The 288,358-nt window shown below is 39.6% G+C and overlaps 1 protein-coding gene across 4 annotated transcripts; it reads right to left on the minus strand.

Annotated features, from left to right (window-relative positions):
• Positions 1-728: 728 nt before the first annotated feature.
• Positions 729-238,827, minus strand: LOC149182893 (protein PHOSPHATE STARVATION RESPONSE 1-like). Of its 4 annotated transcripts, none has more exons than XM_089416986.1 (10): positions 238,191-238,827; positions 237,459-237,703; positions 70,676-71,095; positions 70,185-70,597; positions 69,786-69,996; positions 69,599-69,675; positions 69,456-69,495; positions 57,737-57,794; positions 2,411-2,480; positions 729-2,276 (listed from the first exon to the last, which is right to left on the minus strand). In XM_089416986.1, the coding sequence occupies exons 3-10, from the start codon at positions 70,902-70,904 to the stop codon at positions 1,917-1,919; spliced, it is 1,458 nt and encodes a 485-aa protein (XP_089273112.1). In that variant the 5' UTR covers positions 70,905-71,095; positions 237,459-237,703; positions 238,191-238,827; the 3' UTR covers positions 729-1,916. The 4 variants fall into 4 exon arrangements, with proteins under 4 accessions (XP_089273112.1, XP_089273111.1, XP_089273109.1 ...); XM_089416985.1 differs by having other exon boundaries at positions 732-2,276; positions 57,737-57,797; positions 70,676-71,076; positions 238,191-238,826; XM_089416983.1 differs by having other exon boundaries at positions 732-2,276; positions 57,737-57,797; positions 238,191-238,826.
• Positions 238,828-288,358: the final 49,531 nt, after the last annotated feature.

Below are 288,358 nucleotides of genomic sequence, written 5' to 3' on the forward strand. Positions count from 1 at the left end.
TTCAAAGTTCCTTTTATTTTCATAATAGGAAAGCAACATTTTCAATCTTTTTTCCTAAATAAATTAATGAAACTTGTTCTTTTAATATAATTCTTAACATAACCTACAACAGGATTCTGAAAGTACTACTTCAGATTGCAAAACCTACAAACAGCTGTGGCTTTAGCAAGTGGGAAATCTTATTACTATTGCTACGAGAGGATGAGTTAATTGGTTATGTATAATATCATTATGAGGGTACTTCCGTAATTCTCGCATCCATTTTTGCATCAACCATTTACACAAACGCTACCGGTTTAGTTTGGGCAAAATGTTTATATTTTCTGTTTTTTTCAGAAGTTGAGTGTCGTGAAATGCTGCCTCACAAACAAGGGTATTAGTACAACCTTGCTAGATTGCCCAGATTAAGCCAAAAATTTATTTCCAAATGCAAAATAATCTTAGTGTAAAAAATTTTCAAATGAATATTATGTAACTTGTTTCATATAACCCAAAATGTATACTCAAAACAAAAGGGGTCCAGCCATTTACACAAATGCTACTGTTCTTGTTAGGATAAAATTTCAGATTTTCTGTTTATTTCAAAGGTCGAGTATTGCCAAAAAAAACTTACCTCGGGACAGAAAAAGGAGTTTAATCGTACAACATTGCTTGATTGGTCGGACTGCGTCAAAATTTTACTTCCAAATGCAAAAATATTCATGTAATAAGTTTTAAATAAATAACATTGAAATGATTCTCTTCATCATTTTAGAGCATATCCCAACAGTAAATTTGTTCTTCAAGGGGCAGCTAATGACAAAAACCAAACACATGACTGAAGGACGAGAATAAGTGGAGTCATAGTTGTTCACTCACCAAGTTCAGAGGGAAAAACAGTTCCAGTGCCACAAATAATATATCACGGAGCAGGTTTCAAATTCTGTGTGCTTTCCAATAATATCACGCAATACAACTGCACTATTTCAGCCAGAAAAAAATGAGCGGAACTTTCAACCTGCAACTTGCTTTCCAACACTATTTGAGACCTTTAACAGCATAAACCATAACAGGAGCAGGTGGTTGCCAACATGAAAATCATAAATTAGCCTTTAAAAACTAGAATTTCTAATTCTCTTAAGCTTACAGTGGCTCAAGCCCACTGTTTGCATTATTTATTTACCATGGAACACATTATCCTCTTTTCTACGGGTTCAATTACTACCTCTTTTAGCACAAGAGACACTTATATGTGGATGCTTTTAGATAAATCCCCCTTCTATTGATGTCCTTGACAAACATTGTCATGGAAATCAACGAGGATAAGAAACAGGGTAGAAGCCTCTCCCTTGCATGAGTGGAAAGCATTGTAGCAGAATGTACCATCATAATGCAACTTTTCTATCATATTGATGATCATCAACAACTTCAGGATCAAGGATGATATGGATGACTGTACACCTTCAACAATCTCCATGACTTACAAAAGTAAATGAGGCATCTGCGATGTTTTCTAGATGGCCTCACACAATGACTTTTTAAAAGATTTGGAAGGCAGATAAACTGTGGGTGAGGACTCTTCAATGTCTTGTAAATTGTGGATGAGGGCACTGATATTCTTTTCACAAGAAATGCCCTTCCTGTGCGCTTTTAAGCAGCATTAATTAAACAGTCTAGACCTTTTACTTCCAAAAAAATTGAAAGAAAGAAATTTGCATATGCAATTAACCTCCTAGAACTTCCTCATTGTCATATACGTTAGCAGTATGAAGATCAAGCCTTCCAAAGCGTCACTGAAGTTGGGATTTCAAATATTATTCCATTCACAACTTCAGAAAACAGCTCGTGTGCAATAACTAGATGAGAACCATAGATATGGATCCATCCTATATACAGATTCAATACATGACTAAATATCATTCAAACAGGCCTATGGACTAATGATCTAAACTATTCATTTGTCTAACTCGTTTCATTCGTGGCAATTCTGTCCCCTCTGAAGCTGGCGTTGACGTTTGACTAGTTTTTTCACCTTCTCCTCCAGAGTTTGAGTCATTATGGTTTCTAAGCATCTGTGAATCATTTCCACCAACAAGGTCAGAAACGGGAGATGTGTCAGTCTCACTTTTCCTTTTTGTTGTATCCACACTTGGAATAGTCTCAGATGATTGGCAAGAGGGATCTCCAGAAGATGCCAGAGGGTCCCTAATCAAACAATCTGCCTTCTGTCGCTCTTCAAACATCTTCTGTAGGCGTCTTCCCTGTTCTTCTATTCGCAATTGTAAATTTCTTTGGACCTGCAATATAAAACACAGGCATAACTACTAATGTTTAAAGAGCCCAAGCATATAATATCCTTTCAATCATAACACAATAAGCATAATTATATTTGCATGACCACAAGATAATCACTCTATGGAAGTACAAACACCTCAAGCTGTTCATGTAATTGCTTCTGAACCTCAACTTGTAACCGTAACGCCTCTGTAAATTGAATTCCCCTGTTACATTAACCAAAAGTTAGTAAAAGCATATAAGAGTTGTGAATTGAAGATTTACTGATTTGAAAAACCTACATCCAGATCAACCTGAGAGGTTATATGTGGAATCAGCTTCTTGCACGCCACAATCACAAGGAACACAGTATGTGAACAAGTAGAATACCAATTCACAGAAAATGTCAATATAAAATCATGTTAGCAAGTGCTAGAGTACGGTACTGAGTGGGTGCAACTAAGTCTGGAATTTTTAGAATTCATGGATTTGTCATATGAAGAGTTTTCAAAAAGTTATGGGCATGTAAAACATAATAAAATTTAAATAATTTATGCATTAATGAAAAAATTAAGTTTTTCAAACACAGTTGAATACACTGAACTCAAATTGTGCATATACATAATGTAATTTTATCATTTCTTCAAATGAATGATATTACGGTTTTTTTCCTTTGGAAAAAAGTTCAATACACTGAATTCAATAGTCAATGTAATAGCCTTTCTTAAGCATCCTAAAATGTCTTTCGTGTTTACAATTTTAAATGTTCACATTTTTCCATTTCTTAATTGAAGTTTGTTCAAATAATTAGTTGGATCATAGATCAGAGACACCTGATAGAATCCATCAAGAGATTCAAAATGGTTCCATCTCTTTAATAGAACCCATTTTGGAAATAACATATGTTGTCACCTAAGATGTACACCTAAGTGTGGGAAAAGTTTCCAACCCCACAAAGTATAATTTTTAAGGCGTGACGCTGAGAGCAAGGGCTGTCACCTATTCCCTACTCTCTCTGTTTAAGCTCTCTCCTAGGCAAGCTAAGGGGGGTAGTCCCTAAAGATGATTATGGAAGTAAAACTTGTTGAAAACAAGCTCTAGAAGATCTAAGGCAAGACAATTACCACTCAATGTAACTTGAATTAAGGATTAATGAGCAGTGTAGATACTAAAGATATATTCAATTAGATCAATATGGCATTCAACAAGATAAGGAATGAGAGACCAGTGCCTTATAACAATGCTCAAATGAAATCACAATACTCGATTGGAGATGGAGATTATCCTTCCTCAACTCGGCTAGAGGATTTACTTGATTCCTTCCCAAATCCGCATTCTTAAGATGACCGTATTACTTCGGCCCTCTCTGCAGTAGACAGTACTGTAATCTCACACGTCTGGAAGAGTTTAGCCCTAAAATAGATCAGAAAATGGCTCGGTTGACTTCCCTTCTCCTTCGCTTAGTGGTGAGGCTTCTCCCTTAAGTTTTTTGCACTGCTTCCGCTTCAGATTGCCTTGACCGAATTTTTATCTTCAATTCGAGGCCGAGCTGCCCTATTTATAGTGATCTGCCCATCAAATAAGCCGACTTCTCCTAGTGACAAGGCCGACATGCTTTTCTAGAGACATCTTTAAGCCAACTTGAAGGAGGTGCTTGAGCTTGGTCTTGGAGGGTCTTTTAATGACTCATATTATTATATACATAAGTACATAAGGATCTTTCACACATGACATTGACTCAATTGACTTTTATGACATGATGACTAATCCTAAAGGCTCATAATGGGAGACTTAACTATAAAAATAAAATTCCTTGATCATGAAACCCATGATTCAAGCATTACAAAAATTATAATATTTTTCTTCTTTACATCAATAACATAAATCATAATTACATATTATGAACACTGCACCTAGTTACACTTTTCAACACTCCCTCTTAACTAGGGAGGTATTCATAATCTGTACATGGTACTTGGACATTCTCAATCTAAAGAATTCATAAGAAGAGTTAGATTGGTAACCCATCTGTATAACATCATATCATCCAACATTGTCACATAGCAAGGCCTTGACTAACCATTGTATCTCTCCATAAGAATAGAGCACAATGTTGGCAAGACCAGTGATGCATAGACACCCTCATCATTGTCTCTCTCAAAACATACCCCACCCGGGTTCTCTCAAAGTATGTTCCACCAAGACTATTCTTATCTTGGATTCCGAGTCCTCTACAACTACTCTTATCTTGGATGCCCTAACTCATCCTCAAAGAGTATCGGATGTCAGATGTTTACCCAATCCTCCATATTGTCTTCCCAAGTGAAGACAAGAATGATGTGTCTGTCTCTCCCTCTCAACTTAGGAAGGACATACCCATTCCACTAAAGGAATGTACCTATTCCTATAAAAGGAATGTACCCAGGCTCCCTCTTAATTAGGGACTTGACCAAGCTCACTCTTGACTAGGGACTTGCTTTCAGCAGCTCTTTAGGTGGAGATCATGCGACAACCAATTGCTTGTAGATCTCCTTCCTTTGATGTCATGAATTTCTTCTTTGTCATAGACCCTACATCTTTCGGGAATTCTTTGTAGGGCACAGACCATCCATCACTTTCATCCATGAGTCAGTCATGTCATCATTCCTTTTCATTGGAAAGTGATCCATTAGTCCATATTTGGTCCTCCTTCATGCTTTATTGTCTTCTTCATGCCGTGTTTCCTCAAGTATCTTTCATCCAGCTACATGGTCATCAGTTGTGGAAGAGATCCAGAGCTCTTCCTTTGGCAAACCTGCATAAGCCCATCCAAATATCATTCAAAAATATTGTGATGGTCTTTCATCATGACATCTTCTCGTTTGCATCAGTGTCTTGCATACACATTGACACATCTCCAAAAGATATATGTTTTCAAGGGTCTCTTTTCTTTTCAAACTTCATCAGAGTCTTCATATCTTTCATGGAGATATCCTAGTCAAATCTTCCAATTCTAGGATGTTGATTGCCTTCTTCATGATTGCATATTCCACGATCACTTTCCTTCTTTCTTCACACATTTTTCTTCCCAAGAAATTTTAATCAAAGTTTCACCAATCACTGTCAACCACCTCATATTTTATATGAGAACATATTATGTTGATTTCATCTAGTTAATGTGTGATCCATGCCTTGCTGCATCTTTTAAGAAGGAGATCCTTTCTTTTGGTCATGCTCTCGAGATAGAGCATTTATTCATGTTATTACCTACAACCTTAATGACATCACTCTACAATATCGAATACGAGCATACATAGCTCATTTTTCTTTTAGTTCATCCAGACTTCCCTCGGCAACTTCCTTGATTAAAAGAACTTCAATCCCTTGATCTGCTTCACCTCTTTTGTCAGCATACCATCATCCAATGAATTCCCACAAGATGGAATTCTTGATGAAACCCTTGCTTCCTTTTCATTTGTGAACCTTTTGATGAAGATTCCAATAGAGTACCTTGAGTATCCTCATCGAGCAAATATTCCCTTTTCATTGATATATGATGAGCTTTGTGCTAGATGACCTTTTTCTTCTTTTTCCCATAAGTGCCACTTATGCTTCTAATAAGGTTACCAAGAGCTATATCCTTACATACACTTCTATTTCAGCTATTTTCCTTTATGATCACCAGCTCTTTCTTTTAATGCTTCTATGATTCCATGATGCATCCCATCATTTTCCTTAGTGATTCATGATAGCCATATCTTACAACAGAAAACTTGAAAATGGGAACTTGAAAAGAATTAGGTGAGGAAGACTATCTCAATCATAGTAGAGATCTTTTACTTCCTCTTTCTTGGACTTCTTCTTTTCACCTTCGTCCACTTCTTCAGTGATATGGGCTTTTTCTCTACCTCTTTAGTTATTGTCCTTCTTGAGCTTAGGACAATCTCTTTTGTAATGCCCATATTCTTGACATCCATAGCATTGAACCTTAGCCATGTTCTTCTTCTTTTTCTGAGGACCAAATTTCCCAGACTTTCCTCTTCTCTTTGCCATAGCAGCATATGCTTGATTTTTCTCACTTGATCCTGCATCAATTTCTTCAATCTTGCATAGTGACCATAGATCCTGGAATGGAGTAGCTTCTTTCTTTCCATAAATGCTTGAAGTAAAGTTACCCCATTCCTTTGGTAGTCCATTTAATACTACAGTGATCATCTCCTTGTTAGAGATTATTTCACCCAGATCTTAAAGTTGATTCCTTATTTCAGATATCCTCATGAAGTATGAGGTTATCCCTTGTTATTTTGATATCTTTAGCTTGTAGAGTTCTTGCCTTAGAGAGAAGACTTCTCCTGCATTGATTACAGAAAACAATCCTACCAATTTGTCATATATTTCTTTTTAACTGTCGAGTTTAGATACATATGGAATGAAGGGATCCTTCATGGATTCTATGAGAATCCTTTGAGCCCATACTTCCCTTTTCATAAACTTTGCAAGTGCATCTTCCTTCGATGGTTTGGTGATTGAACCTTTGACATATTTCATGACCTCATTTTTAATGAGGTTCAGATCTATCCTCTTCTTCCATGCAAGATAATTTGAAGCCCCAACCAATTTGTTGCTTTCCTTTCAAAAAGACATGTTGATAGATTTAGATGTAGACATAAATATACTTACCTGTGAAGATGCTTCTTCCACTTGCTGCCTGCTTGAATTTGATGATGATATAGATAATAGAGAGCTTCTTCTTGATGAAGATAGTTCTCTTCAAGAATGATCCTTGACGCCACAAAGAGGGAGATCACTCTAGATCCTTTGATGGTGATGTCCTTGTTGATGATGATCAATGACTTCTTGATGATGCCTTGAAATTTAATGGATGATCTTCTTCAATGGTAAGGACCTTGCTTCAACAACAAAGAGATTTCCTTAGAACCTTTTGAAGATGATGACAATGTCCTTGATCTTGCTTCTCTTGGATGAATAGCCTTCAAGATGCTTTGATTTGTAGCTCTCTTCAATTTAAGTAGGGTCTTTTGTGGTCTTTTGAGGATCCCAATACTTCTTCTGGGGTAGACTTTTTATTCGATCTAGGGTTTTGACACTTCTTTGTAGATCTTGACTTTTGCGTTGATATCCTTCGAGATTTGATCCTTGAGCGCTTGTGTGTCCCTCGATGAAATGCCCTTTCCTTAATTTGTCACCTTAGCTCTGATACCATGTTGAAAAATCTAGGGCATAGCAATTAGTTGATTTCTCTTGTAATGATAATTGCTTGTGAATGCTTTTTACTTCTTTAGATTAGGATCTTCTCTTAAGTTAGATTATTATAGTATTCTTCTTCATCAAATAGCTACCAAAGCATAAACAATAAAGAGACAAGAGACACAGAATATAGGCGATCAACCAGGGCCAAAACCTCTCCAACTTGAGAGGAAAACCCAAACGAATTCTTCTTATAGGGACTTCAATTGACGAATACCAAGACCATGACTAAGACCCTTGACCTATTGACCTCTCCAAGACCAAGTCGCAAGGCTTCCTTATTTAGCATTTTCTTCCTTGATACAATGATAGTCAAACTTCTTCCTCCTCCCACTTCCCTTGGCTAACCTTCATATTTCACTCCTTCGCTCAAATCTGCACTTTTCGGTCCTTCTTTAAAAGCCCTAGAATTGGTCCTTGAGAGACTTTGACCTTTAACCTTCTTCGCTTGAGATGGAGACTATCCTTCGTCAACTTGACTAGAGGATTTCTTCATTCCTTCCCAAATATGCCTTCTTAAGATGACTGTAGCACCTCAGCCCTTTCTACAGTAGACAGTACAATAATCTCGCATGTGTGGAAGATTTTAGCCCTAAAATAGATCAAAAAATGGCTCGGTTGACTTCCCTTTTCCTTTGCTTATTGATGAGGCTTCTCTCTTGAGGTTTTCGCACTTCTTCTGCTTTAGATTGCCTTGATCGAATTTATGTCTTCAATTGGAAGCCGACCTACACTATTTATAGTGATCTGCCCATCAAATAAGTCGACTTCTCCTAATGACAAGGCCAACATACCTTTCTAGAGATATCTTTAGGCCGACTTGAAGGAGGTGCTTGAGCTTGGTCTTGGAGGGCCTTTTAATGACCGATATACATAAGTAACATGCCCAATAAGGGTCTTTCCTACATGACATTGACTCAATTGACTTTTATGACATGATGACTAATACAAAAGGCTCACGATGGGAGCCTTAACTAAAGAAACAAAATTCCTTGATCATGGAACCCATGATTCAAGCATTACAAAATTAATTTTATTTTTCTTCTTTACATCATTTACGTAAACTCATAATTACACATGCCATTATGAAGACCGAACCTAGTTACACTTTTCAACACTTATTTCCACTGATCTTCCCATCTTGACATAGGCTTGGGGTGATTACCACTTGTTAACACATGACAAGGATCGCACACAACCAAGTCTCACCTCTGCTTGGGGGGACTACCACATGTAAACCCATGACGAGGATCGCGCTCAACCAAGCTTTACCATAAGAGCTAAGTCACATGGTTCGGGTTCAAGTTTGGGTTCGACAATGATTAGGTTCAGTTCGAGTTTGAATTTTTTTATGAGGTTCGAATGAGGTTCGCCATTAGGTTCGTCTATATAAATTTTCTATATATATACATATATTACGTTTAAAATGAAATATAAGATAAAATAGTAAGATATCAACATCAATAAACATAAAAAATGCTATCACAAACATGGAAATTGCAAGGATAGATTACAAGCTTGAGTTGTGACATGAGGTTATGAGTTTTGATCTATGGACTTGGTAAATGGCTATGAGGTTCGCCAAACCTCAAAAAAAATTTAAGGTACTCCAAAATTCAAAGCTCAAGGTTGAATTTCGACGAACCTTGTGACATAGAATGAATCAAGTAGTAGAACAGACTTTGGGGGGATTACTACCACTTGTCAACACATGATAAGGATTGCGCACAACCAAGTGTCACCTCTACTTGGAGGGATTACCACTAGTCAAGGATCGTACACAACCAAGCTTTACCACACCCATCGGCTAGATGGTTGGTACTCTCGACAAGCCCAACTTGTAGGTAGGAATGCATACTAGGGTATACTCTTGGAAAGTCCCAAACTTGATGGTAGGGGGAATCACCACTTGTCAATACAAGACAAGGATCACGCACAGCCTAGAGTCAAGAGTTCCCTCAACCCTAGGAGCACTCCTTGCTCCATTCCCAACTTGGGAGCTCAAACAAGAGGGAAGAGCATAGTCCATTATTCTCGATCATCCATGACTGCCCCCACTAGGAAGGGTCACATCCATCAATCCAAGCTACTCTTTGAATACCAAGAACTTCCCTTTCATCCAAGGCTTGGTAAGTATGTCAGCTATTTGATCATTACTTGCAATATGATGGAGTCTTACTGCTCCTCTCTGCACCATATCCCGAATATAGTGATATTTGATCTCAATGTGCTTGGACTTGTCATGGAACATAGGATTTTCTGCAAGTTGAATCCAACTCTTATTGTCGCACAATATTATCTTCGTATCTAACACATGCTCAAACAACTCCCCAAAGAGCTTCCTCAACCATACAACCTCATAGCTAGCCATGCTAGTAGCAATGTACTTAGCTTCAGCCGTGCTAAGGGCTATAGAGTTCTATGTTTTGCTCATCCAAGTCATCATGGCAAATCCCAAGCTAAATAAGCATCCAAATGTGCTCTTTCTGACAGCAGAGTTACCAACCCAATCAGCATAAGAGTACCCATGTAGTCTCACATCTTCAGTAGTATATCTCAATCCAAGATTGATGGTCCCATGCAGATATCTCAGCACATGCTTTGCAGCAATCCAATGTGCATGTGATGGCTTAATCATATATTGGCTCAGAGTATTGACCGAAAAACATATGTCCATTCTGGTGTTCATTAAGAACATCAGTGCCCCAATCAGTTGTAGATACTCGAAAGGATTAGCCAAATAAGGTCTTCCAACTTCACCACATAACTTTTTGAAATTCATTTCCATTAGTGTGTTCATCGACTTACATTTTGTCATACCAAATCTTTCCAAAAGCTTGACAACATATTTTCCATGACAAAGGAAAATCTCACCAGGTCTCTACCATACCTCTAGGCCTAGAAAGTAGGGCATCAAATGAAGATCTTTCATTTCAAATTCAGAAGCTAACTCCCTCTTACACTAGAGGATAAGAGGTTCTCCACCAATCAAGAATAAGTCATCAACATATAACACTAAAATCAAAGGCATAACTTGGACTGTCTTGAAGTACAGATTTAGACCAGCATTGCTTTCGGTAAAACCAAGCTTCATTAAGAAGCTATCGATGTGGGCACAACAAGCTCTTGGGGCTTGTTTCAATCCATAGAGAGTTTTCTTCAGTCTACACATGAGTTTTCTTATCATGCACATCAAAGCCTTGCAGTTGCTCCACAAATACTTCTTCCTTGAGGAAGCCATGCAAAAAATTAGTTTTCGCATGCATTTGGTGAACAATCCATCCATAGCTAACAGCTAGAGCCACAGTGGATTGGATGGTAGTACATCGAGCAACTGGTGCAAAAATATCATCATAGTCTTCTCCCTCTTTCTGAGGGAAGCCTCTAGCCACAAATCTAGCTTTATAGTTTTCAATACTATCATTTACACCATGTTTGATTTTATACAACCATTTGGAAGTCACAACAGACTTACCTTTGGGTCTTGGAACTACTTCCCATACATCATTATGTATGATGGACTCGTCTTCTTCAGCCATTGCATCTTTCCATATTTGGTCTTTCACTGCTTCTTCAAAAGTGCATGATTTAGCCTGAATAATGTTGCTCATGGCTTGAAGGTTCCTCTGCGGGCAACATGTCTATCAGTGTCTTGTAGAGTGTCAAGAAGCCATAATGGCCTCTTTCTAGTAGGAGGATCACTTGGAGGAGGATGCAAGCGAACCATGGGCTCCATGGGTTCATCAACATGATCAGACTTAGGCTCATGATCTTCTTGAGCATCTAAGGCATCATCTCGACTTTTAGCATTAGAAGCAGGAGGAGTGTTTCTTGCCTTTCCAAGAGCTACATCTTCATCAAATGTTACATCCCTACTAAACTCTATAGTTCTTTAACCATGAACATATATTTTGTAAGCTTTAGAATTTTCACAATGACCAACAAATGTATCTTTCTTACCTGAAGCTTCTAGTTTAGTCCTCTTTTCCTTAGGCACATGAAAGTAGATAGGGCAGCCAAAGATCCTCAAGTGCCCAACTTCAGGGTTTTCACCAGTGAAGACTTTTTTAGGAGTCTTGTTGTTTAAGGTTCGTGGAGGAAACTTCTCCCCATAGAAACTTTGGTAGCTTCTGATTATGCAACATAGCTTAGACTATTTCCAAGATGGTTTTGTTCTTTCTTTTGTCTACACCATTTTGTTTTGGGTTATATGGTACAATGGTCTCTTTCTTGATTCCAACTTCTATGCAGATGTCAATGAAATCATTTGAAGTGAACTCTCCTTCGTTGTTAGATTTGAAGATTTTGATCTACTTTCTAGTTCGTTTTTCTACCAGATCTTTAAAGTTTTTGAACATGTTAAATGCTTGACGATTGTTTTTCAAAAGGAAAATCCGAGTTTTGTGAGAAAAATCATCCACAAAGATTATATAATACAAGTAACCACCAAGAGAAGTTACACATATAGGTCCACATAAATTAGAGTGTACAAGATGAAGTCCCTGATTGGTTTTGCTTTTGCTTGAAGGGAATGGTCCCTTTACATGCTTTCCACTTGCACACCTTGGCAAACTCCATTATGATCCAATCTAATCTGCGGCATTCTAGAAACCATTTTTCTCACATGGGCCAATGCTTTATAGTGCAAATAAGTGAACCTTTGGTACCAAAGTTCATATTGATGATTATTGTCATGAATTTAGCGCATGCATTGGTCTTCCATTGACTTTATAGAGACCTCCAAAGCTCGATCCCTGAGTGAAGGCATCTCTCATGCTAGATCTCATTGGCCAAGTGAGAACTTTTCCATTTATGAAAACAACTTTCATTCCTTTATCTTCTAAAGCATATGTAGATACAAGAATCTTTTTCAAACCAAATACATACAAAACTTCTTAAAGAGAAATAGTTTTACCTTCATCCAAATGAAAATAAATAAAACCAGATCCCTTTAAAGGATTTGTAGAGTTATCTCCAAGTAGGATTTTCAGATATGACTCCCTCTCAACCAAATTTGAGAGAAATTATTTATAACTAGTAAAGTGCCTTGAAGCGCCACTATCAACCCACTAGCTATCACAAGAATCTACAGGAGATGAACTAGAAAGAGCAGAAACAAGAAAGTACTATGATTATGTCTCAACTGCATTATTATCATAACTTGGGTTCCTTTAAGTCTTGGAAGAACGGTAGCTTACTTTACGAACAACAAGAGCTTCTCTTCTTCTTCTATAATCAGATCTAAATTTGTTGCTCCAATTTTTGAAGTTGAATCTTGGTGCTCTTTCGTTTTCAGGACAGTCACAGGCATAGTGGCCATGTTTATGGCAATTGTAGCATTGAACTTCTAATAAGTCTCTGTTCCATTTATAGGAATTGTTGGATCCAGGAGCAGGCTTTCTTGAAAAACGATGACCTCTTCTTCCTTTTTGCTTCTTGCCTTTGACAGCAAAGGCAGTGGGTTCTCCGTCTTCATGCTTGGGAACTCTTCCTTTGGAAATCATTATGGCATCTTCTTGACTACACTTTCTCAAGAGCTCATCAAATGTGGGAAACTCATCATTGTTGTTGATGGTAGTAATAAAAGTCTCCCAAGCAGGAAAAAAACCTCCAAGCATAATCAGCACCAGCGCTTTATCAGAGACAATCTCCCAACAGTTGATAGTTGATCATTGATTTTTGATATCCTCATAAAGTATGTTTGAATGGTCTCTTCTTTGTTCATCTTAATGTCCTTGAGTTGATTCTTCAAAGCAAGGATTTGACTAATGTTGTTTACTTGATACATTCCAATCAACTTGTCATACATTTCCTTAGATTTCTTGAAGTTAGAGACATAGGTGATGAGATGGTCTCCAAGAGGGTCAAGGATAACCTTTTTAGCCTTGACTTCTCCTTTCTTGTATCTAGCCTTACAGCAACATTCGAATTTTCTAGTGGCTTTGCTACCTCACCTTCAACATATTTCAGTACATCATGTTCCTCAAGAGTAATATCCAATCTAACCTTCCATGGACCAAAATTCGAAGCATCATTCAACTTCACTTTATTCTTGAAGTAAGAAGAAGACATCTTGATCTAGTCAACTGTCAAACAGATTTCAACAGCAAGTGATATTTCATCAATAAATAGAAATAGCAGCAAGTGATATTTCAGCAGTAAATAGAAGGATGACAGCTCTTATATTCTTGGGTTTGTCTTCACCAAACCTATGATACCATCTTGAAATTTTGATGTTCTATGTTGTAACAATCACTTATTACAAAACTTCTTTATGTTGCAATATTAGTTAAGCAATTGTGGATAGAATATAAACAAAATGCACAAAGGAAGACAACCAAGAACAAAATGAGACACAGAGAATTTAGGTCCAATGCCGACTGCAAAACACTCAAGGGGAAAACCCAACCAGATTCTTCTTCTATTATATATTAATTGTTTAGCAAAGATACAAAATACAATGAGAGATCAAGGGAATGAGTAAGTTCAGCCACATCTGAACAAGTTGTAGCATGAAGATAACAGATAGCAGCAGCTGATGCAAACACCAAATCAACCTTCAAGTTCTGTTTTTACTCTCCACATCTCTCTTCCTCACAATCTTCTTCAAATCTCTCCCTCTCTAAATTTCGAATCCTTCTTTCACAATGCACAAGTAGTGAGAATGAGATGATATATATATATATAGCAGGAACAAATTCTGGTCATAAAGAATGAGTAATATGCATGCCTTGAGAAGGAGTTACATATGCCATTTAGGGAGGTACACATGCCTTTGTAACTAATGACATTAAGGAGGTACACATGCCTTTGTAATTCATGCCATTAAGGAGGTGTAAGAGGAATCTTTTATGACATGTTTTTATTGAGTAAAAGGAATATGCCATGTCTTAATGAGTGCGTATGAGAAAGAGTAACATATACATTTAATGAAAGCGTAAGAGAATCTTTTATGATAAGACTTTAATGAGAGTGTAATGTAACCATTAAGAGGGGGAGAGAGAGAGTTACAATGTGTTATGTGAGACATAGAGGTACGAAGTGATTAAGTGATGAAGGTAAGGTGACTTGAAGTTCCTTTTAATAATAATAATGTCATAGTATCATAAGGGTAATAATAAAGATAATGATAATATTGATGATTAAGTAAAAATTGAACTATTAAGATTGGTTAATGATAAGTTAACTGATTTTCCAACATCTATACTTGATTACCAATTGATGCAAGGTGATTTACGATTTTTGGAAAGTCATGATTGAGATGCTAGACATGACTTTCTAATTTTAGAAAGTCACTCCAAAATTGTCAGAAATGAAAATTTATTTAAGGAAATTCATTCCTGAGCTGCCAATTTTCAACACAAGAACCACCCGTGCTCCACAACATAACTACATAAATAAAAATGTCGGGAAAAACCACCTATTCTCCTCGCTGATGATTATTTGTTGACCAAAAAGGTCCATTCCTACAATAATCTGTCTAGCATCTTATTGAAATCCTGCAGAATATTTCTTGGAGAAAGACAACATCGGGCTTAACATTCTTCAAAACAGTTCTCACCTGCATATTTTGACCAAGGATGACTACCTTGTTCATGTTCGAATAGGAAATAGACAACTTCATTTGCTAGTTCTTTCACCGTCTTATTAGTTTCAAAGTCTTACAACATTGCAAGTTTGTGCCTAGAAGATTCTTTGATCATGTCTTTGTAAGTTTTAGCCCTTAGGATGCAAATAAAGGTTCTCCCCCTTGCTGGCTTTTTCATGTCTAATAGGACTAGACTAGCCATCCTTCTGTTGTATTTTGTCTACCATCCTTTATCCATATCCATATTCTGAGAAGGCTTACAATGACAATGGGGTAGATCAACCCCACTTTCAGAAGCATGACCGTCTTGACAATGCACTTAAGCAGAGCTACAAGCTAAGACATGGGAATTTGGGGCTGCCGAATAGGATCTGAAGAATTGTGCATCAACTTCTGTGACATTATTTATGAGGGCTTAGATTGATGAGGGACTAAATTACGACTAGACTAGCCATCCTTTTGTTGTATTTTGTCTACCATCCTTTATCTATATCCATATCCTGAGAAGGCTTAGGATGAGAATGGGGTAGATCAACCCCACTTTCAAAAGTATGACCATCTTGACCCTGCACTTAAGCAGAGCTACAAACTAAGACATGGGAATCTAGGGCTGCTGAATAGGATCTAAAGAACTGTTCATTGACTTTTGTGACATTGTTTATGAGGGCTTAGATTGTTGAGGGACTACATTAGGCTTAAGAAGAGGGCAGCCTTGTAGCAGGTGATCTTGACACGATCATGCAAAGCAAGCATTGGGCAGATTCAAATATTTGAAATTCTAAAAACAAAACTCTTTGTGGTCAAAATTGGATATCCCGTGGGAGCTTCTTTTTAAGATCAAGCTACAAACACAAGGATTGGCCCTGAATGAATTCTATCATCCATCAGGAATCAAAACTCATCTAAACCTTTGAGCAAACATATCCTCAAAAGGTCTCATATCCACAGATAAACCTGAAAATTCATTCCATGAGCAGTATTTAGCCTGGTTTATGTCATCCATGTTAAAACCATGCCACCAAGTGTAATATTCCTAGCAGAAAATTAACAGTGATAAACAAACCACACAAGGTACATGCAACACAAAACTAAATACCCAGGAATGCTCCAAAAACTAAGTCAATATGGACCATTTTCGTTATAATTCAAATGGGGTACAATATGAGAATGGAGTGAGTGCACCTAGGCTTGCTCTAGGCAAGCTAACAAGTCCCAGGTGATGAAAAACTATTGCCCAAGTGCTGAAGAGAAGCCCCCACAATGATCTGCACTGGCCCCAGAAAAACTACATTGTTGGCTGGAAGAATCTGTTGTTTCGACCATTTCTGCTACTCAGAAAATTCTGGGAAATTAACCACAGTCTCCTCTCAAATAACACACCAAAACTCAGAAAGGATTTGCTGTAGTTCTGAACCCCAAAATTACCCCCAATTTCCACGTGCTCCTCCAATGACTCGGAATTTTGTCCCACCTAAAGTAATCATTGTTCTGCCCTCCAAAAATTATGCCAAATGCTAGCAAAACTTTCACCGGATGTCTCCTCCAAACCCAGCTCCAAATGTCCATCCTCTACACAGGCCCATGCAGTCACTGGAAATGGTTCATAAAGCTAAAGCAAAGACCTTCCAGAAACATGCCCAATCAGCCCCCAAAACTCCAGCAATTTGAAGTCCAATCCTCTCTCTAAAAGCCCAACAAAAATGTTGCCCCACAACTGCCTTTCCCTAGGAGAGCATACTCCCTTACTGCATCTAGTCTGCTGAGAAAGACCACGAATTTGCCTGAATAATCATTGGAACAACTCTGCAATGTGAAATGGAACTCCTCCTAAGGATGGCACCCAAACTCCATTGAATGTAGGGAACCAACTTGCTCAGGAGACACAGTTGAGTGGCCTAGCTACTTGGTGAAAATTTAGCTAGATTAAGGATTCGATTAGATTGAGACCAGTGTTTTATGGAGTCAAAAGTTCTTGCTTATTGAAAATTATGACCAATTAACCGGATGGGCAACCGCTGCTTATATGATTAACTAACCTATATGAAATGTAACTCCTAAGATCTAAGTGTGATGCAAGGATCTTGGTTAATTTTAGATTATATGCCTAGTCTAAATGGAACCTTTTCCTTAACTGTTTTGAGAACAGTCTCCAGAGTAGGTTGTGGGATGGAAGCCAATGGGAAGAAAACAAAGGCTTGATTAACGATAACTCACCTGTGTTCCAAGTTTCCAACCACCCAATGCCTCCGGCTACAGAGACTGTGGCTTTGACGACTGCAAGGTTGTTGTGTTAACCACTAAGAAAGGTTGAATCCCTGAAGCTAAATAAAAAGGGCTTGTCTTAAGAGTCTATCAACCAAGCTTATGCTTGGAGGTGAATTATTAATGCAACTACACTTAGGATGAAATGCAAGATTATGAGTGAGTCTTATTTTAAGATTTGTTTATGTGATTCAAGTATTTGAAGTTGATTATCTTATAGCAAGAGTACTTTAACAATTTATTAGAAAACAATCTTAAACAAGACCAAGTGCTCAATGTAGGAATTTACAGGGTAAGTTCCTCAGCCAGAACACCAAAGGGCACTGCTCACAAACAGATCACAGATCAAAACACCAGTATTGTTGATGTGGTTAAAACCATTGTTTTAAAACTCCGACTCCGACTCCAACTCGGCCGAGGGTCAACTCTGACTCGATATCAACTCGGCCGGCTCGATCTCAATGACTCGGTCATTGAAAAAAATACATTAAATATTTATTTTTTATAAAAACAAATAATTTTAAAGATTTTCATTCATGTTTCCAAACACACACCATTAGAATATAGATAGAGGACAACATATGATCAAAGTAGGCTCATGAATATATCCATTATATCAAAATGGCACCCAGTGCATTGTCCAATATATACACGATGATGATATAGAGATCAAAACAAAAACACATAACCAAGGAGGCTAGAAATGGCCTCTACAACAAAAGTCTGTGACCAGTACCACTGGCTACTGCTAGAGTTGCCAACATCATCTGGCTCAGTGTTACTTGGGAGTGGGAGCGAAAGCAGGGAGCAAGAGCAAAAAAGAGAGCGAGAGCGACATTTTCAGAAGCTCCCGGTTTGGGAGCGAATCCCAGAGGAGTTAGACAACCAATGTCACTAACATCAAGGTACATAAAGGGATTGGTGCTCTTGACTAAATACGAGTCCCATACCCTAATCCATAACAAAATTCAATGGAAACATTGCAATCCCCCAATCCTGACAAACTGATAAGTCTGCTAGATTTTGAATGAAATCTAAAATTCTACTTTCTCCATATGAAATCCAATGAGGCCAAAACCACTCTTAAACATCCTGAGCCATTTTATGGTAATGTTAAAAATTTAAGTAAAAGGATGAAAATGAAGATTAAGGAGAATGTCACCTTTCCTTTAAGAATTTAACATTGCCATGAATAGCATATCAATATTAGGGATCAGATTCAGACAGGGAAACCCATGAATCAAACAAGGAAGCCCAGGGAGTCCCCAAAAATAAAAATAAAAACAAAAAAAAGCTTTTTTTTGGGTTCACTGGCCGTTGTACGTAACCCGGCCAGCCAAACTGGTTCAATGGCCAGGTCAAAAATCCAAGGATGGCTTGGACCAACTCGGCCGAGTCGGTTCCGAGCCGGCCGTTTTTTAAAACACTGGTTAAAACCCTCAAAGTGGGAAACAGTCCACGGCCTGAGCCAACGTAGACACTTCAGGCAATTTATTAATAAAAGAATGAAAATTTACATAAGCTTCTCTCATGAACAGTTTTGCCTACAAATGACCCTCCATGCTCTTTAAATAGAGATCATGGATCAATCGGGTGTTAAGCCATGGATCAAGTGTCGGTAATACCGAGGAGAGAATGAACCGCCGGATCACTTCATGTTGAGAACATATCGTGACTGTCGGATTGTAAGTTACAAAAGTACATAGTAAGGAAACACACTTTACCTAACTCTACACTAGACCAAGTTATACTTAATTATTTCCTATGTGTCGAAATATCCTAACACCCCCCCTAAGAACAACTTGGGATAGGATTGGAGGATGTACAAATATGACACAAAAGGAGAAGCAAGGAGGCACTAGAGCTTAACCCACCTTAGTGACAACTTCCTGAACTCCAACCATAAACCGAAGTTTAGTAAACTTCGCCTCTGTGAGAGCCTTTGTAAAGATGTCTACAACTTGATCATCTATTGAACAATATTGCACTTCAAGAACATCGTCATGAATGAGCATTCGGATGAAGTGCATGTGCAGTTCAATGTGTTTGTTGCACTGATGTTGGACTGGCTCTTTGCATAGTTGAATGTCACTTTGATTATCACACCAAAGTGTAGTCGGATGTTGCTACTGAAAGCCAAACTCTGACAGGATCTAACAAAGCCACAGGGCCTCCTTACTAGCTTCTACGACACCACAATATTTTGCTTCTGTTGAAGAAAGAGAAATGGCACTTTGTTTCTTGCAAGCCCATGTAATAGGTCCTGCAACAAGAGTGAACACATAACTTGCAGTAGACTTCCGATCATCAAGGTCACCAGCCCAATCAGAATCAGTGAAACCAACCAATAAGGAGATGCTTCTGCACTGTAATGAATCCCAAACTGAATTGTACCTCGAACATAACGAAGTATTCTTTTAGTTGCTTTCCAATGACTTTCATGTGGGTTTTGCATACACCAAGCAATAAGGCCAACAACAAAGGAAAGGTCAGGACGAGTGTGGGTCAGATACAAAATTTTTCCTACAAGTTGACGATATAAGGTAGCATCAACTTCAGGGGAAGTACAAGTCACTGAAAGTTTGGCTCCAGACTAAAAGGGAGAAGGGGTTGGCTTACAATCTTCCATGTGAAAATGGCGTAGAAGATCACAGGCATTCTTGGACTGGGAAAGGGAAATACCTTCCTTGGATTGCAAGACTTGAAGACCAAGAAAATAATGCAAGTGCCCTAAGTCTATCATTTCAAACTTCTTTTTAAGGTTGGACTTCACATGGTTTATAAGGTTGGGATCACTACTAGTAAGGATAAGATCATCAACATAAAGAACAAGAATGATAAGAGACTTGCCCACTTTTTTGGTGTAGACAGTATTGTCAAAATGACACCTAGAAAAGCCAGTTTCTAAAAGAAAGCTATCCATTTTGGCATACGAAGCTCGAGGGGCTTGCTTGAGACCATAAGGGATTTCTTTAGCTGACATACAAGGCTGGAGTCTGTTTGTATAAAGCCGGTAGGTTGTTCCATATAGATTTCTTCATGCAAGAAGGCAGATTTAACATCCATCTGATGGACTTCCCATTTGAAAGAGGCAGCAAGGGAAAGAACAAGGAGGATAGAGTTCATTTTGGCAACAGGGGAGAAGGTTTCAGTATAGTCAATGCCTTTGACTTGTGAAAAACCATTAGCAACATGACAAGCTTTATGTTTATCAACTTTTCCATCTGGACCATACTTGGTTCTGTAAACCCATTTGCATCTAACAAGTTTTCGTCCCTTTGGAAGAGGAGCAAGACCCCATGTATCATTTGTCAATAATGAACAATATTCTTCATTCATAGTTACGTCCCAATCTGGGTGGCTTGAAGCTTCTGCAAAGGCGTCAGAATCATAATTCGCTGAAGCTTGAGCCAGTAAAGAAGAGACTCTATCAAACTGAGAACGTGTGCGACGTTGATCTGTAGGATCACTGGCAAGAGCACCTGCTGCATCTCGAGTAGCACGGACCCATTTTGGAAGCTAAGGAGCTAAAGGAGGATCCTGAGAAGGTAGGGGAGGATAGTCATCCTCACTGTCATCGTCTGAAGAAGAAATATTTTCAGAAGTAGAAGGGATAGAGAGAGGTGGCACATCTGCCGCACTAGGCTCGTAGGCCGATATATTTTCAGCAAACTTTACATCTCTTCTAATGATAACATTTTTGGACTTAAGTGGAATAAGTCTATATCCTTTGACATCTTTAAAATATCCACAAAAATACATTTTTCACTCTTAGGTTCTAAAGCTTTATGTTTCTCATATGGAATATGGGCCCATGCTTCACTTCCAAAAACACAAAAGTGACTTACATCTGGTTTAATTGAGCTCCATGCTTCTTCTGGAGTGATATTCTTTAAAACCTTAATAGGAGTGTGAATTATTATGTAATTTGCATAGTTAATTGCTTCTACCCAAAAATTAAGACCAAGTCCTTTAGATTGAAGCATACAATTAGCCATTTCGTTTAAGGTGAGATTCTTCCTTTCAGCGACACCATTTTGTTGTGGAGTATATGGAATAGTATGTTGCATTTGAATTCCATTCTCAGTGCAAAAGTTGATGAATTTGTTGTTAACATATTCTCCGCCATTATCAGATCTTAGCTTAAGAATTTGATGTCCAGATTGTTTTTCAACAAAGGCCTTAAAGGCCAAGAACATGTTAAATACTTCACTCTTGAGTTTTAAGAAGTATACCCAAGTGCATCTAGAGAAATCATCAATGAAACTTTAAGAAATACTTGTAGCCGGAGAATGAATCAACTGAAAGTGGACCACATATATCACTATGCACAAGCTGTAAAGGGGTTGAAGTGTGCCAAGAGGCACGTTTTTCAAAACTATCCCATTGGTGTTTTCCGAGTACACATCCGGAACAAACACCATCTCAGCAAGACACCATTGGAAGACCTGTCACCATATTTTCTTTACATAGATTCTGAAGGGAGCGATAGTTTACGTGACCAAATCACTCATGCCAAAGTTTGCTCACTTCATCATTATGAGCAAAAAATATCGAGGGAAGATTTGATGACCCAAAGTTGTTAAACTTATACAACCATGTAGAATCATCAGCAATGCCAGTAGCTAAAATCTGTCTAGGATCTCTTAGGTCCTTAATTACAATATCATGAGGTGAAAATTCAACGATTTTACCTTCACCTAAACGAGTTATCTGATATACAGATAGAAGGTTGCAGGATAAGGTTGGAACACATAATACATCATTAAATTGACCATTTTCTATATGAATAGTTCCAGTCCATACAACACTAAGAGATCTATCATCACCAACATATATATTTTTGGTGTTACAATCATTTAAAGAAGAAAACATGGCTTTGTTTTTGGCCATGTGATAAGAAGCTCCAGAATCAATGAGCCACTCATGAGAATGAGAAGAAGAAGATACATTTAGTGCATAGCCAGACCGAAATGCTTGACAACCACATGCAGAAAGTGTTATTCCTGAAGATGAAGTTGAAGTTGAAGACTGCTCCAAAAGGATGTTATACTTCTTCATTGTTGCTTCCAAGGCTTCCATCTTCTTAAAGCATTTGGATTCTAAGTGGCCATCTCGATTACAAAAGTGGCAATGTCTATCAGCGTTCTTCCCCTTGTTTTTATTTGCCTTATCATTTTGTTGAAATGATTTTTCATTTTGGGACTGAAATTGCTTAGGACCCTTGTTTGGTTTAGGACCATTCTTTTTAGGATACGGCTTCTTAGGATTCTTTGAATTTGGTTGCTGCTGAGCGGCTAAGGCTTTCTAAGAAGAGTTTCCAAGATTAAGAAGACCAAGATGTAAGAGTTTTTGTTGTTCTTTATTAAAGAATCACAAAAGGCATCAAAGGAAGGGGACTTGTAGTCTTGTCCTTGAGAAATGAAAGCTTCTCTTGTAGAATGAAAGATGGAAACAAACACAGAGTAGGCTGGTCCCAACTTAGTAAGAATGGAATAGATAAGGTTACCATCTTCTTTCTTAACCTTAACACCTTCCAAGAGAAGTCTAAGGGTCTTGAAGTTGGACAAAAAATCTTCAAAGTAAGAAAAATTATTGGGGTCCAATGTAAGCAACTCATTTTCGAGTTGATGGGCTCTAAGTTCATTTTTAATTCCAAAAACTTTTGTGATCTGTTTCATTGCTTCATTAGGAGTATCAAGTTCTGCGATATGGAATCTAAGATCTGGAGAAAAAGAAATCCCTATCAACCCACGTGCTTGATCTTGCCTATTTTCCCATTTGGTTGTCTTATCTTCATCTTTCGGTTTGGTTTATTGGCCTAAGGTTATCCTGTAAAGACCTTTACTTATAAGTAAATCCACAATGTAGGACCACCATTGGAAGCAGTTGGTGTTGTCAAGAATAACATGGCATGGACTTTCATTTTAACAGAAACTGAACTACAGATGCTGAAACTAAGTGTTCCAATGGAAAGATCTCGAAAAATTAGGCTCATTCCAAAAAAACGGCTCTGAAAATGGCTTCCGGATGAAGAAGTTATGGCTTTTTGAAGAAAAGTTGTTGAAGATGCCGACGAAGTGCGGGAATGTGCGGAAACAAATGAAGTGTTATATTTAAAAAAAAAATTGCCCCCTTTCCAAACTTAATCTAATTAACTCAACAAAAAGAAAGACTTGAACTCAAGACCTCTACTCTCATAAAGTAGCTTTGGACCAAGTGAGCTAGATTAAAATATTAGTAATTTTTGGAAAAGAGGAAGGGGATTTTTTTCTTTTTTTTCTAGTCACTGAAGCTTTGGGGTGCGTGCTTACTTGAGAAAGCTCTTTTTTTGCCTACGCAACAAAAAACACAAAACCCAACACAGACATACAAAAAAAAAAACAAACCTTACAACTTGAAGTTAGCTTTGGCCATAAACTAAATATTTTCCTCAATGTTTCAAATTTTCTGACATCAGACTAAGGCGCAACGGAAAAGAGCATACGCATTGGAAAAATCTTTCCTTTCTGTTTCTTATTTGCCCAGATCGCACAGAGTCGTGAGGCAAAGAGCATACGCAGAAATAAAAGGTATAGATCCAGTAATAAAAAAAACAAAGAGCTAAATAAACCGAAGAAAAAGATTACAAAAAAAGAGAGAGAGAAAAATAACTAAAAACTGCAAATAAACATTGTATACCTCTAGATCTTAAAAATGTCGTAGCTAGGGCTACCGAAACCTTTTTGTAATATCCCTTTCCAGGAATATTCCTTAAACCCCAGCAAAACCCCAACCAGAAAAACACACAAGTGGTATAGTAGCTGAGAAACTCACAGAGATAAAATAACAGTAGTGCAACAAACAATAATGTATACGTGAAATATAAACAGATACTCAAGAAATGCAGCGAGAAATGCTAAGCCATTTTATTACACTGAGTAATGGACAGAGTGCAAGAGGTGATCAGAAATATAGCACCTTGACTTGCACAAGGCAAGTGAAGAAATACACTCAGAATAGCAAGGAAATGGCCTCTCTCTGAACTGCGTCCAAGCTGTTGGGGAACTGTTGTACTGTTGCTACTGTTGGAATCAGGTGAGGATTTGGGGTTGGTCCCCTCCACAGAAAATGCTGAAACTCTGGAATCAACCTCTACTCAATAAACCCAGAAAGCTTTTTTGAAATAGTTGACCCCCAAAAATCACCCCCTTGGGGATCTGCGCAGTCCCTCAATGCTCTGCGCTGCCACTGAAGAAAATCCTCCAGAACTCTGCCTGAAACTCTGCCAAGATCCTCTAATATGCAAGGGCTGATCCCCTGCTCAATCTCCCAGCACAAATCCTCCTGAAAAACCCCAATCCGAAACTCCTGCCAGAAAGAACTGCGTCATCCCTCTCAAGACTGCGCAGTCATCCACAGTGCTCAATCCTCCTGCCAACTACCAATGAAACTGCTGCAAAATATTGATGGAACTACCTTGCCCGAGCAGGCACTCGAAGTCCCCCGGGGCTAAGGGTGAGATCTCTAAACAAAGACACTCAATGCACTAAACAGTGTTGCAGACAGGCTAAACAGCCAGCGTGCCCTAAGTCGAAGTGACTAGCTCAAATGCACATAATCGAATGCCAAAATGAGGAGGTTCCTTTCTCCTTTATAGCGTTGGCCCTTCTCAAACCCTAAGTCTCACCTCCTCCAACGTAGCCATCTCTTGCCATGTGTTCCTATCCATCTACGCAGTCCCTCCAAGTGTCTACGTGGGCCCCTCCTCTACGTGGTCCTTTGGCCCCCTTGGCTCTCTTTTAAGTTACAACGTTGTGCTACTAGGGAGTGACTTTATTCCAAAAGTGAGTTATGTCACCCTTTACTCACCTTTTTATTCATAACTAACTATAGAAGGCAAAATTGAGCAAAAATCGAATATTCCAATCAGCCATGGCTAATTAGGAATATTACAGTCTCCCCCAACAAAATGTCGCTTGTCATCAAGCAACTGAAGTGATGGATGCTGCAAAATTTTGTCGCTCCCCCAAGTGGCATCCTCACCTAGTAAATTCTTCCACCTCACCAAGAATTCCCAGATCGTCCTGCTCCGCAGTTGCCTCTCCCTGGTATCAATAATGGCCTCTGGCTACAACACCAAATGCCCCTCATCATCCATGGGTGGTAGCTCGTCTGTCACTGTCACCTGCTGCCCCAATGCCTTCTTCAGGGATGATACATGAAAAAACGTTATGAATCTTGCTACCTTGGGGCAACTCCAACTCATATGCAACCTGTCCAATCCTGCGTATCACCCTGTATGGCCCATAAAAGCGGGGCTTGAGCTTCTCAGTCTCCTTCTACTTCAGTGATGACTGTCGGTATGGCTGTAATCATAGGTAGACCATGTCCCCTGCCTCAAATTGTCTCTCCACCCGACCCCTATCAACATACAGCTTCTGTTGGTTCTGTGTCGTAAACATGTTATCCTTGAGAGCTCGGAGAATATCCTGACTCTCTTGGATCCAAATCTTGGCTCTCAGAGCCTTGCTATCACCAAACATCACATCAGCAAAAGATAAAGGATGATACCCATACAAAGCATAGAATGATGACATACCAATGGACATGTTATGTGCAGTGTTGTAGCAGTACTCCCCCAGATCCAGCCACTTCAGCCATGCTCTCTGCTGCCCACTGACATAGTTACGCAAGTAGCCTTCCAGCCACTTGTTAACTATCTCTGTCTGCCCGTCCGTCTGTGGGTGATAACTGGCACTCAGTGTCAACTCTGTCCCCACCAACCGGAAAAGCTCCTACCAAAACCCGCCCATGAAACGGCTATCCCTGTCACTGACGATGGTCTTAGAAAGACCATGTAGCCTGAAGACCTCTTTGAAGAACAGCTCGGCCACCTGTGTTGTTGTGTAGTGTGCGGATATGGCAAAGAAGTGTGTGTACTTTGTCAGTCGATCAACGACGACAAAGATACAATCCTTGCCCTATATCATGGGCAACGTTGTGATGAAGTCCATCGAAATACATTCCCATTTACCCTCCGGAATGGGAAGAGGCTGCAATAAACCCGCGGGATGGCTCATCTCCCCTCTATTCCTCTGGAAAATGTCGCACTCCCGGATATGTTAGAGTACGTCCTCCTTGAGGCCCTTCCATGAGAACCTCTCTCTGATGGCCCTGTAGGTTTTGGTAAACACCTGATGGTCCGTCAATGGTGAATCATGCGATGCCTAGAGTATCTTCTTCTTGAGCTGAGATCCCTCAGTCAAGAAGATCCAGTCCCTATAATAGATGATCTCATCGACCACCCTGTACCTGTCATCCGCCACCTGCCCATCCAAAACCTCACATGCAAATCTGTCCTTGGAGTACTCTACTAAGACTCAAGCCCTCCAGTCTGTGTCCAAGCTCATAAGAGACAACGTGGCTGGTCTACGTGAAAGGGCATCTGCTACCACGTTGTTCTTACCCTTGACATACTCAATGTCAAAGTCATATGCTTGGATCTTACTGATCCACTTCTGCTGCCTCTCCTGTAGCTGCTTCTGCTCCAAAAAGAATCTGAGATTGTTGTGATCAGTCCTCACCCTGAACCTGTTACCCACTAAATATTGTTGGAACTTGGCCAATGCATGCATGATGGCCAGCATCTCCTTGTCGTACATAGAATACAACCTCTCATGCAGAAGGAGTTTCTGGCTCTCATAGGCTATAGGGTGACCTCCCTGAATCAATACTGCACCAATCCCCTCTCCCAACGCATCACACTCCAAAACAAATGGGTGCGTAAAATGTGGCAATGCAAGCACTGGGTAGCTGCTCATAACCTCCTTGAGCCTGTCAAAGGCTCGTTGCGCTGTATCCGACCAACTGAATGCCCCCTTCCTCGTCAAATCTATCAGGGGTGCAACAAGCTGTGAGAAACTCTTGACGAACTTCCGGTAGTAAGTACAAATGCCAATGAATCCTCGGAGTTCTGTCACATTCCTCGGCTCCGGCCAATCTCTGATGGCCCTGATCTTCTCCTTGTGGACTCTCACTTCGTCAACCCCTATGATGTGTCCCAAGTACAACATCTCCGTCAACCCAAACTCACACTTGGAGAGGTTGGCATAGAACTGTTGCTCCTGCAAGATACGCAGCACTGTCTCAATGTGCTAGAGATGCTCCTCCCAAGTCCTGCTGTAAATGAGGATATCATCAAAGAATACCAACACAAACTTCCTCAAGTAACTGCGGAAGATGTGATTCATGCAAGACTGAAATGCAGCAGGGGCGTTGGTTAGCCCAAAGGGCATCACCAAGCACTCAAAGTGCCCATAGTGACACCTGAAGGCGGTCTTGGGAATGTCCTGCTCCCTCACACGAATCTGATGGTACCCAGATCTCAAACCAATCTTTGAGAAGCACTATGCTGCTCTCAACTCATCCATCAACTCATCGATCCTGGGTATGGGGTACCTGTTCTTCAGTGTCTTCTTGTTCAGGGCCCTGTAGTCAATGCACATCCTCAATGTGTCATCCTTCTTCTTCACCAACACCACGGAAGAAGCAAAAGGACTCGTGCTCAGCCGAATGTGCCCAAGAGCCAGCAACTCCTGAATGGCCCGCTCAATCTCATCCCGATAGGCCTTGGGATGCCTATAGGGGGTAGTAATCACTGCCTGTATGCCCTGCTCAAGCTCAATGGTGTGCTCAAACCCCCGGTCCGATGGTTGTCCCAGCAGAATCTCCCCAAACACTATGGCATACCGGTCAAGGATGGACTGTATCTCTAGATGTATCGTCTGCCCTGTAGTCCCTGCCTGTGATGCATGCAACTCCACTGCCCACTCTACGTCTCCCTTCCGGAAGACTGCCTCAATCCGATGAGCCAAAACAATCTGAGGCGGATATGTGTGCTGTCCACGTATCTTCTCATGCCTCCCTGTCTTCTCATCATCCCACTCCATCTCTAGGGTCTTCCAATTTGTCGTGACCTTCCCTAGAGTGATAAGCCACTTAAAACCCAGTATCATGTTTGTGTCCGGAATATCGACCACGAAAAAGTGGTCAGTCAATGTGTAGGTGCCCATCGTCACTGATAGCTCTGGAACATAACGAGCACACATCATGGTCTGATCTCCTGGGGCCAAAACTAAAAACCCATCGAAGCTCTCTGTCTGTATACCTCTCCGCTCAACCATATGTGCATCGATGAAGTTGTGGGTTGCCCCACTGTCAACCAAAACTGATACTCGCTGGCCACGTATTGTTCCCCGTATGCGCAGCGTCAAATACTTGGGAACTCCTCGCAATGCTGCAAGGGCCCCTCCGGTAGGTGCAAAAGCTACACCACCTGCTGCTGGTGGTGGAGGTGGCAAAGGACCCTGCACGGCATGACTATCTCCTGCCTCCACATCATCCTCCTCATCCTCTTCCCCATTGCTCTCGGAGAAGACCTCAATAAAATGTGCTTTGCCAGCAGCACGTCTATGTCCCGGTGCCCACGGCTCATGACAGGTAAAGCACAACTGCTTCTTCTTCAGCTCCCTTTTGGCATCATCGTCAATCTACGCTCATCCTGGATTCCCCTTTGGAGGCGGAATCCTCACATCCTTCCCCTTAGACTGGAAGGTTTGTCTCTAGGGGTAAGGTGTCCGGATCCTGGGTAAGGCATCCTGTAAATCCCGGGTCCTGCTAATAGCATCCTGGAGTGTGGCTGGTCTAGGGGATCAGACTAAACCCCGAAGTGGCTCTGCTAACCCCTCAACGTACATGTAGATCCTCCGTGCCATGGATAGATCTTGCATCATCACTTAAACCCTCAAGAAATCTACAATGTAGGTCTCTGGACTCCCGGTCTGTTTGAGTCTCGTCAAATCTCTCTATCAACCTCCTGGTGAACTCGGCATATGTAGTCACTGTGGAGTGTCCAAGTGTGACCATCCCATGAAACCACCAATCCTGGGCCTCACCATCCAAATGCAATTTCGCCACCTTAACGGCCTCTGTCTCCGACATCTGGTTAAGCTGGAAATAAATGTCCAGCTTCTCCACCCAAGACTTGGCTGAACTGTTTGATGAACCATCAAACGTAGGCAAGTGGAATCTACTAGCTGCACGGTGGGTGTCACCATCATGATAATGTCGGTATCCTCTGTGATGGTCGCGGGGTCTACTATCCCACTGGAGCTGAACAAAGTCCTTGAATGAGAGCATATCCCTGAACTCCTGCCCATAGGCCTGGTACTCTGCAAAATAATCGCCCATATGACCGGGCTCTGCCTCCTGCTAGGCTCCAGCCCCCACGTCTGCTCCTAAAAAAGTGGGCATCATAGAGCGTGTAGGGGCATGCGAGGCCACCTGCTGCGTAGTATCACGATGCTCAGGAAAATGATGGGATGCACCCGATCCCTCACCAACCTGGAAAACCCGTGGGCTCTCACGTTGTCTAGCCTCTACTGCCGTGAATCTCTGCCCCATCACCTCAATCTGCCTCGACAGATCCTGCACTGATTTGAGGAGCATATCCGCAAATCTCTTCCCGTCCTCATCTGCCATCAGATCCTCCTGCACTGCATCCACCACAAGCTCCTTCTGTTCTGCGTCCACCACAGGCTCCTCCTGTTCTGCGTCCACCATCGGAACACAGTCTCCCTCTCTGTGGGTGTTTTCCAACCTACGCCCAGTGTCTCTGTATCTCCTACCTCTGTAGCAGATGTAGGGCTTTTCCCCCGGTGTCATAGATTGCTAGCTCCACAGGCTGAGCCAGATCTATGCTCTGATACCACTGTAATATCCCTTTCCAGGAATATTCCTCAAACCCCAGCAAAACCCCAACCAGAAAAACGCACAAGTGGTATACTAGCCGAGAAACTCACAAAGATAAAATAACAGTAGTGCAACAAACAATAATGTATACGTGAAATATAAACAGATACTCAAGAAATGTAGCGAGAAATGCTAAGCCATTTTATTATATTGAGTAATGGACAGAGTACAAGAGGTGATCAGAAAGATAGCACCTCGACTTGCACAAGGCAAGTGAAGAAATACACTCAGAATAACAAGGAAATGGCCTCTCTCTGAACTGCGTCCAAGCTGCTGGAGAACTATTGTGTTGTTGCTACTGTTGGAATCAAGTGAGGATTTGGGGCTACTCCCCTCCTCAGAAAATGCTGAAACTCTGGAATCAGTCTCTACTCAACAAACCCAGAAAAACCCAGAAAGTCTTTCTGAAATAGCTGACCCCCGAAAATCATCCCCTTGGGGATCTCCGTAGTCCCTCAATGCTCTACGCTGCCATTGAAGAAAATCCTCCAGAATTTTGCCTGAAACTCTGCCAAGATCCTCCAATATGCAAAGGTTGATCCCCTGCTCAATATCCCAGCACAAATCCTCCTAAAAAACCCCAATCCGAAACTCCTGCCAGAAAGAACTACGTCATCCCTCTCAAGACTACGCAGTCATCCACAGTGCTCAATCCCCCTGCCCACTACCAATGAAACTGCTGCAAAATACTGATGGAACTACCTTGCCCGAGCAGGCACTCGAAGTCCCCCGAGGCTAAGGGTGAGATCTCCGAACAGAGACACTCAATGCACTAAACAGTGCTGCAGACAGGCTAAACAGCCAGCGTGCCCTAGGTCGAAGTGACTAGCTCAAATGCACATAATCGAATGCCAAAATTAGGAGGTTCCTTTCTCCTTTATAGCGTTGGCCCTTCTCAAACCTTAAGGCTCACCTCCTCCAACATAGCCATCTCTTGCCATGTGTTCCTATCCATCTGCGCAGTCCCTCCAAGTGTCTACATGGGCCCCTCCTCTACGTGGTCCTTTGGCCCCCTTGGCTCCCTTTTAAGTTACAACGTTGTGCTACTAGGGAGTGACTTTATTCCAAAAGTGAGTTATGTCCCCCTTTACTCACATTTTTATTCATAACTAACTATAGAAGGCAAAATTGAGCAAAAATCGAATATTCCAATTAGCCATGGCTAATTAGGAATATTACACTTTTCACGTGAAACGAAAGGGGTTCCTCACTGGTACAGTCCTCTCGGCCCAAAAGCAGTCAGAAACAGTGGATCTAGGAAACGAAAGTCGGATGCAGTTCTACCGGCTTCAGATTTGGAACACCAACGGATGTGGCCCTCAATTAGCTCTAATACCATGTAGGAATTTACAGGGTAAGTTCCTCAAACAGAACACTAAAGGACACCACTCACAAATAGATCACAAATCAATACACCAATATTGTTGGCGTGGTTAAAACCCTCAAAGAGGGAAACAATCCACGTCCTGAGCCAACGTGGCCACTTCAAGGAATTTATTAATAAAAGAATGGAAATTTACATATGCTTCTCTCATGAACGGTTTTGCCTACAAATGACCCTCCATGCTCTTTAAATAGAGATCATGGACCAATCAAGTGTTAAGCCACGGATCAAATGTCGGTAATACCGAGGAGAGAATGAACTGTCAGATCACTTCATGCCTAGAACATATCGTGATCTTTGGATTGTAAGTTACAAAAGTACATAGTAAAGAAACACACTTTACCTAACTCTACACTAGACCAAGTTATACTTAACTATTTTCTATGTGTCGGAATATCCTAACACTCAATGATACCAGTGTCAACAATAGACAAGAGATCCTCTATTCAATAATTAGCCAATGAGATACCAATAGCCATTACTTGAGATAAGATAGATGCTAATGATGGTGCTCTTAGACAATAACAATAATTAAGGAACTTGAAACACTTATCCACTTATTAACACAAAATGCCAACCACAATTCCTTGAGATGCCCCAATTATGATCGTATATTAATATCACAATGTCAATTAGGTTTCAAATGTTCAATATCAACGAGATTGGAAGATTAGAGCTTGTATGTGAGTGATATAAGTGCAAAACTTGGAAATTCTTATAACTTAAGACAAGACAAGCGAATATTAGATTTTCGATAACCAAAATTAGCAGTAATACTTCAGAATTTTCAGTGCTTATTAGCCTTATGACAACAGTAAGAAAATTACTTTAGATTCAAGAGACAACAAGCATATAGTAACTAGATATGATCACTAAGATGCCCAACAACCTGCCAAAGTAAAACTATGATTTTTAGTCCACTTAGTATGCAATATTCAGAATTATATCAGATCATCTATTCAATAATTAGCCAATGAGATGCCAATAACACTTACTTGAGATAAGATAAATGCTAATGATGGTGCTGTTAGACAATAACAATAATTAAGGAACTTGAAATACTTATCCACTAATTAACACAAAATGCCAACCACAATTCCTCGACATGCTCCAATTATGATCATATATTAATATCACAATGTCAATTAGGTTTCAAATGTTCAATATCAATGAGATTGGAAGATTAGAGCTTGTATGTGAGTGATATAAGTGCAAAATTTGGAAATTCTTATAACTTAAGACAATACAAGCAAATATTAGATTTCCAATAACCAAAATCAGTAGTAATACTTCATAATTTTCAGTGCTTATTAGCCTTATGACAACAGTAAGAAGATTACTTTAGATTCAAAAGAAAACAAGCATATAGTAACTAGATATGATCACTGAAATGCCCACCAACTTGCCAAAGTAAAACTATAATTTTTAGTCCACTTAAGATGTAATATTCAGAATTATATCAGATCTGAAATAACTTGTTACAGCGGTAAGTAAAGATGTAAACAGTGAGTTGTCAATGCTACAACAATTGCCAAAACATGCCCAAAGCTTAGAATAAGATTGCCAAACTATAAAAAAAAAATGATTTTTAAGCCCTTTAAAGTGTGTTATTCATAACATATCAAATCTGATTCAGTGATTATGCAGAAAAATTCCAACAAGCAAAAATGTAAATCTAAGCTATATTTGTAAAGCCCAAGTGGCCAAAAATTTAAGAAAAAATTATTTTGCAATTTTACAATATTTTCACCAATTAGATGTGTTAGGGCACTTATATCACTGTTATGAAGAATATGTTAAAACTGTAGTAAAACTGAGATGAAATGAGTATTAAGAGAGAAAACCCTAGGCCCAAGGCCTTGTAGATAAAATTTCCCAAATTGCCCAAAATTTCTCCAATGATTTTGCACATAAAAACACCAATTTTGAACAACTTTCTCCTGCAAAACCCACCAAGTATTCAGTCCTGAAAATTTCAGAAATTGACAAAGGTCAAATTAAGGCTAAGAAGGGCTAGGAAGAGTGTCAAGGAAGAGAGGAAAAGGCCTTAGAGGCCTAGCGGCTCAAGGGAAAAACCTAAGAAGGCCTACGGCAAGCCTTAGAGGGTTGTCACTTGGCTTAAGGGAGGGTCGAGAGGATCTTAGGGGTTGCTGCCTAGGGTTTTTAGGCCCTTTAGGCCTACAGCCCAGGTAAAGCGAGGGGCAGGAGGAGGGTCGAAAGCCCAAAGCCTTACGACTAGGCCTAAAAGGCCCTAAAACCAAGACACAGGAAGGAGAAGGGGAAGTCGAGGCCTAAAACTCAAATGCATAGGGCTAATAGGTTGACGCAAGGGGCTAAGAGGAGGACGTTGGCCTTGGATGGGCTAGATCCAGACCGCGAAAGGTTGAAAAATAAAACCCAAACTTCAAAAAAATTAATCTCCTTCAGAGATGAAATTTTGCTCAATTTCTTCAATGGATAGCCCCGCAAAAAATTGTAGAGGTTAGATCTTGTTAAAATTGGCAACCAGGGCAAAATTTCATTTGGGTCATCTTATTCATGGCTGATAATATTTTTATTAGATTCCTCTCGTCGAGAGGTGTAGGATTAATATAAAGATCATCCGATTCCGATAAGTATTCATGGAGATATGAATTTATTTTGATTATGGAATTATTATCAACCCGACCTACAACTCATGTAGGCTCAGAAGCCCAACAGTCACATCTATTCACCCAACAACGTTGTGTATAAGTATAAGAGGACTTTTTCTCATTTGGACTCACTCATCTCATCACATCTCTCTCTCTCTACTATGCAGAAATGAGTCTCTTCTCTACTGCGCTGAAATGGGTCTCTCTCTCACACATGTGAAGCCGGAAGCTGTTGAATTTGAAGCTGTAACTGCAGAAGTAAAGATTGACTTGCGTGGCCTAGAAGATCTCCTCATCTGAACTGCGTTGTAGGTTCATCTGAACCTCCTCTAAAAGCCGCAACTTTTGGTGGTGGAATGAAGTCAATCCGACGAACGGTTTGCAAGATATCGACTGCCCTAGTTTGAAGCTGGAAACTGCTGAAACTGAAGTTGCAACTGCAGAAGTAAAGATTGACTTGCGTGGCCTAGAAGATCTCCTCATCTGAACTGTGATGTAGGTTCATCTGAACCTCCTCTGGAAGCCGAAACTTTTGGTGGTGGAATGAAGTCAATCCGACGGTCGGTTTGTGAGATATGGTCTGCCCTAGTTTGATAATGAAGCCGCTAATGCTGATGCTGTTGATCTAGGGTTTGCTACTGCTAATATGAATCAGATTTATTGTACTATTTCTCTCTGCTGAATTATTGAAGATAAAAGAAGATTTGATCAAAGGGTTTCCCCACACATTGTGGGGTTTGTCCCTAGCTAGCCGCCACATCTTGTGTCTCTTGTCTTGGCTTGTTTTCTGTCCATCGTTTAATGTTCTATCTGCACTTTACTTTATGTACATGTGATTGCTAATCGGTGGAATATAATAAGAAAAAGAAGTAAATTGTTATAAGCATAGAACATACCATAACCTAACATGGTATCAGAGCTGAGGTGAAGACAAAGCCCGAGCAAGAGCAAGAGCAATCATTGAAGAGAAGATTGGCAAGGCTATTCTGAAAGAACTATGGGGTCCTCAACACCCTCCCCTGCCGAAGACAAGCTCCGTGAGAAAGCTGACTATCACGGATGGAAGATGCCTATCGATCTAACCCTAGAGGATCAAGGAGTGTTGGGTCACGTAAGAGGCGATATTGTTGAGCCTCCATCAAATGCACCTCCTGCTGCCAGGAACAAATGGAAGATCGGAGAAATTAAAGTGAAAAGGATCATATGGGACTCTATCGACAAGCGCTTGGTGGCCTACATCTCTGATCTAGACACCTCCAAGGAAATCTACGATAGACTGGTGAGTTTATTTAAAGTTAATGATGCAAATCAAGTTTTGTTTCTTAGAAATAAGCTGAGGGAAATCAAGAAGGGTAAAGATGAAAGTATGCAATCATACTTCTTAAGAATCACCGAGCTCAAGAACGATCTCCTATCTATTGGGGAAACTATTACTGACAGAGAAATGGCACTCACAACTCTCGGAGGATTACCATCTGAATGGTATGTGTTCAGGACTACTCTTCTGAACAATAATGTAATTCCTAGTTTCGAGGAATTAATGGCTAGATGCATTCAAGAAGAAACAAGGGTAGAAGAGCAGGAAATGCCCTTACCTAAAGGTCCTCCTGCTGCTTTTTCTTCTCATGCTAAGAAAAAAAATAATTATGGGTCTAAATCGAAAAGAAAGACTGGACCTAAGGCTGGAAGAAAATGACGATGTTACATCTGCGATAAAGCAGGTCACTATGCAAGGGAGTGCCCTGATAGAATGGACTCACACCGGGATGATGATCAAAATCCCTCTGATGGCAATCAAATGAATGACAAATTCAATAACAAAGGTAAGAGGAGACTAGGAATCAAGGAAGAGGACAACAATTCAAGAAGGCTAGAAATTCCAGGATATATTAAAAGCACTTGACCTCAAAAAGAACCTAGTGTCCATCTCGGCAATGGAAGACAAAGGCTACAAGGTAACCTTCAGCAATGGCAAGGTATGTATATGGAAAAATAATGTTAAAGATGCCTTTACTCTTGGGTTTAGTGTTGATTCATTATATCAGGTCGATGGAAGTCCGCTAGGTGTCATGTCTTGTGACACAACTCTTTAGTCCGAACTTTGGCATCAGAGGTTTGCCCACCTTCATTACAAAGCTCTACCCGATGTAAGACAGATGGTAACAGGGATGCCCGAATTCCAAGTAGAGAAAGAAGGTGTATGTCCGGGATGTGCCAAAGGAAAGCTCAAAAGGGGACCATTCCCCTCAAGCCAAAGCAAGACCTCCGATATATTACAATTGGTTTACTCAGGCATACCTGAGGTTGGCATTAAGAGGGAGACTACTACACCACATACTCTTGAGCAGAATGGTGTGGTGGGAAGGAAGAACCACACGATGATGGAAGCTGTCCGAGGCATGCTACATGATCAAAGACTTCCAAAGTTTCTATGGGCTGAAACTACAATCACCGCCGTATATGTACAAAATCGATGCCCTCATCAAGCATTGGGTTCCTAAACTCCTGAAGAAATGTTCACCACCAGTCAAAGGGAAGTCATGATTAGTCATGATGTCACCTTTAACAAAGATATGGCTCTCAGCAAGGTGGACAATCTGCTGACTTTGAGTAGCTCTCAAGAAACCGACACCAGGGAACCGAAAGAAAAGGATGATGAATCAATGCCTGATGTAGAAGAACCCATGGATCTGATTGATCCTCATCCACATGAGCCTTCCTCTTCTAGGAAGAGGCCTTCATGGCTTAGGGGGATACTTGATGATGCTGAAGGACATGCTGCACCCTGAGGAACCTTCCATCAAAGTAAGAAACTTAACAGGTATCAGTGATACCTGACCATCATGAGCACGATCATACAAAATGCACCTTCATAATTCTCAGATGTCATCAAGCATTAACTATGGAAGGATGCTATGACCATAGAATATGTGTCTATTATGGAGAATGATGTCTGGGAAGTAGTTCCCAGACCCTGGACAAGACAATTGTTACTTCAAAATGGCTTTACAAGATAAAGCATGCAGCAAATGGAAGTATGGAAAAGTATAAGGTTCATTTTGTTGCTCGTGGTTTATCCCAGAAGGGAGGTATAGACTATGATATTTGCACCTGTTGCCAGATATACGACCATCCGCTTGATCATAGCCCTTGTGGCTTCACAAGGATGGAACCTACATCAGATGGATGTTAAGACCGCGTTCTTGCATGGTTCTATCAAAGAAGAAGTCTATGTGGAGCAACCTGAAGGATTTGAGATTTATGATTGAAAATCTCATGTATGCAGGTTGAAGAAAGCTCTCTATGGGCTGAAGCAAGCACCTCGAGCATGGTATGAGAGGATCGATAGCTACTTGATGAAGTTGGGATTCACTAGGAGTGAAGTTGATCCTAACCTTTACTTTAAGGTTGAAGATGACAAGCCTCTCATACTGGTGTTGTATGTGGATGACCTCTTTCTAACAGGTGCAAACCCTCTCATTCACAAATGTAAGAGGGAGATGGCTTCTGAATTTGAAATGAAGGACCAAGGACTTGAAGTGTGGCAGAAGCCAAGGGAAATATTCCTATCTCAAGGAAAATATGTGGTAAATATATTGGAAAGATTCAGTATGATGGACTGCAAGCCTGTGACTACCTCGAGGATCTTAACTTTTAAAAGTTATATGGTAGTGATGTCGGACCAGACTTGGGAAATGCCTCTGAGTTTCAAAAACTCATTCGCATTGATGTTCTTGGTGAACCTCCGTCCGAACATATGTTTTGCAGTTAGCATTGTGAGCTCATATTTGGTTGAGCCTCACTGGATTGATGCCAGGAATCTTCTGAGATGTCTTCAGGACACAATCTCTCATGGATTAAGATACACTGCCGGAGATGTGAGACTACTTGGATATACTGATGTTGATTGGGCAGGCAGTGTGGTGGACCGTAAGAGCACTTCCGCGTACTGTTTCACCTTGGGATCTACTTTGATATCCTGGATGAGCAGGAAGCAGAAGTCGGTGGCTTTGAGCACTGCCGAAGCAGGATATATTGTTGCTAGCATAACCTCGTGTGAGGCAATCTGGTTGCGAAAGCTCTTCAGTGAGCTGGTTGGATTTACATTGGATACCACTGTGATTCTCGGTCACAACCAGAGGTGGGATTCGATTATTGAGGAATCCCGTATTCGTCAATTGCTCCAGCAAATAGACATCGTCTGGGATATGGTAAGTCGATGAGCAAGGAAGCTCCATCACATTAAGATGATGTACAGGTTGATACACCTTGCCAAAGCCCCGAGGAAAGATCTAATCTGTGATTTTCCCAAACGACTTGGAGTCGGCAAGAAACCCTTGTACAAGGGTCCTGCATGTTGCATACATTGAGCTCTGGGAGCTCTGAGGGCTTGCTGTTCCTACTGGAGCAACATATCACCACAGGGTGACTCACCCTCCCCTGGTGGTGCACACTGGAACAAGATGATTCACTCTCTTGTGGGACAAGATGATTCGCTCTCTTGTGGAACAGGATGATTCGCTCTCCTATGTAGCAGGATGATTAGTTCTCCTGTGAGGCCTAGATTGATGTGTTCTCCATGGCAGCCTGGATTGATGTGTTCTCCACGGCAATTGTAGCAGGATTGATGTGTTCTCCTGTGAGGACAGGATTGATTAGTTCTCCTGTCGAGGCATCCTACCCATGCAGTCTGGGACTCATGGGAAGTACCTCTCATCTGATCAATGAGCAAGGAAATGAAGTTAGGGACCATAGTAGTACCGATGGACGCATCGTTGTATCTACCGCACTCCCTACACTAGGATGACCTCCATTGATCTGGGATCAATGATACTGGTCTGGGACCAGTGGTAGGAGTTGTACTTGTACCATACTATGACGCTGACTTCGGGTCGGTTGAGACTGGTCTGGGACCAGTGGTACATACTCCGAGACTGACTTCGTGTCAGTGCAGTACTGGTATGGGACTAGTGAGAGTGGTACATACTGACGCTGACTTTGGGTCGGTTGAGACTGGTCTGGGACCAGTGGTACACTCTCTGAGACTGCGATACTGGTCTGGGACCAGTGGTAGGAGTTGTACCATACTATGACGCTGACTTCGGGTCGGTTGAGACTGGTCTGGGACCAGTGGTACATACTCCGAGACTAACTTCGTGTCAGTGCAGTACTAGTCTGGGACCAGTGAGAGTGGTACATACTATGACGCTGACTTCGGGTCGGTTGAGACTGGTCTGGGACCAGTGGTACATACTCCGAGACTGACTTCGTGTCAGTGCAGTACTGGTCTGGGACCAGTGAGAGTGGTACATACTATGACGCTCACTTCAAGTCGATTGAGACTGGTCTGGGACCAGTGGTACACTCTCTGAAACTGCGATACTGGTCTGGGACCAGTGGTAGGAGTGGTACTTACTATGAAGCTGACTTCGGGTCGGCTGAGACTAGTCTGGGACCAGTGGTACGCACTGTGAGACTGACTTTGAGTCAGTGGAGGATGATATTGGTCTAGGACCAGTGGAGTTGTACTCACTATGACGCTGATTTGGGGTTGGTTGAGACTGGTCTGGGACCAGTGGTACATACTCTGAGACTAACTTTGAATCAGTATGATACATCCTCGATCATTTCTTCTTCTTCATAATTCGGACAAAAGCAGAGCAAAACAGAACAATGCAAGAGTAGAACAGAACAGAGCAAAACAGTACAGATCAGTGCAGGGTAGAACAAGACAAAGCAGAACAGGCAGAATAGAGCAGAGCAGGGTAAGGGTCCGGTTGTACAGGGCAGTGCATTTGATGGATGAATAGTAACGACCGATAGACAGATTCCAGATGAAGTTCTCCATGGTTGAGAGGGAGTGTTAAAATTGGCAACCAGGGCAAAACTTCATTTGGGTCATCTTATTCATGGCTGATAATATTTTTATTAGATTCCTCTCGTCGAGATGTGTAGGATTGATATAAAGATCATCCGATTCCGATAAGTATTCATGGAGATATGAATTTATTTTGATTATGGAATTATTATCAACCCGACCTACAACTCATGTAGGCTCAGAAGCCCAACAGTCGCATCTATTCACCCACTAACGTTGTGTATAAATATAAGAGGACTTTTTCTCATTTGGACTCACTCATCTCATCACATCTCTCTCTCTCTCTCTCTCTCTCTCTCTACTGCGCAGAAATGAGTCTTTTCTCTACTGCGTTGAAATGGGTCTCTCTCTCACACATGTGAAGCCGGAAGCTGTTGAATTTGAAGTTGTAACTGCAGAAGTAAAGATTGACTTGCGTGGCCTAGAAGATCTCCTCATCTGAACTGCGTTGTAGGTTCATCTGAACCTCCTCTAAAAGCCGCAACTTTTGGTGGTGGAATGAAGTCAATCCAACGAACGGTTTGCAAGATATCGACTGCCCTAGTTTGAAGCCGGAAACCGCTGAAACTGAAGCTGCAACTGCAGAAGTAAAGATTGACTTGCGTGGCCTAGAAGATCTCCTCATCTGAACTGCGTTGTAGGTTCATCTGAACCTCCTCTGGAAGCTGAAACTTTTGGTGGTGGAATGAAGTCAATCCGACGGTCAGTTTGTGAGATATGGTCTGCCCTAGTTTGATAATGAAGCCGCTAATGCTGATGCTGCTGATCTAGGGTTTTCTACTGCTGATATGAATCAGATTTATTGTACTATTTCTCTCTGCTGAATTATTGAAGATAAAAGAAGATTTGATCAAAGGGTTTCCCCACACATTGTGGGGTTTGTCCCTGGCTAGCTGCCACATCTTGTGTCTCTTGTCTCGGCTTGTTTTCTGTCGATCGTTTAATGTTCTATCTGCACTTTACTTTATGTACATGTGATTGCTAATCGGTGGAAAATAATAATAAAAAAAAGTAAACTATTATAAGCATAGAACATACCATAACTTAACAGATCTTAACCCTCAAGGGCCTAGATCTAGCTCTATTCCATCTTTCTTTAGTTGATCCCACCTACACAAATAGATTCACAAATACCCAAACCCCAATTTATACAAAAATCTTAAAACCCCAAAACCCCAATTAGAAAAATTAATTTGCAAAATTTACAAATACATAAGGGTTTTTAAATCAATTTTGAGAAATAATTTTTTATGAATTTTTTTTATAAATAGCTAAAATTACTTTGGAAAATCCATGCACACTATAGCCTTAGAGAAGTTAGATCAACTATATAAATATTTGGAGTCCAAACAAGATCAGTTCATGCCCATAGTTTGTGAACTTGGGGAACAAAGACTGGGGAACAAAGTCCTTGTTATGATTCAAATAAATGTTCCCAACAGGACTGTAGTGTTACATGAATTCTTCTACAACAATTTCTTAGCCAAACATCATATGGTTTCTGACACAAATGACACTAATTTATAGAGAAATCCTCCAAGTGAAAAAATAAAGACTAGTTGGCTTGATCCTTGTCAAAATAATCTTGGTCGTTGATAAACCTTGATGATCTTTTAATCTTAGCCATTGAAAACATTTATTTTGATAAATTTTCGAATTTCTCATTAAATCTCATTTTTATTAGCTCAAAATTAATTATTTTGAGCTAATTTCCTCAAAAATTTGACTTTGACTTAACCAACAAGGTCCAAAGGTCCAATTTTTCTTGAAATTTCCAATATTCCCTTGGTGGGAGACCTCCAAAAATTAATATCTTTGAGACCCACGAACTTTTCCACTTGGAGAATTTAATTTCTCTGAACATTTTAATTTTGACTCTAATAAATTAAATTTTTGTCTTAGGATTTTAATTTAATTTTGACAGAAACTTTAATTAATTGACACTTGAGGGGTTAAATATTTTTTCCACCCTCTAATATTTTCTCCATGGTGTCTAAGTATGAGGGACCATGCATTAAAATACTTTTTACATCGGATTTTTACAAATTCAACCCTCAAAAGGGGAATACCTATTCGGCTTAGACCCTCAAATTACATACCCAATTTTGTAACAGAATATGATCTAGTAGACCAAGTGATTTGTAATAAAATAATTTAGTCAACTAGCTTAAATAATTCCCAAATCACTTTTACATAATACTCGACTAGAACACTAGGACTCACCTAATACCTTGACGACAAATTTCACCCTCGCTTTGGGGTGTGGTTGGAGGGAAAAATTTTGTTGACCATCTATGTTTAGAAACACAGATGAGTCAGTGAGACGAAAAACCTCCTAGGATGAAATTATCGCCAAAATAATAGGCTTACTTAGGTTGTTACATATATTCATGGTCTTACTAGCATCATTTACATTAAAAATTTGCAGAATGGGTTTACAATAACATAGTGTTGATGGTTGATGATCTCGATCCTTTGAAGAAAAATATGGTACATTTGCTTCCTCAGAACTTTGACAAAATGAGTGCAACATCTAGTTCCATATGGGGATACGTTGCTTCCATGAATAAACATGAGAACCCCAGAATCCTACATATAAGAAAACAGGAGTCCATCAAATAGATATCCATTCAAAATCAAAACCATTATGCATACATAGTCAATCCTGTTGGAATAGAAAAAACTACTCTAACAAACTGAAATATGAAAGACAGTCATAAATGCGTGAAATAAAACTACCTAACGACACGAAATAAAAAGGAGTAGGGTTAGAGAGATAGTATACAAACGATGCCCCATGGCATCAGATGTCATCGATGTGGATCAATCTTGGGCATCTACTAACTCACTGGTAGATCGATAGGTTGCTTATCAAATGTTCCTTGCTAAAATTTAACCAATGCAACTGCTCATCATTGTGTTGTATATCTTTGTCAAATTGAAACCTGCTTCTCTTTTTGCTTGGAGGAGGGAATGGGCGGTGGAATGAAGAAAAGTGACACACTGGTTGGACAAATTTTGACTCAAAATACACTGGATGACCCTATGGAATAACCTTTTCACCATTCTCCAACTTCTTTGGAACTTCTACGTGGTACCTTCTTTCTACTTCTTTGTATAATCTAACCATACCACCTACTGCTGGAATAATGGCGTAAGATAGATCCATTTGAATATATCCACCTAAATCGGCTACAAATTTTCTGGACAAAAGCATTCCCCACACATCTAGCGCATCAATCATTATATCCATGGTGATGATCCTATAGGGGTAATCAGCCAAGGAAACTTGTAGATCTTTAACCACACCGAGGACTTCAACTTTTCTAGATTCCATTGAGCAAATGTTATGCTAAGGTCTAGAGATACTAAAGTTCAATTATTCCATGACCTTCTTGGTCAGAACATTTGTAGATGCATCAGAATCAAGCATGCAATTGTGAAGGAGATGATCATTAATATCCAAGACAGAAAGAATGGTTGATGGTCTTCATTGGTCATATAGCAGTTTATATCTTTTAACTTAATTTCTTCATCTTTAGGCTGAGCATCAAATTTTCCTTGTTGAGCAATGCCTAAAGCTCTCAAGAATGAAGCTCTTTGTGACGGGATCTTCAAAAAATATTAGACTGGAACTGACATCTTGATGTTATTAATCCATGCTACCCAATCCACTTTTAATCCGGACTTATACCTTTCAGAAGGAACTTTCTTATTTTGATTTGGATCTTTACCTCTCCTCTGATAGGTATAACCTTTACTTTTGGCAAGTTCTAGAATTTGTTCCTGAGATGGCTTCTCACCATATGCTTGAGTAATGGGGTCTTTATCTTCATTGAAGGTATTGATTGTGAAGGATGAAGAAATCTTGTCGCCACATAGACTTTCCTTGGAGTTATCTTGACTTGCATTATTATTCTTTTGGTTTCTACTTTCCTCCAAGATTCTTTTGGTAAAGGCACATGTACTTTCTTCATGGAAACTCTCAAAAGGTCTACAAAAAGGAACAAGTTCATCAATCATATTAGCAGACTTGAGTGGAGCAGGAGGCCTTTGATCATTTGGAGGATTTCTTCTTGGCCATGGATTATTGTTGTTACCCCTGTTATTATTATTATTACTGGGCAGCATATTCTGCATTCAGATTCTTTCCATCTTTATTAATTGATTCTGCATCTTGCTTATTTGTTTGACATGTTCAATCTTCATTTATCTTACTAATCGGGTCAATTCTTTAACTGATTTTGACTCTTCTTCTTTAACTTCTTTCCCCTTAGACTTGATTTGACCTCTTTCAAACACTGGGATTTCTAATTTTCCTGAGGCTTTCTTGTCCTTCTCTAATTCTTCAGTTGTGCCTTGAGCAATTGCCAAAGTATTGGCATGAGCACGTCTTATCTCATATTGAGTTTCAATGTGGTAAGCCTCAAGATACTGTTCCAAAACTGTCTTATTGGGAGGCTTGTAGTCCTGAGTCATATCTTTTAAAAGTTTATTGAATCTTTGGTTAAACTCTTCCACTGTTTCATTCTCTCTTTTCTTAATAGTGTTGAATTCTTTGACCAAATATTTTCCTTCTCTCCTATCCCCATATTTATCTTTGAATGAATCAAGGAGGGTTCTTAAAGAATCAAAGGCATTATCAGCGTTTTCATGAAACAAATCAAGAGCATCATCTTCTAGGGATAGGACAAACAGCGTCATTCTGACATCTTCATGGTTGTATGTAGTAGTATGAGAAAATCTTTGGATGAAACTGTTAAATTTCTTTATATGTGTGCTTCAGCATTAATGGCATTATTCCCTTAGACGATTGGCAACTTGCTCATAGTAGATTCATTTGGCAGGTCATGAGGGTACCCTTGGATATTGGTGAAGTTGCAAGGCCTATAAAAGTCACCCATGATGTCTTGATTCGGAGGATTGATGAAAAGCAAATGGAGATCAGGGAGGGCTTTCTGTCCGAGAAAATTTAGCGCCTCTCTAGAATGTAAATTGTTTAACCGAGCTCTTAGAACCTTTTCAGGATCAAGGGCAGAGTTAACCAAGCTACTAGAATTCCTTCTAGAGTAGTCTCTTGTGAATGGTTGAATAAGTGGAGTCGCCACCCAAACAGGAAACCAACCTAAATGTCTAGGTGCTAAAAGTGTGAATGAACAAGATGAAAGGATTAGTGAGAGTACAAAGGATAAGGTGATGAAAAAGTGAATAATGATGAAAGGAAAGGCGCCAAAAAATGTTGTGGCATTGACAAGACAAGGAATGAAGAAAGATGGAAAGATTGAAAGATTGAGAAATTGTCGTAACCCATAGGAACAGAAAAAGCCTATCCCCGGCAACAGCGCAAGAAAATGTTGTTGCTCAGATGGTACAGGAACCACAACAACCGCTCAGGGCAGGGGCTGTCTCTCTGATCCCGCGCCCACTCCATTCTAGTTGTCTCCCAACAGCAGGCTATGGGGGTAAGTCCCTCTGGAAATGAGATGATGGAAAGCAAGTTGGGAACCAACTTACCCGAGAGACACAACTCAGTGGCCTAGCTATTTGGTGAAAATTTAGCAAGATTAAGGATTCGATTAAATTGAGATCAATGCCTTATGGATTCAAAATTTCTTGCTTATTATAAATTATGACCAAGTAACTGGATGGACAACCATTGCTTATATGATTAACTAACCTATATGAAATGCAACTCCTTATATCTAAGTGTGATGCAAGGATCTTGGTCAATTTTAGATTTATATGCATAGTCTAAATGGAACCTTTCCCTTAATTGTTTTGAGAATAGTCTTCAAACTAGGTTGTGGGATGTAAGCCAACGGGAAGCAAGCAAAGGATACATTAACGATACATCCCCCTGTGTTCCAACCACCCAGTGCCTTCGGCGCTGCAGAGACTGTGGCTCTAACGACTGCAAGGTCACTATGTTAACCACTAAGAAGGGTTGAATACCTCAAGCTAAATAAGAAAGGGTTGTCCTAAGAGTCTATCAACCAAACTTATGCTAGGAGCTAAAATATTAATGCAACTACACTTGGGATGAAATGCAAGATTATGAGTCTGTCTTAATTTAAGATTTGTTTATGTGATTCAAGTACTTGAAGTTGATTATCTTATAATGAGAGCACTTTAACAATTTATTGGAAAATAACCATAAACAAGACCACGTGCTCAATGATACAAGTGCCAAAAATAGACAAGAGATCCTATATTCAATAATTAGCCAATGAGATGCCAATAACCATTGCTTGAGATAAGATAGATGTTAATCAAGGTGCTCTTAGACAATAACAATAATTAAGGAAGTTGAAACACTTATCCACTTATTAACACAAAATGTCAATCACTATTCCTCAAGATGCTCTACCAATTAGGTTTCAAATGTTCAATATCAACGAGATTGGAAGATTAGAGCTTGTATGTGAGTGATATAAGTGCAAAATTTGGAAATTCTTATAACTTAAGATAAGACAAGCGAATGTTAGATTTCCAATAACCAAAATCAACAGTAATACTTCAAAATTTTCAGTGCTTATTAGCCATATGACAGCAGAAAATCACTTTAGATTCAAGAGACAACAAGCATATAGTAACTAGATATGATCACTGAGATGCCCAACAACTTGTTAAAGTAAAACTGTGATTTTTTGTCCACTTAAGATGCAATATTCAGAATTATATCAGATCTGAAATAACTTGTTACTGCAGTAAGTAAAGATGTAAACAGTGAGCTATCAATGACACAACAAGTGTCAATCACTATTCTAAGAATAAGATTGCCAAACTAAAAAAAATGATTTTTAAGCCCTTTAAAGTGTGTTATTCAGAACATATCAGATCTTATTCGGTGGTTATGCAGAAAATTTCCAGCAAGCAAAAATGTAGATCTAGGCTAGATTTGTAAAGCCCAAGTGGCCAAAAATTTAGGAAAAATTTATTTTGCAAATTTTTAAGTGTTTTGACCAATTAGAAGTGTTTATAAGGCACTTATATCACTGTTATAAAAAATATGTTACAGCTGTAGTAAAACAAAGATGAAATGAGGGTTTAGAAAGCAAACCCTAGGCCCAAGGCAGGCCTTGTATATAAAATTTCCCACATTGACCAAAATTTCTCCAATGGTTTTGCACCTGAAAACACTAACGTTGAACAACTTTCTTCCGCAAAACCCACCAAGTATTCAGTCCTGAAATTTCTAGAAATGGACAAGAGTCAAATTAAGGCTAAGAAGGGCTAGGAAGAGGTTCAAGGAGGAGAGGAAAATACCTTAGAGGCCTAGCAGCTCGAGGGAAAGGCCAAGAAGGCCTATCACAAGCCTTAGAGGGTTGTCGCTTGGCTTAAGGGAGGGTCGAGAGGACCTTATGGGCTACGGCCTAGGGTTTTTAGGCCATTAGGCCAGCGGCACCATAAAGGAAGCCTCAAAGAGGCAGCGGCAAGCCCTTTAGGGTTATGGCCTAGGGAAAGCGAGGGGTAGGAGGAGGGTCGAAGGCCCTAAGCCTTAGGGCTAGGCCTAAAAGGCCATAAAAACAAGATGCGGGAAAGAGAAGGGGAGGTCGAGGCCTCTAGGCCAGCCTCAGAGAGGCCTAAAACTCAGACGTAGAGGGATAATAGGTTGACACAGGGGGCTAAGAGGATGACACTGGCCTTGGAGGGGCCAGATCCGGGCCTGGGAAGGCTAAAAATTGAAACCCCGACTTCAAAAAAATTAATCTCCTTCAGATCTGAAAATTTTCTCAATTTCTTCAATGGTTGGCCCTGCAAAAAATTGTAGAGGTTAGATCTTACCCTCAAGGGCCTAAATCTAGCTCTACTTCAGCTTTCTCCACTTGATCTCACCTGCACAAATAGATTCACAAATACCCAAAACCACAATATATACAAAAATCTTAAAACCCCAATTAGAAAAAATAATTTACAAAATTTACAAATATATCAAGGTTTTAAGATAAATTTTGAGAAATAATTTTTATGAAATTTTGTTTGATAAATGGCTAAAAATACTTTGGAAAATTAATGCACATTATAGCCTTAGAGAAGTTAGATGAACCATTTAAATATCTGGAGTCCAAACAAGGTCAGTTCATGCTCACAGTTCGTGAACTTGGGGATCAAGGATTGGGGAACCTGCAAATACTATATATTTTTCTCAAGAAAATTTGTTAGACATACGGCAAATCAAATCACCTAAGATAAACCCAGAATATATCAATAGAATGATTTTATCCCCAATCTAATAAAAAACAAATTTTAAAATTAAAAAGCACAATATAGGAAAGTTTCAAAGTTTGTATCCAGCACATATCACAAATCAATGAACATTGATCACCATGAATTGCACCCCAAAGTCTTTACTATGATTCAAATAAACGTTCCCAGTGGGACTGTAGTGTTACATCAATTCTTTTGCAGCAATTTCTTACCAAACATCATATGGTTTTTGACACAAATGACTCTAATTTATAGATAAATCCTCCAAGTGGAAAAATAATGGCTAGTTGGCTTGATCCTTATCAAAATAATCTTGCCCGTTGATAAATCCTTGATGATCTTTTAATCTTAGCCATTGAAAATATTTATTTTGAGGAATTTTCCAATTTCACATTAAATCCCTTTTTTATTAGCTCAAAATTAATTATTTTGAGCTAATTTCCCCATGAATACCCTCCAAGATCTCACAAGCTCGTTGATCCTCGGTACTCCACCAAAAGTTGTGCTTTCCAATCATGGCAGATGTTAATGAGTGAAAGTGTAGCGGGCCTCTTAGATAGGGCATCAACCACCACATTATGCTTGCCCTGGACATACTCTATGTCGAAACCGTAGGTCGAGATCTTGCTAAACCACTTCTGTTGTCTATTATTGAGGCCCTTCTACCCCAAAAAGTGGCAATGACTGTTAAGGTCAGTCTTCACTATGAATCTATTACCTACCAAGTAATGTCGAAATTTGGCCAACGCATGCATGATGACCAACATCTCCTTGTCATAGATGGAGTATAATCCCTCATGAGGAAGGGGCTTCCAACTCTCAAGCCATTGGGTGGCCCCCCTGTGACAATACAAAACCAATGCCTTCACCTGATGCATCACACTCCAAGGTGAACGGCTGTGTAAAATCGGGTATTGCTAGCACCAGACAACTACTATCACCTCGTTGAGGTGTTTGAGTGCTTCATGCGATCTGTCTGTCTATGCGAATGGCCCCTTCTTGGTCAGATCAGTGAGGGGTGCAGCCAACTGTGAGAAGCCTTTTACAAACTTCCTATAGTAAGTGCATATGCCAACAAAGCCCTTTAACTCAGTCACGTTCCGGGGCACTGGCCAATCCTGGATGGCTCTAATCTTCTCCTCATGCACTCTCACGCCATCCTCCCCAATAATGTGCCCCAAGTAGAGCATCTTTGTCAAACCAAACTCGCACTTTGACAGCTTCGCATAAAATTGTTGTTCCTCCAAAATATGAAGCACCTTCTCTAATTGTTGCAGGTGCTCCTCCCAGGGCCTGTTGTAGATCAATATATTGTCAAAGAACCTCCGGAACTGCTGACAAAACATGTGGTTCATGGAGGATTGGAAAGTGGCAGGAGCGTTGGTCAGCCCAAAGAGAATAACCAAAAACTCAAAATGGTCGTAGTGACACCTGAAAGTTGTCTTGGGGATATCCTGATCCCTCACCCTAATCTAAAGGTACCCAAAGCATAAGCCTATCTTGGAGAAGTACTTGGCTCCAATAAGCTCATCCATAAGCTCATCAATGCAGGGAATGGGATAGCTATTATTTAGGGTCCTTTTGTTGAGAGCTTTTGTAATCAATGCACATGTGTAGTGTATCATCCTTCTTTCATCCTTCTTCTTCACCGAAACAACTAATGAAGCGAAGGGGCTAGAGTTGGGCTTAATGTGCCCCAGTGCCAACCATAGTTTTCAAAACCAGCTTTGCTAACCGGTTACCGGTCTAACCGACCAGTTAGCAGGTCCACCGGTCGAAACCGGCCAAAAAACCCAGTCAAGGGGGGCACTTCTCCATTTTTTGCCCTAAACCGCTCCTAACCAGCCAGTTCCATCCTAAACAGGCCGTTAGGAGGCACACCCACCATGCGACCAAAAAGCGACTTTTTGACTATGTTTTAGGGGTTTTGGAGGGAAACTATGGGTGCTTACCCTCCAAAAACACCCTCTCCAAGCCTTTAAGAGGCCCCTCTCTCTCTAATTTGTCTCACACATCTCATTTGGAGTGTTTGTGAGTTTGCTTGGGAGCTTGGAGAGTGTTGAGTTTTGCGGGAGTAGTGGAACAGCAGAGTTTAAGCTAAATAGCAGTCATCATGCCTCCAAAAGCCAAAGATACTGCATGGGCTCATTGTGATATGATTAATGGCAAAGTGATGTGCAAATATTGCCAAAAATCCATTCAATGAGGGGGTATTAACAGGTTCAAGCAACACTTGGCTGGGATAGGAGGCCATGTAAAGCCATGTGGAGCACCAAATGAAATAATAGGGCATATTAGGGCAGAATACCTTCAAAAGTTTGAGACTCAAGTCACTGAACCAATAGAGAAGTTTGTGACTGCAAAGTTTGGGAGTCGAGACTCAACCAACTGAGTTTGATCATGATGACTCATGAGAAGTTTCAAGTGATAATGTTGATCACTATTATAGTATTATCATATATGTAGACTTGAGTCTTGTAGTAGGCCACTGGCCCCATAGTTTGTAGGCTTTGTTTTTGCACTCTAGAGGCCATTTAGAGCCTCATTGCTTATGTATTTTGTCGATGATATGTATTGCACTCGGTGCCATTTTGATATATTCACCTTTACATGGTATATAAATGAGCAATCTTTGCATATTTTGTCTCTATTGGCTTGGAATCATGGTTTTAAATCTTAAAAATAGTTTTTTTCATTAAAAATTAATTATTTAATGTATTTTTCTAAAACCGGTTCGTTTAGACCAAACCAGTCCCAGTTAGACCGATTCCGATTGGTAAATCGGTTCATTAGGTGGACTGGTCCGGTCACCGGTTCCGGTTTTAAAAACACTGGTGCCAACAACTCTTGAATAGCATGCTCGATCTCATCCCGATAGACCTTGGGATGTCTGCATGGGGTCGTGATGATTGCCTTCACCCCTGGATCTAGCTCAGTAGTGTGCTCAAACCCCCTATCAGGTGGCTTCCCTAGTGGGATGTCTCCAAACACTATTGGTTATCTGTCCAATATGGCCTGAACATCTAGATGTGGTGGTTGGGGTTGACCCCCAGCCTCTGAAATCCCCAGCTCCACTGCCAACTCAATGTCCCCATGCCTCAGCTTGGCCTCCATCATGTGTGTCGAGACTAGCTGTGGTGGGTATGAGTGCATGCCTCACAAAACAACTAGCTTCCCATCTGGCCCTGTGAACTCCATCTCTAACTTCTGCCAATCTGTGGTCACTTGCCCAAGAGAGTAAAGCCACTGAACACCCATCAACACATTGGCGTCTAGTACATCAACCACAAAGAAGTGGTCAATCACTAAATAGTTCCCCATGGTCACTATCAAAGCGGGGACATCCGATACGCTGCATGGTCCTATCCCCTGGTACAAGGACAGAAAACCCCTCAAACTCCTCCATAGCGATAACCCTCCTCTCTACCATCTGTGTGTCAATGAAGTTGTGGGTGGCCCCACTATCTACCAAAACTAAGACATGCTACCCCCGCATTGTGCCTCGGATCCTCAGGGTTAAGCACCTAGGGACCCCACGCAATGAAGCAAGTACTCCCCTGGCAAATGCAAAAGGTGTTCCCCTGGGTGGTGGTGGTGGAGGTGTTCCCCATGCTGTGTGTGGCTCCTTGTCACCCCCATTTATTTCATGCTCTACACCATCCTCCTGGTCACTGTCAAAGAAGACCTCAATATAGTGGGCCTTGCCCATGGTGAACCTATGGCCTGGTGCCCAAGGCTCCTGGCAGGTGAAGCACAGCTTCCTCCTCTGAAGATCCCTCCTAGTCTCATATAATTGTCGAAGCCCCTAGTTAGCTCTCAATGGCAGGGCTTTGATGTCACGGCCCCAAGGAGGAAAAGGAGCTTGTGTTGCAATCAGTGCCCTAGTCTTGGGGATTGTGTCCTGCAAATCACAGGCAAAAGTCACGGCCTCTTGCAACATGGTTGGTCTGCAAGATCTCACTAACCCACGTAAGGGCTCAAACAAACCATCTACAAAAGTGTAGACACTCCTGGCATCAGACAAATCTGGCACCATCACAGACACCCTCAGAAACTCCAATATGTAATACTCAAGGTTGTCAGTCTGTTTGAGCTACGTAAGCTCTCTAAAGTGTGCCTCTGGGTCCCTCCTGTCAAAACACTCCACAACCCTCCGTGTGAAGTCCTCATAAGAAGTCACGCTTGCATGCCCAAGCGTAGTCAGCCCATGGAACCACCAATCATGGGCCTCTCCCTCCAAGTGTAAGGTAGCCATCTTGATGGCCTCCACCTTTGTCATCCAGCTGAGCTGGAAATATGTGTCCAGCTTCTCCACCCAATCCCTAGCTATGCTCTAGGAAGATCCATCAAATGTGAGGAGGAACATCCTCCCTATGGTGCATTGTAGCTCCGAGTTCTATGTGTTGGAACCCCTGTGCCCCTGCCCTTCTCGTGCTGCTTGAGTTGGCAGAAATCTTTGAAGGATAGGGCAACCCTAAAATCATCCCCCATACACTGCCACTCCTAGAAATAGTCTCCCATGGGCATCTCGTCCTGCCCACCCTGCTCACCTAGTCCTGAGGGCAAAAACGTGGGCAAAATGGTCCTGGTTGGCCCACTAAAAGCACGTGGGTGAGTCACTAGTGAATAGTTGTTGTACTGGTGGGAATCCCCCAAAATTTCCCCAAACAGGAAATCTCGATGAATGCCCTTGTCCCCATTCTGTTGCTTGATAATATCTCCTTTTGGCCCTTGGCAAAGATTGTTAGGGCCTTCAAGAGGCTATCAAACAATGCCTCCTCTTTGTTGTTCGGCTCCCCCAGATCTACCTCCTCCACTACCTGCTCTGGGGTCTCAGTGTCAAAGGTGATTTCTAACTCTCTTTCCCTACTCTGGTACCTCTGCCTTTGGTAGGTAATGTTCTTCTTGGCTCCCATAGCTGAGCCAAGATTAGAGCTCTGATACCATTGTAATATTCCTAGCAGAAAATTAACAGTGATAAACAAAGTATACAAGGTACATGCAACACAAAATTAAATACCCAGGAATGCTCCAAAAACTGAACCAATATGGACCATTTTCATTATAATTCAAAGGGGGTACAATATCAGAATGGAGTGAGTGCACCTGGGCTTGCTCTAGGCAAGATACAAGTCCCAGGGGATGAAAAACCACTGCCCGAGTGCTGAAGAGAAGCCCCTACAATGACCTGTGTTGCCCCAGAAAAACGGTAAAACTACACTACTGGCTGGAAGAATCTGCTGCTTGGACCACTTCTACTACTCAGAAAATTCTAGGGAATTAACCCCGGTCTTCTCTCAAATAACCCAGAAAGGGTTTTGCCTTGTTATGACCCTTGAAATTACCCCCAATTTCTGCGTGCTCCCCCAATGACCAAGAATTTTGGCCCACCTGAAGTAATCACTGTTCTGCCCTCCAAAACTGAGGCCAAATGCTAGCAAAATTCCCCCCTGAATGTCTGCTCCAACTCAGCTCCAAATTCCCATCCTCTCAACTCCCACGTGTGGCTCAAGGAAAGCCTCTACACAAGCCCATGCAGTCACTGGGAAGGGGTGATGAAGCTACAACAAAGACCTTCCGGAAACATGCCCAATCAGCCCCCAAAACTCCAGCAATTTGGAGTCCAATCCTCTCCCTAAAAGCCCAACAAAAACACTGCCCAACAATTGCCTTTCCCTAGGAGAGTGTACTCCCTTACTGCGTCCAGTCTGCTGAGAAAGACCCACAAATTTCCCTGAATAATCACTGGAACAGCTCTGCAATGTGAAATGGAACTCCTCCTAGGGATGGTACTCAAAGTCGTCCGAAGGTAGGGTGAGATTTCCGCTTGAGCAAACAATGGTTTGGTTGTCAAATGAGCAAAATGTCCCAAAATGAGTGCTGCTCCTTCTATTTGTAATTTTCTACCCCCTTCTTCCCTTGTGGGCTCCACCACATCGAACTCCCTTCTTCCCTCTTCTCTCTCCAAATCAAATTCTCCAAGGGGTGTGTATTCCCTCTTAGAGTGGCCCCCACATCCCACTAATGCCACGATTTTCTCCTTTTTCCTATAGTGGGTCCCTTCTTAATCAAAAATTATGCCTCCTTTGCATTTACCCACTTTTCCTAAGTTGTGAGTCCAAATTTTAATAATCTTAGGCAAAATTGGTGTGGCTGACTGGTAATTTTAATTAGAGGGGATATCACACCAAGACAGCACATAGGTCGAAGACCCAGCGATATTCCACATTCCATACTGCAGGATGAATCTGGCAGCAGGGTCTGAGTAGTAGGCACAAATATTTGGACCCTAGTCAACTGGCCAGTAAGCATTCAGAGAGATGCCTTTAGCCTCCCAATTAAGGATACACCATTTATTGAAAGCATCATAATCCCAAATCTTGCGTAAAATGTAAAGGATCGCTCCCTTTGTTGCAATGTTTTTCTTTGTTCAGCATATTCAGCATTTCTGTTCATAAAGAACTGGAACTTTTCCTCAACTGATTTGGGTTGTTCTTCACTAACATTGCTTGATATAGAGATTTCAGAGCAGGGCTTTTTTACATTTAGTATCCTCTGATGGCACAGGTTGGACCTCTGCACTACCACAAGAAGAATTTTGTAAAACATTATGGATAATATCACCGTTCAGAAATCAGAATAAATGTATTACCTTCATGCAGTTACTTTGGAGCTGAATCAATCTCATCAAAAATGGCATTCGATCACTAGGCAAGAAGAGGTGTTTAATGCCATTTCGACCTCCTCATTCAATTTGCTAATCTCTTCCTCTCATCGCTATTTCCTCGCTAGCAGGTTCCACAGATGTTGGGTATTCAAGGATAGATACAGAACAAACATTCTTGACATCTGCAGAAAGGTCAGCATGGCCAGCAAAGCACTGGTCAAATGATCTCATTGTTGGGGAGCTCTGATCATCACCATCATAGTCAAATCACTGGTCTGTACAGGAATAAACACCAGAAGAAGACCGAGATCTCTAGAATTTCTGTACAGGAATGAACACCAGAACAGGACTGAGATCTCTAGAATTGCTTCGCCTGGAGTAAACCACATCATCATCAAATAAGAGGTTATCAAAAAAACTAGCTACTACACCCTCGATGAAATACCAGACCCATAGATCGTTGTGAGTTGAACAAGGTTCTGCTAGAGCTGGGGCTCCTGCCCCTGGGCCATCGACCTTTTCTACACATCATATCCCTCTGTATCTCTCTTACTTAAATTTAATATTAGATCCTACTTTTATCGGATCACATTTTGTTATTATAGAAGATGCTCAAGTTTAAATTCTGAACACAAGACCAGATGATTAAATATTATTGAATTACAAGTTTTTTAAAAGGAAATAAAATCTGAACCCCCGGGGTGTAGATCAGTTGGCGATAGTGCACTGTTAAGGCACTCCTTGAAACGTCGCTGGTTCAAACCCCTGATTAGCCCTGTGTGCTGCACAAGGGGTCACGTTGGTATGCCTGGAGTTTATAGTGGTAGTGGTCAGAATTGATCCCATGTCACGCAAGTAGGAGCCTGGCCCAGTTGCCAATTATGCCAGTTCACAAACAAAAAAAAGGGAAATAAAATTTGCATGACACCTTAACCAAAACAAGGGGAGTTATTTAAACATTATTGCTTGCTTACAACATAATTCTATCGAGATTCAACGGTATATATTATGGGCTTCAATCGTAATCTCTCTTATAATGGATTCATTTCATGTGAAGCTAATACTGGAGTTCGCCTTAGTAAATTCTAATGGTGTGATATTTTTGTAATCAATTGCTTAGTTTATGTTTTATATTCTAACTGGATGGACTCAAGCAATGTTGTGAAAAGCGTGAGCGGGATTAAATCGGCGCGGGGAATGAACCGGAAAAAATCGGAATAATCGGGAAAAAAACGGAAAAAAAGCAGGAAAAAATCATTTGGTACAAAAATATTCGTCTTTTTTCATTTTTTTTCAATTTTTTTCAATTTTTTTAATATCTAAACCATCTACAACATAAAATAAATACATTGACACATAAATATGATAGAAAAACTAATATATAAGATGTTTAATATCATTTCTAGCGATAAAATCACACATAACATTGAATCATGTCCTGAATAGTAAGTCCTGACTCCTGAGTCCCAACTCAGCCTCAAAATATCAACAAAAAATATGATAATGTATCTCATCATGTCATAATGTCATATACAATAAAATGAGGTCAATCCTATTGATTTCCTCTACCCCTCTTGCGAGAAAATGCCACAGCTTTCCCTTTCCCTCTAGATGTAGATGCTGGTGCCTGTGCTGGTGGAGATGGCAGTGGAGTTTGATGTGCTCTAGAAGTTGAAGAACTAGAAGTAGGAGCTATAGGAGGTAGACCACGTCCTCTACTGGTGGCAGGGGTAGCCCAAGCAGGTGGTGTCACCTGGAAACATTACAATCTCCCAATCCTGAAAAACTGATAAGTCTGCTGGATTTTAAATGAAATCTAAAATTCTACTTTCTCCATATATAATCCAATGAGGCTGGAACCACTCTCAAACATCCTGAGTCATTTCATGGTAATGTCAAAAATTTAAGTAAAAGGATGTCACTTTTACTTTAAGAATTTAACATTACCATGAATAGCATATCCATACTAGGGCCTAGACTTGATCATTAAGCTGCCCCACTCAAAAATTATTTGTTTCTTTCAAAAAAAAATTGCATGAAAAGACCCAAATGATCAAATGAAAAACCAAAAAAAAATTTATAAAATCGTGCTGTCCCGGCAACCCCGAGCTTTTTTCGGAAAAAAATCGCGCTTTTTCGGAAAAAATCGGCAAAAAGAAATAGTCGATTTTTTCGTGTAAAAAGCGCGATTAAATTGGCGCGGGGAAAAAAGCGCAATTTTTTCAAAAAAGAGCGATTTAATCGCGCTTTTCACAACACTGGATTCAACTGATACAAGCTGCCAAAAACATGCATTTGCTAAAAACACTAAAGTGTGAAAATCTCAAGATCCTCTGTGGGCGGGCATAGGGGAAGAAGTTAAAAAGAGAAAAATATGACAGCAACACAAATTATCCGCTAGAGATGACAATGATGCCAACCCTTGTCCCACCTTCTCGTGTCTTCAAAGTTCATATAGCTGGAAACATCCATTTATGAATATAAAATAAATGCCAGCCTCTAGTAGTATCAGAAATATTTCTCTAACAGCAATTTTTTAAGTTTGCTTCAGGAAACTTGGTAGCTAAACAGAAGAGGGATGCCACCATGGTGAAGGAAAAAAAAATTGGAATATGACACCAGAAATAAGTGTTAAAAGCCTGATCAAATTTATTTCACAAGCAAACATAGCTTTTTTCTTTCAAAAAGGCCATTTTATGAATATGAAAACATTCAGTTTTAGAAACCACGTAGATAACATGCGGTCATAGATGGTCTATTCTACTACTTAAAGCAACGATAACCTGCAGTCGAGGTCACCTCTAAAAACACAAATGAACCTTACGTTTTCATGTCCAATGATGGCAAAATATCAGAAGAATCCCTCGCTTTTCCTGAATTCCCTGCTACAGAAGGATGACAAAAATTTCAGATAATATGAAACATAATATTCTTGTCTATAACATCCAACTCAGATATACGTTTAATGATAAAATGACCTACATATTTCAATCCTGCAGCACACACAATATAATCATATAGCCTAGTTTATCTATATACTATACAGGCAATGTATTCAATAAAGAAATTCTCATATCAAAAACACAAACTTTTTCAATAATGTTGTCGTGAGGTAATGGCGTCCACATATGGTAGTCATTAATGAACAGCCATCACTCCCCATCTGATGCCACAACCACAACTATTATATATCCCAAAACTAATATAAAGAAGGTATGAAATGGAAACTAAAATATTCTTAGCCATAAATGCCTAAGGGTGCAATTAAACGGTTGATCTGTCATTACTCACTATATAACGGAAGCTCATATTTGCCACAACCCCCCATCAAATTGGTGGCAATTCTGTGTCATATCAGCGAAGCTTAGTAGAAGTAGAAACAGCAAAAGGTATAAAGGGAAAAGCAATGCAAATAAGTTCCAAATGAGCTCAACGACACTATAAACAATAATAAACTAGAGCATGTAAAAGTCAATGGCTAATCTTTCTGGATGAAAACAGGGTATCAATTTTTTAATCATCCAACATTTTGAGGGGATGCGCCAACTATCATCAAGGACAGGAAAAACTGAAAAATTAAATAAAACTTACAAACCAAAAGGTTGGTAAATCCTTCTGCTCTTCCAGAATAATAAATCACAGAGGAAGTGTCATAGGTTTGAAACAGATTAGCTGGGGATGGAATAAACAACCAAAACGAGTTCTTTGTTCTATGGCTACTTCTCAAATAGCTTCAGAAAGTAGGATTGAAAAAATACAGTTACTGAAGGACTCAACTTATCATAGATTGGACCAAGGGAAAGAATAAGATACAAAACCTGCTTCAAGTCATCATGGACAGTGAATGAGATCAGGAAAAAAATACTTGGAGTACACTTACATCATAAAATACAGCGAATTAAAAGAGAAGGAAGGCAAGCTCCCAAAGGAGGCCTTATCTTTGCAGGCGGGTACACTTTCAAGAGCAAGAAACAACACAGAAAGTGTAACGTCCTGCAGTCATCGGGCAGCCGAGCGCGCTTCCTTACCTCCATGCGATGCGGTTAAAACATGCGATGGTGCGTGGAGCGACAAGGGCAGGCACATGTGCGGGTGTAATGGCGTCTCCACGAGTTTATATGGCGTGTGGGAGTGCGGTGTTACGATGGGCGAGCCGACCTTGTGGAGGGGCTTCGTTTCATTGTGAACGCGTTGGTGGAGAGGTCGGCCATGGGGCGACCTCCACACGAAGTTGCATATAAGTGTTGCGATGTGGGAAGGCATTTGCAACGAACACAAGTCGCTCTCATCTACGAGCTAAGGTGCGAAGGAAGGGTGAAGCAAGCCGCGGCAAGGCGCAGTTCTATGCGCCCGCCCGCCGGGCAGTCTACACGGATTTAGCACGAAGTCGGTTGTGGTTGAGGCGCGGGTGGAGGGTGCGCTAGGGCGCCCGCCCGCCGGTGTTGTTGGTGCGAGTTGGATTGAGCCGGGCGTGGGTCGTGCACGGCGCGCCTGCCCGTTGGCAAATGAACTTGTGTTATTGTATGTTGTTGTATTTTGGGTGAAGGTTGCGGTGAGCGTGCCGTGCGCTCTTGCACGGGCAGCGCCCAACCTTGTGTTTATGAACGTCGGTGGAGCGTTCGCTCCCGGTCATTGTAATCTTTCTTATATATAATAAAAAGATTACTTCTCTTATATTATTGGGTTATTATTATTCTTGTATTATTAATGGATTCCGCACATTAATAATGTTAATTCATGATTATTATGAATTGTTGAAGGCGTAGTTCGTAAAGTTAATTAACGATGGATAAAGTTATTAACTTAGGCGGTGCCGCATCCGGCCAATTTAAGGAAAAAAGAATTGGGGGCGTGACAGTTGGTATCAGAGCAAGGTTTGCTCGTGAAAGATTTGATGAAGCCTGATAGAGCAGGGTTGCTCATGACAGGTGAAGCTGATTCAGGGTTGAAGAAGCTTGATGAACAAGGAAAAGTTATGGAGAAATCATGGATGAACAGTCTGGGTTTCGTGGACTTGATGGTTCATGGCAAGACCATTCAAGCTCTGGTGGACACGGGGGCCACTCATAACTTCATGACGACACGGTTGGCAAAAGAGGTTGGACTGATGATCTTCCCATCGAATATGGAATTCAAGGCAGTGAACTCTAGAGCTAAAGTGGCGGGTTTGGTACACGAAGTACCTGTGCAGATAAAAGACTGGAAGGGTTAGTTGGACTTCACGGTGATGGAGATGAACGACTTTGATGTGATACTCGGACAGAATTTCTTGAAGGGCAACAAGGCTATTGTTGTCCCCTTCTGTGATAAGGTGGTGCTGGTTGGACAGTCACAAACTTGGACTTTGCCCACTCATAGGCAAAGGAGGGAAGTCAAGGTGCAGCATGTTTCGGCACTAAGTTTGGAGAAGGCTATGAAGGAGTCAGATATGGAGACATATGCGGTGATGTTCAAGGATGTCGAAGGTGATGGAGTGGGGACGCCTGTTCCAGCTGAGATATCTGATGTGCTAACCAAGTATGCGGATTTGATGCCTGATGAGCTTCCGAAGAAACTTCCACCAAGGCATGCAGTGGACCATAGCATTGAGCTTGAGCCAGGAAAGCAACCCCCGGCTAAAGCACCTTATCAGTTGTCAGGGCCTGAGTTGGAGGAATTGAAACGGCAGTTAAAGGAGTTAACTGAGGCAAGTTTCATTAGACCTTCAAGGTCCCCTTATGGAGCTCTGGTATTGTTCCAGCGGAAGAAGGATTCGAATGAGCTACGGATGTGCTGTGATTACCGTGCATTAAACAAGCAGACGGTAAGGAACAGGTATCCTTTGCCATTGGTTGCTGATTGCTTTGACAAGCTTGCGAAAGCCCGAGTGTTTTCCAAGCTGGACTTGAGGCATGGGTATTATCAGGTGCGGATAGCTGAAGGAGACGAGAAGAAGACTGCAATAGTAACAAGGTATGGTAGCTTTGAGTTCTTCGTTATGCCATTTGGTTTGTGCAATGCTCCTGCTCAGTGATGCGGGGGAGCGCCCCCCCCCCCTTCGAACCCGCTCCCGAAGCGCGCTCCGGGCGGGAGCGGCTCGGGAGCGGGTCGGGAGCGCGCTCCCCAAATCGCTCCCGGACGGGAGCGATTTTCGGGAGCGCGCTCCCGTAAAAAAAATTGCGCTCCCTGGTCTGTGAGGGAGCGCTTCAGGGAGCGATCGCTCCCGCGCTCCCGGAGCGCTTTTTAATGCCCGGGAGCGATCGGGGAGCGATCGCTCCCTGATCGCTCCCAGGCATTAAAAAACGCTCCGGGAGCGAATTTTAAAAATTCGGGAGCGATTCGGCGGAAAAAAATTCCGCGGACCCGAAAAAAACAAAAAATTTAACTTATTTTTTTGGATTTATAAGCCCAATGGGCCAAAACAAAATCATTTCAATGAGATTGAGCTTGAGTTTGAGAGCAAAGGAGCAAGGAGCAAGAGCTGAGGAGCAAGGAGCCAGAGCTGAGGAGCGAGGAGCAAGTGCCAAGGAGCGAGGAGCAAGCTTGCAGAGGTAAGTAACTTAATCATTTAGTTAGTTTAGCTGGTTAGGTGGTTAGTTTGGTTAGTTTAATTTACCTGTTTGAGTTTAAAGATCATTAATTTAAATTAAATTAATAAATTAAATGAATTAATCCCAATAAACTAAATTAATTTGCAGATTCAAGACTCAAACCCTACAAACATCAAACACGATGGACCTGGGGATTTTTATTGGCATTTTCCTCTTCCTGGTCCCTTTTCTGGTTATTATGGTGGTGGAGAGTAGGAAACGGAGGGGGCCTGAAACTGAAGAGGTGGATGAAGAAGCCGGAGGAAGTCAAATAGGTGAAAACCCCAGTGAGGAGGATGTGGAGGAGGGTGAACATAAGGGTCAAAAAACTAAACAAGACCAAACTCCATTGTGGAAATATGTTCAGAGGCCTGAAGCAGGGAGAGGGGGTGGAACCACTAAATTTCATTGCCCCCATTGCAATTCTGATTTCACAGGCTCATACACCCGTTTGAGAAGACACCTTTGCGGGAAAAGGGCATGGGATGGAGAGAAACAAATAGGAATCAGAACTTGCGACAAGGTGTCAACAGAAGATAGAGCCAAATACATAAAGGAAGAGGAGGACGCCCAATACAAAGCAAAAAGATCAAGGGGTTTCTTTGAAAGCTCACAAAGAACTCCTTCAGCATCCTCCCAAGGCAGTGGATATGGACATGGAGGCTCAGGGTCATCATCTTTACGCCGTAGAACCATATCAGATTTCCTTGATGAGGGGTGTAGGAATGATGTGGATTCAAAAATTTACAGGTTCCTCTATGCAAATGGGATACCATTCAATGTTCTACGCTCACCTTATTGGCACGAAATGGTTTCTGCCATAAATGATGCCCCTAAAGGATACAAGAGCCCTAGGTATGACAAGGCAAGAACAGTTGGCCTTGATCATGAAAAAGCAAAAATATCACATTCTTTGAATAAAATGACAAGTTCTTGGACTGACAATGGGGTGTCCATTGTATCTGATGGATGGACAAATGTAAAAGGCAAGCCATTGATAAGTGTTCTCGCTGTGTCCCGAAGTGGTCCCATTTTTCTAGCTGCACATGATTACTCAGACAAGTTCAAGACCGCTATCAACATTGCAGAAGCATTGCTTGAAACAATTGAGCGTATTGGCCCATACAATGTCATCCAAGTCATCACTGATAATGCTCCTAATTGTAAGGCAGCGGGAGCAATTATTGAGGATAGATACCCGAACATATTTTGGTCTGGATGTTTGGTTCACACATTGAACCTTCTGTTGCATGATATTGTCAAAAACAAAAATGAACAATACCAATGGATTGGTGATTTGTACAAGAAAGGAAAAAAAATGATAAAATTTATTACAAATCATAGCAATACCCATGGCCTTTTCCGCAGTCACTCGAGATTGGAGTTGCTGAAGATTGCGAGGACTAGATTTGGTAGCTATTACCTCACCTTCAGGCGCCTTTTGAAGGTAAGAGAGGGTTTAGCTAGCATGGTATCAAGTCCAAATTGGCAGGTGTTAAAGGAAAGGGCTACAAATGTAGCTGACATTGCAGGTTTTGAAACGGTGGAGGAGGCCGCTCTTGATGGGCAGTTTTGGACAACTGTGAGACAGGTATTGGATTTCACCAAGCCAATTTATAACATGATTCGGTTTGCAGATACAGACAAACCAGTGATTGGTGAGGTGTATGAGCAAATGGATACCATGTTGGGGGAAATAAAAGACATTGTTAATAACAGAGATCCCGACTTGTACAATCTGATTCACGATTGTGTGTGTCAACGGTGGAAAAGGCTTAACCTTCCACTACATTGCTTGGCGTATATCCTTACGCCAAAATACTACTCAGATTCTTGGTTGGGCAAACCTGCAGCAGGGGGTGGTGTTAGGACCAAACCCCATTTAGATCGAGAGGTAACTAAAGGATATCTGGATGCATTAGAAAAGTTGGTGCCTGACAGGGAGGAATGTGCAGCTGTGCGCCTTGAAATAGGCAGATACTTCACTGGCAGTGGTTTGTATGGTAACTTCCATGCAATGGACGACAAAGATAAATTTGATTCTCTCACATGGTGGGAAACATATGGCGGCGACGGACTTTTGCGAAAATTGGCATTGAAAGTTCTTGCACAGGTTGTAAATTCTTCTTCTGCAGAGAGGTGTTGGAGCACCTACAGTTATATACATAATGTGAAAAGAAACAGGCTCAACGAAAACCGAGCAGAAAGCTTGGTTTATGTGCACTACAATTTGAGGTTGTTGAGCCATTACTGTGATCGGGCTAATGAAGATCCCACATATAAAATTTGGGACAATCACCCTGAGGACGACAATTTGGAAGATGGCATTGTACATATGGAAGAACTAGAAGATGAGCTTGTACGGAATGAAGCTGAAGCAGCTGCAGCAGCCATGCCACCTCCACCTCCACCATCCAGTTCTCGGGGCCCGAGTCTTGTTCCATTGCTGTCGCCACCTCCATCGACACCCTCGCGTGGAGGCTCTAGTTCTGGTCGTCGGTCTGGGCGGGAGACTCCTAGAAGACCGCCAAGACCTACTTATACTCCTGGAGACTCTCGTGGCAAGGGCCACTTGTAGATTTACAGTTTACTTGTCTTTTTTAGTTTCTATTAGACTTGTGACTTGTCACTTTAGTTTTCATAACTGTTCAGTGTTGAGTTTTGAGTCCTTGACTCTTGACTCTTGACTCTTTCATATCATTATGACATTATGATATTTTTTGTAAACATTATATCACTGGTGACTGTGACAATGAAAATTTGAAGTTTGAAGTTGGGCCTTGGCAATTATAACTCATTGGTAATGATTGTGAATTATGAATATGATGCTTTGTGAAAGACTAAAGTTGTTTCATTTCATCTCATTATTCATGTTTCATTTTATAAATTTTTAACATTTCATATCATGTTAACAGTTAGAAGTTAGGACTTAGAAATATCTTCGATATTACTTCTTGTAATGGTTAAACTTGGCTTACAAGTACAACTTGTTACTTTGGTGATCAATGATGATAAATGTTATTGAATTGAATGTTATTTTAATTTATTATTTTACTAAGGTTGATGACGATTATAATTTCTAGATGATTGATGTGATATGGTTCAATGATCAATTTATGTTTTTTTATGTTTTTTATGTCTATTTCATCATTCTACATGTTTTTGTTGACATATATGTATCAAAAATTAAAAAATATAAAAAATATATATATTTTTAAAAAATCGCTCCCCGATTCGCTCCCAAACCGGGAGCTTCTGAAAATGGTCGCTCCCGCTCCCGCTTCCGCTCCCGCTCCCCGCTCCCGCTCCCCGCTCCCAAGTAACACTGCTCCTGCTACATTTTGCACTTTGATGAACGATGTTCTACGACCATACTTGGATTCGTTCGTAGTAGTATACTTGGACGATATAGTGGTGTTCAGTGACAACATGGAGGATCATAAGAAGCACTTGGCGATGGTGTTCGAGGCACTGAGGGCAAATCAGTTGTTCTTGAAGAAGTCTAAGTGTGTGTTCGCTCAGACCGAGATTCCGTTCCTTGGGCATATTGTTGGTCAAGGGTACATACGGATGGAGCCGAGCAGGGTGAAGGCGATCGAGGACTGGGTTGAACCGAAGAATGTCCATGAGATGAGGGTGTTTTTGGGCATGACCAACTACCAACGGAAGTTTGTAGAGGGGTACTCCAAGGTGACATCGGCACTGACAGACTTATTGAAGAAAGACAAGAGGTGGAGTTGGACGAACAAATGTCAAGAGGCATTTGATGACTTGAAGAAGAGGATGGTTACAGCACCGATACTGAAGTTGCCAGACTTCGAGAGACCATTTGAGGTGCACACTGATGCTTCGGATTTTGCCATAGGAGGGGTTCTTATGCAGGATGGGCATCCGGTGGCATACGAGAGTCGGAAGTTGCAGGATAGAGAATGAAGGTATCCGGTTCATGAGAAGGAGATGACTGCAATCATTCACTTTCTTCATGTGTGGAGGCATTACCTGATTGGGAAGCCGTTTGTTGTCAAGACTGAAAACGTTGCAGCAAGTTATTTTGCATCACAACCGAAGCTTTCTGCGAAGCAAGCTCGTTGGCAGGACTTCTTGGCAGAATTCGACATGACTATCGAGTATAGACCGGGAAGGCACAATGCGGTAGCAAGTGCCCTTAGCAGGAAGGGACAACTTGCAGCATTGGAGGGAGAAGACCGGGCAGCAAGGAGTAGGAGTCGAGTTCAGATTGCAGAAGAGACGCAGAATAAGATCAAGGAAAGTGTTGAAACCGATACTTTGGCGCAGAATATAGTGAAGCAGATAAAGAAAGGGAAGACACGAAAGTTCTTTCTACGAGATGGGTTCTTGTTCTTTGGAAACCGACTCTATGTTCCAAAGTCATCTGGGCTCAGGAGGCACCTTTTGAAGGAGCGCCACTATTCTCCGTGGGCTGGCCAGCCAGGGCAGCGTCGTTCTTTGGCATTGTTGGAGAGAGGATTCTTTTGGGAGAAGATGCGGGAGGATGTAGAGGAGTATGTACATACGTGCATCATTTGTCAGCAGGACAAATCGGATACTCAGAGGCAAGGAGGACTGTTGTAGCCTTTACCGATTCCAGAGAGGCCATGGATGAGTGTCTCGATGGACTTCATCACTCAGTTACCACAGGTTCAGGGGTATAATGGGATAATGGTCGTGGTCGATCGTTTTTCCAAGTATGTTGTCTTTGTTCCTACAAAGGTACCTTGTGGAGCCGAGCGGACTGCGGGGTTGTTTTTTAAGAACATAGTGAAGTATTGGGGGATGCCATTGAGCATTGTGTCGGATAGAGATCCGCGTTTTACAGGGAGATTTTGGACCACATTGTTCAAGCTAGTCGGGACGAAGTTGTTGATGAGTTCGAGCTACCATCCGCAGACAGATGGGCAGACCGAGAGGATCAACACATTGCTGGAGGACTACTTGCGAGTTGCGACATTATGTGACAGCTGATCATAAGAATTGGCATGAACTCTTGGATATTGCTCAGTTTAGCTACAATATTCAAAAGAGTTCTGCGACCGGGTATAGTCCATTTGAGTTGGTGAATGGACAGATGTCGGTTGCACCACATACCGTAGTGACGAGAAGTCCTCATGCGAAGAAGTTCATGAAGGCTTGGGAGGATACCTTGGAGTTAGCACGGTTACGCTTGCACGATGCTGCAAGGAGGATGAAAAAGTATGCTGATCGTGGAAGACGGGAGGCACACTTCAGTGTGGGAGATATGGTGTTTCTCAAGATTACCGGGGAGCAGTTTCAGCTAGCCAAGGGGACTACGAGCAAACTGACACGGAAATATGAGGGACCATTCCGAGTGAAGAAGAGAGTGGGGGAAGTTGCTTACGCGTTGGAGCTTCCACGCCATATGCACATGAAGCATCCAGTTTTTCAAGTGAGTCAGTTGAAGAGATGTAGACTTGATTCAAACCATCCAAAGAGAGCTGAACCGCCGAGAGGACCAGCCGGGATTGTGGACAAGCCAGGACTGGAGTTGGAGAAGATTTTGAGACTCAGAACTACAGGGGTTGGTTGCCACATGAGAAGGGAATTTCTTGTTAGATGGAAGAATGCACCAGAGGAAGAAAATTGGGAATCGGAGGACTCACTTTGGAGATGGAAGGACAAGATCGAGAAGTACAACAGGAAGTTGATGAGACGAGCAGGATTGTCGAGGGCGACAATGATTTCAAGTGGGGGAGGATGTAACGTCCTGCAGTCATCGGGCAGCCGGGCGCGCGTCCTTACCTCCGTGCGATGCGGTTAAAACATGCGATGGTGCGTGGAGCGACAAGGGCAGGCACATGTGCGGGTGTAATGGCGTCTCCACGAGTTTATATGGCGTGTGGAGTGTCGTGTTACAATGGGCGAGCCGACCTTGTGGAGGGGCTTCGTTTCATTGTAAACGCGTTGGTGGAGAGGTCGGCCATGGGGCGACCTCCACACAAAGTTGCATATAAGTGTTGCGATGTGGGAAGGCATTTGCAACGAACACAAGTCGCTCTCATCTACGAGCTAAGGTGCGAAGGAAGGCTGAAGCAAGTCGCGGCAAGGCGCAGTTCTATGTGCCCGCCTGCCGGGCAGTCTACACGGATTTAGCACGAAGTCGTTTGTGGTTGAGGCGCGGGTGGAGGGTGCGCTAGGGCGCCCACCCGCCGGTGTTGTCGGTGCGAGTTGGATTGAGCCGAGCGTGGGTCGTGCACGGTGCGCCCGCCCGTTGGCAAATGAACTTGTGTTATTGTATGTTGTTGTATGTTGTTGTATTTTGGGTTGAAGGTTGCAGTGAGCGTGCCGTGCGCTCTTGCACAGGCAGCGCCCAACCTTGTGTTTATGAACGCCGGTGGAGCATTCGCTCCCAGTCATTGTAATCTTTCTCATATATAATAAAAAGATTACTTCTCTTATATTATTGGGTTATTATTATTCTTGTATTATTAATGGATTCCGCACATTAATAATGTTAATTCATGATTATTATGAATTGTTGAAGGCGTAGTTCGTAAAGTTAATTAACGATGGATAAAGTTATTAACTTAGGCGGTGCCGCACCCGGCCAATTTAAGGAAAAAAGAATTGGGGGCGTGACAGAAAGGATCCCTACCGGTGAACACATCTATTTTGAAGATCACGAGTAAGGAAAGAAGTCTCTCAGAATTTATAACTGTTAGTTTATGGCCTGAGGGCATATTTGCTGTATTTTAAGAATGGGTGTTTTTGAAGGGCTGATTAAAGTTCAGAGCCCTTGGAAGACTGTAATATTGGACTTCAGTATATATATGTGCTGTTTGTACTTTATACTTACTTGAGGAACAGAGACGTTATCTCTGGGAGTGTTGGAGGAAGCAGTTCATGTATATGCCGGTTTCTGCTTGAAATATCAAATATAAGATTTCTCTTCTTGGAAAAAAAAAGTTCAAAGCATATTCGCCAAGTGGGATAGCTCAATCAATTCAAATGAACTGTTTCAGGACAGATTTCAACAAGAGGTACCCGGTTCTAGTCCAGTTGGGTCCCTTGGTTTTTCAACTGCTATTGTGGCTGGCCGCTGGTGACAGGGATGCCACAAGGTTTTCCTGAGAAAAAAAATGTTCGAAACACATTCCAGATGACCACCATAACCCTAAAACATTATAAGATAAACCATTTTAAACCTGACCATCGTCCCATGCAACCCAATGCTGGTGCAGAATAACGGCACTGCATATTTTACATCTGCCTAAAGCATGCTTATGGTTTTGGAGAATCAAAAATTTGTTCCTTTTCTTTCACAACAATTTATCTGTCATTTATTTTTGTAGTCATTGCTAACCAATCAAATGATCCAAGTTTTTTCAGCCCGTCAATTTTCTGTTTCTTGCCAAGGATGATAATATATTGATAACAATACTAAAAGGCGTTGTCTACCAAGGCCACAAATTTGCCCTGAAAGTTATTTTCAAAAAATCTGATCATAGGAGTGTTTGAATTGTTTTTTTGATGGTGGAAATGGATTTAGCACCATCAAAAACCCCCTGGGCACCCAAAATCCTGAAGTTTGACAGCTGTAACCCAGATTTCCCAAAATTTCAGCCAGATTTTGGCAAAAATCATGCAGGAATTTCCACTATTTTCCAGGTGAATTTGTGACCTCGGTAGAGACCACTCTATACTAAAAACTTCAGAATTGAGTTGTTCATGCAATAGCACCATTTAAAATGTATACTTCCATAGATCCTGTCCACATAATACTAAAAAAAGCTTACGCTTCACAGAAACCTGCCCTTCTTAAAGAGATATAGTCATCATGGACACTTGACCATTATTTTGGCCAAAACATTGAAATGTAAAGTTTCATGCAATAAAGATAATGACAAAAATCTACAGAAATGACTTATATTCTGTGAAATAAAGATTTCACTTCCACCATACGCTGCATTCATTCCTGTGATAGATTTGCATCTTTACCTCTTGCAATATCTGGAATATGCCTGGCCAACCGATACTTCTGCATGTGAAGGACAAGTGAATTAACAGGGCACGTGTATGAATGATCAGCAAGACAAATAAGAGAAATGATAGAGAGACAGCAGCCTCGTCATAAACAAAACCTGCAAGTGACTTTTGACATGGTAAATTGTTAATCCCTCCACATTCATGAGCTTTAAGATACCCTTTGGCGTTGCTCCTGCATGGCAAAAGTGTCCATGAATACATAAACTTTATACTATGTCAAACAAAGCAATAAGAAACACACTGCATATTCATTTTTAACCTGGTCACAAGTGAGTTACTTACTATCACAACCACCTAGCTCATTAACACATTGCAGAAATTTCTCATGGATTTCAGGAGTCCATCTCATACGAGCCTTGTTAGGAACCCCAGTTTCAGACACTGTTGAGTTGGCACCCATTTGAGTTTCAGGGAGAGTTATATAATGCTGCTGTGTATGCGTTTCATTCACCACACAATCTGTAGTTGCAGGCTTAGGTGCACGGTAGATGGCCTGCATAGTGTAGAATGTTATATTTACTTTTTCAAATCAAATTCATAATATGAAGACCAAACCATCATTCACCTGACTATAGATAAATGGGAGAAAATAGGAAGGATTGATATTATTTTGAGATGAATTTATGCACCTATCCTCCCCACCACAAAATGTACAAGAAATTTCTAGAAAGTGGCACATACTTTTAACCCAGGGTCTTGAATGTTCTCATCCGTAAGGGGGTCAGTCCAAGAGTCATTATAAGAAACTAGTTGTTCTGCCAAAGCCTGCCAGTCATTTTGTTTAACATGGAAGTCTTCTACAACCAGCCCATCACTAGCAACATTCAGATGCCTTTGGCTACAGTGTGTACCATTCTCAGAGATATCTAAAACATCCTGGAATGGATATCCTGACCAGCTGTCCTGATTTCTCTGTTTCCTGGAATTACCATAAAATGCAGGTTGTAAGCATCCCAGTTGAGAAGACTGCATAACAGAAACAGGAATGGAAACCTTTGAAGCATGTTGGATGAAGGAATGGCTGCCCAGTTGATTTTGCTGGTTACCATGCTGGTTATGCTGCTGAGAAATCACAGGGCAGGTGTAAGAAAGACCTGCACATGACAACAATGGAGTTGAAAACCTCTCCTCGGTAAATAAGCACACGGATACTGAAGAGATGAGATTTGTACCCGTGGGATTGTTGTTCATCTGCTTCTCCAGAGACATTGGCTCCAAAATTGGTACTTTGGGGCAGTGAGATGATTGAATTGGGGGCAAAATAAATGGACAAGAAGGAACCTTGTGAATAAAATTTGGATTACGTGACCCAGAACTGAAAACATGGGAAGGAAGACCAGAACTGGAGTTCTGCATTGCCACCCCATCAAGAGGTGAAATCTCGTTGATTCGGCAATCCATTAGATCAAATATAGAGCCCAGTCACTGCCAAGAGCACGTAATCCTGCAGTAATATACTTCTAAATAAGATGTCTGCTCCTCCAACAGGTACACTTCTATCTAAGCTCCTCCTTGATAAACCCCCTGCTTAGAATCCCAGCATTTCCATAAATAAACCCAAGCTCTGCAACGCCTGACACAGCCACAAAGCCCTGCCAAATTACAGACAAATTTTATAGAGGCGAAAATAATAGGCAGTTAAAAACAGAAGGCAGAGATTGATCCAAAGAAATAAAATCATCCCAACAAGAAATTAATCATCTGAGTTTATAAAATCATTCAAAACCCATCAAAGTTCATACAATGACTTCGCATGCAATTTTCATTGATGTCCACTGCTCATAATGGGAGAAAAGACTGCCATGTTATGCTGATAATAGAAAATTTTGTCAGGCTTCCAAAAAACTTCCACTTACCAGTGAATGCTGCAGAAGTTCAATTGAAAGAATTAAACAAAAGACTTGATCCAGATTGGATAACTATGTTGTTTGTTAACTATATTGATGCTTTCAAGGTGGAAAAAATGGAGGAATCAGCTTGCAGTAGCTTTATTGGTAGCACCAAGTTTGGAAAATTGGGGTCTGATACCTTCCGGAGCAATTTTGAGGCCTTAAATGACAATTTTCTTAAGGGTAAAACTTCTGTCTCAAGTGTCAGACCCCGTGATGCTACTCTACACTATGTGGTCTTTCCAATGGTGCAAGAATCAAATCAATCAGAGTTCAGAAGCAAAAGTTATGCCTCCGACAAGTTGACCTATCATCATTGACCACCATGGTTCAAGAGTATGCCATGTCAACCCCCGTTACTCATGCCAAAGGGGATAGCCACATAGGGACTATGAAGGAGACTTGAAGAGTCAAAGTTGTAACTCTAGTTGACAGTTGAAGGACCTGATGTCTAATTGCCTATTACGCTCTAGCATATCCAGGCCACTTGGACGAAAAGGAGTTCCATTCATTTCAATTGTACCGTGTTCCACAGTAGAGCTAAACAATATGGGAATGGAAGTGAAAGAGCATAACAGAGGGGATTCAGTGTGTTGATTTTTCTAGGGCACCTGCTAGAAAAAAAAATTCTTCACCTGATAACTACTTCATTGATCAATTAAACATTGGTTTCACATAGCATTAAATTCAATATCATTTAGACAGTTATACAGAAGAAAAACATCAACTAATAGACATGAAAATAAAGAGACAAGAGACACAGAAAATTAGTCACACAGCCAAGGCAAAACCCACAAGGGAAAAACCCAGAAAAAGTTCTTCCTTATGTGAGAGAGAGTTTCCAGATTCACCAATACACCATAAATAACAAAGAGCAAAATAATAGCCAAACTAGTAACCAAAATCATGATCAAGTGCCATGTCAAAATCCAAGTCCTTGAAATTTCGGCCCTTCCTAGAATTTCGGCCTCCTCCTGAAATTCCGGCATCCCCCCCAAATTTCGGCCCTCCTGTAATTTCGGTGGATCAGAGATGTAGACCAAATTGTGTGTCCTAATGAGGAGAAATAGTCTCCTTTATATAGCCTTCAAGTGGGGTCGATTGGGTGCCTCTTAGGGGCCCAGCCGACCTAACATTTAGTGGAGCCGACTTGTCATCTTTAAGGAGGCATTAATATATTTTAAATTTCCAACTTCGTCATAATGAAAATATTGACCATGGCTACCATATTTTCCAACACTCCGCCTTAGCCAAAGAGGTACTTTTCATTTTCTCTCTCAAGATTAATATTCCGTACCAATCATAGGTCTCACAACCCATAGCTTAAGGAAGAGATCAAAATACAAATCTCTCTCTCTGTCAGGATCAATCTCCATAACCAATTATAGGTATCACAGCCCACAGCCTAAGGGACCAATCATTAGTCTCATCATAACGAAAGATACATAGCATCCATCTCAAACCATCTCCCCAACCATGAGGTCTCACAGCACACAGCCTAAGGGAGGAACCAACAATACATCTCCCGAACCATAACGTCTCATGGCACACAGCCTACAGGAGTTCCCGGACCAAAAAGTCTCACAGCACACAGCCTACAGGAGGAATCAACGATACATTTCCCAGACCAGAAAGTCTCACAGCACACAACCTACAGGAGGAATCAACGATACATTTCCCGGACCAAAAGGTCTCACAACACATAGCCTACAGGAGGAATCAACAATACATCTCCCAGGCCACAAGGTCTCATGGCGCACAGCCTATGAGAGATGCTCCATAATATGATGCTATGTAATCAATGTTTCCTCTTCAAGGGAGTTCTCAGCCATTCAAATTTCTTCATATAAACTGTTAGCGCTCGAATTTGCCTCAGACTGAGGAAGGCGAAACTCAAGGCAACATCAAACCAAGCTCAGCCTAGTAGCTAGCCCTACGAGGACAGGAGAGGGCTCTCTCCGGGTCTATCTCGGCAAGAGGTCTTCAAAGGGGCTGAGATGACCGATATGAATACTGATTTTAGGCTAGTAAATTGATAAGATAGTTTGATTTAAGATTTTTAGGGTTTTGTTGGAAAACAGGGAAAGGCAATTTTGGGTGCGGGGATGTGACACAGTTTTTGTAGAGGTCTTTTTGGGGCAAGGTAGGCAATCGTCCTGATGTCTTTAAAGGAATTGAATGGATAGAAATGACTGGTGAGGAGCTAAGGAGAGCGAGAAAATTTCAGGAGTTCTCCTTAAACAGATGAAAACATAGATATTAAACAAACTTAAAGGCAGAGCATACAAGATTATGAATTCTACCTTAACACTTCATTTGTTTAATTTGCAGAAGAGAATAGTAGGAAAATGATACACATAACAAACTTACAAGTACATGAGAGAAACACACCATCAACACAAATAACCACAGGAATCCCAAATAGTGCTGCAAAACCCTGGTCTTTCCTTTGCCAAAATTGCTGAGATACAATGTGTAATACAGTCTAAGCTTATCCCCCAAGAGTCCAACCATGAAAATGACTAAGAAAGTACATAATATAGGCAAGCTAACACATTTCCTTGCCTCTAGGGGTCGAGCTCATCATCCTAGGAGCTGTTTCAACCAATTCTAAACTGAGCACTACAATCTAGGCAGTCAAAACAACTTGCCTCTATAAGTTAAGAAACCAATTCATTCATTAATTTTTTTCTATTTTATGAATGAATCTTCTAGAATAGGTAAAAAAGTGTCATGTCATCATGAAAATACATTAGTTACATCAAAGAGGGTGAAAAATCCCATGAAAAGTCAAAAGTTGCGTTGTCCTGAGCTGTAGATGAAAAACTGGCAAATTTCCCTGATGCGTAGCGCGCCATTTCTCTACGCGTAGCGCGCCTTTGAGCCCACTTTTGGGGCACTTCCCGGCATCCAAATGAGGCTCAAGTGGGCTTGTTAGAAAGGTCTGGATGTCTACTCTCCAGCCCAAGTGGAATTTCTCAATTTGGTGCCCATTTGCCCCTCCAAAAATGCAATCTCCCAAGACTACTTCCTGTGTGTCCAAAAAGTGGCAGAAGGTCATTTTTTGCTTGTTTTTTGACCTTTTGAGGGCCCAAACCTCAATGAAATGTCTTGGCAGTGGCTGAGCAAGTGTAATTTGTCATGACAAATCCAAAAATGCAGAGTTTTTGTGAAATGGACCTCCCCATCTTCAGGGTAGCGTGCGGCGCGCTACGTGTTGAGGGCAAAAACCTGTTTTTAGCAACAACAAAAAAAAAAATCAAAATTGACCAAAATTCCTCCAAATTTTCTAAATTTTGAGCTGGGGGTGTATCATTGAGCACCATGCTCCTTCAAGGAGGCTTCGGCCAAAATCTGAAGTGGATCGGGCCTTTTCCTCTGTTTTAGTGCCTTGGTCAATCGTCCTTTGAGTACCTTCATTTTCGCTTTGCACACATGCATGCGGGCCCAATAATGATTCTTCATGTGGCGGAGCATATCTTTGTCCATGTTTGCCTTGGCTAGCAACTTCTCTAAATGAATGTTCACCCGGATGAGCATAGACCCTTGCTCAATAGGTGTCAAATCACCGGGTCTCTTGCGGGCCAAGTTTCGATCTTCTCGGATTCGACGCAATTCATCAAGAGTGTGTTCATCTTCTAGCTGCTTGTTACGCTGCTCCAAGTAGTTGATTGTCCAATTGGCCGTTTCCAAATTCTGTTGCAACAAGCGATTTTCAGCCTTCTATTGCTGAATGATCTCCTTTAGCTCCGAGCTAGGAGAACTGATGTCAAGGTCAATAATGTCTATGTCCGGATCACCTGATGGTCCCTCATCAATCATGGGCTACTTGCCTCTCTCTTATACCAGTGCTGCTGTCGAAAGTGAGGCCCCTTCCACCTGATGTGGAGATAACACTCGCTGTGCTGATGAAAATAAGGCCCTGTGGCCTCTCTGATATGTAACACATGCTGGAGTGCTGACATGCTCGGGCTCTGGAATGTGAAACTGATGTGAAGGCCCTCCCTCATCATGGACAATCTCAGGGGGTGGTTGTGGCACCGTGAAGAAGTCGCGAGAGATGAAATCCTCCCAAGCAATGCCCTTTTGTGCCAACTGATGCATCACTATGATCTCGATCAGTGCATAATGATATATACTCTTGTGTTGCTGTGCGGGGTTCTTCCTTTGCACTAAGGGCACCATCCTCTCTATATTTCGGCACATGAAAAATGGAATGTTCATCATTCGTACCCGGGTGAAATGCATCAACAAACAGATATGGTACGAATATAAACGTGAAAATCTGCCCTCACAAGTGAAATAGCGCATAATGAGCCTCATCAAGGGTGCATACTCATCCCTTAGGAATCTGAAGGGAAAAACAGCAGTTAGGTGTCTCATACACCCGGGTTTGATATATGGTTCATAATGAAATCTGTCTAGCTGTTGGCGCTTGTTCCACTCCTCCCCAACATTTGTTATCCCGGTGGCTTGAGCAACAATTTCGGGTGATAGGGTGAAGTCCACTCCTGCAAGGTTCACCTGACCATTGTGCAAATGTAGGACAAACAAGCGGACTAGTTCCCTGTGATGTTGAATTTGCGAGATCCGCTCACAATATCCAAAGCATGATTGATACTAAAAACATGTCATTGCAAGTGGACAAGCTTGCAACTGAGCCAAAGAAGTGGGCTCCTCCCTGACATGCCGACCACCTTTACCACCCTTATGATGCCTCCTTGGCACTTCTATCTCCGGTGTCGAATCACTGTCATAACTCTGCTCATAATCTGATTCTGTTTCTGACATGGTTTTGAAGGCAAGATGGCTTAAACGTATTGCTGACTTTGCACCCAATTCACTGTTGTTTGACTTTTTCAAATGTTGTCACCAAGGGGACATAAATACAAGGGGATTGTTAGGGAAAGGGGAACATGAGGGAATTAGGGACAATAAACATAAATAAGGAATTTGGGGAAGGCAACATGGGAAATCATAATATTGTGGGATTTTAAGGTGAAGTAGGGTTTGGGAATTTAGTAGGTTTTAGGGATTTTTGAGAGGAAGATTATAAAATTTTATGGGAAAATTTGAAGGAGAATGTTGGTGAAGATGAGGGAAAAGAGGGATCAAAAATGGGCAACCTTGGACAGCAAAATACTTTGAAACACTAGCACAACTAAGTCTTTAAATTTTCCACAGCAATGTAGGGTTTTAATTTCTCATTTTCATGGCATTTTTAACATATTAATTTCTCATTCATCTTGCAAAACCCAAACTAGCCATGGAGGAGAGGCCTACCTGAAATTTGCTTGAGAGAAAAGAGGATTTGGTAGCTTGCTGGCAGTTTATTGGGCGAAAAACCCAACGCGTAGCGCACCTTGCCCAACGCATAGCGCCCCTCTGGTGCGTAGCGCCTGAGTAAAAATGCACTGGAAAAGTCGCGCTGATGCGTAGCGTGCCCTGGGTGCGTAGCGCGCCTCAGCTGATGCGTAGCGCGCCCCTGAAACTGCCCAATTTGCTCAATGACTCTTGAAATCGCCTTTGCAAGGATTCACTTGGCTTGTGAGAGGCAAATGAGTTGCTAATGAAGAGTGATGTGCTTTTATAGGCTCCTTTTTTATTTTTATTTGCCCAAAACCCACTTTATAATGTTTGAGTGTTGACACTTTTTGAATTAATTGGCTCTGACTTCTGGTTTCCTTTTTTTGAAAAAAAATTGGTTGAAATGATGATTTCTTCTGAAAATTTTTGCAGGGATGGCTTCTGAGATGCTTTGGCAAAGGAGACCAAGGCTGCGCTTCAACATTTGGAGAATTTGAAATTTTGACAATTTTTTACAAAAACGAGATAATGACCTTTGTTTTTCAAAAACAGAGTTTTGAAAACAAGGTGAAAATTTAGCTGTACAATAATGAGAATTATTGAAATGATGTTTTATGAAGGACATCCCTCTGGCCTGTTTGTCCTTTATGACCTCTCGAGACAAAAATTGACTCAACCCTAAACCTAAGACCTCGAAATTTAAAACAAGATGAATGACCCTTTGAAGATTTTATTTACTTAAACAAACCTGAACCAGCAGTGCCAAACAGGAGGGGAATAAAAGCCACAAACTCCTCCACCAGAGTTATGGCATGCCTAATGGAATGCAACATGATCACACTGATGGGACACCTAATCATGAAATGCAAAGAGCTTTGATCTCTGGTGGAGGGCTACTAGACCGACTCTAACATTGGCTCCAATGGGGATGGTAGCTCCTTGGAGATGCCAAGAACCTCAGACCTCTGGGAGAGCAGACCGGTGCGTTCAACCATTGGGCGATGGAGTCATTATTTACTCATTTGACACAAACTTTGACAGTTTTGGTGACTACAAATTTGACTGAAAATTGGACACAACTTTGACCTAAACTAACTCAATTTTGGACAGAAAATGAACTGATAAAACCAACTTGACAAACCTCAAACCAACCAATCTTCATCTTCAGAATTATAGCCTTCACCGTGGGCCCCAGACTGAGGATGAAAGATCAGTACACACATGCGATAAAACAGAAGTAAAACGGTATGTACAATGATGATGACAAGAGCAGAAAATGCTCAGACATGGTACCTTTTTAGCAGCCGACCATTGACCGACCCTCCAGGATAATCATCTCCGTTCATTTCCTTGAGAAGAAAAGCATTTTGGCCACGATATGATGCGATCTTGTAGGGACCCTTCCATAAATTGTCAAATTTGTCGTGCTTCCCTTTGTCTTCATTCCGAGCATCCCACCTCAAAACCACATCATCTATTTGGAAGTCATCTGGTTTTGCCTTCCTATCATAAATCTTTTTTATGCGCTCTTGCAGCTTGAGAGTATTTTGAAGTACTTCCTCCCGTGTCTGCTGTAAATGGATCATTTGATTAATCCGCCTCTGCATGGGATCTTCCTCACTACCAGCTTCTTGAAGCAATTTGACCACCGGAATAGCAAGCGAAGTAGGAAACACCGCATCTGTCCCGTACACCAACTCAAAAGGAGACATGCCAATTGACTTTTTCTGACTTACCCTATCAGCCCACAGTGCATTCACTAACTTTTTGTGCCAGCTCTTCTTATTGATTTCCAACAACTTTTTAATGATATTTACCAAGGACTTATTTGAAGATTCTGCCAGCCCGTTTCCTTGCGGATGGTAGGCGGTAAAATGCCCCAAGTTGATATTGTATTTGTAGCAAAAGTCAACCATCCTCTTTGATTTGAATGTTGCTGCATTATCTGTGATTAACTTACTAGGACAGCCAAAACGTGACAGTATATTATTTTCAAGGAAAGAAATAATTACCGTATCCGTGGCCTGCCGGGTGGGAATGGCTTCAATCCATTTTGTGAAGTAATTTGTAGCTGTCAATATCCATCTATGTTGTCCTGACGATGGCGGATGAATTTCGCCGATAAAATCCAAGCCCCACTGCTGAAATGGTGCGCTGACCTCAATTGGTTTGAGAGGCAATGGCTGTAATTTCTGTTTCCCTTGAAAAATTTGGCACTCGTGACAATTCTTGATAGCTTTATATACATCTGAAAACAATGAAGGCCAATAAAAACCTGCCCTTAGGATCTTATTTGTTGTAGTCTTCCAAAACAAATGGCCCCCGCAGTCACCTTTATGAAAATCTTCCACAACTGTTTTGGCTTCCTCCTCGACCAAACAATTCAGCAATATTCCACCGGGGTCTTTCCAATATAGTGCAGATTTGAGGATGCAAAACTTGGCTGCTTTCAACTTCAATGTCCTACTTTTATTTCGAGGCATCCCGGGAGGTGAAGACAAATTTTGAAGTACGTATATAATATCAGCATACCAAGGAGAAGAAACAAAGATGTCAGATACCTGTTGTGCTGAATTCTCCTCATCTTCATCGGACATGGCAGCCATCAAATTGATATCTAGGACATGTAAATTTGTTTCAGCCATCAATTTGGCGAGACCTTGACCTTTGATCAGCTTTGTTGGTTTAATCTCCACGTCATACTCTAACAACGCAGCGATCCACTTACCCCGCCTTCCTTCTGGTTCTACCCGTACCAAAACATCCTTTACTGTCGCGTTAGGAACATATGCTATAATGTGGGAATGCAATATATACACATGGAAATCCTTCAAGGCCTTCACAAGCACAAGTGCTTGTTTTTCAATGATGTTATACTTTAATGCTTCGTCCCTTATAATACGGCTGAAAAAACCAATAGGCTTCTCAACTCCATCTCTTTTTTGCATTAGTACAGCTGCCAATGTGTGCTCAGAAGCAAATGAAAACAAAATAAAGTCTTGTGTGTAATCCGGACTGATTAGAGTAGGGGCTGAAGATAGAACCAACTTTACCAAATTGAAAGATTTTACCGCCTCTTCTGTCCATTTTAATTGACTGTCCTTTTTCAGCATGTTTGTGATTTCTCTAAGATGCTCAGCAAGATTTGGAATGAAGCGACGCAGAAAATTCAGTTTCCCGTTAAAGGACTGTATTTCTTTTTTGTTCCGAGGCTGCTCAATTTGCTGAATAGCTTCAACACGTGCAGGATCTATACGGATGCCGTCTTTGGAAATGATGTGACCCAAGAGCTTGCCTTCACTCATGGCGAAAAGACTCTTCTTTGGATTCAGCGAAATACCATATTTTCTGCACTTTTGAAAAACAATTTTCAAGTGATATAAATGTTCTTCATCAGATTTCGAAAATATAGTCAAGTCATCAAGGTAAACAACCAAAAAAACATCTTTCTCGTTGGCGAAAGCCATATCCATCGCACGCTGAAAAGTGGCACCTGCATTTTTCAAACCAAACGACATCTTTGCATAATGAAAAGTTCCCCATGGAGTGGTGAATGCAGTTTTGTCACGATCATCCTCATGCACCAAAATCTGATTGTACCCGGAATAGCCATCGAGTAGCGACATCCTTGATGCTCCAACTACTCGCTGCAATATATGATCCATCTTGGGCAACGGATAATTTTCTTTTAAAGACACCTTATTCAAATTTCTAAAGTCAATGCATAAACGGATCTCACCGGTCTTCTTTCTTACGGGCACCAAATTTGATATCCAATTTAAAGACACCTTATTCAAATTTCTAAAGTCAATGCATAAACGGATCTCACCGGTCTTCTTTCTTACGGGCACCAAATTTGATATCCAATCGGAAAATCTGATAGGCACTATGATCCCAGACTTGTACAACCTGTTCACTTCTTTTTCTATCAATGGCAACAATTTAGGATTGATTCTCCTCAACTTTTGACGAAAAGGTTTCTGATTTGGCTTTATAGGAATAGTATGCTGAATGATATTGGTGTCATATGTTTTCAGATCTGAGTAATCCCATGCAAAAACATTAGAAAATGAAGATAACAATCTGATATACTCTTCCTTTACCTTTGGTGACAATGACTTAGATAGCTTTACCATCTTAGGATTTTCAGCTGTCCCAATATTTACCTCTTCAACACCTTTTTCAGTCGGTCTTAATGTCGGTTTGCGAGCTACATCATCTTGATCAAACAGCTCCTCTAAAGGAATCAATCCGTTAGGAATAAAATTATCCTTAAGTTGCAGTGCATCCATTTGATTTACTTCATCTGATTCTGTATCTATGGAGGTATCTTTAAACTCACCTTCAATCTGCAGAAAATCTTTGATTTCTTCATCATCCTGAAAGACTTGCCAACATCTTTGATTATCCGGAACTGTGGGGCGGTGTTTCACATAAATCTCAAATTTGTTACTGGAATTCATTGGAATTTTTAAGTTACTTGCTGCCTTGGCCAGCGCATCCGCAACACCATTTTGTATGCGGGGCACACATGTCGAAGTATGCTCAGAAAATAATTTCAAAATATCTAGGACAGCATTTCGATATACCCTCATACGAGGATGCTTGGCCTGAAACTCTCCTTTAACTTGCTTTATCACCAACTCGGAATCACCATAGACTGCAATCTTCTTTGCTTTCAGCTTGCGAAGAATTTTAAGGCCAGCAATGAGAGCCTCATATTCTGCCTCATTATTTGAACAATCGAATGCTAGTTTATAAGAACACACTCTCACCTTGCTTGGGACTTTGTCTCGGGCAGAAAAAGGACTTTGAATCCACACACCAATACCAGCACCATCGCTGCCCACAGCGCCATCAAAATCCATGGTCCAAAGACCATCTTCATCTTCTTCCAAGTGATGAAACTGTGTTGCCTCTATTTTTTATGTTTGCTGCCCCTTAGCTTCAGCTGTTTGCTTCATGGCAGTTGGCTTTTCTTCTCTTTCCTTTTGCAGAACTTCTCTAAAATTTTCAGTAATCTCTGGTATATCTTTTGCCTGAACTAACTGACTATCTATCTCATTAAAACTATCAGCAAACAAAACAAAAGACTCCAAATCTGTATGTACATAATTTACAGGATGATTTATTGGCTTTTCTTTGCTAGTTATCATGTATTTCATCTTTTGCTCCCGATATAGCTTTCTCATTTGACCGAAGACTGGAATTGTAGCATAAGAAAAATCCAACTAAAGTGTACATTTCAACTTAGCTCCCCAAGATCTTGAAATTAACATACCAAAACGCGGAGGAATATCCGCCACAACCACATCCATCAAGACATTCTTAGCTGGAATTTGATCTAGGCTTACCACCAAGTCCTTGATCAATCCGATACACTTTACCCGGCTGGAATCAAATGAATACAAATCATGATATTTTCTTGTTATGTCTAATCCCAGCGTTTCCATGATTTCTTTCGGCATCAAATTGTGCGAAGCACCCGAGTCAAACATAGCATTATGTAAAACATACTCATGCAACCTCAAACTGATATAGAAGGGAGGAACATCACTTTCAGGAGACTCACCATCTAAAGCAGGCCCAAAAATTAATTCTGGTTGATCATCTTCTACATTTACCGTGTCAAGCATTGGATCAATATTCAAAACTTTGGAGATTTCACCTCGGTAGCTGCTGTTTTTCATGATTTCAGTCAATGGAATAGACACTTTCAGCTTTGAAATTTCATTCTCCAAACTAAATGCTGAAACCTTTTCACCTTCTTTGGCCGAAACTTCTCTTCTTTCAACTTTATCCCTCACTGTGCTTGGTGGTTGATTTACCTTATCTGCTGAAGATGATTGAGCTGCTGGGGGATCAATTATCTCTTTTCCTTTTTTCTGTGGGGAAGCTGAATCATTTTTTGCTGAAGTATTTTTCTTCTTCTGAATGGGATTTATGGGAACAACTAGATTTCTTAATTGTTTCTGTTGAGCGGACAAAGCATTGAGATATCCTCTTTGGTACTCCTCTGATTCTTCCTCAAGCGCTGCATCATTTGATAAGATATAATTCTCATCTTGATGGATGATGGAGTTTCTCACAAATTCTTCTTCTTCTGTAATATAGGTAGGCAGATCATCAGGAGTGAAAAGGTGATTTTCCTCCCCTATAGTATCACCTTCATCCTCGGATTCTTGGCTAACAAAATTCTGCTGAAGAGGAGGTTTTATTTGTTGCTGAACTGCTGACTCTTGTGCCCTTGTTTCACGCTGCTTAATTCTGTATTGTGGCTGCTGCGGACCTCAAAAATTAGGATTGCGAATCTGCGGCCCCGGCTTGTCGAGATGGACCTTTTCGAGCATCCTTTCTACCTTTTCTACCTTGCGAAGGAGTTGATCTGATGTAGAAGCTTCTTCTTTGATTGTCACTCGTTTTTCGGCTTTCATCCTTGCTCTTTTATCATTCAAATTCGCTTCAACACTAACAGCGATTTTCTGCATATCCTCCAAGGTAGGCGGATCTCTATCTCGCAATGAATAAGCCATCTCCGGATCAAAGCCATCCGGGAATTTGAGAAGAGCTGATTTTCTAGATGGTCTTAAGTCATCCGGAATAGCATTATAAACTGTGTTAAATCTGATAATATAATCTTGGACAGACTCACCATGATTACGTTTGAGATTGTTGTACTCGGCATTGATCTGAAGTGGATCCTTTCTGATTTCCCATCGGTCTAGAAACTGTCTCTGAAGTTCATCCAATGTGGGTATGCTTCTAGCTGTCAAACCTCTGAACCATTTTCTTACTTCTCCTCCGAATGTTTGCACAAACAAACGCATAGTTACATCTTCTTCATCTATCTCATATAAATCAAAAAAAGTTGCCATTTTGTCTATATGCTGCTGAGCGGAAACACTTTGAGGAGTGCCATCAAACATGGGAATTTTGCTTTGATAATCAGCTGGTATATCATGCAGATTTTGAGGAAGAGCAAGAGGAGCAAACCGAGCAGTCATTGCTTTAGGTAGATTGGGTCTAGGAGTAGTAGGTGGAGTAGGTGTAGCTGTAGTATGAGGGGTATGGGGAGGTGTAGGCGAAGGAGAAACGATATGGGATGAAGAGGGAGAATTGACTGTAGTTTCAGGATGTGTGACTATAGGGGAAATAGAAATAAAAGGAGGATTGGTCTGCTCGTGCGGAACAGAAGCCGTGATAGTAGATCCAATATTGACAGATACAGTTTCGAGGAAATCAACAAGATTAGTGACTTGGATATCTGTCTGAAGGTGTCTTAGGATGAAATTTTCCACCAATTTATTGTGTCTCTCGATTTCAAGGGCAGCAACAAAATCAGGATTGAGGACTAGGGAATCAAGTGCACTTTCAGATTTGGTTTTGAAGAGGGACAACTCGAAGCTCTCGTCAAAATTAATGTCTTCAAAATACTTAAAAACAGCTGGACATGAGTGAGATTTGAATATATGACTAGAATCTGAAGCCAGCTTGGATATTCTCAAAATATCAAGGAACAAATAGCCAATCAGCCTGTGAAAACTCTCAACTTATCATCAAAAGTTCAGAGTTTACAAATGTACTGGGGTAAAATGCAAATGAAGTGTTGTATTCACAAGCTCACGGAGATTGACTGAAGCAGCGTTTATCTACTTTCGCTTATGCAAAGCAAAAGCGTTTCGAAGGCTACCTGGCATATCTTCAGACTCCGTCTAAGACTTATGAAATAAACACATCAACCCGCAAACAAGTTGTTCTCCCCAGTATGGTCGCCAATATGTTAGCGCTCGAATTTGCCTCAGGCTGAGGAAGGCGAAACTCAAGGCAACATCAAACCAAGCTCAGCCTCGTAGCTAGCCCTACGAGGACAGGAGAGGGCTCTCTCCGGGTCTATCTCGGCAAGAGGTCTTCAAAGGGGCTGAGATGACCGATATGAATACTGATTTTAGGCTAGTAAATTGATAAGATAGTTTGATTTAAGATTTTTAGGGTTTTGTTGGAAAACAGGGAAAGGCAATTTTGGGTGCGGAGATGTGACACAGTTTTTGCAGAGGTCTTTTTGGGGCAAGGTAGGCAATCGTCCTGATGTCTTTAAAGGAATTGAATGGATAGAAATGACTGGTGAGGAGCTAAGGAGAGCGAGAAAATTTCAGGAGTTCTCCTTAAACAGATGAAAACATAGATATTAAAAAAACTTAAAGGCAGAAAATACAAGATTATGAATTCTACCTTAACACTTCATTTGTTTAATTTGCAGAAGAGAATAGTAGGAAAATGATACACATAACAAACTTACAAGTACATGAGAGAAACACACCATCAACACAAATAACCACAGGAATCCCAAATAGTGTTGCAAAACCCTGGTCTTTCCTTTGCCAAAATTGTTGAGATACAATGTGTAATACAGTCTAAGCTTATCCCCCAAGAGTCCAACCATGAAAATGACTAAGAAAGTACATAATATAGGCAAGCTAACACATTTCCTTGCCTCTAGGGGTCGAGCTCATCATCCTAGGAGCTGTTTCAACCAATTCTAAACTGAGCACTACAATCTAGGTAGTCAAAACAACTTGCCTCTATAAGTTAGGAAACCAATTCATTCATTAATTTTTTTCTATTTTATGAATGAATCTTCTAGAATAGGTAAAAAAGTGTCATGTCATCATGAAAATACATTAGTTACATCAAAGAGGGTGAAAAATCCCATGAAAAGTCAAAAGTTGCGTTGTCATGAGCTGTAGATGAAAAACTGGCAAATTTCCCTGATGCGTAGCGCGCCATTTCTCTACGCGTAGCGCGCCTTTGAGCCCACTTTGGGGCACTTCTCGGCATCCAAATGAGGCTCAAGTGGGCTTGTTGGAAAGGTCTGGATGTCTACTCTCCAGCCCAAGTGGAATTTCTCAATTTGGTGCCCATTTGCCCCTCTAAAAATGCAATCTCCCAAGACTGCTTCCTGTGTGTCCAAAAAGTGGCAGGAGGTCATTTTTTGCTTGTTTTTTGACCTTTTGGGGGCACAACCCTCAATGAAATGTCTTGGCAGTGGCTGAGCAAGTGTAATTTGTCATGACAAATCCAAAAATGCAGAGTTTTTGTGAAATGGACCTCCCCATCTTCAGGGTAGCGCGCGGCGCGCTACGCGTTGAGGGCAAAAACCTGTTTTTAGCAAAAAAAAAAAAAAAAAAATCAAAATTGACCAAAATTCCTCCAAATTTTCTAAATTTTGAGTTGGGGGTGTATCATTGAGCACCATGCTCCTTCAAGGAGGCTTCGGCCAAAATCTGAAGTGGATCGGGCCTTTTCCTCCGTATTAGTGCCTTGGCCAATCGTCCTTTGAGTATCTTCATTTTCGCTTTGCACACATGCATGCGGGCCCAATAATGATTCTTCATGTGGCGGAGCATATCTTTGTCCCTGTTTGCCTTGGCTAGCAACTTCTCTAAATGAATGTTCACCCGGATGAGCATAGACCCTTGCTCAATATGTGTCAAATCACCGGGTCTCTTGCAGGCCAAGTTTCGGTCTTCTCGGATTCGCCGCAATTCATCAAGAGTGTGTTCATCTTCTCGCTGCTTGTTACGCTGCTCCAAGTAGTTGATTGTCCAATTGGCCGTTTCCAATTTCTTTTGCAACAAGCGATTTTCAGCCTTTTGTTGCTGAATGATCTCCTTTAGCTCCGAGCTAGGAGAACTGATGTCAAGGTCAATAATGTCTAATGTCCGGATGACCTGATGGTCCCTCATCAATCATGGGTTGCTTGCCTCTCTCCTGTACCTGTGCTGCTGTCGAAAGCGAGGCCCCTTCCACCTGATGTGGAGATAACACTCGCTGTGCTGATGAAAATAAGGCCCTGTGGCCTCTCTGATATGTAACACATGCTGGAGTGCTGACATGCTCGGGCTCTGGAATGTGAAACTGATGTGAAGGCCCTCCCTCATCATGGACAATCTCAGGGAGTGGTTGTGGCACCGTGAAAAAGTCGCGAGAGATGAAATCCTCCCAAGCAATACCCTGCTGTGCCAACTGATGCATCACTATAATCTCGATCAGTGCATAATGATATATACTCTTGTGTTGCTGTGCGGGGTTCTTCCTTTGCACTAAGGGCACCATCCTCTCTATATTTCGGCACATGAAAAATGGAATGTTCATCATTCGTACCCGGGTGAAATGCATCAACAAACGGATATGGTACGAATATAAACGTGAAAATCTGCCCTCACAAGTGAAATAGCGCATAATGAGCCTCATCAAGGGTGCATACTCATCCCTTAGGAATCTGAAGGGAAAAACAGCAGTTAGGTGTCTCATACACCCGGGTTTGATATATGGTTCATAATGAAATCTGTCTAGTTGTTGGCGCTTGTTCCACTCCTCCCCAACATTTGGTATCCTGGTGGCTTGAGCAACAATTTCGGGTGATAGGGTGAAGTCCACTCCTGCAAGGTTCACCTGACCATTGTGCAAATGTAGGACAAACAAGCGGACTAGTTCTGTGTGATGTTGAATTTGCGATATCCGCTCACAATATCCAAAGCATGATTGATACTAAAACATGTCATTGCAAGTGGACAAGCTTGCAACTGAGCCAAAGAAGTGGGCTCCTCCCTAACATGCCGACCACCTTTACCACCCTTATGATGCATCCTTGGCACTTCTATCTCCGATGTCGAATCACTGTCATAACTCTGCTCATAATCTGATTCAGTTTCTGACATGGTTTTGAAGGCAAGATGGCTGAAACGTATTGCTGACTTTGCACCCAATTAACTGTTGTTTGACTTTTTCAAATGCTGTCACCAAGGGGACATAAATACAAGGGGATTGTTAGGGAAAGGGGAACATGAGGGAATTAGGGACAATAAACATAAATAAGGAATTTAGGGAAGGCAATGGGAAATCATAATATTGTGGGATTTTAAGGTGAAGTAGGGTTTGGGAATTTAGTAGGTTTTAGGGATTTTAGAGAGGAAGATTATAAAATTTTATGGGAAAATTTGAAGGAGAATGTTGGTGAAGATAAGGGAAAAGAGGGATCAAAAATGGGCAACCTTGGACAGCAAAATACTTTGAAACCCTAGCACAATTAAGTCTTTAAATTTTCCACAGCAATGTAGGGTTTTAATTTCTCATTTTCATGGCATTTTTAACATATTAATTTCTCATTCATCTTGCAAAACCCAAACTAGCCATGGAGGAGAGGCCTACCTGAAATTTGCTTGAGAGAAAATAGGATTTGGTAGCTTGTTGGCAGTTTATTGGTCGAAAAACCCAACGCGTAGCGCACCTTGCCCAACGCGTAGCGCCCCTCTGGTGCGTAGCGCCTGAGTAAAAATGCACTGGAAAAGTCGCGCTGATGCATAGCGCGCCCCTGAAACTGCCCAATTTGCTCAATGACCCTTGAAATCGCCTTTGCAAGGATTCACTTGGCTTGTGAGAGGCAAATGAGTTGCTAATGAAGAGTGATGTGCTTTTATAGGCTCCTTTTTTATTTTTATTTGCCCAAAACCCACTTTATAATGTTTGAGTGTTGACACTTTTTGAATTAATTGGCTCTGACTTCTGGTTTCCTTTTTTTGAAAAAAAATTGGTTGAAATTATGATTTCTTCTAAAAATTTTTGCAGGATGGCTTCTGAGATGCTTTGGCAAAGCAAACCAAGGTTGCGCTTCAACATTTGGAGAATTTGAAATTTTGACAATTTTTTACCAAAACGAGATAATGACCTTTGTTTTTCGAAAACAGAGTTTTGAAAACAAGGTGAAAATTTAGCTGTACAATAATGAGAATTATTGAAATGATGTTTTATGAAGGACATCCCTCTGGCCTGTTGGTCCTTTATGACCTCTCAAAACAAAAATTGACTCAACCCTAGACCTAAGACCTCGAAATTTAAAACAAGATGAATGACCATTTGAAGATTTTATTTACTTAAACAAACCTGAACCAGCAGTGCCAAACAAGAGGGGAATAAAAGCCACAAACTCCTCCACCAGAGTTATGGCATGCCTAACGGAATGCAACATGATCACACTGATGGGACACCTAATCATGAAATGCAAAGAGCTTTGATCTCTGGTGGAGGGCTACTAGACCGACTCTAACATAAACATCAACAACCATTTCAACATTAGAAATGTAGCCATGGTGGATCTTAGTTCTTTATCAAACACAACAACATTCAGTTGTTCATTCAACTTCATCAAGGGCTTCTTTCGGAAGCAAATATCAGCGCTATCAGCAGACAATAATAGAATTCAGCAACGCCTTCTCACGGAAGCAATCATTGGTTGTTAAAATAGGAAACTAGGGCCAAATTCCACTTTGTACAGCTCATTTGATGGAGATGACGATTGCATTTAATTCCTCTTTTCGAGAGGACCATAATCGACCTAAAGATCATCAAATTTGGTCAAGGGAAAATATGTTTTTGAGGTCAACCCCACACGTGCAAATTGCCAAGGTCAGCCACATCATCATGTAGGCTCATGAAGCCCAATGGACATGTCTCTTCACCCTCAACGACTTGTATAAATATAAGAGACCTCAAACCCCATTTGGCATCATCTCATCTCACACACTCTTCTCTCTCCTCCTCTGATCGGTTCGTACAGCTCATTGGACATTTTTTTCTCTCACACGTGTGGCAAGAAGGATGAATTTCAAGACAGATTACAGGGCCGAAAATTTCATATTTTTGTTGCAGGTTGGACCAGCGTTGACTTTGACTTTTTAGACCAAATTTGAGTTCGATCTCTTGGCCAGTTTTCTATTTGGGCAGATTGTACTATTTGGCACAAAAACCGAGGTGATCTAGGCAATTTGACCATAGAGATAAATTGCAGGTTTGACCACAGCCATAAGTGCAAAATTTGACCAAGTTTGACCATTGATTTTATGACTGTTTACTTCTGAAGGTCGAGTTTGACTACCTTTGACCGAGCTCCAAAGAGCATTGTTTGTTGTTGATTTGACCAGCATTGACTTTCTGGTTAGAGTTGTTGACTACTGCAGAAAAATTGAGATTTGACAAGGCTACTTTGATCATCATTTGTTAAGTTAATTTTGACTTTATTGTACTCTCTCTCTCTGTTGAACATTTGATATAATAATAAGAAGAATTGATCAAAGGGTTTTCCCCATCTTGGGGTTTTTCCCCGGCATCTGCCAAATCTAGTGTCCTCTTGTCTTGGCTTGTCTTCTGCTTTTATTGTCCATGTTCTATCTGCAGTCAATGTCAATGTGACTTATGGTTAATGTGATTTCTATTGGAAAACTAAATTGGAAATTGTCATTGGGCTCCTTAAGGAACATTGAAGTAATTGTGCTAAGCATAGAACATACCATTGTTATCCTACTATTAACATGGTATCAGAGCCCAGATGAAGACAAAACCCAAGCAAGCGAGAGAAAAGAAATCACTAAGAGAGATCTATTGGACAAATATCAATGGCTTCTACATCTTACTTCAAGTCTGAGGACAACCTCAATGATAAATCTGACTATCATGTATGGAAGATGACTTTGGACCTGACTTTGAAGGAACGTGAAGTATTGGACTATGTGCAGGGAAAAGTGGTGGAGCCTCCTTCAAATGCACAAGCTGTTGCTAAGACAAAATATAGAAAAGGTGAGGCCAAAGAAAAGAAATTTTTGGTTGACTCTATTCAAAAGAATTTGGTTGCCTATATTTCTGATTTGGGATCTTCTAAGGAGATATATGATACGCTGGTTGGGATGTGCAAAGTGAACAATGCAAATCAAATCCTCTTTCTCAAAAACAAGTTGAAGGATATCAAGATAAATAAAGGGGAGTTTATTCAATCCTACTTCATGAGAATAACCACCAATCAAGAATGACTTGTTATCTATTGGAGAAGTTATTTATGATAGGGAGCTCTCGATCATTGCTCTTGGAGGTCTTCCAAGACCATGGGATGTATTTCTTACCACCATTCTCAACAATGACAGGATACCTAGTTTCGATGAGAATAGGCTAGAAGCACTCAAGAGGAGACTAGGATGATGGAGAGAGACAAGCCCTCAAATGGAAATGAACCTAGTACTTTATCTGCTCATGTAAAGAGGAGAATAGTTTTGGTCCAAGAAGACAAGTTCAAGGATTCAAGAAGGGATTCAAAGGAGGAAGAAAAGGAAGGTGTTACAATTGCAACAAGTTCAGTCACTATGCTAGAGAATGCCCTCACAACAAGAATTCTCCAAGGGATGATGACAACAACAACCACAACAAATTTCAACGGCAATTGCAATCAAAGGAACAACAAGTTCAACAACAAAGGAAAGAGGAATGCTCTCATTGCTCGAAATGGAAATGGTCGACCTCACAAAATGACGAGAAATACCAAGTATGATGAAAGTAATGTTGTAGACTAACAAGATGAATTTTATCTTATCTCCGTTGTATCTACTGCCTCTCCTCCAGATACTTTGGGATCATTGGTTGATTAATAGTGGAGCCTCAAGGCACTTCACTGGGTACAAGGAGGCCCTTCCAAATTTTGTTGAAAAGAAGACTAATTTGAAGATCATACTTGGAGATAATGCCACTTACCACGTGAAATGGATAGGTACTATCATTTTTCACTTGAATCAAATTCAAATCATTCATCTACAAGAAGTGTTGTATGTGCCCGTTTTAAAGAAGAACTTGGTGTCTATTTCTGTGATGGAAGATAAAGGCTTCTAGGTAGCATTCATTGATGGAAAGGTATGTATTTGGAAAAGAAGCCCTAAAGATGCATTTCCTCTTGGATTTCGGGTTGATGGTCTCTAACAAGTTGGAGAAAGTCCTTTAGGAGCTTTGGCCAACGATACTTCTCTTCAATCTGAGCTATGGCACCGGAGGTTTGCCCACTTACATTACAAAGCCTTACCTAGGATAAGGAAGATGGTCACAAGTATGTCCGAGTTCAATATGAACCATGAAGGTGTTTGTCAGGGTTGTGCAACTGGGAAGCTTACAAAGGGACCATTCCCTTCTAGTGAAAACAAGACCATCGATATTCTCCAATTGGTCTACTCTGACCTATCTGGTATGTTGCCTGTAACATCATTGAGAGGATACCTAATTATGCAATCTATGTGGATGACTTCTCACGCAAAACATGGATCTATTTCTTAAAGAAGAAGGATGAAGTGTTCAAATGGTTCCGTTCTTTCAAAGTCTTGGTGGAAAATCAAACAAGGAAGAAGATCAAGATATTGAGGACGAACAATGGAACCAAATATGAATTAAATAAATTCAATGACTTTTGCAAAGAAGCTGACATTAAGAGGGAGACAACAGTTCCATACACACCTGAGCAAAATGGCATTGTTGAAAGGAAGAATCGAACAATCATGGAAGCCACCCATGCCATGCTCAATGATCAAGGTCTACCTAATATCTTATGGGGAGAAGCCACCAACACTATCGTGTATGTTCAAAATAGGAGCCTGCATCAAGCATTGGATTTCAAGACGCTCGAGGATGTCTTCACTGGTAAGAAACCTAATGTTTCTCATTTTAGAATATTTGGTTGTCCCTTGTATTTTCATGTGCCTAAAGAGAAAAGAAACAAGTTGGAAGCATCTGGGAAGAAAGGTATGTTCGTTGGCTATAGTGAAAATTCAAAGGCATATGAATCTATGTGCCTGGTCAAAGAGCTGTGGAAGCATGTCATGATGTCACCTTTGATGAAGAAATTGCCCTTGGGAAAGCTAGAGATCTCCCTATCCCAAGGAAAGGCAATGATGATGCTATGGAAAATCAAGATGAACCTCTGACAGATGAACCTATGTCTGATGTCGATGATCCAATGGATCTTACTGATCCACCTCCGAGTGATCCCTCTACCTCTAGGAAACAACCTCTATGGCTAAAAGATACTATCAAAGATGTTGAAAGACATACTTCTCCAAGAGGGTCATTTCAGGAAAGTAAGAAGTTGAACAGGCATCAAGAGTACTTGGCTGCTATGAGTATTATCGTTCAAGTTGAACCATGCACGTTCAAAGAAGTCGTAAAGCACCAAGTATGGAAGGATGCGATGAATGATGAATACGAATCAATCATGAAGAATGATGTTTGGGATGCGGTGCCTAGACCCAAGGACAAGTTTGTGGTCACCTATAAATGGCTTTACAAAATCAAACATGGAGTTGATGGGAGTGCTGAAAAATATAAGGCCAGGTTCGTTGCTTGACGCTTCTCCCAAAAAGAAGAAGTGGACTATGATGAGATATTTGCACCAGTTGCCCGATATATCACTATCTGATCTATTATTGCCCTCGTTGCCACTCAAGGGTGGTGCCTACGTCAAATGTACGTCAAGATTGCTTTCTTGCATGGCTCGCTTAAGGAGGAAGTCTACTTGGAACAACCTCAGGGGTTCGAAGTACAAGATTGAAGGACACATGTATGCAGGGTGAAGAAAGCCCTTTATGGGTTGAAACAAGCCCCTAGGGCTTGGTATGAGAGGATTGACAATTGTCTTATGAAGTTGGGGTTTACAAGGAGCGATGTTGATCCTAACCTATACTTCAAGGTTGAAAAGGACATGCTTCTCATTTTGCTCCTTTATGTTGATGATCTCTTTCTCACTAGTGTGGACCCTCTCATTTATCAATGAAAGAGGGAGTTAACTTCTGAGTTCAAGATGAGGACCTAGGACTGATGCACTACTTCCTACGCCCAGAGGTCTGGCAAAATCCAGGTGATATTTTCCTTTCTCGAGGAAAATACATTGTGAAGATGCTAGAGAGATGTGGGATGGTGGATTGCAAGTTTGTGTCTACTCTGATGGAACTCAACTTCAAGAAGCTATATGGAAGTCCTGTTGGGCCTGAACTGGCAAAACCCTCAAAGTATCGACAATTTGTGGGGCACCCTAATGTTCTGGGTAAACTCCCATTCGGACATATGCTTCGTTGTGAATACGTTGAGTCAATTTATGGTTGAACCTCAACACATACATTGGATTGTTGCTAAGAATCTCTTAAGATATATTTGTGACACAATCAACTATGGGTTGAGATACACTACCAAGAATTTGAGGATACATGGATATATTGATGTTGACTAGGCTAGCAGTGTGGTAAATAGAAAAATCATGTCAAGATGTTTCTTCTTATTAGGGTTTGCTTCGATTTTTTGGATGAGAGGGAAGGTGAAATCGGTTGCTCTAAGCATTGCTCAAGCCAAATACATTACAGTTAGTATGGCATGCTGTGAAGCTATTTGGTTGAAGAAGCTCTTCAGTGAGCTATTTGAGCGTGTGTTGGATACCACCGTGATCCACTACAACAACCAAAGTGGGATTCACCTTTCAGTGAATCTCGTGTTCCACGAACGCTCCAAGCACATTGATATCCGGTATCACTTTATCTAGGATATGGTACAACGAGGAGCAATAAGGCTCCAACACATCAAGACCGATGAGCAGGTTGCTGACATCCTCACAAAGCCCTTGGGGAAAGTCAAATTCTTAGCCTTCCAAGAGAGACTTGAAGTCATGGAAGGACCCTCCCATGAGGGTCTCGCTTGAGTTGGACATTGAACTCTGGGAGCTCCTGGGGGCTTGGGGTGCTTTTTGGAGCTATGAGCAACGATAGCGTGTGGTTCACCTTCCCTTATAAGTGTGTTGTGTGAGGGTGAGTGGTTCACCTTCCCCTATGATACCCCATGATCGTTGACATGTGTGTAGGGTGAGTGATTTCCCTTCCCCTACAATTGATGACACATGTGAGTGGTTCACCTTCCCCTACGATTGATGATATATGCATAGGATGAGTGTTTCACCTTCTCCTATGGCATATGAGCAGGATGAGTGTTTCACCTTCTCCTATGGCATATGAGCAGGATGAGTGGTTTACCTTCTCTTGCGAATACCCTAGCATACATCCTACCCATGTAGTCTGGGACTCATGTGAAGTACCTCTCATCTGGCGAATGAGTTGGGAAAAGTGGATAGGGACCATAGCACTACAGAAGGACACATCATATACTGCGGTACTCCCTATGCCTAGGATGCATGGTGTTCAACAACTTGATCTGTGATTAATTCTGATTGGGGTTCTACCCTTGGACTGACTTTTGTCAGTGGAGAGTGGTAAGGTCTTGTGACTCACTCTCGATCGATTCTTCTTCATTATCTATATCAATGTTCAGCAGAGTAGAGACGAGATACAATGATGATAGGATGGCATGATAATCAATGATGATGGATGGACTGGCAGGCGGAATTCTCCCTAGTTGAGAGGGAGTGTTAAAATTGGCAACTAGGGCCAAATTCCACTTTGGACAGTGCATTTGATGGAGATGATGATTGCATTGAATTCCTCTTTTCGAGAGGACCAAAATCGACCTAACGATCATCAAATTTGGTAAAGGGAAAATATATTTTTGAGGTCAAGCCCACACATGTACAAATTGTTAAGGACGGCCACATAATCATGTAGGCTCATGACACCCAATGGACATGTCTCTTCACTCTCAACTACTTGTATAAATATGAGAGACCTCAAACCTCATTTGGCATCATCACATCTCACACACTCTTCTCTCTCCTCATTTGATTGGTTTGAACAACTCATTGGACATTCCTTTCTCTCACATGTGTGGCAAGAAGGACAAATTTCATGACAGATTATAGGGTCAGAAATTCCAGACTTTTGTTGCAAGTTTGACTAGCGTTGACTTTGACCTTCTGGGGAGAATTTGAGTTCAATATCTTGGGAAGTTTCTATTTGGGCAGGGCATACCATTTGGGACAAAAATTGAGGTGATCCGGACACTTTGACCGCAAAGATAAATTGCAGGTTTGACAACAACCATAAGTGCAGAATTTGACCAAGTTTGATCGTTGATTTTGTGACTGTTTTGGGGTGACTTTGACCACTTCCGAAGCGCGAGTTTGATTGCGTTTGACCGAGCTCCAAAGAGGATTGTTTGTTGTTGATTTGACCAGCGTTGACTTTTTGGTTAGGTTTGTCGACTACTGCAGAAAAATTCAGATTTGGCAAGGTTGCTTTGATCACCAATTGGCAAGTCAATTTTGACTTTATTATACTCTCTCTCTCTCTCTCTCTACTAAACATTTGATATAATAATAAGAAGACTTGATCAAAGGGTTTTTCCCTGGCATCCACCAAATCTAGTGTCCACTTGTCTTCTGCTTTTATGTTAATGTTCTATCTACAGTTACTGTCGATGTGATTTATGGTTAATGTGATTGCTATTGGAAAACTGAATTGGAAATTGTCATTGGGTTGCTAAAGGAACACTGAAGTAATTATACTAAGCATAAAACGTACCATTGTTATCCTAAAATTAACATCGGCAACCATAGTCGAGTCCAATAGACAATAAGTGGCTTCTCACGGAAACGAATATCAATATCCATAATCGAATCTGGTGGATAATAAGTGGCTTCTCACGGAAACGAATATCAATATCCATAATTGAAACTAGTGGATAATAAGTGGCTTCTCACAATCATAGTCGAATTCAGAAGATAATAAATGGTTTCTCACAAAAGCAAGCATCAACAACCATAGTGGAATCTAGCAAATTGTAATCGAATCCAACAAATAATAAATAGGCTTCAATGGAACCAAACAATCAAAGAATAAGTCAATATCAGAGTCTTGCAACTTCTTCAAATCATTCATCAGGGAGATGTCGATGGACCTGCAGTCCATTGTGCCAAAGACATCACCAGGTTCATGTCTCAAAAGTAGCTTCCTCTTACACAAAAGCCCTCTACATAGCAGAAAAGTCACGGGCTCATCTTTAGCATATCTAAATCAGCATCAATCTTCAAACCTTCTTCTCATCTTTACAAAAACATGCTTCAATCAAGCTAATCTTGTCAACTCCCTCTGAGTACATGGCCTATCACATTGTTCTTCCATCATTTTCAACAATTTCATATCATCAAGAAGATAATTCATTCAGGTCATTCAGGTCATTCAAGATTCATCATCAAACGACTCCACATCGTCATCATCAACGGGATCCACATTTACATCATCGTCATCAAAGAAATTTATGTCTACAAGGAATCATAACACATCATCAAGAATCCAATCTAGTCAAAAAGGAATCAACCTAATCTATATCGCTATGAGGGAGACAACTTCGTCCATATTATCAAGCAGTTAAACTTTGTCCATGTTATCATTAAAGCGTCTAAATCAATCATTTAGGGAGTCCACATCATCATGGAGTACACATCACATGTCCTCAAAAGAATTCAAATTATAAGAATTACGGAGTCATATAATTAGTAACAAGGGGTCCTCATAATTAAGGAGTTCAACCACATTATCAACATAAAACAGTCCTCTTCATATTATCATCAACACATAGTACATTATTACTTTTCAAGAAGTATACATCATCCTCAATATTCAAAAACAGTCTACTTCATCAAGAAGGATAGATCATCATGAGGCTCATATTATCCATATCATTACGGAGTGCTCAACATTATCAACAAGGAATTTGAGTTACGTCCATCAGTCTTAGATTTTTCCTCTTCAAATCCTACCTAGGGTTTTACAAATCGTAGACAGTCCAATGTCAATATTAATTAAAACAAAGAAATACAAGTACTTATTTTTTGAGATCATGACAGCGCCTTCTTGACCTTTAGCCTCCTTGCATTCAACCTGCAAATTAAAAATGTCAAATAGGGTTCTTTTATTTAAGTGGAATCCATCAAGGCTTTCTTTTCCATCCCTAATGACTTGGTAGGGTAAATAATCAATCAGCTAGGGTATGGACTCCCAACCCCACTAATCCTTGCATTCATTTTTATCATGTTCAAGATTGGCAATCCTAGGGTTTCACAAACCCTAGAACTTTCTTATTCAAACCCTTACTAGGGTTTTGCAAACCCTAATCATTCTGAGAACCTCTGACATTATTCATTTCGATAAATCCAACCATTACTTCAAGAAAACATGATCTTGAGCCTTATAAGTGTCAGCTTCTTTTTCAATGTGATTAATTCTTTACTTATGTATAGAAGAGGCTTTGATATCATATTCAAATCAAGAATCTGAATCTTCCACGAACTTGATACTTTTCTTAAGAATAAAGAAATTTATTTCCATGGAAATATACAACCAAGGATTTGATATCTACTCCAAGCGTTCTTCCTCACTTCGGACTTATACTAGGCCTTAGTCATCATTCTATTGAATATTATGCTTAGAAGAACTTGGATCATCATACTGAGTTTGGATCATCACAAAATTTGGATCATAATCAACTCAGAGCTTGCATCATGTTGCCATCTTATCAATATAGATCTTTTTACTAGTATAGTATCATTGTAGCTCAATTAGGCTCAGATACCCTTAGGTCCATAACTTCCATAGTTCAATGTGCCTTAGACAAGCTCACATACAATGCCACAGAACTCATAGAACTCGCATGATTTCATATAGACCCTTTCCACAGAACTTGAATGCTACCATAGAAATTAGATGTCACAGAGTTCCCATATATATAAAGTCGTAGAATTCGCATGAAATGCCATAAGAAGCAGTAGGAAGTAGGCTTGCATGAACAGGGCACAAGGATGATTGGCCTCTTTCTAGACTTCCACGGCCATCATAGATCGGACTATTGTTTTTATACAAAACTTGTACACTTTCTCCTTATACCAACGTACTAATTTGCAAGGAACTTGGTCCTCAAACTTATAACAAACCTTCAGACTTAGCCACGAAGTTCAACTAATGCCATAGAGATATTATTCATCACAGAATTTATATGAGCCCAGACTTCCACTTTCAATAAATTTTTGCTTACCATGAGGAGACGTACCATCATAAATATAGATTAATTTTCTTGGTCATACCTCAAAGAACAAGACTTGTACTTTGTATCATTCCATTGTGCCATAGATTTGTATAGATTCCACAGAGCTCACATGCCATAAATCTGAGCCACAGAGTTTGTGTCAAACAAAGAATACACGAGGTTAGATGAAATTTGGACATATCACAGGTTCAACTCTTTGCTCCTTTAGAGATATTACTCGCACCATTCCACGATGAAATGATTCACATGATTTTGCATTCGTAGAGATTTTCACTTAAGAATATTAGTGCAACTATCCTCATAAGGTATCATAGATCATGATTGTCACAAGTGGTTCGCACAACTATAAAGAATTGATGCCACAGATCTTTGTTATTACAGGCTCGCATAATTATAGAGACAGAAACCTCCTCAGATCCATTTGGCAATCATTCTTAGGAGTTCGGTCAGGTTCATAATTTCAGAGATTCGGACCAAGATACTCTCCAGAATTTTGGATTTCCAAAACACTGTACTTTTCAACAAACCTTAGACCTTCTACACAGTGCTTTCAAATTTGGATCATAATACAAGAACTTGACTTTTGCACAGAAACATAATAAGATCACACCATCAAGGGAGCTCGGTTAGGCCATGAAAGGAGAAGAGAGACCTTAGAAAATGTTTTAGATTTTCTCAACAGATCATCGAACCTCGCTCTGATACCATGTTGATTTTTCTAGGGCACTTGATAGGAAAAAAAAATATTCACTTGATAACTACTTCAATGATCAATTAAACATTAGTTTCACATAGCATTAAATTCAATATCATTTGGGCAATTATATAGAAGAAAAACATAAACTAGTAGACATGAAAAAGCCATACAATAACCATGAAAGAAACAGACTAGAGACATAGAAATTTAGGCACACAGCTAGGGGAAATCATGTTGATTTGTGGTAGCATCAGATGTGCTCTAGCCATGAAAATTGATGGAGATGTTAAAGCACATGAGATCTCCAAAACCCAGAAATTGTTTGGAAAAATTCTACCCAGATCCGGAGATATTAAAATAATTAATATTTTTAATGGGGTCCTAAGTATAAACTTACGAAAATTAAAATATTAATGTGTATTAATATAATTTTGGGTTAGAAGGTTCCAAGAGATGAGGATAAAGCGAAATCTAATCTTAGTCGTTGATTAGGGACTTAATCTTGGTCGTTGAAGATTCAACAGGAAAAGTATAAGAGGAGGTTGAGGGCTAGTTGGAGACACACCAAATTTCAATCAATTCAATTTTCTGGAGCGGGGTTTGCTGAGAGAATCGAACCAGTGATCTGTTGCAGCGAGGGGCAATTCGGCACAAGGCTAAGAATACACAGCAAAGAGGCAGAGATAGTGTCGGAGAGACAGCGTAGAGGCAGTCTGGGCTAACGCAGAGGCAGCCAAAGCTGACGCAGGAGCTTGGAGGGCCAACGCTGAGGACGCAGAGCTGACGCAGAGGTCTGAGGAGTTGCGCTGGGTGATTTTCGTGGGGCAAGCTGAGTGTTGGTGATTTGACGCAGAGCCGTAGGAGAGTGACACAGTCTCTAGTGGGTGACGCAATTCCAGAGGGAAGCTTGGAGCAGCTTTAGTTGTCCAACTAAGGAACAGTCAATGTGGGGCTCTTCATCCGGTTGCCGGTCAGCCGGAATATCTGTCTCCGAAGAGAGGTTTTACTGCCGAGGGTGTTCTCTGTTGGGTGAGCCATTTCTGACACCCTAGTTGTATTCAAAAACTGCATAATAATAAAACCCTCATATCTGTTGCATCGGTTTTCCCGCATTGGGTTTTTCCAGGGACGTTTGTCCAAAAATAGCAGTGTCCCTTGTGTGATTGTCTGAGTTATTTCAGTGGTTGATATGTATATGTGTTAAGGTTGCATTTGTGTTTATTTCGGTATTTATATTTATAAATAACTTGTTAATGGAAACAAGTGGAGATAATAAACCAGATAACGTTGTAGGGATTTTTTACGTGCTAGACTTAGAAATTTCAATATGGTATCAGAGCATTGCAGATCACAGGAGGACTGAAGGCACCAGCAGAAATCTGAAATTTGCAGCAGTAGCAGCTGTCCCAAGAGACAGCGTTGCTCCAAAGCAGAAGCAGCAAGAGAGGAAGTGACGCAGAGCATGTGTCATCATTTCGAGCCAGGAGCAGGCGCAGAGGCAAAAAAACGTTGATCAGACCTACGCAGTGCCCGGTCATCTTTCTCAGACAGGGAGGATCGACACTGTGGCCAGGAGGTGCAAATTTAGTGGTTGTCGAGATTGCGCAAAGCCTGAAAGGCTCAGTTTCTTTGGTTGTCTGAGCTTGGGGAGTTGTGGGCAGATTGTGATTTGAGGAGCTGGTGGGACGTTGTTTCTGTCAAAGCAGAACAGTGTCTAAGCAGATGGAGTCAAGGTAGAGGGAATCACTACCTCAACGGATTTCTAGCCAAGGAATCCAGATCCGTGTTGCAACAGCAAAGGAGGATTGGATAGGAGTAGTTCGAGAGTTGGCCAAAGGATTTCCAGGAGGGAAATCAGGACTTAGAGGGATATTTCCAAGAAGGAAACAGGACTTAGAGGGAGATATCCAGGAGGGAAGTCGAAACTATAGGGAGTCCAAAAGAGGAGTTGAAATGACATTGAATGGACTAAGGGATCAGGACAAGTTGGACGGAGCTTCCAACTTTGTCATCTAGAAGGCCAGGATCTTGGCAGTCCTGGATCGACATCGCGTGAAGGACTTTGCCTTGAGAACCATGACTATCCTAGCTGACCCAGCTAAGAACGAGAAGTATGAGGATGCAATGGCGAGGGCAAAGTGCATGATCCTAGATGGGGTCAAATATCATGTCATACCACATATTGCTTAGAAGAACACAGCAAAGGAGATGTAGGACACCCTGACCACCTTATAGCAAGGCTCTTCCGTGCAGCAAAAGATGCTATTGTAGAATCAATTGCGGTCATATCAGAAGCAGAAGGGAGAGCAGATATATCCATTCTTTCTCAGGTTGCAAGAGATTCGTGACCAACTTACTTCCGTGAGGTCTACACCGGATCCAGAATTTATGGTCAGGACTGCCCTGAATGCAGTCTCTGAGGAGTGGGAGACATTTGTCCAAAGTATTTTGGGCAGGGCTACTCTTCCCAGTTGGGAGGAGATGTGGGCAGCTCTTTGCCAGGAAGAGATCAGGAGGATGACCAAGGCAGGGAGTAGTGGCAAGGGATGTCAAATCAAGAAAGAGGAGGAGGAGGATGCGGCTCTAGCATATGCGGGACAACAAGGGAAGAGGAGGAAGGATATCTCCAAGGTTAAGTGCTTCCTTTGTGGGGAGCTAGGACATTATGCATCCCAGTGTCCCAGGAAGAAAAACAAGAGAGAGGCTTTCGATTCAAAGGCATCTCCAGCTAAGGCAGAGAAAGAGGTCGAAACTGATGACAATTGTGCCATGAGTGCTCATACACCTCTAGAGAAGAGGTGGGGTGACATCGAGTTGTAGTCAGGACTCAGGAGGACCACATACAAGGGGCAGGATCCTTGAGCTGCCCAAACTCTTGGATCATATACGGCTACGGGATCCCTTAACGACAGTAGCAAGATGGCAGGGGTCGAGTGGAGCAGAGTGTAGCGGAGCAGCAAGGCAGTGCTTGGGTGCAGAATTCTGAGGCAGTGCAGTAGAGGTTGCAGCAGTGCAAGATACATAGAGGTGTATGCAGCAGCACATTGGCTGCAGAGGGAGCACAGAATAGCAGCAGAGGCAGTTTCAGCATTACAAGGCTTCTAGACCGACTGGGATGTCAGTATTTGGGGAAGTCAATTACTTACTTCTCGGTAACTGAGTTGCAGTGCAGCATTCAGCAGTGGAAGTGCTAGGGGCAGCGTAGGCAGCGTATTGAGAGGGAGTTGCAGTACAGATGTAGCAGTGGCAATGGCAGTGTCATGGGCAGCAGCAGTGCAGGGGATGTGAGGCAATAGGCCAAGCATAAGCACAAGTAACGATGCAGAAGATCAGTGTGATGTTTCTATAGTGAAACATTGCTAGAGCACATTCCTCGTTAAGAGGGAGTGTTTATTTGTGGTAGCATCCGATGTGCTCTAGCCATGAAAATTGGTGGAGAGGCTAAAGCACATGAGATCTCCAAAACCCAGAAATCATTTGGAGAAATTCTACCCAGATGAGGAGATATTAAAATAATTAATATTTTTAATGGGTTCCTAAGTATAAACTTATGAAAATTAAAATATTAATGTGTATTAATATAATTTTGGGTTAGAAGGTTCCAAGAGACGAGGATCAAGCCAAATCTAATCTTAGTCGTTGATTAGGGACTTAATCTTGGTCGTTGAAGACTCAACAGGAAAAGTATAAGAGGAGGCTTGAGGGTCAATTGGAGACACACCAAATTGATCAGTGAGTTCGATTTTCTGGAGTGGTGTTTCTTGAGAGAATCAAACCAGTGATATGTTGCAGTGAGGGGTAGTTCAGCACGAGGGCAAGAATACATAGCAGAGGCAAAGATAGTGTCGAAGAGATAGCACAGAGGTAGCCCAGGCTGACGCAGAGGTAGCCAGAGCTGACACAGGAGCTTGGAGGGCCAACGTTGAGGACGCAGAGCTGACACAGAGGGCTAAGGAGCTGCACTGGGTGACTTTCATGGGGTAGACTAAGTGTTTGTTAGCTGACGCAGAGCCGTAGGAGGGTGACGCAGTCTCTAGTGGGTGACACAGTTCCAAACGGAAGCTTGGAGTAGAGTTCACTATCCAACTAAGGAACAATCACTGTGGGGCTCATCATCTGATTGTTGATCAGCCAAAATATTTGTCTCCAAAGAGAGGTGCTACTGCCGAGGGCATTCTCCATTGGGTGAGCCATTTCTGGCACCCTAGTTGTATTCAAAAACTGCATAATAATAAAACCCTCATATCTGTTGCACCGGTTTTCCCGCATTGGGTTTTTCGGAAACGTTTGTCCAAAAACATCAATGTCCAATGTCCCTTGTGTGATCGTCTCAGTTATTTCAGTTGTTGATCTGCATATGTGTTAATGTTGCATTTGTGTTTATTTCAGTATTTATATTTATAGATAACTTGTTAATGGAAAGAACAAGTAGGACATAATAAACCAAATAATGCAGTAGGGATTTCTGACGTGTCAAACTTGGAAACTTCGACAAAACCCAAAAAAAGTTCTTTGTGAGAGAGAGAGAGAGTTTCCAGATTCGTCAATACATCTTAAATAAAAAATAACAAAACAATAGCCAAACTAGTAACCAAAATCATGATCAAGAGCCACGTCAAAATCCATGTCCCTGAAATTTTGGCCCTCCCTAGAAATCCGACCTCCTAAAATTTCGGCCCTCGTGTAATTTCATTGGATCAAAGATATATTAGACCAAATTGTGTTTCCAAATGAGGAAAAATGATCTCCTTTATATGGCCTTCAAGTGGGGTTGAATGGGTGCCTCTTAGGGGCCCAGCCAACCTAACATTTAGTGGAGTCGACTTGTCATCTTTAAGGAGGCATGAATATATTTTAAATTTTCAACTTCGTCATAATGAAAATATCAAACATGGCTACCATATTTTCCAACATAGTGTTTGTAACATCGTATCAAGCCACAAGTCTCAGGTAAATCCACAAAGAGTGTCTTCTCCATTGTACTTGTATTATTTCCATTCCAGACAAAAGAGAGTAGAGCAGCATTGCCTTCCAACTGGGTTTTCCCCATAAGGGTTTCTCATAGCATATCTTGTGTTCATTGTGGTTGGTGTGTGATTGTATTTTATTCTTCTCTTATTTCCATATTTTATTTATTACATGCATAAGTAGACAACGGTAATTAATAAATTCGAAATATAATGACATTACCCCTCATAATATAGATTTTAGTCTATTTTTATCAGATTTGTTGTGACAAATTGTCCAATGGAATACCCACAACAGTTTATAGATTATAATGGTATCAATGCAGGCTTCCCTAAGAAATCTTGTGTTAGATTATTATATCGGACAAGTGTTCTAGTCTTAGATGATGCTAAGAGGCTAAGGAAAGTTTTCGCAAGATAAGCTTGGGAAACACCTTAATTATATTAATTTGCCAATTTTTAAATACTTCCTAAGTTTAGCTTAAAAAAAGTGGTAAATTATAGTGAATTAATTAAGGATGTTCGAGATTGCTCTAGAGACTTCTACTGATGAAGTCTAATTGATCTTAGACATCAATGGAGAATAAATTGTGGTCGTTGAAGTCTCAACGAGATATTATAAGAGGCGGTCGAAGGGATTGGAGAAAGCATCAGTTGCATCAGAGTGAACAACGTGATCAAGGCAGATCGAGCTCCCTAGTTCGCAAATTTAGTGAGGGCGCAGTTCACGATGGGGAAGGAGAGTAGCAGAAGTCTACAGAAGGGAAAATTTTCAGAGAAATTCTCAAGGAGTTTTCCAGTTTCCAGATCCAAGAAAGGGAGATTGAATTATTCAGCAGTGAGGCCGAAAATTTGCAGTGCGAGTTGCCCAGTTGCCCGTAAAGTGCAAGTGCGGGATCTAGAGAAAAGTGAAAAATCCCGGACCTACATCTTGGAGGCAAAGCGAATTAGATCTAGGGACAAAGAAGGGCAGGAAGACTCATTTGGAAGTGATCTAGAGGCAGATCGAATTATTTTGAGCACATAGTGCGTATTTCCTGTCCAGTTGTGTGAATTAGTTGGGAAGTGCGAATTTGCCAAAAAGGGCCAAATCCAGTTGCTGTGAGGGAAAAGTATTTCCCATATTATTTTCTAGTTGAGAAAATTACCAGAGGTTTGTCAGTTGGGCATCCAAATTGCAATTCTCTATATTTGTTGCATAATAAAATAAACTCTCATCTACAACACTGGTTTTCCCTTCAAGATTTTTCCGAGGACTTTTAGTCCAAAATAATTGTGTCAAATTTTATGTGTGTGCATCCATTTCTCAGTTCCTAATTTTACTTCCGCAACAATTTTTTATCAATGAATTATTTGTTATTTGTCATAAATAAATAAACTGCTAATCAGTTAGGAGAATAATATCCAGTTGGTGCGTTCAAGGAAATTTCACATCTTGTGGGAGTATCTTGCATATTTTCCTCTGTCCCAAGCAACCAAGGGTAAAAATAGAAAACAATCTTATTTGTTCAAACCGTGTATCCTAGAATAGAAATATTTACAATGATAAAACCGACATCACAAAAGCTATTAACAAATTTGAGAACTCGACTTGTTGTGAAGAAAAGGGCCCCCCATTTGCGTTTCTTAGCAAGTAAGAACTTGATGCAGTATATACCACTACTTCTTAATTCCCATAATCTCCTACAATCTTTTAACCACGTCATTCATCACTAACCTCATCATTGGACTCTCCTCCTAATCCTATAACTCTCTGGATTTTACCATGAAATTTTGAATCTTCTTTCAAGCAACCATCTATGAGTTTCATGCAATTATTTTCTCCAAGCACACTACACACCCACTACGAAATTATAACACCCATCTCAATTAACATTGAGTTGGTTGGGCCCACGGGGGAAAACTCAATTAGCAATCATCGTGTAATTAAGTATTATGTAAACCATGAAATTAAGGTTCAAATCAATGTGGGTCAAACCAACAACAAAAAAACATTGAGTTGCTTGGATTTAGCACTGCACTATGTTCCAACAACAATATACCATAATTGTATACATCAGCTTTTGGTGAAGGCTTCATGGCCAAGTAAGCTTTCTAATGCACCAAAACACCAATTGTCAGAAAATTAAACAAGCTCGAAAACATTGGATCCTTAATTTAGTTGAATGCTAGCGTAAAAGCAATTTTTTCTCGAAAAAGGTTTCAAGAATTCAGTAAAAAAATAAAAATAGATGTAAAAGTGCAAACAAAGAGACCTATTCTATTCTATAAATATATAAATAAAGTTACAAGGGATCCAAGAGGTAGCTTAAGCATAAAGTTGCAAAAACCCTAGCCATAGCCAACAAATCTATCTACAATAACCTTGATCCAATAGCGGAGAGTTTCTTGAGGCTGGATATGCAAGTCACGAAAATCAGCCGCAATATGAACCTCCCTATCGAGGCTCTAGCAAAAAAATTTGGAATCGGAGAAGGAGATTCCAACTCAGATGTCAAATTAGAGGGAAAATCAGGAAACATGAAACACAAAAAAGGGGGCAAGGAAGGAACCAGAAAAATAGCAATTGACCTTGAGTGTTTTCAACCATTCACAATCCATGTTCAAGATAGAAGCAAAGGTCGACATCAAGCCATATCAAGGTGAGATTGACGCCTTAAAATTGAATCATTAGTTACGATAATTAAAAGTATATTTTAACATTCACCACAGAGATGAGGAGCAAAAAATATCATTTTCTAGGTTGAAGTTAGAAGGCCATGGCCATATTGATACACTTAAGGTTGAGGGGTGATCCCCTGGTAACTAAGTGAGGCGACTTTAAAACCCCCATAAAATCCAAATTCTACCCTATCGAATATGAGGAGGACCAATGGATCCAGTGGCACTACTTCAAGTAGACGCAAGGGTAGAGTTTAGAAAAGTAAACCACCAAATCCAAGAAGATGGCCATCATGTTGGTTATATCTCCCAAGAGCCCAAATGTACTCCTCAAGTATCTGGAGGGCTTGCACTGCCATCTATGAAAGCATGTGATGTTGTTCAAGCCAAGAAAGTGGATGAGGCTTGGGTACATGTGTAGTACCTAGAAAACATAGAAGAAAGAAAGGGCAATCAAGTGCTTTTAAAATAGAAAGAGCACTAGGAAGCTTCCAAGGAAAGCAAGAAGCAATGAAAAGGAGGGAAGAACAAGAAAACAACAGGCACATCAGTGCAGGGATCCTAGCAATCATTGCAATATTGATGGCCACATGGAGGAGAAGTGTTGAAAATTCCATATAGCGCTAAACCCAAAGAACCAGAAGAGGATGGAAAGAAAAAGAATCCTATTGCCGAAAAATCGAGAAATCAAATGGAAAGAGACTCTGACGTGGATGAGAAGATTCTTTGTACCTCAATGCAGAAGGAGGTGAACTTAGTAGCCTTCGTCATTAGGAATAGAAGGAGATGACCATGCTCTTCCACATCAAGATACAGGTCAACAAAACGAAGAACAATGCCTTATTTGTCTTATAGGTTCACAGGCTAATATCGTAGCAATGGATCTAGTCAACAAACTTGAATTGGAGGTTTGAGATCATCCTAGCCCATATCCACTGGGATGAGTAAATAAGGATGCAAAAATTTAGGTGACAAAATAGTGTGGGATAAAATTTTCTATCAGTGTTGATTTTATTAATGAAATAGAATTGGATGTGGTTCCACTTGATGTATGTGGAATTGTGTTTGGGAATCCCTACATGTATATGCGAGATGAAATCTTTATGTGGAGAGCCAACTAGTACCACCTCATCAAGGATGGGAAATCATTCATCATCAACAGACACTAAGACAAGTCCAAGATTTCACTGGTAAGTACCAACCAAGCCAAGAAATTGATTCGTTCTAGCAAAAAATATGTCTCATTGTTTTTAAGAGAAAATCAGTTTAGTGAGGAGTCAGTGAGGGCAAAGGCATCTCTAGAGGAGTTTACTAAAGAACATAGATAGCAACCGGAAAGGCTGCTAGAGGGATATAGTGGGGTGTTCCAAGAGCCTAAACGGATACCACCTAAGATGGAAGTGGAGCACAAAATCCAACTATTGTCGAACTGTCCATTGCCAAGTATTGGGATGTACAAATAGTTCGTTATGGAAGCAAGCAAAGTGAAGAATCAGTTGCAGCAATTGTTAAAGCAGAGTGTGATTCAACCAAGTAGCTCACCTTGTGGGTCACCCATCATAATTGTCCCAAATAAGGACGGGACTTGGAAAATGTGCATCAATTACAAAGCGTTAAACAACATTACACTCAAGAACAAGTGCCCCTACCCAGGATTGATATGTGTTGGGTCAGATGCAACAATAAATAATTTCACCAAGATGGATGTAAAATCAATGTATCACCAAGTTTGAGTCAAAGAAGAAGATACCTAAAAGACTGCCTTCAAAACCAGACAAGGTTTGTATGAGTGGTTAGTCATGCCCAGTGTTGCGGGGGAGCGCCCCCCCCCCTCTCGCTCCCGCTCCCGATCCGCGCTCCGGGCGGGAGTGGGTCGGGAGCGCGCTCCCGAAATCGCTCCCGATTTCGGGAGCGCGCTCCCTAAAAAAAATTTCGCTCCCTGCCTTTTCGGGAGCGTTTTCGGGAGCGTTTTGCCTTTTTTGCATTTTTTTTTTGGTAGTAATGTTCGAAATGCAATTTTTTTTGAAAGAAACAAATAGTTTTTGAGTGGGGCAACTTAATGATCAAGTCTAGGCCCTAGTATTGATATGCTATTCATGGTAATGTTAAATTCTTAAAGTAAAAGTGACATTTTCTTTAATTTTCATTTTCATCCTTTTACTTAAATTTTTAACATTACCATGAAATGACTCAGGATGTTTGAGAGTGGTTTCGTCCTCATTGGATTTCATATGGAGAAAGTAGAATTTTAGATTTCATTCAAAATCCAGCAGACTTATCAGTTTTTCAGGATTTCAGGATTGGGGGATTGCAATGTTTCCATTGAATTTTGTCATGTATTAAAGTATGGAACTCATATTTAATCAAGAGTACCAATCCCTCTATGTACCTTGATGTTAGTGACATTGGTTGTCGAACTCCTCTATCATGACCCTTCTAAAAATGTACGCATCACTCAAACAAAATCTTGACTTGACATGCTATGCTTTTTCTATCTTATGTTAATGCTTAGAGGGTGATATTAATGACAAAGATCCCTATACAGATACAAAGGTAATGACAAAGATACCTCTGGATATTAATGCTTGGAGGGTGATATTAATGACAAAGATCCTGATTTTGCAACAAGACTAAAAAATTAGACATTTCTCGTGGTGGCAAGAGGCCCAAGCATAAGAAATAGATAATAGATTTACTTCTCTTCTCTAGTTTCTAGTAGCTTTTATAACTATTGACTCTTTCATATTTATTATGATATTTTTTTAAACAATATATGACAATTTAAGTTTGAAGTTGGCAATTATAACTCATTAGTAATGAATTATGAATATGATGCTTCATGAAAGTTGAAAGTTGTTTCATTTCGTTTCATTTTATAACATTTCATTTCATGTTAGATATTATTTGTTGTAATGGTTACACTTAGCTTACAAGTACAACTTTGGTGATCAATGATGATAAATGTTATATATTGAATTTTGAAAGCTTGAAACTTTAAGATTGATGAATCATGAGACTCAATATGTTGTATGTTACTATGTTACTAACTTGCGGACGTGGTTGATGAAGATTATAACTTCTAGATGATTGTTGTTATATGGTTCAATCTATGCTTTTTATGTTTTTTATATCTAATTCATCATTTTACATGTTTTTGTTGACATATATGTATCAAAAATTAAAAAATATAAAAAATATATATATTTTTAAAAAATCGCTCCGGGATTCGCTCCCAAACCGGGAGCTTCTGAAAATGGTCGCTCCCGCTCCCGCTCCCGCTTCCGCTCCCGCTCCCCGCTTCCGCTCCCGCTCCCAAGTAACATTGGTCATGCCATTTGGTCTATGCAATGCACTAGGTACATTTATGAGATTAATGAATGATGTATTGTGCCTTTATCTACATTCACTTCTTATTTTTTATTTGGATGATATATTGGTTTATGGTGCTACCTGGGAAGAGCACAACTCACACTTAATGCAGGTGCCACAGACTTTGAAGAAGGACCATCTACTGACAAATCTTAAGAAATGTGAGTTTGCACAATAGTGATTAGTGTACTTAGGCTATGCAATTGGTGGAGGGGAGCTCAAGATAGATCCTGCAAAGATGGAGGCCATCATAAAGTGGCTCGTGCCTACAAATGTCTTTGAAGTAAAGAGTTTTGTTGGGGCAACACAATATCTAAGTAAATACATAGCTTCATTTTCAGTGGTAGCCTCACCACTCCATTATATAACAGCAAGTGGCAAGATTTTCCAGTGGAGGAGGGACCAGCATAAGGCCTCTGAGGAGTTGAGAAAGAAAATCAACCAAACACCAATTCTCGTTTACGAAACTTGTAGTAGCCATTCGAAGTAGAGATGGATGCAAGTGGGTATGCCATGGGAGAAGTCTCGACTCTCAATGCAGGAACGAAGGCCTTTATGCTACCATTATGAAGTGTTTCATAGGGAAGTTCTCAACTACCCTACCTACGACAAGTTCTATGCCCTGGTACAAGCTGTCAAAAAGTGGAAACACTATCTAATGGGAAAGGAGACCGTCATTCACACAAATCACCGGTTGCCACAATGCCTACAAGCCTAGTGTAAGCTATAGTAGACCATACACTACAAGTGGATGGGGTTATTATAGCAGTTTCATTTAGTAATCAAGTGTAAGAAGGGCAACAAAAACAAGTTAGATGACATGTTTTCAAGGCCATCCACACCAAAAATTACAATGTTGGAAACTTTGATGTTAAGCACTACATATGCCCCATTCTAGCCCTAAAACCCCTTTATTAAGCCCTAAATATCGAGTGATTACATTTCAATTGTTATATTGTTATGTGAGCTATAAGCTTTCATTGTATCATTTTATTATAATTGTAACCTTTGTCTCCTATATATATACTGTGAGAATTTTTGAATCTACACATCATAAATCCTACTGCAATCATTCATTTATCATCTGCTACTTGTTCTTTACATTCAACAAGTTACTTAAATATTTAAACAACGATGAAAAACACTATTGCAGACTACACATACATACAGATCATGAATTGAAATAAAATGACAAATACACAAGGGACACCATTATATTTGGACAATCGTCCCCGGAAAAACCCAATTCAGGAAAACCAGTGTAGCATATTGAGGGTTTGTATTATTAAGCAGATTTCTGAATACAACTAGGGTGCCAAATCCGGCTCACCCAACAGAGAATAAACCTGGCAGAAGTGCCTCTATCCGGAGACAGATATTTTGGCAAATCCAACAACTGGATGATCAAACCCCACAAATGACAATGTTGTTCCTAGTGTTGGGCAGCGATGGCTGCTCCAAGCTCTACGCTGGAACTGCGTCACCTCCTCTAGGAGCCGCATCACCCTCCCAGTGAACCTTCCTTGCTCAAAAATCGATATGTTGAACTGTGTTCTCTCTACCTCACAGAAACCCCAGTGTTGCCTCTAAATGATTGCATCAGCCCCTCTAGCTTTTGCGTCACCCTCTCTGGAGCCGCGTTGTCCCTCCTGATGGTGTTCTGCCTCTTTGCTATGTATTCTCGGCCTTGGACTGAAGTCCCTCTACCGAACTGCCCCTCTCACTGCAACTCAGATCACTAACTCGAATTTCTCAGCAAACCACGCCCCAAAAAAATCCAACTCCTTGATCTCTCTAGTGTATCTCCAACTAACCCTCAAGCCTCCTCTTATACTTTTCCTATTGATGAATCAATGGCCGAGATTAAGTCCCTAATCAATGGCTAAGATTAAAACAGACTTGATCCTTGTCACAAAAGTTTATCGTCGATATTCTTATTAATACCCTTTAATATTTTTATTTTCCTGAGTTTAGACTTAGGAACCCATTAAAAATATTAATTATTTTAATAACTCCTTATCCGTGTGTAATTTATCCAAATGATTTCTGGGTTCTGAAGATCTCATGTGTTCTAGCCCTTCCACAAAATTTCAAAGCTAGAGCACATCTAATGCTACCCAAAATCAACACTCCCTCTTAGCGAGGAATGTGCTCTAGCAATACTTCCCCATAGAATCATTACATTGATCCACTGCATCAGTCCTCTATGCTGCTGATGCTCGGCCTGATACCCTTCATCCACTGCACTGCTGCTTCCTGTATTGTTGCCCGTGACTCTGCCACTACTAATGATTTGGGGTAGCATCAGATGTGCTCTAACCACGAAATTTGGTGGAGAGGTTAGGGCACATGAGATCTCCAAATACCCAGAAAGGGTTTGGGCAGATTCAAAACAATTCAGGAGATATTAAAATAATTAATATTTTTAATGGAGTCGCTAAGTCTAAACTTAGGGAAATTAAAATATTAATGTGAATTAATATGAAACTGTGTTAGAATGGTCCAAAAGACATGGATCTAGCCAGATCTAATCTTAGTCGTCGATTAGGGTCTTAATCTCGGTCGTTGATATGTCAACAAGAAAAGTATAAGAGGAGGTTTGAGGGTCACTTGGAGAACACACCAGAGTGATCAATCATTCTATTCTCTAGAGCGGGGTTTGCTAAGAGAGATAGAATCAGTGATCGGAGTTGCAGCTCAGGGGCATTAAGTACAAAGAGACAGAGAGGCATAAATAGTGTCGAGAGAGCAGCGCAGGAGCCAGAGAGAGTGACACAGTAGCAGCCAAAGCTTACGCAGGGCCACGTAGAGGTAGTCGGGAGTTGCGCAGAGCTTCAGAGAGGCCAGCGTTGTTGATGCAGAGGGCCAGAAGGGTGACGCAAGGCCTCCTAAGGCTAATGCAAACCCATTCAGGGTGACGCAGGGCCAGTGCTAGGCAGAGTGGGGCTGACGCAGTCCATAAAGGCAGAAGCTGAGGTTTCTGGGGAAGATTGGAGCTGAGGAGTTGCCGCAAGGATTATCCGGGGTTTCAGCCGGGAAAATTGTCTCAAACTAGGAGGTATTACTGCCAATGAAATTCTCTGTTGGGTAGGCCGGATTTGGCACCCAAATTGTACTCTGATATTGCTTAATAAGAAAACCCTCCCATAGCTACACCAATTTCCCACATTGGGTTTTTCTGGGGACATTGGTCCAAATATAACGATATCATTTGGTGTAATTGTTTCTGTTTCCTTCAATTGTTGATCTGTAATATGTTCAGCATGCACTAGTGTTTATTTTCAGTATTTACATTGTAAATAACTTGTTAAGTAACAGATCAAGTAGGTAGGAATAAATCAGATAAAGTGCATGGAGGGTTTCTAACTGGTAAACTTAGAAACTTCAACATGGTATCAAAGCATGATTGCAGATCATAGGAGGACTAAGGACATCTGCCGAGCAGAGCAATAGCAGTAAAAAACAGCTATCCCGAGGTGACAGAAGTTGTTTCTAGCAGGGCAGCAACAAGGGAAGGGTGATGCAGTGCCTGCGTCATCAAGGGTGAGCCAGGAAGAGGCAGCGCAGAGGCAAAGGAAGGCAAAGAGAGCCTCACACAAAGTCACGCAGAAGCTACGAGGGCTAATGCAGTCGGGTTGCTGGTGCCGGGATAGCGTTGAGCCTAGGATCTCCCACCTTCATGTTGTTGGGGTTTAGAAGGCTGTGGGAACATTACAGAGTGAAGCTGGTGAGGTACTGTAGTCAGAACAGTACCTGACAGGGCAAGGCCAAGAGGAGGGAGTTACTACCAAGGATTTCTAGCCGAGAAACCCGGATCAGTGGTGTGGTTGCATAGACGATCAAAGTAGGGGGCATCTCGACATTGGCAGCAGGATTTCCAGGAGGGAAATCGAGACTCAGAGGGAGTCAGATCTAGAACTTCCAGGAGGGAAGTAGAAGAGCATCATGGCACTACACGGAGTAAAAAACAAGGACAGACTGGACGGAGCGTCGAACTTCGCAGTGTGGAAGGCCAGAATCTTATCCGTACTTGACAAAAAATCGTGTCAAGAACTTCGCCTTGAAGGTTATAGCTATCCCAGTCGACCCAAACGATAATGACAAGTACAAGGAGGCAATGGCGAGGGCCAAGAGCATCATCCTTGACGGGGTCAAGGACCATGTAGTACCACACGTTGCTGAGAAGGAAACGGCATATGAGATGTGGGAGGCCCTCAAGAAATTTTACCAGCATATTTCTGTGCAGAGAAGAATGTTACTAGAGAATCAGTTGAGGTCATATCAGATGAAGAAGGGAGAACCGATTGACACCTTCCTCGGAGGACTGAATGAGGTCCGAGATCAGTTGACTGTTATAGAAAGCCACACTGGATAGGAATTAATGGTGAGGACGACCCTGAATGCAGTCCCAAAGACTCGAAGGTATTTGTCCAGAGTATACTAGGCAAAGGGACGCTTCAACCTTGGGATGAGATGTGGGTTGCTCTTAGCCAAGAAGAGATCAGATGGCAATCAAAGACCGGTAGCAGCAGCAAGGGGATCAAAGTCAAGCAGGAGGAGAAAGATGTTGTCCTAGCATCTGAGGGAAAGCAGGAAAAGCGGAAGAAGAAGGATCTCACCAAGATCAAGTGCTTCTACTATGGAGAGCTCGGTTATTATGCGACCCAGTGTCCAAGGAAGAAGAGTAAGGGAGAGTCTTTCAAGACTAAGGCAGCGCCAACAAGGGCAGAGAAGGAAGTGTTGACAAGCGATAGTTGTGCCATGAGTGCACACGCACCACTTGAGTGGAAGTGGGGAGACATCAAGCTGTAGTCAGGCGAACTACAAGCGATGAGGGGCAGGATCCTCGAGGTACCTATCCTCTTGGATTAGACCTTGCTACGGGAGCCCCAAAGAGGAGTAGCAGGACTGGCTGATGTGGGTAGAGATGGATGCGGATGGAGCAACAGAGAGAGCTACAGTGCAGGATTCCCAGGACAGCGCAAGGCTAGCAGCCTGCAACAGTGCGAGAGGCACGGGAGTGTTTCACCAGTGCAGGATGGCACAGAGAGGTGTGCAACGGTGCGAGATGCAGGGAGTTGATGCAGCAGCACAGAGGTCAGAGAGGGAGCACTTGTCAGCAACAAAGGGAGCCTCAACATCATGATTGTCACTAGCCCAACAAAGAGGTCAGAGTTGGGCGATTAGTTAATTACTTCTTAGTAACTAAGTTGCAGTGCAACAAAAGGCAGCGCAATGCAACATGATGAGAGGAGGTGCAGTGCGGATGTAGTGCTGGGAGAAAGGACCAGCAGCAGCACGGATGCAGAGGATGTTGTCGTACAGATGCAGCAGTGGCAGTGGCAGAACCATGGGCAGCAGTACAGGATACAACAGTGCAGAGGATGGTGGGCAGCAGGCCTAGCATAAACACAAGGAACGATGCCAGATGATCAAAGTGATGCTCAGTGAGGAGTATTACTAGAGCACAGTCCTCGCTAAGAGGGTGTGTTGATTTGGGGTAGCATCGGATGTGCTCTAGCCACAAAATTTGGTGGATAGGTTAGGGTACATGAGATCTCCAATACCCAGAAAGGGTTTGGGCAGATTATAAACAGTTCGGGAGATATTAAAATAATTAATATTTTTAATGAAGTCCCTAAGTCTAATCTTAGGGAAATTAAAATATTAATGTGAATTTGTTAGAATGGTCCAAAAGACATGGATCAAGCCAGATCCAATCTTAATTGTCGACTAGGGACTTAATCTCGGTCGTTGATATGTCAACGACAAAAGTATAATAGGAGGCTTGAGGGTCACTTGGAGAACACACAAGAGTGATCAATCATTCTATTCTCTAGAGTGGGGTTTGCTAAGAGAGATAGAATCAGTGATCGGAGTTGCAGCTGAGGGGCATTGAGTACAGAGAGAAAGAGAGGCAGAGATAGTGTCGAGAGAGCAACGCAGGAGCCAGAGAGAGTGATGTAGTAGCAGCCAGAGCTCATGCAGGGCCATGCAGAGGTAGCCGGGAGTTGCGCAGAGCTTTAGAGAGGCCAGCATTGCTAACGCAGAGGGCCAGAAGGCTGACGTAGAGGACCAAAAGGCTGACGCAGGGCCTTCTAAAGCTCATGCATAGGACCAGAAGGCTGACGCAGGGCCTTCTAAGGCTGACAGACCCATTCGGGGTGACACAGGGCCAACGTTAAGCAGAGAAGGTTTGACGCAGTCCAGAAAGGCAGATGTTGGGGTTTCTGGGGCAAATTGGAGCTAAGGAGTTGCCGGAAGGATTATCCGAGATTTCAACCAAGAAATTTGTCTCAAACTGAGAGGTATTACTGCCAAGGAAAATCTCTGTTGGGTAGGCCGGATTTGGCACCCAGATTGTACTCTCATATTGCTTAATAAGAAAACCCTTAGATAGTTGCACCGGTTTTCCGACATTGGGTTTTTCTAGGGACATTGGTCCAAAAGTAATGGTGTCATTTCGTGTGATTGTTTTTGTTTCCTTCAGTTGTTGATCTGTAATATGTTAAGCATGCACTAGTATTTATTTTCAGTATTTACATTGTAAATAACTTGTTAAGTAACAGAACAAGCAGGTAGGAATAAATCAAGATAAAGTGCATGGAGGGTTTCTAACTCGTAAACTTAGAAACTTCAACAGTTGCTACATCTGTACTACAGCTCCCTCTCAAAATGTTGCATCGTGTTGCCCATAGCACTGCTACACTACAACTCAGTTACTGAGAAGTAAGTAACTGAAACCTCACCCAAGCATTGACATGTTGGTCAGTCTAGCTGCCTCGTGATGTTGAAGCTATCTCTGCTGCTAATCTGTGTTGACCCTCTGCTACTACTGCGTTGTTGCAAACTGCTATGTGCCTCTCGCACTGCTACAACATCGAATGCGTTGCCTCAGACTTTGGCACTCTAGCAATGCCATTGTCGCTCCATCACACCTCGCTCCAATCGACACCCGTCATTATGCTGCTATTGTTAAGGGCTCTCGTAGTTGTATTGGATCCAAGAGTTTGGACACCTCAAGGATCCTGCCTGCTTCATGTAGTCCTCTCGATTACAACAACATATCGCCCCACCTCTTCTCCAGAGGTGTATGAGCACTCATGGCCCAATCGTCATCCTCACCTTCCTTGTCAGCTTTCATTGGAGCAGCCTTTGATTCAAAAGCCTCCCCCTTGCCCTTCTTTCGGGGGCACTAAGTGGCACAATGTCCCAATTCCCCACAATTGAAGCACTTGACCTTGGTTATGTCCTTCTTCTTTCTCTTCTACTACCCTTGTTGTCCCAATGATGCGAGAGTTGCATCATCCTCCTCCTCCTTCTTGACCCAAGCTCCTTTGTCGCTACTCCTTGTCTTGGTCAACTTCTTGAGCTCTTTTTGTCGAAGAGTTGCCCACATCTCCTCCGAACTGGGGAGAGTCGCTTTGCCCAAGATACTTTGGACAAAAGTCTCCCAGTCCTCGGCAATTACATTTAAGGCAGTCCTAACCATGAACTCAGGATCTGGTGTAGACCCCATAGAAGTCAACTGGTCGTGAATCCCTTGCAACCTGAGAAGGAAGGGATCGATCTCTTCTCCCTTTTGCATCTAGTATTGTCTCAGCTGATTTTCTAATAGCATCTTCCGTTGGATGGAAGAGCCCTGATACAAGGTGGTCAACGCCTCCCACATCTCCCTTGTTGTGTCCTTCTCAGCAATGTGTGGTACTACATGATCTTTGACCTTGTCTAGGATCATGCACTTGGCCTTATCTTGGACTCCTTGTACTTCTTCATCGAATCAACATCGACCGATACAGCAACTACCTTCAAGGCATAGTCCTTGATGTGATGTTTGTCTAGGATTACCAAGATCCTAGCCTTCTAGATGACAAAATTGGATGCTCCATCCAATTTGTCCTGATCCCTCAACCCATTCACTGCCATCTCTGCTCCAAAATAGGACTAGTTCTCTTCTCCCTCTCCTGTTGTCAATCTAGCAAGACTTGGATCCGGATTTCTTTGGCACAAAAAACCCTTTAAAGAAACAGCTCCTCTAGACTCCCTCTGAGTCCTAATTTCTTTCACAAAAATCCTTCGGCCAAATGTCGAATCACTCCTCTCCAATCCTCCTTTGCTGCTACAACTCGGATCTACATTTCTTTGGCTAGAAATTTGTCAAGGTAGTGACTCCCTCTACCTTGGCTCTGTCTCCACATACACTGTTCTACACCAACAGAAACAGCGTCCCACCAGCTCCTCAAATTGAATCTACTATGCTCCTCCAGCCCCGACAACTAGCTGATTCGAACCTTTCAGGCTCTGCGCCGGCCCAGAGAGCTAATGCAGTCACTGCATGGGCTCCTCTTTGGCTCTGTGTCACCCTCTGCAGCCTCAAAATGCTAACGCGGGCACTGCGTGAGCCTCTATGTCACTCCTGCAGCTGCTCCTCTACCTCTGAAACAACATTGTCACTCAAGACAACTGCTTCTCTGTAGCAAATTCTCTGGATCTCTCGATTGGTGTCTTCAGTCTCCTCTGATCTGCAATGCTCTGATACCATGTGAGAATTTTTGAATCTACACATCAGAAATCCCACTGCAATAACTGGTTTATCATCTCCTACTAGTTCTTTACATTCAACAAGTTATTTAAATATTTAAACAGCGATGAAAAACACTATTGCAGATTACAAATACATACAGATTATGAACTGAAATAAAATGAGACAAATATACAAGGGACACCGTTATTTTTGGAAAATTGTCCCTGGAAAAACACAATTTTGGAAAACTGGTGCAGCATGTAGAGGGTTTGTATTATTAAGCAGATTTTTGAATACAACTAGGGTGCCAAAGCCGGCTCACCCAACAGAGAATACACTTGGCAGAAGTACCTCTATCCGGAGAGAGATATTTTGGCAAATCCAGCAACAGGATGATCAAACCCCACAGGTGACAATGTTGTTCCCAGTGCCGGGTAGCGATGGTAGCTCCAAGCTCTGCACGGGAACTGCGTCACCTCCTCTAGGAGCTGTGTCACCCTCCCAGTGAACCTTCCTTACTTCGAAATCGATATGCTAAATTGTTGCTCTCTCTACTTCACAGAAAACCCAGCGTTGCCTCTAAATGACTGCGTCAACCATCTAGCTTCTGTGTCACCCTCTCTGGAGTCGCATTGTCCCTCCTGATGTTGTTCTGCCTCTCTGCTATGTATTCTCGGCCTTGGACTGAAGTCCCTCTACCGAACTGCCCCTCTCACTACAACTTAGATCACTAGCTCGACTTTCGCAGCAAACCTCGCCCCAAAAAATCAAACTCTTTGATCTGTCCAGGTGTATCTCCAACTGACCCTCAAGCCTCCTCTTATACTTTTCCTGTTGATGAATCAACAACCCAAATTAAGTCCCTAATCAACGGCTAAGATTAAAACAGACTTGATCCTCATCACTTAAAACTTTCTCACCCATATTCTTATTAATACCCTTCAATATTTTTATTTTCCTAAGTTTAGACTTAGGAACCCATTAAAAATATTAATTATTTTAATAACTGCTTATCCGGGTGGCATTTTTCCAAATGATTTCTGGTTTCTAGAGATCTCATGTGTTAGACCCTCCACAAAATTTTGGAGCTAGAGCACATACGATGCTACCCAAAATCAACATATACTAAGAGACCTAGTCTTAGGATCATCAAATCCCATCTTATATATTGTATTCGTTATGAATGGAAGCTTACCCACCCGCAAAAGTGGATTGTAATTATTGGTTTCTTATCATTTTGAAGGTGCAAGGTTCATAATATTGCGTATCAAAGCATACCAACCTAGGGTTTCGCTACTTCAAGCATGTCACCATAGCAGTTTTGCTATAACTTTTTCTAGGACGTTTCTGATGGTGGTATTTTGAGCTTACTGGGAAAAAATCTTGGGGAACATTTGGTCGAAATTCCAAATTTTGGTTCACTATACTTACTGAGGTATATGTTGTGGAACTTATGATTTGTGATTGGTCCTATAATCTGTTTCAAACGAGTCATCTCAACATTTTCGCTATAATTGTTTTTCTAGGATATTTCAAACTATGAAATTTTGAGTAGATTGAGAAGGCAATGTAAGGTATGTCTAATAAAAATTTAAGATTTTGGTTCGATATAACTTCTGAGATATACCCTGTGGAAGTTAGAGTTTTTGAATGGTCCTGAAATCAATTTGAAATGAGTGATCATGGCATTTTCGCTATAATTCCTTTCTAAGACACTTTCAAACTATGAAATTTTCAGAGATATGAGGGATAAAAAGTACCTTAGTTAAAAGACTTGAAAATCAGATTTGAAAAATTGGACAAGTGGCACGCAATACAATTTTTCTCTTGGGAAGAGGCCAAAAATTAGCAAATTTTGGGAAAGTTACCATAACTTTCACTTAGCATATCAAATTCTCGTCGGGCTTGTGGAATTGTAGAGAAGACATATTAGAGTATTACAAGCCAAAATTTTAGGTTCAAAAGGACACAAATCTCATAGATATATTAAGAAAAAGATTAGCGATTCATATAATTTCGAAATTAAGGTGTTCAAGTACATAACTGACAAGTGACATAACTTTTGATTAGAAGATCCAATTTCTTTTGGTCACTAAAAGTTGTGATAAAAGGGAGTACTATTACTATTTTCTCACATGCCTCCAAAAAAGGTTGGTACACCAATTAAGCCTCTTGAAGGCTCATCCAAAACTCATGAAGAAAATGAAAATTTAGAATTTAGGTTCTCTCAATTACAGAAGAAAGTTAATGAAATCAATGGCAGTATGTTGAAACAGGTGTATTTATCAAGTTCTCAAGAAAACCTTAAAAGAGAAATGATGAAAGAAATGGAAAAGAAGATGAATGACAAAAAGATAAAAATACAAAAAATACAAATCATGTTATCAAAGAATCTCCCTAAAAGGGATATGAAGACCCAAGGAAATCATGAACATAAGAAGCAAGGTGTTGAGACTCAATCACATATGGGGAGTATTTTATCTCAATTGGAGAACACAAATATTAAATCACAAAACCATAATTAGGACTTTTCAATCCAAAATCCATATCACCAGGCTTCAAGTCAGCATCAAGGAACTACTACATTCAAAAATAGATATGAGGAAGTTTGATGGTAATGATCTTATAACATGGTTATTCCAAATGGAGAAATACTTTGATATTCACCAAGTGGAAGCATTAATAAAGGTAAATATTACATCCATGTTTCTAGAACAAGATCAACATGTATGTTATCAATGGTTGTGTGAAAGGAGATAAGATTATATTGTATCTTGGTCTATTTTTACATAGGAATGAATTAATAGCACATTATGGGGATATTAATAAAAAAACATTCTTTAATCAATGGATAAATCTTCGACAAAAGGGTCTAGTTATAGAGCACATTCAACAACTCCAAAAGTTTTGTCTCAGGGTAAAGTGTTGATTTTTCATAGGTCTTATGTCTAATAATTACTTCTAATGATATACACTATAGGTTCTTTCATATTCACATTAACCATTAAGCAATTATATAGAGGATCTTCAACAACAAATACTAGGATCATAAAGGGACAACCAAACAAGAAACGCAAGAGTTTACCTTGGGAAAACACACATGGGGGAAATCCCAGCAACCTTTTCTTAGAGAAATCATTAAGTTCAGCCGAGATACATCGAGTCAAAATAAAGTCAAACACAGCCCTAGTTCTGCCTCAAATCCGCCCTTTGTTCTGCCTCAAGTCCGCCCTTTTGTCTTGCCTTAGACCCGTCCAATATTCTACCTTTGTTTCATCCAATTCACAGCCTCAAATGGTCTGAATTCTCTCTTTGTTGAAGATGATCGAGTTTCCTTTTGGAGGAGGTCGAATCTTTTACTTATACTTGACTAGGAGGCCAAATGGGTGTGACCGTAGGGACAAGTCGAACTGACTTGTTGGATGGCCAACTTTATGTTTTTGGAGCCAAGAAATTAATATTTGAAATTCAAAATTTTGAAGCCGACATGAAGAACATGTCTTACATTATATATTTTCAAGGGCTAAAATATTAATTATGAAGACCGACCATAGCTATAAAATTTAACACTCCCTCTTAGCTAGAGAGGTATTCATAATGACTATCAAATGTTCTCTTGATGACAAATTTCTCTAAGAAAAGGTTATAACAATTCATCAATAACAGCATCATCCAATTACCATAATCTGGTAAACAACTTTGATACATGGTAAATCATCAGCATCAACAAGTTACCATAATTCTAGTCGGTACTGCTGACACGTGGTACATCAATAACATCAACTAGTCACCATGATTCTGGTCGACGCCTCTGACCCATGGTATACTGATTAGTCCTGGTTCACCATCATCCTGGTCAATCTCTTTGACTCGTGGTGAAACCCTAGGGACACACTCAATCCATTTGAGTAATATGGTCCCAAATCCAAAGGCCTCACTCTAGGCCATGATGCTAAATGGGCTCACTCAACCTATCTGGAGAGTAATCTAAGCCTGATGTTGAAAGGCACCCACTCAACTGAGTGATCTTGGGCCTCTAGGACCATTCTTCCTAATATGGTCAATATACTTGACACAAGAAGAATGATTGTCCTTTGCTGGACCATTCTCCCTAATTTGGTCAACATAATTGACATCAGGAGAATGTTTGTCCCTAATGCTATCACTCTAGACCATTTTCCCTGATCCTGGTCAACTCGACCCCAGGAGAAACATTGTCCCTAATGCTGCAATTTCATCACTCCCTCTTGCTGAGAGATACATGTTCAATCACTCCAAGCTTGTCCTTGAAGTATTCAAACTTCATCTTGGGACAGAGGCTTTGTCAACAATCTGCTTGACTGTAGACTAGTACTAAAGTCACAATGCTTCCTTTTGTACTAGATCTCACTATGCTTTGACCTATCATCGTGGTCGTCATATGCACTTGATCAAGACAATCCTACAAGTAACCACTAAAGCTATGTTACTTCTCAAATTGCCATCCAAGCTACAATATACTTTACCTTTGCAATACTGAGTGCGACAGATGTTTGATTCCTACTCATCCAAGAAATCATAACGAAGCCCAAACTAAGCCAATATCCTAAAGAACTTCTGTTGTCTTTTGCACTTTCTGCCCACTCTGAATTTTCAGTTATACTTCATTTTTTTGAGACATATTTCAAACCATAATTGACTGTGCTTTATCCAACTGTACCACATTGGTACTCCAACGCATGTTAAGCTACATACCTTCACTTGACCATAAACTGATTTGGTTCCTTCATTGGATCCATCGCCACAATTGCTTTCTAGTCACCTTGACTGGGTGCTCACTCTCACATTGAAACACATCCTGCTGTGGTAATCCTGGTTGCTCCCATAGCCTAACAAACCATCATCTCGAACTCAAAGGTCAGCTCCTTCTGAAGCTAAAACAAGGCTTTCTGACTACGCCCTCTGTTATTAAAGCAATTCTTTTTTGCCACCGCTGCTCCCTTTGACACAGGAGTCCTTCTGGTTCCATCAGAGATAAATCAAATAGGATCAACCTTGATCCATCAATCCAAAAATTCCATGCCCACGATGTTTGCTTTTGATTGTACAAAGCCTTCTTCAACATGAGACCTTTTCTCATGTACCTCAAAGCCCTAAGGTAGCTCTATATACAATTTTTCCTCCTCAATTACTCCATTGAGAAAAACAATCTCTGCATCCACCTGATGCAATTCCTGAATCAATGATAATAGTTCTAAATTTCTAATAGAAGTGTACCTGACAACTGGAGCAAAAGTTGTCATGACCCTCTCCCTCTTTTTGGAAGAACCTTTTATTCTCAACACTTGCTTTGTACTTGTCAATGTTGCACACTATATCTTGTAGATTCATTTGGAAGTCACCATTGACTTCTCTTCGGCACAATCAAGGTATACTTGATGATCTGCTTGCTCCCTCTGAACTTGGATCTCATCTAGTACAATATCTCTCAATACACATCATTGATTTTGGGAAAGTCTTCTTGTTACAGGCTTTGCTTCGTTCTTCCATCTTCTGCCTAAGCCTTGGCAACCTTCACTATGTACCTGCGATCCTCACTAGGAGGTCATGGAAGAACAATTATAACCAAGCAAAAGAAACAAAGACAAGAGGCTAACTAACAATAAAATAGCAACAATAATAATCAAGAAAGAGAGATATAAGGTACTTATCTTTTGAGGATTATAGGGAAATGTCAGCTCCCTCTTGATCTTAGCCTTCTTGCATCCATCTTGCAACTTTATCATCCTCGTTTTCCTCATCAGCATGATGTCATTCCTTCCTTACATGAGTTGGGCTTTCTTCTTTTAGCAAAAGCTAGGTCTAGATCTAGGGTTTTATCTACAAACCCGAGTATTTTTACATCCAAGACTTTAGTCTTCTAGGATAAACCCTAGTTTCATTTTACACCTCTTGCAAGTCCAACAAACTTTGTAATGTGCCAGTTCTCCTGTCCATATCTCAGTAAACAATCAAGGATATATCAATCTTAGGCAGGATCTCCCTTTCTCAAGAGAGCATACTTGGTCACTACTTCAGCATTACTTGCAATGATACTCTCGCAAATATGTATTCTCAGCTAAACATTTATTTTTGACTTTTCAATCCAAGAGCTTATCCTTCATCATAGCAATAATAAGTTTTGCAAATTACTCATCTTTCTTGAGAGGACTTTTTCATTGTAAGCTTGTCATATCCAATGAACTTCCTTCATCAAGGTGTGCTTTCTTCAAAAACATATTAGTGACAATGATCTTTTCCTTACTGCCTTGATGTACAGAGTACTGAGTATCCATATAAAATATTTACAACATAGGTCATACCTTAGCATCAGCAAATGCAATGCATCTTCCAAGATTTTAGTGCAAAGTCCATGACACAAATTTAAGAGCTCATAGCTTCAACATTTTGCTTCTGATACAATGAAACATCTTTAAAGAAAAACACAGGTTCGTTCAACTTTCACTACTGGCCTTATCTTGCCCAGAATATGATGCTGTAATTTGAAATATCAAAAATCATTTCGATGCTTGAAGATAATAAGTGTATCTCAGTATGGGTGAAGGGACTCCTTTAATCGTCATAGCTGTCCTTAAAGGTTTCTTCAAGAATTCCTTACAGTCCCATGACTAATTCACAAAGAGTTTTCAATCTTCAAGGTACACTAAGATTTAGCCTTAGTTTATTGAATTAGGGATCAATATTTCCAAAGAAACTTTGATACAAAACCTTTCAACCAAGCGTTTAAGTGGTCAATTCCTCTAGTTGAGGTCTATAAGAATGTTGCCAAAGAAAACTTCTGATTGTAAACGAGATTGTGAGTAAATTGATAGAACATACCTTATATTCCAAGTGTCAAACTTCAGTGTTTGACATAATTTTGTTGGTCTCTTTATATGCTTGTATTTCCAAATCTCATACTCGACTCATCGTTGTAATATGATTTCCATGAAATCAATGTGCTTTGCATGGAACCAAAATTCTTCAAATTAGACTATATATATATATATATATATATATATATATGTATCTTATATCAGTCCTAGTAGCCATAACAGATCTTCAAGGAGAACTAAGCATGAGATTCATGAAACATTTAAGAAATCAATCCCATTTCTTCTTTTATGTATAGTGCCTTTCGTAAGGATTAAGGATAGACAAAAGATGACGGTGTTGGCTTGTCCTTAGATAGAGTTATTCAGGACTTCTTTTAATTGCTTTGTTCAAAGTGACATCAGCTTGGCTCCTCAAGAAATTAAGTGGCTCGGCTTCTTCAGTTCAGCCTTTTAACAATCATTGTACCAACAAATTCTTCTTCAAGAGCTCACATAGAGATCTTAATGTGGTATTATTAGAAATTTTAAACCAGAAGTGTGATTCTTTTGCTCTGGCTTGAGGCTTCTCTGACTGAGATAGATTGTAACCATATTCAGTCTCTATGGAATTTCGCACTTCTAACGTCATAAAATCTCGGCCTCAAGCACTTCAGACTGAGGACTTCTGAGGCACTTCGGATTGGGTTCTAACCTCAAGATAATCTTGACCTTCCTACAACCAACTTTCTCAGCCTTTCTAATTTTCCAAACTTCTTTGGCCCTTATGTCAAATCTTTGTAAATTTGTAATGAATTAGATTTCTTGTCTGGCAAGACAACTAGGGCTAAGAGGTTGCTCTTACCTTTTCAAGACTACTTTTCAACTTTGCTCTTTCAGATAGAATTTCGGTGGACTTTCCTTCTTATCTCATCCTGGACAGAGCTTATATTATCCACTGTAATTAGCTTCTGATTGGACTCAGATTCTGAGACCTTCTCGGTCTACTGAAACAAGTTATGAGGCTCCTTCGATCTACTGAACAAACTAAGGCCTTTTGGCCTACTTAGATTTGACTAGGGCGTCGACCCTTTACTAGTATACTTCGACCTTAGGAATGTATCATAGTCTTTGATCAATCTCCCTGAGATACTTGACCTTCTTGAATTCGCACTGCAAACAAACTTCGGCCCTTTTACAAAGATCTTTTGATTCTGGTCCAGCTTAGAATTTTGACTTAACATATATCATATAGGCAAAATGGATCTTCTAGGGCAGAAACAGATCTTGGTCTCTTTTGGATATACTCCTTCCTTTTCAAAACTCAGACTAGGATTTCTAACAAGCTGACTCCTTTAAGGCTACTCTCATACCCTAGCTTTAATACCATCATGATTTTTCGTAGGTCTTCTGTCTGATAATTACTTCTAATGATATACACTTTAGATTATTTCATATTCACATTAATCATTAATCAATTATACAAAAGATCTTCAACAATAAACGGTAAGATCATAAAGAGACAACAAAACAAGACACACAAGAGTTTACCCTGCGAAAACCCACATGGGGGAAAAACCCAGCAACTGTTTCTTAGAGAAATCATTAAGTTCAACAGAGATACATCAAGTCAACATAAATTCAAACACATTCCTAGTCACACCTCAATCAAACTACCCTTTAGATAAGTCTCAGATCTCTTTGTTTCGTCTCAGATCCACCCTTTGTTCTGCCTCAGTCCACCCTTTTGTCTTGCCTTAGACTCGTCTAATATTCTAGCACAAGTTTGTCCAATGCACTGCCTTAAGTGGTCAGAATTCTCTCTCTGTTGAAGATGATCGAGTTGCCTTTTGGAGGACGTCAAATCCTTTACTTATACTTGACTAGGAGGCTGACTGGATGTGACCATAGGATCAAGCCGACCTAACTTCTTAGAGGACCGACCTATCACCATAGCTACACAATTCAACATAAGGTAAATATTTACTCTGTATCCCTATGACCATAGCTACATAATTCAACATAAAGAGCGTTTCAAAGGATAATTTGTTAGACCTATTTATAGGAACTTTAAAGGAAAAAAAACAACATGAGGTGCATCCATTTGAACCTAAGTCTCTAAAGCATGCTTCCACTCTAGCAAGGAAGGTTGAAAATAAAAATATGGCTGCTAGAAAACTAGTCACTAATAACTATAGAGAAAATCACTCCTCTCCTAAACCAAGAAGGTTGACACATCAGCAAATGGATATGTTTCAACTGTGACGAGAAGAATAGTAAGGAGCATAAATGTAGTGAAAAGAAATTATTCTACGTCGACTGTGAAGATCAAGAAGATCAAGAATTGGAACCATCAGAAGGTCTAGTTAATCAACCTTACACCATACATCAACCTTCAAATCAACTTGCAAAACATATCTGCAATGCCATATGAAAAGACACATTAGCCTTCAATTCAGCCTCACACATAGAACATATGCAAGCCATCAAACATTACAACAAGCATAGCAAGTCAATAATCATATGTCGATCAATCTCTAGCTCAACAACACAATGCCATGTACATACAATGTACAAATCAACATGCCATATCTCTGTTTTGTTGTTGTTGTTCCTTTGCCTTTGCTACTCTTTTTCCATCAATGATAACAATGCCATCATGAGGTTCCTTTATCTTAATAATATCATGCATCAAAAGGTTCATTGTGTGAACCAAACACCAAGACCAAAAGATGTTGGGGTATCTATCCTCAATAATTGCTCCCGTTGCCTTACAATTAGAAGCATTATCAGTGATGAATTGGATGACGATGTATGGCCCAATACTTTCAATTGTTTAAATTAATGGTTCTGCAATGTTGATGTCGGTCTTAAACTTATCTAAGTAGTCATGAGATGAAAGGAAGACTGCACCAGTAGCAGATACACCAAAGGCACTTATCAATGGCTTGCCTTTTACATTTTTCCAACCATTAGATACAATGGATACCCCATATTCATTCCAAGAATTTGTGAATTTATGCAGAGCATTTTTTATTTCGTCTTTTTCCTGGTCAAGTTGCATGGTTCTAGCTCTGTCATACCCAGGGTTCTTGTATCCTTTGGGGGCATCATTGATGGCGAAAACCATTTCATGCCAATAAGATGAGTGAAGAACATTGAATGATATGCCACATGCATAGAGAAACCGGAAAATTTTTGCATCCACCTCATCCCTACAACCTTGGTCAAGGATTTCTTATATTGTTTTATTCCTTAAAGGGATGATTGTGCCTATGGCTGTAAATCCACTACCATGGGTGGATGTTGATGGAGTTCTTGCAATTGCTCTATGTGTGCTAGTGGTGTCATGTTCACCCTTCGATCTTTTTGATTGGTATTGTGCTTCCTCTTCCTCCCTTATATATTTGGTTCTTTGTTGTATTGACACATTTGCACAAGTTTTGATTCCTATTTGGCTCTTCCCATCCCATGCCATTTTCCCACATAGATGTTTTCTAGCACGAGTATATGAACCTACATAAGTGGCATTGCAATGGGGGCATACAAATTTAGTGGTTCCACCCCCTTTCCCTCCTCCAAGCCTTGTGACATATTTCCACAAGGGTGTTTGGTCTACCCAGGTTTTCTTCCCATCATCTTCGCTCCCATTATCCTCCTCCTCCTCTTCTCCAATGTATCCTCTGCCACTACCCACTTCTTCATCATCTTCATCATTTCTTCTTCTACTATTTCCCAACACCATCATCATAAAAAGAAAATGGAACCAACAAGATAAGGCTAAGCCATATACCCATCATGTTTGTTGAAGGTTGAGATTATCGCCTGTAATAAAATGAGGGAGGAGTGGGAAAGACTAGGAGAGAAGAAGAAGATCTAGATTCTAGATTCATTGAACATTCAACATATTTTTACACAAATGTTACATGGAAAAAAAAGAATGGAATTAGACCCTTACCCCTTTGGCTCTTCAACAATCTCCCTTTGGCTCTCCTTCAACCTCCCAGGCTTACAAGCTCCAACAATCTCCCAAAACCTCCTCAAGCTCAAACCCTCTCAAATGCTCTCAATCTCTCTCTCACAAACGAAATGGTGATAATGAGGGAGGGGAAGAAGGCTTTTATTGTTTTTCCTCCCATTTCTCTCCAAAAAGTCGCCCCTCTCTCCCTTGGTTGCGCGCAAGTTTTGAAAGGCGGAAGAGATTTTTTTGAAGGGAACGATCGGGGCACTAATCGATTAGCTCCCCTTATTTAAAATTCACTCCTGAAGCGACAGGAAGCGATACGAGAGTGGTTGCTCCCTGGAAAACAGGGAGCAAAAATTTTTCACTGGGAGCGCACTTTCCAGGGAGCAAAATTTTTTCACTGGGAGCGCACTCTTGAAATTCGCTCCCAAATGAGAGAAAATAAGGAGCGTACTCCTGAAATTCACTTCCCAACGAGAGCAAATAAGGAGCGTGCTCCCAAGGTCGCTCCTCATTACCCACCACCAGTGGGTGACCCTATAGGAGAAATTTTCTCCTAGTTTTGTCTTCCAATCCTAAAGGTATAATTTTTCGTTATGTGATTGGGTGTTTATTTTTGGTTTTCTTGGGTACCCTTGAGCATGGATTACTGGGAGACTTGGAAGAAGGAAGGGCTTTGACTGTACTCTTGTCTGCTTAACTTAACTTAGGGGGTTAATCCTGAATCCTAGTCTTGTGGTATCTCCTTTATTGGCTCTCAGCTTTAGGAAGGGAACTACATGGGAAACCCTGATTTTGGTTGAGTGGTCCCGCTTCTCGATGCCATATATCTCACTTCCCTCTGCTCTTTATGAGCCCCTTGCACATTTTCCCTATCTGGATCCACATTTGTCCATTAGGTCTACAAGGTGTTAGCATTCCCTTCCCTTTGTCCACACCTTGGGTTGGGCCTAGAACAATGTCGCGGAGGTTGATGCAGCTCAAATGAAAGATAAAAGCATAATATGGCCACATACAACAAGAATGTACCACAAAATGCAAAAGATGGTCGGGACAATCAAATTTAGCACGTGGCAAAAAGCCAAACATCAGCTCTACCCCTTATCATTATGGCCATCACCCTGGTTCCTAGGGCCCCCTATGAGTGGCCCCTGTATCATTAAGGAACCCATGAATGTCCCAACCCCTGGTGGGGGATGAACTGCCCCACCTTAAGGGGGTAATCACTGTTATTTCTTACATATCATGCTCTCATTCCTTGGAGCCCCGAGCAGTAAAATAAAGAAAAATCAATAAAGAGCAAAAGGCATATGAAGAAGGGTGGAAAAACAAAGGTCGGGGTAACTCATTTACCACGATTGCTCCCTCCTACATTTATATACCCAAAGTGTAGGCTTTCCTCATTATAGCTACCCTTGTACCATGGCATGTGGTTTGAAGCCTTCCCTCTGTCCCCACTTCGTTCCATCATTACTTCACATGGCACCTACCATTAGAAGGATGTACCTTGGACATGTCATTCCCTTAGAGGTTGAAACCACCTAATAAGGTCTTTCATTAACCACTCCTACTTAGAGAGGTAACACTATTACATGTTCAAAGCCTCAAATTTGGAAGGAAAACCCACTATGAAGTCTCACTTCTGCCCTTGATTAACAAGCTTATTTACTCAATTGCACTAATTAATCATTGTATTTGAAGGTGAGGAGAAGCATTGGATCTTATACAGGATTGCAGGACTCCCTATAGGAGATCCAAGCACTCCCGAGGACCGCAATGGCATTTGTAGGGTGAGCATCGAGAGCCATGGGCCTCCATTCATGCAAAGCATTGATTTGCACACCATGGGCTTGTTCAGGATGCCCCAGTCGGCTACACATTGCACCCGACACTTGGTAGTTGATCCAAGGCCCAGAGGAGGTTGTGTCATTCCTAGGGGGACATGGGAAGGCCTATGTCATCTTCTAGCCCTCATTGATGCGGCATCGACTTGATTTTGGAGCCACTTGGAGACCCATTTTGGAGCCCCAAATGCAAAATAGGGGTCTCAAAGATGTTTTGCAACATATGAAGGGCATCACCCTCTTCATCATGATTTTTGAGGCCCTCTCCCACATTTCTAGCACAAGAGGCCTCAACATTGCTTCTTTAGGCCTCCGCACATGCATGACAGCAACCTTGCATGAGCTTAGGAGTGAGATTAATTTAATTTTTGAAGCTATCATGGTTGTCTTGTAACCATCGGTGGGCTACTTAGAACATTAGACATGTTAGCGAGGCTTTATCATTTGTAATTTGAACTCATAGCACTTGTATAAATAGATGAGACTTATTCTCATCTAAACCATCACACTTGGGATTTTCGCATACCTCTTTAGAGATTTCAGACCTGCAATTTGGAGAGGATTTGGATGTTTATGGATGAATTTTGATGTTTGGATCATTTTTGCTATCTCTCTTGGAGCCTCTAATGCCTTGTTGATGGATGGATATATTTCACATTGTCTTGTAAGTGCTCTTTAATGATGTATTTCTGATTTTCGCTAATGTCTAATGCATGGAATATTGTCTCTTGATGAAATTTGTGCCCTAATTATTGAATATTGTTCTAGAATTGTAATCTTGGGAAATTTTGCATGTGTTATGATGTGAGAAGAATGCTCCTAGTGCATACTAATTATATATAACCATGGAATTTCATTAACTTGAATTGAAGATGGAAAAGGCTTGAAGGGGTAGTTAGGGCTTCCTCTTTAGGCCTCCTTGAAGGACAATTTGGTCAAATCAAAGTTCCCATGACTCCAACCTCCCAATGGTTTAGGCACTAGTCTTGTCCCTTGGTGGTCACTCTTAAATTTTATCCACAAATTCTCTTTCTTTTCTTCATCCATTTAAGCATAAAAAGGTTCATCTAGGGCTTGGTGTGAATTCTAATAGGGGAGGAATTTTTTAGTTTGGCTTCTATAGAAATCTTCCTTTGTTTCTCCTCTAAAAGTGCTCAAGTTTTGGTGGAATTCCCACGGTGAATTCTCCATAAATTTTGATGCCCTAGTTGTCACATCAAGAGGGAACCCTAGAGGCTAATCCTTCAACTTAGGGATTCTTTGAAGGCAATCTCTTTAGTACTTGGTGAAGTAAATCATTCATTGCCTTTTCTCTCTCCTACCTTGACCTTGGATGCACATATATATTGTGTCAATTTTCAACCCTAGGTCTCATGTAGTTTCTTCTCCAAGGGGTTTTTCGTGGAAAGTCTTAATAGCTCCTCCCAAAGCTTGCATTTTGTTGATCCTTTCCATTGAATGAGCTACCTTACCTCACTTCAAGCCTATCATAGAGACGTTTATCACAACTGAGTAATATTGGGACTCCTCCCATCAATGAAATCCGAGAAAAAGAGGGGACTTAGGTTGTGGTAACAGTGGGCCTTTGTCCCAAGTGTTGTTGTACCCTCTAGTTTTTCCTTGTTTACAAGGCCTGCTAGTGCAGCAACACTCCCCTAGCGTTTCCGAGTGGAGCGCGCTTCGAGAGTGGAATCGGAGAGGGGACACTCCCCCGCAACCCTACATTCAAATGACAGCAAGCTCTCATAAGGAAGGATATCATTGCATTTAATAGATGTACATGAATGATTAGAAAAAGGTGCAGCTAGTGCATAGGCATCTTAATGTGCGTGATTGAAGCATTATTTCAATGCATGGTTGATAGCATAATCTAAAAGCCTATTAATGAATATTCACCTAAAATGGGTAGGTAAGCAGTCAAATGATAGAGTTGGTACTAACTCATGAAAACAAAATCATCTCAACAGCTACTAGATATTGCAACTGTTGTAGCTTTTTCTATCTCCTGTCACACAAGTGCTTCAAAAGATATAGAAGCCTCCTAGAGATAGCCTCTGGGTTGGTAGGAGATGAGTGCCTAGGGTATCCAAGAGGAGTGCTTTTGAATATTATCTAAGGGATTTTTGTTGCACTCCATATGTCACGTAATTTGAAAGGCATAATTCAGAGCTTGGTTCAATAGCCCTTCGTCAAGGTAAACTCAAGCAAATACACACTAGTAGATATGGCTGATCTCAAAGAGAAATGTCTTGGTTCTGGTGGCCGACACACAACAATAGGAAGCTTAACATTGTTGTTGTAGTATAGATGAACAAGAGGAAAGAAAGGAGGGAAATTGATGCAGAGGGTTGGACAAAACACAAAATCCTACGCAACAATATCCAGCATAAATGATGAAACCCTAGCGGAGACACTCTGTAACGCACACTATGGAGGTTGGCATGGTTCTGGAGTATGCCAATGGAGAGCCCCAGCCCGTGGGAGAAATCCAAGAGAACGCCAACAAACATTATCCAGGGCCAGATGCAGAAACAGTAGACAAAGTCGACGCTTGCGGAGGATGCACTAACCAGCAAATATGCACCATTGCTCCCAAAGGGTTTGATCCAGCGGACAAGCTCCTCTATGAGACAACGGATGCCGAGGGTCTCTGGAGATTCATCGTGGAACACAGAAAAGCCACTTTAGCACTCAGGGTCAAGCTTCCGTTAGTGCTAGAGAGTACCATTGATCCCGCGCGACTAGTTTCACAAGATCTCAAGGGTTTGTATGACAAGGGTATTGGGAAAATGGAGAAGAAGGACTCAGGTCTAGGGCACCAGAGACGAGCATGTTCTTTGTCGCTGAAATTGATTCTTCCCCTCTTGGCAAACTCTACAAGGGGAACCGAGCGCCCGTTGTGTCTCCGAGAACTAAGGAGCAAGCGAGGGTCATCTCCAATGAGTGGAAATCGAGGATCGATGATGATGCGGATCCCGTCAATAATTACAAATCCTTGGAGATTACGAAGCTGCCTACAGAGAAAATGCTAGATCGAGCTCTACCTCAAGCAGATCCAGTCAATCCTGACCTGGATCTGATCCAAATCTTCATAAAATCCCCAGAAGGAAAGAGTATCTACAGGAAAATCGCCAGAAGGAGATGGATCCAAGATTTAAGACACGAAATCCAGACACATTTAAGCATACCAACAAGCATGCAAAACCTGATTTACTCAGGACACAGCCTACAAGATAACCACACACTACATGATTCTGGTATTGACACAGACTTGAATATCACAGTCAATCTGCGGCTACGAGGAGGATGCTCTGGCACCTGTTCAAAGGGCACAGGCACGTTTAAAGATGCAATCAAAGGAAAGGAAAAAGCCCAAACCAATCCAGCATTATCCCCTCATCTACCAGGGCCCTACATAGTGGAGCAAAAATCTCAAAATCCCGCCTACACAGTCGCAATACCTGAGGTAAATGGATTGTACTCCGATTTTCTTACCAAAGTAGTCATATGCAAATTTAATGGGCTCTGGCCCAAATCTGATCTTTTACACCAATGGATTTTTTCTGCTTGGTCACCAACCTGTGAAATCCTTTTATGTTCCAAAGGGTTTTTTATTGTTAGATTCACAACAATTCAAGAAAAGGAATATATACTTAATAAAGGACCATGGTTTTGGGGCGACGCAGGGCTCTTCATGACCCCTTGGTTCCCAGAATTTGACGCCAACACAATGGTGGTATCAAAAATGCCAGTTTGGGTCAGATTACACAAACTCCCATTACATTTTGGCATCATCAAGTGTTAGAAGGTATAGGGAACTCCCTGGGGAAGTTCCTAAGGATTGATCAAGACAGATTCACAAGGGGCATATTCACTTTTGCCAGGATATGCATCGAAGTAGACTCAATCAAGGACTACCCGACAGCATTACATCGATCTTCAATGACACACACTAGATACCACCTCTGGATTACGAAAATACAGCTTTTTGGTGCCGTGGATGTTTGCAGACAGGTCACCTTCACACTGCCTGCCCACAAGCTAAAAAAGATCCCAAAAGGAACAAAAAGCAACCCAAAAAACCAAAAGGCTAGCAATGCACAGACATTTTGGAAGAAGAAGCAGGACAAGTAGAAGCAAGAGAAAATAATGCAGAAAAGAATATATAGAAGGACCAGAACAACACACAAAAGGAGGAGACAGACAACACCACTGCCTGTATTTTGAGGCCCAACAACCCCTTGTCGCAACAGCAGCCCCGAATAACAGGAGAGGAAGTACACAGCAACAAACGAACTCATGGATCTGAGGGCTCTGATTCTAACAAAGAATATCCTATACACACAAATGAAAATCAAATGTCCATTGTAACATCCACTCCCAACACTGGAGGCTGGAGAAAAGTGGAAAAGAAGAAAGGTAGAAAAGAATAGGTTGTTGTAATTTCTAGTTATTTTTATGCATTCTGTGTTAACAGAATCAACTCATTTTGCATATGCTATATTAGCATCTACAACATGTAATTTTGTCTTATGAATAAACCTACGATTTTTCCAAGGGGAAAAAATATCCAGCAGAAATATGGAAGAGTGAGGAGATGAAAATGCAAAAAGAGTGGAGCGTGAAATAAGGCCTCAAACTCAGCGCCTCATGAATACATTTGTTGCCAAACAACAATAAGTAAATCTGTGCACATACATGTATTGTAGACTATTAAATAACACAAGTAAATTTGTAGTTAACACAGGTACTTTTTACTACTTAGCAGCAAACATACAACTATAAGGAGAGTGACACTAGCAGCTTCATTACAATATTTCAGAGGAGGAAAGACATACATGAAGTGATAAACAAAGGGCAAGCATACTGCGCATTGTTCTGATTGGAATCAACAAAACAGTTTCATTAATCCTTGAAGATGGAGTCCAAATCACCAGTCCATCACATTTAGCAATTGTATCAGCCCAAGGACCTCATGAACAAGCAAATTGAACCAAAGTGGAACCACAGAATTTGGTCCCCTTGGGTGCAGAAAGCTAGAACCATTCTTAAGTGTTTCTTCCCTTTATTTATAAGGAGAGGGGGAGCTTTGAACAACAGTTATAAAATATCTCAACCGAGCTCCAGTGGTCTGATCGACTAGTTGTCTCGGCGTGCGAAGGTTCTGCCACCCAAATGATTACAACAGATTTGATTCCTTCTTTAAAATGCAACAAATTACAAAATAACAAAACATGGGAAGACTAAATGATGACCATAGCAAAACATATCCATGCCAATTCTTGTGATCGCCTCTAATAAGGCCACGTCTTTGCCATGATGTTCCTCTTTAGCTGCTCAGTAGGTTCACTTGTCATTTTCACTTTAACTGCTTGAATTCCCCACTTTCTGGAGCTGAGAGCGATCACTTGTGATGGCCTTAGTGGTGTTCTATAACATAGTTGTTGACTCATCCATCTTTTAACACTTCTACGTTAAACTATCGGAGCCCAATATGTCGGAGTTGCAACTCATCGAAACTTCATTTGCAAAAGCCTTCTGAAATCGTAAATTTTTTATGCCACCAAGCTCCTTTTGTTTAGCCCTTTTCTGCATTTCTCATCATAGGACTGAGGGTTGTGACCTGTCGCTTAACCTTAAGGTGCTAGGGCATTCTGTTTATGCCAGGGGCCATTTTTCCTTTGTTAAGTGCTTTCCGCCCCTTGGTTCTTTAAACTCTTCTCGACCATGTGCCAGCCCAATATCGAAGCCCCTCTCATCAGAAGTTTTTCAAACACCAACCGTTCTAAAGTTCTGACGTCCTCAACCTCCGATATGATGTCATCACTCCACGTGGCACCTCATGAGTTGTGACATCTGTCATTCAGATTTGTCCCCTTAAGCCCCTCAAAATGTCAAAACTGCCTGCCACGAGTCCTTTTGTACCGCCACATCATGTTGTGATAGATGCCACTATAGCTTTATCGGAACCAATCATATGTTGCCATGTGTCTTTATCGGAGCCAATCGTATGCTTCCATGTGTCCCGCTAGAGGAGAGAGAAAAGGACTTGTCAACCTTTGGTTTTGCAATGAAATCCTTCGTTAATCCTTTATCGGTGTTCCCTGGCGCTTTCTAATACTATCGACACTTTATGATATCACAACTTTTTAAAGGTTCTCACTTTAAGAAGTTTTGATTCTGTGATACGTCGATGTTCCGATGTGTCGATGATCCGATGCTCCAACCTCCGATACAGCCTGTTCTGACGTATCGAACCTCCAACAGGCTTCAAATCCTTGAAACTTTAGCAGACCATATATTTTGATCCAGGAGTCTATTTTTGGACTTCCACATATTGTTGGAAAGCTTGTTCAGAGCACTTTCCAATGGAGAGGGTTCGATGTAGGCTTTGAGTCATTATGCTGCTTGGGAGACCACTGCAAACTTCTCTGCTCTTATGCACTCTTTTGACATCATTTGGCACAATTCGAACAATTTTGCAGTAAGTGACAACATTGGCTCCAATTGGGGACAATGCCTTGCTAGCAAGGTGCTAAGAACCTACAAACTAGTAGCCTTCACCATTGGGCATGGAGTCAGAAAATATATTGAACCTATAAAACCAGAAAATATTTGTCGAACTTTATTTGCTGAAAGTCCTTTCCTCATAACACTAAAATGCAGAACTATCACTTCTAGAAACTAGAAATTAAATGCTCTCCCGGTGAGCTTATTTATATACAACTCCTACTTATGTACAAGGCTCAATTCACCCAAGTGAAGTCAACCTTCCAATGATACCATCTCAACATCTGCGTATTGGACCTTATGCCATGGTTTTCTAGAAATTCAACAACTAAAACAAGCATGTACCACATAAAACCTTTGGACAAATATTTTGATATGTGCCACCAAATTGATATTTGATGCTCAGCTCTTTTAATCTCCTCCATTAACCTTCTAATTGGGCTTGGAATTGATGTATACTATTGTGGGCCAAAGAAATATGTGTTAAAATTGGAAACTAGGGCCAAACTCCATGTGGATCATCTTATTTATGGCAGCTGATATTTTTCTTGGACTCCTCTCATCGAGAGGTGTAGGATTGATCTAAAGATCATCCGATTTTGATAAGTATTCATGGAGATATGAATTTATTTGTGTTATGGGACAATTCGTCAAGGTTGGCCAGCAACCAAATAACCCCCACTTGTGCTCAACGTTTTAGTATAAAAGGAGATGGCTTGATAGTCATTTGGACACACACTTCACTCTTGATTTCTCTCCACTTGTTTTGGGTTTTAGTGGCAAGAGAAATCTAAGAGGATGAAGCCCTAAACGCAGGTCTAGAAGGAGACCCTATACGCAGCAAAAGAAGGATGCCCTAGCCGTTGTCATAATGAAGCCTAGCCGCAGGTCTTGTGAAGGTTTGGTCGCAGTTCAAAGGGAGATCTATCCACTGTTTAGGGGAGCTTCAATACGCAGCAAGGTAGACCTAGCCGCAGATCTAAGGAAGAGTTATAGCCCAGCTTTGGAAGAGCCATAGCTGATGTAATAACGTGCCCCAGTCGCAGTCTATTCATAGATAATCACGGTCATGATGCCCTAACCCTATACGTTGTTATGGAAGGGTTTCTAGTCATGGAGGACAGTCGTAAGACGCAGCAAAGAGGCTACCACAACAAGGCAGTTTGGGGACTATGTTAAGTGCTCATGGAAGGATATACGAACTATTGTTTTAGGTGGTAACTGAAGTGTTGGTTGGAGGGCCGAGGATCTGTTCTTGAAGGCCGAGACAGGGAGGATAAGTTTCAAGATTGTTTGAGGTGGTTCTTGGGTGGAGAAGCCTTGGGAGAGGCAGCGTAGATTGTTGTGGTTAGGACACAGCCCTACCTCACTGTTGAAGGGCAGCGTAGTGTATATTGAGAGTTATTCATACCCAGAACAACATCAAGTCGGGTGAGCATCTCTCCTAGTATAGGCCGCAGCCAAGGAGGGTTGTTTGGGTGACTATTTAGAGGCTGCCAATATGCCCTAACCAGTCACAGTCATAACAGCTATATTGCAGACCTGAAACTGTAGTAAGACATAGTGATAGTGCAGTGGGCAGCATGATGTAGTAAGGTGTATAAAGAAGCATGATAAATGCAGTGACTGTTGTAGGCAGCATGGATGTTGTACAGTGCAGCACATTAGAATAGCTTGGTGATGATGAGCATGATGTGAATAGTGCAACAGAAAAAGGTATTGAAGCAATGTGTTGAAGTGATGATACATTGCAGTATACATTGAGCACAGTGATGGGTACAATCATAATTAGTGAAGCATGATGAGATGCAGCATAGTGATGATGGGTGTAGCACAGTGAGGTGCAGCATGATGATGAGGTGCAACACAATGATAGGTGCAGCATGGTGATGGAGTCACCTTGGAGAATCAGTTGAAGCAGCATGTCTTCAACTGAGTTCAGCTACCTCATGTATCCTCTTCTTAGACATGATCTCTGCTCTTATTATGACAAGTCAAAATGTTGACTTCTGATGTATATGTACTTTCTCTCTCTCTGTTGAACTATTGAAGAACATATAAGAAGAATTGATCAAGGGTTTCCCCACATTGGGGTTTGTCCCTGGCTGGCGCCACATCTTGTGTCCTCTTGTCTTGGCTTATCTTCTGCGATTTATATCTATGTTTATGTTCTATCTGCAATTTACTATTATGCTGATGTGATTGCCAAGCTAGAAAAGATATTGAGCTAATTGGAAAAAATTGAAATAAATTGCTCCAAGCACAGAACATACCTAAAATTAACATGGTATCAGAGTTGAGGTGAAGACAAAGCCCAAGCAAGAGTGAAAGAGGAATCACCGAAGACAGTTGGAAAGGACAAAAGGATCAATGGATTCCTCATCCCTCTTCAAATTCACCAACGGTGAAGTCGAAGCAGAGAATATTATCCGAGTAGCGCAGCGGAAGCATCTAATGGCCTACCTAAAGATCACTTCAATGGGAAGTCGGGATCTAAGGGTGGAAGGAAAGGCAAATGCCTTGCTTGCAATAAGTGCGGCCATTATGCGAAGAAGTGTCTGAATGGTAGGGACACATCACTTGATGATGATAACAATCATTCCAAGGACATCTTCAATGATCGAAGGAATGCAGGTCATCAAGGAAATGGCCAACTCTTCAAAGAAAGCAAGGAACCCCGGGTATGAAGAATCAAATGTTGTTGGCCCTCTCCTCCAGACTCTTTGGGAATCTGGCTTATTGATTGTAGTGCTTCAAGGCACTTCATCGGATAGAAGGGTGCTCTCTCTACTTTGGTAGAGATGGAAATAATCGTGGAGATTATATGTGGAGTCAATGCCACCTATCCCGGAAAGAGTGTAGGGAATGTTACCCCTCAATTGAATAAGGGTAACTCGATTCATTTACAAGAATCTCCTTATGTACTGATCACAAGAAGAACCTGGTGTCTAGTTCAGCAATGAAAGTCAAAGGTTTCAGGGTGGTGGCATTCATCGATGAAAAGGTACATGTTTGAAAATGGAATTTTCAAAGATGCTTTTATTCAGGGTTGGAAATTTGTATCAAGTTGCAGGAAGTCCATTGGGGACCATGTCAGTTGACACATCTCTTCTAGAGCACCAAAGGTCTGCTTATTATGGGACCCTACCCGATGTGAGTCAAATGGTGACAGGGATGCTTGAATTCAAGAAGAGCATTAAGGTACATGTCCGAGATGTACCGAAAGAAAATCTTACAAAGGGACCATTCCCCTCATATAGCAAGTCCACAGGTTTGGAACAACCCAAGGGATTTGAGATTCATTATCAGGAATCTCAAGTATGCAAGTTGAAGAAAGCTCTCTATGTTTTAGAGCTGACACCCTGGGCTTGATATGAGAGGATTGATAGCTGTCTAATGAAGTTGAGATTCATTAGGAGTGAAGCCGATCCAAACCTTTTCTTGAAGGTTGTGCATGATAGACCTCTCATACTAGCACCTTATGAGGACAACCTCTTTCTGACAAGTGTTGACCCTCTCATTTACAAAAGTAAGAGGGAGTTGGATTACGGATTTGTGTTGAAATTTGTTACTGGAGGAGAGGTGGTTCCCTAAGGCTTTGATTTTTGGCCTAAGGAAAAGTGTCCAAAAGAATTTAATTTTTCTCCTAAAGTGACTTTATAATTTTTATAAAGTCAAATCTAATTTAAAAGTGACTTTAAGTGATAAAGTTATTAAAGTCTAATTTTAAAGTGACTTTAATAAAGTCAATATAAAATTAGAAAGGAAAAGTGACTTTGGAAATAAATGACTAAGTGAGTCTTTATTAAAGTGGGGTGAATTAAAAAATAGAAAGTGAGATTTAAATGAGCATTTAATCTCAGCCCTAGATCTCAATCTATTTCAGCCATTGGATTTAGGGATTCCCCAAAAGTCACTTAGGGTTAGATTAAAGGAGGGAAATGAGGAAAAGGTCATTCATTCTTTCATGCGCAGATTGAGAGAAGGAGAGCAAGAGAGCAAGGGAGATTTCTGGACAGGGAGGAGAAAGAGGCAGTAGCTTGGCACACATTCCAAGGCAACATTTTAGCAAATCCGTACAGCTGAGTAAGCACACAGTGAAGGGCAGTTATTGGGCACGATTTTCTAGAAATCCGTATAGCGAGTGCACAGAAATCGAGGAGCAGAAATCCGTACAGCAAGTGGCTGTACCTTGGCACACAAATCGAGGCAAATTCGTACAGTTGTACTGCTGGTTTTTTCTGCATGCAAATCGAGGAAATCCGTACAGCGTATTTATGGCAATTTACACGCTTTTCTAGGAGGCCGTACAACATTTATTGTTGTTCTGTTTTGTTGTTTGCAAGTTTTTCCAGTTCGCTGTGAGGCACGGAAAACGAGATAAGTTGTAAAAGTTTGCTTGCTGATTTTTTGCTAAATATTTCTCACTGTAAAAAGCATTTTCCAGAAATAAAGAGGAGCTTTCGAACTGGTTTTCCGCAAGAGTTGTAGGGAGTTTTTCCAGGGTCACCTTGACCAAAAATAACTGTGTTTAAATGTGCTAAATGGTTGTTTGTATGTGCTGATTTTTATTTATGCATGTTTCAACATTCTGTAATTTTTCCAGAATTTGTGTTTTCAGCAAAATTTATTTTTCAGTTGTTGAATGTAAAGATATGGGAAAGGGCATTTAACTACTTTGGAGAAATAAGGTGAAACTGAAAACCAAGGTGGGAAATGAGAAATTTTTACATGGTATCAGAGCTTGAGTGTTGAAGTGCAGTTTGGGACAGCAAGGAGGAAAATTACAGTCTGCTGATTTTTCACTCAGAAAATTCCAACAAGCTGATTTTTCACAAACAGCAGTTTTATCTTTACTACAGCAGTGCTATTTTTCAGTTTTAGGACAGCGGGATGTCATTGGGATTGAGGGTGGAGGATAGGTTGGATGGGCATTCCAATTACAGCGTTTGGAAGGAGAGAATGCAGAGCATCTTTGAGGAGGCAGAAGTCTGGGACATCATAATGCATACCACACAGAACCCTATTGTTGTGCCTACTGATGCCACTCAGTTGGCTGATTATAATAAAAAGAACAACAAGGGTAAGAGACTGATTCTAGACGGAGTCAAAGACCATTGCATTCCTCATGTGAGAGGAAAGAGAAATGCCCATGAGATGTGGACAGCATTGTCCAATCTCTACCAGAGTACCAATGAGAATCGGATTGGTCCTGAAGGAGAAGCTGAAGACCATTAAGATGGGTAATGATAATGCAGCTGGATATCTCACAAAGATTACTAATGTGAGAGATGAGTTGGCAGCAGTTGGAGAGGTCATTCCACCCACTGAGTTGGTGCGGATTGCAGTGAATGGCCTCCCCCGTTCATGGATGAACTTTGCTGATGGGGTTTGTGCACGTGAGACCCTTCCCACATGGGAGAGGATGATTGCATTCAGACAGAGATCAGGAAAGGTCAGCTTGGGGCAGCCAAGCCAGTTGAACAGGATGAGGATGTAGCACTGTTGGCAGGAGGCAAGAAAGGCAAAGGGAAGAAGCAAGCTTCCACAAGCAATGGGGGCAAAGGCAAAGGTAAAGGTAAACAGGATAACACAAAGGACTATTCCAAGGTAAAGTGTTGGAATTGTCAAAAGATGGGACACTATGCAGTTGTGTGTCCGGAGAAGAAGAAGAAGAAGGGGAAGAACCAAAGCATGGCAGCTTCAGCAGAGGTTGAGGACTTTGCAGATCAATTTGACCGGGAGTTTGCGTTCACTGCGTGTAAGTCCTCTAGTGCAGGATCACCTGCCACACAGGTTCAGAGGGAGCATGTTTTTCCCTTGATTAGCGAAGCATCTTCGGGTATCTGGTATGTGGACAGTGGGGCTTCACGTCACATGACAGGAGTCCGTGAGTACTTCTCAGAGCTTTCAGAGAGTAGCACTGATATAGAGGTAGTACTCGATGATGACAGAGTTGTTAGAGCAGTCGGTGTGGGGACACTGACATTTCAGATGGAGTCCAAACCTCCCTTGAAGTTGTCAGATGTTCTTTATGTACCAGGGATGAGGAATAACCTCATATCCATCTCAGCTTTGGAGGACAGAGGATATGAAGTATTGTTCAGGGGAGGACAGGTGTTGATGTATCCCAGGGGCACTCCAGCTGATTCAGCTAGAGTGATAGGTGTATGCCATGCAAACATGTACAAGTTGCATTCCAGCGCCTTTTGGCATTGAGCAGTAGTACCGACAGCAGAACTAGCAGTTCTGAGCTGTGTGAGATTTGGCACCACAGGATGGGGCATATGTATCATGGAGCCTTGAGGACCTTGCGGGAGATCACTACAGGTGTGCCAGATTTCAGTACTGATCACTTTATACTTGCAGAGGATGTGCGATGGGCAAGTTTGCCAAATCCCCTTTTCCCAGCAGTGACAGCATAGCGACTGGGATACTTGATTTGATTCATTCCGATGTGAGCGGTCGGATGTCTCATGTTTCCTTGAGTGGATATGAGTACTATGTTTTATTCATTGTTGATCACTCCAGGAGGACCTGGATTTATTTCTTGAAGACCAAGAGTGAGGTCTTCAAGCGGTTTCAGGAGTTTAGAGCTCTTGTAGAGACACAGACAGGTCGGAAGATCAAGTCCCTGAGGTCGAACAATGGGGGAGAGTACACCCTTGGAGAGTTTGTTGACTATTGTGCGGAGGCAGGCATTAGGAGAGAGTTCACTGTTCCTTACAACCCCAGCCAAAACGGGGTTGCGGAGAGGAAGAACAGATACATCGGAGGGGCTGCCAAAGCTATGCTACATGATCAGGGGTTGCCATTGTTCTTGTGGGCAGAGGCCTGCAACACGGCTGTTTATTTGTAGAACAGGAGTCCGCATCGTGCCTTGGGGCACGACTCCGGAGCAGACTTTTTCTGGGAAGAAGCCTGATATTGGTCATCTTCGTATCTTTGGGTGCATTACATACTCCTACATACCCAAGGAGAAGAGGACCAGACTAGAGCCCACCGCAGAGAAGGCTATCTTTGTGGGCTACAGTGAGACCTCAAAGGCCTTTCGGATTTACATTCCTGCACAAATGAAAGTTGTTGTCAGGCGGGATGTGAAGTTCGAGGAGGACAAGGCCTTTAGGAGATCACGGGAGTTAAAGTATCTGGATCAACCAGACCCTCAGCAGCAGTTGAGTCAGTCATAGGGATCCAGTGGGTAGGGATCAGGAGGATCCGGAGGTACATCTATGAGGATGTCAGGTCCGTCAGTGAGCAGTGGCTGGCCGAGCTAGAGGGGTGGTGCTCCGGGCAGCATGCAGAGCAGTTCACTAGGGAGTCCACTGATGGACAGTTCACACGATACCTCAGCTTCTACAGGTTCAGGTGCAGGCAGGAGGATAGCAGACAGACAGTCAAGAGTTCAGGCTCCTGATGATGATGAGGAGGAGAGTTTCATTCTCCAATGGGAGAAGTACGCTCAGGGAAGAGGAAGCCCAAGTCGCTTCAAGACACCTTGAGAGATGCCACATCTATTGCTGAGCCTAAGAGGCCGGTCAAAGAGAGTAGACCACCTGAGAGGTTTTGTAGTTATATGGCAATGACTACCAGCATCCTTAACTCTGAGCCTTCTAGCTGTGAGGAGGCAGCTAGCCAGCAGGTCTAGAGAGAGGCCATGCAGGAGGAGTATTCTTCTATCATGAAGAATGATGTTTGGGAGGTGGTGCTTTGGCTTGAGGGCAAATCCGTGGTTACTTCCAGATGGCTTTACAAGGTAAAGCATGTTGCTGATGGCAGCATTGAGAAATTCAAAGCGAGGTTTGTGGCTAGAGGGTTCTCCCAGGTAGAGGGAGTTGATTATGAGGAGACCTTCGCTCCCGTGGCTCGATATACTTCGATCCGCTCCATTATATCAATAGCAGCAGAGATGGGTTGGAAGATCCACCAGATGGATGTGAACACTGCATTTCTCAATGGCTTCATACATGAGGAGGTGTACATTAAGCAACCACAAGGCTTTGAGGTGCATGGGAAGGAGTCCCATGTGTACAGACTGAAGAAGGCCCTTTATGGCCTGAAGCAAGCTCCCAGAGCTTGGTACTCCAGGATAGATACATACTTGCGGGGGATGGGTTTCACAAAAAGTGAGGCAGATCCAAACCTTTACTTTATTGTGATAGGTGAGGAGCCTCTCATTCTGGTGTTGTATGTGGATGACTTGGTCATTACAGGTGCAGAGAGACTCATAGAGCACTGCAAGAGAGATCTTGCGGCGGAGTTTGAGATGAAGGATATCGCCTTGATGCATTACTTTTTGGGTTTGGAGGTGTGGCAGGAAGAGGGGCATTTCTTCCTTGGGCAGGGGAAGTATATTGTGGACATCCTTGGCAGATTCCACATGGAGGATAGTAAACCCATGTCGACACCGATGATCACCAACTGGAAGAACCTTCATGCTTCGGATTCCGAGTTGGTGGATCCCACATTGTACAGGCAGCTGATTGGTTCCTTGATGTATTTGGTCAACACTAGACCAGATATTTGTTTTGCAATCAACACGATGATTCAGTTTATGTGTGAGCCTAGGAAGGTTCATTGGGTGGCTTCAAAACACATTTTGCGGTACTTGCAGGAGACAGTGGATTATGGTCTGGACTACAAGCAGGGGGGTGGAGTGAGATTGGCAAGTTATATTGATTCTGATTGGGCGGGTTGTGCTTCTGATAGGAAGAGCACTTCAGGGTGTTGTTTTGGGTTGGGTTCAGCAGTAGTGTCATGGTTCAGCCGAAAGCAGCAGTCAGTAGCATTGAGTTCAGCGGAAGCAGAGTATATGGCAGCCAGTCTAGCTAGTTGTGAGGCCATTTGGCTTCGCAAGATGTTGTTTGGCTTATTTGGTCAGCCATTGAGACCTTTAATGATTTACTGTGATAATCAGAGTTGCATTAAACTCACTGAGAATCCAATATTTCATGACAGGTCAAAGCATATCGAGATCAAATATCATTTCATCAGAGACTGTGTTCAAAAGGGCGCTGTGAAGCTTGAGTATATTCCCACTGATAAGCAGGTTGTTGATATTCTTACCAAAGCCTTACCACGGGGCAAGCATGACTACTTCAGAGACAAGATGGGTGTGGTGAGGAACACCTTCCTCGGTAAGAGGGAGTGTTGAAATCTGGTACCGGAGGACAGGTGGTTCCCTAAGGCTTTGATCTTTGGCCTAGGGAAAAGTGTCCAAAAGAATTTAATTTTTCTCCTAAAGTGACTATAATTTTTATAAAGTCAAATCTAATTTAAAAGTGACTTTAAGTGACAAAGTTACTAAAGTCTAATTTTAAAGTGACTTTAATAAAGTCAATGTAAAATTAGAAAGGAAAAGTGACTTTGGAAATAAATGACTAAGTGGGTCTTTATTAATGTGGGGTGAACTAAAAAATAGAAAGTGAGAGATTTAAATGAGCATTTAATCTCAGCGCTAGATCTCAATCTATTTTAGCCATTGAATTTAGGGATTCCCCAAAAGTCACTTAGGGTTAGATTAAAGGAGGGGAAGGAGGAAAAGGTCATTCATTATTTCATGAGCAAATTGAGAGAAGGAGAGCAAGGGATATTTCTGGACAAGGAGGAGAAGGAGGCAGCAGCTTGGCACACATTCCAAGGAAGCATTTTAGCAAATCCGTACAGCTGAGTTAGCACACAGTGAAGGGCAGATAGTGGGCACGATTTTCTAGAAATCCGTACAGCAAACGCACAGAAATCGAGGAGCAAAAATCCGTACAGCAAGTGCCTGTACCTTGGCACGCAAATCAAGGCAAATCCATACAGTTGTACTGCTGGTTTTTCTACACGCAAATCGAGGAAATCCGTACAGCGTATTTATGGCAGCTTGCACGCTTTTCTAGGAGGCCGTACAGCAATTACTGCTGTTCTGTTTTGTTGTTTGCAATTTTTTCCAGTTGGCTGTGAGGCACGGAAAACGAAATAAGTTGTAAAATTTTGCTTGCTGATTTTTTGCTGAATATTTCTCACTGTAAAAAGCATTTTCCGAAAATAAGAAGGATCTTTCGAACTGGTTTTCCCCAAGAGTTGTAGGGGATTTTTCCAGGGTCACCTTGACCAAAAATCACTGTGTTTAAATGTGTTAAATGGCTGTTTGTATGTGCTGATTTTTATTTCTGCATTTTTCAGCATTATGTATTTTTTCCAGAATTTGTGTTTTCAGCAAAATTTATTTTTCAGTTGTTGAATGTATGGATATGGGAAAGGGCATTTAACTTCTTTGGAGAAATAAGGTGAAACTGAAAACCGGGGTGGGAAACGAGAAATTTTTATAATTTGGAATGGTAAACTGCTAGCCCGCGACTACCTCGATGGAGCTTAACTTTCAGAAGTTATGTGGTAGTGATGTCGGACCAAATTTGGGAAATGCCTCTCAGTTTCATAAACTCATTCTAGCATTGATGTTCTTGGTGAACTCCCGTCTGGATATATGTTTTGCAGTTAGCATGTTGAGCTCATATATGGTTGAGCCTCACCAGATTGGTGCCAAGAATCTTCTGAGATATCTTCGGGGCACAATCTCTCATGGATTGAGATACACTGTCGGAAATGTGAAGCTGCATGATTATTTGAATGCTGACTGGGCAGGCAGTGTGGAGGATCGCAAGAGCACTTTTGGATGTTGGTTCTGCTTCGATATCCTAGATGAACAGGAAGCAGAAGACGGTTGCTTTGAGCACTGCTGAGACCGAATACATAGCTACGAGTATGACCTCGTGTGAAGCTGCCTAGTTGAGGAAGCTCTTCAGTGTGCTGTTTGTACACATGATGGATACCACCGTGATCTTCTGTGTCAACCAGAGGGGGATCCGAATATTGAGGAATTCCGTATTCTATGATCACTCCAAGCATATAGACATCAGGTACCACTTTATCTGGGACATGGTACATCGATGAGCAAGAAGGCTCCATCGCATTGGGACTGATGTGCAGGGCGCCGACATTCTATCGAAACCCCTGGGAAAGGGTCCTATATGATATGGACATTGAGCTCTGGGAGCTTCGAGGGGCTTGGGGGTACATTGTGGAGCGATGAGCAACCATAGGGTGAGTGGCCCGGCCTTCCCCTAGTGGTTTGATATGTAGGCAAGATGAGTGGTTCATCCTTCTCCTGCCAAGACACAATCATAGCGTGAGTGGTTCAGCCTTCCCCTAGGATACTGCTTGCGACATGTAAGCAGGATGAGTGGTTCATCCTTCTCCCGCTGAAACATCATACCCATGCAGTCTAGGACTCATGCGAAGTACCTCTCATCTGGCCAATGAGCAAGGAAATGAGGATAGGAAATATAGTAGTACTGATGGACGCATCGTGTTACTATCGTACTCCCTATGCTAGGATGATATTGATCTGGGATCAATGAAACTGACTTCGGTTCAGTATGAGTGGTTTGAGACACTCTCTTATGATATTGATCTAGGATCAATGAAACTGACTTTAGGTCAGTATGAGTGGTTTGAGACACTCTCTTATGATATTGATCTGGGATCAATGAAACTAACTTCGGGTCAGTATGAGTGGTTTGAGACACTCTCTTATGATATTGGTCTGGGATCAATGAAACTAACTTCAGGTCAGTATGAGTGGTTTGAGACACTCTCTTTTGATATTGATCTGGGATCAATGAAACTGACTTTGGGTCAGTAAGAGTGATATAACTCACTCTCTTTTGGAACTGATCTAGGATCAGTAAGAGTTGTATGACACTCTCTTCATATGGGACTGACTTCAGGTCAGTAGTGAATGGTATGAGACATTCTTGATCAATTCTTCTTCTTCATGGTTCAGCAGAGCAGAGCAGAGCGAAGCAGTGCAGGGCACTGATGGCAGAGATAGTACAGTCTGGCAGATGGATCAACAGATGTAGTTCTCCCTAGTTGAGAGGGAGTGTTAAAATTGGCAACTAGGGACAAACTCCATGTGGGTCGTCTTATTTATTGCAGCTGATATTTTTCTTAGACTCCTCTCATCGAGAGGTGTAGGATTGATCTAACGATCATTCGATTTTGATAAGTATTCATGGAGATATGAATTTATTTGTTTTATGGCACAATTCATTAAGGTCGGCCAGCAACCAAATAACCCCCACTTGTGCTCAACGTTTTAGTATAAAAGGAGGTGGCTTGATAGTCATTTGGACACACACTTCACTCTTGATTTCTCTCCACTTGTTTGGGTTTTAGTGGCAAGAGAAATCTAAGAGGATGAAGCCCCAAACGCAGGTCTAGAAGGAGACCCTATACATAGCAAAAGAAGGATGCCCTAGCCGTTGTCATAATGAAGCCTAGCTGCAAGTCTTGTGTGAAGTTTTGGCCGCAGTTCAAAGGGAGATCTATCCACTGTTTAGGGGAGCTTCAATACGCAGCAAGGTAGCCCTAGCCGCAGATCTATGGAAGGGCTATAGCCCAGCTTTGGAAAAGCCATAGCTAATGTAATAACGTGCCCTAGCCGCAGTCTATCATAGATAAACACAGTCATGATGCCCTAACCCTATATGCTGTTATGGAAGGGTTTATATTCATGGAGGACAGCCCTAAGATGCAGCAAAAAGGCTACCACAGCGAGGCAGTTTGGGGACTGTGTTAAGTTCTCATGGAAGAATATACGAGCTTTTGTTTTAGGGTAACCAAAGTGTTGGTTGGAGGGTCAAGGGTCTGTTCTTGAAGGCCGAGACAGGGAGGATAAGTTTTAGGGTTGTTTGAGGTGGTTCTTGGGTGGAGAAGCCTTGGGAGAGGCAGCGTAGATTGTTGTGGTTAGGTCGTAGGCCCTACCTCACTGTTGAAGGGCAGTGTAGGGTATATTGAGGGATGTTCATACCTAGAACAACATCAAGTCAGGTGAGCATCTATCCTAGTATAGGTCGCAACCAAGGATGGTTGTTTGGGTGATTGTTTAGGGGCTGCCAATATGCCCTAACCAGTCACAGTCACAACAGCTATATTGCAAACCTGAAACTGCAGTAAGACATAGTGATAGTGCAGTAAGATGCATGGGCAGCATGATGCAGTAAGGTGCATAAAGAAGCATGATAAATGCAGTGACTGTTGTAGGCAGCATGGATGTTGTACAGTGCAGCACATTGGTACAACTTGGTGATGATGAGCATGATGTGAATAGTGCAACAGCAAAAGGTATTGAAGCAACATGTTGAAGTGATGATACATTGCAGTATACATTGAGCACAGTGATGGGTACAGTCATGATTAGTGAAGCATGATGAGATGCAGCATGATGATGAGGTGCAACACAATGATAGGTGCAGCATGGTGATGGAGACACCTTGGAGAATCAGTTGAAGCGCATGTCTTCACCTAAGTTCAGCTACCTCATGTATCATCTTCTTAGAGATGATCTATGCTCTTATTATGACAAGTCAAAATGTTGACTTCTTATGTATATGTACTTTCTCTCTCTCTGTTGAACTATTGAAGAACATATAAGAAGAATTGATCAAGGGTTTCCCCACATTGGGGTTTGTCCCTGGCTGGCGCCACATCTTGTGTCCTCTTGTCTTGGCTTGTCTTCTGCGATTTATATTTATGTTTATGTTCTATCTGCAATTTACTATTATGTTGATGTGATTGCTAATCTGGAAAAGATATTGAGCTAATTGGAAAAAAATGCAATAAATTGCTCCAAGCATAGAACATACCTAAAAGTAACAATATGCCATGTAGTCAACTACTGGATCATGGAACTAGCGAGAAAAGTAGTTGTCTCTCTGTCCTTAACAGTTTCCAGGGAGGAATATTTCTGCAATAGGCAACCACAAACTTGCTTGGCTCTTCAACTTTGGGCTCCTCTTGAAGAAGTTGTTGCTAGTAGTCTTGTCCCCACTTGCTAGTAAGTAAATCCCTTTGAACATATGCAACAATCACATCCTCCTCTGAATCATATGAATCATAAATTGGAGAATCTTCATCAACTTTATTACTAGCTTCTTGAACTTCAAAAACAGAGGTAGGTAAAAACGTGGGCCAACGAAACTGATCTGCAACTGCTGATATATACTTAGAAGAAGAGGTTGTCTTTATTTGTTGAGAATCATTTTCTTCTTGTGGTTGTCTTGGGCCTATGCTAATACCTTGTTCTCCATTTGAAGGATGTAAATCATAAACTGAAGCTTCTTTCTTAACTCCATTTTCAACTTCCTCTTTTCCAGCAGCTTCCCATGATTGAGACTGTTTTGGTTTTGTATTGCTCAACTTCCCATCGAAGTCATACAAATCATAATAAGGAGAATCATAAAATTTTGCAGAATAAGGTCTTTGAGGATTTCTTTGCAGCTTGATGATATCTCCTTCTTCCCTTTCTTGATTATTGGGTGATGCTTCTTGATGCAAGTATATATCTTCTTAGAGTTGAGCCCCACAAATATCTTTAGCAGCATCATTAATCTCAGAAATTTTTTCAACACTAAAATGTTCACAGCAATCTTCAAACAACCCACCCGGTGAATATAATCTTTTGTAGAAATGATTAAATGTTATGTGAAATCTCTTTAAGGAAGATATGCTGCCATGGGGTATTGTTTTGTACCAAGCTCTAGTATCTTCATCTAAAGAATACATGAACAATTTCATTTTCACATCTTCAAGAACAATACCCTGTTGCTCCATGCATTCATGAAAGTCCTTCAGGTGCTGGTTCGGTCTTCTATCTGTGCTTCCACTAAATCTAGGCAAATAGGTAGACCATTTGTGATATGGAGGAACATGATGAGGATAACCAGTAACATAAGAAAAATCTAGTGGGGCAAATTTGTTGGCTAGGAATGAAGGAAGGGGCATTTTAAAAACCCCTTTAGGTGAGTGATCTCAAGTTCAATGGTAGAGGAAATTTTTGATTGTTTAGCATCAAAGCGAGTATGAGGCTCCTTGAAATCCAGAATGACCATATAAATATATAGACAATGGAGTCGCCAGGGTGTTTACAATAAGATTCAAACAGTCGAGTCGTCAGGATGTCTACAATAAGATATAGACAATGGAGTCGCCAGGGTGTTTACAATCAGATTCAAACAGTGGAGTCGCAAAGGTGAGGGATCTTCAACCCACACTTCCCTTACTCACCCAACAAAGGGAATGTAAAAATTGTCGTACCTATTGGAAAGTATTATGATTCGTTCCCCGGCAACAGCGCCAGAAAGATGTTGTAGCTTTTTCTATCTCCTGTCACATAAGAGATTCAGAAGATATATAAGCCTCCTAGAGACAACCTCTGGGTTAATAGGAGACCAGTGCTTAGGGCATCCGAGAGTGGTGCTTTTGGAGATTATCTGAGGGATTTTTGTTGGACTCCATATGTCACGTAATTTGAAATGGATTTCAGCACTTAGTTCAATAGCCCTTCATCAAGGTAAACTCAAGCAAATACACACTAGTAGATATGGTTGATCTCAAAGAGAAATGTCTCGGTTTTGGTGGCCGACACACAACAATAAGCAGCTTAACATTGTTGTTGTACTATAAATGAACAAGAGGAAAGAAAGGAGGGGAATTGATGCAGAGGGTTGGACAGAATACAGAATCCTAAGCAACAATATCTAGCAGAAATATGGAAGAGTGAGGAGATGAAAATGCAGAAAGAGTGGAGCGTGAATTAAGGTCTCAACTATTTGCCTCATGAATACATTTGTCACCAAACAACAATAAGTAAGTATGTTCACATACAGGTACTGTAGGCTATCAAATAACACAAGTAAATTTGTAGTTAAAACAGGTACTTTTTACTACTTAGCAGCAAACATACAACCATAAGGACAGTGATACCAGTAGCTTCATTACACTATTTCAAAGGAGGAAAGACATACATGAAGTGATAAACAAAGGGGAAACATACTGTGCATTGCTCTGATTGGAATCAAAAAAACAGTTTCATTAATCCTTGAAGATGGAGTCCAAATCACCAGTCCATCACATTTAGCAATTGTATCAGCCCAAGGACCTCATGAACAAGCAAATTGAACCAAAGTAGAACCACAGAATTCGGAACTCTTGGGTGCAAAATTTTGGAACCATTCTTAAGTGTTTCTTCCCTCTATTTATAAGGAGAGGGGGAGCCTTGAACAACAATTACAAAATATCTCAGCCAAGCTCCAGTTGTCTAATCGACTAGCTGTCTTGGCGTTCTAAGGTTTTGCTGTCCAAATGATTACAACAAATTTGATTCCTTCTTTAAAATGCAACAAATTACAAAATAACAAAACATGGGAAAATTGAATGATGACCATAGCAACATATCTCCATGCCAATTCCTGTGATCGCCTCTGATCAGGCCACGTCTTTGCCATGATGTTCCTCTTCATTTACTCGACCGGTTCACATGTCATTTTCGCCTTAACTGCTTGAATTCCCCACCTTTTGGAGTTGGGAGCGATCACCTGTGATGGCCTTAGTGGTGTTTTGTAACATAGTTGCCCACTGATCCATCTTTTAACACTTTTGCGTTACACTATAGAAGCCCAATATATCGGAGTTGCAACTCATTGGAACTTCATTTGCAAAATCCTTTTGAAATCATAAAGTTCTGATGCCACTAGGCTCCTTTTGCTTAGCCCATTTCTGCATTTCTCATCATAAGACCAAGGGTTGTGACCTACCGCATAGCCTTAAGGCACTAGGGCATTTTTTTCCTATCGAGGGACATTTTTCCCTTGTTAAGTGCTTTGCGCCCCTTGGTTCTTTAAACTCTTCTCCACCATGTGTCATCCCAATATCAGAATCCCTCTCATCGGAAGTTTTTCAAACACCAACTGTTCTAAAGTTATGACATCCTCAACCTCCAATATGCCCACCTCTGATATGACGTCATCACTCCACGTGGCACCTCATGAGTGGTGACACGTGTCATCCAGATTTGTCCCCTTAGGTCTCTCAAAGTGTCAAAATTGCCTGCCACGTGTCCTATCGTACCGCGACATCATGCTGATGACAGACGCCACTGTAGCTTTATCGGAACCAATCATATGCTACCATGTGTCTTTATCGGAGCCAATCATATGCTGCCATGTGTCTTTATCGGAGCCGATCATATGCTACCATGTATCTTTATCGGAGCCGATCATATGCTGCCATGTGTCTTTATCGGAGCCAATCATATGTTGCCATGTGTCTTTATCGGAGCCGATCATATGCTGCCATGTGTCCCACTAGAGGTGAGAGAAAAGGGCCCGTCAACCTTTGGTTTTGCAATGAAATCCTTCGTTAATCCTTTATCAGCGTTCCCCGACGCTTTCTAATACTATCGGCACTTTATGATATCCCAACTTTTAAAGGTTCTCACTTTAAGAAGTTTTGATTTTGCGATACGCCGATGTTCCGGTGTTCCTATGCACTGATGCGTCGATGCTCCTCCAGCCTCCAACACAGCCTACTCCGCTGTATCAAACCTCCGATATAACGATATCGCAATGTGTTGGACCTCTAATATTGCAATCTCCGATATTCCTTCCTTCTTAAGGCTTCAAATCATTCAAACTTCAGCAGACCATATCTTTTGATCCAGGAGTCCATTTTTGGACTTCCACATATCGTTAGAAACCTTGTTCGTAGCACTTTCCAATGGAGAGGGTCCAATGTAGGCTTTGAGTCCTTAACTGCTTGGAAGATGGCTGCCAACTTCTCTACTCTTACGCACTCTTTTGACATCATTTGGCACCATTCGAAAAATTTTGCAGTAAGTGACCACAGCAACCAAGGAGAGTTGCATGTTGACGTAGTCACATATGAAGGGACTACAAAAAAGCTCTAACTAAGGAAGTAGAGTTACAAAAAGATGAAGACAACAACTAAGTAATCTAACGTTGTTAGATTAGATTTGATCTACCAGCTACAAATCTGATTGCATAAGAGTGATATGTTGGATACTAGTGTGGTCTTGTGAAGTGTCTATGTTGTGTAGAATGGTGGGATGAGTCCAGGAGGAAATGGTAAGCCTCGTTGACAATCACTACTGAAGGGAAATGGAGCAAAGTGCTAAGAATTCTACGCTATGCAAAGGAATTAGAGGGGGCAACCCTTGATTCTCTTCCATATTAATGTTTTATTAGGGATAAAAGATATAAGATGTAAAAAATTTGTAACCCTGAGAATGTTAAAGAAATTTGGAACTGCAAGTAATTGAATATGAAAATTGCACTAATAAATGCATTAAGAAAATGCTTAATAGAGTGTAGGCAAATGTGCTAAAGCATGTCAAATATTGAATGAAGATTTAAGAGTGTCAGGAGCATGCTTTTGATTGACTTGATAAGCGGATGTGATTAGGGTTGTTTGAAGATGATGATGATACAATTGCCTAACAAACTCGTAAAGAGGACAAAGACAAAGAATACTTGTAAGAAGGTCAATGAAGGGAACATGTAAGCTTCCAAGGAGTATCAGCAAAGTCAAGTAACATAAGCAAATAATGAATGCAATTATGTAGGTATGGATTGGTCATACCATAATAGTAGATAATTTGTAGTAATGTGTAAGCATTCCTTCAAGGTTAAGTTGTATCTATAATTTTATGAATTGTGAATATATGCATGAGTTATCAATACCAAGGTAGGGTATGATTACGGTAGAAAACTACCTAACACATAAAGATCTAGTAAAAATATGTACATGCATGGAGTTGTTGTGATGGACAACAGTGAAATGAACGAGTAATGCACTCATGAAATGAGTTGTGGATGGAAGTACCAGAGTTGTATTTGACAATGCAATGATAGTTTCCTTTCAACATATGTGATATTTTAGAGAAAGATTCTTTGGCGAAAATCACAGAAGCCTGAACTCTATTATATGTGATATTCCTAAAATGATTAAGTTATTAAAGTGTGCAAAAATTTTGAGATCATTTTAGAATTGTTGTAAACATTATAATAAGGACTATATTCATTTATGCTAACCTTGTTTGGTTGATTAAAAGTGCAAAATGCAGATGGAATGGCCTTGGATATGGCAACGAGTGTAAGTCCATGACAAAGGTTGAGTACCACGACATACAAGAGCCAAACATCATGAGAAAGATCTCGTGCTTATGAAATTTAATGACAACAAATTTCTGACCAAAATCATTATGATGATATCTCACAAAAACTATATGCACCTGTTACAGGTGAGAAGAAAGATGTATCCAGGAAGGATAAATGATGGTTACTAAGATGAAAAGCCCTGGAATGAGGCCCCTATGGTGACAACGGAACCCTATGAGATGCCTTGACCACCATGAGTCATGTATGTGAGATGTGTTTGTGAAAATTCTATCACTGCAACAACTAATTTATTTTACCTACTTATTTCCCAATAAGTTATTTAAGAAGAACCCTTCAGTAAGCATTAAAATAAATTATGTTGCAGATATCACACCATATACAGAAATAAATACATGCCAAACTGGCTTACCCGACAAAGATAAATTCTCCAACACTTCTCTCATACTCTCTGTTCCATACCCACTACCTCTTGTTGTGCTCCAGACCTCTAGTTTAAATTTCTCAGCTAACCCCACTCTAGAAATCGAACTGACTGGTCTCCCTTAGTATCTCTCCAACTAACCCTCAAGTCCCCTTTTATACTTTTCCAGTTGATGAATCAACGGTCGAGATTAAGTCCCTAATCAACGGCTAAGATTAAAATAGACTTGATCCTTATCTTTTGGAATCTTGTCATCCTCATCTTTATTAATACCCATTAATATTTCTATTTCCCTAAGTTTAGACTTAGGAACTCATTAAAAATATTAATTATTTTAATAACTCTTCATACGAATGGATTTTTCCAAAACGATTTATGGGTTTTGGAGAACTCATGTGCTTTAGCATCTCCACCAATTTTCATGGCTAGAGCACATCCAATACTACCCCAAATCAACACTCCCTCTTAGCGAGGATAGTGCTCTAGTAATACTCCACACTGAGCATCACTCTGATTATACAGCACCGGTACTTGTGCTGAAGCTGAGCCTCCCCGCCCAACATCCTCTGCATTGTTGCATCTTGTACTGCTACCCATGGCTCTATCACTGCCACTGCTACATCTGTACTGCAACTCCCTCTGCATCTGTGCTATTGTTGGCCCTTTTTCCCAACACTGCAACTCCCTCTGCATCTGTGCTGTTGTTGGTCCTTTTTCCCAACACTACAACCCCTTCTCATTATGTTGCATCATGCTACTGCTAACTGCTACTGCACTACAACATCATACCCATTTCTACTACTGAAATGGATTCTTTATCATCCCCATCTTTTCCCTGAAATAATCAAACTTGGTTCTTCCAAGGGCCTTGGTAAGGATGTCTGCAACTTGTTCTCCTATAGGAGTGTAGCTCAATTGTACAGCTCCTCGTTGGACACAGTCTCTGACAAAGTGACACTGAATATCAGTATGCTTTCACTCATCGTGAAATACTGGATTCTCAGAGAGCTTGATGCAACTCAACACCCTTGTCTTCTGATGCATCAATTTTCTTCTAGTTGGTGATCATTGGAGTAGCCATGGGTCTACAATCCTCCTTCCTCAATCTCTTCAGAATTTCTATAGCATATCTTCCTTGCCCAAGGAAGATCTCCCCCTTTTGTTGTCAAACTTCCAAGCCCAGGAAATAATGCATTTGTCCCAAATCCTTCATGTCAAATTTTGTGGCTAGATTCTTCTTGCAGTCCCCAATGAGCCTAGATGATCCTGTCAGGAAGAGATCATCCACATATAATACTAGGATTAGAGGCTCATTCTCTACAACTAGATAATAGAGATTTGGATCTGCGTCACTCTTGACAAATCCCATATTCTGCAAGTAGCCATCAATTCGACCATACCATGCTCCAGGTGCATGTTTCAACCCATACAAGGCTTTCTTCAATCTGCATACATGAGACTTCTTCTCATGTGTCTCAAAGCCTTTTGGTTGTTCAATGTATACCTCTTCTTCTATCACCCCGTTCAGAAATGTCGTTTTAACATCCATCTGATGAATCTCCCATCCCATCTGTGTTGCAAGAGATATCACGGTTCTAATAGATGTATACCTGGCTACTGGGGTGAAGGTCTCTTCGTAGTCAATTCCTTCCTTCTGAGCATACCCGTTAGCCACAAACCTGCCTTTGTATTTTTCCACACTACCATCTGCAGCGTATTTAATCTTGTAAATCCATCTCAAACCTACCACCGATCTATCTTGAGGCCTTGGCACTACCTCCCAGACATCGTTCACCAATATGGAGTTGTATTCCTCCACCATCGCATCCAACCAAACCTGATGTTGAGTAGCCTCCTGAGAATCTAGATAGCCTGATATCTATCTGGTTGTTTTCGCTCCCTTTTATTGTTTCTTGGTGCACAGATGAAATCCTCTACATCTCACAGAATCTGACGAAGTTCCTTGCTCGTTCTTCCTCTGGTAGCAGGTGCTTCTGTTAGCTCCTCCTCCTCTTGTGATTCTTCCTGATCCGAGGAAGAATTCTTTACTTCCATTGGTTGAAGAGGTTTGACCAACAGCTCATCTTTTGACTACTCCTCAGAAGGCAATTCTCGAGATTTTCTGAAAGCCCTGTCCTCCATGAACTTCACATCTCATCAAACTACTACCTTCCTGCTCCCTGGAAGATAGATTCTGTATGCCTTAGCGTTCTCGCTATATCCCACTAGATATCCTTTCTCTGCAGTTTGATCCAGCTTCTTCCTCTTTTCCTCGGGTATGCAGCAATATGCTAAGCTCCCAAATATCCTGAAATGACTGACTTCAGGTGTCTTCCCTGTGAAGACTTTCTCTGGAGTAATCTTGCCCAATGCCCGATGAGGAGTTCTATTCTGAAAATAGATTGTTGTGTTGCATGCTTCTGCCCACAAGAACTTTGGCATGTCCTGATCATACATCATGGCCTTGGTTGCTTCTACGATAGTCCTATTCTTTCTTTTTGTTGCTCCATTCTGCTCAAGATTATAAGGAGTTGTCCACTCCTTTTTGATGCCATCCTTAGCGCAAAAATCAATGAATTCCTTATCCACTCTCCACCATTATCTAAGCAGAAAACTTTTATTTTCTTCCCTGTCAGATTCTCCACCAGAGCCTTGAACTCTTTGAATCGACAGAAAACCTCATCCTTTGTTTTCATAAAATAAATCCAAGTTTTCCCTGAGTGGTCATTAATGAAGGTGACGAAGTACTCGACACCACTAAGAGCTTTAGTGGACATAGATCCGCAGATATCCGAATGTATCAATCCTAGTACACTCTTGGCCCTGTTTTTACTTCTAGCAAATGTTGCTTTGGCATATTTTCCCAAAGTACATCCTCTGCATACATCATCTCGTTTTGTACTAAGATCCAGAACTCCTGTTACAGTTTTCCTGAGAATTCTCAGAGCCCCATGGTGCAAATGTCTCATTATTCTGTGCCATAGTTCGTTCAAATCCTTATCTCCATGACTGCCTATTAGTGCCATTGGTGATTCTAGTTGTAGTTTGTACAACCTATTACTTCTGACCACGATCTGCACTTTTTTTTCTAGCTCGGGTGTTTGACGTATACTTTCTCCTTGATGAAGAAAACGCCATAGCCCTTACCTTGAAGTTGCGACACGGAAAGCAAGTTCATCTCCAATCCTGGTACATGCAGCGCATTGGTAGCACAGAACCACTCTCCTGTTTCTGTTTGAAAAACTATGGTACCTTTCCCTACTGGAGTACACTTTGCCTTATTCCCCATGGTGATCTGAAAATTCATCCTTTCCTCCTGATAATCTGAGAAACATTCCCGGATTCCCGTCATATGCCAAGAGGCTCCATTGTCTATATATCATTCTCTGATGATGCAGAGCTAGTCACACAAGCAACTTCTTCTTCCAATCTGGAAGCTAACAGAGAGAAATCGAAATTATTGTCTCTTGTGCAATTTTCTGAAAATTTGTGCGAGTCTCCTGACGTAGATGCCTCTGCATCATGGTCTCAACCCATAATTGATTTTCCCTTCCTGTCTCTAATTACTTCCTCTGATACCATGTGAAAATTCTATCACTGCAACAACTGATTTATTTTACCTACTTATTTCCCAATAAGTTATTTACGAAAAACCCTTCAGTAAACATTAAAATAAATTATGTTGCAGATATCACACCATAATATAGAAACAAATACATGCACAAGAATCAAACACATCAACATAGATATTTTGGACAATTGTCCCTGGAAAAACCCAATGCGGGAAAACCGGCGCAGCAGAGGAGGATTTTATTAATCAGCCATTCTTCAGTACAATTGGATGCCAAACTAGCTCACCCAACAGAGATAAATTCTCCAGCACTTCTCCCAGACTCTTGTTTCGTACCCGCTAACTCTTGCTGCACTCCAAACCTCTAGTTCGAATTTCTCAGCTAACCCCACTCTAGAAATTGAACTCACTGGTCTCCCTCAGTGTATCTCCAACTGACCCTCAAGTCCCCTTTTATACTTTTCCAATTGATGAATCAACAGCTGAGATTAAGTTCCTAACCAACGGCTAAGATTAAAATAGACTTGATCCTTATCTTTTGGAAGCTTCTCATCCTTATCTTTATTAATACCCATTAATACTTTTATTTTCCTAAGTTTAGACTTAGGAACTCATTAAAAATATTAATTATTTTAATAACTCTTCATCCGGATGGATTTTTCCAAAACGATTTATGGGTTTTGGAGATATCATGTGCTTTAGACTCTCCACCAATTTTCATGGCTAGAGCACATTCGATGCTACCCCAAATCAACAGTGTTGAGTATGTTAGAGAAAGTTAGAGGGATGCCTTAGCTATAAGACTCTATAAGTCTCTATAACCTTCCTATGCAAAAAATCCTCAGCAAAAAGGATCACCTGAGAGATTTTTTAGCAGAGAAAGGGATGCCTGAGCCTAGAGGGTGAGTGACTACAGCAAGAAGAGACTTGAATAAAATTTGTTGTGGAGGAATTCATGTCACATGCTCATTGGGATCATGAAGACATTGGCCATGAGTTCAACCTATGGAAGCCTTATGAAGCAAAGGACAGCCATGCAGATAAGTACTAATTTGAAATTTCATATTTTGAAATGCATGATTATAAGTATGCATTCAGAATTGCATGGTTAAGTGATTAGCATTAAGTAAATGAAAGATATAGTGAAGAAGGAGATCAATGGAACCAAGCCATGTGCGAGGCCATACTGACGATGGATATGGAAAGGTTATAGCATTGCACAAGTGTCCATGGTCTCCCTGTACAATTGGACTCTGGACTTGTTAAACCCCTGAATTTACCCCTTACAAATTTAGAGGGTTAAGTACCAACACATTTCATTCAGCTGAAGGTTCAAAAATTGATACAAATACAGGTTAGGGAATATTCCCAGGATGACTAGTCATAGGATTGATTCAGTGATGATTGAGACAATTTTTGCACGGTTTTGATAGAGGTGCTATTTTCAACAAGTTCCCTACCTTCTAGGAGAGGGAGTTCCAGGCATGGTACAATGGTATGGATCACATATCCGAAGTCCTTATGAACTCAAGATTCCAGTGAGACCTTTTCGAACGACATGGATGACATTTACTATTTTTATCAAGTTGTGTCCAAAGGCTCGCATGTAAAAGATAATGATATATTTAAAATCATCGTGAGGTTTTGATTCCTATGGGCTACTTAGCAACATGCATCGCACTTTCTATCATTAACAGTGCTTGCATGTTGATTCTGATTGCGGATTTGGATTCCTTGTTAGAAGATAAATCCAACAAGTATACTTACATGTGAGTTCTAGCACTTTCGATTTTTAGCAGTGGTTTCATGTTATTCCTAATTACACATCCAGGTTTCCCACTGCATTCTGAATCTAATGGTGTTGTTCTCATCCAAATTTGAAAACTTTCTATTTTAAGCAATCAAACCCTGGGATCAGTGATTACATAGTTGGACTCCCCACTGAGTTTTAAGTCTAGCGGTAGTTTGATTCTAATAACTTTCTATTTTTAGTATTCTCGACATCGCAGTGCTTACAACAAATCTGAGTTCCCCATCAGATTCCAAGACCATTGGGTATAATATTATGGACATGCAGACCTATTACTATTTTTAGTAATGCCTAACTTTAGGCATGTCTATTTTTAATAGCATGAGGTCGCATGCTAAGGGGTGGGTGGACACATGGCAACAATTAAGAATGCAGATGCGGCTTAGAATTGGATGAGTCATTAGTAACATGGCACTTGAGCAAATTTATTTTGCCCTCTAATATTTTCTCTCTCCTCATGTGTTTTCCCTTCCCTAAAATTTCTCCTAATTTCCCTCCACTTGTTCCACTAATTTTTCTCCTCCGATATCTCACATTTTCTTAGAAATCCCCCCTATTTTCCTCGGCGAATTCGACCTCTTAACTCAAGTGGAAAAAATGGAAAATTAAAAAAATTTAAGGGTAAAGGGTTTTTAACTCAAGTTGCCATGCAAGAGAGAAACTAGGTCACTCAAATTTCTTTGTCAAAAAAGAAGGCTAAGTAAATTCTAGAGTTGGAAATTGAAAAAAAAAAGGAAAATAAGGTGGCTTGAACTGCTAAGGAGGATGAATTGCCTAAAAAAGAAAAAACACTCAAGTTTAAGAGCCATGTTTATCAAGAGCTAATGTTTATCTCACGTTAACTTCAAGAAAAGGTCAGTTATCTTGAATTTTTCTCCACTCAAGTGAACTAAGACTAAATAATAGCCATTCGACCTATTAATCTTAGGTCAAATTAGTCAAACAATTATTATTTAAGCAAGTCGAAGGCCATCCTTCCAAATGGAATTGTCTTTAGCAACAACGAGTGCCTCACTCTCTTCTCTCCATTATTTCTTCTCTATCTCTCTCTCTCTCTCTCTAGCTTTCAATACTTTGTGTCTTAGTATGATTGTCTCAAGTTATGTAATAGTCATCTTGCTACAGCCAACCTTTTGGCCATTACGGAACAAAACTTAGTTTTGATCCACCCACTCTAGTTTGTTTTGACTCAATATTATCTTGCATAAATTATTAAGAGGTCTTAGCCATTTATTTTGGCAATTTTCCACTTAGATACACTTTCTTTCTTGCTTTATCTTTCCATATTAGAGGTTGAGATGTGAAGGACTGCTGCACATATTTAATTTACAAATTTTCACATAATTGATTGGCCACAAACTTGTTGGTCAAGCAGCTTTAATTTTGTTGTTTTCTAAGTCTTTATTGCAACTTTAAAAAATAGAACTGTAGTTTAAATCATTAGGACCCCCCCCCCCCAAAAAAGTTAGTAAGCACCAACCCAAACGAAGTAGAGAATTTGCTAGTGACAAATAGAGCAAATTCCCCCATATGTTCGTCGATTTTTGTGGTTGTTTCTTTTAAAGATCATATCAGTGGTTTAAGGCATAAAAATTAGTGCTAACAAATTGGTGTCGTTGCCAAGGGCATCAAATTCTCAACATTACTATGAAATCGGCGAGTTTTTGTTTAATTTGTTATGTTTTCTTTTTCTCACCTAGCAACTCCATTGCAGGTAAGATCAAATCATACTAGTTGAAAAGAGGAAATCCTGACAAATCAATCATGCTCCAGGGATAATTCCAAGCCTGAACATACTCGAGTATATCTTTGGAATAGGATTATATTTCTTCCAAGAGGTTGACCTGGATTGGTAAGCATATCATATTCTTTGCTGAATTCACTACCTTCCACTTCAAATTTTTCTAAGATCTCTAGTAAGTGTATCTTCAACCATTTTTTTCTCGGTTTCATGCATATTTTTTTATCATGGTAGCAATTATTCTTATTTTCACTTTCGTCTTTTAAATGGTAGCAATTGGAAATCCAGTGGGTTTACCCTTACTATTTATAACCCATTAGATTTCACTAGAATCCCTTATCAAAATCTAACACATTAATTATTAGAAATATTTTTCGAAGTTCGTTGAAAACAATGTTGATCTGTACATTGTCGTGGATATTCCACAGGACAGTTCGTTACAACAGATCTAATAATATTATATTAAAACTCTAAGATTCTACATTATTACAGTTTTATTTGATTTCTAGATCTGTAGATCTTACTGTAATTAGTGCATGCATGTAAAAGTAAATCAAGTAGAAAAGTAGAGAACAACAAAATAAGCTCACACACATAATACACAAGATATGCTCTCTGAGAAACCCTTTCGGGAGAAAACCCAGCTGGAAGGTGAGGCCGCTTCGCTCTCATTCTCTATTTGGAAATATGGTTGCAGATACAAAGAAGCATTCTATGTGGCCCATGGGCTGCTACAGTGCACAGATCCTCTCTGTGTGTGCTACCTCCTATCTCTCCCAGCTATCTTTGCTTATCTATGGTACAAATGCTCTCGAAAGAATGGAATGCTTCTTCCTCCTAGTGGCCCGGTTATAACATAGCCCGATAGCCTACTAATAGTTAAGTTTGACTACATCAACTCTTAACTAGAGTTACAAAATAAACTCTTCTAGAGTCTTTTACATCACAAACATGTGGCTAGCCCCTTTTCTATGAATATTGGGGGCTTACGTGATATCCTCCCGAACTATAGGTGTGAAAACAGAAAGGTCAACTTCTGAGTGGCATAACTTTTGCATATGGACTCCGATTAATGTGATTCTTGCGCCATTGGAAAGTTTTGTGTGTAGAATAGCATAAAAAGGTGCAGCGCTTTCGCGACAATGTTTTACCCCCCAAAAAACATCGTTTGGTGCCTCAAAACGCTCCCAAAAGGTTTCATACCTCGTTTCGGCAAACTTGGTCCCGCTGGTAAAAACAGTCCGTGCGCTAATTCCTCCACTTTTTCCACTCCAAATGCATCGAGTTGGATGACAAACAATATAATGATTCAATTCGGATCACACCTCCCCATTTTGGGAGGCTTTTGGTACCCAAAAGCTTTTACTTGATGAGGTGAGGAAATTTTTCCTCCAACTTCTCTTTGGTGTACCATTTAGGTTTGGTTGGAAGTTGTCCCTTCAACCCAATCTACCAAAGGTCTTGTTGCCCTTGTCTTGTAGTTCTGGACCTTTTATGCAAAACGGTATCTTTTGTCAACAATGCCTGAGCATCTGGTGCCAGATCCTCCATAGAAGGTAGGACCTGTTCCTCTTCCTGATCTAGCATGGAAGGCTCATATAGTTTCAAATTCTCTATATTTACAACTGAGTAGATGCGCATATATGGTGGTAAACTGAGTCGATAGGCATTATCACCCACCTTTTCCAGTATCTCAAAGGGAACATACCTTAGATCTTTGACTTTCTTATCATGCCCCTGCAGCCTCTCCTTGTTCAACTGTAGCCATACTCTGTCTCCCACCTTGATTGTTTTCTATGTTCTGTGTTGATCATGTCTGCCCTTATACTTCATCTACAACTTCTGCAGTGTTTCCTATACCTGTAGATGGATCTACCTAATCTTCTCTATAAATTTTTCAGCCCTCAAAGCATCTCCTGTAAGATCTTCCTTCACTCCTCCTTCCTACCCATATGCAATATCCAAAGGTGAAGGTGGCAAATATCCAAAACAAGTTTCAAATGGGGACTTTCCTGTAGAAGAGTGGACTACTCTACTATAAGAATGTTGTATATATACCAGATTCTCATCCCAGGGCTTCAGATGCTTCTGGTTGTAACCCCTCAAAAGTTGCACCACAGTCCTATTGACTACTTCTATATGCCCATATGTCTGTGGATGGAATGTTGTAGATCTCTTCAACTTCGTGTCCATCTTCTCCCACAATGTAGTCCAAAATGCACTGAGAAATCGTGTATCCCTGTCTGAAATGATGATCCTTTGTATACCAAAGTGTACCCAGACCTATCCAAAGAACAAGTTTGTTGCTTCTTGTCCGCTGATGGTCTTTTTACAGGGCCTTAGAACACACATGTTGTTGAACTGTCAACTACCACGAATAAGAAGTCATGTCCCTTCCTGGTTATCGATAAACCTCCGACAAAGTCCATGGAAATGTTTTCCGAAGGACGAGTAGGTACAGGTAAGGAATGATACAGACCCTGTTTCCTGTTGCTAGGCTTGTTGGTACAACAAAGCATGCATCCTCTTATGAACCTAGCTACTTGTTCTTGCATCTTGGGCCAACACACATACCTCTGCAAGTTAGCCACAGTCTTCTATACACCAAAGTGCCCTACAACCTTGGAGGTGTGAGCCTCTCTAATCAGCTGCAAACACTCACCTTTAGGAACACATAACTTATCCAGCCTATAGAGTAACCCATCCTGGAGATGGTAGTCAACAGTGTTGTCGCCATCATGCACATGACTCTAACTCTGCAACTGTTGATACACCTCCTTGAATTCCTCATCTTTTGAATATGCCTCTCTATATGCATCATGGTTGAATGGCTCCATGTGCATAAGAGTCCCCAAAGCTGTAATTTTTGACGTGGATGGCCTTGAAAGCATATCGGCCAACAAGTTTGTGTTTCCCTTCTTAAACTTGATCACCAAATGAAATTGTTGTAAAAACCCCATCCACTTGTAATGCCTGCTCTGTTGTAGCTTATTTTGGGCCTGCAAGTACTGTAACGGCTGGTGATCTGTGTGGATTATTGTCTCCTTTCCCATCAGATAGTGCTTCCACTTCTTCACAGCTTGCACCATGGCATAGAGCTCCTTATCATAGGTAGGGTAGTTAAGAACTGCCCCATGAAATACTTCATAATGGTAGCAAACGAGCCTTCCTCCTTGCATCAAGACAGCTCCCATAGCATACCCACTCACATCTGTCTCCACTTCAAAGGGTCGTTGCAAGTTTGGTAATGCCAAAACTAGTGCTTCACTGATCTTCTTCTTTAACTCATCGAAAGCCTTTTGTTGACCTTTTCCCCACTAGAAACTCTTGCCACTTGTTGTTATGGCGTGGAGCAGTGCTGCTACCACTGAAAACGAGGCTATGAATTTCCTCAGGTACTGTGCTACTCCAATGAAACTCCTAACCTCAGTAACATTAGTAGGCACCGGCCATTTCATGATGGCCTCCATCTTGGAAGGATCTATCTTCAATTCTCCTCCACCAATCACATATCCCAAATACACCAAAGACTGTTGCGCAAACTAGCACTTCTTGAGATTTGCTAGCAGTTGGTGCTTCTTAAATGTTTCCAGCACCTGCGTCAAACGTGAAATATGCTCCTCCCAAGTAGCACTATATATCAGTATATCATCCAAATAGACAATAACAAATGAATCTATAAAAGGGCGTAGTGCATCATTCACTAATCTCATAAATGTAGTTGGTGCATTACATAGGCCAAATGGCATAACTATCCACTCATACAAACTTTGCCTAGTTTTGAAGGCGGTCTTCCATGTATCTTCTTCTTTGACTCGAACCTCGTGATATCCAGACTCCAAGTCCAGCTTGGTGAAATACTTTGCTTGCTGCAACTGATCTAGCAAATAGTTTATCCTGGGCAAGGGGTATCTGTTCTTGAGCGTGATATTATTCAACGCCCTGTAATCTATACACATCGGCCAAGTCCCATCCTTCTTTGGCACAATGATGATGGGTGACCCACATGGTGATGTACTCGGTCGAATTACACCATGTTCCAACAGCTACAGCAATTGTTTCTTCACCTCACTTGTTTTTATAACAGACTACCTGTACAACCCAATATTTGGCAATGGGGAGTCTGGCAATAGCTGGATCTCGTGTTCCACTTCTCTCTTAGGGGGTAGCCCTTTAGGTTCTTGGAACATGTCCTTGTATGCTTGTAACAACTCCTCCAATTGTTGTTTTTGTTTCTTAGTACACCCCTCTAGGGATGCCTTGCCTCTTATTGACTCCTCTACAGATTGATTTTCTCTTAAAAACAATAAAACATACTTCTTGCTAGAACTAATCAATTTCTTGACTTAGTTGGCACTTACCAGTGAAATTTTCGACTTGCCTTTGTGCGCGTTGATGATGAACAATTTTCCATCCTTGATGAGCTGGTGTTGTCCGCGCTCCTCATGAATATTGCATCACGCATGTACATGTATGGACTCCCAAGCACGACTCCACATACATCAAGGGGAACCACATCCAGATCTACTTCATCAATAAAATCAGCACTGATACCAAATCCAATTTTACACTGCTTTGTTACCTTCAACTCTGCATCCTTATGTACCCATCCTAGTGGATGATCACGAACTTCCAACCCGAACTTCTTGACCAAATCTGTTGTAATGAGATTCGTCTGCAATCCTAAGTCAAACAGAGTATCAATCTTCGACTTCTTGACCTGTATCTTTACATGGAAGAGTTTGGTCATTTCTTTCTATTCTTGTTGTCGACAGCTACTCAGATTCACCTCCTTCTGCACTTGATGTACAAACAATCTTCTCATCCACGTTTGAGCTGCTTTCAACTTGGTTGCTCGAATCAGTGGCCATGAGATTCTTCTTCTTATTATCTTTCTTCTTGTTCTTCGGAGTTAGCTCTGGATGCAGCTTCCAGCACTTCTCCTCTGCATGGCCATCAATGTTGCAGTGGTTCCAGTGGATCTTTGCACTGGTGTATTGTGGCTGTCGTCTTTTTATCTTTTCCCCCGTTTTGCTTCTTCTTCCCACCCTTAGAAGTGTCTTATTGTTCCTTCTGCATCGATCCACTTGATTGTGCTCTTTTCCGGCCTATGTTCTCCAGGTAATGTACATGTACACAAGCCTCATCCACTATTTTGGGCTTGAACAGCATCACTTGCTCACGCAGATGGCAGTGCAGACCCCCCAAATACTTGAGGAGTACCTCTGGGTTCTTTGGAGAGATACCCAACATTATAGCCATCTTTCTAAATTTTGTGGTGTAATCCTGCACGCTTTGGCCCGACTTTTGCCTGAAGTAATGCCATCGGATCCACTGGTCTTCCACGTACCCAATGGGATAAAACTGTGACTTAATGAGGGTTTTGAAATCCTCCCACTTAATCACTAGAGGTTCTCCCTCCAACCTCGGGGTTTCCGTGTGGCTCTCCCACCAAGTCAGTGCATGGCCTTCCAATTTTAGCCGCGCAAATGAGATCTTTTGCCCTTCCTCGATCTGATGGACACTGAAATAAACTTCCAGTTGTTGCAACCAGTGGTTCAGCTTCAGAGCGTCGATCTCGCCATGGTATGGCTTGATATCGACTTTTGTTTCCACTTTAAACAAGGATTGGTTCATGGCACTCGAACTAGGTTGATCTTTTCCGGGTTCTTTCTTCAATTGGTTATCTGCGTCTTCCTAATCTCCCAATCCCCCTTCTGATTTGTCCTCTACATTCAAACCCCCTTCTTCTCCAAATATCCCCAGCTTATTGCTTAGGGCCGCCATGAGGAGGTTTACATTGCGGTTTATATCCACGACTTGTTCTTCAAGCCGTGAAAACTTCAACTCTGCAGAATCACGAGGTTCGTTTACAGATTCATCGCACATGATTAGGGTTTTACGATTTTTCGGCCTCGCCAATCTAGATCCCTGCCATCTCCACAAAATACCCAAAGAAATGTGCTCTGATAACAAATGATCCATGTAAACTGCCGTGGATATTCCACTGGATAGTTCGTCCCAATAGATATGATAATATTATATTAAACTTTGAGATTCTACACTATTACAGTTTTATTTAATTTCTAGATCTGTAGATCTTACTGTAATTAGTGCATGCATGTAAAAGTAAATCAAGCAGAAAATTAGAGAACGACAAAATAAGATCACACACACATAATACACAAGATATGCTCTCTGGAAAACCCTTTCAAGAGAAAACCCAGCTGGAAAGTGAGGTCGCTTTACTCTCTTTGTCTGTCTAGAAATATGGCTGCAGATACAAAGAAGTAATGTATGTGGTCCGTGGGCTGCTACAATGCACAGATCCTCTTTGTGTCCTCTACCTCCTATCTCTCCTAGCTATCTTTTCTCATCTATGGAACAAATGCTCTCGAAATAATGGAATGCCTCTTCCTCCTAGTGGCCTAGTTATAACAAAGTTCGATAACCTACTAGTGGTTAAGTTTGACAACATCAACTCTTAACTATTGTTACAAAATAGACTCTTTAGAGTCTTTTACATCACAAACACACGGAATCCTCCCAAACTATAGGTGTGAAAATAGGAAGGTCAACTTTTGAATGGCATAACTTTTGCATATGGACTCTGATTGATGCGATTCTTGCGTCATTGGAAAGCTTTCTGTGCAGAATAGAATGAGAAGGTGTTGCACTCAAGCGGCAAAGTTTTAACCCCAAAAAACGTCGTTTGATGCCTCAAAACGCTCCCAGAAGGTTTCAAACCTTGTTTTGCCAAACTGGGTTCCGCCAGTGAAAAAAGGTCCCATGAACTAATTCCTCCACTTTTTCTACTCCAAATGCATCGAGATGGATGAAAAACAATATAATGATCCGATTCAGATCAAATGTAGTCATATTGGATGATCACATTGAAGAATTTTTAAAATTTGTGGATGATTTTGAAATAGAATATGAAGACGCAATGATGAAGTTGACCATGCAAACCCTTGAAGGGGATGCATGAAGATCGTACAAGTCCCTTCTTGATGCTTCCAATGATGGATGGTATCCAATTCAAGAAAAAAATTTAGAAAAATGGGGCCACAAATAGAAAAGTTTGTTCTTATTAATTGAACTTGATTCTATACTTAAAGAGGAGAATGAATTTGTATTTGAATTTAGTGACAGTTTCTCTAAACTTTATTTTAATATTCCTCAAAATGTGCATACTAGTGATGAGTTTGCATTGCATTGTTATTTCAAAACATTTGACAAATTGTTTGGTTTTTACTCAGTGAGAAGGACCCTCAAACTTTAGAGGAAGTGCATGTTGTGTTGCTATAAAGTTGGAGAGAAATATTATTCCAGCTAGGAAGGGGCAAGCTTCCCAATCCAAGTTGTTTGATCCATCGAGTAGAGCACCTTGGGAAGTGAATAAGGAAGTTGGTCGTGACAACATTAAGGTACCAACACAATTTGTTGATTTATTGCGAGAGTTATCCAATAAGGTAACTATGTTAGAGAGAGATCAACAAAATGAACATCCAAGCTCAAAGGACCAAGATTCATCACTTTTGCATAGTCTAAGCTTATACTTCGATGATCAGGAATCGATGGTTGTAGAATTGGAGTCATATGCACATTGAAAATTGGGGCAGCTATGAGATGAATTTCCCCATAGGGACCCAACTAACCCAAAAGACGCCCATCTTGCCCCAAGGAAGAATTTGAATTGGATAAAGGAAATTATTAATTATTGGCTTGGCACTCTTTTCTCTATTATTTAAAAGCGACACAAATTTAGTTGGGCAAGCATTCATAATGGCATGTGTTAAATATATTTAATTAATATAAAACAGAAAATCATATTTTGTGTTTTACAAGGTCGGCCTCATAAAAGTTCATGTCAGCTCCCATATGTGAAAAGCCATGTCCCAAAATGGCTATAAATAGCCAATCATTGTGGCTCATTTTGATCACAAAGCAACTCACATCTTTAGAGACATAATCTGATCTAACCGTAGGTCTTATGAGGCCTATCCAAAGTTGAGAAGATGGCGAATTGAAGAGAAGATAAGGATGGGTTTTGGTGGTGTTTTGTGTCTTGGTATAGGTCAAAGATTAGGAGTTGTTGGTTGAGACTTTAGATGAAGTTCTGGGCCTAAGAAAGGTGTTATTATCTATACACAAGTCGTAGATTGGTTTTATGTTTAGCAATGGGATGAAGGTCTGTTTTTGGGAGGATCGAGAGGCCTAAATAGGAGTTGGGCGTAGACCACAGTATCCTTGACATATAGCACAGTTATTGAATGGTGGAGACATCATATTTAATAGTTTTTACATATGCCCTAACCAGGGTCGAGTTACCTCAGGGAGCAACCACAGAACCAAATCCTTAACAAGATGATATGAGGTCTGGAACAACAATAAATTATGGTTGTCTTGATAAACAAATTTGAAGGGTCTTGTAGCAAAGGATCAACGCAGTGGTTGGAGATGTTTGTTGCCACAATAGGAGCAGATTTGTATGCCCTAATAAGAGGGCCACGACCTTAGAACTTTTGTGCAAAAGTCAAATTGTATAAGGAATAATTGATGTACTATAATGAGGTATGTATAATGTCTTTTATATTGATGTTATTTCAAGGTTGATAAAGGTTGGTTAGAAGAAGTTTTTATGAGTTTGGACAGAGTTTAATATATAGTTTTAGAGGGTTGGTTTGGTGAGTCCTACAACTATGATTTAACTTTATTGGACATAGATGAGTGGCTATGATACTTGTACTGCTAGAAGAATATTTAAGGCAGAGATTCTTGATCATATGTCAAAGATGGTTGGGTTATGGTTTTTGTTCTTATGGTAGTGGTATATGCAATGCTCTTAGAATAGTGGTACATGCAGTGATATGTATAGAAATAGCTAAGAGGTGACATTAATGAATGCTAGCATTCTAATGTTAGTGATATGACAGTGTATGGTCCAGATGTAGATAGTGGTATATGCAATGTATGGCTATGATACTTGTCATTGTTTATGGTAGTGATATGACAGTGGTTACAATGCCTCTATGACAGTGATGTGTGACAGTGCCTCTCTAGCAGATGTGACAGTGATGTGTGACAGTGATGTCTGCGACCATGATGTATATGACAGTGATGCTTATGACAGTGTTAGTGAATATCTCCTAAAGAGGTGTCTTTGTTGCTATCCTATGAGGATCTAGTCTAATCCAGGATTGGCCCTGTTACCCACCATTTTGTGTGTGATATCCCTAGCAGAAAAAATTTCTACAAGATGGTCCTCAGCCGGCAACCAGCAGCCCATTGCAGCGACCAACTAGCTCGTTCTGCCATTTCTCTACCACATGAGCTAGCCATGTGATCCCTCACCCATCTGCCATGATCGTATGTTTTAAGGTGGGCCGCCCAAACCTAAAGGTATGCCTTGTTATTTGGTAATTGAGTATTGTAGTTTGCTTATCATGGACACTTCTGGGCATGGATTAATGGGGGGATTCGGTGAAAAGAATGGGCTAGATATGTGCTCTTGTCCCCTAGACCTCTTTTTGGATGTTAACATTGGACCCTCGTCCTATGGGATCTCTTTTATTGACCCTTGGGCTTTAGGGATGGTAATACATGGGAAACCTCGATATTGGTTGCGTGGTCCCGCTCCCTCATCCATATATATTACTACCCTTCCATTCATTATAGCCCCTTTCATCATTTCTCCCACCTAGGTCCACATTCCTCCACTAGGTCCAACATAGGGTCAGCTCCCCCCCCCGCCCACCTTGCCCACACCTTGGGTTAGGCCAGTAATGATGCCAAAAAGGTTGATGTTGTTGAGAAATCTAGGGCATTCAAAGTTAACAATTTCTCTTCTCAATAATTGCTTGTGAAGCACTTTTACTTCTTAATCTTATAGTCTTTTCTTTGTTAGCTTATTAATGTGTTCTTTCATCAAGACAATTACCAATATGCATAAAAGACAATTGACACAATATGTAGGCTTCTTCGATCAGGGCCAAAACCTCTCACCTCTTGAGAGGAAAACCCGATTAAAATTCTTCTTCTAGATCTTAAATTGATAAGTACCAAGACCTCGACACACACCCTTGACTCTAGTATCCTCTCAAGAACCTTGTCACCAACCTTGATGCTCTGCCTCTTCCTTCCTTCGCCTTTCTTCTTGGTTTAGAACTGCTCCTTTTCAACTCCTTCTAGAGAAACTCGGTCTCTATCCTTTTCCACTGCAACCTCACATCTTCCCTAGAAAATCTCGGTCTCTTCCTTGATTACCCAAAAGAGTATTTCCTTTACTGCTCTAAAAGATTCCTTCCTTTGCTATCCCAGAAGAAACCCTACTTCGCAGATCCCAGAAGAATTCTACTCATATGCCCAGAAGAAGCTTCTCTTTCTTCGCACCTTTCTTCTGCCTCTTCTTCTCACTTCTTTCTAGTCCTCCTCTCTTCGTACCTTTCTTTTGCCTTTTCTTCACACTTCTCTAGCCGAAATCAGATAGAATTGCTTGTCCGAATTTTGTGTCTACAAATGAGGCCAAGATACGCTATTTATACACGTCTTCAGTGGGTCTTTAGGCCGACTTGACAGTTGGAGATTAGGCCAACTTGTTCTAGCATATTCCTTCATCGTTGTAGGCCGACTTGAAGAGGTTAGGTGACAAGTTCTTGGAGGATACTTTTACATAGACAAGATGACCTTTTACAAAGTGTAACATGACTTCATTACATGACAATGACTCTTACATTTTATGACCAGATGACAAATAAATCCTAAAGACTCTCAACGGGAGTCTTGACTCAAAAACAAAATCCTTGCTCATGAAACCCAAGAAGCAAGTTAATAAAATAATTTCATTTTTCTTATTTACATCTCATTACACAAAATCGTATTTACATGTCATTATGAAGACCAAACCTAGTTACACTTTTCAACACTCCCTCTTAACTAGGGAGGTATTCATAATGGTACTCGAACTTTCTCAATCTGAAGAATCTCTCATAAGAAGAATTCGGACTTGTAACTCATTTGTATAGCATCATATCAACCAACATTGTTATATAGCAAGCCTTGACTAACAGCTCCATCTCTCTACAAGATATTGAGCCTAATGCTACAAAACCAATGATTTATAGACACACTCATCATTGTCTCTCTGGGAACATATCCCACCAGGGTTCACTCAGGATATCCTCCATGAGAACTATTCTTATCTTGGACTCCCCAGTCCTCAAAGAATATCGGTTCTCCACGACTGCTCTTCCATGGGATGCCCTATCTCATCCCCGAAGAGTATCGGATACCAAATGATTACACAATCCTCCATTCTGTCTTCCCAGGTGAAGATTAGAACAACATGTCTATCACTCCTTTTAAACCAAGAGGTTTTATTCCATTAAAGGAATGTACTCATTCCTATCACAGAGGAAGGTACCTAAGCTCTCTGCAACGAGATCCTTCTTGTATTTTCTTTTGAATACCTGAGTAAAATGGTTAACTAATCGATTATCAAAATCTTCACCACCCAAAGGGGTATCTCCCACCATGGATTTGACCTCAACGATATCCTCTTCAATAGTTAATAGAGAAACATCAAATGTTCCCCATCCTAGATCAAAAATCAAAACATTCTTCTCACCAACAAAGTCAGCGTTCTTGTCCAGGCCATAAGCAATTGTAGTTGTAGTTGGTTCGTTGATGATTCTCATCGCATTTAGTCCAAAAATGACGTCGGCATCCTTTGTAGCCTGCCTCTGAGAGTCACTGAAATATGCAGGAACTGTAACAACATCATTCTTGATGGTACTTCCCAGATACACTTCAACGATCTCCTTCATTTTAGTTAGAACCATCGAAGAAATTTCCTCTGTAGCGAATTGCTTTTCTTCTCCTTTGTAAGTAACAACAATCATAGGCTTCTTCGCTAGCCCATAAATGACTTTGAAGGACCACAACTTCATGTCATTCTGGATTGTTGGATCGGATCGGAGAATCTCCTTCCAATAAGATGCTTTGCATCGAAAGCTATGTTCATGGGATTCAAAACAGTTATCACTTCTCTAGCAATTTCCAATCCAAGTGAGAAGGGGGTGACATCAAGAAGTAAAAGGTCTTGCACCTTCTCATTTACTTCTCCACTTAGAATTGCAGCTTGAACGCAACACCATAAGCAACAGCTTCGTCGGGATTGATACTCTTGCAGAGCTCCTTTCCATTGAAGAAATCCTTCATGCTGTCTAAAGTCCATGTGCTGTGGAGATTTGCCAACATCAATATAAACTGGGCGTGTTTTGATGTTTGGACTTGGCTCTACATGGAACTTTTGGAAATTTTCTCTACGGGGAGATACATCTGCTTGATGAATATCATCTTCAGTAGCAATTGAAACCTTTCCACCAACTGGATCCAGCAACAGAATTGTTCTTTCCTGGCTTACATTTTCAGCTTTCTCAAGTTCCTTTCTCTGCACCTCCTTCTTCTCCTCAGGTGATAACCAAGAGTTCCCATCAATATCTAAGTAATCACTTTGATCGTCAATAATAGTTGTCTGTGACTTTTCATTGCGGTCATAAGCTAGAAGTTTATTCTTCAAAACATTCGCTTTCTCTTTTGATTTTGATATCTATTCATCTTCTTGTTTCTCAAGATAGTCCTCATCCACATCATCTTCATCTGGATCATCATTTTGATCTACATAATCCTCATCTACATCACCTTCATTTGGATCATCATCTTGATCCATATCATTCTCATATTCATCATTATCTATTACATCTTCATTTTCATTATCATCGTTTTGATCAAAATATTCTTGTCTTGCTTCAACTTGTTTCGTTTCTTTCCCGTCATTATCATCTTCCTTATTATGGATTTCCACATAACTTTTCTTTAGACATGTTGTAACTTTTGCACATGATTTTTCTATTCGTTGAAATGCTTCTTGAATTTTACTAAATTGCTCAATGAATTCAGGGCGAAAACTTAATGTCATATTGTGCGGCGGATAATGTTCAAAGACTCACATGGCTCTGATACCAATGAAGCAACAAAACTTTAGCTTGTTGACTTTAAATGTGAAATACACAAATGCATGTTATAAATAACATTTTATTAATATATATGAAATGCACCAGTGATCTTGAACGTTACAATGAGGCCCTGCTTATATACATAGGCAAGGGTCCTGTCATGATTGGGCATGTCTTTTAGACATGTCTTTTCACTTAACTAATGACTATTTAAGATAATCATTATTTTGATTATTTATTATTTACATTTATTTATATTTATTTTATTTTAAATAATTTATATTCGTAACACTCTCCTTCTTTATTCTGGGAATTAACTACATTAGGGCTCCTAGGGCATCATTTTCCCGACAAACCACCCATCAAAAAAATTCGATCTCTTGGCGTCTACTATGTTGGTGTGTCTCCTAGACCTCCTCCAAATTTGAGGAAATTCCAACATTGGGGTTGTGAGATATGCCAAGCCCTAGCCTCGAGATTGGTTTTCTCACTAACTTTCCCTAGGCTAGTTCCTCATAGGGATCATTTTGCACCTTCAACTAAAAATCAATTCTTTGGTGCCCTTCTCCTCCTTATTTAGGTCAAATCTATCATTGGTTGCTAAACTCCTCTCCCTTGACCTAACCTAGGCCCACTTGGTCTTGTGTGGTCCCACACCTTTGAAAAGTCAACTCTTCAAAAACCACTTGGGAAACCAAGTTCAACAAGGATTTAAGGGTTTTGGAATCTCCTTTACAATTCACACTCCTTAAACCTAGCCCTTAACTCCTCGTCCCCTTCTCCTGGGAAGCCTTGTACCTTGCTTAAGAAGCAAGCAAGCCCCATTCTTGAACCTCCCCTAGGAAAGGGTCCCCAAGATCACTTCACAGCCATCTTAGTTGATCTATCCTTTATAAGTGATTCTCTATATATCAAGTCTCCTCCCATCGATGAAAATCTATAAAGAGTAAGAAGCTATAGTTGTGGTGATAGTGGGATTTAGCTTCATTGTTGCTCTTGACCTAGCAAGTGCCCCTCTAGGACTCCCTACTAGTTTGAGTGGTAACAGGTCCTAGGTGGCCTAATGTGATTAATGATGTAAGATTTATCTCTCATGATATCAGTACATTGTATCTCAGCTGAACATTTTATGAATATCCAAGAAGAAGAATTTGGATGGGTTTCCCCCGTGTGGTGTTTTGCCCTAGTCTCTGACCAAAATCTTTGTTAAAATTGGCAACTAGGGCCAAACTCCATGTGGGCCATCTAATTTATGGCAACTGATATTTTTCTTGGATCCCTCTCATCAAGAGGTGTGGGATTGATCTAAAGATCATCTGATTCCGATAAGTATTCATGGAGTTATGAATTTAATTGTGTTATAAGACAATTCGTCAAGGTCGGCCAGCAACCAAATAAACCCCAAATGTGCTCAATGTTTTAGTATAAAAGGAGATGACTTATGTCATTTCTCACACACACTTCTATCTTGATTCCTCTCCACTCGTCTTGGGTTTTAGTGGAAGAGAAATCTAGGACTGGAAGCCCTACACGTTGGAGGAAAAGAAGGCAACCCTAACACTACAAGAAGGTGGCCCTAATGCTACAAGGAGGATAGCCCTAGTATCTACGCAATTAAGTGAGAAGCCCTAGGACGCAGTGAAGTTAGAAGCCCTAGCTTGCAGTCAAGTGAGAAGCCCTAACGCAGTCAAGTTTATGGGCCGCAGTAAGGGTTTGTTGTAGGTGACAGCGTGGTAAGTAAGGGTTGTTCCAAGTGCGTATTGCTGGGCAGATTAGGCAAGGAACAGCTATGTGGACAGCGGAGTCTTAGCCGCAGTATAAAGGGTCAAAAGGAACAACGTGGAGGTTGCCCTAAACAGCGTGAAGGAGCTATAGGGACAATGTGACCTTAGCCACAATATGAAGGACTAGAAGGACAGCGTGGAGGCTGCCCTAAACAGCGTGAAGGAGCTATAGGGACAGCATGGCCTTAGCCGCAGCTAAACAAAGCCAAAAGGAATAGCGTACGTATGGACTGTTATTCCCTTGGAGAACCGCAGTCTTTAGAAGGCTGCCTTGCTGATTTGTATGGAGGATAAGGGTTGTAGGGTCATCTTATTTATGGCATCTGATATTTTTCTTAGATCCCTCTCATCGAGAGGTGTAGGATTGATCTAGAGATCATCCGATTCCGATAAGTATTCATGGAGTTATGAATTTGATTGTGTTATAAGACAATTCGTCAAGGTCGGCTAGCAACCAAATAAACCCCACATGTGCTCAACGTTTTAGTACAAAAGGAGATGACTTGAGTCATTTCTCTCACACACTTCTATCTTGATTCCTCTCCACTTGTCTTGGGTTTTAGTGGAAGAGAAATCTAAGAGTGGAAGCCCTAGACGTTGGAGGAAAAGAAGGCAACCCTAACACTACAAGAAGGCAGCCCTAACGCTACAAGGAGGATAGCCCTAGTATCTATGCAATCAAGTGAGAAGCCCTAGGACGCAATGAAGTGAGAAGCCCTAGGATGCAGTTAAGTGAGAAGCCCTGACGCAGTCAAGTTTATGCGCCGCAATAAGGGTTTGTTGTAGGTGACAGCGTGGTAAGTAAGGGTTCCAAGTGCGTAATGTTGGGCAGATTAGGCCAAGGAATAGTTGTGTGGACAGCGGAGTCTTAGCTGCAATATAAAGGGTCAAAGGAAGAGCGTGGAGGCTGCCCTAGATAGCGTGAAGGAGTTGTAGGGACAACGTGACCTTAGCCACAGTATGAAGGACCAGAAGAACAGCGTGGAGGCTGCCCTATACAGCGTGGAGGAGCTGTAGGGACAGTGTGGCCTTAGCCGCAGCTAAACAAAGCCAAAAGGAATAGCGTAGGTATGGATGGTTATTCCCTTGGAGAACTGCAGTCTCCAGAAGGTTGTCGTGTTGATTTGTATGGAGGATAACAGTTGTAGGGTGATGCCCTATCCAGTGATGCAGTACAGTAGTGCAGTGTGGTGAAACAACACATGGCAACAACGTTACATGGTGCTGCTAATTAGTGCAGCAAAGTAAATAGACAGTTGGGCTACATGGCGATGCCAAGATGCATGGGACAGTAAGGTACATAGTGTTGTACAGATACATGGGACAACCCAATGACATAGGACAGCAATGGCAATTGTGCAACAGCGACAACAGCGGCACAAGTGGGACAGCAGTTATCACAAGGCAGCAAAGTGGGACAACAGTTATTACATGACAGCAGCAAGCATGGACAGCAGCAAGCATGGATAGCATGTCAAGCATGGTGCAGCATGGCAACCATGGTAAGCATGGCAACCATGGTAAGCATGGCAGGCGTGGACAACAGGGACAGTAGTGGCAAGCATAGTGTTGCAAGCACATGAGACATGTTGTATGACAACATGGTTCAACAATGGCACATGGGACAATAGTGCAGCATAAGGTGCAGCAGTCATGAGGTCCAACAATGTAATGATGAGTGCAGCATGGTGCAGTACGGTGATGTGCAGCGTGATGACGAAATGCAGCACAATGATAGGTGAAGGAGTCACCTTGGAGAATAAGTTGAAGCAGCATGTCTTCAACTAATCTCATGTGTCATCTTCTTAGAGATGATCTATGCTCTTATCTAGATAAGTCAAAGTGTTGACTTTTGTTGTAAATGTACTCTCTCTCTCTCTCTCTCTATTGAACATATAAGAAGAATTGATCAAGGGTTCCCCCACATTGGGGTTTGTCCCTAGCTAGTGCCACACCTTGTGCCCTCTTGTCTTGGCTTGTCTTCTGCGATTTATGTTTATGTTCTATCTGCAATTTCCTATTATGTTGATGTGATTGCTAATCTGGAAAAGATATTGAGCTAACTATGAAAATTGAAATAAATTGCTCTAAGCATAGAACATACCTAAAATTAACAATCTTGGTGTCTCTATTGTGTATGTTTTTCTTCTATTGTTCCTCATCGTTTCGTTGCATTGCTGATGTTATTGTTCTCTCTACATAATTGCTAATGGTAATATGATGTTATGGGGTGAATATAATGTGCAAATTGGTGAAAAAGTTCAAAAAATGAAATTATCTACAGCAGAGAACAAACAAGTCCTAAAAATTAACAATGTAGGTTCCATGAAGATGAAGATGAAAAGCCAAATTTTCAAGTGGTTTTGTAGGTTCCTTCAATCGATGACGCTAAAGTTCAAGAGGAAGAGAAACAAATCAATCATGCAAAATTGGGTCAACAAGAGACTGTGTCAATGGCTATCCCCATAGTGATTCAAGAACAGTTTAGTCAGATACCATTGCAGCAAGGGGAGGAACTTTTGGTTCAACCAAAGGATGATCTTTCTTACAATTTGCCATAACTTGCATCTGGAGTCTATTTTTCAAGGAGATCCTCTTATCAACTATCGCTTGGATTTCAAGGTTACTTATGATCAAGTTCAACTCAGGATAAATGAGGTGTTTCAACCGGCAAATTTTAAGAGTCTCGGTTCCTATATTTCCTTGTTGAGCATTGTTGAGGTACTACACTCCAAATACCATCCAATACTCTTTATTAGTTCCTTAAGCAGCAAACACACGACTACATACTCCTGCCTTATGAGACTCCATGATTAGTTGTACTAGAGGGTTGATTATGATGATCTTTTTCATCTAATCGATCACTTGGCTACATGGTTACATTAGTCATTTGAGTATGTTGATTGATCATGGAAACATTTGGAATATTATTTCCAATGAAAAGAAAGAGATAAAGGGGGAGAAAAAATAAGGGAAAGAACAGAAAAAAGATTGAATTTTTGGGTTTGGGGTAGTAGTTTATTGAAGATTTCCATAGTGTCACTCTCTGAATATTGCATTGCTGATTTTTTATGTGTAGGACAACAAAGAGAGTCTTTGGTTTCTCGATTTTCCCCTTGTGTTTTATCTTAGTTACTAGTATGTTGTGTCTTGCCTTGTTCACCTTTCCTTTGAGTCCTAAAAGTCGATAACTTTACAATCCATTATGACTTGTGGGTTAAATTCAAAGTCCTATCTTATCTTTTCCCAACCATTCATCAGCTTATGTGTAGGTCAAGCCTGGATGAGGGCTATTCGTTGCTTTCCATTGAGTCTTGTGTCTAATAGGTGGGTAGTGTTGCAGAGACAATAGGGTGAGCCTTAAGTCATACTTTGTCTTGTCTCTTCATTCTGCATTGAGTCATTATCCCCTAGTTAGTTGTTTCCCCCCCTTACCTAGCACTAGGGACATGGTGCCACATTATCTATACTCCCTGATAATCACTCCATGTTGAAGGTAAGGAATTAACATTGCTTTTCTTTCCAACAGGTTGCCCCTCATCGAATTTGACATCTTATCTACGGGGTAGCCCAGAAGTTGAGCACCTTGGTGTTCGTTATCCACATGGTGATCACTTCACATCTAATAAGGTGAATCAACATTCAACCTTGATCGAGTGATTTTGATAGATGTTCAACTCCAGTAAATCTTTCATAGCCAGTGAGTTCTGTTCATACCTTATGGCCCATTAGGCTCATTGGTGGGTTCCTTCATGCTTAGCAGATGTCCTCCCAATGAAATCTGACCAAGTGGTTGTCTCCCATGTGTCAATTTTGGCACATCATCCATTAAGAGCAGCATACAAGTTATGTGGTTGTAGGTTGGACAAGCATGTGTATGGATGAGACCCCCTTTTAGCCGATCAGTCGAGGCTCCATACTTCTTGACTCCATTGCCTAATGGATTGGCACATGGGTTTGATGATCATTCTTCAAATGATACTCTTAAGAATACATGCACATATTCTAGTCTATAGCATTGACGGATACATGGTCACATTCATACAGGTATGCAAAGATAACTAGGTTCTCAGTATCCCATAGAGGGATTTCGTTCCTTGAGACGTCATTGTTAACCCCTGAATTTGTCCCTTGCGAATTTCGAGGTTAAGGACCAGCACATTTCATTTAGCTAGAGGTTCACAGATTGATATAGTTATAAGCTAGGCAAGGTTCCTAGGATGACTAGTCACAGGATTGATTCAGTGATGATTAAGACACATTTTTTGCATAGTTTTGAGAGAGTTTTTATTTTCAAAGGTTTCCTAATTTCTAGGAGGGAGTTCTAGGGATGGTACAACAATATTGATCACATATTCGGAGTTCTTATGAACTCAAGATTCCATTGAGGCCTTTCGAGGGACATGCATGGCATTTACTATTTTCAAAAAGTTGCATCCGGAGGTTCGCATGTCAAAGATAATGATATCTTTAGAATCCTTGCGAGATGTTGAGTCTGATCAGCTACTTCCTGGGAACATGCATGGCACTTTCTAGGTTTAGCGATGCTTACACTTTGATTATGATTGTGGATTTGGATTCCTTACTAAAAGATGAATCCAATGAGCATACTTATATGTGATACCAATCATTTTCTATTTTTAGTAGTGGTTGCAAGTCAAGTCTAATTACACACTCAGGTTGCCCACTACATTTTGAATCCAATGGTGTTGTTCTTGTTGACCGCTGGAGTGACACTTGAAGATTATATAAAGACTTCGTGCCCAAGGATGATCCGAAGGACACTTGTACCATCAGATATCATCAGTCAATAGAGTTTTAAAACTCTACTTCTATTTCTCATCATCTTTTTTGTACCCAAATTCCACACCCTGCGGGGAATTGTAATAAGTGATACTAGTAATGATGTGTTTTGAGTCTGTAACAGGCCCAAGATGTTGGGACTCGATCGGCAAACAAGTACACCTTGGATTGTTTTTTTATCTAGTTAATTATCCCTTTTTTTAGAGGTAGATAATTTTCTAAGCTTTTTCACTCACTTTTTACTCCAAAGTCAAGGTGACAGTTTGAAGGTTGAGCCCCCTAAGAAATCTTAGTGTCTAGATTCAATGGATATTACCATACTAGATCACCCAAAAAAAATCGTGGAATTTGTCTAGGTCTAAGTAGGAGTTTTTAATAATTAAAAAAATCCCACAAAACGGGATTTTTTTATTATATTCTATGTAATGATGTAAATAAGTGGCCTTGGGAAATGTCTGGAGCGTGTGGCTACTCGAAATTCATCCTCAAAGACCCAACATTATTCTAGAACTCACTTTGAGGGTCAAAAAACGACTTTTATTCTCTCAAAAGCCAATTTCCATAATGGCAGTAGCAAAAATGAGGAAAAATCCAAAAAAAATGAATAATCGGAAAAAATTTAGAAATTTTTCCAAAGTCAAAATAAGTCAAAAATTTAACATGGAAAGTAAGTGGCAGTTTAAATGATGATTGGCCATCCTAGGGCACACCAATCCAAGTGGCAAGTAAGCCAACTCAACAAGTAGCTAGGTGGGCCCACAAATTTCCAAGTTGTGAGGCAAAGTGGAAGCACATGAAATTTATATCAAGTTGATTTAATTTAAAGTGCAAGCCATATTATGAGGTTGAAAGTATAGATTAAAATGAGTGGGAAATGGACCCACCTCACCTCTCCATAGTGTACACATGGTTTTGGAGATTTGCACACATGCTAAAATGAAATATCCACATTGGCCCAGTCAATGCAGCGTCTACAACAGCATATTGGAAATTAATTTTAGGTGGAAGATAGTTAACAACTCATATGCATACTCAGCTAGAGAAACCTCCACGCAAAGGGCTACACACAACAAAGATGTTTCTTAAATACACACAGCTCTATCTAGCAGCTTCCACGCACTCTACATCAGCTTGTACACAGCACTGATTGATAGTCCACACATGGATCATGTACAGAAATTGTTAGCAGCTTGTTATACTCATTTTTCAGAGGTGTCAACAGCAGTTTGAGACTCAGTTTTACGTGGGAGTTGGAAGGCAGTCTTATGTGGGAGTTTGCTCCCCCATGCACCTATCATCAATCACACATGGTAACTCACAGATGAATGCACAATGGAAAGTGAGATACGCTGGCCTGAACAGCAGAAAACACTGCCACATTTCAGATTTAACCTCACATATGTTTTGGTCTCTCATACACTTGTTCAATTTGGCTTTGTGATCTCCACCATTTCTACACCTGTCACTTACATTTTCATTGGGATTTCCTCCCAAATTTGTATAAAGAGACCCATTGGGCTCTCATTCAAAATCATGTAATACGAGCTATTGGGCTCTTGTTTTAGAGCTAACTAATAAAATAAACCAAGAGCACCTTTTCATCGCATTTATTTTACTTGCAAAGTTCTCAAATTTCTTGTTATCTTGATGGTTTAAAGTTTCACATGCAAATCTTATTTCATGAAGCACTTTGGATGCAAGCATTGTGATCTCTTAATTTTGCAACAATTTTAATTTTCTTGTACTTGAAATTGGCTTACCTTTGTAACTTAATTGCATATTGTCATGAATGGTTGATTTCACTTTCAAGTACTATTATTTTGGGTTGCAAACTTAATTGCATGTTGTCATCTTGGTCTAAAATTTGGATTTTTTTCTATCATCTCATTTACATTCTCATAGGTAGATTACTAATTGTTTCCTTTTGGGAAAGATAGTTTCACATGCTTTGATTCATAAATTTGTTTCTCTTAAAAGCATTCTTGTATCTTGCATTTATAGTATCTTGTGCTAACAGTTTCTTGTTTCACTTTTCAGGTTTATTTTTGTTTTCCATTTGAAAGCATTTCACCTCATTTAAGAAAATATAATTTCATTTTTTGAGCAATATTTTGAAGGCACTAATTGTTTACATGTTTCATGTTTATCTCATATATTGATGGTTATTCATCACATTCATTTTGCTTATAAATCTCAAGAAGTAATCTATCTCACTTTAACAATTCTCCTCAAACCTCACATTTTTAACTTAGTTTTCCTTTAGGGACCATCCCCCATAGCTAACCTAGGAGAGCTTAAACGGAGAGAGTTGGGATTAGTGTGACAGCCCCTTCTTGGAGTTCCCTGCCACCAACCAAACCTTGTGGGGTTGAAGGCTTTTCTCACTAACTTGTAGGTAGGTGTAGGCGGCAAGTAATAACATTTTTGGCGTCATTGCCGAGGACACGATTTCTTGTACCTAGGAAATCGACTAACCTTTTGGTTTTAGCATATTTGAACTTTAGAGATAGATTCTTGCTCAAGTGGCAACTCCACTAGACCCAAATTTTGCAAGAGTCGTTACTAGGATAAATTCAAGTGCTCTAGTTGGCCCCTCTCCTGATCCTATGAGGGTTTTTAGAGAGAGTTTGAATAGACTTTCTCATAGTAGAGCTCTTGTTAGTCTTGGGCAAGAGGCTATTTCTAATATTCATTTGTTTTTTCAAGAACAAATAGAGCTTAGCATCATGAATGATCTTTTTGCTCCTTGTGACTTCACTAACATAATGGAAATCCTCACAATCTCCCTGACAAGGCTATTGAAAATTTGCCTTCCTTTCAAGGTAACAATGCCATTAGTGCTACATCACATGTGAAAAACTTTAATGTTGTATCTTTAAATGGTGTAACAATACTAGCTATGAGGATGTGAAGATGAAACTTTTGTTTTATCAATGTCATTAGCAACATGAAGAAAAATGAGAATGAAACCATGTAGGAGCTTAATGATCCACATGGATCCAAGAAAACTCTCTAAGTCTTCAAAAACTCGAAAAATCATGCCAAAGACTAAAACCAGTGCATGAAAAGAGCCCTTAGAATGGCGGAAAAACACTATCGGGAGGCAAAAACCAGAGAAAACCGTGAAAAAAACAGAGTATTGGAGGCGTGAACAATGGATGCACAGTAGCCGTCAGATTTGGCCGATCAACGGTCCAGATCTGATCGGCAATCGCAATCGGCACAGGCAGGCAGTGGATATCGGCGCAGACTACATGACACTTGCGAGGCGACTGGCGGAGTCAACTAGGACCGACCCATGTTGCATCGCAGGATCGCTATCGGGGATTACAAGAGCACTTACAACAGCCCGGGGTTATCGCGATGTGCGATTGCGATCAATCGCATCGCGATATCGTAATCGGGGCTACATAGAGGAGTAGGCATATACACATACACATTTGCGATCCGATGAACTGGACCCGACGTTTATATAAATATTATTGCATAGATTTTGAAATTCGCCGAAAGGCGTTTTTCAATGTATTTTCACGTATTTCGTTATTTAACGAAATACAAAGAAACAGCACTGATACGATAAGACCCGAACTCGAAGGGTTCGTGAAGGGAAATGTATATTGTTTCAAGTCCGGAGAAAAGCCATTTCTAATGCATTTTCGCAATTTTCACATATTTCTAAAATACAAAGGGGAACCTTGGAGCAGAACCGAAGCGACTTGCAATTGTGATTGAGGACGGACCCGACAGAGGAATAAACCACATTTAAGGACTTTTGAAGTCCGAAATGAACTATGTTTTGGGCGGAATTTCACAGTGTTGCAACGTTCTCTGTGCAAAACAGAAAACGATCCTTTTTGGGCATTCCAAAGGATTTCAGAGGCCCGATAACCATACCATTACAGTACAGGTGGCCACCACCCTTAGAAGCGTTTAGAAATGATTCTTAACACTTAGAAAGAGGTCTGAGCAGACAGAGAACGGGAAACTTCAAGCCGAGAAGCTGAAACGAACAGGCAGCGCTGTTTTGGCTTTAAAGCCATAGCAAACAGAAGATAAAGCAGGCAATGCCGAGACAGAGCTAAGATAGAGACAGAGAGTGATTCAGAGAGTCTGTGTACTCAGAGAAAACTTGAGAGGTTCAAGAAAACTCTTACTGTTATATCTGTGTGTATTGAGTCTCAAATTGAGCTCATACTGTTGTAAAAACTCCGCTTGAAGACATAATAGAGAGGCCATCACTGAAGGATGGACCAAGAGATGTAGCCCAGGAGTATTGGGTGAACTCCTTATTAAACTTGTTGTGTTTTTATGTGTTTGTCTATTATAGTCTTTTACTGCTTCATAGTCTATGTATTTCGCAATCTGATTAATCCATTGCATAAAATAACATAGGCAAATCCATGCACACGAGTCTGTAATACCTTATTATTTGTCTTAGATCTCTTTATCAGATCACTTAACAAAAGATTCAATGGATTAGTAAAAAGCATGCCTACTATTATTAAACCTCCTGATGAATTTCTTTTATGCTCATATCTAGATGCTTTTGGTGTTGACACTGCTTATGAGTTGAGGAAGGAGCCTGCAAATTTAGGTATAGCTCAAACTGAAGCCTTGAAAATGGAAAAGGCTAGAAAGCAATCATGAAAGTCGAAAATTCCTGGTTTAACTAGAGGGCCATCGAAATCGAATGATTCCAAAGGCAAGGCCAAGGAAGAAACTACACATGATCCAATTAAGGAATTAACCCAACTCATCAAGAGTATGGAGGCAAATCACACTAGTCAAATGAATGCTATCCAAAATCGATTATTGGCCATGGATAGAAATCAAAGTGGGAGATTCCCAAATAGAGGAAATGATAGATGGCAAAAGAGAGGACCTCCCAATGACCATAGGCCACCTAATCCACTTGAGTCTACAAATTTAGTTGATGATTCCATGCCTTATTGTAGACCTTGTGATGAAATACATGATGAACTCACTTGTCATTATGCAAGAAGGATCCTAGAAGGAGATGTGGTGGGAACAAGTGAGCAATATATAGTTGGAAAAGAGCGTCGTTTGTCCTTGGAGAATTGGATGGGAGTTATGGAGAATAGTCAAAAGGCAAGTAGAAAGTTTCCATCCTCCTATAGTACGAACAATTTTGAAGAGTTGGATAGGATCACTAAGTTATATGGATAAAGGCCTTCATCAACTCAGATTTTAAAGATAGCCAAGAATAAAGAAAGAAATTTAAAAAAACTTGCACTCCACCTACATCGAAGTTGAATATTGACTTGGGAGGGTGGATTAATAATGCTAAGATTTTAGTACCTGTCGCTGAAATCATGAAGATTCCCTCCCAAAGGTATAAATTGTTGAAAGCCATTAATGCTCCCAATGGAAAAGAAATGTCTAATTTTTCTAAGGATAGATATGAGGATGCCCTTATCACTTTGCAAAGTAGTGATATGTGTAGAGATAACAGAGACCACCAACCTTTTTTCATCACTATGTTGGTCAATGGAATGCTTTTACACAATTGTATGTTTGACTCTATGGCATCATCTTGTGTCATGACTAAGAAAGTCATGAATCAGTTAAACTTGAGGATTTCTAGACCCTGCCACAACATTTGTGCAATGGATTCAAAGATCATTGAAGTTTGTGGTTTGATAAAGGATCTTCAAGTCCACTTGGTTGTACATCCTGATATTATGATCACCATGGATATTGTGGTGATTGATGTGCCTTATGTTTGGGGGATGTTATTGTCTAGAAAGTGGGGAGTTGATATTGGGGGTAGTTTGCAAATGGATTTGAGTTATGCTACCATCACTAATAGTGAGGCCATCATGGTTAGATTGCATAGGGAGTTGGAGAGAAAGTTTCGTATAAAAAGTCCCAATGAGCCTCATAATGAAATTGTGTATGAATTTGATAACTTGGGAAACTATGCTATCCTGCTTAATACTTTTCCTCCTTTGGAGAAGGAGGTGGATTGTAAGAAAGATGGAATTTGGCACATGAATTTTGATGGTGCCCATTCTAGGTATGGTAAGGGTGTTGGAATTGTCCTTACCTCCCCTCTTGCTCACATATTCAAGTTTGCCTATAGATTGGAATTTGATGCAACCAACAATGTAGCAGAGTATGAGACTCTATTGTAGGGTCTTTAGTTGGCAAAATACTTTAGGATAAAGTTGCTTAGTATTAAGGGGGATTCTGATCTAGTCATTCTTCAAACTAAGAATCAATTTGCATGCAAGAATGATAAATTAAAAAAGTATCGAAATGTTGTTTGGGATAACATGGATAATTTTCATGCATTATATCTTCACGCAATTCCTAGGGAAGGAAATAAACAAGCTGATGAGTTGGTTGTTGTTGCATCTACATTACAGCTTGGAGAGAACTTGATGGATGATAAAGTTAAGATGAAGATTATCTTTAGACCATTAGTTTCTGATAATCTTGAGCATTGGCAAATCTTTAATAATGAAAGCCAAGTGGTTTGTTTTTTAAATGACATGGAGGAATTTTATGAATTTAAGGTTGGCTACAAAGAAGAAGGATGTGATTATGAGGAATGTAATGTGGTGACAAATCCCACACCTAGGGAAAGTGTAGTCTTGGAGCAAATGTTTGATAGACATGATGGTTCAAAGAGAAAAGATGATAAGAAAATTGACCCAAGGGAATTCATTGAAGTGAATATTGATACCCCTCATGATCCAAAGATATTAAAATAGGAAAGAGTACCAATGAGCAAGAAAGGTAGAATTTGATCAATTTACTTCATGAATATAGAGATGTTTTGGCTTTTTCATATGATGAATTGAAAGATTATACGAAAGATGTTATGGAAAATATTATCTCTCTTAAATATGAAAATGCCAAACCCTTTAGGCAAAAACTTAGGCAAATCAATCCTAAGTTAGCCCCCTTGGTGCAAAAGGAATTGCAAAAGATGCTTCAAGTTGGTATTATAGCTCACACTAGGCATTCCACATGGTGTTCAAACTTGGTTATTGCAAGGAAGAAGAATGGGTCAATCAAGCTGTGTAGATTTTCGAAATCTTAATTTAGCTAGTAAGAAGGATAAATACCCTTTACCTAATATAGAAACATTATCAAAAAGGTAACAGGATATGGAATGATGTGTTTGTTAGATGGATTTCCAGGTTACAACCAAGTCTTGGTGAAGAAGGAAGATAGACATAAGACAACATTCACCACACCATGGGGTACTTTTGAATATTTGAGGATGCCTTTTGGAATAACATATGATGGAGCAACTTTTCAAAGGGTTAAGGACCATAGCTTTAAGGTTCTAATTAGGAAACTTATTGAGATCTATCAAAAGATGATTTAACTGTTTTTTCTAAAAATGGAATTTCCCATACAGGCCACCTTAGGCAATTTTTTGATAGGTGTAGAGAGTATGGAATATCCTTAAATCTTGCTCAATCTATTTTTGGAGCGATTGAAGTTTACAAAGCCTATTTGGGCCTCAAAGCAACTGCCAAAAATACCTATTTGGGCCTCAAATTATAGAAATAGACACATAATGGAAGGTGGAGAGAGAGGGAAGACTAAAGAGACACAAGACAAATACAGACATAGAAGTTCGATCTAGAAATTCATGAATATTTTGGTTTTTCACTAAAATAGATGTTTTGATTTCAGTGCAGTTGTTGATTTCTAATACTAATTGATCGTTTGCACTAGATGCACTAATTTCAGTGTATATGTCGATCTCTAATCTTATTTAATACCTTACACTAGATGCATTGATTTCAGTGAAGATGAGATGCATTGATTTCAATGAAGATGTTGATTTCTACTCTTATTTGATTGCTTGCACTAGATGCATTGGTTTTAGTGTAGATATTGGTTTCTAATCCTATTTGATCACTTGCACTAGATGCATTGATTTCAGTGTAGATGTTGATTTATAATCTTATTTAATACCTTACACTAGATGCATTGATTTCAGTGTAGATGTCGATTTCTAATCTTATTTAATACCTTACACTAGATGCATTGATTTCAGTGTAGATGTCGATTTCTAATCCTATTTAATACCTTACACTAGATGCATTGATTTCAATGTAGATGTTGATTTATACTCCTATTTGATTGTTTGCACTAGATGCATTGGTTTCAGTGTAGATATTGATTTCTAATCCTATTTGATTGCTTGCACTAGATGCATTGATTTCAATGTAGATATTGATTTCTAATCATATTTGATTGCTTGCACTAGATGCATTGATTTCAGTGTAGATATTGATTTCTAATCCTATTTGATTGTTTGCACTAGATGCATTGATTTCAGTGTAGATGTTGATTTTTTATTTGATGCAACTAGATGTATGATGTACAATAATTTCAAAGTAATTAGATTAATATTGTGCATTGATTTCAGTGTAAGCACATCTCTGCCCCCTCCATTTATATCTCTATCTCCCATTGTATCTCCTTCTTTATCTCTCTATCTCACCCCCCAAACATACACACTCTCTCTCCATATCTATCTATCTCTCTCTCTCCCTCCTTTTCCCCTCCCTCTCTCTCTCTTCCCCTTCTCTCTCCATATATATATATATATATATATATATATATATATACCTTCCTCCCTCCCTGTCTTTGCCTCTCTCTTCTTCCCTCTCCCCCCCCTCTCCATCTATATCTTTATCTCCACTTGTCTCTCCTCACCCCCAAAACATACACTCTCTCTTAGTGTAAGCACATAAAAATTATTTATAATGAAGAATGGATCATACTATTATTTTAATAACCTAATATCATTTAAGTTCTCAAAACACTTGTAACATTGCATAGAAATTGATGTGTATTGATGTGGTTCATAACATACTCGAGGGATTTCCTTTTCGATGCAATTTAATTTTTCCATTACTATTTGTTTTAGGTATTTTTGAATCTTTTTTATTTTTGGCAATTGCTTTGTAAGCCTATTTGGGCCTCAAATTGCAGAAATTTTCAGCTTGGAAAAGTCTATGGCTTGAAACCAAATTGTTAAAATTTCATTGGATTTTAGAAAAGACTTCATTGTCTTTTTCTTCTTATAACAACTAATAAGATTTTAGATTTTTGGAGCGTGGATTTTACCCATTGGTATCCCTATCTCTCCACCTTTTGGAGAGGCCTAGTGGCTTGATCTTTGATCTATTTCATTTGCATGCATCTCATTTAATTGGGGAATTAACACAATCATGCATTACACTCATTCTGCATTCTTTTTAGTTTGATTTACTACATGTTTTAAGTCCATAACAAGTTCAATTTTTTTGCATGCAAACACTTTTTACCTTATCTTATTTGGCTTGAACATAGTTCCAAGCTTACTTATGCTTCACCATTAAACACATCTTACATGCATCAAATATTTAAGCAAATTTTCTCCATAAAGTAACATTCTATTTCATGTCAAGCAAGTACATTTCAAGTTGAAGTTAATTTTCATTGTTGAGTTAATTTACTTACATGCCCCAAGCATCACTAAAATTTACCTCCAACTTAAGTTGGTTGAATAGACATATTAAGGACCCTCTACCTCTATTTGCTCATCACTGTGAGATCCAAATCTTTGGACAAGGGTGAGGTCGAAGGATTGAAATTCAATTACAATCTTGTTTTAGAGCTAACTAATAAAATAAACTAAGAGCACCCTTTCATCGCATTTACTTTACTTGCAAAGTTCTCAAATTTCTTACTATCTTGATGGTTTAAAGTTTCACATGCAAATCTTATTTCAAGGGGCAATTTCGATGCAAACATTGTAATCTCTTAATTTTGCAACAAGTTTAATTTTCTTGTACTTGGAAATTGGCTTACCTTTGTAACTTAACTACATATTGTCATGAATGGTTGATTTCACTTTCAAGTACTATTATTTTGGGTTGCAAGCTTAATTGCCTGTCGTCATCTTGGTCTAACATTTGGGTTTTTTTCTATCATCTCATTACATTCTCATAGGTAGATTATTAATTGTTTCCTTTTGGGCTAGATAGTTTCACATGCTTTGATTCGTAAATTTGTTTATCTTAAAAGCATTCTTGTATCTTGCATTTATAGTATCTTGTGCTAACAGTTTCTTTTTTAACTTTTCAGGTTTACTTTTGCTTTCCATTTAAAAGCATTTCACCTCATTTAAGCAAATATTATTTTATTTTTAGAGCAATATTTTGATGGCACTAGTTGTTTACATGTTTCATGTTTATATCATATATTGATGGTTATTGCTCACATTCATTTTGCTTATAAATTTCAAGAAGTAATCTATCTCACTTTAACAATTCTCCTAGAACCTCACATTTTTAACTTAGTTTTCCTTTAGGGACCACCCCCCATAGCTAACCTAGGAGATAACTTAAATGGAGAGAGTTGGGATTAATGTGACAGCCTCTTCTTTGAGTTCCCTGCCACCAACCACACCTTGTGGGGTTGAAGGTTTTTCTCACTAACTTGTAGGTAAGTGTAGGCGACAGGTGATAACAGTTTTCATCCAACGCTGAGAACTTTCTATTTTAGCAGTGAAAGCTAGGCACCAATAATATTCAAGCTCCCCACTGAATTCTGAGTATGTTGTTGGTGGTCTCATCTGATTTTGAGAACTTTATATTTTTAGCAGTCTCAACATGGAAATGCTGACAGCAAATCCAGGTTCCCCATCAAATTCCAAGATTAACGAGTATAATATTGTAGGCATGCGAACATATTGTAGGCATGTCAATTTTTAGTTGCACGAGGTGGTAGTCTATGGGGTGGGCACATGGCAACAGTTGAGGATGCACATGTGGCTTAGAATTGAATGAGTCATTAGTGATATGGCACTTGAGCAAAATTTATTTTCCCTCCTAATATTTTCTCTCCTCATGTGTTTTCCCTTCCCTAAAATCTCTCCTAATTTCCCTCCAATCGTTCCCCTAATTTTTCTCCTCCATTAGCTCACATTTTCCTAGAAATTCTCTCTATGGGGTGGGCACATGGAAACAGTTGTGGATGCACATGTGGCTTAGAATTGAATGAGTCATTAGTTTTATGGCACTTGAGCAAAATTTATTTTCCCTCCTAATATTTTCTCTCCTCATGTGTTTTCCCTTCCCTAAAATCTCTCCTAATTTCCCTCCACTTGTTCCCCTAATTTTTCTCCTCCATTATCTCACATTTTCCTAGAAATTCTCCCTATTTTTCCTTCACAAATTCAACCCCTTAAATCATGTGGAAAAAAGGGAAAATTATAAATTATAAAAGGGAAAAAAAATAATACAAGTTGACATGCACAAGAGAAACTAGGGTCACGCAAATTTCTTGGCCAAAAAAGAAGCCTAACTAAATTCTAAAGTTGGAAATCAAAAACAGGAAAATTAGGCAGCTCGAATTGCTGAGGAGGACGAATTGCCAAAAAAAGGAAAAAAACACTTAAGTGTAAGTGCAAAGTGTTAAGTTTTCAAGTGTAATAGATACAAGCACTAATTTATAAAATACTTATAATTAGTTCAAATGATATAGATCTTCTTTTAACAATTCCAGTTTATAAGCAATTACACTTCAGAAATTCAACCATAAAATCATAAAGACAATAGAGATCACAATACGCAAAGAGAACACAAGATTTACCCTGGGAAAACCAACTGAGGGGGAAAACCCGACAACCTTTTTCTTAGAGAAATTCTTCAGTTCAACAAGAGATGCATATAATGCAGTTAGTCAACTATGAGGTCAAATAGACCAACAATGCTTATGGCCAAAAAACCTTGAGTCAAGCCTCCCAATTTGCCTAACAACTCGCTCTGATTTAATTTGCCCTAGGCCGAATTTCGACCTCCAGAATATGCCCAAAAAATTTGGCCTTCTAGAATTTCAGCCTGCCCAAAAACATTCCAGCTTGCTCAAAAAGTCACATGTGTGGAGAAATGCAAGTTAGAGAGAGAGATAAGATCTTTGTCCTTCTTTTCATCCTTCTTGTCCTTCGCTTGAATGCCCAAAAACTATCTTTCTTGTGAGAGGTTGAATGGTGCCTTTGTGGAGGAGGTTGAATGCCTTTATATAGTGTTCTATTTGTCCAAAATGGGTGTGTATCTTCACTGGGCCGACTTGACTTGAGGAAGAGCCGACTTGACTATTTTGGTGCCAAAATTTCGAAATTCAAATTTTGTAATTTCATCTTTTAAATCCGACATGAAGAACATGTCTTACAATAATTCTTTGAAAGGATACATAATCAAAATGACATGAAGGACATGTATTACAAATTCTTTATTCATTACAAGGGATAAAATATAAATTATGAAGACCAACCATAGCTACAAAAAGGGAAAATTAAAAAATATAAAAGGGAAAAATGTTTCTAATTCAAGTTGCCATGCAAGAGAGAAACAAGGTCACACAAATTTCTTGGCCAAAAAAGAAGGCTAACTAAATTCTAAATTTGGAAATCAAAAGAATGAAAATAAGGTGGCTCAAATTGCCAAGGACAAAGTGCCTAAAAAATGCAAAAAAACACTCAAGTTTAAGTGCAAAGTTTATCAAGAGCTAATGTTAATCTCACGTTAACTCCGAGAAAGGGTCAATTAACTCAATTTTTTCTCCACTCAAGTGAACGAAGACTCAATAACAGTCATTTGATGTCTCGTAATCTTAGGTCAAATTAATCAAGGAATTATTATTTAAGCAAGTGGAAGGCCATCCTTCCAAGTGGAATTGTCTAGAGCAAGAACAAGCAACTCACTCTATTCTCTCCATTATTTCTTCTTTCTATCTCTCTCTTCTCCAGTTCATCATACTCTATATCTTGGTATCATTGTCTCAAGTTTTGTAATAGTCATCTTGGTGCAGCCAACCTTTTGGCCATTGCAAAATAAAACTCAGTTTTGACCCACTCACTCTAGTTTGTTTTGATTCAATGTTATCTTGCGTAAATTATTAAAAATTCTTAGCTATTTATTTGGGCAATCTACCATTTAGATACATTTTATTTCTTACTTTATCTTTCCATATAAGAGGCTTACTTGTGAAGGACTGTTCCAAATATTTGACTCATGAATTTTCACATAATTGATTGGCCACTAGTTGGTCAAACAGTTTTAACCTTGCTGTTTTTTCAGTCTTTTATTGTAGATTTACAGGATAGAACAGCAGGTACAATCATTAGGGACAACCCCTGAGATTGGCAATCACCAACCCAAACGAAGAAGAGGATTTGCTAGCAACACATAAGGCAGATTCCCTTATATGTTTGCTGATTTTTGTGGCTGGTTTTTTGTAGATCATATCAGTTGTTAAGACGTAAAAATTAGTGCGGACAGAACTGTAACCTTCTCACCAACACTAAAGGGCACTTGTATGGACAAGATGCCCGAGGAACTGTGTGGCAAAGAAGGCATACGTGGATAGCGTTGTGTTGGGTTAGGAGTAAAGTGTCCAGAGGCCCAGAGGGTTGATCAAGTGTGAAGAAGGTGTCTGGAAGATATTTCGAGGCATTGGTTTGACCTTCCAAAATCATCATGGTGAAATGTATCACATGGGATAAGGCATTCTGAAAGCAATGTAGCAATGTATTGTGTGCTGAGGCCATGAGCAATGTCACAATGGTTTGTAATTTAAATCTTATGACTTTATTGTGTAACAGTGAGTGTTGGTAATGTATGTGACTGAATGATGACTTTCATTTTTTCATTGTGAATGATAGTTGAAAGTGATGGATTTATGTGTGAGGAAAAGTTTGAGGTTTAGTGTAAGCTGCTAATTATACTGTAGTAAAGAAATTTAGGATTGAATACTAATGATTGTTTGGTTAATTGCACAGTCAAATTTTATTGCAAGTGAATTGGTCTTGGATATGGCAGACAGTAAGACCATAAGGAAAACTGACACCCACCACAACAAGAAAAAGAACGTTGTAAAAAGGGAACCTCATGATGACAAATCTAGGCCCCTTGATAAAAAAGATCAGAATATAGAATCTCTATAATGAAGTTGAAAAAATTTTCCCTGAAATATTCAAGATAACATCTCACGGTAATTGTATATAGTATATACATGATACAAATGAGATGATGAAGTCGTCTAGAAAGGATAGGTGATGATTGTTGAATTGGAAAGTGTTATCACTCAGTAATTTTCCTGGTTGTGGAGGGAAATCACTGAGGTAATCTTTAAACCGGACTTTAAGATTGTAAGCTGGCCCTCCCAATCTAGAGAGGATTCTCTCTGACTTTGCCACTTGAAGTCACAATAGTAACAGCATAGTTTTAAAAACCGCTCAGAAAAACCGGTAACCGGTCAAACCGGCCGGTTAGCTAGCTGGCCGGTCGGAACCGGCCTAAAAACCCGGTTTAACCCATCACTTGCCCGATTATTTGACCTAACCGATAAAAACCGGCCGGTTTAGGACGGAACCGGCCGGTTTGTATCAAACCGGCCGGTTCCGTCCTAAACCGGCCGGTTTATGGCATGCCCATCGAATGTTGGAAAAAGGCGTGGCTGGTTTGTGGTTTAAGGGTTTTGGGGGGGAGGTAAAGGTATTTTCCCTCCAAAAACACCCTCTCCAAGCTATAAGAGACCCCTCTCACTCTCATTTGTCTCACACAACTGATTTGGAGTGTTTGTGAGTGTTTGTGAGTTTGTTTGTGAGCTTGGAGAGTTTGGAGTTTTTGCTGAAGTAGTCATCTTGGAGTTGGAGTTGGAGCTATTTTGGAGATAGTGTGTAGCTGTCAGTGGAGTTGCCATCTTCAAGAGGAGGCTAAGGGAGCTAGTTTGCATTTCCAGGTAAGGATTTGCACTTGATAATTCCTCATTTGAGTCTGCTGTCCATGATTTTTTTTTTTGTGTTATAAACTTCTCACTTCTATGATCTACCATCCAGGGAGTCATCATGCCTCCAAAAGCCGAAGATACTGCATGGGCTCATTGTGATATGATTGATGGCAAAATGATCTGCAAATATTGCCAAAAATCCATTCAAGGAGGGGGTATTAACAGGTTCAAGCAACACTTGGCTGGGACAGGAGGCCATGTAAAGCCATGTGGAGCACCAAATGAAATAATAGGGCATATTAGGGCAGAACCAATAGAGAAGTTTGAGACTCAAGTCACTGAACCAATAGAGAAGTTTGTGGCTACACAGTTTGGGAGTCGAGACTCAACCAACTGAGTTTGATCATGATGACTGAGACTCATGAGAAGTTTCAACTTCAAGTGATAATGTTGATCACTATTATAGTATTACTATTATCATATATGTAGAGTCTAGACTGAAGTCTTGTAGTAGGCCACTGGCCCCATAGTTTGTAGGCTTTATTTTTGCACTCTAGTGGCCATTTAGAGCCTCATTGCTTATGTATTTTGTCGATGATATGTATTGCACTCGGTGCCATTTTGATATATTCACCTTTAAGGCTTTACATGGTATATCAATGAGCAATCTTTGCATATTTTGTCTCTATTGGCTTGGAATCATGGTTTTAAATCTTAAAAATAGTTTTTTTTCATTAAAAAATAATTATTTAATGTATTTTTCTAAAACCGGTTCGTTTAGACCAAACCAATCCCGGTTAGACCGGTTCCGGTCGGTAAACCGGTTCATTAGGTGGACCGGTCCGATCACCGGTTCCGGTTTTAAAAACTATGAGTAACAGGTCTTTCATATGCTCAAACAGTGGCCAGATCTTCAGTACGGCAAGAGTTTCAAGATTGTAGTGGTAGGGCAGAGAGAAGTCCATTGGGCATGGAGTCATGAAGATCAACTCAAAAACTGTCAGGACTGGTTGGTGGATAAGTGCTCTCAAAAGGCTTGATAGACAGCTAGTTACTAGACATTTTAACCATTAAAGCATGAATAGATAAACGAGAGAAAAATGTTGAAATTTGGTACCGGAGGACAGGTGGTTCCCTTAGGCTTTGATCTTTGGCCTAGGGAAAAATGTCCAAAAGAATTTAATTTTTCTCCTAAAATAACTTTATAATTTTTATAAAGTTAAATCTAATCTAAAAGTGACTTTAAGTGATAAAGTTACTAAGTCTAATTTTAAAATGACTTTTATAAAGTCAATGAAAAATTAGAAAGGAAAAGTGACTTTGGAAATAAATGACTAAGTGGGTTTTTATTAAAGTGGGGTGAATTAAAAAATAAAAAGTGAGATTTAAATGAGCATTTAATCTCAGCCTTAGATCTCAATCTATTTCAGCCATTGGATTTAGGGATCACCCAAAAATCACTTGGATCACCCAAAAGTCACTTGGGGTTAGATTAAAGGAGGAAAAGGTCATTCATTCTTTCATGAGCAGATTGGGAGAATGAGAGCAAGAGAGATTTCTGAGCAGTGAGGAGAAGGAGACAGCAGCTTGGCACACATTCCAAGGCAGCAGTTGAGCAGATTTGTACAGCTAGTTCAGCACACAGTGAATGGAAAATTTTGGCACAATTTTCGAGGAGTGGTTTGCACAAAAATCGAGGAGCAGTTTGCTGATTTTTCTGCACGCAAAACGGAGGCCGTACAGCATTTATTGCTGTCCTGTTTGCTGTAATTTCTAGTTTGCTGTGAGGCATGGGAAAAGAGATAAATTGTAAATTTGCTTGCTGATTTTTTGCTGAATATTTCTCACTGTAAAAAAACAATTTTCAGAAATAAAGAAGAGCTCTCAAACTGGTTTTCCCCAAGAGTTGTAGGGGGTTTTTCCAAGGTCACATTGACCAAAAATCTCAATGTTTAAATGTGTTTTAATGGCTGTTTATTACTGCTGATTTTTATTTCTGCAATTTCCAGCATTCTGTAAAATTTCCAGAACTTGTGTTTTCAGCGAATTTATTTTTTCCAGCTTGTTAAATGTATGGTTATGGGAAAGGGCATTTAATTATATGGGAGAAATAAGGAGAAGCTGAAAACCGGGGTGGGAAAACAGAAATTTCTACAAAAAACAACATAACCATCACAAAGCATATAAGATGAAATCTATAACAGCTATGTATACTGAAAGAGTGAATATTTGAACATAAAGGTGCAGAGCATCATATGATGAATTCCAGACCTATAGCTTACTGTTTCAAACATAGAGGAAAAAGCATTGAATGATAAATGAAGAGGGAAAAAAATCAAAGAGATATAGAACAGTTGGTGAAGGAGCGCACTGTTAAGGCGCTCCGTATGCAAAGGTCACCGGTTCTAGTCTCGCCGATACCAAAAAATCCAGCGTGGTTTCCGCTGGTGCGGCTCAGGCCGGGTGCGATCCCCGGGTGACTTTGACGGCTTAGATGCCCCTTAGTCATGGCCTCTCAGCCACAGGATAAGAGTGATTTTCAGGATTCACCCACTTATCAACAAAAAAAAATGAAGAGAGAAAAAACAAGCACATAGAGACAAACCATAACAGCTAAACGTGGGAATCTTATGAGACACAAGCTGAGTACTTCTGCCTGAAAAGTTCTGATTAATTTCACCCAAAAAATTAATACACAAAAAGGGTTTAATTGCTCAAAGTCTAAAACTTGGTTCATTTTCATAAACCGCTTTATAGAAAATTATATTTTGATCAAGATCCAAAGATAACGGATCTCAAACATCTTCATCTATCTTTAGCTTACTAAATCAAAAAACAATGAGGAGATAATATTTGATCCCCAAGTCGGATTGATGAAGTGGCTCTCCAACTGAAAGTTGATTGGGTGTTTTCCTAAAAATAGAAAAAATTAAATCTGGCAAATTTTTAAAAAAATAGGCTTCAAAGAGCCATTCAAATCTTTCAAACTGCGATAGTTGTGTAAAAATTGAAAGAAGTTTTTGTAAATAAGTCTGTTCCTGACAAAAGCCTCTTTCATATTTGTAAAACTCATTTTCAACTTCTCGAAAACTGTGCCCAAAGTTAATGACTAAAACAGGAAATCATTTAATATTTAAATTTGGAAAAATGGGCTGCAAATATTCTTTCGTATCTTCCAAACCATGACACCTGTGTAAAAACTGAGAGAGGTTTTTGTGAATGGGTCCATTCCCTCCAAGAACCTCTTTTGGTTTTAAACATTCGTTTTCAACTGTTTGGAAACTGCGCTTGAAGACTGTGACTAAAAACAGGGGAAAATGGAGTGTTGTCATCTGATTTCGTAGCATCTTTCAAAAGATTATTTTGCTAATCCCTGAAACTTGAAACAAAAGAATCCCAGCTACACTTCACATGACCACCTTTCATCATCATGATTTGTTCCCTTTATGATTTTGAAAAACTGCCTGGTACATTTTCCTTGTAGGAGCCTGTGCCATTTTGTTTGGTGCTCCCATTCCTCCTTGTGTTTCCTTGGTCAATAAGGTTCCATTGTTCATCTACCACATATGAATATATCCCAGCTTGATATTGTATTACCAAGTGGCCATGCTGACAGCAAGATTACCTTATCATCTTTATGCAGCTACTGTTGGCAAAATTTGAACGAAACTGCTTATCGTTGGATTTGAAACTGGCACTATGAAATCATTTCGTAGCGCCCTTTCCCCCCTCCTGGGATCACAAAATCTGGGAAGATATGTTAAGATTAGGTATGTTCTATGCTAGAGCAATTTATTTAAATTTTCACAGTTAGCAATCACATCAGCATTACGATAAACTGCAGATAGAACATAAATATAATATGCAGAAGACAAGCCAAGACAAGAGGACACAAGATATGGCGCGAGCCAGGGACAAACCCCACAATGTGTGGGGAAACCCTTTGATCAAATCTTCTTTTATCTTCAAAGTTCAGCAGAGAAAGAGAGAGAGAGAGAGAGTACAATTACAACAGAAGTCAACACTTTGACTTATCTAGATCTAGCATAGATCATTTCGTATAGCGATGAGATCAGTTGAAGACATTCTGCTTCAACTGATTCTCAAGGTGACTCCTTCACCTATCATTCTGTTGTATCTTGTCCATGTGCTGCACCTCATCATATTGCAACATCATACCATGTTCCTGAGCTGCACCATGCTGCTTTACTGCTGAGTTATACGCTGTACATAACTTGCTGCTCTTAATCATCATGCTGTTGCTCTAGTTGTCACTGCTTATTAGATAGGTCACCTTAAACTGTCCTCATGAACAGCCTCATCACTACACTGGTTGGGGCACAAACTCCGTCTGCTACAGCACCCTATTCACACCCATCAGATTCAACACAGCCTCTTGATCAGGCATAATAGACTGCGGTATTGTCTCCCTTCCTAGCTGTTGTCAAACGCTGGAATATAAGGCTAGAACCAGCCCCTGTACTCACCCAACAGCTCACTAAAAGGGCTCAGTCCATCCGCAATGTTTTCTGTGCAATCCGCTGCTCAAGACAGAGATAAACCTTGCCACAAATGCCCTTACAAACAGCCCGGAAGTAGACTCCTGTAATGTGGCCTTAATGCTGGTTCATTTGCACTTCAAAACAGTCATGAGAATGACCCTAACGTCCTTCTCTTCTTCGCTGAAGTTGCCCTAAAACAGAGACCCTTCTCCTTGTCTTAAGGCTCCTTCTCTTGCTGTGGATAAGGGCCTTCTTGACTGTGGCTAGATATCTCTTCAAGGCGGCTAGGACTTGTGTTTGAGTCTCCTCTTCACCTGCGGCTAGATCTTCCTTCAAGACTACGGCTAGGTCTCCATCATGATTGCGGCTATGGCTTCTTTCCGTGAACAAGAGTGTGTATAACCTTTGCGTTTTATCCTTTGCGAAAACAGGACTGCGTATAGGATGGCTCCATTTCAACTGTGGTTGTGCCTCCTTTTATCACTGCAGCTAGGGCTTATTACGATCACCTTTATACATCGTATGAGGATCCTTTGTGACTGCGTCTAGATGTCCAGCATTTCATCTTCGTTAGGGCAACGTAGATATTAGGGCACTCCTTTTAGATCTCTTCTCCATCAAAACCCAAAACAGGTTGAAGAGAGATCACGAGAGAGTGAGCTGCCAAATGACTTCAAATCCTCTTTTATTTATACTAATGTGTAGATGATAAATAGACACGACGTTTGGGCTTCTAGAGCCTACATAAGAGCTGGTCGGCTTGATAATAATTACATAAACAAAATAAATTCATATCTCCATAAATACTTATCGGAATCGGATGATCTTTGGATCAATCCTACACCTCTCGACGAGAGGGATCCAATAAAAATATCAGCTGCCATAAATAAGCCGACCCACATGGAGTTTGGCCCTAGTTGCCAATTTAACAAGATAAGATGCACATGCTCCAAATAAACTCGTTATCTAATCTGCTCCACATTATCCAGAAATGATTTACCAACTATCAATTTTCTGCTGTCATGTATTCGTTACTTGTGGTTTTTGCACTCAAAAGCTCACCACCAGCAAAAATGCAGTCTCTTTCTCCTCTGACAGTTTGGAAATGGTCTATCCCTTGATAGCTCTCTTCCTTTCATCAATCACAATGAACGCTGCCAAATTAAAAGGCAGTGCTAACTGAACTGGCAGAATGGTGTTGTTTTAAGACCTCAGAAGACATTGCCAAGCTTAGAAGAGTTGATTTCGAAGAAATCTTGAATGTGATAACAGAAAGTGCAGAAAAAAGGCTACTGTTAGAAGCAAGAACCATATGATATGCCATGATCATCGTTGTAATGAGAACTATGCCGTATGGAGCAAAATAGGGGATGCCTTGGCTGTAAGACTCCAGAAGTCTCCATACTCTTCCTATGTGGATAAGCCTTGGGAAATGATGGATCGCCTGAGCGATTGTTGAGCAGAGAAGAGGATGCTTGGAGGGAAAGTAACTGCAAGGAAGAGGAGACTTGAATGAATAACAAGTTAGTCAAGATCATGAGCACATTGGGTATGTCCAAGAAAAATACTGAGTTGAGTTTCTCTGCGGCAGCCATATGGATGTGAAGCCACAATCATACAAATAAGTATTATGTTTGAATAAATATATTATCTTGATTGTTAAAATTCAGGGAAATGCTTATGCATGGAAAAAGGTTTTAATATGCCTATATATTGATAATTGTTGTAGGCATTTAATAGAATGCCAAAGGTCTGGAAGTTGTCAAATTGTGAAGGCACAATGACAAAGGAAGAATAGTTATAGAGGACCACAATGTTGGCGCAACTAAAGAAGCATTGGGGAATGTTGCTACAATAAAAAGAGTCATCGAGTATGGTGTTCCTTTAAGGGGGAGGGGATTGTAATATCCCTATCTTGACCCCTAAGCTAATTTGTAATCAATTGTAATTAATTATGTTGATGGCATAGTATTGCCTGTGTCAACATAAGTGTATTACTATTGCAACAAAAATGAACTAGATGAGTCTAGAAACAATGTATATGTATTCTAAATGCTTGATTAATGAATATGCTAACACAACCAACTAGGAACATAAGAGCACTAATACAAGCTATGATACCACAAGTGGGAAAACAATGAGGGCATTGATGAGAATTGTCATACCAAAACCTCGCCGTGAAATTCAAATTTGAACTTGAACATTTTCCCTCTTGCCCAAAAACCAATTGATTGTGAATAACTAGGTAGCTAGAATAGTCACCCTCATAAATGTGGATGTTAGGGTGGTAGATACAATAATGCTTCAGAATTTAATGGAAGGAATGGGTTGAGTACATTCCTTGGATTTTGAACTTGACCCGGGTATTACCTAGGAGACTGAGGTAAATATGGGATTGTACAACAGTAGACTGCATTGATTATGGGAAAATTTGGACGGGGGTAGGGTACCATGAATGAAAAAGAGTGTGAGACAATCATTCACATGCAGAGAGATACATCCACAGAGAATAGAGACACATGGATGCCTGAGCAGTGAAATTTGCAAGTAGAATGTTGTTATTGCCGAGTGGAATGATGGTTGGAGCATATTGGGTGACCAAACTATGTTTTGGATGCCCAAATATGTCCAGAAAAGTGTCAATCACAGATTAGAATGATGTTGATGTGTTTTGGGCTCCCTAAAAATGAATTTTGCCTGTCAAACACTTGCCAAGGAGCTCTAGACTTTAGCTGCGCAGAGTGGGTTGTGATTTGATGTGTGATGGTTGAGCAAGACAAGCAAGAAGGGGGAAAACCATCAAGAGACTATAGTGCAGTGAAGGGATTCCCTTATTAGCTTTGATAACCAAGCTAAGAGGTATCTGGAGATCGCAGAAGCCCAAAACTTGCTTGGATAAGTTGATCCTTGACTCCATCACATATGTGACGGGGTGTTTCCTTCACCTAGCCCAAATACCAATGAGTTGCCAGTTTTCATCTAGTGGTATCATGGCCTAGCTAGGGGGTGGCCAGCAATAGAAATTTGATGTGCAGCTGAGCCTAAGGTTAGGTGGAAAAGGCTCCTTCCCAAATCAGTTTCCAACTTGGAATTTCAAATAAGTATTGTTTATGTTCATGTGATTATTGTTCAATCACTCTTTATTTTTTTGTTGGTGAAATTATAGATGAAAAAAGGGGTGTGCCTTATTCTTGTATGGAATTTGCAATATGGTGGATCTGATAAATTGCCATATATGTGTGTGTGTGTGTGCACGCTCAAAGATCTAAAATTATGCTCGAGTTTAATATATTTCAGCGTGAATGTATATTACTCTGAGTTTACAAGAGCTTTTGAGAATATTGATATCTGAAGTTGGGAAATTAATTGCCTATTTAGGTGTTGTCCCTCAAGTTGATCCCAGTTACGGAACAATGTCAAGACACCCTATTGAGGTTAGGAAAACCTCCCCACTTTAGGTTAAGGACCAATGTCAAGACACCCTATTGAGGTTAGGAAAAACTCCCCACTTTAGGTCTCATGCCGACCCTTGCACAGAGGGGGTAACCCTCAAACTGTCACAATTGATAGTCATTCTAAGTTGCCTTAGAACAACTCACTAAAGCTTTAAGATGTCAAATTCAAGATTGTTGATAAAATAAAATTTAGAGAATTAAACAGTCCAGAGACAATAGTACACTTGAAACTATCATCTTGGATCAAGGTCCCCCTCCAGTGGGCACCATTACCCCACACTGTGGATACTTCGAGCTTAAAGGATGGAAGATTCGAAAGAGGGAATTGCAGCTAGAAAAGTATAGGTATTCCTAAGCGAAGAGGAGCACAAAATCAAAAGGTTTCAGAGGGAGGCAGCCCTTAAGCCTCTTGATATTAAAGAATGCATATTAGGTTAAAATAATTGAGTTTATTGTATACATGAAAACAATAAATTATTAATTTTAACTTAATATCTCACAAAAGCAACTATGAACCGTTCAAAATCTGATTTCTAATAATTAGACCCTAAAACAATCTTCTAATATAACACCAAAATGTTGTATATTCTACTGTCATAAATTAAAAAACATTTAGGGAAATAAAAAAAATAAAAAATAAAATATCATTGCAACACAGTCTCTAAATAACTTATTCAATGACCAAAATCAATTATGATGAAAAGTCTACAGTTGTATCGAAAAATTAAGATTTTATTACACATGAAAAGATTTGTTACAATCATACAAGGAGATAGACTGAATCTGTAGAACAGGAGGTGAATCTGTTGGTTGATCTCAATCTGCTGTAAAATCAGCCCTTAGAGTTGCCTTGAGTGCTAAGTCTCCACTAGCTTGTAAAACTCCAACCCCTTATTTCATCCTCGGCGGTTCCTTTTATTTTTCTCCATGAGTTAGTTTTCGACCTTTTCGTTATATATCTACTTTAAAGGCCATTTATAAAAGTTGACTTAGGGTTAAATTGTTTAAAATGATATAAGACCATCAAGTCCTTTACAAACATAATTTAATAACAAATTGTCTTATAATAACTCGCCACCTGTTGTACTCTGTGTGAAAGAATTTGTATTCTGCTTCCATTGTTACCGTTGATTTCAACACAGAAATATACAATCTCCAACAAGCTTCATGCTTGGGCTTGTATTTCATAACATGTATCCACCCAATTGGTTCATGTTCTTACATTACTTATATAGCTACATCAACTCCCCATCATCTTTGCATTTTAACAACTTGACAGATAAAAATGTTTGTCAGGTAGTTTGAAATTGGATTGCTTGAATCCTTTCTCATGCTGAGTGATTACATGCTTGCCTGACCACTCACCACGAAACTCAATGCATATTGTTCTATGCATGACTAAGCAACTCCCTACAACAGCAACACCTTTGCCAGCCTATGATTGCCTGGCCTGACTGAATCAATAACCAATCTCATTTGTTTTAGATTGGATGTCATATCGCCAACATGAATCCTGGCGCATCCATGCATACTTAAACATTATGCAATTAATCAGTAATTATCTATGTGTAACACAGCAGAAGCTGCACTTAGACCACTTGCTCTTCTTCTATAGATAAATAAAAATGTTCCAATACAAGAGTTGCCTCTTCCCATAGTAACAAGTGTGATTACATTACTATTAATGACAATCCAGAGACCTCCAATTTTGTTTGTCTGAACCAAATTTATTATTACAGCATCTTCTAGTTTCTCCTTTTATGTTTTGGTCTCTGCTTTTCGTTCTATAGGGTTAATCCTAGGGTTTAAATTGCTGATATTAATGAAAAGTCCTCAACATTGATGAACCTTTTGTTTCTTTAAAAGAAAGGGAGGGAATGGTTCAAACACATTGACGATGTTATCTGTCGCAGCCATTCAAAAGGAAAACTCTAAATCGATCAATTCCATAGGCATTCCAAACACTTGTTGTAGGACTTGCATTCCCAGCTACTAATAGTTAGAACCTGGACAAGCACAATTCATCAGCACAACTGCATCACCTAGAGACAGTGAAAAAAGAGCTTTGTGTTGCATATAATACACTGTTTAAGGCTTTAAGCAAGGATGCCAGGTAATTTCCAATAAATAGAAAAAATCTCACAAACATTATTGTTTTCACATGCCAATAACACATTGTCTTCCTTATCCATATCCCTTCCCCCTAAAGAAAAGAAACCTTTCATCATCCAAGGACCAAGACAATAAATATCGAAGATCATATTGATGCATTGGATTAGCTTCACTGCCATCAATAACCTTAGCAATCTACACATCTAAATCACCATCATCATAAACAAAGTTCCCTTCTGTGCCTGAGATCCTAAATTCCATGTCACGGTGAATTTTCAATACTCCTCGAAATGCCCTGCTATCACTGAAACAACAAAAGGACACTTATCATGTTGCCCTACAGATATGCTCACCTGACAGCATCCAGACATTCCAAATATAATCAACAGTGTGAAAGCCCTCACACGAAATTCCAACAAATTTTCCTTTATATTGAGCTTAGATGCAAGACCTAGAGTTGTATGAAGTTCATTGATTACTTGCATGTGCTTCATCCCTAGCCTTTGAAATCAACCTTAATGATTGTAGGTGCCGCCATTGTTGTCACAAATCCTATAAGAATGTCCTCTTCCTCCAAAAAAGGACCTTGCTCAATATGCAGCTCAACAAATCCAAAGTACAAACCTTTTGATAATGAAACACTATCCAAGTGCTACATCCAAGTTGTCATCTTGGCCAATTAGCAAAGTTTAACTTTCAGAAGTATGCTTCTCATGAAGTAGCTCTGTGTGCTTGTGGGCTGTAAATAATGGCATTGTAAATATCAACATCATTGACCCAAACTAAAAATATGATTTCATGTACTTCCCTTTAATAATCAGTGTTATCTATCACCATAGATGCTCATACAATCTGAGAGAACATTGAATGTGTGACTTCAAAGAGACAACATATTCTTATTTTCCACAATTTGAAGTGGATGGACAATATCATTGACATATCCAAAATTTGGCCCTAATATGTGGCAAGCACTGCTGCATTCTTGAAACTCGTGTGCTCCCAGTCACCATTTTCTTGTTGTTCTAAATAAATTCTCTCTGCTAAAATGCTTTCTAGCCCACCATATGCACTGTAACTTCCAAGTGCTTCTGGACTTAGCTTTTTGAAACATATTTGGAAGTTGATTTGCAAAAGTAAAGATCTTATACGATGCATCTGAATGATTTCCATTTTTTTGTTCTGTTGATATGTGGTCCATCTCATACTTAGACTTACATTTAGCTTGCATTTTCAGAAAACAGTAAGCCAATTTTCTCCAAATATAGGTACACCAACAAGTGGCACCTAAATGCAAACCTATATGCTCCAGCAATGACCCTATTTAGTAATCACCTTTTTTGTGCAATTTTACAAGACCCTTCATTGACAGACCCGAGCCTATATTTTGCATTAAACCTCCTCCTAACAGCATTGAAGTAAGTGAGATTATTTTAAAGACAATGACACTGTAAGTCGATCCCTTAAGCTAAATGGTAGAAGATGATTTGAATTACGACAAGACACTTCAACTGTTTGCCATGCCTCCTTTACTTGACCAGTCCCTCAAACACACCGAGTAAAATCGTCCACAATATTTCGACCAAGCTATCCCCCACATAGATCCTCCAGCGCTTGTGGAATATGATAGTGACAAAGTGTAACAAATGGCTAGGCCTCCTGTCATATCTATAGACTTTTTTGTTAATATAAAAATGTGTTAAAGGAGTCTTGTATATAAAATTTAAATGAGTAGAAAAGGAGTGAATGGGCTACTAAGATTGGTGAATATTAATGCCTCAGGCAAGCACCAAGTCAATGAATTAATTTTAGTACTTAACTCCACCAAGACTGATTTCTCCACAGCCGTATTACAGCAATGGTACTCATCTTCTGTTACATTTCCATTCTTTCCATCATGTTTGCATCTTTATGTGCATGCTCAAATAAAATATGAGATGATCCAATTTTGTCCCATTCTAGCTTCTTTAATCCCATGATCGTTGTTAGGCATCAAAACTAGAGGTGCAAATGGTTTAATTCCATCTTTGCAGTCCTGATAGATTGGAGGATTGATATAATTCATGATCAAAAATCTACGAACATATTAGACTAGAAAGTGCAAGAATTTTAATGGTGATATGCATATCTGAAATATCAGATAGCCAGGATTAGTCATGATTAATGGTGCTTATTTATATCGAGCATAGACATGCTCATGTCAAAAGTTCTTTCATTGACCCGATGCATTCCAAGCCTTTCGCATGGCAAAGATCAAGCCCACAACTTTATTTGCTTTCCAATTTTATTTGTACTAGGTTTTGATGTTGTTTAACCTTCCCTTTTACGATCATTAAATATTCAATTATTACATATTTACACTTTCCTCTTATTAATACAATTCTTCATTTAATGTTCGAATCAATAATTATAAGATTATGTCAAAATGAAGTTTAAAGTTTCTAGGGTATAACAATAAATGTTCTTAAAAAGGAGGGAAACTTGAATTCGATATTAAGGTAGGAATGATTATAATATTAATGGAAGAGGAGATAGTCGAACGGTTAAAAATGGTTGTTATTGATGTCAAAGGTTGTCCAAATGAAAAATGAAATTACACATAGACAAATAGCATATTCTGAGACCTTTCCAACGGTATATGGCAGTCCTCTAATTCCATAGGAATGAGGAGATATGAAATATTTTGTCAAAATAACCCAACCAAAGTACAAGTAGGCCCCATTTGGATACCCTATATTCACTCCCTCTAATTCCAAGTTGAAGTAGCTTTAAGTGGAAGGGTTTTGCCACATCTTTTGAAGGGTTTTTGGCATTGTTCTTGGGAAGGGTTTTTGATTTGTCCAAGGTTTTGTTTTGAGGCTTGAGTAGGCCGAGTTCTAGCGAGGAGAAGGCCGAGCTCCAATCCCGTCTTGAGGGCTAAATTTTGTCCTTGTATAGGTCGAGTTTTGGGCCTCTCTTAAGACCGAATTGTAGTTCTGATTTGAGGGTTGAGTTTTGTCCCAGTGAAGGACAAGTTTAAAGACTGAGTACTACTCTTCAAGTTATGTTGTTTGAAGGTTAAGTTTCAAGGCTGGATTTTGCTATTTGAAGCTCTAGTTCAGACTTGGTTTGAAGGCCAAGTCCTGGTGTCCTAAAGACTGAGTAGACCGAGCTCTGGTGAGGAGAATGCTGAGCTTCAGGCTCATCTTGAGGGTTGAATTTTGTCTTTGTAGACGTTGAGTTTTCGGCTTGTCTTTAAGGCGAGTTGTAGTTTTGATGTGAGGGTCGATTTATGTCCATGTGAAGGGCGAGTTTCAAGGCTAAGTACTTTGCTTTGGAGGTTGAGTTTCAGGGGACAAGTTTTGTTGTCTGAAGGCCAAGTTTCAAGGTTGAGTTTTGCTATTTGAAGGTCTAGTTCAGGCATGGTTTGAAGGTCAAGTCCTAGTGTCTTGAAGGTCAAGTTCAACCCTAATTTGAAGTCCAAATTCTGATGTATTAAAGGTTAGGTTCAGGTTGGGACCTGCAATTACTCTAAGTTGATGTTGTTGTCCTCATGTTCTTGACAAGTTGGAGCCTACAATTTTTGTAAGTTGGTGCTTACAGAGGATTGGTGTCCAGATTGTAATAAATTAAATATTGTTTTCAAGTATTTCTTCTTCAAATTTTGATTTTCACTTTAATTTGTGTGTTCACACATTGTGGATGATTGATTATGTGATAAGAATTCAGTTTCAAAATTAATTAAATGAAAATTTGTCAAAATTAATGAAATATTGATTCACCCCCCCTTTCAGTGTTTCCAACATGATCTAGTAATGATGGGATTTCAAAGTTGAAAAGGGACTAGGGACCAAGACAAAAAAATCAAGATCAAAATAAAATGTCCAAAATTGGAAAATTTTAAGATGGTGAGAGTGAGTTATAACATCAGGCCCAAGGACTTGCATAAATTTTGGTTGGTAGCAACCACTAATAAGTTTGCACATTTACATTTCTACTCCTACTTATTAGAGTGCTAAAAAAATGTATAAATAATGGTGGGTAGGTATGTAGTATACCTAGGGGGGATATTATGGGGTACAGAGGGAGGTACCCAAGGGAATAATGTAATAATGTAATAATGTAATGGGTCATAGTTAATAAATAAAGTGGTTAACCCGCATCATGTAAAGGACCACAAGTAGTTAGCAATAATGTGATAAGCTCATTATATTAGATATATGGTATTGAGAGACCCATGGTATTGTATGTATGAAGCTTATACAGAAGCTAGAGACTCCCCATTGAGAGAGGTCAAGGATTATTGTATTGGCAAGCATATGGCTTGTGGAGTGTTTTTCCTTAAGGAGTGATTGTATGGTGTTACCCTACCTTAAGGGTTTTGATTAATAAAGAGAAGCAATTCTATATTCAGATCTATCACAAGTGGTATCAAAAGTTTATCTATTTTGTCTTGTTATTTCTGGATATCTTTGCTATTTTCATATATTTACAAGTCAGATCCATTACAAGTGGTATCAAAACCCTAGAGGTAGGGTAACACCATACAATCACTCCTTAAAGAAGGAGAACACTCCACAAGCCATATGCTTGCCAATACAATAATCCTTGACCTCTCTCAATGGGGAGTCTCTAGCCTCTATATAGGCTTCAGACATACAATACCATGGGTCATTACCATGGGTCTCTCAATACCCTATATCTAATACAATGGGCTTATCCAATGTTTTAAGACTCCGACTCCGACTCCGACTCCGACTCGGCCGAGGATCGACTCCGACTCCGACTCTGAAACGGTAATGACTCGGCCGGCTCGATTTCAATGACTCGGTCGTTGTAAAAAATACATTAAATGTTTAGTTTTTTTATAAAAAAACATAATTTTAAAGATTTTAAACATAATTTTAAAGATTTTAAACATAATTTTAGAGATTTTCATTCATGTTTCCAAACACACAGCATTATAATATAGATGGAAGACAACATATGATCAAAGTAGGCTCATGAACCAATCCATTATATCAAAATGGTACCCAATGGCAATAGATAGTCAACTGTCATACATGATCAAAGACTCAAAACAAAAAACACATAACCAAGGAGGCTAGAAATGGCCTCTACAACAAAAGTAATCTGTGACCAGACTCCAGTACTAGTACTACAGCTACTGGCTAGTAGCTACTGCCAGAGGAGCCAAGATCATGTCGATCAATCTCTGGATCATCATCAGAGTCAGATAGAGGTCCATGGCTCCTCCTCATCATCATCATCTCCAACTGCAGCTGTAGAAGTGGTACCACTAGCAGGTTGTGCAACTGCAGCAGATGCAAGCTAAGATAGAGTAGATATGCGGCTGCGCTTCTGTTATGGCTGAGCAGAGGAAGCACCTACAACTGGAGTCCTTGCTGGTTGTGAGACTGAGGCTGGTGGATTGGGATCTGCATTCAACTGAACAGCGTGTTCAAGTTCAATTGATGTCTCGATATCTAAATCTAAATCAAGATCCTCATCAAGATCAAACTCTGCTGGACGACTCTCCACTACCCAATCTGATGTTGGATCAATGTCTTCCAACACAATGGGATCTGAATCAGGTCTTTTGTTCGGCAAATGGTTTCGTCTGAGCCAGAGGTTGTATTGGACATAAACTAGATCATTTAACCGTTTTTGATCCAAACGGTTTCTCTTCTTTGTGTTACTTGGGAGCAGGGGCGAAAATGGGAGCGGGAGCGACATTTTCAGAAGCTCCTAGTTTGGGAGCGAATCCCAGAGGAGTTCGACAACCAATGTCACTAACATCAAGGTACATAGAGGGATTGGTGCTCTTGATTAAATACGAATTCCATACCCTAATACATGACAAAATTCAATGGAAACATTGCAATCCTCCAATCCTGAAATCCTGAAAAACTGATAAGTCTGCTAGATTTTGAATGAAATCTAAAATTCTACTTTCTCCATATGAAATCCAATGAGGTCGAAACCACTCTCAAACATCCTGAGTCATTTCATGGTAATGTTAAAAATTTAAGTAAAAGGATGAAAATGAAAATTAAGGAGAATGTTGCTTTTACTTTAAGAATTTAACATTACCATGAAATTTGAATCGCATATCAATAGTAGAGAGCATTTGAGTGTGTTAAATAGGGTTTGGGAGAGGGAAATGGACCCCAAATGACATTTAGCAAATTCATATAACACCTTGGAGTCCAAACCAATCAGAAATCACCTTAAAAATCCATTAAAAAAATATTAAATCGTTGTTTAACGTGTTCTGGGCCGGTTTTTTGTGACTCGGCCGAGTCATAACAGAAACGGCCGAGTTGACCGAGTCAGCCATGACTCGGCCGAGTCATGGATGAGGGTATCGGCTCGGATCAACTCGGCCGTTTCGATATCGAAACGGCCATTTTTTAAAACAATGGGCTTATCACATTATTGCTAACTACTTGTGGTCCCTTACATGATGCGGGTTAACCACTTTATTTATTAACTATGACCCATCACATTATTGCATTATTCCCTTGGGTACCTCCCTCTATACCCCATAATATCCCCCCAAGTATACTACAACGTAACTCCTAGTAAGTATACTTATTTACATCTGATTCATATCCATTTTTGGTGCAAATACTTGCTTAAATTATGTTTGGAAGTAACTCTTGGTAATTATGTTATGTACCTAAGCATGAAGAATGTTTGAAGTTTCCTTATTCTTAGGAATTGAATTTGAATCTTCAACTACAAAAGTTCATATGAATTTTGAGCAAGGTCAACATAAATTTTAGGGTTAGTAAATGTTGGAATGAAATCTTGTTGCTTAACTGAATGTGGTAAATTTTGGCAACATTGCAGGGGAGAAATTTTCGTTAATGCATTATGTATATGAGAATATCTATATGCATATAATTACTTACATTCATGGATTCTCTCATACATTAAGTAGAAGGGAATTTTGAGCAATAATTTTACCCAATTGTGATATTTTGAAGGTCAATGCACAAAGTTCGCTTTGTGAATTTAATTGAATTCCTCAATAGAGATAATTCTCTTTGATGTTTAATGTAATTTCTCCTAGATGTGTTGTAGAGTTCGCTAAAATCTACTCTATCAACGGTCGGGAGAATTTGTGAAGCTTGTTAAAATCTACTCCATCAACGGTCGGGAGGATTTGTGAAGCTATACTAGATAAACAAATTAAATTTCACCGATGATTGATAAAGTCATCGGCAAATCAACAGGTTGCATAAAGTTTTCGAAAGGTAACACATTAAATTTCTTCTACAACCAATTGTACCATCAGGGTTTGACGATTTGGACAAGGTCAAATATTAAATTTTGTTGACAGTTGATAATACCATCAGGGCTTCGACAATTTGGACAAAGGTCAAATATTAATTTTTGTCAAAGGTGGATAAAGCCATCATGGATTCCACGATTTGGACAAAGGTAAAACATCAATTATTACCAATGGGAAATGAGCAGATCGACGGTCAATGAAAAGTCAGATATTTACTTTATTAGCGGTTAACCAAAATGTTCAAGGTTGTTAGGTCCCTCTACTACTAGTGTAACCCCTTATTGTTATTACTGCAACCCCTTTATTCTATTATTGTGCCCATATAGTCTCCATGTTGTTATTATTATGCCACATAGAAGCCCACTATTGTTATTGTTGTGCCCCTACAATATTATTGTTATGTAGGCCCTGATTGTATTGGGACCCCTTAGACTCTTATAAATAGAAAGGAGGTCTTGTCATTTGTATCAAGCAAGAATTGTTCATTTGTGTAATGTAAAGGAGGTTGCCCCCCTCGAAGAGGCTGATTTCTAAGGCGTTGATCTTTCTTTTCTATCTTTTTGTGAGTTGGTTTCATAACATTTGGTATCAAAGGTTTGGATTCTAGGGTTTCGCTGCTCCAAACAGGTCATCGTGGCATTGTCGATATAAATTTTTTTCTACAAAGTTTCAGAAGCTAAAAAAACCCCATTTGAGCCGAAATCGTTCTAAACCTCAAGTCCAAATTTCTGATCTTGTCTTGCTATATTTTCGGATATATGATCTGAGGAAGTAAGGGTTTTGCAAGCTCCAGAATTCCATCTCAAAGAGGTCATCGTGGAATTTTCGCTATAATTTTTTTTATACGAAGATTTAGACACTGAAATTAAAACCCATTTGAGACGAAATTGTGGTGAAGCTCGAGCCCGAATTTCATAGCTTGTTTCTATATTTTCGGAAATACAATCCAAGACATTTAGGGTTTCTGCAGGCTCCCAAATTACATCCCAAATAGGTGACCTAGGCAAAATCGTCATAACTTTCTCTCTAAGAACCATATTGAAATTTCGTAAAAAGCTACAGAAAGAGAACAGACTATACTTTTCTATGTATTTTTCAAGTCCAAAGGTTGAAACAATAACAAGTGGCACTTCGTACAAGTTCGCTCTACTGAAAAAGTATATAAGTAGGTCATATTGGGAGATTGGGAATAACTCTTTCTTGGAGAATCCAATTTTGATCAGATTGGTGGCATTGGAAAGAGGACGCAAAAGGATACTGCAGGTTGAAATTACATACCTTAGACATCCGAAATTGCAGAGATACAACAGATCCAAGATCGCGCTGCTACAAACAAGAAAAAGAATGACTCGAATCAAGAAATAGAAACACCTAGTAAGCAAAATTGGATGGAGGATTTGAAGAATGCGATCAAAGCTAAGATAAATAGTTTTATATGTGCCATGGAAGCTAATATCGATGGTAGGGAAGCAAATTTGATGAAAGGCATGAAAGATTTGAAGAAAGACATGGAAGGTTTGAACAAAGGTGGGACAAAGTTGCTACAAGAAAGACCTCCTAATGACGAAAAAGTAGTAGAGGAAACTCATGATGAGAAAAAAATAAATGTTAATCATGATTTCGTAGAGTCTAACATTGGAATTAAGACCCACCATATTCCAAAGATCGATATGAGGAAGTTTGATGGCAAGGATCCCATAACATGGATACTACAGATGGAGAAATATTTTGATCTACATGATGTGCAACTATTTACAAAAGGTACATATTGCATCTTTATATTTAGAGCCGAATCAATTTTTATGGTATAAAGGGCTTTGTCCTCGTAAACCACTTGTCCCCTGGTCAATTTTCACGGAGGAAATGATAGCACATTATAAGGATACGCAGAGCAACACCTTCTTTAGCCAATTGATAAATCTCAAAAAAAAGGGTTCAATGACAGAGCACATTGAGGACTTCCAAAAATTGAATATATGGTTAAATGATATTCGAGAGAAGCAGATGATTGATTTCTTCATAGGGACTTTAAAGGATAACATTCAACATGAGGTTCGCCTTTGCGAACCTGATTCAATGGAGAAGGCACACAAGTTGGTAAGAAAAATTGAAAGCAAAATTATGGCAACAAGCAAGCCTACCACTCATAACTATAAAGATGGAAGTGTTGTTGCTCCTAGCCTTTCACCACCTACAAGGTTGAGACCACAAAAATTTGAAGAAAAGAGAGCAAAAGGGATTTGTTACAATTGTGATAGAAAATACACCAAAGGTCATTAGTGTACTGAGAAGAAATTAATTTACATAGATAGGGAAGAGGAGCAAGAAAAGGAACAAGAAACGTCAAAAGAAGAGGATATACACCAAGAACCAACCTCAGAGAAAGAAGAAATGAATCCGACCATATCTTGTAAAGCATTGGCAAGGATTACCACTCCTCAAACTCTCAAGATAGAAGGACATATCAAGAAGAAAAAGGTTCAAGAAGTGAAAGATCACATCGAGCATCAAAAAATGAACCTGACCATATCTCGTAATGCATTAGCAGGAATTACCACTCCTCAAACTCTTAAAATAGAAGGACATATCAAGGAGAAAAAGGTTCAAGCAGTGAAATATCACATCGAGCATCAACAACAAGTTCTCCAACTTTTAAAAGATAACCCCACTTTGGTGCAGAATAGAATGAAACAACAGGTAGATCAACATCGCAGCGAAAGAAGTTTTGATATAGGCGACTGGGTGTTTTTACAAATACAACCATACAAACAAATGCCCCTCAAGCAAGCTAGGAAGGATAATAAATTATCACCAAAGTACTATGGTCCTTACAAGGTGCTGCAAAAAATTGGTACTATGGCATACAAATTGGAGCTTCCTGCATCTTCTCGAGTGCCCCCAGTTTTCTAGGTTTCATGCTTAAAGAAGGTTATAACTGACAAGCTCCCCGTTCAAAGTTCAAACAATGTTGTCGGAACTTGACGAGGAAGGAAAAATCATATTGGAACCTAAAGTAGTCACAGAAACAAGAACCCGACAGCTACGAAATCGATCAATTTCAGAGTATCTCATCAAGTGGAAGAACTTACCCGCCAAAGATTCCACATGGGAGGATGAAAATTTTATACAAAAGCATCCAGAACTACTCAAGCGTTGAGGACAACACTTTTTGAAGGAGAGGGGCATGTTAGGTCCCTATACTACTAGAGTAACCCCTTATTGTTATTAGTGCAACCCCCTTATTGTATTATTGTGCCCATATAGTCCCCATGTTATTATTATGCCCCATAGAAGCCCACTATTGTTATTGTTGTGCCCCTACAATATTATTGTTACGTAGGCTCTGATTGTATTGGGACCCTTTAGACTCCTATATATAGAAAGGAGGTCTTGTCATTTGTATCATCCAATAATTGTTCATTTGTGTAATGTAAAGGTGGTTGCCCCCTCGAAGAGGCTAATTTCTAAGGCGTTGATCTTTCTTTTCTATCTTTTTATGAGTTGGTTTCATAATAAAGGTTGACCTCATTAGCAAATCAGCAAAAAGTATGGGTCTGACCTCATCAGCAATTCGCAAAAGGCTTGGAATTCTACCCCATTGGCGATCGAGGAAATATTTTGGGTTGCACTATGGACAAATTGCAAATTCTCTTAAAGGCCAATGAAGCCTTCGACACTTTTGAATTTAGCATGTGGGTTTTGTCCCTGCGTGAGTTTCATTTGCACATGGGACTTTTTATTATAATATAATATATTTATGTGGATATATAAATTAGAGTTTTATCCCACTCATGCAAATACATGTAAAGCAAATTAATGAGGCCAACGGATGACACGGTAGTCCAAGTGGCCCTCGTGTTATCATAGCGTGACCCCATGATGACACATGGACTATGGTGCCACAACATCTACCAGATGGCAAAAGCTCAATCACGTCAGCATGGCGCCAAGGTTGAAAATCTTCAAATGACCATATCTGGACGATCTGAACTCGAATTTATATAAAGTTTATAATGCCACAAAGCTCTTGACAAGCAGAAGATCGTGGTGATCTCAGAAAAAGAGCTTTGAGTTGAATAAGAAAAGCGAAAATTTAAAAACTCATACTCTTCGCAAGGTGCAGAGGGGATTGGGTATGTCACATTTACCAACAACCAAGAAGGGGCATGGCTGTTGAATTTTCATGATCTTCTAATATGATAATTACTTCCAATGATTTTTTCATTAATTTATCTTGTGTCACATTCATAATTAAGCAAGTATACATAGAAAATCTCAACAGTAAAACAATAATGACAATAGGATCATGAACAAACAACCAAACACAAGAGACACAAATTTTACCCTAGGAAAATCCCTAACTAGGGAAAAACCCAACAACCTTTTCTTAGGAGAAATTATTTAATTCATCAAAAGTACAATCTAGATTTTATAGAACAACCTAGAAGTTCCTAGGTCTTAACCAACCCTTCTTCAATGAACAACAATCCAAAACAACCTTTGTTGGCCTCTTCTTAGGCTTGAGATATCTCAATCGTATTCATCAAGCTTTTGAGGCCTCTCAACCTCCATGCTACTAGCCTGCGGCCCTCCTACAACCTTCCTAAAACTCAGCCCTCCTTTAAATTCTACCTCAGAATAAACTCGTCCTTCAAATTTTGTCTCATAAATTTTGTGGTCTAAGTGAGGAGGTTGAGTGGTTATATATAGTGATCTTGTAGTGTCTGAAAGGATACGTCTCTTCGTGCTAGGCCGACTTAAACAACTGGAGCCGACCTGTACTTTTGGAGGCAAAAAAATTAATTTTAAATTTAAATTTTGAATTTTTTCTTTTTCGTTTTTCTTTAGGGTTGACTTATAGTCAAGAATACCGACTACAACTACCAAAATTCAACATTCCCTCTTAGCTAGGGAGGCATTCTCTTTGACTTCCTCAAATATAAATTTTGATGAAAAAATTCTCCATCCCAAGAAAAGATTGAATGAGCTAGCTATGTTGATGTATTTGTCCATGTCACGTTCTATTCCAAAACCATGTGGAAAGCATCCTGCATCAGCATCATGCAAAGGAATCTAGTTACCCATTAGACATATCCCCTTTGTAAATGGATCTAGTCACCCACAAGCCAACTACCCATTAGTTGGTCAAGCACCCCTTGACATAAGACTAGTCCTTGTTTCACCAATCCACAAAGTCGTCACTTGGAATCGGGCACCCCCTAACACATGGTGGAACCCTGGGCCCATTTACCATTCCCACATGTTGTCACATGCTATTAAATGGCAAATCATTTGCCTGATGCTATAGGCACTCACTCAGCCCACTAGACAAATAACCATTGGCAATATCGTCAGGTAATCCCTGACTGAGGGAGCACTCTAGGCCTTGATACTCACTGGGCCAACTCCTTAGCCACAATACATGGCCCCCGGTAAATACCCATGTCCTGTTAATATCCTAATGTAGGGAGAGTCTCTGCCCCTTGATGCTACAACATCAACAATCCTTTTAACCAAGGAAAGCATTCTCAACCACTCCAAGCTTGTCCCTGAAGTATACAATCTTCATCCCAGGACGGAGGCTTTGTGAGAATGTCAACAACCTGCTCATTTGTATAAATGCATTGGAGCCTCACTACTCCTGTTTATACCATGTCTTGACACTTGATCTCAATGTGCTTCGACCTATCATCATGGTCATCTCCAACATCTGATCAAACAATCCTGCGAATAGCTTCCGCAGACACACTACTTTCCAACTTCCCAAACAAGCTACAATATACTCTACTTTAGTAGTGCAGTCAACTTCCTGCTTATCATAGCAAACCCCAAGCTTAATCATTATCTTGATGTGATTTTCTTGTCTTTTGTACTTTCTACCCAATTTGAACTTGTATATCCCTGCAGTTGTACTTCATCATTTGAGGCATATCTCAATCCATATCCAACAGCATCATGCCGCTAGATGCTAATTTTCGGTCACTTTGACTAGGTGCTCCCTCTAACACTAAAATAGATCTTGTTGTGCCAATCTTGGTTGCTCCCTCTGCCACTCAACTTCTTCAGATTGGTAACCATGGGAATGGCCATGGAATTGTTGTCCATCATCCCAAATCTCTGAAGAATCGTAACAATATACTTCCTTTGACCAAGGAAGATCTCACTCGACTTCTGCCATACTTCTAGTTCCAAGAAGTAATGTATCAAATCTAGATTCTTCATCTCGAACTCAAAGGTCAACTCCCTCTATCACTGAAGCAAGGCTTGACTAATCCCTTTAACATGGAAGCAAATCCTCCTATCGGTGTTGCTCCCTCTGTCACGTGAGTCCTTCTTCTCCCGTTAGAAGCAAGTCATATAGTAACAAGATCAACCAAGAGTCATCAGATATTCATCAATCTGAGAATACCATGCTCGAGGTCCGTACAAAGCTTTCTTCAATCAGCAGACATGAGATTCCCTCTCATGTACCTCAAAGCCCAGAGGTAGCTCTATGTACACTTCTTCCTCAATTACTCCATCGAGGAAAGCGATAGTTACATCTATCTGATGTAACCTCCAACAGAAGCAATAGAAATAATAGTTCTAATAGATGTGTTCTTGACAACTCCATTAAAGGTCTCCTCATAAACCTATAGATGTAACCTCCAACAGAAGCAATAGAAATAATAGTTCTAATAGATGTGTTCTTGACAACTCGATTAAATGTATCCTCATAAACCTTTCCCTCTTTCTAGGAGAATCCTCACGAATCTTGCTTTGTACTTCACTATCTTGCCATCTATCGCATACTTCATCTTGTAGATCCACTTGGAAGTCGCCATTAACTTCTCTTTGACTTAATTTCCTTCATCATGGAATCCTTCGAACTTGTTGGCTTGCCTGCTCCCTTTGAACTAGGAGCTCTTCCAATCCACAGGCACGATCCTAGATGTCAATACAATTTCTCCATCTTGTACACAAATCACTCTGGGAGAATCCTCTTGTCACACACTTTGCTTCATTCTTCCAAACACTTCCAATTATTGCTAGAACCTTGGCAACCTTCACAATGTACATGCAACCCTCATTAAGAGGTCATGGAAGAAATGATTATAACCCAACAAAAGAAATAAAGACAAGAGGCTAACTAATAGTAAAACAATAACAATCAAGGAAGAGACATATAAAGTACTTATCTTATGCGGATTGTACGCTGTTGAACACTACGTGTCAACAACCCATAGCAGTACACCCCCTTTTTCGCAAAAGGGATAGTGCATGATTGATGTGTTCTGTACAACTATCATCATCGGCTTGACTTCCAAGATGTTATGTAAACCCTTTTTGCATGTGTATAATGTAAATAATCTTAGCAGATACGTGTCATGTATGTAACAACCTAGGTAAACCTACTTTTCTAGTGACGATCTCCATTCTAGGAGGTATTTTGTTTCACCAATCCATTCTCGTATGGTTGACAAAGTTTTCCTTCAGTCTTACCCCAAAGCTGGAATGGATTTTGTCACTAGGATCTTTGGCGAGTCCTAATCTTCTAGATCAAGTCTATGTAAAAGTAATTTGGGAATAATCCTAACTATTTGTTTAGGTTGTTTTATTGCAAATTGTTTGGTCTGTTGGATTATATTTGTGTAGAAAATGGTGGTCCGTGAGAGTCTATTACAAATGGGTTTCCCCCCTTATGATCTAAAAAATATGAAAATCATGATGTAAAGTGTCTTGAGGGTTGGAAAAATAATTTATCCCCTCATAGGTTAATTAATTAATTCTAAGTCCTATGTAAATTTAAATTCTACAAAGGCAAAATTCGTCGGTCCTTAAAAATTAAATTTTAAAAGATCCCAGGACTGAGGTAAATTAATTATTTTGCCAAATTTTAAACCTTTGATCCCTAGGGGTTAAGTTAAAGTCAAATTTTTAGGGAAATTAACTCAAAAAAAAATATTTTTGAGTTAATTAAAATGCATGTAATGAAAAATTTTGAATTTCCCCAAATATTTAAATATTCTGACAGATGAGATTAGAAGAAATTTTAATCTTCATCAACGGTCAAGATTGCTTTGACGAGGATCACTCAAACTAGCCGTTGGAGGATTTATCTTTAAATAGCAAGTCATTTGTCAGTTGATTCATCCGACCTTTGAGTCGTGTGCTTAGCAATAAACTCTCGTGTAATCTTTTTCTGGATAATAAAGAAAGACTTTGGGGTTAAGTTTTGTTGGTGTTACTCTTTATGAGAATATTGTAAGATGTGTTATTTTCATGCATAATTTTTTTCTAAAGCCATTGATGATAGCTTCTAAAGAGTGATTTGAGTACAAGTACCTTGTTCAGTTGCTGGGGTTTGAATAATAATCTAAATTTTGAACGTAATAGCAGATATCTCTATTTGTCTAGGTTTTATTATTATTTTCTCACTCTATTTTTAATAGTTGGATCGAGTTTTGCAGGAAAATTGATTTTAAATCCTTGGGGGTTAGGGGAAGTTTTTTCAGATGAACTAACCAACTCTTGATCTGTGTTTTCTAAAGAGCCCAGCAAAATTAATCCTGGGCTTATCATAAGATTTTTTGTTTTATTGATGCATGAGGGTCTAAAGTTAGCACCTTTGAAATTTAAAAATCTTTTAATTTATGTGCAGCATAATGGTAGATTTGGCTAAAAAGTGTCTTAGATCTACAGATCTGGGAGTGGAGTTCGACTCATACTCCTCAGATCTGATAGATCTATGAATTATTTGTATAGATATGTAATTTATTTGTGTAGATCTGAGGTTTGTGTAACATAATTTTGAATTCTAACATTTGGGTTTTGGGGTTTTTATTCAATTTTGTATATTTGGGATCTGGGTATTTTTTGTTTTTGCTTTGAAGGTGTAAATCTAAAAGAAAAAGTTGATTTGAAGCCAGATCTAAACCCTAAAGGGCAAGATATGGCCTCAACGAAACTTGTCAAAGAAAATTATTTAGAAAAATATTCGCATTTGAGGGTTTTAACTTCAATTCGGAATCTTCATCAAATTTTTCAAAGAAAAGGGAAAGACTAATTTTTTGAGGCCTAAAGGTAGTAGTTGAAATTTCTAAGTCTAACCATTAGAAATTTTATATGTATTCTTCTGGTTTATTTCTCCTACTTGTTAATTAGAAACAAGTTATTTAAACATATAAACATTGAAATAAACACAATGCAGTCTCAACCATCTACAGATCAACAGCTGAAAAAAATAGCAAACACACAAGTGACACCGTTATTTTTGGACAACTTGTCCCTGGAAAACCCCAACTTGGGAAAACCATTGTAGCAATTCTGAGGGTTTAATTATTATGCAGTCTATCCTTGATTACAACTGGGTTGCAAACTGGCTCACCCGACAGAGAAAATAATCCGGCAGTAATACCTCTTTATTCGGAAGCAGATATTCAGAAAATTTGCCCCACGAAACCCTCTCCAGCACAACTGAAGCATTCCGTCAGCCCTCTTGGCCTCTGTTGTCAACCCTCCTGGCCTCTGCATCAACCTCAAACCCTTTGCCCTCTAAAGCACTGCGCAGCCTCTACGGCCTTCTGTGTCACTCCTGCTGCCCTCTGCGTGGATGACACAGGCCCTCTGACCTCTGCGCCATCTCAGCTTGGCCTGCTCTAGCTTCTACGACTACTGCACTGGTCTCTCAGCACTATCTCTGCCTCTTTGTCCAGTACTCATTGGCCCTCGCTGCTAATCACTGATACGACTTTTCTTAGCAAACCCTGCTCTAGAAAATCGAATGACTGATCACTCTGGTGTATTCCCCAACTGACCCTCAAGCCTCTCCTCTTATACTTTTCCTATTTATCCTTCAACAACTAAGATTAGATTTGGCTTGATCCATGTCTTTTGGAACCTTCTAACTCGGTTTTATATTAATACCCATTAATATTTTATTTTTCCTAAGTTTAGACTAACTCCATTAAAAATATTAATTACTTTAATATCTCCTAAACCGGGTAAAATCTGCCCAAACCATTTATGGGTCTTGGAGGTCTCGTGCTTTAGCATCTCCACCAATTTTCATGGCTAGAGCACATCCGATGCTACCCCAAATCAACACTCCCTCTTAGCAAGGATTGTGCTCTAATAATACTCCAACTAAGCATCACTCTGATTATACGGCACCGGTACCTATGTTGATGCTAGGCCTCCCCTCCCAACATCTTCTGCACTGTTACATCTTGTATTGTTGCCCATGGCCCTTCCACTGTTGCATCTATACGGCAGCTCCCTCTGCATCCGTGTTGCTACTAGTCCTTTCTCCCAACATTGCATCTGCACTGCAACCCCCTCTCATCATGCTACATCGTGCTACTGCACTGCAACTCAATTATTGAGAAGTAACTGATCCACACAACTATTGACATCCATGTCAGGCTAGAAACGATCCCAATGTTGAAGCTCTCTCTGCCGCTATCAAGTGCTCCCTCTACTGCCTCTGCGCTGCTGCAACAACTCCCTGCATCTCGCACCGTTGCAATCCTCTCTGTGCCATCCTGCACTGTTGCAACCCTCTCTGTGCCATCCTGCATTGTTGCAACCCTCTCTGTGCCTCTCACACTATTGCAGCCTGCTAACTCTGCGTTGCATGGGACTCTGCACTATAGCACTCTCCAGCGCTTCATCTGCATCTGTTTCTACCGACATCCACTAGTCTTGCTACTCTCTCTTTGAGGCTCCCATAGCAAGGTATAATCCAAGAGGTTGGGTACCTCAAGGATCCCGCCCCTCATCATCTATAGTCTTCCTGACTACAGCTCGATGTCTCCCCACCTCTTCTCTAGACGTACATGAGCACTCATGGCACAATCGTCATCCTCCTCTACCCCCTTTTCCGTCTTCGCTGGTGTTGCGCTTCTCCCTTAGTCTTCTTCCTCGGGCACTAGTTCGCATGATGACCCAGTTCCCCATAGTTGAAGCACTTAACCTTGGAGAGATCATTTTTCTTCCTCTTCTCCTGCTTCCCCGCAGATGCCAGAGCTACATCCTCTTCCTCTTCCTTCTTGATCCGAACTCCTTTGCTACTACTTCCCGTCTTGCTTAGCCGTCTGATCTCTTCTTGGCGAAGAGCCACCCACAGTTCTTCCCAATCTGGAAGATTCGCCCTGCCCAGTATGCTCTGGAAAAATGTCTCCCACTCCTCGGAGACTGTGTTTAGTGCGGTCCTCACCATCAACTCCTAAACCGGCGTGGCCCCTATGGAAGTCAGTTGGTCCCGGATCTCCTTCAACCAACCGAGGAAGTGATCTATCTGCTCCCCCTTCTACATTTGGTATGACAGCAGTTGATTCTCAAGTAACATCTTCCTCTGCACAGAAGTATGCTGGTACAACGTCTTCAAGGTGTCCCACATTTCCTTTGTCGTCTCCTTCTCAGCAATATGTTGGACCACATGATCCTTGACCCCATCAAGGATGATGCATTTCGCCTTGGCCATTGCCTCCTCGTACTTCTCATTATCAGTCGGGTCAACTAGGATAGCCATTGTTCTCAAGACGAAGGCCTTGATGCAATGTCTATCTAGAATGGACAAGATCCTGGCCTTCCATATCACAAAGTTGGACGCCCTGTCCAGCATGTCCTGATCCCTTAGTCCATTCATAGCCATTTCTCTACTCTTTCATTCGACTCCTCCGAGTCTCTACTTCCCTTTGGAAGATCTCTCTTCAACTCCCTCTGAGTCGCTACTTCCCGTCTGTTAGTTCTTTGCTAGACTCCCTCTGGGTCTCGATTTCCCTCCTGGAAATCTGCCTGCCAACCGTCGAGTCGCACCTCTCTGATCTCCTGTGCACCTGCAACACTACTCTGGATTCCTTAGCTAGAAATCTGCCTCGATAGCGACTCCCTCTACCTTGGTTTTTCCCTGTTAGGTATTGTTATGCCCACAGCACCCCACCAGCTTCACTCCTCGCAATCTTCCCACAGCTTCCTAAATCCCAGCAACCGAAGGACTAAGCCTCTAGGCTCTGCGCAATCTCGGCACTGGCTGAAATGCTCCCCTAGCCAACTGCGTCAACCCTCTTGGTCTCTGCGTGAGCCTTTTCTGCCCTCCTCAGCCTCTGCGCTAGCCTCTATTTGGCCCGGACTGATGACACAATCCCTCTGCATCAACCCTTCTTCTGTCACTTTCTGCAAGGAACAACTTCTGTCACTTTCTGCAAGGAACAACTTCTGTCACTCGGGACAGCTGTCTCTGCTACAAATGCTCTGCTTCAACTGATGCCTTCAACTCTCCTGTGATTTGCAACCATGCTACAATACCATGTTGAAATTTCTAAGTCTAACCGTTAGAAATTTTATTTGTATTCTTCTGGTTTATTTCTCCTACTTGTTAATTACAAACAAGTTATTTAACATATAAACATCGAAATAAACACAATACAATCTCAACCATCTACAGATCAACAGCTGAAAAAAATAGCAAACACACAAGTGACACCGCTATTTTTGGACAACTCGTCCCCAGAAAAACCCAACTTGGGAAAACTGGTGCAGCAATTCTGAGAGTTTATTTATTATGCAGTTTATCCTTGAGTACAACTGGGTGCCAAACTGGCTCACTCGACAAAGAAAATAATCTGGCAGTAATACCTCTCTATTGGGAAGAAGATATTCAGAAAATCTGCCCCACGAAACCCTCTCCAACACAATTGAAGCACTGCGTCAGCCCTCCTGACCTCTACATCAGCGTCAAAACCCTCTGCATCAGCCCTCTGAGGCACTGCGTAGCCTCTACGGCCTTCTACGTCACTTTGGCTGCCCTTTGCGTGGATGACGCGGGCCCTCTGGCCTCTACGTTGTCTCAGCTAGCCTCTGCGTGGCCTGCTCTGGCTTCTGCGTCTGCCTCTGCGTTGGTCTCTCAGCACTATCTCTGCCTCTCTGTCCAGTACTCACTGCCCTCGCTGTTGATCACTGATTCGACTTTTCTTAGCAAACCCCGCTCTAAGTGATCACTGAATCGAATGACTAATCACTCTAGTGTATTTTCCAACTAACCCTCAAGTCTCCTCTTATACTTTTCCTGTTGATCCTTCAACGGCCAAAATTACATCTCTAATCAACGACTAAGGATAGATTTGGCTTGATCCATGTCTTTTGGAACCTTCTAACCCAATTTTATATTAGTACCCATTAATATTTTATTTTTCCTAAATTTAGACTTAGGAACTCCATTAAAAATATTAATTATTTTAATATCTCCTAAACTAGATAGAATCTGCCCAACCCATTTCTAGGTCTTGGAGATCTCATGTGCTTTAGCCTCTCCACCAATTATCATGGCTAGAGCACATTCAATGCTACCCCAAATCAACAGTAACCTCCACTCAATCCTTAGCCCTCTCCAAACCCTCCACTCAGCCTTTCCCTGCTGTTGTTCCAGCGCCTTTCTCCTTCTCTCTTACAGCCTAACGCTGCCTGTAGCAGCCCTAAACCCCTGCCGCTAACCTCTCCTTTCCTTCTTTCACCTCCGCATCCTTTCCTCTTTCCTTCAGCTCCTCACGGCATCCTCTCGGCCTACTTTCCTAAGCCCTTATTCCTCACTGTTATTTTATTTACCCACTGTCATAACTTAAAAATCATTGGAAATCAGATTTTTTAGGGGTTTGTTTCAGACTGAAGTATTTATTTGCAGTGCCTAATCTCAAGAAGGGTAATCTAAAATCACTGAAATCACACATGATAATCATAAAAGGATTGACAAAGTGTTTGGCTCTCATTCTTGCTCCTTTATTTGTGGACTGATCTTGTTGAACAGTGACATTTTCTATGGTCTGGTATCAGAAATTCAAGAGTCCAATCTTGTTATAAGAGTCTGAAATCTGAATTTGCAGTGAATTTGCAGTGACATCTTTACGTTGTTTCCAGCACTAAGCTTGTTTGGTTAGCATTGGCATTGTTCCTTGCGCTAATCTCATATTTAAATGGACTAGTATTATTGTAGCAGAGGTCTGATATAAACTTAACAGTGGGTTGATCTCTCCTTGCAGTGGCAATTGCAGTAGCATTAAGCTTAGTTATTGTGCTTGGGTTTTGTTTTCTTGCATTTCCGGTGATTAATCTTGCTCTTGAGTAATTAATCTATGAGCGCCAAAAAAACTGATCTGAACTTACAGTGACTTATCTGATCATAATTGACAGTGGTATCACAAAGGGTCTTAGGCTCATCTAAGATTTGTTTCCCCTTGCATATGGTTCACTGTTTGTGTTATCAAGGAGATTGATTTTGAGCTGCCCAGTTTCTCGTTTGCTGCTTCATTCATCTCATGCATCAGCATTGAAAATCCTGAGGGCATCGCTGATCTAATCATATATTTATCATACAATTGTGGCCATTAAAAATTCTGTTTTCCACTTTGACATGCTCTTGGCAAATTCATTGGTAGCACCGTTTCATATCTTTTAAGGAATATAAGTAGACATTGGTATAAAACATATCCGATTTGAAGGGTTTTGGTCACCAAGGATCAGCAAATTATTTGTTTCAGAGCACTCTAATTGTTACAGTTTATGGTTCAGATTGGATATCTATTAGTCAACGAATATCTCTTACTTGGCATCAATTTCATTGATATATCTTGAGGGTTTCCAGTTTTGTAAGAGTACTAATAAATTTGCTGTCCCTTTGAGTAATGATTGTTAACACCTTGAAATCTGAAATATAAATGTGATACTCAGCATCATTGGTGAAAGATTGTGTTAGGCATCCCTTGGTTCCCTCCCTCTTACATGTTTGTATTTATTTTCTCATATAAAAAGCTACAATTAGGACTATTCTGGGCACAATTATCATTGGTGAACTTACTGGTGTCATAGTTCATTTTCTGCTGTCCTAAAGGCTGATGTATTGAGTGCAGCATAAAGAAATTTCATTGTGCCATACTCTAGGAATAACAATTGCTCATTGTGAAAGGCAGTTGCCTTGGTGAAGTACTAACATTTCTTCTTGCAGCACTGCTTAACTAGCAACTTGAAGACTTTCATATTGTGTGAGTGATATATTACTTAGGCACTGGTCCATCATTCTCAATTGAATCCATTTTGTTAAAACATACTTGCTAATTAATCTTAATTCAAGTTCTCTAGAGAGGTAGTGATCACGCCCTTAGTCTCCTAGTACTTGTTTTCCCCTCATCATCATCTTTAGGGACTACCCCCCTTGACTTATCTACGAGAAAGTCTAAACGGAGTGAGTAAGGATTAGAGTGACAGCCCTTACTCTGAGCATTGCCGTGGTGCCTAGACACTTTGTGCGACAACATAGGGAATTGCCAACTCCCACTTGATCCATGCCCTCTTGCAAAAGTCATAGAAATCCGGCAGCAAACTCATCATCCTTGTCCTCATCATCAGCTATTAATACATGTTGCTTGCCTTTCCTTCCTTGCATGAGACATATGAGCCAGGGTTTCTTCATCCACAAATTGTCCATCCACACCAAGGACTCAGCTGCAAGCTAATGCCATTTTCAAGTGCACACTGTTACTAGCATTCAACATACTTGAACATATTCTAGGGTTTTATCCACAGACCCTTATTCAAGACATCACCTTTAGATCTTCTAGGGCTTACAAACCCTAAACCAAAAATTCATCAATCTTGACATGTGCAAATTATCCTATTGTAGTCAATATAGGTGGGACAAAAAACTGCGAGATCATAAACAACGGTCCAAAACATAACTGAAAAGAATGTGCCATAGAGTCCCATGCCTTTGCATATGTGATGAAATTGTCAACAAGGTGATTGCCCTTATGTTATCAGCGGATCAAGGAATGCTCATTAAATGTAAGATGTCTCCATCATATCTAGAAGGTCTCTCAAGATTATAGGTTTACTTCAAGAGGGGACAATTTATCCTTCTTCGGAACACTTGAGAACCCCAACGTCTCAACTATCAGCAAAGATGAACTCTGCCCTTGTGCATGATCAGTATAGCACAGAGATAAACATCAAAACCTCTTGCTTCCAAATTCAAATCCTGAAGCTAGTGGAGTGGAGATGTATTCAATCATCAATATGCCCCAGCAGTTCTTGAAACAAGTGTATGCAATGTCCATTCTTTCTCAACAAGTGACCTCAAAGGTCTGCTTCAAATTTCTACAGGACTGATGTTATAGTCAGCTTCAAACATCTACAAATATAACTTCAAAATCTTGTTCAAGGTTCACAAGAACAACGTTAAGATCTGCTTCAGATTTGTCCTAGGAAGATAGGCTCAAAATAACCCAGAGAGTGATCTCAAGATGATTCTGAAAGTGGCTTCAGGTCTGCCCTAACCAGGGTCGAATTTAGGCCTTAGTCAAATTCGTGTAATGCTTCAGAATAGGTCCATAATTTTCTTCAAATGGAGACCTTTAAGTAGAACAAAAATCTTTCCAACAAAGTTTCAAACAGAAGGTAGAAATAGGCTTAAGAAGACTTACCAAAATTGCCAATGAGGAGCTTGATCTGCTTGAGACAGCTTCAAAAGCAGTCAGCAATGTCAATACTCTAAGCTTGCTTCAGTTATCTTTTTAGGGCTCGTCCTATACAGAAGATCTCCTTATGGATGTCACATATAGGGCACAATTTGATATGTAATAAGTCCCTCCAACAGTCTAGGTAATTTCAAAATTAATTTTCTTCAAATGAGCAATCTCAGAAGAGGCTGAGGGCTTTAACTGCTACAGAAATGCCCTAAAAAGAAGTCTTTGGATCTACTTCATACAACCGACCTATCTCAAGAACAAACTCCTCTTTGGATCGAATTAAGCCTCAGGAGTAGGCTCAAAATTACTTCAGGTTTTCCAATCAAAACCCTTGGTCTCTTCATGGTTGTTCCCTTATCCAAGCTCTGATACCATGTTGAATTTTCATGATCTTATAATCTGATAATTACTTCCAATGATTTCTTCATTAATTTATCTTATGTCACATTCATCATTAAGCAATTATACATAGAAAATCTCAACAATAAAACAATAATTCATGAAGAGAGAGTCAAACTCAAGACACAAAAATTTTTACTTGGTAAAACCCTAGGGAAAAACCCAGCAATCTTTTCTTAGGAGAAATTATTTAATTCATCAAAAGTAAAATCTGAGTTTTACAGAAAAGTTGGAAGTTCCAAGGGCTTAACCAACCCTTCGTCCATGAACAGTACTCCAAAACAACCTTTGTTGGCCTCTTACTGGGCCTAAGATATCTTGGTCATGTTCATCAAGCTTCTGAGGCCTAAGAGCCTCCTTGCTCCCAGCCTGCAGCCCTCCTGCAACCTTCCTAAAACTTGACACTCTTTTAAATTTCACCTCTGAATAAACTTGTCGTTCAAATTTTGTCTCATAAATTCGTCCTTCAAATTTTGCCTCAGAAATCTCCCTTTTTCGCACATGTGAACAGAAACAATAGTGGATGATGATGATCCAAATTGTGGTCTAAGTGAGGAGGTCGAGTGGGTATATATAGTAATCCTGTGGTGCCCTAATGGGCATGTCTCTTCGTGCTAGGCCGACTTAAACAATTGGAGCCGACTTGTACTTTTTGAGGCAAAAAATTAAATTCTAAATTTAAATTTCAAATTTTTTCTTTTTCATTTTCTTTAGGATCAACTTGTAGTGAAGAATACCAACCACAACTACCAGAATTCAACAATGACTCCCTATTTATGGTAGAAAAGGTTCAGCAAGGGATGTGTTCTCATGCCCTGTAAAAAGACCATCAGAGGGCAAGAAGCAACAAAATTGTTTTTTAAACAAATCTAGGTGCACTTTTGAATGCCAAGGAGCACCATTTCAAACAGGAACACTAAATTTCCTAGTGCATTTTGGATTGTTGACTTTTCAGAGTGTCTTTTATATGGATAATTACTTCCAATGATTTAGCCCTTTTTCACTTTCTTATTCATAAATCCATCAATAAGCAATTACACAGAAGGCATCAAAGGTATTACATTTATTACAGTGGGATCATGAAGAGACAACCAAATAAAACATACAAGAATTTATCCTGGAAAGACCCCCATGGGGGAAAAACCCAGCAACCTTCTTCTTAGAAAAATATCGAATTCAACAAGAGATACATCAAAGTCAAGTTCATGGTCAAACTAACCAGCAAGATGTCACTTCCGGAAATCCACAAGATGCCAAGTCAAAAATGTCACTAAGATGTCTTCAACATGCTCGTCAACAACTTGAACCAGGTCTGTAATAGAGGCCAAAATTCAGCCTACTCCTCTTCACAGAAAACTCAGGCTAATTCACAGAAATCTCAAATTTTACCTCAGGAATCTTCTAACCTAGAGCAAGAGTCTCTTCACACGTGCAAGGGGAGTCTTCTAGATATCTTGGCTGGCTTCTTTTCCTTATTCTCAGCTTTACTTCTTGTCTTGTCTCCTTCGCTTGCTCAAATCAGAAATATACTTGATGAGATATGAGATATGAATCTACCTTGGAGGGAGATCAAGTGACCTCTATATATGTACAATGGAGGGGTCAAATAGGTGCCTCTAAGGGCAGGGCTAACTTCATCACTGGGAGGCCAACTTGGGCATCTTGTGGTGTCCAAACTTAAATCTAAAATTTCATTTTCCCACTTTTGATAAGGTCATGAAGAACATGCCTTATAATATTTCTTTTTAATATAAAATCAATAAATATTTTCTTTTCTTGCAAGCATGAAGAACATGCTTCAAATAATTTTCTTTCATCACAAATATGATTTATATTTTATCATTACAAGTACAAATTGTACATTATGAAGACCGACCATAGCTACAAAATTCAACATGGACTACATTGTGAGAGAATATGGACATGAAGTTGAAGAGGTCCACAACATTCCATCCATAGCCAGATGGGCAAACAGAAGTACTCAATAAACTTTGGTGCAACTTTAGAGGGGTTATAATCAAAATCATTCGAAGATCTAGGATGAAAATATGGTATATATACAACACCAATATGACAGAGCAATTCATAATTCTACTGATAAGTCTTCATTTGAAAATTGTTTTGGATATTTGGCACCTTCACCTTTGGATGTTGTATATGGATAGCCAGGAGGAGTGAGGTAGGAATCAGGATCTCACAGGGGATGCATTAAGAGTAGGAAAATGTGTTAAGAAGATTAGGCGGATCAATTTGCAAGAACAAGAGATGTTGAAGAAGTCATGGGAAACATACAAGGCCTTGCCTGATCAACATAGAGTAGAGAGGTCATTCACAGTGGAAGGTAGAGTATGGTTGCTGTTGAACAAGGAGAGGCTACAGGGCTCTAGTAAGAAAATCAAGGTTCTGCGATATGGTTCCCTCAAGATGTTTGAAAAGGTGGGAGATGTTGCCTAAAAACTCAGTTTACCCCCATACATATGCATTTACTCAGTGGTGAATGTATAAAATCTCAAACACTGAGCCTTCCACGTTGAATCAAGAAAAGGAGCAGGTCCTACCTTCCACAGAGGACTTAGCACCAGATGCTCAAACAAAGTTGACAAAGAATATAGTTTTGCAAAAGAAGTCCAGAACTACAAGACATGGCTAGCATGACCTCTAGTAGATGGGGTTGAAAGGACAAATTCTAGGCAAGGCAAAATGGTACTCCAAGGAGAAGGTAAAGGAAAAACTTTCTCACCTCATTGAGTGAATGGTTTTGGGGACCAAAAGCCTCTCAAAATGGGGAGGCATGATCTAGATTGGATTATTATATTTTTTTTCATCTATCTCAATGCTTCCAGGGTGGAAATAGTTGAGGAATTAGCTTGTAGCAGAAGTTTTATCAATGGGGCCTAGTTTGGAGAATTGGGGTCTAAAACCTTCCAGGACCATTTTGAGGCCTTAAATGACATTTTCTTTGGGGTTAAAAATTCTTAACTTAAATGTTGGGCCCTCTGATGCTATTCTACACTAGGAGACTTTTCCAACGATGCAAGAATCACATCAATGAGAGTTCTCACGCAAAAGTTATGCCTCATAGAAGCTGACCTATCATGATTGACCACCATGGTGTGAGAGGATGCCAAATCAGTCCCTGATATTCATGCCAAAGGGGCTAGCCACATGGGGACTACAAAGAAAACTCTAGAAGGATCAAAGTTGTAACTCTAGTTGAGACTTAAAGGAGTCAAACCTAACCCCTAGTTGGTTATCGAGCTACGTTATAAATAAGCCACTAGGAGGAAATGGGGTTCCATTCATTTGGACTATAACTTGTTCCACAATAGAGCAGAACAACCTAGGAGTGGGACTAAGAGCACAACAAAGGGGGCTTAGTGTCTATAATAGCTTATTGGGCCACAGGTCTTAGGTAACTACATGGAGAGTATCTTCTCCTATGTACTTGCAATATTTCCATTTCAAACAAAAGAGAGCAGAACAGCCACACCTTCCAGCGAGGTTTTTTCGCATAAAGGTTTTCCATAGCATATCTTGTATTCATTGTGGTTGGTGTGCAATTGTATTTTATTATTTTGTATTTTCCGCATTGTATTTATTGCATACATAAGCAGAAAACAATAATTAATAATTATGGAATCTAAGGAAATTAAACCTCATAGTATAGGTTTCAATCAATTTTTATCAGATTTGTTGTGACAAACTATCTAGTAGAATATCCATGGCAATTTATAGAGCAGTCAAACACCATCCGAATTCATCCAAAGCACTCTGCTCACAGTACCTACAGAGCTCAAACTTGCCTCGCAAGGTAGTCAGGTGTTGATTAAAATCAACCTCGAAATGAAAATGAACTGCTAAATTGATACTTGCATTCAACCTTTCAAAATTCATCCTAGATTCACTGCCTACAATTTGCTAAAGCCCTCAATCTACATGAAAAAGGTGGTTGAGTGATTTGAACTGACAAAGAAAAAAAGTTTAGAAAAGTAATTCAGCTTCTCCGAAATCTAGCTTTGCTTGAACTCCTTAAAAAGGCAGGCATGGGCTAATCGAGAAGAACCACATTCATCTAGAAATTCGTGCTTGAGCACGCTAAAGTCGTCATCTGTTCGAACAAAATTCCTTAAAATGCAGCATTTGCAATTGATTGGCGGAAAGGGCAAATCTCATTAATGCGTTTATCAAATAAAGATGATCCGTATTCCTCAAGAAAGCTCTAATCGGAGTTCTACAACACAACTTACTCATATTCACACCCAGAAATTATTTTTTAAAACACCTTGATAATTGTAATCAGAAAAGACAACCCAAACCTTGTTAATTGCCATTAAAATAGCCAACTCAATTCATCTAAATACAGAAACTTAGTTTCTTACTTGTCACGCGCAATCAGGACAGGACCAAACGATCCCTCAAATTCTGCTTAAGACTTCAGCTAATATTCATGTAATTGGCAAAACCCAGAATCTTCTCGATAACTCAACTAAAGCCTCTTGAAACTCTTGGATCATCCATCCACCCAGAACAATTCAGCTGCTCCGTTAGTGTAAGTAGCAAAAATCCAACCAAAAGCAAAAATCTCTGCTTATCATGGCCCTCACGAATCGGTGAAAAAATGGTCCTGTCATACAGAAGGTGAGCTGTTCATTATCCATTGCTATCCAAATTCATTCCAAAAAAAACAGCCTCGTCAAACTTCTTTAAGCCCTCAGAAAAAGGAAAACCGGCTGCCCCAAAGCAATATATAATTAAAGTCCAGACTCGCTGATAGCATTCAAAAGCCATTACAACAATCCTTGCAGGTCTCCCGGCCTCTAACTTCACAATTTCCTCATTCGAAAGCGATCAGATTTCATTTTCATCATTAGAAATGTTTTCATTCACTGACATAAGCACATACAATAGCAAAATCTTTACACAAAACACCCAAATTAATTTTGGCCAGACTGGGATCAAAACTTCACAGAAACCACCCAAATTGTGGCTATAGGGGATGTCGAAACTTTACAGTAACTACTCAAATTTTGGCCAGAGCAGGATCAAAACTCCAGGAACGTGTTTGTCGATTCTCAAGTAAAACCCATACAAGAATGAGCCGAGAATCGAACCTGAGCTAACTATACACTCGAAGCAGCACGTATTTCCGTGACGCCGTGAAGCCCTAGCTTGAGCTCGTTTGCCAAGAATTCTCTGGTGGCTCTGATGAAATCCTTGCCGTCCCACCAAGGCAAAAAGAATATATAAAAAAGGTTTGACCGACAAAAGAAATCACCTGGATTGGAGGCTAGCCCCGTCGTCCATGCTGAGAAATAATATTTAAATTTTATGGTGAACATGTACTTTTGATTGTTGGGTTTCTGCTCTAGTTTTCTGCTATGTACTTGTTCTAGTGGCTGGTTCCCCATTGACATAGATTCTTCTCCTGCCCGTCTAAGACATCTTTTGTCCGAATGCCTGTAATGTCCACATCGCCATCGCCAGCAACTGGGATGGATGATGTCCGATGATTTTGTCAACGCTTTCCCTTTTTAGCTAAACCTAGGATTAACTCCTGTTTTAATCTAGCATAGAACTTCTTTTCCAATGCAAAGAGAACTATGTACCCCAACATGTTGGAGATTTTGACGTATGGCGGGCGGTGTCGCTGTAGGAACTTTAACCAAACCCCATGGAATCGCTACTGCACTACCTGTAACTCTTGTATCGTTTTGTAAACGTTGGAGATGCAGCGGATATATGTTTGAAAGTGTAGTGTCGATGAAATTAGTATATATTTTCAGTGAATTTCGTAACTCTCGCATGGATATGTTGCAATTTAAAATCTTGCACGGATTTATTGGAATTTTTTGTGTGTCGTGTAGTTTAGATAACCTAAATGTGTTTGTTTACATTTTTCTTTTTGTTTTCTATTTTTTTTTTTTTCTTTTTCTTTCTTTCTTTTTTTTTTTTTTTTGGTAATTATCGGTGTAAAGAATTTTCATTAATAAATGTTTTTTTTGTGGTAATTATCCGTGTAAAGAATCTTCATTAATAAAAGTTTACATTGACTTCTTATTAGGTTTGTGTGAGAATATATACTTAAATTTGGTTTTCAGGGGGACATGGAATGTTGTGGTCTACTTTTCATGGGGTGTTTCAATTGTCCATGGTATTATTTAGTGGCTTGGATGGGAATTGAAATGTTTTGTGGTGAGTGGAGAGGAGTTGAGGATAGATATTTGGCCTCCTAGTTTAATGTCCCTGTTAAACTTGAGTATGAGAATATTTTTGCATTGTGGTTGGTGGAGGAATTTGAAGGCTTGAGAGGTGGTCTTGCAAGTTTGTGTAAATGAAGTTTAAATGTTTGGCGCTCTTTGGACAAATAGGCTTGTTCTCGGTCGTGGAGAGATTGCTCTTCAGAAGGGACGTCATGGATGTCTAGGTTCTTAGGCGTCACAAATTCTCAGGTTAATTCTCTATTAGACTTAGTCTCCTTTCTCTGGTGGCTTTTCATGGTTGGTTCTATGTTTTTAGGGGCTAATTCTTGGTGTCTTAAATGTCAATTATGGCATGTGGCTTTGATTTGGACTCCTTTATTAAATTGTAATTAGGTATTGGTTTCTCATTTAAAGTTTAAATTGGGGAAGGTGTGTCCTATTTGAAGTTTAATTTGGGCACTACATGGCTAGCCTCGTTCTTTGGCTAGTTAACCTTTCATTTGTCGAGCTTAGTGGGTGGGCACACATTTCTGGGTTTCAAGGTCTTTTGTTCTTATCTTTGTTGTTTGAGGGTTCAATGGTCTATGGTGAAGTGGTCTTGGGAGAGGAAATTGTTTCCTTTGTCTCAATTGTCGAGTCACCTGTTGAGTTTGGAGCAAGAGTCTCGAGTTATTGTGATGATTTAGTCTTTTGGTCCATTGGTCCTATTAAAGGTGGGTCTCATATGTTCTCTTGTTATTGTATAGGAAGAGGCATTCATAGTAGTTGTTGGAAGTGTGTACCATGGGTCTTTGTAATCCCATTGAGACAAAGGATGAGGAGTAGGCGGGGTGGTGGTGGCAAAGCCCAACTAGGGAAATAAGGCACTAAGACTATTTGCACATGACTTTGTTGCCACCTTTTTCAATGTTATGTCGTTAAATGCTCGTAGGGAAATTCGAAAGCCTGAGACCCAAGCTGGGGTTGAGTGCCAATCCCTCACAAATTCTAAGCTTATAGAGGATATGTCTACTTGAGTTCCTGACCCTGATCATACTAGGGGTAGGAAGAAGCAATACTTGAACTCAATGGCTCTTCATTGGCAAATGACGACATTGTTAGGCCTCGTCTTGAAGGATAAGCAAATTAAAAGGTACAATATTTTTTCTTCTATGAAAGACATTAAGGAAATGCTCAAGAATCAATAATTTTGCTTAGACATAGTTGATTCTCACTTCACACTTGAAGAAAGCCACATTGCATTTGAATCAGTTGGGGGACATGATGGACCCTCCTGGTTCCAACGTAAGGGCTCCAACAAATATCTCTTCTTTGTGTAATGCTCCTAATAATAACAAAAATAATAAATAATAAATAATATAATATAATACTAAAATATAAATATAAATAAATTAATAATAAACAATAATAATAATAAAAAGATAATAATAGTAAATAATAAATAAAAACAATAATATTAAATAAATAATGAATAATGAATAATGAAGAGAATATAATAATAAAAAATAATAAATAATAAATAATAAACCACAGTTCTAAATAACTATATAAAAGTAAAATATAAAATAGTAAGAATAAGTTGAGTTAACAAAAAGTAAAAAGGAAGAAAAAAAGAAAGAGTTAAATTAAGAGAAATATTAAATTAAGTAAAATTTAAAATAAATAAATAAAAGTTGGATGTTGACACATGGAATGTGTATATGCGGACTCATTTCCATTTTTTTGTCTATTTAATGGACAATAAGGAGAATGAAACTCATCTATTCCTTTATCTATTATCTTGGGAGAAAAGTGTTGTGAGACAAAGTATTCTCTAGCAGTAGTATGTTGATTGAGGGTTCACGGGTGGTCAGCTGTAGAAATATTATGTGTAGTTGAGCCTACGGTTTGGTGGAGAGTCCTCCCCAAAACTTTGTTGTGGTTAGTGAGATTCAAATAGCATTCAACTTCGAAATTACAAGTAATGAATATCATCGCTATATGTAAGTTGACTCTACTCATATTTTTCAAAATTCTATGTTAATTAGTTGAATAGATGTGTATTGATTATAAATCGCATAATTGATCTAATTAGTTGTATATTTAAATTGTGGGTTGTTATATATGGTATCAGAGCCTAGGTTCAACCCTTATGGTGTATGGGCATTTTAATGTAGAAAACTTTGATTATTTACAGAATTTCCAATTATTGCTTCCATAGGAGAATACTCCCCAAAGTTTTATTGTCTATTGTCAGCTTCAAAATTCTTCAACTGCTTAAAAATTTCTATGTGACTTCTAGGTACAAGTTTGAAAGAAAAATATATATTTAAACCCAAGTTCAATAATTTTGCTTCTGATGACAAAGAGGAATTTAGTTAAAAGTGATTGAAAAATAAATACAATTTTTAAAACTTTTTTCAATATATACATTCAAAATAATATATAAAAATATATATAGATTTTGTAAAAATAAATAATTATAAAATAAAATAATTGTTATATAAGACATTAAATAAATACCATTTCATACCCTTTCTTTCGAAAATAGATAAAAATAAAAATAACAATTATTTGGATTATTAAATTTAGATTTTGGATTAAGTAGTGTCCAAATAAATTTGTTGGAAAGTTGCATGTCAACAATAATAATGATAATAGAATTCGAAATCTTACACTAATTAAAAAAAAAAAAAATTAATATTGACTTTCATGCTTAAATATATTGTTTATTATTTTAGTGCAAACTACAAAAATAAATATAATAAAATATTTTGAAACGACCACTCTTGAAAACAATAACAATAATAGAGAACTAAATTAATGTCTTATTCTAAAGTAAAAAGTATTTTAAATTTTGTTATTCTCATTTCTTTAAATTAAAAGTTATATATATATATAACTACAAGTTTTGAGAGATGTTTTTTATGATAATCACATCAAAATTCATTTGTCGATGTGTTTCGGACCAGCGAGTGTGGTTAATCATTTGAATGGTCGGTCTCTCTATTTAACTGGTTACCATGATCTTATTCTTCATCTTGTCGTGACAACTACATTTGTTGGTTCGAAACACGTCGACAAATGATTATCGCCAAAAACATCTCTCAAAAATTTGATATGGATCACAAAAGTCTTAATTCAATAACTAAAAGTTATTTGATTGTTATTTTAAATTCTATGATTTATTTTTGAATTTACAAAATTATTTTGGAAATAGCTAAAATAAAAGTTAATTATAAATAATTAAAATTTATATTTTAAATTGTAAACTAACAATAAATAATTAAAATTATATCTTAAACTGAAAACCAACACCCAAAATAGAGAAGTTCTAGTTAATTAGATATGGCATACATAATTAATAATAATATAAAATTTATGTATTAGTAAAAATAGATATCTTCCTCGATGGGGGTGACAAATCGATGGATAGACGGGTGGATAGGCCAGTGTACAACACACGCCTAGCCTATGAGCACTCAAGGCCAAATGTTTAAGCTTCATTATGGTGGTAGGCACAGGTGTTAATTCCTAGCATTTCGGCTCTCTGTTCACGGGCATCGGTATTATAAACCCTGTATCCCTTGAGGTTCCACACAGTGAGTTGCAGTGGGCGATGAAGGTTTGGTGTATTGTGTATTGGAGGGTCAAGATCTGGAGCGCCCAGCAACATGTATGGCTTTGGACTGGCGAGGGGGAGGGGGAATGGTTTGATTTGGCCTGTGACGTGTCTCCTCTCTGGGGCAACCCATACGATCCCGGTACGTTGCTGATAGCCAAGGATAAGATCTGTGACCTAAGTGCTTGCCTCCTCATATATGGTTTCCTGTCTTGGAGAGAGGAATTAACTCGGCCATGGCTCTCTTTCTGCTAGGAATTGGGAGAGGGGAAACCTCAAAATAACTCTAGGGGTGTTGACATTCTGGTGCTCGGTCTCTTAGTCTTTGGTTGCTCCCCGAGGTCGGAGTTTCAAGCAACTCTTACTGCTCTCCTCTGAAGCAAGGTTTGTGTGCAGAGGTTGGGAGGCGACATAAAAGATAGCAAGTGATTGATAGCCCTCATCCTTTGGCTCGCGGTGGTAATTTTCGGTAGCGGTTTTCCTTCTCCCTTGCCTATTCCTATTTGGTTTTTCTTTCCTTTGACCGCCCTCTACAGGTTCAGTGAGAAGCCTTAGGGGCTCAAGCTCGTGCACATGGTCCAGGTTAGCCATTTTCGGTTCGATAGTATGCCTCGTCAAAGGGGTCATCTGCGGCGTGGTGGAGGGGCTCCTCCCCCTGAAGGTCGTCAAGCTAATGATTATGACAACCATTCCTCTTTAGATACAAGTCAGGACTCTGTAGCAGCAGTGGACAGTTCGTCGGCCCACTCCCCAGGACGAATTGTTTCTCCGCCCACCCTGGACTCAATCGCTAATCGGCTACACCATATACAACTGAATATCGACATTATGAGGGACCAGCACTACAACGACCAGAATGAGCTAGTTGCCTACATCAATGATGTGCAGCATGTTCAAATTGAAATCTTGGACAATCTGGAAAGTATGCATCACCACCGCTACACCAACGAGCATCTTCGCTCCCTGGAGGCGCGAGTCGAGCACATTGACTTCCATATGCATGAATGGGTTGCCATCTTTGTTCCATCCCCTGCTTTTCCACTAAACTAGCCTCCTTGAGAGGTGCCTTTTCTCGGTTATGTATTTCAATTTTGATGTTAGTATGGCATGGCCTTCAAGCCTAATAGAAATAAATGTAAATGGTGATTGTAATCAGCTTCTACATGGCTCTCAGGTGCCAAAGCCTCGCTAGCATATTAGGACAAGGCTATGGGAGAAGAATTTTGTACTCAAGATAATGCAGACTTTTTGAGTGACAAAAAAAAATAGATATCTAAAAATACGTTAAATTAATATTGCTCCTATTTTTAGATAAACAAGAGTTCGCATATATCGATATGCTGTAGTGAGTCATACCCATCTTAGGCTACCACTAGTGTGTTTTTCTAAGATCTCAAGCATCACTTTTTTAGTATTTATTTGATATTTTAATTCGGCTCAATAACTTTAATAATCTAAGTGAGATCTTAGTATTGGAGGGTTTTCATGCTTTACCATATATATATATATATATATATATGAATTAAATTAAAATCGACATATTATAAGAGGTGTTTTATTTTGGTTAATAAAGTACAAAAATAAAAAGTATTTTTAAATGACAATAATTATAAATAAGATAAAGTTAATGGTGATAGAGGTGAATATTAAATATTAATTATAATTAAATTTTGTAAGTGTTTTTTTTGTTTTTTTTTTCTATAAATTTAATTATGTTTTATGTCTAAACCATTATATATGGGAGAAATTATAAAAGTGATTTTATATTTTATTTTGAGAGACAATTATAAATTATAAATCATAAATTATACAATTATTATGCTTATTTATGTCAGAATAGAGTATAGCTTAAGTTCATAGGATGGATTTTTGATTTCTATATGTGTGTGTGTGTGTGTTGGGTTAGTAATCAATCTAATTAGATTTAATGAAGGTTATTGAGTGATCTTTAAAAAAATCGCATCATGAGAGAGTACATGTATCTAGAGCATTAATTAGATGTAAACTTATATTTATTAAATACTTGTTATATTCTTAATATATGAAAACATCTATTGTTTTGTAAATGTGGGAGGTTTTCTGCGAGAGTGAGGGGACTCGAGGGCAGATAGGATGTGGACTGGGACTGCCTTCTGTGAGAGGAAATGGGGAATGTGCAACAGGTTTCTCTCACCATTTTCTTTTTGTTTCTACTATGCTCGTCCCCTGGCGTTTGAGGTGGTTCACTGATCTAGTTCCCCTTGCATTCGGCCAGTTGTTGGAGGCTTCGAGAGATTTGATGTAGACATGGGAGTGTTTTCTGTGAGGGTTTTCTATGAGAGTGAGGGGACTTGAGGGCGCCAAGGGTCTCTAGAAACGAAGGCTTCATGGGTATTATGCAAACGTCGGGTGGTTCTAGGGTTTTGACTGATATTGGAATGGCGGTTCAAAGAGGGTTTTTCCGATGCAGCGTGGTTAGAGGATGTTGGATTGGTCGTTGCTCTGGTTGAGGTTGAGATATCAGAAGTTGTGGGGTTTGTTGTGGCGGCCGATGAGGAGCTCAAAGGTGCAAGAAAAAATGGTTGCCTAATACAAGAAAGTGGGAAGGCGGAGGTCGTCGTGATTGTGGTCCTTCACTAAGGAGCAACGGTATTGTCTCATTTTCTCTAGTGGGCACTACACACAGGGGTTTCTCCTTGCATGTGTTGGTCGTTGCTACACCCAACAAGGGTTTCTTAGGCCTCTCCCCTGCAACTGGGGTTCCTATGGGGATTTTTGCCCCTGTTTCTATGCAACCCTGTTTCTGGGTGTGATGGGTTTCTATGCAACCCGGGGTACTTGGGCAGTATGTCCTCAGGTATTATATATTGTGGGTTTTTACCTTCTTGGGGTTTTTTCAAACCCCTTTTGATTTTCGTGGCACATTTTGGACTTATGAGTATGTTCCATGTTGGGTTTTTTCGTGGTGGGCTTGAGTGCCCTATTTTGTTTCAACAACTTCTATCTAACAAAAAGTTGTTTTTTTTTTCTTATATATATATATAGAGCTAATAAGAAATTGGTAATGAAATGCAATGAAATAAATGGTTTTTTTTAAGGAAATAATAAGTTAATAAAATACTTGGAAAAAAATAAAGGTAGGAGTGGATAAAAAATAGAAAAGTATGAGCTAAAAAAGGGTAATTTGTGAACATTTCTTTTATTGCATATATTTATTTTGTATTATTTAATAAAAATATTATGAATGTAAATGAAAAGTCAATCTAAATTTAAAAATATAGATATGTCAATCTTGTTTTGGATAGAGGGTGAAACTTCAAGTAAAGAGACGATAACATATCTATGCATGTCTCGCAAATTGTGAATTTTCTTATTGAAAAGAGAGGAAATGATTATTGAAAGCAATTGGAATCTTGTTGAGAATACAACATATGGATGTTGAATAATCTTAGTTCGTAGTTGGTATTCATTGTTTCAGGAAATGAAATTTATTTGGTTGATAAATCATGATAATCATGCTTATGGAGTATTATTGCTCTATATTTGATATGTATTAAGATGATTATCACATTTATGATGTTATGATACAAGGTTATATTGACATGTGGTTAGTTTATTATGTGATGTCATGATATATCTTCGATGCAAATATGTTGATGTTAAAACTCATGATATTTAAGGATATGAAGCATGTGGTTATTGCATGTAGATTTTATGACATGCATGAGCATGCAATTTTTATTATTAAGGATGTTGTGATAACAATGATGTTATGTTCTTATGATGGCATGCAAGAGTTGGCATGTGGATTATTTATTATGATGTTATAACTAAAACATTGGTTACATGTTGAGATGTGGTGATTGATAGGAAATCCACAAATGGGTTGAGAGGGCCAGTTTATTTGATGATCTCGTGGGAGCTCATACTTGCGAGGGAGAACATGTAACACCACATGGGCTGGGGACATACTCAATTAACACTACATATGTCAGTGGTTCCTTTGTCTTGTATAGCTCTTGAGGGGATATGGGACCATCTTGAGGAGGCTAAGTGCTTGATATTGTAGACCAAGTGCCTGATAATGGATTGGGATGTCGAAGTTTGGTGGGGGTGTAAGGACTTCGATGCCTGGGGTTATGCACCTTAATGAGTGTGGAGGGAGTAAGTCAGCCTTTCAAGATGCTTGGAGTACTGAGCGGGGTGCTTTCCTTGGGGCAAATGAGGTCTGAGTCGGGCGCGAGCCTTAGGGTCAACCTTGGGTTATGGTACAGACCGATGATGCTTGTGCCTGGTTCCAAAAGTGAGAAAAAGGACAAAGATTCCTTGATATTTCCAAGGTGTTGTGGAAACTTTCGATGCTTGTTGGTTATACTAGTTTAGCAAAGAGTGTAGGGCAAACATGAAGTAATAAATAACTAAAAAAAATGTTAAATGATTCAACTTAACTTTCGGGCGAAGTTCCTTAAAGAGGGGGAGTATGTAATGCCCCTAATAATAATAAAAATAATAAATAATATAATATAATATTAAAATTTAAATAAATAAATAATAATCAATAAAGAAAAGATAATAATAGTAAATAATAGAGAAAGGATAATAATAATAAATAATAAATAATGAATATAATATACTAATAATAATTAGACCTTGGATTACGAGAACACAGCCTTTCGCTGCAGAAATTGCCATCACACAGGGCACCTTCAAAGCTCTTGTCCCTCGATACCTGCCCAAAAGAAGAAAGCCAATCCTAAGCCGAAATCCAAAAGCTGGAAACCTCATGATCCTCCCCCCATGGATGATTTTGATTCCAGCTCAAATGAAGAGGAAGGGGATGCAGAAGGAATGGATGCAAAGCTAGCACAGGATCCGCCGTCGATTGGTCCTAAGGAATCTACTGTCCCACCAAACTCACAGAAAATAACTCATGAGTCCTCTCCCTCGGATTCAGACAAGGAGACCTCTCCGTCAGCCCAGCTCAGTTTGCAAATCATGCCAGCTCAACAGAGTCATCTTGGTTGGGTCAAAGTTGGTAAAAAGAAAGGAAAAAAATGTCGAATAGTTGATTCTACCCACGTTGGGTAGAATCCTTTGTTCTGCTCTTGTTACTCTGTTCTTCTTGTTACTTCTTGCTTAGCACTGCTCTCTTCTTGTTTTCTCTTAGGGGCTGAGGTGGATAGTCTATCCTTTCCGGCTGCCTGTTTTCTTGCTTCTCTTGGTTGTAACTTCATATTGTACCATACGTCCTCTTAATAGAATTAGTTTTACGGAGAGAAAAAAATATAATAATAATAATTATATAAAATAGTAAATAACATACTAGAGTTCTAAAAAACTATATATAAGTAAACTATAAAAATAGTAATAATAAGTAAAGTTAACAAAAAGTAAAAAGGAATAAAAGAAGAAAGAGTTAAATTAAGAAAAATATTAAATTAAGTAAAACTTAAAATAAATAAATAAAAGTTGCATGTTGACACATGCAATGTATGCATGTGGACCCCTTTCTATTTTTTGGTCTATTTAATGGATGATGAGGAGGATGTGATTCATCCATTCCTTCATCCATTCTCTTGAGAGAAAAGTGTTGTGAGACAAAGGATTCTCTAGCAGTAGTACGTTGATTGAGGGCTCAGGGGTGGTCATTTGTAGAAAGATTATGTGCAACTGAGTCTACAGTTGGGTGGAGAGTCATCCCCAAAACTTTGTTGCGGTTAAATAACATTCAACTTCAAAATTACAAGTAACGAATATCATCACTACAAGTAAGTTGTCTCTGCTCATATTTTTCAAAATTCTATGCTAACTAGTTAAATAGATGTGTGTTGTTTATAAATCACATAATTGATCTAATTAGTTGTATATTTAAATTGTGGGTTGTTACACTTTGGAAAATGTCCAATGAGTTTGGTCAGATAGCAGTGCAACATAAGGTAGTAGTGAAGTTCCATGGCTCGTGAGGCAAGGTACTTGCCTTCTCTTTTAGACTCCTCGTCATATGTTGATATGCATGGTGGTTCCTAGCCCGCTTATTCAGTCACTCGACTTTTCATCTGGTTTCCTTGTTGTTGGCTCAACAACTAGTTGCGACGATATAGTCTTGGTTTGGTGCTACTGTGTGAGGGTTATAAAATTTTGTATGGCTATATATCTACTTTTTTTGGTAGACCCTTTGGTGTTTATAAATCATTGACGTTGTTTTTTATCTTAGAATCATGTTTATTTTTTTTGCATTAGTCTATAGGGTAATGATTTAGGGCAATTTTGTCTTTGGTCCTTATGTAATCTAGGGGATGAAAGTCTGTAGTCAGTTGAAGGACATGGAAACCTTGTTGGTCTAGTGATTTGGTGTAGCGTTATGAGGAGACATTGAATCCTCCATGGTCACTCCAGAAATTCATGTAAATCCATATAAATATGTTTTTTAAGACTTTTTTTCAAGTTAATTTTAATTGAAATTTGGTATTAAAAAAATGGTTTTAATGATGTCATTTATAAAAATTTAGTATCTAAGAGTTGTTCAGAGCACTAAATTCATTTTTAAATTCAAAACACATTTTAAATAACTTAGATTTATGATTTTGCCAAAAATTGTATCACCAAATTACTATCATCTAATAATTACAATGCTTCTTAATAAAAATAACAAAAACATTGAACAATTAGAATACTCTCACTATTATAAGTTTAAATTTGAGTTTATATATTTATGATATTGTGTTTTATGATTCAAATGAAACTAGTTTAAATTAATTTTAATTTTGGATGCATTAAATATTGAGATTTAACTAGTTAACAAAATAGAAAGATTGATTATGTTATAAAATATTTTGAAAATAAAATTTAATATATGTATGGGAAGGATATTTTAAGAGAGGTTTTTTTCCTCCACCTTTTTAATAGTATAAAAATGTTAAATTCTTTCTTTTTTCAACGATAGTTAAGGAATATATTATTAATTAAATTTCTACGTCTAGAAACACAATAATTACATCAGTCCAAAAATGGAAATATAAATGCTAACAACTACATATTGAATTATTAGTAAAATGGCAGAGATCCGCAAGACCATCCACCACACATCTAGGCTAAAGTATCTTATAGTGAAAATTATGTAGAAAAGCCCTAGAATAACACAAAATTTAACTAGTATGACTAACTACTGAAGAGAAGGAATATGGCCCTATTTCATTATGTGAACTTGTTGTAATGGGATTGCAAAATTCAACTCTGGAAGAGCAAAGGACATCCGAAAGAAAGAATAATAGAGCAGGAAGAAGATTGTTTACACGAGGCCTAGATGAGTTGCAAATCATCCATATGACCCAACGGGTTATTAATTTAATCTCCTACATGTTGAAGTTGTTGTATGTGATCTATAAATACCTCCATTATTGAATCTCATAACACAGAGAGTTGTTGAATGCTTAGCCGGAATTGAAAAATGCTCTCTTGGAGATCTCTAACATCGTTGATAAGGAGGGAGGTTGTCTTCTTCCACCGGGATGTCATTCTCATCGCAAACCAAATATAACTATCCAAAATAAAAATAAGCCTTGTACAAATTCCCATAGACCTCAACCCTTGATACATAATGAAAGGGTGCAGTGCAAACAATCTCATAAAATGAGCCAATAAATACCATTGTAGGTTTGCATCATTCCAGCATACACAACCTTGATTGTTCAAAGAGGAATAATGGATAGATAAATGAGACATTGAAGGAGTTCATAAACATATCCCTACCAATTCACGACAGTTTGCTCCTCAACTTGATCCTACAGAGCTCCAAGTGACACAAGGATGAGGTCACAAGTATCGTCATGATCATTGTATGGCTTGAAACTGCCAACTTCCATTAATGTTAAGCAAACCCTCCTCCCCATAGGTGGCATACTTAGTCAGCATGTTTGCCCTTGCGTTATTATGTCTTAAGACATGGAATGGAGATACCTCTGAGATGGAATCTAGATCATGCCAAATTCACTTAAATATGGAGTTCAGTTTAGGTTCTAAGGGAAAGGTTCCAAACTTTAAATTTTTTATTAAATATTTTGAATCGCCCGCCACTAATAGCTTATTAGGGGCTAAAGTCAAGGCAACGGATATGCCTCGAAGAAGAGCATAAGATTCTATTTGGTTCTTTGTAGCCTTTCCAAAACTCCATGAATAAGATAATTCTTCCTATCCTCTAGGGCGAAAGTTCACACCCCCACCCCCACTTGCTACCCCAAGAAAGATGACAAATTCTTATCCCAAAGACATTTTTAAATATATTTAACATCTAGTTTTACGAGGAAGTTTGTGAGCGTTCAACCTTACTTTATTTAGCATATCTTATTTTTCTTCTTTAAATTAAATATCACAAAAGATAATTCTAACCTTTTAGATTTGGGTTAATAATTTCTTCAAAATACTAATTTTATTTTTTCATTGTAGCACAATTTCACCTTAAAATTATGTTGCAATAGTACACCTAATGGTATCAATATTTTATAAAGTGACATTTTCTTATATTCTCCATCAATTCAACACTTAGCATTTTTATGCCACCCTCTCTTAAGATACAAGTAACACTGACTCGAATTTAAATAATGCAAAGTAATCTCTTATCTCATACCCTGTATATGTACTTATAATCATATTATTTGCTACTAAAACAAATTATAATGACATTTATTTATTTCTATTATTAAAAATAAATTTTTAATTAGAAGTATTTTCGATAAAAAGAAGCTTTTAACCTTTCCACAAGTGTTATATATATATATATATATATATATATATATATATATATATATATATATATATATATATATATATATATACATGTTTTTGCCTTAAGGGACTTGATCCCTCTTCATGCATGATACATCCAAAATTGAGATGAATCTATCCTAGTGTTTTATATCATAGATCCAAATCCAAAGACGAGTAGTGTATGTGCACCTCCCTAAACTTGAGTAGTCAAATTACTATGTGGAAGAGATCCCTTATCCCATAAACAAAGGGATCGCATGCACCAATTTGATGTCTTGCTCGATTGTAACCATATAATTTGGATTATGATTATTAGAAATATTGTTATTGTTGTTGTTGTTGTTATTATTATTATTATTATTGTTATATACCACATGTCAATTCTTTGTGAGTGTTAAAGGATTATACATCTCCCTCATACTAAACAACACACAAGCAAAATATTTTAACCACGAGTATTCGTTTATCTTCAAGTCCTCTGTGTGTATGTATATATTGAAAGTTTATATTGAAATATTTTATTTAAGGTGGACATTGAAATATTTCATTTATGGTCGATGTTGAAATATTGTTTTTGTTATTAATTTTTTTAAATGCAAGTGTCCACTTCATATTAAGCATGGAAGGAATTACACATCTCCTTCATATTAAGATGTAGAAAGGACCTATTGACAGAATAAGAAATTATTTACTTTCAACAATTAATGTTTTTGGTGTAAGGGACTTTATCCCTCTTCATTTATAATACATCCAAAACTTGAAATGAATTTATCCTAGTGTTTTATAACATAGGTCCAAATCCAAAGACGAGTAATGTATGTGCACCTCCATGACTTGAGTAGTCAAATCACTACATGGAGGGAATCCCTTATCCCATAAACAAAGGGATCTCATACACCAATTTGATGTTTAGCTCGATGGTAACCTTATAAATTGAATTATTATTATTAGTATTATTAGTATACTTCATGTGTCAATTTCATGTGAGCATTAAAGGGATTATACATCTCCCTCATACTAAACAACATACAATTTAAATGTTTTAACCATAAGTTAAATTATTCTATGTGCGTGTATATATTGAAAGTTTACATTGAAATATTTTACATAAGGTGGACATTGAAATATTTCATTTATGTTTGACATTGAAATATTGTTTTTGTTATTCATTTTTTTTAAATGCAAGTGTCAACTTCCTGTTAAACATAGAAGGAATTACAAATTTTCTTCATATTAAGATGGTAAAAAAAACCATTAGAAATTATTTACTTTTAACTTAGATATATATATATATATATATATATATATATATATATATATATATATATAGTGTGGACATTGAAATATTTTATTTGTTATTAATTTATTTTTTTAAATGTCATATATCAAACTTTATGTTGAGCAAGGAAAGAATTACATAACTTCCTCATACTAGGTTATAGAAAACATCTCTCAATGCAATTAATTTTTTTTGAAGTAATATTAAAAAATGATATGTTTTTCACAACTTAAATAGGTTCCATTTTTTAATGAAGATTTTATTTTAATGTTTATAAATTTTTAAACATACAAATTAAAGAGTTTAGAATTAATGGTAAAGAATAAGGAATTTCATACAATTTATCAAGATTTTATTTTTAAAATGACAAAAAATCAAATATTCTATCAATATCTAAATTAATTAATTTGACAAGTTACACATCTCTTAAGCCACTTTAACGATAAAGGTGAACAAAATCCAATATATCAAACACTTTCCCTTACATGGCTTTAACAAGGGTCTTGTATCTAACACATTAAAGTAATAAATGGAATCACTCAAAAATGAGCATGGAACATGTAAAGCATGCATAACACCACCACACATAAATAAGTGTATCAAAAACCATTATCATGTTTGCCTTAGGAATTGTTAAATAACATGTTTTTTTGGAATTCAAAGTAGCAATGAGATAACAAGTTAACCTTAAAGCAAAAATATCCACTTTCTAAATACAAATACAATATGAAGCCAATTCAAATTTAAATTTGATTAAGGTTTTACTGTGATCCAATTATTTTTTTTGACTTTAACAATTACTTGCTTTGAAAGGCGGCAAAACAGCTGTCGCGTACTTGTTACACAGAATTCATTTGTTCCCCAATATTTCTTATCACTCAGGCTTTCTTATTACACAGGGAGGGTTTGCTCTTTGTTACAGCAGGTCCATGGAAATGCTTTGAAACTGGACCGCCCTTTGGAGAAGTTGTTTCGCAGAATCCCTGCTTGAAGGTTCTATGAACTGGCCTTTTGTCTGGACCGCCTTTTAATGATAGAGATACCATCAATTTGCCGAGGAAGAGATTGCTCTGTCCATTTTGCTGCTCTGTCAAGCGATTAGGTCCAATGCTTGCTCCTCGTCCTTCCATTAATCCACAGTCAAGTGAAAAACCAACCGCCCTCTGGATGAACTAAAGAAGGAGTGGGCTTAAAAAATTTTGCGCCGCTGTTTGGAGTTACGATATTGGGTTACTGCTACTGCAAATCCTTGGAGCTCAACCCCGCAGCATTGATCTCAGCTACCGAATACCTCCTACAGATTCTGAACGTTACCTCCTACAGATTTGTTGCTTGTATTTACACCAGAACAGAGTACAGCCGCTCGTCATCAGGATAGAACCGAGAATTAATTCATCAAACTCCACTGCTGTAACAGGGAAATGCTGATACATCCTTTCCTTCAAACTCACAATATCCAAGTCGTTGCAGGAAAGAACATCTTTCAGTTTGGAGGTTCATGATGAACCCTTCCTGTAAATAGACCAGCTTGGATTGTTGTCTACTTATCTTCAGAAATTCATCCTCTGGCGTATGATTCTGCTGAGGACAGAGCTTACAGTGCTAATGCTGTGGACTGAGCTTCCGGAGCATTAATCTTTTCTGAGTTGATTGCCTACCCATGGAGCCTGGTGCTAGTGAGGGCAAATGAGTCAGTAACAGTCGATCAGGGAACTAGTTCAGGAATAGCCTGTTGCAGAGCCAATGTTACTAGTTCATGAGCAGATCCCCATTGCATCAGAGTGAACAGATTTCCTGATAGAGAAGGTGTTAAGAAGATTAAGGGATGATGCAGAGAGATTCTTCAGAGTTGACTGAAAGGGTTCTTTGGCTGCGGGCTGAGCCAAGATTGGCTTCCAAATCGGCTTGTGAATTCAGTTGCCTCAGTATATGATAGAAGGAAATTTTCCGGAACTTGGCCAGCATGGATCTAATTTTCTTGAGAATGAGGACTAAATGGATCTGCAAAGGATTCAAGTGAGAGTTCATCGCTTGAATGATAAGCCTAGAGTCTCTGAAGACCGTCAGAGACTGAATGTTCCGATTAAGAGCCAAAGACAGCCCCTGCCACAAAGTCAGAGCCTCAACTCTATTGTTTGATTCGAATCCCAGACCCCAATGATACCTGAACAATGTAGTGCCATCAGGATTCATCAGAATTCCACCCCCACCCGCAGCTCCAGGGTTGCCTTTAGAGGCCCCGTCGAAGAATAGACAGTGGTCATCCAGAGCAGAACGCCACTTTAGAAACTCCTGTTCTTCCAGGCGTATTTCCCACATAGCATGGCAAGAGGCTGGAGAAATTGGATTGGTTTGATTTTTTGGAACAATATCTTTCAGCCAAAGCTCCTCCTCACTGTCCAGAATCGCTTCATTCCTTAAGGCCGGCATAGCATCCAAAGTCTCTCCCAGAATAGCTTTAATTTTGGATATAACGTTGTTTGAAGTGCAGGTTTCTCCTCTGAATAATCTGTTATTCCTTTCCAACCATAACTTCCAGCAGGTGAATTTAGGGATCCACATCCATGCGGTCTTAAGCAGGTTTTTTTTATTGAGGCAGAACGATGATAGCTTGGCCCACTCGTGAAACAGGTTTGGCATATTTCTTGGCAGCTCAACCTTGTCAGCCCTTGATCTCAGAACCCCCTTCCAAACTGCTTTGGCAAAAGGGCACAGCAACAACAGGTGATCAGTTGTTTCTTCCTCTGACATACATAAAGGGCATCTGGATGGCCCTTCCATTCCACGTTTTCTCAGGTTATCTCCTGTGAGAATATTGTTGTGAGCTAGCGTCCAGCAGAAGAAGTCTATTTTTGGGAGCGAAGGGAAGCCCCAAATGAATTTCCATTGCGTTGGGTCAGGAGGGACATTAGGAACAGCAGTCAAATTTTTGTAACCTTCAGCAACCGAGAAAGAACTAGTATGGGAGCCCCACCCTCTTTTGTCCTTGGCTGTTGCTGACATGGGAGATTTTCCTTGGAGTTTGTCTAATAGTAATGAAGCTTCAGATTGCAGACGATGTGGAACCTCTCCCAGATTCCAGCTGTCCCACCGTCTACCAGCGTCCTCCGTCCAGGTGGATATGTCCCAAAGGGTTTCCATATTGTTGGATTGTAGCCATAATTTAATATTTGCAAGGCCTTCTATATGGTGCAGAGGCTGGTCTCCTAGAATCTGATCTTCCCAAATTCTGATTTTTTTCCCATTACCTGGGATCCAGTAGAGATTGGGACTGAAATGCTCCAGAGCAGCGGTACAAAGCTTGAAAATTGGGGAACCTTTGGTGGTTTTTGACGGGTGGTCCAAACATCTCAAACGCTGGCCTTGAAAATATTTCTTCCACAGGACTTTCTTGCTCCAGCTTATTTTCCCAGCCACAATATTCCACAGGATTTTAGATCCTAGAGCAAGATTTTGTGCAGCCAAATCTCTCATTTGCAGACCTCCTTCCAGAATTGGCCTCTTAATGGTATACCAATTGACTAAATGAAGTCTTCTTTCATTATTTTTCCCCCCTTCCCAAAGGAATCTTCTCAACATACCATCCATTTTACTTAGAAAGGTTTTGGGGGAAAGAAGAATGGAATGCTGAAAAAGTGGCATGCTTATTAGAACAGATTTTATAAGAATTATTTTCCCAGCAGTGTTCAGCCAGGAGGTTCCCCAGGCTTGTATTCTTAGCTTAAGCTTGTCTAAGAGGGGCATCCAGTGGGTAACTTTAGGAGTGGATTTGAAGATTGGGATCCCAAGGTATTTGAATGACTCCCAGGTTTGACAGACTTTCATCTCAAGGAGCCTAGTTATGTCAGCCAGATCTTTGACCGAGCAGTTCTAGCCATAGATTGTGCTTTTTGAATAGTTTATCTTGTTGTCGGAGGCCTCCTTATAAATGTCCAGTTCCTTTTTAAAAGATCTGGCCGAATTAATGCTCGCTCCACCTAGGAGCAGAGTATCGTCGGCAAATTGGGCATGGTTTATGTCTTTGACATTGTGCACCATTCTGAGGCCTGGCAGAGTTTGGACTTGCTGACAAAAGTCCAGCTGGAAACTAAGCACTGAGGCTTGAATAACATAGAGAAGAGGGGACAACGGACAACCTTGTCTTAATCCCCTGGATGCTTTAAAAAATTCAGTAGAACGGCCATTTACCAACGGTGCAATCCAAGGAGAGGCAATGCAGGCTTTCACCCAATTTATGAAGGTTATTGAGAAGCCCATTTTCGTCATAACAGCAAACAGGAAGTCATGCCTCACCCTGTCAAAGGCATTTGCCAAATCGAGTTTTATTACCATTCCTTTCTCTTTTCTCTGGCCACTTGAATGAACTGCCTCTTGAACCAGCACAATATTATCCAGTATCTTTCTCCCTTTGATGAAGCCTCCTTGATTCTCCGGTATGATGTCCGGCAGAATATTCTTGAGACGTATGGATATTATTTTGGTAATCAGTTTATAGCTAGTATTACACAGCGAAATGGGACGAAATCTACTGAAATCTGAAGCTCCTTTCTCTTTCGGTAGCAATGCAAGGAAGGCTGAATTGGTACTGCCTCCTAGCTTTGCGCAATATTGGGACTTCCTAACCATTCTCAGGAGGTCTTTATTGATAGTTGACCAGCAAGTCTGAAGGAACCTAGCAGTGAACCCATCAGGCCCTGGCGCCTTATCCGGTTCCATGCAATCCAAGGCTTTCTTGAGCTCATCCATGCTGATCGGAGCAGTCAGCATATTATTGACAGAGTCTTGCACACAGGAGGGGATTAGATTATACGGATAGGCTTGAGGATCTATAGGTGGGTCATCAGGCGCTGAATAAAGATCTTTGAAAAAAGAGAAGGTTGCTCTCTTGATGCCTTCAAAATCTTTAACCACTGCATCTTGGGAGCGGATTTCTGAAACATTTTTGAATTGCTTGCGAGCTTCGGCATGCTTGTGGAAAAAACTAGTATTTTTGTCGCCGGCCTGTAACCATAAGTTTCTGGATTTTTGTCTCCAATACTCCTCTTCGTCCCTACTAGCTTTATGGAGGGCTTTTTGCAACTCAACTTCTTTTTGGAGCAGACTTTGGGTAATAGCAGAATCCTCCATTGATGATTGGAGGGCAGCAAGGTTTTCTAAAGACTCTTTTCTCTTGGCAGCTGGTGTTTTCAGGGCTTTAGCCCACTCCTTGAGCCTTCTCTTAAGAGCCCGCAACTTTTCTTCCCACACAAAGAAAGGGGATCCCAGGATTTTCCGGTTCCAGACTTCAGAAACCACCTCATTGAAACCCTCTTGCTGAATCCACAAAGGGCTAAATCTAAAGGGAATGGGGCCAAGAAAACCATCCATGGAGAGCTCGAGACTAATGGGTTTGTGATCGGAGGTGCAGTTAGGAAGAATTTTGGATGAGGCCATTAGACCACTAGTAAGAAAGGAGGCTTGGACGAGGAATCTGTCCTAACGAGCAGCTATATGGCTAGGACCTAATCTTTTGTTAGACCAAGTGTATTTCCCAGCTGATGGTTTGATGTCCTCCAGATCCCAGCCAACCATTATATCTTCTACCCATTCTCCTGCTGGATCCCTTACAGGAGAACCACCTTTTTTCTCTTCAGCGGCTAGAGTAACGTTCAGATCCCCTGCAATAATGATGTTTTCAGGATTGTGCAATAAAAGAAAAGACTGGAGCGAGTCCCAACAATTTTTTTTCTCCGCTGGAGAGACCGGAGCATAAAGGTTGAATATACTTACTTGTTGACCAGAGTCTTTGTGGAGGAGTTGAGTGAAAATCCAGTGCTGACAACTTTCTTCTTGAATCAAGTCATATTTGGAGCTGTCCCAGAAGGAGGCAATCCCACCAGAGGCGCCTCTAGCACTGACAGCTCTACTAGGGCCTTTGCGCCAGAATGTTTTGTTGGAATGGAGGAGGAGAGTGTCCTCCAGCTTTGTCTCCTGGATGAGAAGGATTTCAGGCAAATGCAACCTCACAATGTCTTTCAGGGCATCTTCTTTCAGCCTGCTACCTAATCCTCTGCAATTCCAGGAGACGTATTTCATTATTTACTGGGTTGGGAGGGAGTGGCTCCTTTTGAAGCCTTGTTGTGCTTGCGCCCGGATCTGGTGTTCATCATTCCTTTGAGAGTTTTCTGGGAGCCTTGGAGAACATCCAGATAAGTTTTCTCCTCTCTCTGTTTCTTCTTGGATTTCCGGCCCCTGGTCGATTTGATTGGAGAAATTTGTGAGCTGTCTGATTCAGAGTCTCTTTCTTCTGATTCTTCCCCTGAGTCAGATGCAAGACTAATGTGCTCGTCGTTGCCTGCGTTTCCCCCTTGATCTACCTCTGTTAGGGGGACATTTGTTTCTTCTTCGGTTTCTTTCCCTTTCTTCGACTGATCTTCAGTTTCTTCATGGTTCTCTGAGGCATCCACCTTTTCCCCTGAGGAGGGGCCTTCATTTGAGACTGGTTTGGTCTTGTCATTGGTCTGGGGATTCCCCTTTGGTCCTGTTTTCTTCTGCTCGTTTGGCTTTGAGACTACCTTACCCTTTTTTATTTCCTTCCATCCTTCTTCTTCCACTTTGTCCCCTGATGGTGCTTTGGGGCAGTTTCGTTGAAAGTGACCGTGCTCATGGCAGATTCTGCACTTAAAAGGCAGTTGCTCGTAGTCCAGCTTCTGGAAGTGGTGCCAATCTCCAACTGTAAGTTTGATGGCTTCCGGCAGCCCAGCTTCCAAGTCTACTTCCACGCAGATTCTGGCGCAGGTGTATTGGCCCTTGTTATCAGCTTTGTCGATGAATCTGCCCAGTCCGTTTCCTATCTTTTGCAGGGATTGATAGCTCCAGCAGTGTATTGGCAGGTTGGGTAGCCGAACCCAAACAGGGACCTCCTTTGGGACATCGACTGAAGGGTCGAAGTCGGGGGTCCATTTATTCAGAAAGAGACCTTGATTTCCCATGAAATATGGGCCGTTTCTGAACACCAGATCTCGGTCTTCCTTGGTAGTGAATTCGAAGATGAAAAAACCTCTTCCGACCGCGTAGCAGATCACATTGTTGGGCAGCAGCGGCCTCCAGTTTCGTTGAACCCATTCATCAGTCGATTTTGTTGTTGGCCAACGACCCATAAATTGCCCCACTAAACCTCTGTCAGCCAAGGCAAGGGCGATTTTGATCGGTTGATCTTCCGGCAAAGCGATTTCTGGGATTTCATCAAGCTTTTTGATAAACTTCGGTACTTCGGGATGAGGTCGTTTTTTCCCCTTCTGCGATAGCAGGCTTCGGAAGGCTTCTGCTGATGATGATGGAGGGGTGGGAGAGGGCTCCGCACCCCCTGGTGCAGCCATGGCGGCGGGCAGTCTTGGCAGCGATCGCTGACCTAGACGGATCGCAGATCAGAGTGCGCGCGTCGTTTCTTGAGAGTACTATGATCCAAATTTTACATATGCTAGAATGATGCCCCTAAATATTTTATATAATTATTCATTGACATATATCATCTAACATCTTATTATACCAAAATATTTGGAACAACCTGTGAGAAATGATCAATATTTTTTTTTTCTAAATTAAGACTAAATCTATTAAGAGAAAATATTGTACAAGAGGGTACATCTCAAAGAAGCAAGAAACCGGCAACCGGAAATGACAGACCTATCAACCTCGGTTCCGGAGAAGGAGCTATGCAAACAAGGAGCTACAACAAGACACTAGAAGCTGAGAGAAACAAAGTGAACTACCCTGCGAGGGTAGAGGTTTCAACTCGAGGCTTTTTCCCTTTTCGTTTTTTGACTGCAACCCAACCATTTTGAGGTGGATGAGCGATTACAACTTGAAGATTGGGATCCCCCGCCGGGGTTCCCTCCTTGGGGAAGCTCTCCTTTTCTGAATCTGAGGAGGAGGACAAATGGACACGTTTCTGAGCACTGGCTGAGTCAGAGGAAGGCGCCAAACCATCGGTGGCGGGGGCCACGGGCGATGGGACCTGTTCCAATTCTTCATCGCTATCTTCATCTTCAGAGCTGGAGGAACCAGGATCCACCACTGGAGGAGGAGAGCAGGGAGTCCAGCGTTTGGGCTTGGGCTTGGAGGCATTGGCTTTGCTCTTTTTTGTCGGTCGAGATGGACATGTATTCTGCAAGTGCCCAGATTGATGGCAATGGCGGCACCGAAAAGCTGTATTCTCGTAGTCCAGAGTCTGTGTCCAGACAAGGTCGTTTATCTTAAGGTTGATTTGTTCTGGAAGACCTTTGCTCAGGTCTAACTCCGCACATATTCTTGCATATGAGTAGAGACCTTTAGTTTCTCGCCATAAGTCTCCACAAAGGAAGCTGCCCAAGGTGTCTCCTATAACTCTGAAGACACGAGTATTCCATAGGTGGGCAGGAAAGTTTGGAAGCCGGATCCATACCGGAGTCTTGGTGATGGTTGCAGTAGCTGGATCGAAGTCTGGGAACCAAGGAGTCAAGAATAGCCCTGCATTTCCCATGAACCAAGGGCCCTCTTCTAAGGCCTTTTCATAGTGCTTACTGTCATTGAATAAAACAATGAAATAGCCTTTCGAGCAGAAAAAGATCTTACAGTGATGTGTCCAGTTTGCATGTATCCATGCATAGAGATCCTGAGAACGCGGCCACAAACCGTTAAATCTGCAGATGATGGCTCTTTCAGCAAACTCTTGTTGCTGGGAAGCCAGGTCTTCATGAATGAATTCAACAAAGGGAACCTCTTCGATCTTGTCAACCAGGAAAACCTTGGATTTAGGGGCTTCCGGTGGTTTGGGGTTCTTAGAGTGGACTGCATCCTTGTATGAGAAAGGCCGGGTAGAGGAAGATTGCCCCCCTGCACCTCCTCTTAAACGAAGGTTCGCCACCACCACACTGTTCCTGGAAATGCTGTAAGCAGAGAGAGGAAGATGGTCTTCAAGTTGTTTACCTTGAGAGAGAAGTCGCAGAAGGCTGGATGGAATCCCCAATCTGCATTCTAGCTGCAGTTTGAGTTCCTGCACCAGATCTGAAGGGCGCACCCATTGCATGCTGGTTCTGCCTGAAGGCTGAGAAATAAGAATCTGAAAGGGGTCAGATATAGGCCTTGATCCCATGTCAAAATGATTACAGATCTCTGGATCTGGCCAGAGCATGGCTTGCTCTGCCTGCTGGGTGATCAGATCTGGCCCATCGCTGTCAGATCTGAGGCTGCGAATGCCTTTCTGAGAGTGGTTGTTCGCCCCAGAACCAAGTGGAGACCGTGCGAGTGATGAGGTCCACTGCTCTGGTTCATGGCAAAAGCCCTCAGTTATTTGACAGACCGCGACCCTAATGGCAGGAGCAAATCTTCCGTGAAGGCGTGGGGAACTCGGGCTGTGCTTGCTGCAGCCGTCCTGAGCTCTGGGCCGCTTTGCGTGAAGGATGGCTGTAATAGCCCGCGCTGCCGAAGGTGGAGATCGAAGCCCCCGTTTGAGTTTAGGCTGAGCAGGATCTTCCTCGTCAACGGCAGAGGACCGAAGCAAAACGGAGGCCGAGGGCGCTGAGTCGGCGGCGGCTGAAGAATGCAACTTCAAGAGCAACGATCTCTATATTGATCTCGCATTATCGTTTGCTGCAGGGCGGAGCAAGGGCCAGGCGGCGTCCGAAACAGGGGAGGCGGCCGCGACTTGGCTAGGGTTCATCGTTGGCCCGCAGAAACTCTCCCTCTCAATATCTGAGAAATGATCAATATTATGTTCCCACCGGGATTTTATTGTGTCTTAAAGGTAGTCATGGAGGCATGTAGAGCTAGTGGTCAAATCTATAAGATAATAGATAAGTATAGCACAAACCGTGAAAACATATATATAAACCAAATCCCATCTTCATATTCTCACTAAAGTTTATTATCTAAGATATTTATTTATCATTTTAACATAGTTATAAGATTACTCAAAAATATTATTGGGACATGTGAATCTCACACATAATATTGCGTATGTACACATGTATATATCAAAAGTCCAACTAATGATCATTGTAAAGTTTACACCATTACTTAAGATTTAGAGGGCTTTATTTAAAACCTATAAGATAGCCCCAAACAATAAATAAATAAATATAACACTAATATATGAAACCTCCATAACGTTACTTATACGCACATGTGTCCATCAATGCTCATTCCTATATTCTCCTCGGTACTTATCAATGATTCAAAAAATTATCCCATGATTAATTAATAAAATTATTATTATGGTGTTAAAAAAACGCATAGTTCAGGTCTAGTTTCCAATTTTAATTATAATATCTACACAATACTCACTTCCAATGTAAAAATTAATATTAACATTATTTATATATCAAAGGTCTTAATATCTTTTATTTGTAAGTTAAATTTTGATAGTAATATTGTTTATATTTAAAAAAAGAAAAAGAAAATAGTTTTGTTCTAAGCTTGAAGGCAATAGTGAGGTTGTTGGCACTAGGTCAATAGACAATTATTTTTCTCAGCTCGAAGTCATCACAACAACAATTATTAAGGCATCAAAGTTCATCATGTCACTAGTAAAAATTTGAATTGGATGGCAACAATGATAATCGTTCCACCCAACCAACTGTAATAACCCAATTGACATTAACATTATTTATATATAAAACATTCAAACTGGTATAATTATTGTAGTAATTTTATTATAAATAAATATATAAAATATTATTGTTAAAAAATAAATAAATAGAAAACCCTAAGGCGCAACCAAAGGGTGGGCACAAACCTAAGCGAAAAGTTGAGGATGAACCCCAAGAAAAAGAAGCACATGTAATGCAAGCAGAGCAAGCTAATATGGAAATTGACGACACAAAGGAGGAATTCATCACAAAAGAACAGGTCATGAGAAGACTGTTGAATGAATGGTGCCACCTAGATGAATGCTTCATCCTTGAAGACTAAAAGCAAATATATAGGAGACCTTCCAACAGTTCCAAGCTAAGAAAGGGTCGATATCGATGGACCTACCAGATCACTTGGGATCTCATCAAGGACAGGGAGTGGATTTGAATATATCTGGTAAAGGAGGTAAGAAAAGGGGCCAAAAGAATTTGCAAGAATCCATACAGATGGTGGGAGATCTGTTGGTCAACTCGAGAAGGGTGGTATTGTTGTCTACGGTTTTCCACCAACTCAATAAGCCTTCTCAATGATTATTACATCCTGGAATGTAAGAGGCCTCAACAATAGAGGCAAGCAACAATATTTGAAAGATAAGATCAGAAGAGATAAACTGAGTATTATGATTATCCAAGAAACCAAAATCTCGGAAAAGTATATTAAAGGAAATTGTCAGGGGTTTAAAACTCTAGTACGAGGTGGTAGCTTAGGATTCCAATGGAAGCGCAAGCGGGCTCGCTATCCTATGAAATCCTGCTGAGATTATATTTGAAGACTAGGTCAGTCTTCCACAGATTCTCTGAGGTAAATTCTGCCACATCAGTACCCTATATTGGGCTCTACTGACTAGAGTATATGGGCCTCACATTCCAAGAGAAAAAGGGGTTTTCCTTCATAATATAGGAAAAATTAGAAGGTTATACTTGGAGGAGATTTGGATTCTCGACTAGGATTTCAACTTAATCTCGTTGTTAGACGAGAAGAAGGGAGGCCTTCGTCATATGGATGCTGATATGGAGGCATTTCGAGACACAATCATGGAACTGCAACTTGTGGATATGCCAACAAACAATGGAGTGTACACTTGGAACAAAAAGCGCAGGGGTCCTCATAAGGTAGCATCACGTCTTGATATATTTATGGTCTTTGAGCAAGTGATAAGTTGAGATATTTTTATAGAAGCACCCATACTCTTGTGCATGGGATTAGACCACTGGCCAATCAGGATGGAGATTGATCGACCCAAAAAATGTCCCTTCCGCTTTGAATCCTTCTGGTTAAGGGACTTGTTGTTTATGCATAAAGTTGAAAGCTGGTGGAAAGGGAGCAAAACGCAAGGAAGGAATCACATGCACACATTCCAACTAAAGCTAAAATAAATTAAGACCTAGATTAAGTGATGGAACCAAGAGGAGTTTGGAAACATCATGAAAGATAAAAAACAACTCCAAGACAGAATGCAAGAAGTCCAACAAAAAATCATCATGGAGGGCAGATATGAAAGACTGGTGGAGGAAGAAGGAAGATTGGTGAATCAGCTGGAAGAAAGAAGAAAACAAGAATAAATTATGTGGAAACATAAATCTAGAATACAATGGCTTAGGGAGGGTGAGAGAAACACTTGGTTTTTCCACAAAGCCATGATCCAACATCGACAACACAACTGAATTTTCTCCCTTAAGGATGGATTGGGGAACATATTGGTTCATCATGAAGAGATGGAAAATCTAGTTGTAAATCACTTCTAGTCCCTTCTCCCTGAAACCCCCAAGGATATATCAGAATTTTTTATGAGAATCACTGGTCATATCCCTCAAATCATCTCTAGATACCAAAGTATGGTCCTCATGCACGTTGTTACTTTGGAGGAAATAGAGGATGTTGTCAAGAGCATGGTAAAAAACAAAGCACCGGGACCAGACAGATTCACAACAGAATTTTACCAAGCCGTATGGAGCTTTATTGGAAGGGAGATACTCACAATGATCGAGGAATCTCGTCGAAACCAAAAGGTATGTCCGGGTCTCAACTCAACTTTAAGTGCTTTAATTCCCAAAACAACCAGATATGAAGATCCTGGGGATTTTAGGCCCATTTCCTTGTGGAATGTTATTTATAAGATTATTTCCACGGTTATTGTCAAGTAACTTAAGCCTCTCCTTCCAGCTCTCATCTCTCCTGAGAAAACTGGTTTTGTTGAAGGTCGTCAAATCCTTAACGAAATCATTACCTCTCAAGAAATGGTTCACTCCTTGAAGCAACTTAAAACCTCTGGCATGTTGATCAAGTTGGACTTATGTAAATCTTAGATCGCTTAAGCTGGTCTTACCTTATTAGTATTCTCAAATCTTTTGGTTTTGACCAACATTGGGTGAATTGGATCTTCTCCTATATCTCATATCATGTCTGATCTATCATGCTTAATGGATCTCCCACTAAAACTTTCAATCCCTCTTGAGGCCTAAGACAAGGTGATCCAATCTCCCCTTTTCTTTTCATCCTATTTGTTGAAGGATTGGGTAGATATCTAAAATCGACAGTTCTTTCCTCTCAAATTAAGGGCCTCTGCCCCTAGGGCAATGATCTTTCCATTACTCACTAACAATTTGTGGATGACATCATGTTATTCTATCAAGTCTCCTTGAGAGAAGCAAGAAAGATCAAAGATATTCTGCAAGATTTTATGATAGCTCCAGGAACCTTGGTTAATAATGAAAAATCTAGCATCTTCTTCTTCAATACCCCTGGGAATATCCAAACCTTCCTCTCTAAGCTGCTTGGCTTTGGCATTGGCTCTTTATCTATTAAATATTTGGGCATGCCTTTGGTGTTTAATTCTTTAAAGAATTCGTGTTGGCAAGACCTTCTCCAAAAAATCCAATCGAAACTCAGTAGCTAGGCATTCAGAGCCCTCAACTTGGCTAGTAGAATTGTCCTTCTAAATGCAATCCTTCAGTCAATCCCAATCTATCAGCTCTTTGGAATGGCCGCCAAAACATCACGTACAATTATGGTAGATATCTTCAAGAAATTCCTATGGGGGCGGAGCTCAACAATTAAAGAAATGGGCTTTGGTATCTTGGAATATCCTTACTCAACCCAAGATGGCCAAGGGTTTAAGTCTCCAGGATCCTTTCACTTTGAATCAAGTCATGGGTGCTAAAATTTGGTGGTGATGGTTAAAGGGGGGCCAAGATCTATGGAAGAATATATGGACCATAAAACATGGTATGCTGACTCAGATAGAAGATACCCTCAGACACAGGTATCCCCCCAAGGGGTCCTCAATATGGAACTTGGATGCAGGAAACGAAGACCTCATAAACCAACATTTCTTCTGGGAAATTCGAAACAGTTGAACGACACTCTTTTGGCAAGACTGCTAGCAACAAAGGAAGAAATTATTCAGTCAGCAAGAGCTAGGATAAATATTCCTATTCACAACCAGTAAGAACTATTATACAATGGATCAATTCTGGAAGCCCCCCCAACCGACCTCTGGATGGAGATAGTGGAAGGAGCTTCAGGACTAGCCAAACCCTCCCCCTTTAGAACAATGGTAGAAAATGGGTAAAGAATTACAATCAAGTAAAATTACAATTTAGGAGGGACTTGATATTCTTCGTTGGGGATATTCTACCTGTGGTACATTCAATATCAAGGAAGCATACAGTCTTAGAGTAGAAGTAATCAAAACCACCAATGACATCTATGGAAGAAGATGTGGACATGTAGAGAAAATAACATATGTCTTATGGTTGGTATGTCGAGGGTGAATCCTCACTTGGGATCAGCTTCAAAAACATGGTTTCCAAGGTCCTTTAGTTTGTTTTTTATGTGGCCAACATAATGAGAACCTGGAACATCTCTCGAACTTGTGCTCATTTGAAGACCAAAAATAGAGACAGTTAGGGGACCTTTTGGGCCACTTGGATAGAGATCAGTAGAGCATCAAGGAATCCATCCTCCTATGGTGCAAATTCATATTCTCGAGTCCATTTCTAAATCAAGCTTGGGAACTAGCCCTGGGTTTCCTACTGTGGGCCATTTGGAAGGAGAGGAACAACATGATATTTAAAGACAAACATATATCTTGGGAAGTAATCTGGACCGACATAACTCAGAACATTCATGAGACCATTCTAGTAGAAAAATGGCATCCGAATGATTCGCAGGTAGCCCCTCATGAAGCTAGAATTTTAGATTTGCTGAATTTGTCCCCCAGCATGATAGCTTCGAGCTCCTGGAAAATTTTAATTTCCCCTACCATGTCGCCCCAACACTTCCCCCCCGGATGGCTTCATTAAGTTAAGCTTTGATGGATCCTCTAAAGTAACTCGATGAATGCTAGTTTTGGAGGTCTCTTTCGGGATTCAAAATAGAGAACTAGACTTGTATTTGTTGCAGACAGTGGTTTTGCTAGCAACAATGAGGAAGAGTTCACTAGGTTCAAACAAGGCCTCATTACCACCATTATAACTAGTTACAAAAAGATAGTGATTGAAGGGGATTCAAAATTGGTGATTGACATTGTCAAGAAGCTGAGTCAGGGAACAAGATGGGAAAATATTAGCCACAATTGGCGTATAGTGCATCTGGTGCAAGAAGTGGGTAAGCTTCTTCCTACTTTTTAGTATATCCTCTCTTCCCATGTTTGGAGAGAAGGCAACAAAGCGGTAGATTTCCTAGAAAATTGGGGTTGTTCTCATCTGGGCAAATCAATGGGGATGGTGATCCAGGTGGATGTTGGTGGCCACCCACCTATCCCATTTGGACCCCCACAACTGTCTCTTTTAGTTTTTCTGTTTCCTTAATTATAGCACAGTTTACTATTTTTAGCAGTTTTTCGGGTCCTAAACTTCCAGAGCCGTTTTGAGGCCCTAAACGATGTTTTTGGGGAAATCCACAGCTAGCGATTTTTCTGTCTAAAAATCGTCTTTTCCGTCGTAGTCCTCGGAGAGATCTTTCCAACGGGCTATCATGCACGTCAAACGGAGATAGTACGACCAATTCGCGACCCCGGGAAGTTGATGTACCAACTTACCCAAAAACGAGGCCCACAATTTGGCGTTTCATCTTCTAGGGTTAGGTTTTGGAATGTGAAGGGTTTTCCATTGTTTCTCAACAATAAATAGGCCCTTGAGCCTCATTGTAACACAGTTCTTGGAGAACAGTTCAAAGGCATGTAGCCGACACATCTCTTCTCAGAGATAAGCTACCATCGCCCTAACTGGGTTATTTCCATTTCTATTTGTAAGCATATTTAAGTATTTTACAGTAATGAAATGAAGTATTATTTCCGTTGCATATTTGTCTTTATGGTTATCTCTATATTTTATTGCGTTCTTGTTTAAATTCGGATCAGTGGTATCAGAGCGATCTGCTTTTTCTCTGTTTTTCTTTGCATGTCCCCAACGAGGTCAGGATATAAGGAGTTAGGTTTGGAACTGGTCGAACCTTTGCAAGACCAGCCTCGCAAATCTCGACGACCTCCCATGGCGGATGAGAAGAAAAACGAGGGGGCAGGAGATCCTATCAAAATCTTGCTCGAAGAAGCCCTCGAGCGACAAAGGAACGCGATGATGGACAACTTTGCCCAAATCCTTCAGTGGCTACCTAGAGGCGACGCATCGGCTTCCAACAGCTACTCTGGAAATGCCACACCATTTAAGGTACAAGTTAATTTTGAAATCCCCATCTTCGAGGGTCAAATAGACGCAGATGTCGTAGATAAATGGTTAAATCTGCTCGATGGGTATTTTTTTGTTCATGAATTTTCAAGTCGGGAAAAGATTATTTTCGCTCTTCTCAAAGCAGCCCCCCACGTCAAGGACTGGTGGGAAACCTACTGCGAACAGAAGGATGAAAGTACAGGCTCACTGTTTTCAGCCGCACCCACTTGGAATGACTTCCGGGATGCCATCAAGGAGCAGTACTACCCTGTCAAAAGCTATGAGGACAAATACATCAAATGGACCACACTGCGGCAGGGACGAGACCAAGATGTGCCGGAGTTCACAAACATTTTTCATACCCTTCGCACACAATTGGGTATCAAAGATTTTGAGCTGCATCTGGTACTCAAATACCGCGGCTGCCTACACAAATACATCCAAGAAGAGATGGAGTTCTTGAACATCTCCTCACTCGGCACAACATGCCGATACGCTGTCAAAATCGAGCAAAAGTTTAAACAGAAGAAGCGAGACTTTGGATCTGCAAATCCAAAGCCCAAAGGACAAAGCCAAGGCAGGGTGACCCAAGACAACCCGTCGAAGCCGCAAGAAAAGAACAACACCATGAAGCTAAAGAAGGACACAGGAAAGTGGTGTGAGTTCCACAAGAGTCCCACTCATAACACAAGTGAGTGTCGGACCAAGCAGTCGCTGGTGGCCGAGTTGAAGGCTTCCGAATCAGATGCATGTTCCGACTCTGAGTCAGAACCTGACAAGGGGAATGACAAAGGGAAGTAGATCATTGATGCGGATCCTAGCGCCACTGTTGTTATTGCCAAGATACAGAAAAATGAGCCCGAAGATCCAGAGGAGGGGGAACGTCTTTTCCACTCACAGATGTGGGTGAAGGGTTCGCCGCTGCAATTCATTGTCGACAGTGGCAGCCAAAAGAACCTCATTTCAGCAGAGGTCGTGAAGCGGTTGGGCCTACCAACTACACCACACCCACAGCCGTACAGTATCAGTTGGCTTCACGAAGGACGAGATCTCAAAGTTCGTCAGCAGTGCCGCCTTCCCTACAGCATCAAGCCCTTCACAAACGAGGATTGTGTGATGTTACACCTATGGATGTTTGTGATGAACTATTAGGCCAGCCATACTTGTGGAGGCGACATGCTGTGTATGAGTCAAGGCCTCGCGCTGTCATCATTTCTTTGGATAATTCATTATACAGGATACCGGAGGTAGCCCCACCTACCGCCACCTCTTTGATCACTGCTAAGAAAGGCAGCAAGCTCATCTCACAGACTAGGAAATTTATTTTCTGTCTGGTTCGCTCCCAAAGTAAGGGAAGATCGTTGCTACATCCATGACCCCCGCGAAGGGTTCCTCCACACAACAGCAGCAACAGAGGGATACAGTCGTGACAGGACACAGGAACAACTTCTCCTTACCCGGAGGGGTACCACACAAGTTTCAGGTGGGCGACAAAGTTTGGTTACATTTGTAGAGGGAGCGCCTTACCAGAACCCATCAGAAACTCAGATCACTTCGACATGGTCCTTACACTAGTAACAAGGCTATGGGAAACAATGCTTTGAAGCACATCATTCCTCCATTCCTTCGCTTGCACCGAGTGTTCAATGTGGACCGTCGTCGACCGTGCTCCCCACCATTTCTGGACACATCAGAGATTGCAGAACAGCTCACCAGAGACCTAGCTCAGCAGAAGCTTTCGCATCTCAGGGAGGAACTCAACGCAATGGGGACCATTGCTTCCTAAGGGGGGAGGAATGATCCAGGTGGATGTTGGTGGCCACCCACCTATCCCATTTGGACCCCCACAACTGTCTCTTTCAGTTTTTCTGTTTCCTTAATTATAGCATAGTTTACTATTTTTAGCAGTTTTTCTGGTCCTAAACTTCCGGAGCCGTTTTGAGGCCCTAAATGACGTTTTTTGGGAAATCCACAGGCAGCGATTTGTCTATCTAAAAATCGTCTTTTCCGTCGTAGTCCTCGGAGAGATCTTTCCAACGGGCTATCATGCGTGTCAAACGGAGATAGTACGACCAATTCGCGACCCCGGGAAGTTGATGTACCAACTTACCCAAAAACGGGGCCCACAATTTGGCGTTTCATCTTCTAGGGTTAGGCTTTGGAATGTGAAGGGTTTTCCATTGTTTCTCAACAATAAATAGGCCCTTGAGCCTCATTATAACACAGTTCTTGGAGAACAGTTCAGAGGCATGTAGCTGACACATCTCTTCTCAGAGATAAGCTACCATCGCCCTAGCTGGGTTATTTCCATTTCTATTTGTAAGCATATTTAAGTATTTTACAGTAATGAAATGAAGTATTATTTCCGTTGCATATTTGTCTTTATGGTTATCTCTATATTTTATTGCATTCCTGTTTAAATCCGGATCAGATGGCTTAGCCACCCCTACCTCTGGAGGAGGACTTGAATACCTTAAAAGGTATCATGGAGCAGGATAATTGATACAGCCAGTAACACTTCCAAGATAGAAACTAACATCCCCGATCGGGGTGTGAGCTGGACGCCATGAGGCCTGCCCCGACCCAACGTTTGATATGAAAATCCCGAGGCAATCTTCTACCACCCTCCACATGCATGAAGCACATGGAGAGGTGGTTGTGCGCATGGAGCTCTTTAATGCCATCCCCGAAGGTGGTAGAGACATTAACAAGGTGTTGAATTTTAGTTTTTTCCTCGCCAATTTTGGTAAGTTTCCCATATGTGCACTCTGTTTGATTTGGATCTGATCCAAGCTACTCATCGTCCTGGGGAAGGAGTCCCTCGTGAATCTTCATCGTGTGCTGGTTCAGCCTCTATTGCTTCAAGTTTCCTCTTAACAATATGTTTTCAACCCCAGTTCTTGTATTCCTGCTCATATGGTTCACTATCTCTGTATGTTGGTCTTCGAGGCAATTGGTTATGTTTTAAATTGGTGGGTGTGGCAGGAGACATTTATGGAATTCCTCATGGTTGTGTCAAAACTATGTGAGGAGTCTCTAGTTTACTGTGTTCCTGTGTCAATGGTCTATGGAATCTTGTTGTCGCGCATGGGTTTGTGTTGGGTTTGGTCTATGGGACGCTCTAGGTTCTTTTAGTATCTCCCCCCACTACACAAAGGATTTCCTTATGGTATGAATATATGTGGGTTGGGCCTGGAACCTTTAGGGTTTTGGTATGTGAAAGATTATGTTCTTATTTATAGCCCCATACTTATTGGGCACAACTGGGGTAATGTGTGGTTCAGGGCCTGGGTTCCCTACTGGTCACGTGTTGACAACAAGTAATTGAATTGGTTCATTTTTCTATTCTCGTCCTCTTATATGGTTTCGTTGGTAGGTGCCCTGTTCTGGAGTGACCCGCAAAAGCTTCTCGCTCATGTGTATAGACTCAGTTCAGGTCTGCTTCCAAGGTTACAATTAATCTTTCATAAGCCTTGTAGGGTCATTAGCAACATGGTTTGTGTTGCCTCTGGTAAAAGAAAGGCAGTTCAGGGATCTCGTGACCAAGGTAAATAGAGGAAAACATCCCCTGCGACCAATTAGCCCAATTCATTAGGGGGTACATTTCATGGGCGAAAGACAGCCTCCCGAATCATTAACAAAGTGGCCCAGGCTTACCATTTGGGTAATTCTGCCCTGGTCGGATAACTCATTGCAGAATGGGAAGAGGAGCTCAACTAGAAAGAAAATATTCTAGATATTGATTTGGAAGATTGGCAGACTTCGCTGTCAGACCCCGGTCATTCTCGAGGAAGATCCGCCCAATACAAACAAGCAATTCATTTATATTGGATGATGAAGAGCTTACTGGCTAAATTCCTAGAGCAGTTCCCAATAGGCATGCCTACGTCATCTCATGTGTACCTGGATTATAATAAGGAGTTGAAGGTTCATTCCAACTACAACAACAAAATGACCACCTTAGTCGCATCGAGAAACATATACCATGTATCCCTCAAACCAAGTTGCGAGGCTTTAGTGCAAAGGATCCTGCTCGTGTTGATTCAGTTGAAGATGAATAGTGTGTTGGTGCACCCTTTGTTTTAGTTTTTGTGTGCAACACTTTCATACTTTTCAGAATGTTTATAGTTATCTAGATTGTAGGAAGTAGAGTAACACTCATACTTATTTAGCATGGCTTGCTAGACTCATTATCTTTTCCTTTTGGATTACTTATCATATTGTTAGGTGGTCAACATATCTAGTTTCCCAATGGGCAGGTTGAGACCACCTAACCATATAAAATGTGGATGTAACTTGCTTCTTTTTTACATAAAATTAATAGAAAAGTCCTATCAAGCTTTATATATATATAAAATTAAAAATCATTTTATTATTTTAAATAAAGGTAAAGTTAAAAATTAAAATTATTCTTATATATTTATTTAGGAAAAAAATATAAAGATCTTATCATAAAAATCCTAAAATAAATTATATAAGTTAATGGTATATTATAAAATTATATTTTTTCTTATTTATTTTAATTTGAAAATGTAAATTTTATTATAATTTAATTGTAAATTAATAATGAAAATATTTATATATGTTGGTTAATTCTTTATTATGATTATTAAAAAAATCACATCAATCTAACTTACTAATGATTTGTAAAGAAAAAGTCTAAATATTCAATTTTTAAATTTCTTCTAACACCTATCACCGGAATGTGACTATATAATTACTAATAAAATTTCAATTTTTCATTAGTTAGATTATATTTTTAAATATATAAATAAAATTTATACATTGAAAAACCTATGGCACCCATCATAATAACTAATATCAATAATTTTAGTATTTTTTTTAAAAAATTGACTCGATTTTGGATAAATTGGTAAAAAAAGTAGGACTAAGAAAACATATTTTCACTTTTTTCCAATACATTAAGATTTTAGATTATTAATTTATTAAAAAAAATCTTAACTAATGAAAAATGTTTAAATGTTTAAATTTTAATTTAAATAAGTTTAATTTACTTTAAGATTTTAGATTATTAATATATTAAAAAATTCTTGACTATTAGAAAATGTTTAAATTTTTTTAGATTATTAATATATTAAAAAAATCTTGATTATTAAAAAATGTTTTATTTATTTTTAAGTTTAATATTAGTGAGATTATTTTTTTTAAGCCTTGTAGGGTCATCAACAACATGGTTTGTGTTGCCTCTGGTAAAAGAAAGGCAGTTCAGGGATCTCGTGACCAAGGTAAATAGAGGAAAACATCCCCTGCGACCAGTTAACCCAAATCATTAGGGGGTACATTTCATGGGCGAAAGGTAGCCTCCCAAATCATTAACAAAGTGGCCCAGGCTTACCATTTGGGTAATTCTGCCTTGGTCGGATAACTCATTGCAGAATGGGAAGAGGAGCTTAACTAGAAAGAAAATATTCTAGATATTGATTTAGAAGATTGGCAGACTTTGTTGTCAGACCCCGGTCATTCTCGAGGAAGATCCACCCAATACAAACAAGCAATTCATTTATATTGGATGATGAAGAGCTTACTGGCTAAATTCCTAGAGCAGTTCCCAACAGGCATGCCTGCGTCATCTCGTGCATACCCGGATTATAATAAGGAGTTTCAAAAGGTTCGTTCCAACTACAACAACAAAATGGCCACCTTAGTCGCATCGAGCAACATATACCATGTATCCCTCAAACTAAGTTGCGAGGCTCTAGTGCGAAGGATCCTACTCATGTTGATTCAATTGAAGATGAATAGTGTGTTGGTGCACCCCTTGTTTTAGTTTTTGTGTGCAACACTCTCATACTTTTCAGAATGTTTATAGTTATCTAGATTGTAGGAAGTAGAATGACACTCATACTTATTTAGCATGACTTGCTACACTCATTATCTTTTGCTTTTGGATAACTTATCATATCGTTAGGTGGTAAACATACCTAGTTTCCCAATGGGTAGGTTGAGGCCACCTAACCATATAAAATGTGGATGTAACCTGCTTCTTTTTTACATAAAATTAATAGAAAAGTCCTATAAAGCTTTATATATATATATATATAATTGAAAATCATTTTATTATTTTAAATAAATGTAAAGTTAAAAATTAAAATTATTCTTATATATTTATTTAGGAAAAAAATATAAAGATGTTATCATAAAAATCCTAAAATAAATTATATAAGTTAATGATATATTATAAAATTATATTTATATATATATATATATATATATATATATATATATATATTATTTATTTTAATTTGAAAATGTAAATTTTATTATAATTTAATTGTAAATTAGTAATGAAAATACTTATCATTAATTGATATTTATATATGTTGGTTAATTCTTTATTATAATGATTAAAAAAATCGCATCAATCTAACTTACTAATGATTTGTAAAGAATAAGTCTAAATATTCAATTTTTAAATTTCTTCTAACACTTATCACCCGAATGTGACTGTATAATTATTGATAAAATTTCAATTTTTCATTACTTAGATTATCACCCGAATGTGACTATATAATTATTGATAAAATTTTAATTTTTCATTACTTAGATTATATTTTTAGATATATAAATAAAATTCACATTGAAAAACCAATGGCACCCATCATAACAACTAATATCAATAATTTCAGTATTTTTCAAAAGAATTGATTGGATTTTGGATAAATTGATAAAAAAATTATGACTAAGAAAACATATTTTCACTTTTTTCCCAATACATTAAGATTTTAGATTATTAATTTATTAGAAAAATCTTAATTAATGAAAATAATTTAAATTTTAATTTAAATAAGTTTAATTTACTTTAAGATTTTAGATTATTAATATTTTAATATTTTAGATTATTAATATATTAAATTTTTTTGAGTATTAGAAAATGTTTAAATTTTTTTAGATTATTAATATATTAAAAAAAATTTGACTATTAAAAAATGTTTGTTTGTTTTTTAGTGAGATTATATCATGATCATGTCAAAAAATAACACCTAAATAAAATGAGAAAATGAATGAGTAACTTAACATCTAAAAGTACTTTAAAAACACACTCTTTTTCTTCTTCTTTCTTTCTTTTTTTTTTTTTTCACAGAGGGGAAATCCCCTATGAAAGAAGCTGTATATATACATGATGGTACAATATTACATCAAAATATACCGTATATATGTCGCATCAAGCAACAACTCTGTAATCACAATAGCTGCACAGTAGTGCGAGCATGTATCGCGGGTCGAACCTAAGTGGGAAGGCTAATAACCAACCGTCCCATCCACACAAAATAACGTTATCATCATCTATCTAAATTTCCTAAACATTTTCTTTTTAATTTAAATTTAAATAAATTTTATCGCCATATATCCAAATACCAAATACCATAAACAAATTTTTTTAAATAAATTGTAATTTATAATATATATATATATAAATATAATAAACGTAAAAACCCAATATTCAACGTAATTATAAGATATATAAACATAAATTTAAGAGACAAAGCGAGGAAAATTGTGTTACGACTTGTCGTTTACGACACTGTTAGTATCCAAAGTCAATTGAATGTAAAACCAACCCTTTTTATTATTATAATGATATTAATGATTTCTCAAATGGCATTTTCAATAATATTCAAAAGTTAAGTGTATGCCAACAATCATTATTTTATTTGTATTGTGGGAATACTTTAATGTGGGAATCACTTAAATTGGTTGACTTTTCGTTTTAGTGAGGAGTCACTTCAATTTTCATGTGTAGGAACAAAAGATGTGTCATGGCCAGAGGATTTCAATTATATGAAAAATATTAAAATAGATCGATACAATACACACCAAGATGACTATATATATATATAAAATTTAAAGATTTTGAAGTATATGAGAATAATTTTTATGATGATATAGATATAGATAAAAATAATAATAATTAGATAAGATAATAATTTAGATGATTTTTAGTTTATTTAAAATAACAAAAAATAATGATAAGTAATATGAAATTATTTTATATCACATCAATTTTTGTTGATTAAATTTTAATACAAAAATTATTAAATTATTATTTTATTTTATTACATTATTTTTACATCAAAATTATTTTATTATATTATTTTTAAAATTATTTTATTATATTATTTAATTTACAAATCATATCAAAATTATTTTGAATTTTATGGTGAATAGATTATGAATATTATGATATTTCAAATGTTTCAAAAATGATTTTTTTTGGGTGTATTTTCCATTTTCTATTTTTTAGTATTGTAATTTGATATAAGTTATTATTTTGAAAATCATAATAATTGGATAAAATATGATATAAATAAATTTTATTTTTATTTAAAAAAATTACGGTAATTGTTTTTTCTCTTATTTCTTCACAGAGAAAATCATATGTTTATTATTTCATTGAAATTAAAGTATACAAATTATTGTTCATTACAACCTCCCTTACATGTTTGTAAAGAGCTATCGCGTTTTATATGAAATTAATTGTGGTTTAGTGAATTTTAATAAAAAAAAGTAATTATTTCATTTTATTATATTATTTTTAAGATCAAATAATTTATAAATGAAATTTGTTACCTAAAGGTATCTGGTAGGAGTGAAAGCCCGCTCCCTTATGGACCATCGATAGGTAATTCCAAGTGGCGTGGTTTTCCTTAAATAACAATGATGAGTTAACTTGCATTCACGCATAGTGGCTAGTGATGGTTGTCCCCATTGCTGGTTTGACAACTAAGTTATGATTGGTTTTCCCATTGTTTAAAATAAATGAAATTATCGAAATCACTTTGATTTTTATGGGTCAACATATTATAAATATCATGATTTTTCAAATGTTTTGAAAACTAAGATATTATCTTTGTGCTTTTCATCTTCTACTTTCTTAGAATTGCAAACTTTAGGGTTTTTTTTCTTAAGATGTTGTAGATCTTGTTCACCTTCCACTTTAACTATAGAGCTAATGAAAGTTTTTTTTTGGTATTATTTTTTGACATTGACAACATTAAAGAGATAATTTTGATATTTTAACTTAAGATTAGTGTCTTCTTTGTAATAAAGAATTGTTTTCTTATTCTCAAATTTCATTGTAACACCATAATTTTTAGTTATGAGAATACTATTAATGGTAATATTATTATGAAAAGCATCATCTTTCACTACATCCAATAATGAAGGCAAGAAGTAACATCTAAAGTCAACCCTCTCTTGAGCATTAAATAACTATTACTAGTTTTTTGAAGTTGTGATGGAAACCTCTTTTTCTCCATATTAACCTAACTTATATTTATATAATAAGCACAGTATCACACCTTACTTTCCACAGGTGGGAGACCAACCTCTAAAATGATGATATGGCAGGGTGGATTGTCTTTAATTTTGAAATTGTTTATAAGTAGGTTTAGCATTTAAGAACATGTGTTTCCTCATTAGATCTCACCAATTTAAATATAGAGAGGCTAAGGCAATCAAATCACTATGTGGAGGGGGTCCTTTGTCGCACAAACAAGGGGTTCTCATACATCAATATAATATTTGGTTGGGTCATGACTTTAAACCTAGATTGTTGTTGTTGTTATTTAAAAACACTTATGGATTTGCTATATTTCCTCTTCTTTGACATATTATAACCCAAAATTTCACAACCATATAGATTTAATAAATCAACAAACTTATTAATAAACTCTGCATAGTCATTAAAATAATAATAATAATCATTCCCCATGAGGCTCTGAATAGATGGTGACCATGTGCACTATTAAGGCACTCCTTGATGTTAAGGTCACTAATCTAAAACTCATGGTCAATCTAAACTTATAATAATAATAATAACCATTATTGCATCAACATAAGTAAGGTGCATTCTTTAACCGAATATTGAATAAATTGTAACATTTGTCCCATTTATCAATCCATAGCACTCACAATAGGACATATCAATATAATATAATATGTTATACAAAACGGAAAATATAAAAATAACAAATTTAATGCGAGTTATATAATAACCTTTTACACATATATACATATACATATATATACAGATAAAGAAACAAAATCATTCAAATGTTGGAACGAGAGGAATCATTTTCCTTTTGGCTCATTCATTATTATTTTTAATCAACATATAATGTTAACAATAAGCTACATGATCTCAAATATTAATTAATACATATAAAACACATTAACATAGATACATCTTAGTTGTAGATATTTTAAACGCCAAGAAATCCACATCTTTTTTGTTTTTTGTTTTTATATTAATACTTAATAAATTTCGAAGTAAGATATATTTATATTAATTTAATACAAATCACGTTTCAATTAAACTAAATACAATGCATTTAAGTATGATGATGTTAGATTGTGAGTGCCTACACAATCACAAAATCCAAGACCACCCTTTTATGAGTTGTCATCCTTATCTATCAATGAGGCATTGTCATTATTCCGTAATGAGTTGTTAGTGAGATCTATATTAGTTGTCCAAATACATGTACTAAAAATTGATATTGTGAGAAGAATACATGTATTTAATATGATTTAAATCCTTTTCTACCAAGTTCTTTTCTTGATTATTGTTCTATTCCTTAACATGGTAACAAAAAAACAAAATTGTGGCAATGAAGTCATATATTTGGTGAGGCTCATTTGATCAAAAGGGTTCACTTTTATCATTGACACCTTAAAGGTTGAATTCTCGTTGAACAAAGAATCCTTAGTAACTGTGATATTATGTGTTAAAATCTAATTGTATTTGTACATTGTTATCACAAAACGGATTCTCATAATGAAATCAAAGGTTTTGCTCCTTGTCCTATACTTATCTTGAAATTAGAATAAGGGGGTATAAGGAATATTCTCTGCTTATGTGTGATTTTGTATGTTTTTGGATGTTTGATGGTGTTTTGTATTTAATTTGATTAGCAAATCAAGCACACAAATTCAAATGCATGTATTCTCATGTAAAAAGAGGTCCAACAAATTTTTGTTCCTCCAATTTTTTTTTAGAATTGTTAACTATTTAGTTGATTCATGTCAAAGAAAATAGTGTTTTGAACCATTAAATTGAATGATTGAATTTTACAAATTAAAGGATGAGATTTATTGGATTGTAAAAGGAAAGAGTTGGAAAAACATCTGTGCAAATTGTCATGAAGACTTGCCTAAAATTGAATAAGGAGGTCATCTTCATCAAAGCTTAATCACTATAAAATCCTAAGTTGGAGTGCATGATTAGTGGTATTTTACACCCTCAAGTTTTGTGAGTCTAAATTGAAATTATTGGATCTTATTGTCAAAGGTTGGCTTTGCAAGGAGTCCTTTTTTTTTGGGTTTAACCCTGTATAATTATTTGTTACAAACATATTCTCAGTAAATAAAAAAGATGAAATGATTAACACAATTATTTTACCTTGAAAACCCAAATTGGGAAAACTGGAAATATTTTTTAGTATGTCTCTTCTTTATAATATTACAATACAATATTCATATCATACAATATACCATAGTTCCTTAATTAGAATTACAAAACCATGGGTTGAACCACCATGCACCATGAAACTGCTAAAAGTGAAAATTGTGTGCCAAACTCCCAAAAAATGGACACAAAAAATCGCCCAATTTTTTTGTTTGTTTGTTTGGGAACTACCCTCAAACTCACAGGCAAGGGGGGATTCACCCCCCCATGACTCCCCCACTAAGCCCAACGTAATGTATAGCATGTGAGAGAAACCATGTAAATAATATAACACATACCCAACATTTTTGTCAAGTCAATCACATTGTTTAACTAAGAATATTGTAACAAGACCTAGTTGCACAATGAGACCTCATTTAGTATTTAAATGTCTCAAATTCAAGAATTATTAGAGTTACCAAATGCTAGAATACTCATCATTGAAGAGAACACAATCATAATTGAAAAAAGAACTCTTCAATCTGTTCTAACTTGCTTCCAAGTTTCACAAGCCAAAGTTTAACTTCCTCATACTAAGTTAGAACATCAACATGATGAAATGCAACTCAAGAATCAAGAACTTATACATCATTGTAGACTAGGCTCTATTTAGAACAATCTTGTAACATACCCAACCCCTAAGATCACTTTAAGGAGGTGGGGTATCCAAATATTTTTCATCTATTTGGACCACCTCTAATATTTTTTCTAAGGTCACTATTCTCTTCTACTTGTTGAGAGCTTTCCAATGTTATAAATTTACTTGATCTTGAGCTCTAGGCATAAAGTTATGGCCCTTAGAATAGTTGTTAGTTTATTTTATGTCAACATTTGTACAATTAGCCCATGGTAGACTTGTGACACATGTCACCACCTTATTACATTATGTGATCTAACATATGGCTAACATGTGGTGTTCCCATGCCCACATGTCACCATTATACTTAAGCCACATTTGCAAGTTAGGCACATGGCCTATCATGTCGTTATTCAGATCTGGGTTTTTCATTTAAGTCGTTTTATTTACAAGGGTCAAAATTTTTAATACCAAAATCTATAGATATCTAGAACATCCACCATCCAAGAGTTTCAAATAATTCCCACTGAATAAAGATCCAAATATGGATATCTAGATTCTAGAATATCTAGAATCCACTCTTCCTAATAAATCTCCAAGTCCCCTTTTAAATAGACAATGGACATTCAGACATTGGGATTCCACATCACCTTGCCACATAGCCTCTGTGTCAAGTCCACATCATCGCCACATATCCTATGGGTCAAACCACATCCTCTTTCTTGCACACATGAATCTCTAGATATCTAAGCTATTGATATCTAGATAAACCAACATTTTTTATTAAATAAACTTCTAAAATCCTGGGTCAATCCATTATCAATGAAACTATAGGATGTCATATTATTCCTTAAATCAAGTTTATGTGATTTCAAATAGCCCAAGGTTAAACAGGATCATATGCCACAAGGGAAAATCATTACCTTTTAATGAGGCAATCCATATGCAATATCCTCCCTCGAACTTAATTCAACTGGAGATCATGTGTGTGAGCCTTTGGTTCTAGATATGGATCTCGTCCCCTGCTCGCTCATAATTAATTATTTCAAGGTTGTGGGAATTTCGAAGTTTCAATTACCAATTTTGCAGTATCTCCAACATGACGGAGACTTATCAAAATGCCTTGAGGGCTCGTCTCTAGAATCTTTCCTCAGCAGCGAGAGCCACTTTCCGAGGCTGGGATGAGAGTGAAATTGAGTGGAATCTATACTTGATGTCTTCCATATCAGGGGATGTCAATATTTTGATAGGGCTCAAGGTCTGGGAATCCAAGCTTGTTCCTGATTTCACAGTTTCGACTCCCACCTAGGCATATCTTTGGACTATGCAAAACCATTCCTCCTCAATCATGTTTTTGGTGGAAGAAGACCAATCCCTAAAGGAGAAGTTGGCTAGGAATATCGATGAAAAGGACACTCTATGTCAATAACTGGTGGACTTATAGCTCAATAGATAGGTTGACGACTAGGCGAACAATGTTTACAGTGGAAGCAACTAGCAACATAGAAATCTAGATAGCAATTTGAATATCTCTGTGTCTAACAACACACAAAATGTTGAATGAATTTGTTTTGTAAAGTGAAATTTCTAGTAGGCCAGTTTTGTAAAATCTACAGTAGTAGCCGAAATAATGGGATGTGCTCATCCAAAGGCATTTCTGTCCATCTTTTAGTTTGTTTTGTAAGCTATATTTTGTATCTATCAACAAAAGTGAAACCTTTGCAAAGCATCTAAACATTTCTCAATTTTTTGGTCACGTTCGTGTGTATTTGATATATCTCCTACTTGCTTTTGTTAAAAAAAAATAATAAACTTCTAAAATCCAAAGTTTTGGTCTCCACATCATCATCCATTAGGGGCACCACCTTGGCTGCCACATTAGCACCATCATACATTAGATGCCACATTAGCATGCCATGTTGTCTTGCCACATCATCTAACCATGTCATTGTGTCATGTAGGCAAGCCACATCATTGATAACACATCAACAACCATGCCAACTACCACATCTTTTTCCATGTTGTCTGCCTTGCTAACATCTCTATTTTCAATAAGTTATGGACTTTTGAACTTCTAGCTACAGTTTTTGTCAGAATATGGGAAAAATCCAACTGAAGTGACAATTGTCGGATTTTAGATCTTTCATATCCAATTGAATTATGTTAGGCAATAGAAAAATTCTTAGCAAAAGATGAAAATGGAAACTAATGGATTTCATATCTTCTGTATCCATCTATATTTGGTTGGGAGATGGGAAATTTCCTAGTAACTAATAGAAAGGTGACTTATGAGGTTTCCATCAATGACTTAATGAATAACCTTAGATGTATGGTTATCTAGATATCTGGATATCTGGATAGCACAAAAATCTTCACTTTACTATAATTTTACCCCTTTTTCCCCTTACGTCTAGGCCCATGATCATGACCCCCATCAACCCATGTGACCAGGGGTTGAGGTTAAAATATCCAACCACTCAATTTCAAAAAAATATAGGCTCCAATAGGGATTTCCAAGCCTGATTTCCAACCACTCAATTTCAAAAAAATATAGGCTCCAACAGGGATTTCCAAGCCTGATCCTTATTAATTAAATTATGGCTCTAATGGGTGCATATTTTCCTAAATTCCTCAAAAGGAGTCCAAATTTGACTTAGCTTAAAAGTGGCATCAAAACACGTGAAATTAAACCATTGGCTTGTGGGGTTATAAGAATAAAAAAAAGGCCACAAAAAACTTATTCACTTTTTTACCTTTGAGTAAATCCTTTCACTCATAATTCATCAGGAAAGCACAAAGTTCTAAGCATCATACAAAATCAACTAAGTACAACATTGTGGCCTATCTATGAGAGGTACAACACTCATGTTCTCTCCATATATCTTATGTCCCTTTCACCTACCATTCTTACATCATGGATCTTCCATGGTCCCTTTTGGTATAACTACAATAAGAAATCCAAGGCTTCCTCTACTTCATAATAGGTTAAGCTCTAGCTACTCAGCCACCCAATTCTTTGTGATATGATAATGTTTGTAATAGATTGCAATATTATGCAAGCCTCTCCATAGAATTCACCATAAAGTTGCTAGTCCTTAAGGGTTTTTTTTGACATTTTATAATGAGATGTATTGCAAAGACTCCTTCCTCGTGATACTTAATCCAATAAAGTTTTTACTCTAATAAGAGAAGGTTACTTCCACAATGGAACACTCCTGCTTATAAACAACATAATTTAAGCATATTTTGCATATTTGACATGAAACCATCTTTCATAGAAATTATATTGTTATATATTAGTTAACAAGCTTGAACAAACTTATAATATACATTAATAGACACAGTGCATATCAACATACATATATAAAAACATACTCAACATTCATCATAATTAACTCATATATGATGACATAGTTTGTAAATATAAAATATGCACAATTGTTAAGCAAATAACACATACTTTAAGCACTTTGTCATCTATAATATTTAATAAACTGGCTGCAAACCTCAAACGTTATCCCCAACCATATACCACATTACTCTATGACTCTAAGTAGTGGATTACCCCTAGGTTAGGGATTAAACTCCATAAGAGAAAAGACTCACTTCAAGCCAACCAAGGACACACAGTCTATACCATATAAGTACTAGGCAAGTACAAACTACAACAAACTCCTTAAATGTAGCTCTACATCCTCCACTTTACACAACCCAAGATATAACACCCCTTCTCTGCCTTTATAGTCTACTAGGTTGTGCCACTACTTCTTCTTGGGGTTCAAGTGCAAAACAATCAGGAATTCACAAAGAACTGTAGCTCCAGGAGTTATAGATACCCTTAGGAGTCTTCCAAACACCTTATAGGCCTCACACTAGGCCAATCTACCCAACCAATTCCCCTTCTACGCTCTAGCCTTACCTAAGATGAGCAAGGTAAATTGGCTTCCATTTCCACCATGAAATTTACACACATTAATAGATATATAGGGTTCATGGGATAATTTTGCTTGCTTACTCAATTTATAGCATAAGCCCACAACGCTTAATTTTATGAACCAACAAAACACAAGGAGATTACAACCAACCACATTCATAAACAAATATGGCTCAATCAAAATAGGAATGATGAGTAGAGTGATAGAGATGTGACTTATGTATGCATGAGAAATTTTCTCCATGTGTTGCTTGAGGAACTCGCCCTCGCCACTTGGAAACTCAAATGGATTATTTCCTCCTCACTTTTCAAACTTAGGTTTATGTCATGGTTCCACCCTTCACCGTTCCCTCTTGTGAAGTTATAACCCCCATTACTTGTGCCCAAATTGATCTGCAACAGTGGTGTATTTTATTAACTGTAGTTATGCTTTGCATTTTACATCATCAGGTTTAATGACCTTAGTGGCTCAATCACATTGACCTAAAACGACAAAACATAAACATGAATGCCCCAAAAAAGTGTATGCATGACATACAAGCCCAACCCCACTTGGCTCATTAGCCCATTGGAAATAAGTACAATACCATATAGGAATATTTTATGGGTGTTACATATCCTTTATTTGATTTTGATGTCCATCAATTTCAAATTCAAAATTCTAATCAATAAACACTATAGGATCAACACAAAAATGCAATGGAAAATTAATATTCAAATCAACTTGAAGTGATACATGAACTTGGATTTTAAAAGTTCATTGATGAAAACCTTTCAAAGGTGCACCAACATGTAGTAAATCAACTTCCAGGAAATACAATCATCTTTCCAAGCTTATAAAAAAACCTTGGGAATAAAAACACAACAACAAACATAGAACATGACTCAGGTACAATAAGGAATTTACCTTTCATATTCCCAACTATTCCAAAGTGCAGGATTCCTTCCAGGAGATTCTGCTTCACCTGTTGCGGTTCAACATCATAATGATATATACTAACATTGTCATTTAGCTAGTCACAAGGAGAATGAATGTTTTGTGTTGGTTCATAACATGTGTTTCATAGTGTACACCATGCTTCCCCATAATCTCAACACCAAAGAAAGGGTCGAATATTTATCCAAGTTATAGTCAAATAAAGTTATTAAGTCAACACTTTGTTTAACCCCCAAAATTAAACATTGTTGATCAACATGATTGTTTTGTAATATTTTTTATTTTTGCTTAATATCCACCACATAATTGACATAATCACCCATAAAATTAATGAATTCATAGAAAGAGTTTATTATTATCTTAAATTTTCCCTTGGCATCATGGAATACATCCAACACATGAGATGTAATGTTATAATAGGGTTTGCATCAAAAAATTGTTGACTAATTTTTTCTTCAAACCCTTGATACCCAAACATTTCATCAAACACTTTGCAAACATTGAATCTGTCAAACACTTGGAAAGCACCCTTGGAACAAGAACACTCAGTGTTTTTCTTGGTAGTGACAACCTACATCTTCTTGCCAATAGTTCCACCAAAGAGTTGTTCATACCAATATATTGGCTTGTGGTCTAAGAACTAACATAAATATTAATTACCAAACATGTTAAGGCAACATTTCTTACACAATGGGCAAACTTCCTCCTATAATTAGAAAATAACTCTATAAAATTTAAATGACATAAGATCACCATGAATGAGAGGCATCATGCTCTTTCTTGAGAATCCAAGAGGGACTTCAAATAAGTCAATGCACCTCAAATTCCTCCTATTTTCCTCATATAAGGTGAGCACAACCTACAATTCCACTTCATCTTCTCCATACCATCATCTTGTATTCCATTATTAACAATAACATTGAAGTTCAACAAACAATTACAATTGTTGATGTCTACCATTAAATGGAAGTCAATAATAATAATTATATATCTAATCCAATTTAAATTGTAAATTTAGCACTTTATATATAATTAAGTTAATAGAATAATATTATTGTTTTTTTTGTCAATAAGCAAAATTTCCTTAATTCCTCAAAAAAGTATTATATTCAACATGTCGATTCGTCTTCACTATCTCTTCTTCACTTCGACCGGATTTGTTAGCCAGGAGAGTGATGTGGAAACTTAAATGTATTGATAATAGCTACAACGCTTACATATATAAAAAGGAATTACTGCCTGAAAGACCAACAAAACTAGGAAATAACCTGCATAGAACATTTGTAGAGGAGGATGTGGTGCATCAACTACACCTTGTCCCATAGGGTGGCCCAGGCCTTGATGAACATGGAAATCAATGTGAGCTAGTCGTGATTCGATTTCATCTAGCCTTTCACTAGTTCAACACTGGCTCTGACACATAGAGGTAATACGGTTAAGTATTTCTCCTTGGCTAAACTAAATATCATTAAAATAGGAAACAATCTTGTTGCGGTCTTCGTAACTCTACTCCAGCAGGACAACCAATTTGTCTGCAATAACCCACAATTGATCTGCAATTATGACAAGTGAGGGTGGTTGCACCACTCTCCCAGGAGACTGCGAGACTACGACCTCTTCCTCCTCTTTAGCGCCGCTCTCTGACTCATCCTTCTATACCCCTAGATTAGCTCTCTCGCCCTGCATGCCTCTCTGGCCAAATCCCCACTGGGCACGACCCTATTGTCCATTACACTAAGGGGTAAGACACCCAAAATTCTCCATATAGGTGCATAACTAACCACATACTTTTCGACTTCTGCACAAAGGCATAACCACTCGCTCTTTCGGTAGCTGCCTAGCTAACCAAACCTGCCACCCAAGAGGGCCACAATAAAATCTCGTAGTGGCACTCTTCCACAGAGATACCTCGCCACAAAGAATTATGCCACTAAGCTCCCTACCAAAGCGGAAAATGACTCCCCTTTTTTTCCTTCAACACAACACAATGCCACCACCCTGCATGTAATATATTTGACCTGCAAATATATTAAAAATGGAAAATATGGCCAAAAATAACAAGATCGATCCAATAATATAACATGAAAATGATTCTTTATTGATAAAACCCTTGAGGTAGGGCAACACCATACAACTACTCCTTAAGGAAGGAGAACACTCCACAAGCCATATGCTTGTCAATATAATAATCCTTGACATCCCATAATGAGGAGTCTCTAGCCT

This window comes from Pinus tabuliformis, chromosome 3_2, assembly GCF_031772625.1.
Source record: "Pinus tabuliformis cultivar Carrire ecotype Pingquan chromosome 3_2, CPIR1, whole genome shotgun sequence".
In the NCBI taxonomy this organism is placed as follows: domain Eukaryota; kingdom Viridiplantae; phylum Streptophyta; class Pinopsida; order Pinales; family Pinaceae; genus Pinus; species Pinus tabuliformis.

Excerpts from the sequence above, each read along its gene's own strand:
- LOC149182893 (XM_089416985.1), bottom strand. The coding sequence starts at position 70,904 with ATGGATTGCCGAATCAACGAGATTTCACCTCTTGATGGGGTGGCAATG. Across the intron at positions 69,496-69,598 it reads ATGTCAAAAGTCACTTGCAG|AAGTATCGGTTGGCCAGGCA; the intron begins GTTTTGTTTATG and ends CTTCACATGCAG. Across the intron at positions 2,277-2,410 it reads AATTACATGAACAGCTTGAG|GTCCAAAGAAATTTACAATT; the intron begins GTGTTTGTACTT and ends TTTATATTGCAG.